The sequence below is a fragment of the Sebastes umbrosus genome, chromosome 19, assembly GCF_015220745.1.
Source record: "Sebastes umbrosus isolate fSebUmb1 chromosome 19, fSebUmb1.pri, whole genome shotgun sequence".
NCBI lineage: Eukaryota > Metazoa > Chordata > Actinopteri > Perciformes > Sebastidae > Sebastes > Sebastes umbrosus.
In genome coordinates this window covers 22,188,950-22,445,853 of record NC_051287.1, presented here as the reverse complement: position 1 = coordinate 22,445,853, position 256,904 = coordinate 22,188,950, and the positions used below count along the sequence as shown (strand labels likewise).

The 256,904-nt window shown below is 40.7% G+C and overlaps 1 protein-coding gene and 1 long non-coding RNA gene across 4 annotated transcripts; one reads left to right on the top strand and one right to left on the bottom strand.

Moving 5' to 3' along the window:
- The first annotated feature begins 15,421 nt into the window (after window positions 1–15,421).
- Window positions 15,422–120,036, top strand: LOC119478080 (mediator of RNA polymerase II transcription subunit 13-like). 2 transcript variants are annotated; one of them, XM_037752497.1, is made up of 31 exons: window positions 15,422–16,819; window positions 39,259–39,496; window positions 76,440–76,524; window positions 82,737–82,820; window positions 95,036–95,181; window positions 97,019–97,225; window positions 97,906–98,070; window positions 98,182–98,338; window positions 98,439–98,543; window positions 98,997–99,644; window positions 101,265–101,478; window positions 101,560–101,641; window positions 101,751–101,872; window positions 102,773–102,851; window positions 102,956–103,173; window positions 105,265–105,437; window positions 105,659–106,587; window positions 106,846–107,025; window positions 107,181–107,410; window positions 107,757–107,955; window positions 108,063–108,351; window positions 109,363–109,615; window positions 109,711–109,899; window positions 110,012–110,235; window positions 110,344–110,486; window positions 111,820–111,978; window positions 112,272–112,436; window positions 113,816–113,979; window positions 115,157–115,321; window positions 116,440–116,549; window positions 118,214–120,036. In XM_037752497.1, exons 1-31 carry the CDS (start codon window positions 16,748–16,750, stop codon window positions 118,344–118,346), a joined length of 6,327 nt encoding a protein of 2,108 aa, XP_037608425.1. In that variant the 5' UTR covers window positions 15,422–16,747; the 3' UTR covers window positions 118,347–120,036. The 2 variants fall into 2 exon arrangements, with proteins under 2 accessions (XP_037608425.1, XP_037608426.1); XM_037752498.1 differs by having other exon boundaries at window positions 102,959–103,173; window positions 118,214–118,346.
- Window positions 120,037–140,381: 20,345 nt separating this feature from the next.
- On the bottom strand, window positions 140,382–171,611 carry LOC119477724. Of its 2 annotated transcripts, none has more exons than XR_005204296.1 (5): window positions 171,514–171,611; window positions 168,470–168,560; window positions 165,904–166,000; window positions 165,116–165,158; window positions 140,382–141,190 (listed from the first exon to the last, which is right to left on the bottom strand). It is a non-coding gene; the product is annotated as an uncharacterized LOC119477724 (long non-coding RNA). The 2 variants fall into 2 exon arrangements; XR_005204295.1 differs by lacking the exon at window positions 140,382–141,190 and adding an exon at window positions 156,454–156,577.
- Window positions 171,612–256,904: the final 85,293 nt, after the last annotated feature.

Genomic DNA, 256,904 nt, shown 5'->3' with positions numbered 1-256,904 from the left:
AAATAGTTGTACTTCACTTATATATATTTAAGCATATCTGCACATCTTTGGGTATTTTTTGGCAACCAAAACCAACTTATCTTTATGCACTTTTTTACATGTACTGTACATGTATTCATGCTTGACACAAGGGTGGTTCTCTCTATGGCTTCCCACAGTATGTTAAATGTTTATCATCTTGACAATGGCAGCGGTTCATAATATTCATGTATAAAGATCAAATGCCTTTAACCCTTTTCAAAATAAGATCTGGATTGTTTCAGGATTTAAATTAGAAATATTTCTGTAAACTGTTTCTCTTTTCAAACAAATCCTCTGTGTAGTTCTTGTAATGGCCACTAGATGTCACCACTAACATTGTGTTTGGGCCATGCTCCACCTATCCTCTTGACAGGACTGCAGCTATGCACACTTGTAAGCTCTGTATTTCATTATACAGTAAGTTTATACTTTTGTTTTAATGATATGTGTCACCAGCACATTAAACCCCTGACTTTGACCCCTGTGTTTGACCCCTCTGCCCTCACTGATCTAGGATTACCAGCATACGTTTCATGTCTCCAACCTCAGTTAGGCTTTAGATCCTTTATTTATGCATTTATTTATGTATCTGAGAGAATAACTTTGAAAATGACAAAGATGATAAAATCTAAGTTATAATAATTATAATGAATTATTTAAGAGAATAAGTGGATATCTGGCCATTAATATTTCTGCTATGTTTGTGTAGATATTTAGAAACAACATTCTTTTTTTGGCCAACAGAGATAAAACTGCCCAAACTTGAAGTGATATACTGTAGATCGGTCATGGTGTGAACAGCCTCTGACAGTGTCATGCTAATATGCTTCTGTATCTTCTGTGTCTTGGTAATATTTAAATAACCCCCACAGTGATGATTCAGCTTTTTCTTTAAAAGCGTTTTCTATGAAACACTTGCAGGACCTCTATTTTCTTCTGTAACCACCAGCCAAAACTCTTCTCACTTTGAAAACTCCAGTTTATGTTGTTGTTCGCCGCCTTTGGCAAAACATTTTCCTCTCCAGAAGAATTCATCTTCATCAGAGTTATGGCAGAATTGGCAGGCAGGCTGTTGGCAAAAACCGGTGTAGTGTTAAGAGTAAAGAGTAATGTTTTAATTCAGTGTCAAGCAAGCGGGCTCGGATCAAATCCACAAACATTTATAAGTCCCCCTTGAGCAATATCAGGTGGCATTAGGGGGCCCGAGGAGACAAAAAGCTGATGAATTGAATTAATCTCCCCTCCCGTGATGGATGGGCCTGTTCGCAGGGGGCTGCAAAATGGGCGCATTGTTCATCTGTCACTCAGATTGCCATGTCCCTCTATGATTTGTGCCTCGGTTGTGAAGGCCACAAGTGGCCAAAAGACCTCCCTCTCTCCTTTTTCAGGAATTCCCAGCCTTTCAATTGCCTCCACCCCCACACTGATATCCATACAGCCAGATGCCGAAAAACAAGCCTTCTCTCAGGACAAGCAAACATAAATATGTGTCACTCTAGCTTTGTTTTATACACAGTTTGTGGGGTTAAATTGCTTTGCACACATTGGACCAAGTCATAATTTGTAAAAGGTGTTTTAATTACATAACAACGCATAATATAATCGAATTAATTAAAAATGAGTTATATAGTTTCCACAATATGATAAAATGTAATTGCATTTTCTTTCCAACACAAAACTGGATTATATGTAATAAACTGAACGCGCAAAGCCTCATGTCAAATAGAGAAGCTGCTTTAAAAAAGTACATATTTTGTTGTCTGTATGCATATTTGGTTTATTTTTAAATAAATGTTTTAATATTATTCTTTGGGTTTGTTGTCTGAACTTATATGCATTATTCTGGTGCTTTAAAATGTGTCTTGAACACAGAGAAAGTCATGTCATGCCTTAATGTCTTCTCACAATGTCGGTTGTAATCCTCTTTTCTTGCTTTAACTGTAAAGGTCCATATAAGCACAAAGTGGAGGAGCTTGGCTTATAACTGGAACTCTCATTTGAGTTACCTTGTTTGGGTTTCCAGACTTTAAGAAAAGTAATGTTTTGATCCTAGCTAATATTATGTTTCATTTAACCCTGTGTGTTCAGAGTGACACGTTAACATGTAAAGCCTTCTATGCTGCTCAGCATTTTATATTAACAAACAAAATGTAGTCCAGTTTTGGCAATGAACTTCTGTTTCCTCTGTTTTCTATAAGACACAGAACCTGTTGTTTAAACTTCAACTTGTAAATTGGGGGGGGGCAACTTTCTTGGCTGTAAGTCTCTAGTCTCCATTGTTTCTCTGGAGCACCTGCCCCCTTCAAAGACACCTGCCCCTCTAAAGGAACAGGTGCTAAAAGGTGATTCAATAGAGAAAACAGAGCTCTGATTTCTTCACGGCTTTTGTGCTATGTGTGGATTACAAATTGAGATAAGATAATATCTGCTGCTGGAGAACAGAGGATACTGCAGATGACTGAATGGGAGGTAAAGCAGTCGCTGTTGTAATGAATACTGTAGGTAAGCGGCGGTGCCACAAGACCAATGTGGCACTGTGTGAAAGAAGCCTGGTGCATGCTGGGATAGGTTCCAGCCCCCAGGACCTATCCCATCATGGTTGCAGGGGGACGAACTGAACCAACCCTGAAGGTATACAAAACAAGCATGCATGGTTAGAAAGCAGACAATTGATAGAGATATTGCTACATTTCCATATTTTATTTCATATTTGAATCAATTTGTGGATGATATGGAAGAAGGCCTGGCTTATACCTAACAATATTTAATCACAGATAAAGTTGAGGAAATTTCTTTTAAACTCATTCATGAATTCCTTCCATCTAAAAACTGTGTTTAAAAAAACATTTAAGAAAGACATTGATGTAAATTGTAGTTTCTGTTATGGATGTCCAGAAACTGCTGTGCATTTATTTTGGCATTGCTCTATTGTGAAGACTTTATGGCGAAACCTTTTATTTCTGAGGATATTGATGAGAGTTTTGTCTTGCTTTGGAAGAAAGTGTTGGTTGGTCTCCTGGAAAGTCATGTGTAAAAAAATCTCATTATTATAATGGCCAAATTCCATATCAATAAATGTAAATTTAAGAGTAAGAATCCATGCTTTATCGCCTTAAGCAATTAGTTCAGACAATACATTCTTTCAATTCAACACTCTAAAACAACAGTTTGTACTGTGTTAAGAATGTATATAGATCTTTTCCCCCCCCCAGCTTTAAATGAAATTTTTTTTCTTCTATTTTTTCTTTTCTTTATTATGTGTTCTCTTTTGTGCATGTTATGTACTTGTAAGATGTCTTTAGACAGAAAAATAAAGGGATGACGTGGATTTGTAAATGCCCTGGAAAATTCAAAAAGTTGTCTTCCTTTAAAGGTAAAGGTTTAAAAAAATATCATTAACTGAAAACTCGCTTGGTTGCGTTCTGTAAGCACATGATTTGCTGAAGGTGTCAATCACTCTGCACCTGCAGCCAGCTCCCGCCCCCAGCTCGCACGAACCAATGGTAGCCAGCCTACTGACACCAGTTTGTTTGACTTCGAGAAAACCAAAACAAATGCAATGTGAGGAAAAGGAAACACTGCAGCATGTCTACACGACCGAAATGATCTGAATTCTCTGAGCAGAAAAAGAGATTGATTCGTTGTTAAGATATATTGATCCCGGGAGTGTTAGCAATGATGACGGCGCGCCTTCAAGTCCGGTGATTCGTGTTTCCCTCCTGTTAAAATGATAGCGCCACCCTCGGTGGTTAGGGTTAGGGATAATGGTTAGTTTAGGTTTAGGTAGGGGTAAACACATATCGACAGGGAAACAGTAACGTTATTTGACAGAACACCTCCAACACTGCTAGCGCCGAGCTCGCACAGAAGAGGCAGCAGATGCTAGCGCTCAGATGTCACGTGTGAAAAGTTAAGCTTCATTTGCTCAGTTATGTTTAAGTTGCTGGTGAAACTTGATTGTCCACATTTCATGTGTGAGTGTGTGTGTGGTATTATTTTGTTTGAGGAGCTGAAATTGGAAAATTGCTGGGCTACAAGATACTGCCACGACTCTGCAGACCGGTGCGTTATAACACTGGCATTACTATTTTGCTGGTTTCTGCTTTATTTGTATGGCACACTGGCCTCTGTGTGTTGGTGCTTGTTGCTGCTAAAATCATCACTCTTGACTTCTTGACTTTCACTTTTCATTTGAAACCCAGATAAACGGCAGACTGAACACGAGCCCTCCCCTTAAAATAACACAAACTGAAATGATCAGACACAATCATTAGTAATGGGCAATGGACTATGATTTTAATAGCTACAATGGTGGTTACTACAATGCTCTTCCTCTCTTTATTTATAATTTATTTCAAGCCAAAGGGGCTTTATTGGCATGGGAAACATACATTTACATTGCCAAAGCAAGTGTGAAACAAAAAAAAAAAGAAAATTAGTACAATAAGTTAAGATCTAGTAGAATACAGAAATGTGTGAACAGAGCTGGGTCGCATTGCAACATAAAATTAGGGTTGTCAATCGATTAAAATATTTAATCGGAAATTTTCAAAATCAATTAACAACACAAAACATGTCAAATATTGTCCAGAAACCCTCACAGGTACTGCATTTAGCATAAAAAATATGCTCAAATCATAACATGGCAAATTCAAATCCAACAGGCAACAACAGCTGTCAGTGTGTCAGTGTGCTGACTTGACTATGACTTGCCCCCAAACTGCATGTGATTATCATAAAGTGGGCATGTCTGTAAAGGGGAGACTCGTGGGTACCCAGAGAACCCATTTTCATTCACATATCTTGAGGTCAGAGGTCAAGGGATCCCTTAGAAAATGGCCATGCCAGTTTTTCCTTGCCAAAATTTAGCAAGAAGTTTGGAGCGTTATTTAGCCTCCTTTGCGACAAGCTAGTATGACATGGTTGGTACCAATGGATTCCTTATTATCGCGTTAACTTTGACAGCCCTAAATAAAATATATAAATACAAATAAGTATAGTTTAATTCAAAATACAAACAGAAAATTGGTGATTTTGCTCTTAACAATGTATACAGTATATACAGATAAGTAAAGATAACTTAAGATAAAAAATGTAGACATTGCTGTTGAAAATAAATACAAAGCAGTGAAAACTGTAAACACGGCGGCATTTGTTTTAAAGAAATGTATTTAAAATGTGTTCTGTATGTATATACATTATGTCTATGTACAGAAAGCAGCACAATGCAAATGGTCAGAGCAGGAATACACAGATGATTGATTGTCGTCATGGTGCTTTTATTCCATTGGCGCCCTTTTCTTGTCACAACAGCTCACAAATCTTGCTGCCGTGTTTACACATTGCTGCATTTCACCCAGCAGGTATGGACGTTTTTCGTTAATAGTCATGTTGTCAAAATGTTTTGGGGTGTTTGTACGATGTCTCGGTACCGTTGGCAGGTAGTTAAAAAGTGCAGCTCATTTTCCACCTTGTGTTGTGTGCAGTGTGTGCGCAGTCAGTCTGTTTAGGAAGCCTGTGGCGGCCTCTCTTGATGGCGAGGCTGTGCTCTCTAAGTCTAACCATAGTCAAAGATTTCCTTAATTTTGTGTCAGTCACAGTGGTCAGGTAGTCTGCCATTGTGTATTCTCTGTTTAGGGCGAGATAGCATTTAGATTTACTCTGTTTTTTGGTTGATTCTCTCCAATGTGTCAAGTTGCTTTCTTATAATTTGGCTTAGTCTAATAGGGCTTCTGTCTCGGGCCTCTGCTTCTCTTTCTCTCTATGTCTCTCTCTGTCTCTCTCTCTCTCGCTGTCTCCCACATACACATACACCGCTCTCAGTGTGCCCCCCTTTAGTGAAGGACTATGTTTGTGGAAAGGCCACTTTAAGGGCACTAACTGAAATGTTTAACGCTCACTAGTCGATTTATTGAGGTCAGCAGAAGGCTACGTTTTGAGAAACAGAGGAGCGGGCTATGTTTGGATTGATTTTCATGAATGATTTTATGCTGTGAGCAAAAGAGAAACAAAAGACAATCACGGCACATCAAATCAAGCCACAAAAGAAATAAGGCAAGGCCACATAAAAAATGAAGGGCAAGGCCAGTGCCGTGTCACTGAGCATTAAGCTAATAAATATCACTCTCTGTCTGTGAAACGTGAAGACAAAGAGCATGGAGAATCCTGCTGGATTATGCTGTTATGTTGATTTGATCAAGTTCTTTACTCTGGAGGGGGGTAAAATAAGCACATTAATGCTATTATAGTCAGTGATTTATTTTGGAATAGTATCTTTAGAGAGAAAAGGCAACTAGGGCTGCAACTAATGACTATTTTCATTGTTGATTAATCTATTGATTATTTGCTCCATTAGTCGATTAGTTGTTTGGTCTATAAATTGTCAGAAAATGTCGATCATTGTTTCCCAAAGCCCAAGATGACGTCCTCAAATGTCTTGTTTTATCCAAAGATATTCAGTTTACTGTCATAGAGGAGTAAAGAAACCTGAAAATATTCACATTTAAGAAGCTGGAATCAGAGAGTTTTGACTTTTTGTTCTTAAAAAATGAATCAATTAATCATTTCCGCTCTAAAGGCAAAAATATATATGCTAAAAATGGAGGGGGTCAAACTATATAACAATCCGCACAAAAGACACATAGAAATAAGTTAAATATAATTAATGATATAATATAACTTAGGGATGCACTATTAATTGCATATTAATCACGATTTGGGCTTCCCACAATTAAATGAACATGATCGCCTGCGATATTGACGTTTAAAAAGTGTGTTCTGCTCATAGAAAACTCTGCTGCATATCAAATCAAACGCTTCCTAAACTAACAGCCAGCCACAAGCCGGCGATCAAGATGTGTTGGCTTCACTTTTGGGGATAGATATGATCTATACAACCAATGTGTTTATGATTAAATTGAGAGCATAAAATTGTTTATCTTGCTCTCAAAGTGCACCAGATTGATGCATTTGTTTTAAAATATAGCCTACTAAAGGGTAGGGTGAATATTCATGTATTTTTTTCATATTACAATATATATAAAGCAGAAAGAAATAATCTTGCAATGTCAGTTTTTTCCAACATCGTGCAGCCCTAATTTGTACATTAACAGGGTTGTAGCACAATATGGAAGTGAAAACAGTGCTCTGTTTATTTTAATGTGAATGTGCAATAAAAATATGTCGTCCTTAAAGTCAATGATAAATAATCGTGATCTCAATATTGATCAAAAATAATCGTGATTATTATTTTGGCCATAATCGTGCAGCCCTAATATAACTACCTGGTATAGTAGAAAAATACAGCATACGTTAGGAAATCAGGACGTTAATATTGACAGAATGACACCAGGAATTATTCTGATTCACGTGGATCAATATTTATTGGCTTAATAAAGATCCAAGCCAAACAAAGAGCAACACGACAGCGCTTGTTTCAACAAAGAAACTGTCAGTGATGAAGCGGTGATTCCTGATTTGACAGCGTACTGCGTGATACAGGCTGTGTGCTCTGTCTGCTGGCAGAGAGCTCTCTCTCTCTCTCTCTCTCTTTGTGAAATGAATTAGGAGAACATGAAAACTGAGCAGACCTTCAGCAATACATTATGTATGAGGAGCTTGAAGGCTCCTACTGAATTCTGTTCAGGTGGCATCAGAGGGTGCAGCCAAGTGGAAATGCTGGCTGGTCACTTAAAGCACACTATCTGTGGTAATATTTCTACATGAAAGCGCAGCACGCGGACTGGGCTATATTCTTCTACTCACAAGTTGAAATATGCAACACAACCAGGTTTCTATAGTGGCCACAGAGGAGGTTTACTGGGGCAACGGGGGATTAAAGGCCTTGCTCTAACCTTCAGGCTATCTCCTACCCTGCATGACTCTTAAGCTGCTATTTGCAATTTAAATTTAAATCTATATTTTGTTTCCCATCTTGCACTTGATTTACTAGTTACAGTATTTCTGCGGTAATCATCCAGGCTTGCAGCACACACAATGTCGTCTGTTGTGTATCAGTGAGTTTGACAGCTTGACATAATTTCAAAATCAGATAACTTACCATATGATTCCCCATCTTCTGTTGTTACGAGATAACATCTAATTTCCCTTCTCGCGAGTAATCTTACAAAGACATCGTCTGCTCATCGTGAAATCAATATGCCGCGGAAACACCATTACAACAGTCTTCACAGTGCTTGAGTGAATCATTCGAGATCACAGATGAACGTGCACACACAGGCAGACGCAGAGACACACACACACACAGACACACATATACAGGTACACGTACACACTGTCACCTCCAGTGTGTCCTTTGAGATAACCAGACTAATTAAAAAGCTCAAAAAGCACAAGAGTGCTCAGTGCAATTCAATAGTTTCTCAGTGCCCAGTGACAAATATTTGGCACGTTAAGAAATGTGCATAAAATCACACAAGAGCAGAACCAGTATCAGGATGAATTATACTGGGTGTAGTGGTCTCACAGGGGAGAGGGGATTATGGTCAATGGAGTGCATCCTTTGCCAACAGACAGACAGACTGTACACTACAGTCATTAGCTGCAGTGTACAGAGGCAGGACCAGTGGGTTGCCTCCGGGTCTGAGAAGTGAAGCCAATGTGGAAGTGCCTTAAACTTTCATTTTTTCGAACAGCCAGCAGGGGGCGACTCCTCTGGTTGCAAAAAGAAGTCTGATTTTATAGAAGTCTATGAGAAAATGAGCCTACTTCTCACTTGATTTACATTGTAAACATGAGATTATGGTCTCAATTGTCTTCTTCAATACAGCATGATGTTCATTTAGTAAATTATGGTCACATTTAGAGTCAAATAGACCATAAAGCAGGGGATGCTTTAGAGCGTGGCTACCTTGTGAAGACAGGTCACTAGCACGGTGTTGTCCGGTCTGGGAGTTGTGCATAATTTCATCTTACAACTTTGACCCTTTCACAGTGTGTCTTCAGTTTGTGAAAGTTAATTTTAACAATTCGGTTGCCTAAAAATGTCTTATTCAGCGTTCGTTTGTACCAAGCTCCACCCTCTCGTGGCAACAAGATGGCGACGGCCAAAATTCAAACTTGAGGCTTCAAAACGGCAGTCCATAAACCAATGGGTGACGTCACGGTGACTACGTCCACTTCTTATATACAGTGTATGGGCAGGACAGGCAAAAAAATATATATCAAAATATGTCCGATGCAATTACATTGCAGTTAGAACAGACATGGCAAGAGCGGCGTTCTTATCACACGCTTTTGCCTTGCACATTAACATGTCATTCACACGCTTTTTCGTGCGACCGTGCTTCATAGAGCCATATATCGCTAGCATGGTTAAAAATGCTGAACATACACTGGTTCCAGCTTCTTTAATCCCAGAATTTGCGGTTTTGTTCTGTTTTATATTGTTGTTAATTAGACACCTTTGGTTTTTGGACAGTTGGTCGGATAAAAGATATCACCTTGGCCTCTTGGACCAATTTTTTCACTATGTCCTGCCATTTTATAGACTAACTAAGTAATCGTAAAAATAAAAATCAACTCTTTCTTTGTTGATGAAATAGCTGCTGACCCAGTAACAGGAATAGAAAGTAGACAGACACAAAACAAGCATATAAGTGGAAACAGACAGGACCATATTCAAGGTAACATACATTTGGAGAGTTACAGTGGGTATACAGTAAACTGACAGGCTGACAAACAGTTAGATCTCCTTCTGAGAGCAAAATCAGAAGTGGAGTGGACAGTTAGAAAAGCACAACAATGAGCGGATGCCAGTCTGGGAAGAGTTAGACCTATAGACGTCCTGTGATTTAAAGTCTCTCTCCCTCTCCCTCTCTCTTTCTCTCTGGCACTGCTATAATTTTCCTGGGTGGAATGATGGATGAGGCGGTGTCAGCCCATGTTCATTATAATGCACACCATCTATTCTTCTCAGCCAGACTCTCCGTGCTCCAGGAAATGCCAGAGAGGTATTGGAGCCGCGGAGAGAGGAGAAACTCTCATCTGATTTTATGGAGAGAATTTGCTGCTAGGTGTGTGTTAACTTAGCACACGGTGATCCATCAATCACTAATGAAGATACTGCGAGGGCTACTGCTTGTTCTTAAAAGAAACACATTCCTCCCTGGGTACGAACGATAAATAGCTTTCCATGTCCATGCAAGCACAATCCCTTGCAATATGCTTGTCCTAAATTAATAATGAGCACTCCCAACAGTTAGCTGTATGCAAACACATGTAGGGAAACATGCAGAAGCAGTGTTGGTCACCATGACCTATTTGTAATGTATCAAAGGCCTATTTCCTCGACCAGCTTCTTACTCCGAGCGATGGGACCCTACAAGAACACATTATTTTCTGATAGATTTGGAACAGTTTGGGTTATTTTACATTCAAGATTTTAGTATTTTTCTGTTCTCTTCCCACCAGTTTCAAGTGGGCGGGGCTCTATTAGAGAAAGGTGATGTCACGTACGTTCATACACCAATCATGATTTAGCAACACTTGAATCAAAATGGTGACAGTTGTGATTTCAATCAAATCTGGTTAAACCACACCCATAGTCCTGGATTGGGTCGCACCAGCTATTTGTAAATTAATTTAGAAGTTTGTGTGTAAGTTCTTAGCAGCAACTAGCTAGTTTTAGAGTGATTTAGGCGACTAAATCCGGTTGCACCGTTAAAACATAAAGGGCCAGTGTGTAACATTTCGGGGGATCTTTTTGCAGAAATGGAATATAATATTCATAACTATCTTTTCATTAGTGTATAATCACCTGAAACTAAGAATCTTTGTGTTTTGGTTAGCTTAGAATGAGCCCTTCATATCTAGGGAGCAGGTCCTCTTCACAGAGTCCGCCATGTTGCTCCGACATGTTTCTACAGAAGCCCAAAACAGACAAACCAAATACTGACTCTAGAGAGAGCCTTCCAGGTTTTTACATTACCTGAAGGCCACCGTAGTTCTCCGACATGCCTGTGAAACTGCGGGAACGTGAGCCGCAGTGTGCAAAAACGTGGTACTGCCAACCGCCGTCTGACTGTTGCTCCTTAAGTAGTGTTATTACGGTAAGGATCGCCTCTGAACGAGGTGAACGGCATTACCACTGTTTAGCACTCAGTGGCTCACATTACCTCAGTCTTGGAAAGGGAGGAGTGAGCGGAACTCAGTTGGTTGCAATCTGCAACCACACCACTAGATGACACACTGTCCTTTTAAAACTTAAGGACATCTGTAGCCCTGTCCAATCAAAAGCAATCAACTATGTAAACAGGAAGCCACTGTAGCATCAAAAAAATACCAGATCTCTTAAATTTAACTACCAATTCTTTGTAAATGTAGGTATTACTTTGTTTTATTCATATATGCATACTTTGAGAAACGTGTGTCAGCGTTAATGGCACGAAATATCAAATTATGCTAACCTAACCGATACTATTTGGTCATTTAGCCTGACGTTATTGCCGTAACATTTAGTAATTTCAGGTAGGCCTATATTGTGCTGTTTTTGTGAAAACTAAAACTAAATACTTCCCAATTTACATTTGTTATAAACTGCATTTCAGTTACATGTCAGGTCTAATGTGTCTTTTACTCCCGACTCTATACCGGAAATATATTAGCATGTACTACCTTTAATTATCTTGGCAGCCGTTACACTTGGCAGTTGCTGGGTGTAAATAGTCTAATAGCTAATGTAGTATTGCAACCTGTTTTAATGTAGTGATATGCAAATCTCCACGTAGTAAATGTATGGCTCCTGATAAAGCAGGTTAGAAAGAATACCTATGGATGTCCCCCCCCCAAACTTTAGCTTTTATTCAATATTATAGATACATATTTAAGATTTGTAATCAAGTTTTCAGGGGCTTTGATAAACCAGCAAAAATTGACTTTTTTTGTCAGTTCTATTAGGTTCCAGTTTCAATTATAATTTATAGGTTTATTCAATAATTGACAAATGTGTTTTAAAAGACAAAAAGAAAATACATTTTAACAAACTGAAACATTTACAGGAGAACTATTAAAACAGTACATGACATTTTATTTGTTGCAAAAAGACTTGAATACATGTCTACATATATTCATGTGAGTATGTGCTCACTGCATCTTGTCAGTTTAAATGAAAGGAGACTAAATGAAAGATCCACACATACATTAACAGAGCCACACACGTTAAACACACACTCACAAAATTGCTCATCCACTCCATCCCGAACAAGACTAAACACATTGTCTAGACAAACACATTATCTTTAATCAGGACAGTAATGCATCTTTTCTCCTCACACACAGATCGAGTCAGTGGGGGCCTGATGAGGGGAAATATGTGGCGTATTGAAATAGATTTATTCAAACTGATAGCATCTCATCCTATCAGCTCCACACCAAGTGTGCCAAACCGTGTGCGAGAGTCTTTTGAAAGCCTTTAAGGATGTATCGAACAAAAGGGGAGGAAAAAGTCTCCAAATGAGTTCTGGATCATTCCCGGAGCAAAGGGATCAATAACCGCCAGGCTAAGCCCTCGCTCATCCATCTGATTCATATCTCCCCTCCCCTGCTTTTTCACATATAAGAGGAATCGCTGGACTAAAGGCTCCCTCTCTGTGGCAATATGTACCAGCTGTTTCCTCAGATACATAAAGCTGTATGAAGTGACTAATGTCAGAATTGTGCTAAAATCATAATGGATTGGATATGTCAGTGCATGATGATCTTTTCTAGAGATGTATGGCAGCAGAAGAATATACAGTTGTCTATAAATAGCTCTGTTAGAGGTAACATCTCTCTCGTGTAGAAAACCAGCCTATAAATTATAAAACAGAAATCAAACTACTTCCCCTATGCATCCGTTGATACACATCACATGATGGTGATGTCTCTCTCTGAGAAAATGTGAAACTCCCAATGCTGCAAGATAAAAAAATACAAATCCCGTGTCATGTATTTACCTGACTATGATGGCTCTTGTGCTTAAATAATAGTTGTTTACTAAAATCCCAATGCTCAATGGAAACCTGGCAGGGAAAATAAACTTCTCCTGTCACCGTTTTGTAAATAATTTAGTCTTAAACAGTCTCAGCTAATTCTTCATGCAGTCACACTGACATGCAAAATAAATCCCTGGAAAGAGAGCCTGATAATAGGATAAACGGTTAGGTAATTTTCTCAGAGTGTGGGTATTTAAAAAAAAAAAAATCATAGCAATTTTATGACTGCAAATGAAAAAGTCCATTCACCTCAATGTGATATTTTTCTGTGAGGAACAATATGATTGAGGAAATAAAAAGCTTATAGACCGAAACTAACTATTGGATATTTTTAAAGACCTCTAGGGGGATCCGTGTGTAGAGGTATGTAGCTATTGGATTATTAATTTCCTGTTTATTCACGGCTCAAATTATATTTGCAGTCTGCAGAGTTCAGGAAAACTTCCCTCAAAAGAGAAGTTAACCAGCAAATCCAGTTGCATTTGTAGTCCAAGCATATGTAGCACATATTTATGACAAAATAAATAATGGATAATAACACAAATATTTGATGCACTGACTCCTGGATGGCCTCTTCTGTCTACCTCAGGAAACTGCAGCTGTATTAATAATCTTTTGTTCTTCAGCCTCAAAGGGCGCCACCTGCCATCTCGGAGAACAGAAAGAACAACTGAAGCTTTTATAGATAGTAAACAAAACCTCCAACAATATGTCTATGGAAATATAACAATGCATCACACACAGTAGGAGGTTAGGATATAATCAGCACCATGGTTACCATTGAGGACACTATGGTCAAGTCTCCAGTGTTTCTGAGAACTTTGGGGGTTTAGCAACATATAACAGTATTTTTACACTCAGTACATCTAAATTTCATTATTTTAGGCCAACAAAATTAATAAAGAAAGAATTCCTTTAATTTCCTATTATATTCTTGGAAAGAACACTGTCATCTGGTGATATAACCTAGTTACAGGGAAAATAGGGACAAATGATTTTCTTGAAAGACTGCTCAATTTAACCTGCATTACATGATATTTTCACTTTATAGTGTTTATATGTGGAATGTTTTAGTGAGCAGTTGCCTATTTACACCCCCAGCAGATCCGAAGTAACATTAGCATTCATTTGGAGTCGTGTTTCTGGCCACCCCATGAATGTAAATCCAGTATTCACTCTCCTTTTAGCTCTGTGGTTGGTCTCCACCAACTCCTGAGAAAAATATCTGGCTCTTCAGCTGCTAAATGATCCATACGTTCACCAGCTAGTCGCTAAGTAAGGGATAATGTACAGTGAGCCGGTCATTGTTGTGAAAGAACCCCCGACAGGGCGATGCCGCACCCTGAAGGCGCCCTGAAGGGGTTTCTTTCACAACAATGACCCGCTAGCTGTACATTATCCCGCTTATTACACGGCTACTTACATAAGAAATCAACAATTTGACACAAAAACAGTCCGCTAGAGTCCGACATTAGAACTGCGTCCATAGTAACGGTGTGCTTTACATAGCAACGGTCTGCTATAAAGAAATAACAGACCGCAAAACGCCATGATTAACCAATCAGAATTGAGTATAACCGATAGTTTTTTAATGATTTATCAATATTTATTTTAATCTTTTAACCGATAGCGTTAATCGGTTAAAATTCTTAAAAGTTGGTTAGCGGTTAAGCGGTTAATTTTTAACATCCCTAATTTGTAAATATGAAAATATTGATTAGCGCAGCTTTAAATAAAACTGGACAGCTAACCCAAAGAATAAAATATGAACAAAACAAATAATAAAATAAAAACCCTGAGTCTTGGAGGAAGGGGTCATCATGACCCAAGTATCTCTAAAATCTACGGCCCTGGATTAAACCAGTTTGGATAATTTACAGTTAAATTAATGCTTTATTTGAATATTATTCCTATCAATTCGTCATCTATGATATATATTTTTTTTCAAATAGCCTAATAAAGTGATTTGGTGAATTTGGTGAGTGTAAGACTAACCTACATACAGTAGATGCCTCTTATGAAACACATTATGAGCTCAGTAAGTCATTCTGACCTCTATTCTGTCACATCCTCTGTTGTGAGAACACAGTTACATTATGTAACCAATGCATCACACACACAGAGACACCATGAAGAAAAAAAAAAAAAAAATCAATCTTTCTTCAAGCACTTTTTTAATAAACCAAAAAACAGCATCTATAACAACAACAAAAGAGTGTCATAATAATAATAATAATAATGATAAAGGAAGTGCTGTCTATCAGGCGTCTCCATCCAGCCAGCCCTCATATCCAAAAGACACTAAACACACAGTATACTGTGTAATCCCAGACTTTGATCACGTGAGCGCAAACTTGGCCAAATGGGAAGGCGAGTCTCGGTAGTACGCTTCCGACCGCCATTACATTACAATGCGTGGTGGGCTGGACGACCGTGCGCGGAGAGAGAGAAAGAAATGCCCGAGCGGCGCTGCGCGTGAAAGGCTCACAGACACACAGAGGGTGAGGATGACACACTCCGGTTACACGCACACTTATTTACCAATATAATAACACGCTCCAGACGCATGAACAACGAGGAAGGAAGCTGCTGCTGAGGAAGAAGAAGAAGAAGAAGAAGAAGAAGAAGAAGCACACGCTGGAGGATTCAATATAAATCATTTTCTCTCTCGAGAAGGAAGGAAGGAAGGAAGGAAGGAAAGGAAGGAGGAGGATTCGCTTTAAAAATGTCGTGTTGGGTTTATGGAGATCTGCAGACTTTTGCTTGAGCTGTGCATTTAACACAAAAAAAAAGAGAGAGGACGTTTCGTAATGATATAAACACTGAAAGGAAGGAAGGATTTTTTTTCAAACACACACAGCAGAAGAAGAAGAAGCCTGCTTGTCGTTTTCCTGGTGGTGGAGTACAAGAAGAGTTGTCTTTGACTCATGATTCAGGTTTTTTTTTACATACATATTCCACTTTGTCCGCCCTGCCACGGAGGAGCACCGGGGGCTTTTTTTCCTCCGGTTTCCTCTCCGTTTAATTGAAGAGCAACAGAGGGATTAAACATTCCTGCTCCTCTGTGCTCGTGTTAGTGTGTGTTAGTGTGTGTTGAGGAGGCAGCAGACTGGGGCTGCATTGTGAGAGAGGAGAAACGGTTGTGGTAAAAAGAAAGACAGGCTATAAATAGCTCATGCAATTCTCGAAAACTATCACAAGTGGTGCATCAGCTTGTGGAGCAGACGGAATCCGATATCCTGCATGTAAATGTCTCGGCTTCTTTTAACTGATTGCTTTTGTGCAGAGTGTTTGGTGCTTTTTTTGGAGAAGTTTTGACTCTTAATTTCGCATTTTTTTGGGGGGGGTGGTGGTGGGGCTGGAAGAAAAAAGGAGTCGCTTCTTCCCTCATGGATTATTATGCTCATTTAATGATGAAACTAGCAGCGGAAAGACTCGATATGGAAACGGGCTGATCGTCCTCTTGTGAAATGGATATGGAGTCTCTGTGTTTGACATTTGGAATCGCAATGTTTTGATCGCGCTTTTGGATTTACATTTTCAACGTTATTATAATATCTATCCGCTGGATGCATTCTGCACTTCTTCTGTCTGAATACGCCCAATTCCTCCAGCAGTGTGTTCTCCGGACCTCTGGTGAGGCTGCTGCTCGTTTTGTCAGCCCTGCTCGGTGTTTATATACCGATGTAGGATCTCGACATGCCCAGCGCTGACGACCCCAACGGCGGACGATTATGACTACAACGGCGAATTGGGTGGCTAACGGGGCAAGCCTTGAGGACTGCCACTCCAACATCTTCTCTCTGGTACAGTATATATATATACAGCCGGCAACCTATAAATCATTGCTCACAGACAGACACACACACGAGCCATGTTGTGATTGACAAGTCATAAGACCCGTGGGCGGCACGCGTACATGTGTGTCTGCTGTACAAAGGTGAACCAACCAATGGCTGATGTTGTTATTAGGTAATCATTAACGAGGGTTAATGGTGCGAGTAAAAAGCACCATATTTCACCTCCTTTTATAGCAGCCCAGACAGGCTAAAATCAACAAATTATTATGAGTACAACCCCAAAAACAGATCTAATAATGCTTAAAATACAATTTTTCATTAAAAAATGAAACCAAAACAAAGTAACCACTTATTTTGGCATGCATTTACAGTTTTTGGAAGGGGATGCACCGATCTAACTTTTTCAGTACCGATGGCAATACCTGGTCTTTGGGTATCAGCCGATACCGATACCAGTGTTTAATTAATAGGCTGTATATGCCTCACTGTGTGGAAGTGACTGGGATCATTCTGTGATGTGTAAGGTAACATCAGGCTTCACTTAAACATCCTAACTGTGTAAAACAAAATGTAACAAATTAATCAGCCCAGTCGCACAGCAGGTTGTGAAATTGAAACAAAATGTGATGTATTGATTCGTGTACGTAGACACAAATTTCAAAAAAGATTTTGTGACGGTCAGCACAAAATCAATTCGTATGTAATCTGTGTAATTGTGAAGCAGGAAGTATAAAGAGTGGGCGAAAAACACAGGACTTTCACCCAGAATACCGGTGTTAGTGTCCCGTGTGAAACCAGAAGTCAAAGTTAATTTATTTGCCACGTAACTTCCGTACTTAAGTTACGGCATTTCCGGAGTTATTTTAACCCAAACCACGATCTTTTCCTAAATCTGTCCAAGTCGTTTTTGTAAGGTAACTTCCGTACTTAAGTTACATCACTTAAATGTTATTTAAACCCTAAACCGCAATCTTTTTCTAAAACTAACAAAGTAGTTTTGTTGCCTAAACCTAACCAAGTTGATCCTTTCCTAAACCTAACTAAGTAGGTTTATTTTGAAAAGAATTGACACGTGAAAAATACGTTGTTGAAAGTCGTGCTGAGCGTCTCGAGGAAAAAAAAGGTAAATTCGTGTCTATTAACACGAATCAAATAGATTACATTTTGTGACTATTTCACGAACTGCCGTGAGACTGTGTTGAATATTTACGTAGATATACATTTGCTGAATTGATATTTATTATTAAAATAATAAATTGTACACCAGCAACTAATTAACAGGAATTACAATTGAACTGTAAACCTTTTTAGCAAATTGGTCAAAACTTAAACAGGAATTAAAATTCCAGTATAAAATGCATATAGTATATAAACATAATCTTGAATTCAATAGATCGACCCCATTATCACCAATATTTGATCCAGCTATTTGAGTCAGTATTGGCCCGATATCCGGTATCTGGTATCGGTGCATTCCTAGTTTTTGGCATGCCGTTCAGCAGATAAACAATACATAAACACTAATTTTTCCCCATCAAGAGCACAGTGTGCTCTGGCCCTTATCCTCCTCCCCTTTAAATAATCATTTTACTGCTGGAACTCTCTTGCATTGCCAAGCAACAAACTTGGAAAGAAGGCGTACTGCTGCTGCCTCTTGTCAAATATTTCTAAAGCTGATCTGAAGCGAATAATGTGCTGATCTACAAAAATGGCTCACTGGGTTATAAATGGGTAAAATTAGGGATCATTTTTGCATGAATGTGAACTTGAGTTGCACACAAAAGCAACATTTTTCAGATAAGATTAAGATTTTGACAGACAGCAGCGTGTATCAAGCTCACAGCGGAAACAACACTTTCACACTTATCTGAAAAAGGTGTTTTTTTGGACTCCACAGGCAGTGTGTTTTTTTTTTGCAGTAGTCACTGTTTTTTTGAGGGTGGAGGAGATTGAGCAGTGTGTTTTCACAGTTTTCATCCTGCAATCAGCGGAGTTAACTGTCCTACTACAACAGGCAGCCAAGTGGAAAGGCATGCGGTAGACAGGCACAGGCTGCTGAGAACCACAACAACATAGGGGTCCTGAGGGCTTTTTAGGTGATCATGCAGGTTGTCCACCAGTAACAGCAGACGGCCCCCGGTTACACTACCAACGCTAAAGAAACACATGTCACATGCTATGGTTTTTGAGAAAGAAACTTTGTAGTTATCACACAGCTTGCAGACATCTCTAACAAAGCACTGGCAGTTCATCCTTCTCATGTATTTCAGTCGTTTTTGTGACTGTAAGCATGAAGAGATGGATTCAAAATAGCATCTTAAGCTATTCAAAAGCAACCCTCTTTGAATTTCTGTGCACTGACGCTGACATAAATGCAACAGCGCTCCGGTATCACACGTCTTAAATTCTCTGTCTGACGTGCAACAGTCGAAAACAGCGATTACGTCTCTGTCAGCGTCGCAGTCGAGGTTATTCCCTCGTGGAACAAGCTTTCATTCACCCGCCGTGGCGTTGTTGGCCGTCGCGCTGCTGGCCCCTGTGAGCATCCCTTTCAAACCGAGGGAGAAAGAGACCATCCATCAGCTGGCTTGTTGAGAATATTTATGACTGGCTAGTGCCACAGCGGTTGCTCACTGGCAGGACTCCTACAGGGAAGTCCAAGGCAGAACAAAACGCTAATGACACACCGAGTGTCCTGGTTAGAGGATACGACTGAGACAAAGAGACAGAGGGATGCAGATTGCATCCTGATGTTGAGAATGAGACATTTGTGCATGATGAGCTTAAGAAGTGGAGGCGGAAGTTATTATCAGTGGAATCAGGTGCGAGTGTTGATCCGGCAAAAGACAACTCTGAAAAATATGCATTTTATATGAATAATTGCTGAGTTATTATTTCCTGCCTGCATTTAGACCACGTATTATTTGGTTTAGTGTGGAAACAATTAGTTGAATAATTGATTGGTTGATCAACAAAAAAAATTAACAATATCTTTTATAATCTATTAATAATTAGATTTTTTTTAGAGTTTTTTTTTTTTAAAGTTTTCCATCACAAGAATACAGAAATCTGAATGCTTGAATAGACATGAGTTTAACCACTGCTAGGGTTAGGGGGCCAGCTAATATAGGATTTTGTCACGGATCGGGATAAAAAAACTCAAAGTAAGTTGATGGTGGTGAATTTCCATTTTCGAGATAATCGTGAATATCGTCACGAGTGGCTTGAAAAAGTTGTCTAGCTCGCTTTTTTATGGTAGAGAAGTGAAAAATAGAGCCTGATTTTACAGGAATTATCATAAAGGAAAGAACAGACACACAATGTTGATATTTTTTATTTATCATTTATTTATGTAAGGGGACCTCGTGATTTATGAATACCTTATTTAAGATCGATTGTTTTTCACTAAGAAAGTATGTTCACTAAAAAAAGGCGTGTGTCCTATCTGTGATGCAATAAAAACATGTTTAACAAAATGTAAGAGAAAGTGATTCCAGTATGTTTTAGTGTCGGGATAATATCGTCAATCACTATTATTTTGGCCAAGATAATCGTGCAATGAAATTTTGTTATCGTCCCACGCCTAGTTGCAACTAACTTGGACATTTAGAGTTCCAAAAATGACACACAAGCTCTAAAGTGAGATATTTCTTAACCTTTTCTTTCAGGTCATGCTGGCTATCTCCTTACATAAAGGTCTCGTGGCTACCCGATGAGCGCTCTGGTCCGACAGCCTGTTAAACAGCATTCCAACATGCACTAACCTCGTCCCCCACACAGATTTACCGCCTGTTACTGCAACCCACATCCATAAAAAGTACCTTTTAGAAAGCATAAGTGCCCATACTGTGGGACTTTATGGGGACGCGGCAGATTACTGTCATGCGCTCTGCGAGGCCGGTGTCACATACTCGAGAGCGCTGCCATCACACACAACCCACAAAACAACTGTCTTGTGTTGCTGGTGATCGTCCATCTGTGACGGAAAGCAAACGAGACCCCTTGCAAGTGGGAGAAAAGATCTGAGTTGGAGAGAGAGGGAAGGGTGGAGGTGGAGGACGAGAGAAGGAGGAGAGAAACAGGAATGTTTTCAGCCGAAGTGAGTGAGCGAGACTGCAGCGAAATCTGTTTTCATTTTAGGAAAGTATTATGACTGATGTGCATTTCCTGACTGCTAGCCTCAGCCTATTTGAGAGAGAAATGGTGAGAGTGAGACAGAGCAAAGGGAGAAAATTAAAGAGGGAGCGACGTAATGAGAGAGAGAGAGAAAACAGTCATGTTTCTGTGTGGACTGGGCCGGTTCTTATGACGTCGACTCGAGCCAGAGAGTCCCAGCCTGAATATGAAATGCAAGGAGACAGTCGAGAGCCTCACGACGCAGAAAGCCTCAGTGTGTGCAGGTGTGTGTGTGTGTGTGAGCTGTAAACACTGTAAACCATCTAGACTCGGGAGACAAACTTCAAACACCCATCACATTATACACACACATACAAATACACACTCCGAGGAAAAAAAAATAAACACCCACATGCACACACAAACATATGTATCCCAAATGCAACGCACTAAATCTTCTCACCCACACTCGCATGTTTTAGCTCCTTTATTTGTGAATTCATCCTATAGCCTAAGGACGCAGGCGTGTACAAACATATAGGTAGAATGCAGCGCCCTTAATTAAAGGACTTCCTCTGTCCCCTCGACAGAGTGCAACACTGGTAATTAAGTGTCCTCAAGTGGAGGTCTAATGTGATCAACTAAGAGGTGCTCATTAGCCAAACTGTATTCCAATAGAGATCTTGCATGTGTAATAATGATGCTACTGTCTAGTATGGAAATAAAGTGCTAAGAGATGAGGCAGAGGGGGATACCATTAACAGCGGCGTCTTGATTTATGGCAGGTGAGTGGCCGTGCCTTGTAAGAAGAAGCAGGTAATCAGGGACGGTGACTTTTTAATATAGGCTGTTTGCATTTCCGCGTTATTAATGGTGGTGGATATTGCAAGGATGCTTAGGGATGAGGAAGAGGCAGTGGTTGGATAAAGTGTGTGTCACGATCTGCCGGGCCAAAGAATTGGTCAAGTTTGAGTTTATACAGGGCTGAGTGGGCATCGTTTGTACTGATACGATACCTGAGTGATGGTACTCATACCGAAATTATATTTGGTATTTTATTATTTTCGACATCTTGCTTTTAGAAAGCCAAAGTTCTTAAATCTTAAGCTAGAGTCTGACCAATAAATCAACGGTAAACTACGTGTAATTCTGGCCGATATATTGCAGATATGTTGGTATTGGTGCACATATTGATAAGTAACAAGACATTGCCGTACAGAAATGCCAACAATGTATGTTTCCCAATAGTTTGTTTTTCAACTGTAATATGTCTTGGTCATTATACTTTAATAACCAGATTTAAAGTATTCTTATAAAAAATAGTATTAATGTTATGGTTATATGTATAAAAAAATGTATGTTTGCCAAAATATCATTATTAGATTTTTTTTTATCTACTATCTACACAAGCAATTGTATGGGGATTTTGTCTTAATAAAAATAGTCCACAATTAGCAGCATTTTAATTGAAAGGATAAGGCTGGTGATTTTTTTTAAAAGAGTAAATTATAGACTTTGATTTAAAGGTGCTATATTCAATATTCAAAGCATTAATATAGCAACAAACAACTATTTACTATGTAAAGATAGAGAAGAGTAAAGTCTACCTGAGCAGAGAATCACTCTCCGTCTGTGTGTGTTGTAATCGGAATTTGTCCATGCTTTGTTGACATCGCCGGGCCGGCTCAACATGCATGCGAGCGTGCCCTACTGGCTAGCTCACTGCCGCCGCTCTGCACTGTGCTCATACGGCAGTTACAGCTGATCTTCACAGAAGTGTAGCGCCCACCTACCGTCCCGTTTTCCCCCTCAGGTAAACACTGTTAGCGCTGTTAGCACCGTTAGCTGCCGGCTTAGCTGTCGTCATGTTGAGAGCCGTGGGGAAACAAGAGATATGCTCTGAATTCCTTGATAGAGAACCTTTTTTTTAAAAAAAAAGGCTAAAAGGCCAAAACAGTAACGTGACATTACATTACAATCATATTTATAATAATAATATTTATATTTTATGTGGACCATTTGCTTCATGATATGAACTAGCCTGCTGCGAGCCAGCTAGATTAGCTACGCTGCATGGATCTGGTGTTGAATGTTTCGTAACGTTAACTGATAAACTAATTTGCAAACGGCAAGCTAGCCAATTTACCATCCCGGTCAGCCCCAGATGTCTGGATGAATTAGCTGACATTATCCACTCAAGACAGTAGGCTATTTGCTACGTTAGCTACACACTGTTGGCGCTGTAGGAGAGCTGAAGAGAGGCGAGGCACTCGGGAGCACGCATAAACGTCGGCAAAGCCGTCCTGAGTCCTTTACGTAGAAATCAGCCCAGTTATAGGCAACCGAGAAAGTCGGGGGAAGGTCTCAGTTTTACGGTACCTTGCAATCCGTTCATGTAGTACATCTTGAGCTATCTTAAGGATGACATCATTGAAGCGATGCCAGCATCCTCTTACACAAGGAGAGGATCCGTCCAGGTTTCCCAGGCTTCACCCCCAGTCTTCTGCTGCGTGCCCTATGGAGCAGCTCCATCTGGTTGCTTCTCACTCAACAGTCAGCCCTCTACGCCCAACCTGTGCTTTTGGCTCCGCTCGCTTGCAGTTTTGACAGCTAGCACTGGCTTCACCTTGAGACTGTGTGTGGCGCCTCCCACTAATCTGCCCCTGTCACTGCTGTGGGAATCCCTTGTCATCGCAATAGGACTCAACGCAGCGGTGGCCCACCTGTGTGAACATGGCATTCTTTATGTCAGACACATACAGGCTCCTCAAAATAGTTTGCTGCCATAACAAAATGACTTGTGAACAAGGATTGCTCGCTGTTTTTTACTACACATCTCTTTTTCTATCAGAGCGTAGTCGTGGATCTTATCTGAGCAGTAGGCTTGTCTGGGTTCTGCCACAGAGGTGAAGAACGGTTCAAAGACAGGACAGGGAGGGAGGGAACCACCGCTGGTCCCGGAGCTGGAAATGGGACGGGATGGGCAGGAGTATTTTGGAGCACGGTGGCTTGAGTGTGAAATATGTAAGCCCTGCAGTGCCAGCTGTGTTCTATTCTTAGCGCCCGCTGGTGTTCCTGCATGTGTGCAGGGCGACAGCAGGCTGAGTGGGAACGGAGGATTGGTAGGAATGGGCAGTAGCTGGTGCCACCAAGTGCTTGTGATTGCTGGAAAGTCAGCCAGTTAGCTGGCATACGGACCGATAGACCGCTAGGTAGATAGATTTAACCGCATCATTGTGACAGTGTTGTTGCTACTGTTTTTTTACTATGCTGAATTTCTGATGATCATTTATGTTTTATGCTGCAAAGAAAACCATCTTACAAGGATACATTTATTAATTATTGAGTCTTTGGTCATTTCAACCAGTTTTCAGTAGAACTTGTTTCAAGAATTTTCTAGAAATCAGAAACCAAATTATTTTGACTGGAAACAGTTGAAATTATCTTTTTTTTTTTTTTTCACTGGTTCTTAGAAAATAAGATTTTTAGAACTCAGTGATAGAGAAAATCCCTTTTTGAAAGAACAAAACGAAAATGCAAAATATTTGTTGCCAATTTTTCACGTTCAAACCTTTCACACCAAGGCCGCCACAAATATTTGCGTTCCATGCATTCTACTGAAAATTAAAGTTTCGCACCGTCACACAATCATCGATGCATATTAAGCACTGGTGACGGGCTCGTTATTATTCCAAGTGTTCAGTTCTGTGTAAGAAAGTTACATGTGGTTGCATTTTCTATGAAGCATGTTATTGTAACGAGTGAAAATGCTGAGCTTATTGCGCTGGTTTTCATCAGTCATGACCGGACTGGATCATACGTAGCCTATATATGTTTATTATTAAGTGATACATGGCGTTTAATACGAGGCTTAATGGTCAGTTTATAATGGTCAGCTTACCTTTGGGGCTCCATGGATTTCTCAAGGAAACACAGTGAGTTCATATGCTTCCATTACTGGTAATAACAACAATAGGCTGATAATAATAATAATAAGGCTGTACCGGATAGTTTGAAGCATCGAAGCTTCAATCATAATTTTGCATTGTAATTATGATTACTAATATCTTATAGAAACATTGCGTGAGATAATCCACCTTGTCTCTCCCTCACACACAGAGAGAGCGACTTGCCGGCTGGCTCACACCTGTAACGGGGCGGTCTAGCAGCAATCTGCTCCATCCGTAAACATTATTATGACATTGACGTCCAAGAAAATCTGTTGATCCTGTGATTAAAAGTCATTAGTTCATTGGACGGTTTGTTTTCACTGCGGTCAAAAATTCGCAGAAATCGAAACAGCTGCAGAAAAAAAAGTTCAGTGTGGATCATATATGATAAATGGGTTAAAATGTTTAAATTGATGTGTGATTTATTCGCACAAATTATTCATTTATTGATGATTTGTAAGGTTTGAGACTTTTACAATGTGTGCAGTATATAAAGAAACGTAGCTGGGAATTATAGCTGTTAAATAAATACAGTAAAAAGTACAATATTTGCCCCCTAAATGAAGTGTAGTAGAAGTATTAAGCAGCATAACATGGAAATACTCTGGTAGAGTACATCAGAATTGTTGAGTAAATAAGTTATTTTCCATCACTGCTGTTGGTTAGTTGTTCTGTGTCATGCAGCGAGGCACATTTCTCCCTAAACGCTGGCGTTCCTCCCGGATTAACACCACGTTCCTCCAAACTATTACATTCTGGACGTGTGTTGCTGCAGTCTGAGGTCTGAGGCCTGATGTCTGATGGGTAGATAAATTCCAGAAACAGATAAAACTTGTTTTCGATGATGCTGCCGCTGCTCTCTGTGCCATCACAAGATCAGTTTGCAATCTCCTCACCTGTCTGCAGACACCTTAACAAAGAGAATTTCTTTAAAGGGAGATACTGACCTGCTTGTAACTGGGCAAATATTCTCTGCAAAGCCAGACAGCTTTGCCAATATCATGGTTGGCTGGGATTCAATTGCAGTTAAAGCACACTCAGGTTAAAGGGTGTCTTTTTTAGAGCTGCAAAACAAGGAGGAGAGAGAGAAAACATTAACGTTGGCTGCTGTGCTGTTGCAAATTCTAATTATCACGTGTTCACGTTCCATTGAGAGATTATCTGCGACCAATCAGACGGGTACTTGATGAGAACAAACACATTATGTGCAGACTGTTGATTCACAGCCGTTTGTGGTGCATTGATTCTCCCCCGCGCTGCCAAAACGGCGCTCTCTCTCATCTTGAATTAGGCAGACACCCATGATTTTTCAGATGCTAATGAAAATTTGTACAGCTCAATTTCAGTCCTGGCTTGCCTCACAGAATCAAATGGACTTTTGCGGTGTGAAAGTGAGACACAAAGGGTTTGATTATTTACCAGGCATGACTGAGTGAGCACGGAGCCGCTGGGCTAAGTGTTTAGGCAGGGTGGCGTTGGCACAGATATGAACATGCCATGCTACCATTGTATCTGTTGTGAATAGACAGGAGAGGAGGACTTGAGTGGGATTACATAAGTGTGTGTTTGTGTTGAGCGTGATAGCAGAAGTGCAGTGGACTTCTACTGGTAAAAGCTCTGATTGGCCGCCACTCCCACTTCGTAAGCAAACAACAGATTACAAACAGCAGCCAGGTGAGCTGCAGGTTGAAACCTGTTCAGGTGTGACATACGGTGAAGTTAATGGCTTGCCTGCGTCCTGCACACACACACACACACACAGACAGATGCATTGATGCTTTCCAGTTTTCCCGCCTTTATATTTAGTTTATCTGGTGTGTAATGAAACAAGCAGAAGTCATGCTGATTTATGCAGGGCTGTCATTTTATCTGAAATGGTATCCCATGTGGAAAAAATCAATGCAGGAAATTACAAGCCAAATTAGATATTTTTCATACCGCTTATGCCCCATTTGCCCAATTTCAGGAACAATCAGACTATTAACTACTTGTAGGCATTTCAGAAGCCTCCATGCAGTGCTAATTGTACAACGACTGCGTTGCATTCTCTCTCGCTAAAGAAACTCAGTGAGTAATCCTATACCGCAATGTTCATGTCTTGCTTCTGGTAATCCCAGGACATTCCTGACGCGCGGATGACGTCCTCGATAAATATCTTCCGCCAAATTTGAGCTTATGAATTCCAGCTGTAAGGGAACAAATGGAGGTTTGCTCAGGAGAGACGACAGTCTAGTATGCTTTGTGATTTTTTTGCTATGTATTGCGATTCGATATTATGATTTATTTAGATTTTTGTTCTCTTTTTTAACACTAGACTAGACCATGGGAAAAAGTTGAATCATTCACTTCTAGGGACTTTTAATTTGAATAATATTTAAATTAATACATTAAAATGTATTATTTTTCAGCTTGTATGTAGTCCGAGATGTCCTGAAGTCAAATATATCAGTCAATGTCAGACATTATTTATTAAAAATTTCACGCAAAAATCAGAGAATTGACTAGTGGTATTTTCTTTTTGATTTATAAGGGACATGTCATGTTTTATACTTCTGGTGAATACATTCCAATCAATCTTATTTCCACGTATGTATTTTGTATATACAGTTCCCTTTATTAACACCTTATTCTTAAAACCGGAAGTAGTCACACATGTATACTTCCGCTAACTTCGCCAAGTCCGTCGCTAGCTCTGTCGTCAGCTCCGTTCTCTTTATACATTCATGGTCAGCTCCGTTTGACTGTATTTAACGTAAATGTCAGTATGTCGGTGCGCTACAGTTGCAGTGTTGGCTGATTTGACCACAGAGATGTGAGTGGTTACCGCAATACGATAACATTTCCTGTCCATGACAGAGCATGCAGCTTTAGCCGTGATGTCTAGCTCTGCTTTTCCTGTCAATGTGTGAAACCCAAAGTGTTTCCATACTGTACTGTATGTGTAGTGTCTACCACTCTGGATTTAATATGTGAGGGTGCAGGTAGTATCCACGCGGATCCTCCGCTGTTTTGTACTTCCTCGTTGCGGCCGGCTGCGGTTTGTTTGGTTGACGGATACGGAACGGATATGACGTCACGATACTCAGACTACAACAATAAAAGTGGTGACTTCTTTCTACCTCCGCATAGACTCAAATTAAGCAAATATATCAATTCTGGCATTAAAAATATTGATTTCAAAATCGTAAAAAAAAAAAATGTCGTTTTGTTTTCCCACCCCTAATACTCAACTTTTTTCATGTCAAGGGCCCCTAAATTGATACACATTAAGTCACGGACCCCCATTTGATTCGATTTCTCTTCATCTGAAAATATTTTGATTGTTAGATATGATTCAGATGTGTAGTTATTAACTGCAGTTGAGGAGATAAACGTGGATGAATTGAAACTTATGATTATAATAGTCACACATGACTTCCTCTATAGTCAAATAAATATTAAAAATAAATGATATCCCCATTTGTTTATATCCCCCTGGAACTCAATCAAGGACCCCTGGTTGATAACCACAGAAGTGCATCAAATATTATATTTCCACTGTAACCCTGGAGACAGAAATCTCAAAAATGTAATACCTTGCTGAATTCCTATAGATGTTGTATGTTGCCTAGCAACTGTTTTTACTTTTCCTCTCTTGTCTTCTATTTTTCCTTCTTTGTTATTCTCATCTTTTCTGTCTTTGTCTGTGTCTTTTCGCTCACTTCTCCCTCCCCGTGGCTTGTCACGGTTGATTAAGTTACGCCAGAGACACTAGTAAAGCAGAGACTGGTTTATTTATTTGCACGTTAATAATTTAGGCTAAGCAGGGGCCACTGCTTTAGCCTGTCCCATAGCGCTCTAAAAGCTGCCTGACGCTGCAGCTTTGTGTTGTTTTATTTGCCAAATGGCTGGGGATCTTGTCAGCCCTCTCAGATGCTGCAGTGCACTGTACACAATGTCTCGCCGGCCTTATTGGTCTTCCGCTGCTGTCGCCTGCCGCCCCTCTTTGTGTCAGGTGAGAAGTCATGGCTTGATGGAGGCTTTCTGCGGCGTGATTGGCAGGTCTATCTGTCACTCAGCCCTGGGGACTGTCGCTGCTCTAATTAGGTCGCTTGGCTTGCTCACCTCCCAGGGCTGGATGCTATGGCACAACACAGATCAAATGACGGTGCCTTGTTTTGTAGGGACTTGTAAAGGTGGCGGCAGAAGGCAGAGGAAAAGCATCTGTTTAGTGTCCGCGGCCCCAGAGGCCTTCTTTCTACACCTGTTTGGTGCTTTTGTGTCGCTGCCGCTCCCCGACAAGTGCAGTAATGTGCATCGCTCTTCATTTGCGTTGTAAAATGCCAGAGGGGAGCGCGACTCCTTGTGGGTTAATTTGATTTCAGCGGGTTAATTGATGAAGGGGGAGTCGTTGCCTGTTCTGATTCCTGCCACCGGCTCCTCTAACTGGTGACTTCTCACTGCTGACTTAGCAGCACAGCCACCTTCACTGTCTTTGTTCATAGTTGCTTTTTGCACTTGATTGCTTCCACGTGCCAGCTCTGATGCGTTCAAGAAATAGTGTCATTAAAGTTGGTTATTTAATCATTTAATAATAATAATAATAATAATAAACTTAATTTGTATGGCACTTTTCATTCAAGAAATGTAGCTCAAAGTGCTTCACATGAAAATGAACATTAAAAACATTAAGATGGAAAATAACAGCAGAAAAAAACATGATAAAAGTTAATAGAAATAAGAATTTAAAACGAGTTTGCTGTTAAAAATTGTCCAAAATTACTGTTGTCTTTTTTTGTAGATCAGCAGTAACATCTGTGACGAATACATTTCATTTCCTCTGACTGCTTCATAATAAAAGCTGCCATGTGAGAGAGAGAGAGAGAGAGAGAACAGGAAACAGTGAGGCAGATATCAATGAGATAAAATTACAAACATTACTGGATTACATACAGTATATCATTTGAATTGACCGTGTAAATGGCGGACTCCGCCACTAACAATGAAAACCACTGAATAGAGAGGCAAATACAGAATGTCAATACATTTGTTAGGGCTACAACTAACGATTATTTTCATTATCGATTATTTTCTAGAATAATCAAGTAATCGTTCGGTCTATAAAATGTCATAAAATAGCGAAAAAATGTCTATCCCTGTTTCTCAAAGTCCAAGGTGACTTGTTTGGTCAGTCTAAAACCCATTGAAACCCAGGTATTCAGTTTAATATATAAAACAGAGAAAAGCATGAAATCTCCATATTTGAGAGGCTGAAAACAGCATTTAATTGGCTATCATTTTTCTGTTAATCGACTAATCATTGCAGCTCTAATATCGGTGAAAAATGCAGACCATAAATATCAAAAAGGAGAGGAGTTTGATTTCATGAAAGTCTAAAGGATTATAACTTTAAACAAAAGTGTTTCTGCTTAAACCTCAAACAAGTTGCATTGGGTCTGTAAGAAATAATTAAATTCTACCCTGTTCTTTGACATTAAATGAAAGAGAGGTGGATAGTGTTGCGTGTGTCTGGTAAAGACCGCGAGTCTTATCGAAAGACTCGCAGGCATCACAAGTGATCCGAACACACCCCAAATATTGGCAGCTTGTCAAGTGTCTAAACTGATTTGACGTTGACGAGAAAGCTATGCCACGCTGACAGAATAAGTGTTTCACTTGTGCCAGAGTAGGTAAAACTGCTGATACAAGCTGTCTCTCAATTGCCTAAAGTGCCTCCTTTGTCAGACTATCAAGACTGTGAGGCTCTTACACCGTTGTGAGATTCCCAAAGAAGTGGCATCTCTCTTAGATGACGTTCTCATACGCTTTCTGTCAGCTGTGATGGAGCGCTGGGATGAAAATGTTCACATCAGCTACAACTCGGATAGAGAAGTGTCCTTAATAAAGCACAAACATCTGCATATGACCAGACTAAATATTGTTTTACTTCTTCCGTAAACATATTGAATCATTTCTCTTTTAGTTAGCTTCATGTTTATATTGAATTATTGTTAAAAGTCATTTGTCACGAAGGTGAAAGGAAGCACTCTACGAGTACAGTCATGTTTAACCCTTTGAACTATGCTATAGAAATGGTACACCAGTGCCTACATTTTGCTTATGTGATGTCATTTCTTGGAGTATCTTCAAATGCTTCATATCTCTAAAATCTGTACAACCTAAGCTACAAAGTTATGTAAGTCAATAAACTATTATAATTGATAAAAGTATTGAAATTGTGTCATAAATAAAAAAATCAATAAAAAATCAAACGTTTTTTCATAAAATATTACTAAATAAACACACAAAACATGTTGATCCAAAAGATTTCTAAATGTAGAAACTAGGGCTGTCAATTGATTCAAATATTTTATCGCATGATTGTCCATGATTAATTGTGATTAATCATCACATTTTTTAATCTGTTCAAAATGTACCTTAAAGGGAGAAATGTCAAGTATTTAATACTGTTATCAACATGGGAGTGGGAAAATATGCTGCTTTATGCAAATGTATGTATAGATTTATTATTGGAAATCAATCAGCAACAGAAAACCATGACATATATTGTCCAGAAACCCTCACAGATACTGCATTTAGCATAAAAAATCTGCTCAAATCATAACTAGGCAAACTGCAGCCCAACAGGCAACAAAAGCTGTTAGTGTGTCAGTGTGTCAGTTTGCTGACTTGTCTATGACTTGCCCCAAACTGCATGTGATCATCATAAAGCGGGCATGTCTGTAAAGGGGAGACTCGTGGCTACCCATAGAACCCATTTTCATTCACATATCTGGAGGTCAGAGGTCAAGGGACCCCTTTGAAAATGGCCACGACAGTTTTTTCCTCACCAAAATTTAGCACCAGCTCTAGCTTTAAAACTGAGCCCTGTACAACCTCCGGAAGATCTAATGCGTTAATGCGTAAAGTTAAAACAAATTTGAGTTAACACGTTATCAGAGACAAGATCAAGACAGAGGCCGTAGCTTTCTATTGCAAAAAGAATGAATGCTTTAGCTGGTATGGTTTTTGTTTTACATCGATTTAAAAAGGATCATCCGTTTTGAAAAGGGTTAAATATGCTGTCACTACATGCCTCTGTACGTCCCAGGCAGCTGCGAAGCCTCGCTTGTGTGGAAAAAGTCCAACACAAACACGCATTCAGCTGCATGTTGGGAAGTTTAAGAGGTCCGTTCAAAAGGTCCCACAAGTTTTTTTGAGAAAGAACAGGAGGAGCGAAAATATTTTCAGTCTGCAGAAGCTTTCCCGTAAAGTGCATGTCGAGTGTGTTTTCCTCTCCGCTCTGCTATCTAAGAAGCGGAGGTTTCCTCTGCATTGTAAAGCTTCTGGGCTTCAAACAATATGCAGTATATACAGTATATCATACGTATGTTGTCGCTGCCTTTTAGATCTGCAGTATGACAAACCCTTTTGATTCCCTTTTCTGTCAAAGTCACATCCAGTTCTTTCTGTTTCAGCACATGTACGCCACAGATTAAAGTTCTGACTTCCATATTTCCCCTTGATTACAAGCACATGTCTGGTGCACTGAGGCTGACCTCTGGTTGGGATACAGATTATGTTCTCCGAGCCGGGGCTCAGTTCACCTTATAGTCAGGAAATTATCTTCAACTCTCTTGTTTTTTAGTTTAGGTTCATATTTGAAATCAATGTTCAAAGAATAAGAAAGGCATGTAAAGTAATAGAGAATCCACCTCACTGCCAGAAACTGAAAAAAAGGGCATTTTAATAGAATCTTCCACCTCCTCTGTGCTAACACGAAAATATTCAGGAAACATAAGGTTGGCTGTTATCTTTTCCCTCTGTTTACCAGACAAAAAAGACATAAAGAGAGGAATAACACAAAGGCGAGAGGGAGAGCGTGAGATACTCCTGGGTGTATTCAATAGGCATCCGTGACAGTGAGAGAGTGCTGAGAGATGAGAGGGAGAGTGGAGACAAGAAAGATAATAGAGGTGAGAGCGAGGTCAAAGCTTCGGTCCGTCTTAGCAATGGGAGGAAAAGCTCTTGTTTTTGGTCCTGCACTCAATCAGAAATTGAACCAGCTAACCAACAGAACAAGGGGGGCTTGGAGGAGCGTCGGCTTTATTGACAGCGAAACAAAATCCGCCGTCTTTTTCCTTCACCTCTTCACCTTTTTACCCCTGTGGTAGTTTTTTTTAAAAGAGACGGAGACTTCTTCTGCCTAGAATAATCATTTGATTTGCTTTTTTCGTGCTTTGAAGGGTGGCGAGGAATTTTCTGCTTTGGGTATATATATATTTGCTCTGCTCTTTACCGACCCATCTTGACGAACGTAGCTATAGAGTCACTCTCCCATCAAACACAGAATCATCATCACTGCTTATGACACAAAAATACACTTGTGTCAAGTGCATTTTTCTCAGATTAATGATAGTAAAATCCCATTTTCCTAAAAGCCTTTAAACACCGGGGGCGTGACGAATAAACAACACGAAAATGTGAAATACTCGAATATTTTATGTCTAGGGCTTTTATTGTGAAAGGTAAGAACAGAAGGAGTGGATCTGGTCTGTGCTGCCTTTGTCAAGATTAAAAGGAGTAATAAAGTTTGCCATCCTGGTTTGAACTACGGGGCCTCCGTATTGTTGTTTCAGAAATATAGGCACAACTCAACCCGTTCCGCACAACCTGATTGGTTGATGCCTTTATTTGCGGTGCGAAAGCTCAGAAAATCAACCTCGTGCCGGAAAAAAGCTGCGTCACTTTTTCGCACATATATTGATGTGCGAGTTAATTGCACAACAAAAACACCGCCGGAGTGTACAGGCCTTAACCCTCTCCATTATAACATGTAAAAGCAATTTTGCTGCATTTCCCACCTAAAACACCACTTCTAAGGCCAAAGCATGCTGTCATTTATCCTCTGATTGGTGCACACTAAATCTATTATAGCTAAATAATCTATTAAAGTCTGCACTTCAGCAACTTTCACCCCTGATTCTTTTATTAATAACAATGAAAGAACATAAAAAAAATATATTAAAGGTTGTTTTTATTTGTGTGGGTCACAGGATATTTCTCACAACACCTGATTTGTCACCAAAGTTGCAGAGATGATAGCTTGACACGCTAGACAGGCTTTTGTTGCTTTCTCTTATAATGTGTTACAAGTGATAATTTATTCATACAACATAAAACATTTTTTTTTAGCACTGCGTCTCCACAGACTCCAAACATGTGGATGCATACAGGACAGAAACACACAGATAGGCAGATCTTTGCTGTCATCACTGACAAATAACTGGACATCAGCCGGAAAATATGTCTGCCTCCTGATGCATGTCAGTGTCTTTGAGCACTTCTGGTCTGCGCATCATCACAGCTGCTGTGCGTGACGTCTGTGTGTGTGTGTGAGTGTGTGTGTGTGTGTGCAGGCATGTGTTTGGATCTGCCTGGGAGCATGTGACTGTTGCCCTGTTCCTCTCTTCCTGCAACTGTGCCACAGCTAATCCTCTACAGGAGTTCAGCACGGTGTTAGGTTAGTGCTTTACACATGGCCAACAAATACACAGCACCTGTGTTTGAAAGATGTAGTGCGGCCTCTGGCCATTTAGCGCAATACTTCACCTGAAAATACAACTTGTTATTGGAGAAATATTAAGACCTTAAGCCATATTTCTGCACTAGAAAGTGAACGGACTTAGCCTTAAAGCCCCTCTCCACTCAAACATGTGTTTTGGTTATTATTACTGCACTTGAATGTTTGACCTTCACTGTGCAGAATTATGTGTGTGCAGTTTGAGAATGAACTTTTCATTGAAGTAGGAGACATTATAGGCCAGCAGTCAAACACTTTTAAACAAAGATATTTGCATACAGTATTTTTGGATTCTGGATTATTCAATGAGGGAGAAAGTGTAGCTGTAACTGAATGAATTTTGCTCACAGCATGGCTAAAAAAAAAAAGATGGGAATGTCGGTAGGTTGGTTGGTCAGTCCAAGACTGTGGTCCAGACTGAAATAAACCAACAACTATCGGGTGGGTCGCTGTGATTCATGGTCCCCAGAGGTTGAAGCCTACCAACTTCGTTGGTGTCCTGACTTTTTCCTCTAGCACATTATGTGGCTTCGAGTGAAATGTCTCGACAATTATTGGATGGATTGCCATGAGATTTGGTGCCCACATTCACGTCACCCTCAGGATGAATTGTAATAGCTCTTGTGATCATCAGGTCAAAATGTTCAATTTGCCCAAAACCTTCGTGTATGACTAAATACCTGCAAAATTAACGACATTCCCATCAGTTTCAGGCTACATCCACACTGATATGTTTCACAATACATTATAATACATTTTAAAACGAAAACGTTCTCCGTCCGCGTCAAGGGCTGTCCACCATCCATACTACCACGCCTGAAAATGCATAATCACATGACCATTCACGTACACTGTGCATGGACGTGCCGGTGTTAACAGGAAGCAGCGCTGGACATGTGAATTGATTCAAAGCGTTCGAATAATAGCTTTCCCCTTGTGCATGTAGGTAGTAGTCACACTATAAAATGCAGAATTTAACTGCAAAACAGCTGCTAGCATAGACAACAAGGTCAGCAATGCTTGTACCTCGTTATCCATGTTGAAATTAACCGCTGGTGGTCGAGGCTGATGTCATTTGTTTTCTTCCGGAAAAAGCTTCACGTGATTGGGCGTGATGAATCAGGGACACATCATGACAGATAAAACCCAATCATGAAGCAAATGTGTGTGTCTGCGTCATCGTTTGTCTGGTTCTACTTAGCTCCACCCTCTCATGTCACTTCTGGTTGCAAAAAACCAAGATGGCGACAACCAAAATGCCGCACTCGAGGCTTCAAAACGGCAGTCAACGAACCAATGAGTGACGTCACGGTGACTGCGTCCTCTTCTTATACACAGTCTATGGCTATACAGCAGCATGCTAGCATTGTCATTGTCATGTTAGCATTTAGCTCAAAGCACCCTTGTGCCTGAGTACAGCCTCACAGAGCTGGTAGCATGGCTGTACACTTGTTAACCTTTTCTTGGGAAAAAAAGGATATCGGACTCAAATTATTATTCCAAGCCGAGTATTTTTATATGTTAAAAACATGTCTGGAGGGGATCTTTAACAATCAATTCACCAGAGAGCATGTGTTGCATTATAAAACCAACAACTGGTACGCCTTTTATTTTGAATAAATTTTTTTGACATTTCACTTCTCCTCGCCTCCTCGCCTCCTCGTCTCCCGCTCCCGATTCGGTAGCGGCAGACAGCTGTGTCAAACAGCGGAGGAACTTTTGACATTGACTGGGAGTGACGAGGCAGTGCAAGCAGATGTCTCCCTCTTTGCTTTGGGAGAAACAGCATCCTTGACCTTGTCATGGCTAATTTTAGGGCTCGGCTTATCACAGCGCCAATGTTTATATCTCCCATTACACACACTGTCATTACAGGAGGGACATGCTTGTAATTACGGGTGCATTCTGCAGTCAGGATGTTCCTGGGGGTCATGGGCATACCTCGGTGCACACTCGCTTATAAGATGCTGCAGTGTGTGTGTTTTGAGTACATGCACAGATTTCCTCAAAAGCATGGTTTTGGTTGGACTCATCAAAGCGCTGGAGCCTCCTCTTCTTCATCCACTCAAAGACACTGCAGGCTTTAATTCTCTTTATCCCTTTCTACCTGTCCCCGTGTTAAAAATGGGTCAGTATTTTTTTTCTTCTCTCAGCTGGTCTTGGATGTCTTGGCGCCCGCGCCAGTGTGCCAAACATGATCCTCACAGCTGGGTGAACACAGGAGAGGAGGGCAGTGTGACACACTGAGAGATTTCCCCCCACCCCCCCCCTTGCCTGCCAAATCTCTGTCCTGTTCAACAATGCCTTTTTGTGCGCTCGGCTCATTCATGCAGAAATACAAACACACGGACACAAACAAACATGAAAAAGAGTTTCCAAAGCACACATGAGCATCACAGCGCCACGGACGTGTGTGTGTGTGTGTATGTTTGTGCTTGTTTGCATACGTATGCTCATTTACAAAATGTAAAATGATGGAAGTGGAGGCTCTTTCACTGGCTCATCACTAAATGTATCATGGCAGAGAGCAAACATAAACACCTATCATCCTATTAGATTGAGTGGAGAAGATGTCAGTTGTTGGGCCAGGCTCCAACCATTGACCCCAATTCTATTTCCTCTCCTCATGTCTCTGTAGCTCCCCTCTATATTTCAATGCTGTCTCTCCTGTGGTAGTTCATTCCCTGCGTTTCACTCAAGGCCGTCCTTTATGTCTCGCCGTCACTCTCCGCCTCCTCTCTCCCGGCACACTTTTATCGTATCTTTACAGCACCGACGGCAGCGAGCGAAGGTGTCAGTTAAATAAGGTAATAACAGCACAACAACAGGGAGACGTTAAATGTGCTAAAACATTTACACAAGGATCATAGCTGCGTAAACAGGAAGCCGGTGAAAATATAACATAATTGGGCCGAGAGACTGTGCAGTTATTGATTGAATCAACATTGTCTGATGCTCTCTTTCATGTGAAAGAAATCCATGTAGACTGAAGTACAGCACTCCAAGGTTAACACAACAGCAATAAGGCTGCTATCGCATTATGGATTTATACATAATGGTTGTTTTATTCCGTCTACTGGATGTGAGATAAATGTTAGACAGTGAGATATGAACATGCTTCTTGAATAACAATTATTACCTGATACAATTTCATATGGTTTATTATTTTCAGTATCGATTAATCTGCTGATTATTGTCTTGGTTAATCAATTGATTGTTTGTAGGGGTGGGAATCACCAGAGGCCCCACGATATGATATCACGATACTTAAAGGACTAGTGTGTAGCATTTAGGGGGATCTATTGGCAGACATGGAATATAATATTAATAAGTATGTTTTCATAGTGTATAATCACCTAAAACTAAAAATCATTATGTTTTCGTTACCTTAGAATGAGCTGTTTATATCTACATATGGAGCGGGTCCTTTTCACCATGTTTCTACAGTAGCCCAGGACGGACAAACCAAACTCTGTTAACTTTTCCTGCTTGGGCCGGAGTCGATAATGTTACTCGCTGCTGCCGCCCTCTCTCTCTTGCTTCACCACTCACTTCCCACGCACATACGCACACACACTCTACTCTTACAACAGCTGGCTCTAGAGAGGGCCATTCGTGTTTTCCGCTTTGGCCACTGTAGAAATCCTAAATGCTTGGCACACGGGAGAAGTTGTAATCTGCAACCTTATGGCTAGATACGGCCAGATTCTACACACTGTTCCTTTAAGTCACGGTACGATCTTATTGTGATTTTTAAATGTAAGTTGGCTTGAGGTTTGTAGCATTTATTCACCGCCAAATAAACTGTACACACACTGCTACAGCTACGTTCAGTGCTATAACGTCACCGACAACCCCACACTCACCGCCTCCACACACACACTCGGTCTGTCGGACACTCGCTAAGGTGACGCCGGGCAGACAGAGTAGCTCACAACCTCGCAGCTAAACTAAATAATGCAGTGGAGACTTACTGGGACTGCTGCCGGACGGGTGAACTGGGGACTCAGTTGTCTGTTTTGCACATACACTGCAGCTGGTGATAAGTGATGGATTGAACCTATTTGTGCATCGGCTTTTCATTGCAGCTGAGCGGCTTGTTAAGCACTAAAAATAGCACCGCTGCATCCGACACACTACACTTGTCGGTTAACAGTTAATAATCGGTTAACGAGGGTCGGTTATAAAAAAAAATCTAAATTAGCATCCCTAGTTGGTACCAATTGATTCCTAAGGTTTTCTAGTTCCTTATGATACCAGTAGTTTTAAGACTGAGCCCGCTACAAATTTTGGCAGACCGTCGGATTGTTAGGAGGTTAATAGTTTATATAATAAAAGATTAATACTTGACGTCCATGTATCGACACAATATTGCCACGTTAAATATCATGATACTATACTGTATAGATTTTTTTTCTCCACCTTGAATTGTCTGGTCTGTAAAATGTCACAAAATAGAGAAAAATGCCCAAGATAACGACTTCAAGTATTACATCAACAGTGCAAAACCTGTTTACAGTGATATAAAACAGAGAAAAGCAGCACTTTGGAGAAGCTTGAATGAGAGAATATTCGTGTTTTGCTTGAAAAATGACTTAAATCATGAATTATCAAAATGATTGCAGGTTCATTTTTCTGTTGATTGACTTGTCAATGAATCAACTAATTGTTCCAGCATTTACATTACATTTAACCATGTTTGGACTGAAGAGTGAAATTACTTTATTAGTCACTGTACATAATAACAATGCTGTATATTATAATTTAAGTTTGTTAAATTGACAGCTTTAATCATTACTCTTTCTCTCCTCCTGCAGGCGGAGTTGACGGGCATTAAATGGCGTTGCTACAGCTTCCGCGGCAGCGGGGAGTACGGGCCTGTGATTTCGGCCCCGGCCCAGGACGACCCGGTCCTGCGCAGCTTCATGCGCTGCGTGCAGGCCAACCTGCTGTGCGTGTGGCGACGCAAAATCAAGCCCGACGCCAAGGAGCTGTGGATCTTCTGGTGGGGCGAAGAGCCCAACCTCTCCGATGTCATCCATCACGAGCTGGAAGGTGAGAAAGAGGAAGAGCTTCTCTAAATAATTTTTTACATCCCGTCGGTCTTCACTCCAGCTCCCGTTTATGCTCTGAAATTTTAGGTTGGAGGCTTGTGCAGACTGTTTAATTTTATGGATGCTTTTTATTATGTTGCGTTGGATTATATAGACTGGAGAGTGATTACATGGAATACAGTCGTCTTGCGGTTTGTGTTGAATTGGATGTAAAACTGACTGAGAAGTAGTGTGTGTTGAACACGATGAACATGAATTTGAGTTGTACGAGTGTCAAATAAACTGTAGTTTTATGTTGAGGCATAACGCCTGTATGTTATACAGGAGCTGCGGTGTCTGACACGGAGCAGCGTTCAGTATTATGTAGATTCGAGCTGTTTAGTCGGCTGCAGATTCAAGCTGCATGCTGTTTGTTTAAGACGTGTAGGGTGCATTGATCTAGTCCTATATTTGAGCCTCATATAGCACACATCTGAAATGTGTTTACTTTGCAACTCAAGTGTTTATATGCTGCTTCAGGACTATCACTATGATGAAGCACGCAGCTATAGGAGGAGATTTTTCTCGCCAGTATTTACAGTGCGTGTGTGTGAATGTGTGGTTGTGTTAGTGAAAATTACACCGAGATATCTCACTTGAGAGAGTGCTACTGTCAGCACTATTGTCCCCTATTTATAGAAACATTTTCATTATCTCACTGCGCACGTGTGTGGAAGTCTAACATATCGACTAAGCCTCTGGAAGACAGGGAGAGGAGGAAACAGGAGAGGGATTATATTGGGTTTGGTTTAGCAGAACAACAGTCAGGAGGAGGAAAAAAAGAGCAGAAATATTGGATGGAGAGGTTGAAGAGATAGTGAGAATTTCAGTCCTCAGTTACCTTTTAAAGCTGACTTGATGTGAAAAGGCCTCACAGGCACTGCAGTAGATATCTGACAGATGTTCGCACTGCTGTTGGGGGGGGGGGGGAGCCCATTACTCAGACTGCACAAGATACGGTCTACATTTCAATTGAGTTTTGTTTGCATCCCCAACAGGAGCTAAGATAACTTCCTCACCTCCTCAAAACTGCCAAACACCCAAACTATGTCTCCAATCATCTAATAGCAAACATCATCCAACGCTGATATGATATGGCCTTTTTGATCATTTCATTTTGTAGTGCTCATTGATCTTAAAAGAAACGTGGAGGATGATAGCGATCACAAAAACACACAGTGTGGTGAGTACAGCAAACACTGTATCAGTGTTCACAAGCTACATAACAAGTATGTAGCAGTGTGACAAATGTTACCTCATCAATTTGCAAGCGGTTAGCCTAAACCATCAATTATGACTCCCTAATGAAGTTAATAATAATCTTGGCCTATTTAATTAGATTTTACAGCTATTGGTTACATGAAGATGTCCCCGGTTTAAGGATTTGGATGTGGTGCAACGGTTCAAAAAGCCCACAGTTTGTTTTGTATTGCGGTTTTTGGGTCACGGTGTTGGTTTTGGTTTTGGTTCAGTTTATTTTGCACATTAGGGAGAAGAAAACCATAACCATTTCTAATGTGTTTGAACTCCCAAATATATAAATAGATTGATTGATAGTAATGAATGATAGTTCTATATTATATGAAGCCAAAACACTGATTTTATACAAGAAATAATCGAATTTGGTATCAAGAATTGTGGAATTTCACCGGTACAGTGTTGGTATCGACTACTAAATTTCTGGTCTCATGACATCCCTAGTGTGGAGGCACTCTAGAGCAGGATTACTAACAGATACACACACACCCACACACACATGCTGCATACAATTATGATAATAATCTTTATACTCCTGTTGTAAATTCTCACAGGTTTCCCTCTACAATCCCTATTAAGCACTGAAAATAGCACTGTGGGTGTGAGAAGGAGTTGATAATAGTTATATAAAGTGAAGCTGGATTTCCTCCAAATTAGAATCAGTTGTAACACAGGGAATATCAGTGTTTTTTACCGAGTCTTAAAGAGCTCCACACCTGAATCTCTATATTCACTGTGGGAATGTTTTATGTGTTAGATTTCTCTCCCTCATGTCGCCTCGACTTCCTCCTCTCTCATCAGTCTGTTCCTCGTGTGATTTCTCCCTCCCTCTCTGTCTGTTCAGCGCTCTGCCTGTTCTTTGTTACATGAAAACATCTACTGACGTAAGCTAAGTAACCTCAGATGCTGTTTATAAAAGCAGACATTTGATATTAAAGCTAAAATCTTCAGTTTGAATGGAGTGTTTATACAATGTGGAAAGTTGTTTATACGTCACAAAAATATTTGCAATTATTTATTGGGACAAATTGTTCAGTTGTAAGCGGTATCATGGCGTTGAGATTCACTTGGCTCTTGCTCGGTCCAGATATGTTCATCTGTGGGGACTGCAGTAGAGAGAAATTTACTCAAGTACTGTACTAGTGTACAATTTTGAGGTACTTGTACTTGAATATTTCCATTTTATGGAACTCTTTACTTCCACTTCCATACATTTCAGAGGGAAATATGGTACTTTTCACTTCAAAACATTTATTTAATGGCTATAGTTAGGCTTTTTTGCTTAGAGTGATGTCATTTCTTGGGAGTATCTTCAAATGCTTCATATCAGTAAAATATGTACAACCTAAAATAAAGATTATGTCCGTCAATAAACTATAATAATTGATAAAAACATTGAAATTGTGTCATAAATACAAAAGTCTGACATGGTTTTTCATACAATTTTACTAAATAAACACACAAGATTTCTAAATATAGAAATATGAACAAAATATTTCTTAGCACTCCAAAGGTCATTTGAATTATGCAATTTTTTTTGTTATTTTTGAGATATGCTCATTTTAATGAGCAGATCAAATGCAAAGGCATTTTGTTAGTTTCATTACGCTCTGCATGTCACGTAACATAATGACATCATCACGAGCGCACAGCGTGATGACCTCGAGTAAACCGCTCCACCAAAGACACATTTCCCTTTTAAACTTCTTTTTTTCTAAGTTTTACTTGTATTAATGTTTTTACACTGTGGCATTGGTACTTTTACTTAAGTATATGGTCTGAGCACTTCTCCCACCCCTGGTTGCTCTTCGATTTTGGTTGAAAATGGTTCAGAGTTTACAATGGGAAGTTACATTCACATTCAAAAAGTCTGATAAATACAGAAGTAGACTCACTGCAATAGTGTAAAGTAATAAGTCAGACTTCCTCAATCCCCATTCGACAATATATACAATCTATCCACATAACAATCTGAATCGTTGGCTATTCATTGTTATCTGTTGATCTAATCAAACCAACTATGGTTATTGCTAATACATGTCAGATTCATATAAGAAATAGGTGTTTTTATTCTTACTCGTCCATTCAGAAATGCTGATTTACACACATTTGACTGAAAAGCCAAAGCTGTCAGCTTGTCAGGCACATTTAGCGTGAATAATCAGCAGGTTAATTATATTTTGAGTCATATAGGAAATATGAAATCATTGTGAATTGCCATGTTTTGGCTGGCTAGACGGCTCAGAGTGTTGTCTGCCAGCAGAGCAGTGAATTCTCAGAAGGTGTGTTTGCCATATAATGGTGAAGAAGAGGATGTTGCCTAACATCTCTTACACAACATAAGAAAAAGACAGACTACAATTTTATAGTCAATGCCAGCTTAAAAAAAAAAGAAGAACTGCTTTAATTGCAATTTCTGATAAGTAAAAACGCACATTAAAAGTGGCAAAACACCACTGAACACCAGCTCAGAAAAGTCCCCTCATTAAACAGTTGTTTATGTTTTTTTTTAAGTAAATTAATGTAGAAAAATACAACCTCATTATATTTACACAACATTCATTAGTTTTCGGTTTACCCGCCGGCAGCTATTCGACAGATATGAATAATATAAACTGTGTTGTGACCTGTGAAACTGAGAGGAGTCTCACATTTACACACAGAGGCTGCGCTCCAACAGGTGGGATTAGGGGCACATTAAGTTGAGCTGGCAGAGAGAGAGGGTGCAGAGTGATTTAGAAATAATCTGAATAGAAGTTGAGAGGACAAATTGAAAGCGCTGACAGGTAACAGGAACACACAATGAAAAGCCTTCACCACAGGAGTGTCCTAAAAAGAAGATATCAATGCCCAAAAAATATGTGTTACACTGTTATTTAAAAATAATACATTTGAAATTGTAGCATAGTAATGTAATCATTTAATTTTTCCTATGTCGTACTTAAAGCTTTAACCGTTTAAAGACCTCCCGCGGTTGTTTGAATGATCCTGTTTAAATCGATCTAAAATAAAAACCAAAAGAGGACTCATTCTTTTTGCAGCAGAAAGCGAAGGCTTCTGTCTTTCCCGTCATCATGTTGTACGCTCGTGATGACGTCATTACGTCATGTGCGGTACAAGGCGTGTCGAAACGTGCGGTGGTGCACGAGTATTGCCCTGTAATGGCCGCGGGTGATCGTTGTTTGCATGATCCTGTTTAAATCGATGTAAAATAGAAACCACAATAGCTAGAGAATTCATTTGTTTTGCAGCAGAAAGTGAAGGCTTCTGTCTTTCGTGTCATCACGTTGTACGTTCCGGATGACGTCATTATGTCACATTACGTGCGGAACGTTGTGAAACTATCAAAACAACTTTGCACTCAATCTGGTGCAAAAAATTGGCATATCTCAAAAACTTAGAAATGTCCATAGTTCAAATAACTTGTGGAGTGTTAAGAAATATGTTGTTCATGTTTCTACATTTAGAAATCTTTTGGATCATTATGTTTTGTGTGTTTATTTAGGAACATTTTATGAAAAAACATGTTCGATTTTTGTGTTTTTATTTTTTTATAACACAGTTTCAATACTTTTATCAATTATTATAGTTTATTTATTGACATAACCTTTAAGCTTAGGTTGTACATATTTTGGGGATATAAAGCATTTTAAGATACTCCAAGAAATGACGTCACAATAAGCAAAAATACCAATGTAGGCACTGGCGGACCATTTTTACTGCAGAGTTCAAAGGGTTAAAATGCTATCAGGAGTTTATCTTGCTCTTTAGGTGTCACTCACAAATCCCAAATCGTATAAATGTTGGACAACCACCTTTAAAGACTTTCCCAATAGAGTTCTTTGAGTGAAAACTGTCATTCAAATTTTGAAATATTATAAATGAGCTCTTATTAGGTCACACATTAAGGCTATACAGTGAGGAAGCTTGCTTGGTAGACACTAAACTAGCCATCAGTGCTGCTAGAAGATAATAACATGAGATGCAAAGATATGTTTTGTTGGTTTATTATTCATGCAAACATGGTAATATAGTTGCACAGTTGGACAGGATAAGTGCTTCACCTCTTTCTATTTGCTTGGCCGCTGCGGGCCACTACTACAAGCACATCCTAATCAAGGCAAAGACCTCTCCTGCTCTGTGTGTCCTGCTAACTACCCGGCTTTCATTGGCATCAAGTGGCCCATTTGATCTTTGGCTGACTCCCCTGAGTTAATTTGATTTAAGTATCACAAACGCTGCCGCAATTAGAGGAAATAGCCAGAACGGAATCTGATGCAAAAACCTTCTGGTTATGGTGTCTGTGGTGATGGAGAAGCCGTGAATCCTACAGTGTGACTGGAGTGTAGAACTGTTCTAGTCTAAATAAATCATGCCTTTGAGATGGTGCCAGCAGCATGAGCAGCCATGATCTAGTGTTACCTCTCTGCTCCTCTCTCACTGTACTCCAGCACTCTCTGATATTGTCTTTGGTTCAATGATAAGTGTTTGAGCACACTGTGGCTTGCTTTCTTTGGCCTGTGTGTGTGGGTTAAGTACAGTTTGAGAGGAAACGGGATTAATGTGTTGAGTCGTCAGCATGTTGCCAGCACAGCCAGAGACAGAGTGACATGAGTCATTAATATGAATGCACACACATACATGAGCATGTATGCAAGCTGTCATGCACAGACACACATACAGTACTTACACAATGGTTAATGAATGACTGACCACACGATCTGGACCTTGTGATTATCCGGCAGAAGCGTCACATGCTCTGTGGCTTTGGATCTACTAACACGGCAACTGCATTTATGTAATTATCGACAGTAATGAGCTTTACTGAAACCACGACATTTAACTCAAAGTGTCATTTATCACGTTTCTATGACTGCTATCATGTATGAAAGAAGCAGGGCTCGACATTGATCGTTGCCAGTTGGCCATTGGCAACCAATTTGAGAAATTGGCAACCAATTCTTGGCCTTTGGTTGCCATCAGTGGCAACCACTTTTTAATGATTAAAACATAGGGATAGCAAACAGCAAAACACACACCCCAAAATAAATACAGTCTTAATATTTGTTGCATCAGTGATATTTAAATATTGCTGTTACAGCCAGAACCAGACAACGCTTCTCATCCATTGGTGCGTTTACTCGCGTGCACTCAGGCATCTCTTTTAGAGACAATGGCGAAGCAAGTAAAGTTATTTGACTGTGGGGTGAAAAGTTCAACCCTGTCTCCCACAAAATTACGTTACCATACAACTATTTCTGCAGTTTTAAACATGTGGTTAACGTAAATTGAAACAAATCAAAAACAAAAACACTACTTATTTAGGTTCAGGAAACAAAACTACTGGGTTAGGTTTAGTAAACCAACATGATGGTTTGGCTTAAAATGACTACAACATTGAAGCAAAACTAAAACACAACAAAACTACTTGGAGCTCGAAGCAACACGAGCGGGCAGGTCAACGACATAATGAACACACTTATGTTACGTCATGTAAACAAACCACGTACATATCATATTGAGCTAGATTTAAAAAAAAACACACAAATGGCAAACGGAGCGGATCAAAACGAGGGTTTCTTTCTTGAAATATTGTAGTGACGGCTCATATATCCCATAGTTTCCATAGTTGTCTCTTTGTGCTGTGTGTTCGTGTTTTATTTGAACCATTAGTGAGGTGGCTGTTATATTTTTGTTGCTCGCAGCCAGTTAGGACACTCCAATAGAAAACAATGTAATCAAGCCCAAGTACATGTCCTAGTTGTTTCCTAAATGCAAAACTATCACTGTTTTGTGCTTTATTTTGCATTTGCAGTGTAAAGTCCTTCCATTACCAAACTGTATGACTCAATTTTACTTATAGCCTCGCTGTAAAAGTATTTAAGTTTAGTTTTTTTGTCAGGAGAGAATTCAGCTGAGGGGGCACAGTGACCTTTTTGGACGGGCCTGGACCCCCAAAGCCCGCCCCTAACGCCGACGCTGAAGCCATGACAGTGAGCCAACATATCTTATAGATGAGCTCTGGCACTGATCCACATTAGGAATGTGCATTCCAAGCACAAATGCTATTAGATAATCACTGGGAACTAGTCGATTACTTATTTCGAAAATATTCCCCCCCCCGGAAATTGAAAATCATGGCCCATCCCTAATCCACATAGACATCTTACACCTGTGCTTTTCCTGCTATGACATGTCAAAATATTTGCCATGAAAAAAAACCCCAATAAAAATAGTTTAGAGGGTTAGTCAGTAGGTTTTAAGAGATGCTTTAGGTCACTGTGGCGATGGAGCATGAACCTGTAAGAGTGCCTGCAGACAGCAGCGGTGGTTCAAATTAAGGTGTTTCTGATCTGAGAAACAAATGACTAAAACATGTGTCTGAGTCGTGTCCGGTATGAACAGCTGGCTGCATACAGACACACAGTCAGCAGCCACATCTCACTGATCAAAGACAGGAACAAATGATAGCTCACTCAGCCTTCAAAGTACAGATATAATTTATTGCTTTTAAATGTAATAGTGCGTTGTTCACATGTAGCCAACATTTAGGTTTGTTTACTGTTTGTAGGTAATCTGTTGTATCAAATGGAAATTTGATGATAAAGCTGTAGCTGTCTGAGTCTGAAATAAGGAATGCAGTTACTAACAAATCCTGTAGCCTCAACGTTATCTGATAATAAATGGAAAGTACCAAAAAAAGCCTAATGAGATGTGCTGGTATAAGATGTGCCATCTGGGATGCATGAAGGTGTCCTATGGGATTTCTGGGGCATAAAATTAGGGTTTTCTGTTTTTATTAGAACTTTTCTTTAATATAAAAAAACTCATGTAACTTGAATAGATACATAAAAATTGTAATTATGTATCTGAGTTAGTTTTGCAGGGTAAACACTGTAGTTTTACTGATTGTTACTTGAGGGAGTCAAGTCAGTGTCTTTTTATATCACAAAGCAGACCAAACATTATGTTGGAAAGGAACATAAAGTCCTGGTTTTAATGGATCTAGTCCAAAGAACTCCAAATATTTTTCAGTAAAAAAGAGGTTGTAATAAGTCAGAAATAAGTCTAAATAAATCTATCTTTACTGGTTGTATCAATGGAAATGTACCAGCTCACAAAATTGGAGGGAATTTGGTTGGAAAAGCCTGATAAGGTATTTTATTACCCCTTCTCGGAAATCCCACTGTGATGGTAAACTCCCCAGCTTGCTGGAGAAATTGTGGAAATCTAAATGCACATCATTACCATGTTTTCTGGGATTGTCCCGTCATTCAAGACTTTTGGAGAGAGATTCATGATATTTACAAGATATTTTCAGATTTCATGTTCCCCTGGAGAATAAGACTTTATTTTTTGGACTTGTGCCTCAAGAATGGCTGAAAAGAGACAAATATTTATTAAATAGATTGCTGGTAGATGTAAAAAGGCTCTTACGAGGAAATGTCTATCACAGGAGAGCCTAACTCTAAATACATGGATGGACATTACAATGGACATTTACAAAATGGAGAGGATAACAGCGTATGTTAACCATAAATTGAAATTATTTGTGTCACGCTGGGAGAACTGGGTTAACTATGTAACACCCCACAGGCCAGATTTTATTTTTGTTAATTTATAGTTGTATAATAATGAAAAGATCACCCCCTATTTGGTCATAGTTTATACTGTCTTGTTTTTCTATGTATAATGAATCTTAAAATAAGGCACTTTAGACAGACATAGGTGGGTGATATATGTATACAGGATCTGTAACTTATTTTATGGAAATATGTCTGTTGCAAAGTGTCAACAGAAATATAATTTTAAAAAAAAAGAAATCTATCTTTAAACCTAGAACGACTTGCACATCTTCCAGGATTAGTATTTTATTCATTTAATTTTGTCATGACTGCTTTGTGGTATCCAGTGAATATTCTTTCATCTCGATTTGACATGCAAATGTAATATGTTGTATAGGAGGTTCACCGGGATTGCCATTTAATATAACTCCATTGTATGTTTTTTAAGAATAAGCACTATATCTAAAAGCAGTAACTTAAAAAAATCAATATGAATCAAGAATTAAATGTGAATTATGGGTTGGGTGATATCCGATATATTCATCCAATCGGCCAACCCTAATGTGGATGAAATATCTCTGTTGGAAAAATTGCACTTTCTTCATTACCTCCTATTTTTCCTCCGTTATGCTTCATCTGTTTACTTCCAAATCATCGAACTTAGCCTGCAGAGAGGAGATTTCTGTTTTCAGTGCTCATCACCTCCGCAGGCGTCCCGCAGGGTTCACTCCTGGGCCTCCGCCTCTTCTCTTTCTAGACTCCAGTCTTTGGCTCTCGCTTCACATCTCATAGCTTTCTCTGCTGCTTCCCGAGACCAGCAACACTCTACCTTTTACTTTCTATCCTCTGACAGCTGGGAGTTTGACACATGGGGACTGGTAGTTTCATCTCAGCCGAGCAGTGTTTATCTGTTCTTCCCTTCCCGACACCTCCAGTCGAATGCTTGTCCACCACCTTTAGCTCAACCTTGACAAGAGTGTGCTGCTGTTTTTCTTTGGCAAAAAACCTGTGCAAGGTCCTTCCTGTCAATACTGACAACACTGCAGTGACTTGGATAACAAACTGCTGTGTGAGCCCCACATCATAGCCATGATTTCAACCTAACACATCTCCCAAATGAGACAACCACATTACAGTCCTCAGTCCCTGTGTCTCATCCAGCTGCAGCCAGTGTCCTCAGTGTCCCTACATTTCTCCCGTCACATTGCTCCTACTATATACATACTGCCTTTAAAAACAAACCTCATACTGTACTTTCAGGTCATGACCTAGACTTCTGTCCACGCTCTCTGTTCTGCTACAATTGTCCAATTATTTATCCCTCTCCCTGCGATGGCCTTGCTGTCTCCTTTCTTCCCTGTGGAGGAATGACTTTCCCACCTGAGTTAGATGAGCATGAGTCATTACCTTGTTTCCATCACAACTTCAAAACCCATATCTGAGTCATATCTCAGTCTTTGCTTGCTTCCAAAATGGTCCAGTTTTTTTTTAAAACCTATTACCACTGCTTCGTCCAGTCCTTTTTTCAGGATTTCTGGAGATTAATATATTATCAAAATTTAAGGAAGTGATGTATGCTGTAGTAATTAGGGCTGGGCGATATGGCCAAAATCTTCTGTCACGATATAGGTCATTTCATATCGCGATAACAATATACAGTATATCACGATATAGCATCTTTTCTTGTAATTCAAAAATAGGCTTCACCATGTGGTTACAGACTATAGTCTACCTCTGTGTGAATTAAATACGTTGCAAATGAAAAGTCCTGAGTATTTTCTCATTTTTATAAGAACTTTAATGCAAAATGAACGCACAGCCTCAAAAAATTGCATTAGGGCTGTCAATTGATTAAAATATTGAAACGCGATTAATCGCATGATTTCCATAGTCACATTTTTTCCATCTTTTCAAAATACCACGGCTGTGTTTGATTTTGAGATTTGTCAAGTCTTTAATACTCTTATCAACATGGAAGTGGGTAAATATGCTGCCTTATGCAAATGTATGTATATATTTATTGTTGGAAATCAATTAACAACACAAAACAATGACAAATATTGTCCAGAAACCCTCACAGGTACTGCATTTAGCATAAAACAATATGCTTAAATCATAACATGGCAAACTGCAGCCCAACAGGCAACAACAGCTGTCAGTGTGCTGACTTGCCCCAAACTGCATGTTATTATCATTAAGTGGGCACGTCTACATACTCGTGGGTACCCATAGAACTCATTTTCATTCACATATCTCGAGGTCGGAGGTCAAGGGACCCCTTTGAAAATGGCCATCCCAGTTTTTCCGTGCCAAAATTTAGCGTAAGTTTGGAGCGTTATTTAGCCTCCTTCAAGACAACTTAGTATGACATGGTTGAGCCAGCTACCACCTAAAAATTGCAAGTTGCGTTAATGCATTAAAGAAATTAGTGGCATTAAAAGAATTTGCATTCATGTGTTATTATCACGTTAAATTTAACAGCCCTAATTTCCATATATACACCCGTTTGTTAATCACATTGAACTGAGTGGTAATATTAAGTGTGATGTAAAAACAGAACTGCAATCTTCAAATAATATTCCCTCAAAATATTTCACATCAGATTTTCTGAGTAATTTGAGTTAGTATGTGCTTGTTATTATCACCTTAGACGACGTAATTATGTATCACGATATCTGGATATATGATTTCATCACGATATGATGCCATTGAAAGATAATAAATCATCGTATTGAATTATCGCCCAGCCCTAGTTGTAATGACTAGATGCTCAATTTAATATGCACTGTTTTCCATTCCCAGTGTACAGAAATGTGTAAAAAATATCCTCAAAGCTTTCAGTAAATTTGCAGATGCCTTTATCATAAATAAGGACTCAGTAATAAGTGTTACATTCCCTTACAGTGAGTCGCAGTGTGACTTATTTATTTCCAATAACTCCACTGTTGCACTCATCACAAACGACTCTGAATGAAAAGCATCAGCTAGATCACTAAAATGGAAATGTCAGTTTTGTTTGTCAGCCCACAAATATGCTCAACTCCCAACGAGACAAGAGCACTATAATAGGATTGATCATGGATTTGCCGAGGAGGAGTGTGTGGGTGTAGCGTTATCTAGTTAGGGCTATCTACAGCGGAAACACTACAGGGCTGATGACTTTGATAACACCATAGGCGGTGCTCCTGTGTGCCACCAAAACAGCGTGTGGTCAAGGTGAATGCAGGAGCAGGAGGAAGCGTTAGAGGGCCATTCACTTAACGCTGCGTAGCAGGTGTTGGCGTATTTATCTGTGTTGTATGATCAGTATAATTTCATCCGAGGTTGCTGAAATGTTCATCTCGTGCATCTCAATCAGACCCGTGTCACATGGTATTTAAGATACATGTGCTGCCCTCATATTAACGCTCCCAATGGACATATATATGCTTTTTTTTTTTTTAACCAAGAGTCAGCCTTCCACCACCCTGAGTTTTTCCTTTTCTTTCTTGAAACTGTAGTAAAGCTGAGAGGAATACAAAGTAGGGGAAATCCAGCAGAAAAAGATTGTGACTGGAATCAATCCTAGCTGGGGGTGAATGTTGTTCCAGAGACGGGAGTCTTAACCACACTGTCTCAGAGAAATTATGTGCATACTTAATTCAAAAATGAAGCTAAAAAAATCGACTAACTAAAAAGCACGGGGATGCGAGGCAGTAGACGGATGATTTAACACCACTCTTTTTAATAAACTACCAAATCACTCACCTGTAGAGCACTTTCTTTGTCATTATGTTATACTTAAAAAAATGACTTTCAGCATCAATCAGTGTATTTCTGCCGTCGTCACCAGTCAAAATGAGAGTAAGCGAGATAGGGGCTGAATTAAAAACCTGGGTCGTGCATATCCATTATCAGCTCAGTGGTTGGCTGGTGCAACAAAGATATGTGACCAACAAGTGGATTAGAGCAGCAATGCTTATGAGAAAATAATCAGAGATAATGGAATTAACAGAACAGAGAGAGAGAGAGAGAGAGAGAGAGAGAGAGAATTGGACATGACTTCAGGCACTGGGTTTAAACAAAAAAAAAAAAAGAAATCTGCCAAATATGTAGGGGAGCGTCTCAGACTGTCTGTCTTCTGTGTTAGAAAGCTGCAGCTGGGTGCTGTGCCCTTCATAAACAGAGCTGGTTGCCATATTTTGTGGAGCTGGAGGGTTTGTGGGGAGTGTGTGTGTATACACACCGTGACAGGTCTCTCTGTGTGTGTGTTTGTAGCTCGACTGTGACTGTTATCATTCCTTGTGTGTGTCCGTAATTGGCCAAGTGTGTGAGTGTGGGCTGGCAGAGGTCGCAAGGTAATTGTCCTGTGAAAAAACGGTTGCCAAATGTGTGTATGTGTAGCAGAGCGCAGGAAGGAGGGCTAACCTCTGCCTCCATCTGTCCACGTCTGGCTGTGAACTCATAATCTGGCCTGTGGAGACAAACCCTCTTCACCACTCGCCACCTGCTTCAGAAATACAGGTTAGGTTGAGGTTATTACTGTTATGGATCCGCTGGCGAGGACGCTCGGCTAGTAATGTGCCGCACATAATTTGCTGTTTATTTTAGGGGGCCTCTTTATAATTTAAAAACTGGATCACAACCAGCACGTAGCTTCAAGTTTCATTCATTCACTGAATTCCTAACACGAGGAGCATTTTGTGTATTTTATTGAGGAAAGTGTTTGTTGTTTACACCAGAGAAGTGTTTGATTTGTTCTAATTATGTGCACCTGACACTGCTTACCTGTTTAAAAGAGGTTGGCAGTCACTCAGAAAGACATGTTATTATCCTGCATTACAAAAGAATAAAGATACAGCAGATGTAAACTTCAAAAGATTTTTTTTTTTTTTTGAACCGGTTTACCATCAGTTGGAACCAGATAAGATAGAAGTATTTAATTCAAGAAGGGTATTTAAACATTTACATCCTCTTCAATTAAAGCATTAAAAAGTCTGTCTCATTAAACGACTAGTTTGACATTTTGGAAAAGACACTTACTGAAGTGTAAACACGATTTACGGGGGGGAGGGGAGTTAAGTGCTGAACTATTTCTCGTTTCCGGTTGCCTGGCAACCTCGCGGTGATGACAAAACTCTAGGAAGTCAATGCACCCTGCCAAGAAATTGTGCGGCACATAACCCCCTGTGAACCATTTTTTCACTTAGGTTTTTGTACAGATTAAACAAACGAGATATAACTACTGCCAGACCTATGCATCAGCCAATATTAGCTTATTCCAGATATATTGGTAACGCTTTACACGTTTGGATGATGAGTAACAAGAAATTGAAACACTGAAAATGCCACATTAGCTTTGGGGGTAATTTAGAAACAGTGTCACCATTCCATACAGTAGTTTGGTGCCCAGAGAGCAGCGGCAACTGTAAAGTCAGTCTGTATCTTGGTCACAATTGATTAAAAACAACAAATCTAAGGGATCCGTATCAACATTATTTGTCAGTGTTATGTGTTTAAATAAAACAACAACCATCGGCTAGGGCTGTGCAATTATTCAAATTACAATTATAATTTTGGCTTCCAACGATTATGAAAACAACATAATCAACATAAAACATTTATTGTGTGGCATTCCGTTTGGCAATGACATTGACATTGTCATTTTGTCTTGTGTTATAAATCCAGCGCACCCCTTTCCTTTACAGCGGTGCGCTTTCGCCCCGCTCGGCGGGTCAGGGACGGCTGACGCTCGGCAGCGACAGTGTGGGTGGATCCCCTCGTGGGAACTCTCCCCGACGCTGGCTGGCCCTCCCCGGGGGGTATTTCCTCTGTAGTGGTGCGGCGCAACCGGCTCTAGACCGGCTTGGAAAGGCCTGGGGTAAAGTTGGCGCTTTACAGCACCCCTCGACCGGACCTCGCCGCTTAGAGCTCGGACGGAGCTCCCTGCTTGCATGTCAACTGGGGCGTACTGACTTCAATGCAGCGATGTTGGCAAACCCATCCGATCCCGTCTTGAAACACGGACCCCGTCTCGTTTACCGTGCTGTTTTCAGGGTGTGACTTTTTTTTGATGTCATGACCATTTATATCTATACAACCGATGTGTTAAAGGGACTATTTGTAACTTTCAGAAATGCTTGTTAACAGCGACACCTGTGGCCGTTAAGTCAACGAAAGTCAGCGTCGGGCTCGCGCTTGCTCGCTCTACATAGACATGAACGAGCATCGCTCAAAACAGTGAGGCGACACACGTCAGCTAAAACCACAATATCACTCTATATTTCAGCTGCTTGGCAGTAATGTTAGCTGACCAGACGAAGGTCTCTCCATGAATCACTGCTGATCCTAGTGTTGGCTTTTCCCGCTTTAGCGGTTTTGGTGCTTCTGTGTAGTTTGTGTTGGAGTCCGAATCTGAACAGTGTAGCCACACACGAGTGCGCATATGCGAGCACGCATGGGACACCGACCCGGGTTACTTATACGTGTAAGAAGTTACAAACAGTCCCTTTTAATGATGACATTTTTTACAAGAGCACGAAGTTCTTCATAGATTTAGCCTCTTAATTTTGCTCTCAAAGTGCACCAGGTTGATGCATTTACAAAATGTTCTTTAAAAATGCACGATGTTTCCAAAGTCGATGAGTAATATTGTTAAATAATCATGATCTCAGTATTGACAAAAATAATCGTGATAATGATTTTTGCCATAATCGCGCAGCCCTATTATCGGCCGATAGATCAGAACAGCAGCAGCCCCAAAGTCCAGCATGTGCCGGGTTCTAACATGTTAATCAGTGAGTTTTAATGCTGTTGGTAGGATAATTTATCTTTGGTTTCATTCTGATTCTAGTTTTTATGCTAAGCCAAGCTAACTGTGCTCATAATGAGAGTGGCATTGATTTTCTCATCTAACTCATTAAGAAGGCAAATAAACATGATCCAAAATGTCAAACTATTCCTTTTAATGTGCTGTTTTTTTTATTTTTCAAGTGCAAGTTTTCATAGCAGCAATTTATAGCAACCTCCTCATACAGTGACACATATTTGCACCTATCCACCTGACAGCAGTATCATATCCAGTCAGAGCAGTACTACCACAATCTTCTACTTATGGCCCTCCTTGAATCACTGACGGATTAAGTGTTTTGCTGAAGTGCATCTCAGCAGCGGTTGTTAAGTGAATGGAGGCCGGTGTCCATTTCACCTCCCTGATTATCGCAGCCAGGACTCAAACCCGTGAATGTGTGCCGGCTCTTCTACTGTGAGTTTTGTAACCAACTGATCATTTTGATGATGACACTGAGCAGCTGAATATACTGTGTAGTGTGAAATCTAACCTTTAAGGTTATACCGGGGGCTGACACGTCCACAGGGCCATCATAATATGTACAATTTTTAAGATCTGGGAAGTAGTTGGGAGTTATGATGTGTTTTACGATCCCCTCATCTCTCCCCCTTTACTTCTCTTTGTTATTTCCCCGCCTCGTTCTTCTTCTGTCTCCACCCCACCACCTACCCAACCATTGTTACTGATAGCATCATAATGATGCCTTACAAACGGCAAATTAACAAGTGAAGAGGAGAATCAAGTGAGATTGTAGCAGGCTTGGGTTCGCTTAGCATTGTGCCAATATGATCCCTGCGTGCACGGCAGAGATGATGTGCAAAACACGTTGAAACCAGGATGCATGTTGAATACCGTCAGACAGAGCAGGTGCCAGCGAGCAGAGACGGGAAGTGTGTCTCTGACCTGATAATGTGGCTGAAAGAAGTCTTTTTAAGGTTATGACTTGTAGTCATAAAGCGGTGAATAGGAACTGGATGAAAGGCGTTAAAGATTAACAAGACAAGGGCCACGCGGGTCAATTAGGGTGAAATAAAACAGGAAGGAAGTGAATAAAAGAGACAGTGAAAGTGAAAGACACCTCTGTGAATGTGAAACGGTATTTTTTCATGGGGTCGTCTCAAAGGGAAATATTCACCGTTGAGAACGGCAACATATTTTTACACATATTCATCATCACTTGCCTTTTACATAGATGCAGTAATACTGTGTGATTGTACTGCGTGTTGCACTGAAGTGTGTCCCTTTACTGATAAAATAAAGAGCACACCCCAGGTTTCAACCTTTTTATTGAATCAGCTGAACCTTGATTTAAATAGAGAAATCTTTTTTAAATAAAAAAAAAAATAAAAAATCCCAGTCCTGATCTGAAATGACTCCCAAGCCCCTTTTTTCTGCATCAACAAGTTTATCTTGGCATTCATTCTTTCCTCTGACGCCCGCCTCTTCCAGCCCTCTCTCCATCCCCCCCCCCCCTCCTGCTGCTACTCCTCCTCTTTTCAGGCTTTGTTGTGCTTTATTTTTTCCTCTCCTCCCTTGTTTTTGGGGTTGCTCTCTGTGATGTTAGGGTGGCGAATGTCTGCGAGCACGCTCAGTTCCTTGGCAAATAAAAGGTGGGGGTGTACGCTTGCCAATCAAGGCCTACTGCTTCTCTTTATTCCTTCAGGGTTTGTCTTATAGGAGCAGAAGCAAAAACTCAAACAGAGGGAATGAATAATTAGCCTCCCAATTTTTTTCCTTGAATCGGGAACTAGGTCGCCCGGCTGACACATGTCTCAATAGGGAACAACCGCGCTGAAAGGGGGAGATCTATGGAGGTTATAAGCGCCCCATAAAGGAATGCTGCTTCACCTACTGAGAGGGACACAGAGTCAGAGAAGCAAAGAGAGAAGACGCAAGCTTTTGACTTTTTTTTTTTCCCCCTGTCTGGCTTTGGCTGGTGAAAAAGTGAGTCACATGTGGAAAGCGGCGATTCCATGATAGCTTTAAAAAAAAAAAGAAAACATGAGCAAGAAAAAAGAGGGGAGGAGGGGCGGGAAGAAGAAGAAGAGGAGGGAGGGAGGAAGGGGGTAGGACAAGGGAGAGATACATGTAGGGAGAGGGAGAAAGGGAGGGGAGAGTGTGTATGACGGGAATTCATGCTTCAAAAAGAAGAAAAAAAGTGGTTTGTTTGGAGGGAGAGAAGAACATCTGCGATTTCTCTTTAGGCAGTTAGATATGCAGTTGGTTTGTTGTTTCTTTTTTGGTTCCTTATTTGCCATCCTGCCAGCAAAAAAAAAACACTTATTTTGAAAATTGGTCACTTCACACCTCCAGTTCACATCTCAAATCTGTGAGAAAGGATCAGTCTGTTCTTCAGGCTGTGACTGGGTGGACACATGTACAGTATGCTGCCACAGATTTACTTGCAACGAAGAAAAAAAAAAAGTGAGGGAAAAAAACTTTTCCTCTGACTTTGCCTGGACAGACGGGGGCAGATATACATGTAGAGAGGAGGGAAAGTGAGCTAGGAAACAAGGAATGGAGGCTGAGAGCTGAGGAAAAAATTGCCTCAGTCATGTTTACTTGTCTGTAAATTTGTGGGGCAAGGACGGTAGAATCTCTGATTTCCTTCCCGCCTCCTCCTCTTCTTCTTCTCTCCACCCCCTTGTGGGTTGTCAGGGCGTGGTGGCCTGTGACCTCCTGACCCTCTGCACCGTGTTTGTGTGTGTGTGAGAGAGAGAGAGAGAGAGAGATGAGTTGGTAGGGGTGAAGTTTCCCAGCTGCACCGAGAAGGGGTGGGGGTGTACGTTTTTTTTCCTTCGCAAGCTTTCGGTTTTGAAAGAAAAGCCACAAACTGAAAGAATGAGAGCTTTGTGTGTGTTTGTGTGTGTGTGTGTGTCTTAGAGAGAGAGAGAGAGAGAGACACAGAAAGAGATGGAGGGACTAAAAGAGAGTAGGAGTGTAGAAGAAGTAGACGGAGAAAGAAGAGAGGCCGTGAGGGAATTAGGAAGTGAAGGGGAATCGGTGAAAATGGTGAAAAAGTTGAGGGGTGGGGCAAACTGTGAGATGGAGGGTGGAGGGTGGAGGGTGGAGGGTGGAGGGAGGAACGAGGGAGGGAGAGTATGACATTTCTATTTAGCGTTCAAGAAGATCAACATTAGTGCTAATATAGAATACAGGTTTATGAGAAAACAAACAGACTCTGTTTATATACTTTTCTTCTGTTTGCCTCTGCTGCTGTTTCATGCTGAAGTTAGAAAGATGGACTTGTGTTCCTCAGTCTTTAATCGGATGATTTTGGAACCACAATAAACAGAAACGTGCTGCTAAACTTTGACTTTGATATGTCTGCATGCATGGATGGTTAACTTTTGAGATACTGTATAGATTGTGGGCCAGTATTGCCTCAGGTTACACACTTCTATTTCACATTTACATTCCAAGTGCAAGTACATTTTATTTATTTATCTGACAACTCTTGCCCAAATAATCTATGAGCAATAAAAAAGCATACTGATAGTGAGGAGTTCAGAGTGGATCAGACCAAAGCACCCTTCTGTGGTAACAGTAAGATAATACTGTACAGAATATATAGGCAAATATTTCTTATTTCATATGTGGTGTTTTCTTGGTCAGAATTAAAGGGATAGTTTGGGTGTTTTGAGGTGTTGTTGTATGAGGTACTTTTCCATAGTCAAGTCTTTTCATAGTGTATATAGTGCTACAGGAATGAGTCCTCAATGCCGGAAATGAGCTAGCATTTTAGCACTTCCGGTTCCCTCTTCTGGAAGTTAATGTTTTGTTTTTTTTAAATGGGTTTTAAGTTAGATGCCTGAAATAAGGTCTGTGGTTAAAACAAGCTGAAGAGATTTTAACATTTTGTTCTAAGACATAAAATACGTCAGTAAATATCCAAGTCGTGAATTTTTTAATTTTACGTGCCTTAAAAAAGGCTGTTGCTAACAAGTGGCTGAATGAGACTACTAAACGTCATCACGCTGACTCGTCCGCCTTTACAGCCTCGTTGTGTATACTAGCGCTCATGCGACCGTGGTGTAGTTTGTTTATAGCCTAACGTTAGCTTTTTACTTCTGGCGATTGCATTCACACTTTAAAAATCATAAAAGTGGTGTTGTGAAGATTATCTTGCTGAAAAAAACGTGTAAGTATCATAAATGTGTGTTTGCCACTCGGCTTATTTTCTGCAATAATCCAAAACTCAATAGAAAAATCCCATTGGCTTTTTGTCGAGGGAACCAGCGCGATGCTAACTTCCTGGACGGCCTACAAAAATACGTCATCCCTGGAGCACTCTATAGCTTCAGTAGATGACGGTTGGCTCGCCCCTAGTTTGGAGAAACAGACAGGAGTACCGGCAAGGAAGCAAAGCAACGTACGGCTGTGGACGGGGCTGGCAGTAAAATATATTTTAGCCACCTAAAAAAAAAGGCCCACCTAAAAACAGCTCAATATCGGTACGCTATATTAACAATATTTTCTCTGGTTTACCTTACCATGAGACAGCTATTCAGGCTATATTTCCGACGAGGAACTGAAGGTGTTATCTAGGCTCTCGCGAAAGCAACCAAACTCCATTAAAAAAACAGTAATTTTACCCTGCATAACATGGGAGTTGCTGGAGTTATTGTGTGACTTTGGTTAGGTGAGGAAAAGAAACATCCCCGTCGGAAAGGGCTGTCTGACGGCGAGATAAAGTGGTGAAAATATTCTAAATATAGCGTACACATAAACTGATATACATTTTTTAGGTGGCTAAAATATGTTTTGCTGCCGGCCCCGTCCACAGCATTACGTTGCTTTGCTCCGGTGTCGGTACTACTGTCTGTTTCTCCAAACTGTGGGCGTGCCGACCGTCATCTACTGTAGGTAATACACTGACTATGGATAAGAACCTCATACAACCACACTTCAAAACACCCAAACTATCCCTTTAAGTGTCTAAAGACAGCAGGTATCATACTGTATGTCGTAGAGGTTATAAAGCCCTTTGAGGCTTTATAATGGAATTTTTTATTCTGTGCTACATGTATAAAATTTGCTTGTATCATGCGATACTGTGCAGCATTAGTTAACTATGCAGTAGTTTAGTTGAATATAGCAGTTATAAAGTGCCTGGGAAAAAAACATCAAAAACAAAAGAATGCTTTGAGCTACAAAAACAAGAACAAACAAAAAAAACAACATGTTTTTGTTTATATAGATAGATAAGAATAGCACTCCTGCACATCTTCTTTCAGTCTGACTTTGAGAGTTTGCCTCAGGACATAAGCATTATGTTGTGCAGACTAAAGCCAAATTTGTTTAACACCAGAGATGACTCAAAAATGAAGCTATATATACGTATATTTTTAAATAAACGATTGAGGATTAAATGGAATGAATGCTGTTGTTGTTTCCTTCCATCCTCCTTTTTGAAGACGAGCCAGCTGCCTTTGATATCTGCAGTTTGTGAGGCCTCTCAGCCGGCGTCAAGTGACTACAACGGCCAAATTGATTTTCTCCCCTGGCGTTTTTATCAGCAGCATAGAAATGCTGATTTTGTGCTGCAGTACCCACACAATCAATGTCTCCACAATAGCCAGCCATTCTCCAATGGGGACTTCAGCTGTTTGTTAAAACAATTAGCAATCATGAAAATGATTATTATTTTTTTATACGGAAAGACACATTCAGTCACGCTCTTACAGTACTTATAAACACAGACCAGAATAGCGAATAGACTTGTAGTTGTTTGGATTATTCAGTGAAGTTTGTTACTGTTTTTACTTCTGTTCTATTGGTCCACTATTGTAACCAGCTGGGATTAAAAATCACAGCTCAGCGATGCCACTGAAATGAATTCCCACACTCTTTTTTTACGATGGGCCGCTCTTTCATCATCAGTATCTGTTTATCCTTAATCCTCTATAACCACATTTCAGCCTCAAATGGCAGAGAAGCCTGAAGAATTTTGTCATAAAAAAACCCGGATAATGAGACCTTGTGAGGCCAAAAGCAGAAATGATCATTTCTGAGTTTGAAGCAAGATTCCCACACAACCCCGTGGAAACTACTTAGGTTTGTTTGTTTTTTTCCCCCCTTTTGGATAAGACACATTTTCAGCTACAATGCTAGGTAACATTTATATTACACAATCGTAATTATGTACAAAATGATATATACAAACTCAAGTGTGGTTAAATAAGAAAGACAATATGGAAAAAACTATCTGATGGGCTCCTTCCATTAAATTGTGTTGAACATTATGACCAGATAACCCAACCTCACAGGAAGGCGTATATAAATTAGTAAGGGTGTAAATCACCGTTTTCGTCACAATACAATATTTGCTGATATCACAAAGTTTGCCACGATATTATTTAGATTCAATTCCGGAGCCTACGATCGATATGAGATAATATCATAAGCCCATTTAACACAATCAGTTACATTTATATCAACTCACAAAAAGCAACTAAAATATGTTTTGACATTTTTATTACTGGGCTCCTCCACATATTGAAATGAAAAACAATTCATTCTTTTTAATAAAAAGAATAAAAATAGACCTGTTGTTCACTATAAAGTGCCACATTTCTCATGCTTAAGCACTGTTTGGATGTTTAGGAAGGAGTTGCACTTGGACAGAAATAGTGACACACACGCCATGGGACTTTCAAAATAAAAGCATCTTAAAGATGACGATATATATCGTTGTTTTTCTCTTTGCATTGATGTTCAATGATCAACAATCCAATATTGTTGCAGCCCTAATAAATAGCATTACATTACAAGGACATTCTGCGTGTCATGAGGACACATTGTAGGCTTTGTACGGCACACAACAAACTATGGTAACATTGGCAGTTAGGTTTAGGCAACAAAACCACTTAGTTTAAGAAAAACATCATGTTTGGGCTTGAAATAAGTATGTAAACTAAATAAAATACATACGGAAACAACGTAACAGAAGTATGGAAAACACATCACAAACGTCACTAAGAAACACATCACTAACGTAACTTACAAAAAAACACCGGTCTCCTGGTTGAAAGTCCTGTGTTTGTTGGACCCATCCACCTCCCACTAAACAGTCTTTCTCACTTTTTATTCTACGTCACTAGCATTGATGGTAGCATATTCCCACGGATGCAATTGCATTGCAGTCAGTACAGACTACATGCCGCACAAATGACACACCAAAAGCAAAAATGGCATTCTCATTGCACGCTAAATGCCTTGCGAATTATTGTGTCATTCATACGTCCTTTTTTTGTGACCGGGCTGGAACCACAACAGGTAGCATTCTGGTAAATTATTGGCTTTTGATTTCTACAGCTTCCTCATCAATTAAAGGCATTTTTTGTTATATTAGTTGAAATTTTCATTACATCTCGACAACAATCAATAAATCAAATGCTCTGACAAAAAAAAAAAGAAAAAAATCTGGTATCTTTGTCCGTCGCAGGACTGTAAAAAACCTGTCCAATCATTTCATTCGGGCCGAAAGTAGTGATTGGACGGACTACCTAACCTGCCTGCGTGCAAGGGTGTCACCGGAGTCTTCCACAAGCTGCTAGCTTGACAGCTGCGAGTACAAACAAAGGCCATGTTTGTTGTTTATGTTCATAATGATCATTTTGGGGGGAGTGGCTTTGGAGGGAGGCCTGAAGCGACGGACTGTCAGTGTTGCAGATTTTGCAACTTTGTCTCTAGATTCAGGGACTTTTGGAGCTGCTACTTTCATTGGAAAAGAGCTGGCAACGCAGTTCGTTTTTTTCGGTGGGATCCTTTTTTTAAAAATCCAGTGTGCTCTTGCTGGTTTCTCAAGATCGCCCACCCTGCCTTCAAGCCTCTATGTGGCTACTAGATATTAAGGACATGTGTGATGATTGGCTGATTTTTAATTGCTCTCTGCAGCGCTTTGCAAGACTTCACTGATAAATGTATCCTCATACTATAAGTTCTCTAAGGACCAGACTAGGGACCGACACAGACGCTGCCATGAATGAGCTGCAGCCTGGAAAGAGAGGAGAGCTCTCCATCTATCGCTCATCCCTGAGAGAGAGAGAGAGAGAGAGAGAGAGAGAGTCTGGCTGTCAATCTCTCTCCCTCTCTCTCTCCTCTCCCCTCTAGTGGCAGTTAGGAAGCCCTGTGGAGTCCCGCTAAGCCTCTCAATAGCTGCCCTGCCTCCCACCTCGAGGCCCATTCACTTCTAATGAGGTGCTCAAGTATCTGTGGCTTAACATGAGGGTCAACACCACAGAAATGGGCCCTTTTTACACCGCTGTGGCTCCTCCGCTATGGCAAAAGTGATTAATGATATCATGCTTTTATATTCTAATCTGCTAGTGTTTCATTTTAATGTGCATCGGCTTGTTATTTTTTTGTGCACCAGACAATTTCTTCATTAATATTAATCGTGTTTCTCTGTTGCTCGCTTACATGATGTTATACTTACATTATTCAGAATATTTACATATATTAAATCATCAAGTTGTACTTTAAAATCAAACTGTTTTTCTTTTTACCGCGGCGCTGTAATTGCCTGTATGTTTGGCTCGTGCGTGGCACTACTCCGCTTGACACTTGACACGTTATTTTGACAGTTGAATGAATGGGAATTCATAGGAAGCGTCACTTCACTCCACTTGAACAACACTCAAAATATCAAGGCCCCGAACAGACCTCATGCACTAGAGGTGTTGTTTGCAGACAACAAACAAAAGCCACTTTTAGTTGCAGTCACTCTCCAGTCTCCCACTTCACAAAGGCTTCCTCCGGAGCGACGACTCAAACGCGTTGTTTTTGATCATTCGTCAATAACCTCCACTGATGTGGCGCGTTGGTGTGAACTGAGGCTGTGTGGTTACACTGCCGGAGAAAAGGGTGTAATAGTCCACCTTCCTTTAATGACATGGATAGTTCTAGTTGTTTAGAAGGAGATGAAACAACATATAAAAAGAAAAAGTGAGAAGAAAAGAGGAGGAGGAGGTGTCATGGTTTCAGGTCTATATTTGATATTTTCCAGCAGCATAGATTTGTGAATTAGTGCCACCGGCTTTCTGCCGTACGGCCTGAGCCTTTGTGTATGTATTCATCTTCGACACTTACTTTGTCTTCAATCAGCATCTAAAGGAAGAAGGATGTTCGCCATTTCCGAGTGCCTCTCTATGACTCATATGTGGTTAATCGGTCGTCTGGCTGTTGTTCTCTCATGAGCCAAGTTTCCATTCAAGTTGACAGCGAATTTCAAACAAATTACCAAGAAATCAGCAAAGGAAAACGCAAAAGAATTCATGTTTCCATTCACAACTGTCGTGCAGGAGTTTGGTGCATCGTGATAAGCGGCTGACGTCACTAATTCTCCAGTCGGATGCCATTAAACCGTTGTTGAAGAAGAGGGCAACAGGGGAGTGGCGTTCGTGACAGTCAGATCTACCAAACAATGGAAAACATGACGGAAAATATGGCGTGTAATTGAGGAATTTCCACACAGATGTTTTTATCGATACACCAACTTTTCCACTCAAGCCAGGTGTAAAAATGTAGTTGCGATCAGAGCTGCAACAATTAATCCATGAGTTAAATTCATCGGCAACTATTTTGATAATCAATTAATCGGTTTGAGTCATTTTTTAAGAAGAAAAAGTCAAAATTCCAGCTTCTTAGATGTGAATATTTTCTGGTTTCTTTACTCCTCTATGACAGTTAACTGAAAATCTTTGAGTTGTGGACAAAACAAGACATTTGAGGACGTCATCTTGGGCTTTGGGAAACACTGATCGACATTTTTTATACCATTATCTGACGTTTTATAAAACAAGCAACTAATTGATTAATTGAGAAAATTGACAATGAAAATAGCCCTAGTTGCGATATTTTGACTTCACATACTTATTGCAGTTCCTACACGAACGTGAAGAGAAGGGTGGGCGTTAAAAGTTCCCAGTGAAAAAAAAAAAGCCTAAATGGGTGTAAATGGAGCCAGGAAAACGGTCACACAGACCACCACTGCTCTTGCTCAGAAACATCTGCTTACATTAATAGCAAACTGTAAATACAAGTCATCCTCACCACACTCAGCTATGTAAACAGAAATAAACAGTTGCTGTTACTTCCTGTGGATTCAGACAAACTGAGCCGGATTAATTCTGAGAGGAAACAGCAGACTGCCGAAACAAAATCGGGATGAGATGATGAATTCATAATGCCGTTTGAGAGCCATAAAACTCAAAAAATGTGGGAGGAATACACATTCCTTATACTATCTTATTGGTTAAAGATGACATGGTCAGCAAATAAATCCATAACAGTTGAGATTCAGACAAACACCTGCACATCTTCAAGGACTAAAGGAATACTCTTTAGCTTTTTTTGCTGTCTTGATCAATATTAATTCAATCTTGTTCAGCAGAGAAATTGATGCTTACAGAGTTAATTTGATCTATTTTTACTTTTAATTCGCTGCTGAAATCCAAGAGGCCAGTTGTGATTACGTGAGGCCACAGAGACAAAATGTGTTTTCTCGACAATGTGTGCAAAACAGTTCAGACACCACGTCCCCCATTCATTTATTTATTTCCCAGTGACTTATGGGAAAACACTTGGCACTTAGCATCCATCCATCCGCAGCATCCCAAGCATCAAAAGATTTGTGTGTGGTTTGTGCTGGATTGAATGAGCTAAGTGACTGTCACATTATGTAAGGTTGTGGGATAATTCTGTTGGCTTTTCTCTGCACAGTTTTTGATTGTCTGTCGGGGCGCACACGCACACGCACCAACACACTCCTTTTTCTCACTGTCAGCATCATACAGGGCCCATTTTTATTTCCATACCTTTTCTGTCATGACCTTTTTTCTTCCTTCTTTGTTCTATTTTTGTCCTCCATTGTTTCTATTTCTGTTTTCCCTTCTCTTTCACACCAACTACCCCCCTCTCTCCATGTACTCCAAACCTCTAAACACACATTCACACACACACACATTTTTATAGCAGGTTATATCAGAGAGTAATCTCATTTTGCTCATGATGTCGGTATCATAGCCCCGGCTAGATCCTCTCCACTCACCCTAATTACACCATTGCCTCTGCATTAATACGGTAAATATCCCGTAAATTATTAACGACACTGTCAACATGCTTTTACTAATGAATCACACAGAGTATCACTCCAAATCAGTAGCACCGGACTGAGTGGGGAGATGCTAACTAAATACATTAAGGAGCTTATATGTCGTTTCTGTTTACCAAATTAAAAATAAATGAAAAGCTGACAAAAGTACAGAAAGAAAGTTTTTAATCTCTAACAATTGGAACAGCACATATTGAATGTGAACATAGTGATATCTGCTGCCTGTCTTGTTGGCTTGAGCTGTAAGCAGCTGGTGTTTTCTTGTGTGAACATGATGCATTTAGTGTTTCTTCTTTGTTGTTTTTTCCTCTTTATTTCCTGCATGCCCGGTGATGATTGCCTCCCTTTTGAGGTTGCAAAATGTGCCACTTCTGTGAAATAGATCCCTGTTTGCACACGGAGTGGCTGACTCTTCTGAGAATTACACCTAGTCACTTTATACCTCCATCTTTCTGCCTCTTTGTGTATACTTTCTGTTCAATCTCCTGTTAATCTTGCTATTTGACACAAGCAGACAACACATACAGTATAGCACTCACTTTATGTTGCATCTCTTCTCATCAGTATGCCGTATGTGTGCCAGCAGCAGAGATGCTTTAGGCTGCTAGTATTCACACCAGGTCATCGCTGGCAGCATTGTGTGACATGCTGTGGAGCAATAATATCAGAACCCGCGTGAATCTGTGCGACTTTAAGTCGTGACATGATTATATTCTGTGCATATTGTTACGTCTGCAAATTCAGATTTTTGTTCTGCAAACCGGCGAGATGTAAGTTTTCTACAACATGTGCTCGCAAAGTTCCTCTTTTCTTTCTCTCATTCAAGTCAAATTCCCCCGTCGTCAGAGCCAGCGATACGAAACAAAAGCGCTGTGAATTCTGTGAAGTGACGAGGGGAAGTTGTGTAAGGGAATATTGAGAGGAGCCGCTGTGTGTAGACATGGCCTGGGTCGGTGCCAGCCACCCGTTCTTACCCTCCACTTTGACCTCAGCTCAGGGAGAGGTGGGGCTTTTCTGGCTGCAACTTGACTCCTCTGGTCCGAGCGGTCTGTCGGTGGTGGGGGGGGGGAGATGATCAAAAAGCAATAGGATTGATCCAATACTCAAACAGGAAATGTCACCAAACACTCAAATAGCGGGCATATACAGTTGTTTTTGTGTGCTAGTGTGTTTATATGAATACATTCGCTCATGGCACAACATTCACACCCTGGTCCCTTCTCCTGCCTCTCTGCCTGACTCACTCCCACAACTATGCAAGCAACTCCAGCTCAGTCACCTAATTGATTCCAGACTTTCCCCTCATCCCTTCACTCGCTCTGAGCCTCCTCCTCCTCGTCCTCCTCCTCCTCCTCTTCCTCCTCCTCCTCCTCCTCCTCGCTGTCACTGCTCCTCGTTCTGTCCGTCTTTCTGGGCTGTCTGGGTCTCAGTGCCTGCCATGTGTGTATTTAACTTATTGCTATTACATATACAGTATGTACTCATGATAGAATGCATGTAGTATGTTTGTGCATGCGGGCTCCTCTCTGTAATTGTTAGGGCTGGGACGATATGCTTAATCTCCAAATACTATCACGATACTAGGGTGCAGATTTGATATGTATTGCGATTTTTAACTTTTTTAACACCATAGATCATGGGAAAAAGTTGAATCATACACTTCAAAGGACTTTTACTTTGGAAAATATCTAAATTAATACAGTAACAATTTAGATTTTCAGCATGTTTGTAGTCAGAGATGTCCTGAAGTCAAATATATCAGTCATTGTCAGGAATTATGGAGCAATGTGTTTTCATTGCACCACAAGCATTCAGAAATGTAGCTATTTCAGGGTACAAATGTGGGACTTTTACTTTGAAATTGATAAGTTTTCTGTACAAATTTTCCTCACAAATTAGTGGTATCTTCTTTATAATTTATAAGGGACATGTACTACTTTATACTTCTGGTGAATATAATCCAATCAATCTTATTTTCATATATGTATTTTATATATATCCTTTGTTAACAGACTATTTTTGAAAAACGGACGTAGTCACACGTGTGTACTTACACTGACTTAACCAAGTCTGTCTCTAGCTCTCCCGTCAGCACTGTTCTCTTTATACATCCATGGTCAGCTCCGTCGGGGCCGTTTGAATGCGTTTGTGTTACATACTTTGGATTTAAAATGTGAGGGTGCAGGTTGTATCTACGCAGATCCCCTGATTTACCATCATTAGGTGAGATGAATGGATAAGAGAGCCAGGTTTGTATGCCTGCACCTGAGGGAGGACTAACTGGATTTTACTGTCAACATTTCTGACTTTTACCAGAAGCTGTAAATCCAGTCTGTGTCCGGGTTGAAATAAAAGGCAGTGTGAGTCATTGTGTGTCTTCCAGTTTAAAAGGTTGTAAAGATTTGTAATCAGTTTAATTCGAAAGCCTGCAGAGTTTCCCGGTAACTGCCCTCTGGATTCTGCAAAGTGGTAGCGGTGTGTTTAGAGGCAAGGCTGTTGTGTAGAGTCGGCAGGTGTCGCTGAGAAGTTTAGGAAATTATGTCACTAGAGCATGTGGGTGACTGTCACATGGACAGGGGTGTTTGCTGTTTAATGATCTGAAGAGCAGTTAGAAATAAAGCAAGAAAGAAAATATGTCCCTTTGTAACCTTCCATCTCAGAGCCTATTACATTTGATGCATTATAAATCCAACAAGCATATTAAATACCCTCTTTCGTTGAGAACATATTATGTACAGTACAGTATGTGTGAAGCTTACAGTAAGGCAGTGGAGACTCTGCACAGACATGGTTGAGCATACACATCAGTATGCACAATTCAAACAGTATGGTCAATGGTACAGGGTTGTACAAATACACAGTATTTACATACCGATGGATAAAAGGCACAGTGAGGCGCCATGTCCTTATGCTACTGCTGTCAGATGCTACTCGATGGTTAGTTGACCTCACCTGATCCTGTAACTTGTTCTTTCATAATTTTTCACAGCAGCCAGCTTGAAGCTCATGTGACTGAAAGCAGAAAAACACAGGAGCAATAACAGGCCGCCTGTAGAGCTGCTAGTTCTCAACCCTTTCAGGCTGTTCTCATACACCGCTCGTAGCTATATACCTACGAAAAGTAATGCACTGTAATTCGTATATATCCCATGAAATCAATTTGTATGTGATCCACATAATAGTGAACCAGGAAGAATAAATAGTGACAAACGCTGCGTAGGGAGGAGGTCAGGGTGGATGGGTTGGTCCAGAAACACTGGACGTTCACCCAGGAGACCGATGTTCGTATCCCATCTTAAACCAGAAGTCAATGTTGATATCTTTTTATTAGATATTTATTAGATATTTTGTCACATAACTTCTGTACTTAAGTAACGCCACTTCCAGTGTTATTTTAATCTAAACCATGATCTTTTCCTAAACCTAACTAAGTAGCTTTGTCGCCTAAACCGTCCATCTTTTCCAAAACTAAGTTGTTTTGTTGCCTAATCCTAACTAAGTCGATCTTTTACTAAACCTAATTAAATAGTTTTGTTGCCTAATCCTAACTAAGTCTATCTTTTCCTAAACCTAAGTAGTTTTGTTGCCTAAACTGAACTTAGTCGATCTTTTACTAAACCTAACTAAATAGTTTTGTTGACTAACCCTAACTAAGTCGATCTTTTACTAAACCTAACTAAATAGTTTTGTTGACTAAACCTAACTAAGTCGATCTTTTACTAAACCTAATTAAATAGTTGTGTTGCCTAAACCGAACTAAGTCGATCTTTTCCTAAACCTAAGTAGTTTTGTTGCCTAAACCGAATTAAATCGATCTTTTACTAAACCTATCCAAGTAGTTTTATTTTGAAAAGACTGGAGTGGAAATTGAGACGTGCGTCACGTGTTGCTGGACATTCGCAGGAAAACACCCAAAAAAATGAGCAATAACTTTTCGTAAGAAATCATATGAACCGTTGTATGAGAATACGTTGACCGTTTAACATAGAACCACAATAGTTTGCAGGTTAACTTTCTACCTAAACTCCACAGCTGCTGATCTACACAGCTCCACGCAGTCAGACACTCATGCTGTTTCAAGTTGATGTTTAACAGAAATTGTCAAAGTTGAACAAATTGCATAGCTTTTAAAGTACAAGCTGCTTTGATCTCATAATCGTTCAATAATTAGTTTGGCTAATGTCTGGACGGAGACTGCGCGTAAGTTCCATGGAAATGTTCTGTATGTCTGATGACACAACTTATTTTTCGACACAGACGTTGAAGCATTCAGTTATGGTAGCAATTATGGAGTAATGGGGCCTTGCTTCACCCCAGAAGATAATAAACAGGGCTGTTACAGTTTGGATTTAATCAACAGTGGAAGTTGTGTCTAACATGAGAAAAATCTGTTTATTTTATACCCGTGGTAGGATGTAACTGGTCGGCTGTAGCTCAGGTCAGCGGGCTCTCTTGACTGCACTTGTACCAGCATGGCTTCAGAAGGTGATGCTCAAAGTCTATTAGCCGAATGGTCCATTTGTAGACGGTGACGGCTCCTGAACAACAATGATATTTTAAGAGCAGCATCCCATAATGAGTTGGCTAAAGGAGCACAGACGGATACGCTGATGTAAGAAATGGTGAATGACAGGAAGATCTTTCCCGCTGAACTTTCACCAAAGCGTCTTGTGGCCAAAAAAGAATGCCCTTTCCACCGAAAAAGATTCATGAACTGATGAACTTAAAAGTATGTGATCTACGGGAACAGTTCAACAATGTTTGCCTCATTTCAAACTAGAACTACGGCTAAAAAAAACTAAATTGAAAGCAGATTTGTTACAGTAAGTGGAAATGGAGTAAAGTCCCTGAATAACTTCCTGCAGTGGAAACCGGGTCGTACTGTCAATGTGTTTTGTTCCCTTTTCTCTACATGAATGAATTTAGAATATATCCATGTTCTGTTTGTAGCTCAGCTGGCCGAGCTGCATTAACTGTGGCTCGGTGCCAGGGTAATACGGCATATTATTGCCATATTAACAGCCAGCACAAAGACAGTGAACTGCTGTAAGTAATCTCCTCTGGGCTCCTCGGTTCTCCCCGCACACTTTTCTTTGTGTTATTCTGACGTCCATGTGAGTGTTATGTGGGAAATTGGCCCTGTTAGTCGGTTTATCACACAGATACCTGCCCTTGGTGGGAATTTCCCTTTTATGTGGGGAATGCGACGGAGTCAAAAGATGCAAAAAAAAAAAATCAGAATCGCCAAGTAATAACAATGGAGGGAAGGAAGGAGGGATTGACATGTAGTGAACTGTAACATTAAATCCAAATTGAAAACCTGCGGTGTACGATAGCCTTGTTAATCAATATTGATGACTTAAACATGATTTTTCTTTGTGCTGATCTAAAGCTCACTGGCCTGCTCTCTGTTTTTGAAACAGTCAGCTTTTTATGGCCTTGTAATTGGCAATATTGCATGGATACACAGACGTCATGTATCGATCTTTTATTATATAAACTATTAATATTGCAAATATAATGTCGACTCTGATACAAACGGTTCAGTTTGTCAGGTGCTCGATGCAACGTTTATGTTTTTATGACAGTTTTGGTCAGTCTGTCTGCTTGACTGACAATCACATTTTGCTGCAATAAAAATGATTAAAGTGAGATGATATAGAGTGAAAACTGTATCTTATTATATAAAACAGATGTTGAGAAACAGCATAATTTGCAGTCGAAAAAAGTAATAAATCACAATATATATTATCGTAATACTCTACATATCACAAAATGTTTAAAAGATTGTATCGTGACTTAATAAGTATCGCGATAATGTCGTATCGTGCAGGCGTCTGGTGATTCCCTCTCCTAGAAGATATGATATTGAGATAATGTTCTGATGATTATCTCAGTATTAATTTTGCCCTTATCGCCCACTTCCACAGACTAATCATCATTATTATCATCATCCTCACCCCTCTCTCCCTGTCCATCTGTGCAGCCTTGTCATCTCTCTCTCTCTCTCTCTCTCTCTCTTATTAGTAAAAACGTAAGCATACTAAGGCAGGTTGCTATGCACCAGCAGCACCACATGCATTACATACCCATACACACACACACACACACACACACACACACAGCAAACAGAGATGCTCAGACATGCAGCAGGGCAGCTAATTAGTAAAGTGGCATTGAGGTTTGTGTGAAATCACACACACATACAGACAATGTCACATACACACACACGTATCACCCATGAGCTCATAGTCTGCACACTGCAGAGACACCACTGGACGCCAATACTGCTGGTGCTATTGATCCAAGACAAATGAATGAATGAGGGAGAGAGCGAGAGAGAGAGAGAGATAGAGAGAGAGAGAGAGAGAGAGAGAGAGAGAGAGGGGAAGGAAATGTGTGGAGAGGGGTCATCGTGTTCGAGACAAGAGCGTTGTCACACCTCAAATCCCACCTTCCCCCCCCCCCCCCCCCCCCTCAGATCAATACCAGCTTTGTGTTTGTTAGCACGGTGGTGTAGTGGTGAGTGGTCACTCCCTCTAGTGGTGTGAGACCAACACAGTCAGGGGGGGACGCGAAAGAAGAAGAGTTGAACACACTGGGAAACGAGAGAGGGACAAAACAGAGTGAGATGGAAAGATAGCATTAGATAGAGAGAAAGAAAGAGAGGTGGAACTATAGAGAGTGGTAGTGGCGACCCAGTTCCATCACTGCTTGTTTGTGTTTGGGTTGGCACGGCAGTTAAGAGCATTGAGGCACGGGGATGGGGGGGAGGAAGGTTGGGTGAAATAAACATGCATTTGTGAGGACGTTACCTCACTGTACACATACACATATATACTGTATATAGCACTCACTCACACACACACACACACACACACACATACATGCAAAGTCAGGCCCAGAGCTTGCATGTGCTCTATAAGGCACTTTGGGACCCAATTCTCACACACGCTGCATGCATTAAGATGAACACGTTCATAACGGCAATGACAATGTTGATGCCAGATGTTGCTCTCACACTGATATGTTCATAGATTTGCACAGGCACAAATACACTGTGACCATTCATGTATGTACATACACCGTTTTTGGACTGTTTCGAATAAACTACAGCAAACTATTTAAATTATTTTTTGCCACATCAGCCCCAGACATTTTTATCTGTGGAGTTTTATTTTAGGGTTATAAATGTCAAATCGGTTCACATTAGACATTTTACAGTTTAATTAGGGCTCGTAATTTTAAAGATTCAGTAGATTTATTAGAGTTTATTTTGGTGAAAATCAATAAAATAAATCAATAATACAAAAAGGGGGTAAAAATTTAATTTTAATATTTATTAAATTTAATTTTTTTAAATATGTATTTATTATTTGCAACACACACTGTTGCTTAACTGTTGTTGTTATTATTATTATTATTATTTATTATTTATTATTTATTATATATATTCATGTATATATATATTTCCAAACATACATAATCAATCAGCAAAAAAAGATAATATATACATAAACACATAGTCACACAGACAAGTAGAGGTACATGTTAGTCTATAGCCAATCTATATTGTAATTTTATTTGAATGAGAATCAGTTGCGGAAGAGTACACAGTTTTAGGGATTTCATATATATCAGAAATGGCTGCCATGTCTTACGAAATCGACCTGTAGAGCCTTATTATTATTATTATTATTATTATTATTATTATTATTATTATTATTCATAAAATATATATTTTTACTTACTGGTCTGGTGCATAATCATTTGTGTTTTCTCCCAATTTTTTCATCATTTTTCATATGCTTTTGGCTTCAAATCTGGGTGAAAATCTTTTTCTTTTTTAATGAATCTGCTTCCTTTAAAAAGCTAGCTTTTTATCAGTGAAAATCAGTAAAAAACAAAAAAAATGATGAGCTTTCAGTTTAATCAAATTGAGGCTGATTATATCCAGTCCCTTTAAGATCTTTCAAGCATGATGCAGTTCCCTTTACTGTAGCTCAGGCTCTGATGAATGATGGATCACGATGCTTTAAAGCCCTATTGCACTTAGCTGTGCATTTAGTGTCTACAGCGCACTTTTCCCCTGGGCCATCTGTGTTCTTCCTCTGATTAACAGGCAGTAAAAACTCTAAACATGGTGGACTGACTGTTGATGAAATGACAGTTTCATGGTGTTTCCGCCTCACGCGCTCCCTACAGAACATCACTCTTTAATGTATCCGATAATTGTTTTATTTCACACTCCATTTTCTATATTTATAATTTTGTGTATAAAGGTTGCGCATACATGCACGTGCGGATGCCTGACCTTGTTTGCTTGCGAGAGTGATTTGTCACACCGTGTGTTGATATGGTGCAGTGAGCTGGCTCTCTGACAGCTACAATATAAACAGGAGCGTCTAATGTGGATTGCATGTTTTCTCAGGCATCTAAGCATGTGCCGCTGCCGCTGTTGGGATTTGTAAAACACATTGTACCTGCTCGTGTAGGAGCTCCATATCTCATGCAGGAATTAGGGTGGAAAAGTTACATTTAAGTCCCATTTCTCTGGGGTGCGTGGTTCAGATTTGTTGACTTACGGGTGGGAGGATGCGAGGGGTTTGTGACAGTTTCGGGAGTTATAGGGGGGTCAAGAGCCTGCAGTGGAGCCGGTCATGACGAGAGTAAATGAAGATGGGTTGTGGGAGGATTGGCAGAGTGGGGGAAGAAGAAAAAAAAAAGTTGGGGGGGGGGGATTTTGAAGAGGGAGGGAGAGATGTAGAGACAGTGAGAGCTAATGAGCTGGATTTGCTGGAGACTTGGCATTCTGCTCGTGGTGCTCGCTCTATCTTTCTCCTCTGTAGAGGAGCTGGCTAGAGCGAGCTTCCTGTCTGAGCCCTGAAGCAGGAGTAAATGAGGGGTGGGCGGGTGGGGGGGGGGGGTGGGGGGGTGTTGGAAGCAATAGAACAGAGGAAGGAGGAGAAGGAGAAGGGTGGGGGGCGGGAGGGACCAGTGTTGAAATTGAATGCCAGGGCGCCATGTTCTCACCGCCAGCGTTTCCATGGTTACAGGGTAATTCTGGCGAGTAAGGAAATTTCATTCACTCTGGTATGAAGAAGAAGAAGAAGAAAAAAAAAAACAGGAGCGAAATATCAACAAAGCAACAGAGAAAGGAATACACACACACACACACACACACACAAAAAAAGAGGGAAAAGAAAGAGGAGGAAAGAGAAAACCTCTACTGGGGTTTCTGCCACCCATCCCCCAGGCGATCTGCCTCTGCTTCTGTCTCTCATTGCCTTTTTTTTTTCTTGTGTATTTCTGTGATGCTTGGTTTGTTTGCCACCACCCTATAAGCAAACACAACACCCACCCACAATCCTCCAGTTCTTCCAGGAGCCCTGCAGGTATATGGCAAAGAACAAAGAGAAACACTGTTAACCGGCAACTGTGTGTGTGTGTGTCTGTGTGTGTGTGTGTGTGTGTGTGTGTGTATGTTAGTGTGTTCTTTTTGGGAGGACGGCAATGGGGGTTGGTGTCGGCGTAAGGTCGGTGGGGGTTAAAGAAATCAGGAGGGCGCTCAATTGTTCGCAACACATTTGACACATGTGAACTGGCCGCTGAACACAGAGGCAACTGATTTTGACCACGTTTTGTCTTCAGCTGCTTCAATTTCACAGCAAAAAAAACAAAACGGGTTGAGTTCAAACTCGGTGTGCATGTACGAACCTGAGCACGCAAGCATGTGTGTCATCCTGCTGCACATACTCTCGCTCTCCAGCTAACTGCTGTTGACAACTGCATGGGGTTCGACTGGGCTGTCGCCGCAGCCAACCCGACAGCTGTACAGCCAAGCACCCTCTCTCTACACACACACACACACACACACACACACACACAACTTCATCTTCAGTGTAATTTCGGATATGATGTGCAGGTTTTCTCATCAGCACATGCAGCATGTTTTGACAGAGTGGGCCATAAACACATGCAGTTAAACGCTGAATCATGTGTTGTTTATTATCCTCAAGCTGGTACTCGCAGATGTTTCGCCGTCACACAAAATATCATTACTTTTCTTTTATTATCGAGATAATAAAAATAGCGAGATTTATAATTTTGGTGGTTATTTTCTCTCCCTGTCTTTCAGTGGCTGAGGAGGGTCTGTGGGAGTGCGGGCTGTCCTACGAGTGCAGGACCCTCCTGTTCAAGGCCATTCACAACCTGCTGGAAAGGTAAGGAAGCACCTCATTAGCTGCACAGCGAGAAGTTGCTGAACGTTGTAGATAGAATATGAAAACATGTTGCATGACATATATTTTATGAAGTGTATAACTTGCAGCATTATGAAGTTTTTGCACAATTTGTTACTGCAAAGTGACCCTCCATTTAACATTTATAAGCAGCATATAATTATAGTTTGTAACACTAGGGCTTCAACTAACGATTATTTTCATTGTTGATTAATTTATTGATTATTTTCTCGATTAATTGATTAGCTGTTTGGTCTATAAAATGGTGAAAAATGTCGATCAATGTTTCCCAAAGCCCAAGATGACGTCCTCAAGTGTCTTGTTTTGTCCACAACTCAAAGATGTTCAGTTTACTGTCATAGAGGAGTAAAGAAACCAGAACATATTAACATTTAAGAAGCTGGAATCAGAGAAATCTGACCTTTTTTTCTGAAATAAATTACTCAAATCGATTATCAAAATAGCTGGCGATTAATTTAATAGTTGACAACTAATCGATTAATCACCGCAGCTCTATAAAACTCAATATAATGTAGTTGTAAGCAGATATAAGTGTTTATTATTTTATATGTGTCACAACTCCTCCTGTGGACACCCCACAAAGTGGAGGCTGGTGTATAAACAGATACTGAGTGACAATATAAGAAAACACAGTTGCAATTATATAAAACATGCATTGTAATTATAATTGTTGACATTAATAAACACTTAAAATGTCCTTACATCTGCATACAGCTGCATACTATGGTGGTACACACCATTTATTAAAGTTTTTAGGGCTATAGTGTTTATATAGAGCTCATAAATGCTAAATAAGGAAGTTAAAATAATTATTTATTACATTTTCTGTACTTTATAAATAGTATAGTAAACATAAATATTCAACATTTTCTTTAACATACTCAGTAACTGAAATTAGCACTCTGAATGTAATTTCTTTCTCTTAAATGAACAAGAATGACTTTTTGAATTACGCACAAAAACCACCGATCAATAGAACTTTGTGTCGCGTTGATCGACAGTTTTAGTTTTTCTTCCATCAGCTTCACCTTAATGAAATTATAATCTGAGCGCTGAATCACTTGCTCAAGTACCCAAAGCTCTCCTTTCTGAGTCAGAGCCATCTGTTAAATGAAGCAGCACATATTTGCTCTCTATTAAGTTAAGCATCAGTGATCATCATAGGGGGCAGGTTGAATTAACCTTCCTATTACCTTGAAGCTAACTCCTTTTATAGCTCACTATTTCAACACCGGACGGATCATTTCCACTTTCTCTTTCATATTGCACAGACAAAATTCACCTCTGTCGCTGACTGTATTATTATTATTGTTATTATTATTTTATTATTTGAATTAACAGAGTCTTAATCAAACATTACTAATAAAGCAATTATGAATTTTTCGATAAAACAAGCAGAGAAAAATAACACTTACAAAAGACAAATGTTAAGAACTACATTACAAAGTACAATGAGTCAAACTTTATGTCCAAACTTGTGTTGAATTCGTCAGTCGAAGCCCCACAGACAAGACTTCCTATTGACATTCATTATTTTTGACATTTTCAGTAAAAGATTGGAATAAAAAATAAATTATCCTCAACGCTTTACTCAATGCGGAGGTTTATATGAAAGACTAAAGTCGTGCTTGTTTCCCATTTGGAGTTTGAATTGGGACGCAAACGAGATATAAATCAGTAAAATTACCTTTAACTTTATACACTTGCCACACTATAAGATATAATTATATGGGAGAAAAACAAGGGTATTACTTTGCCGATAGGTTAGGCCAATAAGTGTGCTGAAAGCTGCAGTTCGACTCAATTTTTGACAGTTACCGTGGCCAGAAAATGAACAGATCAATCAAGTGTGATAGCTTGAGACACCTGTCAATCAAACACACATGTTCCTAAACATATTTCTCTTCAAATGTGCTCTTATCAATATTTTTATACTAACAATGGCTTAGATGATGTGTAATGTGAAAGGAGTTCATAGTGGCAAATTCACAGAGAATTATCTCCCAACTGTGCAGTTCCCCTACGCTCTGCGGCAGAGTATTAATAATAAATTCAACACTGATTGTTGTGAAACATTATTTTGGTGTTGCCCACGGACAGGCACTGTTAGCCCAAATGAATTATGGCTGTTGTGTTGTTTTTTTGTTTTTTTTTAAAGCTGTGCATAGTAGTGCCGCAAATTGATAAACAACTACGCATAGCGGCAATGCATAGCTATGACGTTGTTGAATTAAAACATTTACGGTGGGAAATTAAACCATCCATTGCTGACATGGAGCCCGGTGTCCCGGGACCTGGTGAACATCCAGACAAAAAAGCAAAAACGTTAACGCAGGCGTGTGGGAAGGGAAATACCTGTGAATCATTGCTGCCTTACAAAATCCAAACTAAGCGTTTTGCCAAGTCTGCAGGAAAGAATAATACTATTATTACTACTACTGTTCGTTAACACTGAATGTAATGTACTGGAGGCCACTCCCACCCCCAACTCCTCTTCATTCTCACCCTACTTTGCAGAGTATGTCGGTGTCATTCAGCTCCTTGTCTTGGTTTTATGGCAAACAACTCTACTGTTTTGTTTCAGTGTAACTGCTCTTATCAGCTTCATTTCCCCCCACACACTCAGCTGACAAACCCACCACACACTACAGACAAAGTTGCTGGTGAACAGTCGAGCATTTAACAGCGAAACAGACAGATAGTGTATTTCCCTCAGGAGTCGGTAGAAACCAAAAACAGAGGTATAAAGAGAGGAAACTCGAGATGGATGCAAATGTTGCTCTGTGTCTGCTGGATAAGTAAACAGGCAGTTGTTTGCTAACGTGTCCGTCATCTCAACTTTATATGGTGATAATATGTCAACACATTCAGGTTAAAAACTTAATATTCACTTTGATAGATGAGTATACATAACTAGACATGCTGGCGTAGAAGAAGCAAAATTGGCTTTTTAACTCTTTGAACTCTGCAATAGAAATGGTCCGCCAGTGAATACGTTATTTTTGCTTATTGTGATGTCATTTCTTGGAGTATCTTAAAATGCTTCATATCTCTAAAATCTGTATAACCTAAGATAAATAATAACCATAATAGTTGATACAAGTATTGTCATAAATAAAAAGAACATTTTGATCCAAAATATTTCTACAGTTTTCGGAGTTTTAGAGAATTGGAGAAACAAAGATTTGGATTTATGCTCATTTTTTATGAGCAGATCGAGTGCAAAAGCGTTTGTTATGTTCTGCACCTCATGTATTGTGATGATGTCATCATGAGCGTACAACATGATCACAGGAAAGACAGAAGCTTTAACTTTCTGCTGCAAAAAGAGTGAATGCTCTAGCTATTATGGTATTCATTTTAGATCGATTTAAAAAGGATCGTTCAAACAACGATCTCCCGCGGCCTTCTGGCGGGAGGTCTGTTTTTAAAGGGTTTAGAGCCTAATGTTAAGAGCCTAAGTTGGGTGTATCCTATTGGCTTCAATATCATCAAGAGTATGGCTCTTGAGTATGAGCCTTCTTTTTGAGCCAGCATTTGAAGGAGCTGTATCTGGAGGCTTTTCAGCATTAGCTTCAGCATTTACTCACATTAGTTGCTCCATGGATATAATGCTTTACTCCTTTACAGTGTATTTTTTGTAAGGGCTCCAGTGAAGTGACCGTGCACAGGGATGCACTGATCCGATACACCACATTGGTATCGGGGCCAATACTGACCTTATTAAGCGGTCTGGTATCGGCCATGATGTAACCAATCTACTATAAATACAGTTTCTGTGTTAATGTTATTCTAAAATGAATTGTTTGGGGTCGATAAGACTGTACCAAAGATGGTAGAGCTGGAGGCTGAAAGCTTTGGATAGCTCAGCCTGGCTGAGTGCAGAGGAGTCCATAAAATCATTTTGTAATTCCTTGACCGGGGTCAGAGGATCCAGCAGGGAATTCACTGGCACCTGCACACAGAGACAAGTCAAAGTTGCGAGAGCGCTGAGGTTTGTCTCTGAAAGGAGGCCGACACGAGGTGAAGAAGTGCACAGATGGTGGGATAGCCAAATAGGGAGCATGATGACTGAACCGTTTGATGTGATCAAAAAGGAAAGGGTTTTTGGAAAGCTATGTGTAAAAGTGCACACCACTTTCAGGGGGGAAAGCAGATTAGCAGAAGATTACCTTTTCCTTTTCCTGTACGCGTAAACTGCACATCTCGAACACTGCTCAGATGTTGCTAAGGGACGGCCCCCTGCTGCAGTTTATGTAAAACTATAAAATGTAGAGCTGCAGCGATTTATCGAGAAGTTGTCAACTATTAAATTAACCGCTGACTATTTTGATAATCGGTTTGAGTAATTTTTAGGGGGAAAAAAAGTCAAAATTCTCTGATTCCAGCTTCTTAAATGTGAATATTTTCTGGTTTCTTTACTCCTCTATGAGAGTAAACTGAATATCTTTGAGTTGTGGATAAAACAAGACATTTGAGGACGTCATCTTGGGCTTTGGGAAACACTGATCAACATTTTTCACCATATTCTGACATTTTATAGACCAAACAACTAATCGATGAATCAGAAAATAATCAAGAGATTAATCGACAGTGAAAAAATTGTTAGTTGTAGTCCTAAGAAAATGCATTTCCTGCATGTGAATGCTGAACACTAAAATAAAAGGCAAAGTATTGTTGAAAATGCAGAAATGTGAAATGACTTGTCTAAAAACTGTTAAAGCTCAAATGCATTGCATTGCACAGCTGAAAAATCTGGGAGTTGAAATGTAAAACTGGCAGAGTTGGAAGCTGAACCGCATAACCTAAAGAAGCTAAGAGCTGAAATACACAAGAAAAGCTGGAAGCTGTTTTATTGTCTGTAGTAGTAGTAGAAGTAGTATAGGCTTATTTTTTTGCGCTAGATGGAAAGATTTAAAACAGTGATTAAAGTTATGCAAAGTCAACTTATTATAAAAAATAGAGCTGTCAAAGTTAACATGATAATACTGCGTTAACGCCACTAATTTCTTTAACGCATTTATACAACATGCAAATTTTAGGTTGTTAAAAGACTTGTTTTAAAGATAGAGTGAATATACTGGCATCATATGAAACTAAAAACCTAATGAATCCATCGGTACCAACCATGTCATACTAGCTTATTGCGAAGGAGGTTAAATAACGCTCCAAACTTAGACTACATTTTTTTGAGGAAAAACTGGCATGGCCATTTTCAAAGTGGTCCCTTGACCTCTGACCCCAAGATATGTGAATGTAAATGTGTTGTATGGGTACCCACGAGTCTCCCCTTTGCAGACATGCCCACTTTATGATAATCACATGCAGTTTGGGGGCAAGTCATAGTCAAGTCAGCACACTGACACACTGACTGCAGTTTGCCATGTTATGATTTGAGCATATTTTTTATGCTAAATGCAGTACCTGTGAGGGTTTCTGTACAATATTTGTCATTGTTTTGTGTTGTTAATTGATTTCCAGTAATAAATATATACATACATTTGCATAAAGCAGCATATTTGCACACTCCCATGTTGATAAGAGTATTAAATACTTGACAAATCTCCCTTTAAGATGCATTTTGAACAGATATAAAAAAATGATTAATTTGTGATTAATCGCGATTAACTATGGGCAATAATGCGATTAATTGCAATTAAAAATGCTATAAAATAAATCTTTATTGTTCACCAGGGTGGAAATGTGTCTTTGTCCAAACACAGGAAACAACAACAACAAAAACAAAACAAAACAGACAAGCAGTTAGTAAAAAGAAATGCACAGACAGGTCATGTTACACATTGAAACAGTTCATGTCCGTGGCTTAGATCTGTTCAATCACTTTGTTGAGTTATATTTTAATCCATTGACAGGCCCTAATAAAAACACAATCAGTTTCTACTCATATACCTGAACGCTAAGGCCTGATGTTGTGGAAGCCGTCACTGAGGAACAGTCTGTAATGTAATGAAATCCTATACAACACCACCAGAAGCATAAAAAACACACCATTGACTTGATACAAAACCTCTCTAAGCCTCTCAAGAATACTACTCGTTACATGATTCATATTATGGAAGTGCATTATACAAGATGTTAAACCATTTTTCCGCCTCTCCTTTTTTCCTTGTCTAATGAATAATTTTCTTTCTCTCCTTCTCTTTATTCTCTAGATGTTTGATGGATAAGGGGTTTGTGAGGATTGGGAAGTGGTTCTTCAAGCCACATGAACTAGAAGAAAAGTCTTTGGGCAACAGGTAAGAACTTTCAACGCCTCCATTGAGATATTATCGTTGGACTTTTTCGGCATGTTTCTGTGTGCCACGGGGTTTCATGTAGTCTGTGAGAAATATACACCACAGAAGTCCATGTGTGTGTGACACAGCGAGGCAGTGTGAATGGCTTTCATGTGATTCAGTATTTGTCCCCTCCTTGATGTTCCAGCGGCTGGCTCATGGTGTGAGACTATTAAAAACCAGGACAGTGAATGGTGGCGAGAGGTGAGAGCCGAGCTGAGTCGAGCTCTCGCAGCTCTCTCTGGGTGAGGGGAGGGTGGTTGTGTGTGTGTGTGTGTGTCAGTGTCACGCTGTGTAAGTGTGTAGCAATGTGGGAGACAGACAGAGAAACTGAAACATAGTAAAAAAAAAAAGAGGGGTGGGTGTGATGACAGTTGCTCAACTTGTTGCTTCAGCCTTTCTAGTCTGCCCACTTCAGCTTCTTCTGCTGGTGAGGATGCAACAAACATTCCTTACATCTCTAACATAGCGATGTTTAAATGCTAAGCATTCAAGTAGGAAACCACTTAGCTGTCAAATTGCTCATTTTAGAAATCTGTTCGCTTAGAGGCAGCAGACACAAAAATCCTTTTATTTCTATTTACTTTGTGGTTTTTGAACTAGAAAGCCGCAAATTGCATTGTCATTCAAATGTGGTGCAAATTAAGAGATGCACAGGAAACTCTCGCTCTGGAAAGTTGCTGACTCGAGTGCAGTCTGCTGCGATGCGCTGTAGCAAACTTTAGCTGCTCTCAGAGCAGGTGGCGGTCCCTCAGTGAGGCACGCCGCGTGACATCTCAGGAGAGCGCGCGTGTCACTCGTGTTGCACAGTGTTTTGGAAAAAATACTGCGAGGAGGAAGCCTGACATGACTGTGAATTTTTTGTTGTACCTAAAAGCACTCTGGTGGTAAAATATACTGCACATACAGGCGACAAATTAAAGGGGAAAAAAGCGGAATGAATGAACATAATGAATGCAGGTGCTTCCATGCGGGGCACGAGAGGTCGCTGAATGGTTTGATGAGAGTGGAAAAGGATGTGAATCGAATGAGCTCTTTACACTTAACACTCAACATAGACACCAAACTTCTCGCATTGTATTTCTAATGCAGATTCTCTTCACATGTAGTGGGTACGTTATCCTGTTTGACAAGTGGAAGTTGCTCATTAATTACCTCATTGGGTAACACTTTACATTAAGGTGTTGTAATAAGCATTAGTTAATAGGTAATACATCCTTATAAGATGCTTATCAACATTAATATGTGTTAATAAAACTATAAGTGTTAAAAATATCATTATATACATGTTTATTGTTAGATTATAAGACATTTATAAGCACTTAAGCACATTACAGTAACAGAATATTGATTCATATTTGATCAGCGCTGCCTAGTTTTGACCGTTTGATCGGAGTTTGCGAGTGATTGACAGCTGCTCAGAGACGGCAAGGCTCCAGCTTGGCTCTGATTGGTTGTTTTCCTCCGGTCTGTGAAATCTTGTAGTTGCCATTATGAGCACCAGAGGACACAGAGGCACAGGATTTTTTCCGATTACCTGTCTCATGCACTACTGTCAGGATATAGTGACCGTTCTATAAAAATATTTTACTCCAAATCTACCCACTGCAGCTTTAAACCTTTACTAACCACTTTTCGTTGCTTTATTAAGATTAATACATACTTTATTTTGCATTTATTAGCAGTTAATTACGCACTTATTAACAGTTTTGCATGTACCGGATCTAAAGCGAGAACAATGCTTATCAAGGTTAATAAGTCGGATCCCTAATATAAAGTGTTACCATTCAATGGAAAAGGCTTTGCTTGGAAGAGAAACAATATTATAAACCAACATTGCAAGCTACCAAATAGTATAGATAGAGAGTCACTGCAGGATCAGTAAATAACAATTGTGTGGGAAGTAGGAAGCTGTGAAGACTGCGTGCACACAAACATATGTTGAAATCCTCTCTCTGAAATTACGCTCAGCGTTTTGGTGTTTTGAGTGCAGAGATTTACATGTGCGAGTGTCTCCTTTGTCCATCATGTTATTCCTCTTGGTTTTTTGACAGCTCTATATGAATATGTTGTCAGCTGGTACGCCCCCTGCTGAGCCATTCCTGACTTGTTCTGTCTGTGAATTATTGAACATCCTGAAAAGGAGAGACAGAGAGAGAGACACATTCTTGAGCACAAACAAATACAAATCTTATGTAGATGTCTGCAGCAGTATAGCCGCGCCGTTTCATGCCTGCACTCTGCGGGTGTTGCGTGCATCCCATGAAGTGAACCATGGCATTTTTGTCTTTCCACATGTCTCCACACATGCAAAACACACATGCTGTCCTGAATGCCCACACATACACACACACCATCCCTCGTTCCCAGAATAGCAATGTTGCCCCACAATTGACAGTGTGAGCCCCGAGGACCCCTGCAGATCCCCGGCCGTCAGTGTTTTCATGCCATGAGGGAACATTGCTCAGTTAGGCATACACTGACCTCCTGCCTCAGCTGTAACCAGCTCCTTTGTCTCTTCTTCACTCCCACACTGTGCCTCTTATCCCCAACAGGGGGCGCTTCGGTGCTAACATGCCATGCCGTGCCCCCTTACCCGTGCCAACTCCTGTGCCTTGGCGCCGCCACCTTTTGTCAGGCTTATCTGGTGTTTATCTCGTATGTGTCCCCGGGGCACGGCGAGGATTGGCACATCCAGGACACTTCCAAACCACCCTCCTCCTCCTCCTCCTCCTCCTCTCTCAGCACAACACTCATGCTCTCTTTGTGTCTGAATGGGAGGAAAGCACTCTGGGTTGGTAACGGATTGCATCAGACGCTGAGGGGAGCAAGAGAGAGAGTTACAGAGAGAGAGAGGAAGAGCGGGGAGGAGGCTCGGTGTGTGTGTGTGTGTGTGTGTGTGTGTGTGTGTGTGTGTGGTGGGGATCAGAGAAGATGGGGGGTCGTAAATTAATCATCACTATAGACGGCTGAATGGATGTATTAGGGTCTGTCTCTCTCATTAGTTCAGTCAATTCTATGCATGCCAAGTACACTACACAGTGTATTTGTTAATCTAGGTGCTTTCATTCGCATTAATGGCCATATACTCATGCATAAATAATGTTCATATTTTATAGTGTAATAGAGCTGTCCTCTGGTGCTAGACCATCAAACAGAAACAAGTTGCTCTCTTTTTAAAAATCACAGAAATCCTTACCTGACCTGAGGATGAGCTTTTTTTAATACAAGTGCTCTCCTCTCCTCTGTTCTCATCTCCTCTTCTCTTTTCTCCTCTCCTCTCCTCTCCTCTTTTCTCATCTCCTCTCCTCTTTTGTCGTCTCCTTTCCTCTTCTTTCCTCTCCTCTCTTCGTCTTTCATCTTTTCTCCCCCTCCCCTCCTCTCCTCTCCTCCTCCCCGGGGACTAATGACATTGAGATATTAGCCATCTCCTAGGCAACAAACATTTGGTGTTAGGCCACATCACAAGGTCACAGCGTCTCCAGCTAAACAAAACAACAACAACAAAAATATATATATGAAAAATATACTTATCACCCCTGCTCCACATCTTACCCACACTACCGGGCACGCATCTCCGATTATAGACCTGTGTGATATTTTTACTGATGCCAAGATTGTTTATTTGTTTGCACAATTAAAATGGCATGGTAAATGGATATGTGCTGGAGAGGAAGGAAGCCAGAGGGGTTTTGTACAAAGTCCTCCCTAATGTGAAAGAAAATTAAATTTAATCAAGTTAAATCATAAACAGACAGACGGGAAGAAACAACAAGAATAATGAGCGAGTAAAAAAAACAAAAACAATATATAATTGGCATGTTTGGTTAAATCTTTCCCCGGTGCTTTCAAAGGCTTAAAAAAAACTTCTGAGAGAAAGAAAGTCACGTGCTTCTGCCAAAACAGGTCGTGTGCAACGCGATGCTAATGCATTAATAGTTTGGTAGATTTAACAAGAATTAAAATGTAAGGCCTTTAAGGCTTGCATAAATACTTGTTATGGATAGTTAGTTAAAAGTTAGCTTCTTTTTTTTTTACGTTTATCACAAAAAAAGGATTATTACCTTAAAATAGTTGATGGGTGAATGATGTAAGATCCCAGATGTGTTGTATGGTCTAAAGACACAGGGGCCAACTGATCATCATGAGTGGCTGATGGATAGCTGTCCGACTGGCAGACGGATGGATAACTGATTGAATGACTGGTGGACTGACTAAAATACTCTGGGACTGGCTTATAAACACCAGTTGTGAAGAAAGCTCTAATAAAAGTTAAAGGGTTTGGGAGCGTCGGGATTTAGAGAGAGTGTTGAATGAGGAATTCTTAATTAGTTTTTCAATTCTTCAGTCAGTAAATACTTTTTAGTAGCACCATTAAGGAGGAGACATCCCCTTCATTGTTCCTCTTGCTCTTTAGTATTCCACCGACCATTTGCAATCAACTGCTTATGCAAACATTAAGCCTAGAAACTCCATTCAAACTTCAAGACGAAGTTAATGGAGGAACATACTTCTTTCAGAACTCTTCCTATGACCATTTATTTGCTGAAACGTTCTGGCTCCTTCAGTAAAATTATTCAGCATCATTTCAGGTGTTCTTGAAATCTTAAAGATTAGATTTATGGTTTCTGCAGAGCGATAGGAAGGTAAATCAAAGACACTGCTATGTAAGTAGGGCTGTCCAAAATAAAAAAATTTTGGCTCTGGAGCTTTGGTAGTAATCAACAGCAAATATTCAAAGCTTTGGCCAGGTAGGTGAAGGGGACGCAAGGGACCGGCATGACCCAAGGAGCGCTTAACCTCTCGGTTAGTAGGCAGCACGGACTCATGTCATTAAAGGTCCCATATCATGCTCATTTTCAGGTTCATACTTGTATTTTGTGTTTCTAATAGAACATGTTTACATGCTGCAATGTTAAAAAAAAACTTTATTTTCCTCATACTGTCTGCCTGAATATACCTGTAGTTACCTTCTGTCTTAAACGCTCCGTTTTAATGCATTTCAACGAATTGCAATGGAATTGCAATGGAATTGCGTTGCTAGGCAACAGTTTGGGTCCATGTTATGTCATGATGTTATTTACGTACACTGCAACAGGAAATAAGCTGGGACACATTTAGAATGTTTACGTTTAAAAATGTGTAGTGGTCTAAATATTGTATATTTGTTACATCACAAATGGACAGAAATCCTAACGGCTTGTTTCAAACGCACAATTTCTGAATACGGGCTGTGTGTATTTCTCCATATATTGAGCGTTTTGATAGTTTAACAGTATTTATATAGCACTCAAACCTGCTTCATAACGTAAAAGACCTGAAAAACTCACTTTTTACAATATGGGACCTTTAAAGCAGCATAATTCCTCTCTCACACTATCAGAGGCTTCCCCCACACTTGTTTTTTTGAACAAAAATGTGTCATGATGATGAGTCCGCACACGCCTCTGTCCGCGCTCAGCGTCTTGCTGGCCCTCTCCCCCTAAAAGCTGTTGTGTCCGCACTAAGCATTTCCTCTCCTCATCCTCCCGTGTGTTCGAGTGTAGACGTACCTCAAAGTCACGTTTTGCTGGCCCTCTCCCCCTAAATGGCAGCGTTTTGAGGCTGCTATCTTCACGCATGACGCACCGCCGACCCCGGCATTGCCCGGCTGCAAGCCTATATGCGTGATGCAGACTTCGGAGGCTTCCTCTCGGCCCTTTCGGTCGGAGCCTCGCACGGGGTTTCGCTGCGACATAAGCAAGGGCTGTGATGAGGGCTGTTGGCTCGTCTCCATGACGTGACTCGTTGGGAAAGACTCAACCAGACATTTGTCTGTTCTCGGCTGAGATGGACGGCACAGCGCTGCAACACGTGTCTTTCGGTTTGATTAAAACATCAGCAGGCGACAATATTTTGGAGTCATTGGGCAAAAATTCCATAATAAACTCTCAGCATATTGTAATACTTCTGCACCTCATCATGGCTCTGTTTTCAGGCTTTTAAAAATCTAGCCCCGTGACGGAAGACTTTGGCCAGTCACAGGTCATTTCAGAGAGAGAGCGTTCCTATTGGCTGTGCTTGGGCCATGTGGGCGGTGCTTGGTATTTCCTCAAGAGATCTCAACATTGCTGCCGGGTCACAAACTTTCTCATTTTACAGATAAACCGTGCACTACAAGATGATTCTGAAAACATTTGAGGAGAGAAATAGTCATTACAGTAACAGAATATTGATTCATATTTGATCAGCGCTGCCTAGTTTGACCGTTTGGTCGGAGTTCGCTAGTAATTGCCTCGTGGCTCTCATAGACGGAAGCTGGACGGCAGACTCCTGCTCGGCTCTGATTCTTTTTCAGATTACTTGTCTCATGCGCTACTGTCAGGATATAGCGACCGTTTTATAACAATAACTTTTTTTTAATCATATTTGCTCCAATCTCGCCTCCTTCAGCTTTAAAGGCATTATTTTTTTAAGGATTCTGTTATTCTACAGTATTGTTGTTTGTATAGTTATTTGTTATTGAATAAGAAGCATTTTCCAAAAGTTTTGGTGTGTTTCATGCATACATGTTTGTAATCCCGAGGCGTTAAAAACACAACAATAACAAATATGCAAATACCAAAATTGAAAATCAACAGCTTACCCAATGAACAAATAACCAAATAGTCAAATATTCAGCTCCAGCCCATATGTATGTAAGTGATAATACAATGTAGGTGTGCAGTTGTTTGTTACTATCATATCTGCTTGAGTTGCTAGAAAAAAGGATTTCATAGAGAAGTCAGTGGAAAGTCCACTGTAAATAGACACAGCAGCAGAGATCTATGCAGACTCATTGATTGACTACATGCACTGTGAGCAATAGAAATATTAATGTACTACAGGGGAATGAGACAGCAGATGATGTCATGTTTATTTCAGTGGCATTTAAGTCATTTTTTGTGCTTCTAAGATAAAAGTTCAGGAGTGCTGTCCTTTCATTCACCCTCATTAAATATTTGGATTACTGAAATATTTGCATTTTCTCCTTTGAAAATGTGTTGTTCTACATGCGTCCTGGGCCTCCCTGGAGACAGAAAACACGTGATGCACTATCCCCCAGATTTCTAATATTACCAGGTAAAACCACTGGCAGTGAGAGAGAAGGAAGAGAAAAAAACCCACATAGATCAATAGAGAGGATGGTGATACATCACAGCAGCAGCCTACCAACAGATCCTTTTCCTCTTTTTTTAATTAGGGCTGCAGATATGAAGGTAAAAGCCTGGGTATATCTCAAAGTATTCACAGTCCTTCTCTTCTGTTTTTCGGGACTAACAAGAAATCTCATCCGTGATAAGACTGGTATTTTTCTCTGAGCTTCTTCTCGTGCCCGTAGAGGGGGCGATGAGTGTGCACAGTTTGTGTCCTTGAGCACCTTTTCATTGTGAATCCATAATATACATAGTTTGGAGCAAGTGTTTGAGCACAAACATTGTGATAGCAACACTGGCTAAAACCACCCACTGGGGGTCACTGAATAATACATCAAGCCGACTGCATCCCCCCCCTTATGCTGGCGTTAATACCGGCGTGTCATGCAGGAACATATGCACACACACCTGCATTAGCCCGAGAGGATCGGTCGGATGTGTTTGCGTGGAATAAACTCATTGTGCCGGCCGGCGCGGTGGAAGGACTTTTTTAGAGCATGTGTGTAACATGCTGCTCACAAGAGTTTACAAGAGGGTAAACATCCTCCACGTCGGTCCACCAGAGCTGTGTTGACACTCTGAGATGTGTTCAGAATGAGCAGGAAGGTTTCGGCAGTAATAAGGACGGAGATAACTCACAATAGTGCTGCTGTGGTGGCAGACAGAGCATTTAAGGTGCAGATTAAGGAGGTTAATCCCACAGATTTGAGAGAATCTTAAGAAAATGCTGCTCAGTGCAGATGACTGTTAATGATATCTATACACAGTTATCACATCATGGGCTTTAGATGCTGGAAAAAAAAAAGCTTTGTGTTCACGTTTTACCGTTTATTGCTTTCTATCTAATCTTGTTTTATTTTTTCTCCCTCTGGGTTAGACATGAGAGAGCGTTCCCGCAAACCAGAGATAACCATTGCTATTTTGTGTGCCGTGTGTGATTGTACACACACAGATGCATGTGTGTCAAGTCCATGATGCATGTCGGACATTAACCAGCTCCCCTGCTGCCTGGCTGGTGGCGCCGTGACGGGGTGAAAAGACACATGTTGTCACATGAACCCAACACTGTCGCTTTCCCTTTTTTTTTCTTTTTCAGTGGGCATTCAAACGTACGTGTGATGCACACGTGTGCGTCCACATGTTGTTGCGATAACTGTGGGATTAGGTGCGTGCATTTGTGTTTCATTTGCACACGTGATAGCCTATATTTCATTTTTTTTTTTTTGTACATGCCTTACATATGAAATCAAATAAAATAGATACACACACACACACACACGGACAACGATGTGTGTGTGTGTGTGTTCTCTGTCTCTACATTCCCTGATTGATTTCACCATAAAACTGTGCTCAGTAGCCACCCATTAAAACTCTGATCTCATCGATATGTGTGCAGCAATTGTAGTGCGTGGCACTGAATTATTCACCTCCTCCTCTTTCTCTCACACTCGTTTTGCTCTCACTCCTCATTTTTACACTGTATCTTTCTCTCCTTGTCCTCCTAATATCCTCTTTGTCCTCCTATTTTCCCCTCTTCGTCTCTTGTTCATGCATTTCCTTAATTGTTCCACCTCTAGTGCTGCTCACTCTGTCTCCATCTTCTTCTTTCTTTCTACCCTGCTCTTCCTCCTCTCTCTCTCTCTCTCTCTCTCTCTCTCTCTCTCTCTCAGTTCTTTTCCTCAACCCCCTTCCCTCTCTCTCTCTCTCTCTCTCTCTCTCTCTCTCTCTCTCTCCATCTCCTCTCTCTATATCTCTCCAGTACTGTCAGCCCTGAGGCGAGTCTCAGCCATCACTCCTCTTCATTTATTAATACCTGTACTCATACAGCCCAGCACACACAGCTGCCTCACATCTCTGTCCACTGTCCACACACACACACACACACACACACGCTTGCCGAGTGCACAAATGTCCCCCGAGGATGCAAGAAGCCCAGTGTGTCCACACACTCACACCCGCTTACTGTGCAGAAAAATGCCCTTTGTAAAAGGACAGGGAGCATCAATCTCCCAGCTGCGTCAGCCTACAGTTTGATGCTCTTTTTGTACTTCTGCGTTTCCCTGACTCACATTTAATTGCACTTTATTGCAGCTATAATAGATTTTAGGTCATAATTGTTGCACATTAGTTAACGGTTGTACTGATTGCTTGTATAGTTTATATCAATCATAATTGTGTACCAAACTGAACTTTCCCTCTGTACACAATATTTAATGACTTTTCATCAGTAGCCTTTTTTTTGGGGATTCTCTTTGTAATGTATCAGGTGGATTTAATTGAGAGCACAAAGGTGAACAGGGTAATTCCAGCTGAAATATCAAAAGTATCCAGCCACTAATTGTGTTGGATCGCTGTTGCGAATGAGAGACAACGATACAAAGAGTGAACAGATGATTTCCAACAGCGCTTCACCGCCATTTGGCCAGAGCTGCCGTTTTTTACGAGGGGTCTTGAGGGAGCCGTGTTTCTGTGCACACATCAGTCCCGATCAGTGCGCACACATCTCATAAAAATATATAATAACAATATAAACAGAGTTATCAACACAAGAGGGAAATAAATTCTAATGGATGCTTCATTTCACAGCCTTATTTAATCTACACAGTGCAGCCACAACAGAAATAGTGACATAGTGAAATACATACATTTATCAATCAATCAGCTATGTGAAAAAAACTTAAAAAGACTTGTTTTTCATGCACTGGTCAATTTTAAGATTTTGGGCTATTTTGCTTCTATAACATGTCTTCTTTCAGACTAGTGGAAAGAAAAATGACACATTTAGGTGTTTATTTTACTACTTTGTTTATTTGAGTCTGTAGATTTCTCCTAAATTCACCAAACGTTAGCATTAGATAATTCCTCATTTGAATATTTAAACATAACATTTCAGAAAACTTGTAATAAAAAAATAAATAAATCTATAAGTTAAAAGTATTACCCTATTCACCTGTAGTCTCTCCAAAGTATATGGTATTTTACAATTCATATCTTTAAAGGTCATTTTCTCAAAATTAGGTTTTTCCCAAAACTCTGGGCTAGAAATCTCCACTTCAGTGGCACTTCCACGCACCAAAATTTCCAGTTCTGAAGGTTTTTGCAGAGGGGTTTGTTCTTATATCAATCACAGCCTGATTTATATAATATTTTATTTAAAAAAAAATGGCGACATTTTCTTTTTTTTATGGCTGTTGACAGTATTTTCTGATTTATGGAGTGATAAAAACAGATATCCAAAATTCCCTCTGTAAAAACCTCTGACACTAATGTGTCAACAAAATGAAACAAGAATTTTGACCCTGGCTTTATCCAACGTTCAGATTTCTGCTCTGGAAATATATGCAAATTAGCACATATTTCTTAAGATAATGCCTAATTTGCATATTTAACTATAGAATTACAGAAAACTTGCAGTACATACAGTCAATATCTTAATGTAAATAATCAACTGGGGAAGTTTCATGATAATATCTATTAGTTAATTTTTACATAATCGCCTGTAGTGTCTCCCCTTAAGAGCCCTTAGCCGTGTCTCAACACGGAAGACGATTTATGTTTTTCAATAGATTAGAATATAATTTAAATATTCTAAATTTAAATATCCTAAATGTAAATTGTGACTATGCATATGTGCATGTCAGTGAGCTGCACTGGTGGTACTCTTGACTTGCAGCTGTTCCCCTGAGTGTCTTCATGCAGCTATATATAGCTCTTCATATGGTGTAATGATGCACTGAGGACAAGGTTGGAGGGCGGTGACATTGAAAGCATTTTGACTCATGCGTTGTACAGATGTGAATTGAGGAGATGATAGACTATTGCTGTGTGTGAGAGAGAAAGAGAGAAAGAGAGACAGAGAGAGAGAGAGAGAGAGAGAGAGTGCATGCCTTTAGGTGTCACAGGCTAGTGTATGCATATGTAATGTATGTGCATTAGCTCTGCTCTTCCTCCTGTGATTGTGCATCACTGTGTCCAAACCACCTGTTATGAGGGCATGTTTTTCCTCCAGGAATGTTTATGAAGCAGAGAAATTGGCCTCTTCTCTCTTAGGGTGCACTCGGCGCCATCTGGAGGCCTCCACGGTCAACGCCACAAGATGTTTGGCTCCCTCCAGACCGTGTTTAGTTCTGCCCATGAGTGACTGTGGCGTGGAACTGGACACTTTATTGAATTTGATGAACCATTACAGCTCGAATGGAGGTCCAGATCCCTCGGGGGGAAAAGGAGATGTTGCATAGGAAGCAGGGCAATCACAAGGACATCAGAGTACCTGCTGACTTAATTGTCAGTCTTGATATATATAAACCAAGGTGCTAAGGAGGTTTATAGATTAAAAATATACATCAGCGAAGCCGTTCTGGTAGTTAATGATGTCCAGCCCGCCCACTGGTATGTAGATTGCAATAAGGCCCAAACAATTACTCCTCTGTGATTAAAAAAAAAGGAGCAATGCATGATGAACTATGCCCGGGTTGTGTAATAAAGAAAGCGCTGCATATGTAAACATGCAGTCACCACAATCAGTCACAAGCAAATGAGGATTTATACCTGCAATAAGGAGCCCGTGTGGGAAATGATGAAGATGATCAATGTAGGTAGAGCTCAGCGAGGCTTTTTACAAAGACACATTCTGAGTGTTGTTCTCCAAATTGCTGTTTGGAGAAAAGCACTCATCATCTGTCACGCCGCTGCCCGAAAGACCGGCATATTCATGTTTGTGCATTTGTTTTCCAATAGATGTGATTTATGGGTTTGTTTAATCTCAAGTTTAACGCAATTAAATGTAAATTTGATTCAATTTAAATCTCAATTCGATCCATTGTGAAGGTAAATGTACATGTAATTAAATCGGACAATGAGATTCTGTTTTATAGTGCTAACTCCAATTGATTAACTTTTTCATGGTGTGAAAGATCTTTCTATGTAAACACACACACTGAAGATAAACACCGCCACATCTGTGGTCCCACTATCTAAACCATTACTGTCTTCTGTCCCCAGCGAACACCTATCATGCTCCTTCTCCTTCTTCCTCCACGGGGACAGCAACGTGTGCACGAGTGTGGAGATCGCCCAGCACCAGCCGGCATACCACGTCACAGAGCACCACGTCTGCCTCGCGCAGACCTCCATCACACCTGTACAAGGTAATACCACAAACCCATTGTTTTGTTTTGTTTTTTCTTATTGATTATGTAGGCAGAACAAACAAAAATGATGTTCAGTAAGCATGCACTGCAATGAAGTACAACCAGAAATGTGTTATACTACTTATGGCCGGGCAATATATCAATATTATTATATCAATATCGTGATATGAGACTAGATATCGTCTTCGATTTTGGATATTTAATATGGAATAAGTGTTGTCTTTACCTGTTTTTGAAGGTACGGTACATCAAAGTGATGTCATTTTCTGAACCTACCCGACTGATCAAGCTATTCTATTATTTGCCTTTACCCACTTAGTCATTATATCCACGTGACTGATGTGGTATTTGGTAAAAAATATTGTGATATTTGATTTTTTTCCCATATCGCCCAGCCCTTATATTATTGATGAACATGTTCAATACTGCGTGCCATATTTTACAAAACATGATGTGCAATTATCAAATTAGCAGTAGTGGAAGTTGTATTCAGATCCATACTTTAGTAAAAGTATATTATATAAATACTCCATCATAAGGGTGTCGCGATATGCCGGTATAATACATATATGATAATATCGTGGATCCAGTGCCTCTTAAATAATTGTATATATACAGTTGTGGTTACAGACTCTCTGTCCACCTCGCTATACTCGTAGTTTCGGTGTAATTAATTTGCCAATAAAGAGACAAAACACACAATAAAAACAAAGATAAAGATGAATTTGACTATTAGCATTATTTATTTAATATCGTATAGCGTGAATTCTTTTGGCCATGATGATCATGTAGTGAAAATCTGATATCATGGCTGCCCTGTTCCATTACCAGTGGAAGTCTTGCATTGAAAAACTTAAAGTTAAAGTAGTATTAACAAACTAAACTTAAGGTGTCAAAAGTAAAAGTAATGGATGGAGAGAAGTTGCCCATGTGAATGGTATACTTACTATATACTGATGTATTAATGTGTAAGTAGAAGTTTACTGTTGTAGTTGGTCAAGGTTATTAGTGACTAAAGATAAATGTACTGGAGTAAAAAGTACATTATTTCCCTCTGAATTTCAGTGTAAAATAGACTAAAATGTAAATATTTAAGTACTTAAAAATGATACTTAATTTCAGTACTGGTGCAAATGTATTATGACATTCCACTGAAAAACTGTAGTTAAGTTCCTGATTTTATGGAGATTATATAAGCTTATCTCATACTTGGTCACTTCGTTATTGACTAAACTAATGATAGATCAAAAATAAATACTGCCAATCATATGATTAAATGAAATGAGATTATGTGCAACCTTCTACAAACTCATTGTATTTACTAGTCACCTCCTCAGTATGTGTCTTTGCTGTGCAATATAATGAAATACAGCAAAATGAATGAAATAATTTAAGATTGCTGATTACGAGTGTTGCAACAGTTCAACAAGGGTTCAGTTTGTATTGCGTTTTTTGTTGGTTCACGGTTTTGGCTCGGTTTGTTTTGCACATTAGGGAGAAGAAAATCATAACCATTTCCAATGTGTTTGAACTTTAAAATATATAACTAAATTGATTTATTGATAGTAAGGAATGAAATTTCTATATGAAGCCAAAACACAGATTTTATACATGAAATAAGGCAGGCTACTTGATGGACAAGTAGGCCTACAGTATGTTCAGATAATAGCCTCTTCTATGTCTCTGGCAACTCATCAAATAATTAGCAGGCCTGTATTTAATAGTGGTTCAACAAGCCCACAGTTCAGTTTGTACAGTCATTGAACGTTTTTTTTTTTTTTTTACAGTTTGGTTTTGCATCCCTACTGATTCTATCTGTTTTATATGTCTGCAGTGGTCCTGAGTCCGTACGGTCTGAGCGGCACTCTGACGGGTCAGGCCTACAAGATGAGTGACCCAGCGGCGCGGAAGCTGATGGAGGAGTGGAGCTACTTCTACCCCGTGGTACTTCCTCAGAAAGAGGGAAGTGGAGAAAAGGAAAAAGAGGAAGCAAGCCAGGCCTACGATCGCAACTGTCACGCGGCAGTGGAGGTCATCGTAGGTATGGAAACAGTCGACGTGTTTGTTGGATTTATAAGAGTGTGGAACCCTGCGTCTCCGTGTAGACTCCCAGGCAGTTTATAAGTGGATGGGGTGCTGTTGAAGTGCACTTTGGCTGCAATGATCCTCACAGTGTTTTATCACATCACAGGGTGGAAAAGGGGAAATGACTGGAAGGGGAGGAGGGAGCAGGAAAGACAGAAAGGAAAGATAGGGAAGCCCCGGGGAGTTACTCTAACAGCTTTGTCTAATCAGTCTGATCCCACAGCGTTGGTTTGACCTGATTATAATCAAAACTCCTATTGGATACCAGTTTACATCCAAGAAGGAAATCTGTCTGGTCGTTGCTGCCTTAAAATGATAGGGAAGAAGTGAGTGTGAGGGGATTTAACATGATATGTTTTATATGAGCAGTGAAAGTGTGTGATTACATTAATGGATAAGGAGCAAGTTCATTACATATAGTATGTAGACACTTATATCCTTCAGCAAAATATGATATGAATGATAGGTTGGTGAGCGTTAAGACATTTTTAAGCACAAGAATTCTTACGTATATAAAAAAAACTAGCTGTTTTAACTGACTCCAACAAATTGTGCTCAATAAAGCTTGCCTTTTAAAAATGAGAAACGGTCCCATTGTTTCAGTGAATAATGTCCTTCTCCTTTTCGTCTTCGTAGGTGGAGTAAGGATGACCTACCCAGCTGCTTTAGTGCTGATAGCCCAGGGAGACCTACCAGTGGAGCAGCCTCCACCTGTTCTTGCAGCTCAGGGCCTCAGCAGGGAGCCAAACCACTGCAGCGTGCCGCTCACACCGCCGACGTCGCCGCAGCAGCCCTGCTCAGGTAACAAAAACACACGCAGACGCACCTTCCTGCAGGATATAACATTGTGCATACGTACATCTAATTGCTCTCCTGCTTTATGACATCTGCTCCACCCTTTATCTTTTTCAGCGGACAGCGGCTTCGTGACCTCCATCTCCAGCGTCGCCACGCCAGACAGCAGCATGGGAGTCGCCAGCATCAGCCCGAAGCATTCTGGGAAGAAGCTAACCTGTCAGGTAGTCCACCAGGCCTGGAGGGAGTGCTATCTCAACCAGCCGCAACACGTGTAAGTTTCAACCGTCGCTTGAGTTCGTTTCATCCGTTTGGTGTAATTATTACGGAGGCGCAGTTGACGTGGCCCTCACGGATCTGTGTGTTCCCCGCAGACCGAATCCGCCAACTGACGTGACGCCTAAGAAGGAAGTGCCAAACGGAGTAACCATGTGGGACTTCAACGATCTGGGAGCGAGAGCGTCCTGCAGCTGCTCCAGGTACCACAGAGCTGCACCCAAGCTGTTCAATATCAGCATTATATTTTTTATATGGACAGTATCTGAGCTTTGTGTTCATGTTTATTACATACGACATATTTATATTTAAAACAAGATGGATGCTCCAATTATACTATAAAGTCTGAAAAAATTAAAAGTCTATCCTAGATTCTGATTTTGTTAGTAAAATACTGTAATTAATGCAATTCTAAGTGTCAGATCACACACTAAACTTTAATAAAACCAAAGACTAATACTGTTCAGCAGATGAGAGTCTTTTAAAATCTCAAAAAGAAGGGAATAAAAGCAAAATGGGGACATTTGGAGACTCAAAGACTCTCGTTATTGTAACATTAAATCAACATCTCTGTAATAATTACATTAAAACAGGTTATTTAGGGGTTTTTCATTAGTTTTTGTTTTCTTTTTTTAACCTCCTTGACTTTATTGCAGGTTGAAGCAGCAGAAGTTGAATCTGACCGCCACGTCCACTGCCAACCCCCAGACTAGTGCCAACCCCTCTCAGTCCTCTGGCCCGTCATTATACCCTCCCTCCCTGCCCAAACACAAGACCAGCGACAAGACAGAAAAGGCTGACAAACAGTCCAAGAGGCCAGCCACGATCCCCTTCCACCACCGTCTGTCTGTCACGCAGGAGACCTCTCTGGAGCAGGACTCACCAGGAGGGCCCCAGCTTGGGGGTCTTGTGGCTCTGGAGCCACCGTTGGAGCCTCTGCCGAGCTGCAAGTATCCCAAACCCCTCTCCAATGGCAGAAAAGCCCCCGAGTCCCTTCTCCATTCGCCAATGTCTCCACTGCCTCCCACGCTCAGCCCACACCCCCGAGTGCAGGACCCAGAGGTCCTGGATGGGCCTGTGGACATGCCTGTCTGTCAGGACGGGACTTTGGGGATGGGGTTGATTACCAGCGAGACAGCTGTGTACGCAGCCCTGCTGAGGCAGAGGGAGAACGGGGCCGGCTGGTGGAGAGGCTTCAGGACTCCCAGGACTGATAAGACTGACTACAGACCCTGTGAACTCCCTAGTGATAAATTAGAAGAGGTGAAGACAGAGACGGCCACTGAGGGAATTCCGCTAAAGAGGTAAGGGAGAGACTCAACAGCAGGGTTTTGCAAAACCTTAGGTGCAGTTGGGAGAGGAAGAGCAGTGAGTAGCTATGAATAAAGAGATTATTGGCTTCTGGATGCGTTGGACAGGGCTACCTGAACCACAATCATAAGATGGGTTTCCACCAAGAAGTTCCTGATCATTTTAGTCCCGGGACTTTTTTTCGATGAAAACTAAAAGGTTCCTTCAGCCCACTGTTGTTTGCGTCAGTTGTCAGTTCAGTGTGTCCGCCTGTTTCATCTAAAATACACGTTTGAAAAAGATAAACGTTAGATTTCTTCTCACTGCAACATTATTTACTGCTGCATAAAATTTACTGCTGCACGTTGGATGTAATGAATGAAATGCAGAGGAGGAAAATGAAACGAAGTGTCTCCACAGTAAATCATCTGTCATGTTTGATGGTTATTTATTTGCGCTTTAGAACGTAACGGCCATGGAACAATCAGAAAATAACTTTTCTCTCTCTCGTTCACAGCACCGCTGTGCTGTCTGTCTCTTCTACCGCTCACCCTCTTGGCTCGCTTGCGTGATATCTCTCTTTTTTAAAATGCATCGGGAAGCCGACAGCAAAGTCTGACTTTACATTTAATATTATCAAACAAAGAGAAATGCTTTCCCCTCGTCTTAAAATGGTCCTAAATTGATGCCAGAATACTTCCTTGTTTATGAATGAAGCAGTAGAGTTGAAGCAGCGGTGCTGTGTGTGTGTGTGTGTTTCACCAATCAGTGATGGTCATCCCTGCAAACTCCACCCCGAAAGTTCCTGTACTTTCAGATAGTACTACCCTCCCAACCAGGGCTTTTGTTACCCCCAAAAAATGCAACTTAAAGAGGACCTATTATGCTTGTGTGCTCTTTCCTTTTGTGTGTTGTATAATTTGTAGTTTTTTGTGCATGTAAAAGGTCTGTAAAGTTACAAAGCCCAAAGTCCACGCCAAAGGGATTTACTGTCGCCCGACAGAAACGCTGCTCCTGAACTGCCTGAAACGCCTCGCTTGAAGTCCCGCCTTTTCTTCCGTAATGTGTTGATGTCACCAAGTAACACATTTACATAACAGCTACTCTGGCACGCCCTCAAACAAAGCTAGTTAGAGCGGAGCTGGAGCGGAGTCCGAAAAGTTTGGTCCTGCTGACCAATCACAACAGTGGACCGGCTGACCAATCAGAGCAGACTGGGCTTTTTGGGAGGTGGGGAGGGTCAAGAGCTCAAACAGCAGCAGGTGCTGCAGCACAGCCGTTATGAGAAAAGTAAAGCGTTTTTTGAGCATTAAAACATGTAAACATGTTCTAGTAGAAATCCAAAATACAAGTATACACTTGAAAATGAGCATAATAGGTCCTCTTTAATTTAGACCCTGGACCCTGCAGTCGAACCGTAATGAGTTCCTCAAAAGATTCCTGGTTCCGGGGGAAAGTTTCTGCGGTTGAAAGGGGGCTATACTAAACACACAGCATCAACAATATAAACTGGGGTATTTAGCACCTTTGTCAGGTGAGATTAGATACGAAGCCACAAAAGAAAGAAAGAAAGTAAGAACAAATTAACTACAACTACACATTATTTGCATTTGTCTTCTCCTTGTCTCCACCAGACTATACACACAGACTCAAAAGAGGTTTAAAATCTCAGAGGAGAGGCTGCGGGACCACATCGACGCTCTGGGCCTGTTCCAGCAGCCGGGCGTGGAGGCACTGCGGGAGCCCGGGGACGATCCATACGACTTCAAGGAAGGAGACATTGAGTACACTTTCTCCTCTTCCAAGAGGTTAAAGGGTCAGGGACGAGAACCCAGCAAGAAGGCCAAGGTAGGACGCTGTTTAAAAACACAATGTAGTGATGGTTAAGATTCTGAAAAATGATTCTTATTTTTCTTCTAATTCATTCAGCAGGGAGAAGAAATCACCAGCAATGGAGCACTGCCTGATGGAAACGATGCCATGTCCATTTTTAACTCGGCTCCAAAATCAGGTGGGACGTCAGCCGCCACCACCAACATCATGCTGTACATAATCTACAGTAAACTGAGTTCAGTGAACGTTTTCGAGCCATTGTCCTAAAGTTGTTTGTGTTGTTTCAGATGAATCGAGTCAGGATGACGCAGCTGCCAAAGCCAACCCTTCTCTGACCCGGGAAAAAGATCTGGTGGTCAACATCTCTGATCTAGACAACATATTTGATGAAGATGAGGAAGAGTTGGGGGTGAGGCATCATGGTTTTTCGTACTATATTCTGACATATATGTTGTTTTTTTAACAAACAGCATGTAAGATACATTGTCTGATTATAATAACCATCATTAATAAATAGTAAATTGATTAAACTATAGTCATTTTACTGTTAACGAACAATGAAATTATAATGATGTTTACTAATTATTAGTAATGCAATAATTTGTTATTTTAACAGTTTATTGTTGTACACATTGTAACATTTTAAATACCATATTAAGTATTTGTTAATGATTATGAAAGGTTTGTAAACCTTTAAGAAATGGTTTGCAAAACATCTATAAACATTACATAGATAGATATTTGTAACACTTAGTTAATGGTTAATAAATACGTTGCAAAGCATCTATAAACATTATTTAGATAGATAGTTAACACTTTGTCAATGGTTAATAATCGGTTTCTGGTCCATCTATCTATGTAATGTACAAATCAATTGGTAATCATTAACAAATACTTAATATAGCATATAACATATAACGTGTGCAACAATAAACTGTTAATTAATAGTTTACTAATGTAATCAGAATGTAATTGTTATCGTCTCTTATCTGTTAACCAATTATTTCATATTAAATAAACTAATGATAAAATAACAGAAAGTATGGCATTACTAATAATTAGTAAATATGATTAATTATGATTTCATTGTTAGCAGTAAAATAGTTAAAAACTATCAATTTACCATTTATAAATGATGGTTATTATAAAGTGTTACCTTGCAGGGTTTAGTGGAAGCACAGGCAGTGACATTCTCTCATTATCCATTATGTTTTATGCTTCATTATTCTGAAGCTGAACATAATGTATTAATTAAAGCTGATCCTCTAATATTATGTGTAATAATTTGTAGACTGTTTACCCCAACCAGCACTCCACCAAGCTGCCGGTATCGACCGAAGATCGCCCTCTGGGGAAAGAAGGCAGAGTTGCGGTACCTTATCCATCAAGTGAGTCACTGCGATGTGGTGAAAATACATTTCTATACTAAATACAGTTTTTATGTATAGTCCCATTACACCTGTTCTCTTTCTCCATTCCTGTCTCCTTTCAGCAGTAGCAGACCTCCAGAGGATGTTTCCCACGCCACCCTCTTTAGAACAGCACCCAGCCTTCTCTCCCATCATGACGTATCGCGACACCCCGAGCCAAGAGCCCCCTGCGCCCAGCGGAGCGGCCGACCACCTGCTGCCTTTGGCCTCTGCCCACTTCACTGAATACAGGATGGAGATTGAGGAGGGCATGGCCAGTCCCAGACAGGACGATATCAAGGTGAGGAGAGGTGGATCGATCCCCCTATTAAGCTTTGTGCGTCATGCGTTAAAGGAGCTCGAGGAGATTATAGGGAATAGGGACTAGGGCTGGTTAATTACTTTCATAAATTACTTTAAAACTCCCATCAAGATGAAGTCAATACAAGGACTTGTTGACTGTCAGCTCCTGAGCAGCTGGTCAGGCTCACACATCATGTCGGAATTGTTTCACTGATACCTGTAGTTCGCTAATTCGCTATCTCTGTCTTGTGAGACAGACATCTGTACTGACTGCAGCTGGGAAACACTAATTATAGCAGAATGCACTTAGTGACTACTATTAGGTGCATCTGCTTGTCAACACAAACAAACAGCTCAATACGTAAAACACACAAACAGGATTGAAAGGTTTAATTTAGCGTTTTAGAATCGATTGGATCCAAGTAAATTAATGACAACTGAGTGTTAGATGCTCCAGATGTAGTAGATTTTCATTGGATTGAACCACAGTTTCCATTGTTTATAGAGTGTGATGTGGTATATAATCAAACATGTATTCAGCGCTAGTCGGTGTGGGGAATATCACCTTGTAAATGAGACGGGTCAGAGGGGAGAGCGGGCACATGATCACAAAAACTGGACACTTGAAGAGTCTATAAATGTTGGTATAGATCTTGTTTTCTTTTGTGATATGTTGATGTTAAAGCTAAAATATGTCATAAAATGTTTAAACCTATGGATAATGTGAGTGGAATATCTCCTTGGAACATATTGGGCTCCTTAATTTATTTATTTAGTATATAATTTGACAGAATACCTTAGCACTATGACGGGAAAAACCAAACCAATAAGGACTTTATACTACTGGCAAGTATTACCTGTGTAGCCAAAGCCTGATTGGTTTATTCCTCTGTGCCATAGACCTCCATTGTTGGCCAAAGACTGTTAGAAATACATCAATGAGCTACATTGATGCACTGGGTTACATGTCCCTTGAACATGGGCACTGTAGTTTGTTTTGAGTCAATCCCACATACACTGTACTGCTGTTTTAAATACACTGGTGTACTTGGTGTGTTTCCCGAAAAGGTGATCTCAGTCTGCTTCCAAGCGGACTCTGGTGCGGTTTGTTTGTGGTGTGAAAGTAAACGAACCAACCGCAGGATTTTATGATTGCAGATATGTGATTTTAGCATGATAGACTACTAATAAATCCATCTGCTGATTGTAAAATCTCTTCAGGAAGCGACCTATATTTAAGGCCGTGTATATGAGCACGTCAGCGTGTGTACTTTCCCTAATTAATAGGTCAAAAGCTGTTAAAACGGGAGCGCTTGTATCTGACTCTGTGTACTTTGTCAGTTAATTAACTCCATTAAAAAAGTGTATGACAGCAATCCCACAGTACGCCGACCATGCGCGTGTCCGTGCGCTCCCCAGCGTTCAGACTATGCGTTCGCACCAGTCATCTGGGGAATTCGCAGGATGACAATCACCAAAACAGTCCAATCAATGGGTTACCTGTCAGACTGAATAACTTCATGTTTACTCCTCTGGTTCGTTTGTAAAAAGTCAGTGCGAACAGGAACCGGACCAGATTCAATTTTAAGATTTATGTCTTCAGTAGGAATGAACGGTCTAGGGGCTGAGAGCACTTCATTGTTGTTTTTGGTCTTTTCATGTGATGTAAGAAAAATATAGAATATTGCCTGCGGTATCCTTTAAGACCATGACAGTGACTTTAGTTTATTCAAACGGCTTCTATAGTCCAGAGATGTGAATCCAACACAGTGCTTACAGTTACCTGATACTTTAATATACTGTAATACGGCTGCTTAGTGCATATCAAATACAGTGAAATTGCATCTCTCTAGGTTAAACCAAATAACATTGTGTTAGATTACACATGGCTTGCTCTAGCACAATATGTAACCTGCTAACTAAAGTACCTTCATTCTTGTCAGGCATGCTTACCAGATAGATATGTCAACCACATCTTGTAATTTCAGAGAAAATAATCACCAAATGATAGACTCCCTCTTCTACTTCTTTTTTGTCTGTGTTACTAAATGATTAACTTCTATTTTACCATCATATCTTCTCTATCCAGCCACAAATAGGCTCCTCCATGTTTGCTCCACTCTCCTGCCTACCCAGCCAGATTCTACCACAACTCAAGATCCCGGATCAGTGCTACTATCGTCCATCCTGGGCCCTCTTGCCCAAAATGGAGCATTTCCCGGTCATGCATCCTCAGAATGCTTTCATCAGAGACGGATACACGTGAGTAGACAGCTTTTGTGACTAAGAGATCTTTGATTATTTAAAAAAACAATGTTGTGCAGGAGTATGTGGTTTCTGAAGGATGAATAAGTGAGACTTTTTAGCCTCACTAGTAAGAGTGCCTGTTTGGGTGGAAGGAGCTGCTGCCAGACAACTAAAGTCATCGTGTTTTTCTGTCTTGACTATTAGTTTTTGTTTTCTTCAATGTGTGTGTTTTCCAGAAACATGCCCAGTGTCAACGCCCTCACGGACCAGGAGTACGGCCAGATGAGCGGCACCACTGCTTCTGTGGGCACCTCTGCTGGCATCCTCCCATCTCCTGCCACTCCCCGCTTCTCTGTGCCAACTCCGCGAACCCCTCGCACGCCCCGGGGTATCAACGCCGCAAGCTCTGGGCAGGGCTCGGTGAAGCAGGACGGTACTGAGCTCAGCTCGCCGGCCTCCACGCCCTCCACCAGCCTCCCTCTCAGCTCCGTAGAGCCCCACGCTCGGCCAGGACCCTCCCTGCCCGAGGCCCACAGCCTGTACGCCATCCTCCTGCTCTCGGACTCCGTCCTCAACGTCTTCAAGGATCGCAACTTTGACAGCTGCTGTATCTGCGCCTGCAATATGAATGTCAAAGGAGCAGATGTGGGGGTGTATATCCCTGATTCTACTTGTGAAGATCAGTACCGCTGTATGTGTGGCTTCAGCGCCATCGTGAACAGGCGGCTGGCCCACGGCACGGGCCTCTTCCTGGAGGACGAGCTGGATATTTACGGTCGGACTTCTGAAGTAGGCCGGGCGGCCGAGAGGAGGCTGGCTCTTTGCCGGCGGGACCCAACTATGGGTGACCCCAGGGCCAAGCGGCCGCAAGACGCCGCCCCCACCTCTCCGTTAGTCATGATCCTCCTGCAGGAGCACTGCTCCCAGCCCATTTCCTCCCTGGCGTCACTGCATGTCCCCCTCAGCTGTTCCTGCCACGGCCGCAAGGGGGCACTGCTCCAAAGCTGGATGTCTGAAAAGCAGTGGGCCGACGGGAGTGATGCCTGTGTGGACTGTTACAACGCCTTGGAGCAGGGGCTGCAGTATGTGGACAACTCCACAGGAGGGAAAGTAGATCCAGCTGTTGTCAGAAGTACAGCTCTTCACTCCTGGCCTCACACAAATGGTGAGAAGGGCTTTGAAAAATATGCAATGTACAAATAGCTGAATGCATCCTTGGGATAACAGTAACCCTTAAATAAAATCCTAATTTACAGATCTTTGGTATTATTATTTTCATGTATATCTAGCTGCCTTTCTAAACTATGTATTGATGTGTATTATGTGTGTTCATCTGTTTCTTTTGTGTATAGACTCATGTTAACATGTGTGCATCTGTTCATGTATTCTCTTTGTGTCCGTGTGTGTCTGCCAATCTCCACAGTGGTGGACATGAACATGTTGTCGTCCCAGGATATGGTTCGTATGCTGCTGTCTCTGCAGCCTTTCCTACAGGATGCTATCCAGAAGAAGAGATCAGGACGGACCTGGGAAAACATCCAGCATGTTCAAGGTCCACTCACCTGGCAGCAGTTCCATAAGATGGCTGGGAGAGGTTCCTACGGTGAGTCAATGCGTTTCTTCATATTTATGCAGAACACAAATCCCCCGTCTTAGTTTTTACTGTATGTTACCCGTAATACTACAAATCTCTGACGTGATCGTGTGGAATGCACAGAAAAAGTCATCTAAAAATGTGACTCTTTCTATTCGTCTAAGGTTCGGAGGAGTCACCAGAGCCCTTGCCCATCCCTCCAGTGTTACTGGGCTATGACCGGGAGAGAGACTTCTTGGCATTGTCCCCCTTGGCGTTACCTTTCTGGGAGAAGTTGCTGCTGGAGCCTTACGGGGGGCAGCGAGACGTGGCGTATGTGGTGCTCTGTCCCAATAGCCCCTCTCTGCTGGCTGCAGCCCAGGCCTTCTTCCAGGAACTCAGCGCCGTTTATGAGGTAAGAGATTGGACTCCGAATCATAAGTATCGTACAATTTCAACACATATGCTAATATAGAGTGTTATTTTTGGGGGGGTAGATATATTTTATTGATTTTGAAAGTTTTTATCAAACAAGAGTAGAACATACAAAACATACAGTATATATTTGACTTACATTTCAATTCATTTACTCAACCCCTAACTACAAAGAGGCACCACTCAACAAATACGTTAACAAATTGAAGTCCTCATTTAAAAGGATCAGACGTCTCGCAAGGAGTGTAGTGAAAGCTATTACTACGTAGGCTTTTATAAAGGGTTTCTAATGAGAGAATGACAAGTAGCCTTGACTCTGTTTCCAGACGTGCCGCCTGGGGAAGCATCGCCCTCTGGCCAAGGTGTCCAGGGATGGCGTTGTGCGCGTGGGGGAAGAAGTGGAGCCAGAGAAGCTGGAGGAGCTGGACGTGGACCAGTGGGTGACTGGGCCCTGGACTGGACAGCAGCACGCCGACAACCTCAGCAAACTTAAACTCTACGCTTACGCCTGCAAGCAGCAGCTTGGTGAGAACATTGAAACGGACTAATCTAATCTGATAAATAAAATATCATCCAGGCACTTCTATTGCACTCTATTCTATTTTTAAATCCTGCTTTTTTTGTTTTTGCAGGTCCCCAGCTGTCAGCCCTGCCTTTGGACAGCAGTCTTCTGTTGCCTCCAAAAGTCCAGCCTCCCTCGAACCCCACATCCTCATCCCAGCCTGCCTCTTCTGGGCAGCCTCAAGCCTGGGGCCCCGATGGCGAACATGCTCCAGGGGCCGTGAGTTCAGGAAACGCTTCGACCCCGACTGCAGCAACCTCAAACCAGACGGGGGAGACAACCCAAGGAGCACCCACCGACTCTAAAGGGCCTTCCAGTGCCACACCACCAGCCAACACACCAGCAGAAATCCCTGAACTGTAAGACCCAAATTATTGAGGAAATGGCTTCATCTCTATGACGGCCTGTTGAGGCCATTGTAGGTTAAAAAAAGATTAAATAAATTACGGAGCCGGGGGAGGGAGGTAATATTCTGAGAAAAAAAATTGGATTTTCCGAGATTAAAGTCATACATTTACAAGAAAGAAAATTGGATATTCTCTTAGATTATAAAGTCATAAATTTGCGAGATTATAAAGTCGTAAATTTATGAGAAAAAAATAGTGTGTGAGTATTGAGTACAAAACCGTGCTAATGGAAAATAGTGTGGTACTTTTGTTTAGGAACCACATCGCTTCACTTTGCAAGGTTGGATCAACCTCATACTTATGCCACCGTTAAACACTGCGGTAAAATGAGCCGCACAGTGCAAAATATATTGTTATTATTATGTATTGTAGCGGACTCTCCATTCATCCATTCTCTGTTTATACGGGGCCAGGTCACAGGGGCAGCAGACTAAACACGGTACTCTAGACATCCCTCTCCACAGCAAACTCTAAGGACATAATTCACCATAATCTATGGTTCAACACAATAACTTGTTATGTTCCTTTGCTGTGTTGTTTTCCCTTCACAGACAAGTGTCATTGTGTAACTATGGTAACGCAGTGTGTTCAGTGTCTTCTCAAAAGTTGTTTTTTAGCGTTAGCTGTGCTGAAATAAAAGACACACACCTTTGCGTAGTCAAAGATAGAAGTCATTTGTCTCTACTTTCCTGTAACTTCTATAATATTAGTACTTATGATCATAAAAGAACATAAGTAAAAACGCCTTGCTCAGTTTTCCGAGTTTTTTGCTGGTAAATTTATGTCCTTATAATCTCGCAAATTTGTGAGTTTTTTTCTTGTAAATTTGTCACTTTAATCTCAGAGAATATCCAAGATCTTTTTTTCTCCTAAATTTACGACTTTTATCTCGGAAATACTGCGATTTTTCACATTATTATAGTAACTACAGTCCAACTTCTTTCTTCTCTTGCTCTCTTCCAGCACTGCTGAGCAGTCTAGGATCGGCATCCCCACTGAGGCCGACTCAACGGACGGCCTCGCCAACCCACCAGCTATCGTTATTTACATCGTGGATGCTTTTCTTAGCTCCAGTGGAGCGAGAAACGAAGGGGGAGAGGAAGAAGAGGGTGAAGAGGTGGAGGCCAGTAGCATTTGGCTACTAGGACTTCTTCGCTGCTACACAGAGATGCTGCAGACTTTGCCTGAGTCGATGAGACCTGCGCTGGTGCTACAGGTAGGAAAACTCACAGATTTACACTGGACAGAATTCACTCTTGATCTACAGTATTCACTCATCTTTTCTTTCCATCTTAATGTATCTTACTTTAGGTGGTGCCGTGCCAGTACCTTCTCCAGCCGGCCAGCGGTGAAAGCCATTTCTACCTGCAGCATCTGCGCTCCCTGTCCTTCTCCTGTTACTCCCAATGCAGACGTCTGATGCCCCAACAAACCCACATCAAGTCCCTGACTGGCTTTGGACCAGTTTCCACCGTCAATTCTGTACTTAAGGGTCCAGAGGTAGGCATGCAAATGAAGCAACTTTTGTCATATTATACTCTGTAAATGAGTGTAATATACTTGCCTATATTAATCCACTTTTCTTTCTTGAAATCTGAATGTCCTCCTGCAGCATCCCAGCCCCATGCAGCTGTACACTCCCCCCTTCATCCTCAGTCCGGCTCGTCCCAAGCAGCCAGAACAGGGGGAGATCTGGGCAGAGATCCCTCCCAAATACAACGTGCTCTTTGTTGGATACTGCTTATCACATGACCAGCGCTGGATCCTGGTGTCCTGCACCGACCAGCAGGGGGAGCTCCTGGAGACCAGCATTATCAACATCGATGTACCCAACAGGTGTGGAGAAGTGGTTTTGTTTTTAATTGTTCTGCTTTAGTTTGTGAGAGATAACGCTCTGGTCTCTCTCTACGTATTTCATCGTTTCATGTTTTTTTTTCCCCTCAGAGCGCGACGCCCCAAGGTCTCAGCCAGGAAGATGGGACTACAGAAGCTGTGGGAATGGTGTATTGGCATCATCCAGATGACCTCACTGCCATGGAGGATTGTGATTGGTCGATTAGGCAGGCTGGGGCACGGGGAGCTAAAAGGTGAGTGACCTCCGTTTAGAAGAAACCGAGCTCTAATGAATACAACTTACTTGCAAGTCATGTTCAGAGTTCAAAGTATCATTTTGTTTCTTTTATTCTAATGTGGATAAAACATTACTTTATAATCACTTTGTTTCCCAGAATGCATATACTGACAAATATAAACAAGTTCATTTAGAAACATGTTTCTGCTTTAAGCAAAGACAAAGCAGTAAGTTCGGCCATTTATTCAGCATGAAATGGGACTTACATTATCTCTTCTGACCAGAAACCTCATTACATGTGACTGAAATCCTATCTTATCTCCGTTTAGGTTGACATTTCTGATATTTTGGTATTACAGAAACATCCTGTTTCATAACATAGCATTTAGGAAAAAAATCTTATCTTAAGATAGGAATTTAGCTTTAACAGAACTGTCCTAACTTAATTTAGGGTTTTTCCAAGTTAGGAATCCTAAGTTAGGATGACATAGACCCTGTCCTAAATTCAAAATAACTGCCAAAAATGGCAGCAGTACTGTTATTAGGTCTGTATAATATTGAAGATGGGGCTTCAAATTCTTTAAATTTCCTGGACCATATAGTATTAATGGATATATATATCGACCACCTAGACGATTTATTTTGAATTTGATTGATGTCCGGCTCTGGAGAGGGTTAATTGAGAAGAAGAAATCTTCCCGAAAAGGTGGGGTTTCCTCTCCTCCACCGACATGATAGTGCCTGCGACTTATCTCAGCTAAAATTGAACGCCCGTCTCTTTTTTGTCCGTGATTGCAAGCTAGCCAGTGACAAGATAGAGCCATTGATATTAAAGCTTGGCCATCTCAATTAGTTCACCGGTACATTCTAATCAAAGACACAGGCATATCAGATTAAAAAAATGTATAGTTTATTTTTGTTTTTTTAATTTATATAATTTATAGTATAGTCTTTCTTAAGTTAAGATAAGATAAGATACATTTAGGAATTGCTTCTGTAATAGGAAGATGGGATTTTGAAACTTAAGTTAAGATAGGACAAGCAGTTAGGATATTTTTCTCTAATGAGGCCCATTCCCTAATATTTATTTATAGTACATACACTCCTACACAGGTACAAACGCATACTTGTAAACATCTTTTAAATTGTTAATACATTTTCTATCACTTATGTTCTATCTTTTTATAATTCTCATTTTATTTATTTTCCCTCAAGAATTTTGTTTAGAGATGAAATTAGTTGAAGAATGATAAAATAATTTTTATTATCCTAAATATTCCTGCTTTTATCTTGTTTTCTCTCTCGTACATGCACCTCCCAAACTCTTGCTCTCTCTCTCTTTCACTCAGACTGGAGCTCGCTTCTCGGGGAGCATTCCCTCCATTCAATCGGGCGCCAGCTGAAGGAAGCTTGTCGTATGTGTGGGATCTCAGCTGCTGACTCCCCGAGTATCCTCAGTGCCTGCCTGGTCGCCATGGAGCCACAGGGCTCCTTTGTGATCATGCCTGGTTAGTAGCCTGTGACATAATGATGGTGATGGTTATGGTGATAATGATATTGGATATTGCAGCACACTAGAATTATATTGTTTAGTTTACAAAAATGAAAGTAACAGTGACAAAATATATTAGTAAAAACACAGATTAGGTACAAAAACGTGCTACATATTTGTGCAGATAAGAAAAACTTTAAATGAGCTAGAACATGAAATAATTCACAGCTAATTTAAACGCAATATTTTTTGCAAAACCTCGTGAAAATAGACACGTCTCCTCTGCTGTGTTTCTCTCTCCGTGTACAGATGCAGTCACCATGGGCTCAGTGTTTGGCCGCAGCACCGCTCTGAACTTGCAGACCTCGCAGCTGAACACACCTCAGGACGCTTCCTGTACACACATCCTCGTCTTCCCAACGTCTGCCACCACCCAGCTGGCACCCAGCTCCTACCCCACTGAGGACAATAATGGTAACAACGACGAGCAGGATAACAGACATACTGTTAATATTTATTTATTTTATTCCATTTGTGCATTTACAGACAAAGTGTCGCCACTCCAGAACAATGACAATGTGTATATATATTAGGGCTGTCAAAGTTAACGCGATAATAACGCGTTAATGCAAATTAGAATAAAATTCATATGAAACTTGAAAACCTGAGGAATCCATTGGTACCAACCATGTCATACTAGCTTGTTGCAAAGGAGGTTAAATAACGCTCCAAATTTATACAAAATTTTGGCGAGGAAAAGCTGGTATGGCCATTTTCAAAGGGGTCCCTTGACCTCTGACCTCAAGATATGTGAAGGGAAATGGGTTCCACGGGTACCCACGAGTCTCCCCTTTAAAGACATGCCCACTTTATGATGATTACATGCAGTTTGGGGCAAGTCATAATCAAGTCAGCACACTGACACACTGACAGCTGTTGTTGCCTGTTGGGCTGCAGTTTGCCATGTTATGATTTGAGCATATTTTTTAATGCTAAATGCAGTACCTGTGAGGGTTTCTGGACAATATTTGTCATTGTTTGGTGTTGTTAATAGATTTCCAATAATAAATATATACATACATTTGCATAAAGCAGCATATTTGCCCACTCCCATGTTGATAAGAGTATTAAATACTTGACAAATCTCCCTTTAGGATACATTTCCAACAGATAAAAAATGTGCGATTAATTTGCAATTAATCGAGGTTAACTATGGACAATCATGCAATTAAATATTTTAATTGATTAACAGCCCTAATTTTATTCCATTTGTGCATTAATAGACAAGGTGTTGCCACTCCAGAACAAAGACAAATGTGTATATATATGTAAAACAAACAAAACAAAACAAAACCGAAGAAAAAGTATAGAGAAAAAAGTTAAAGGAAGTTGAGTTTTTAATTCACTTGCTCAGGTGTTTGGTTTTTGTGGACTACAGTGATTTGTTCCATTGAGAGATGTTCTGCTAACAAATGGAGCCATTGTGATGATGTTATTTTGTGCCTGTATTTCCAGTTGAGCAATATTGTCTTTTTGGCAATGGTCATTTACAAGATTACTGATAATGTCTTGAGACTTGGATAAACTAAACCCTTGTTTAAAATGGTTTAAATATATTATTTTGCACCAACAGGTGGCATCTTTGTGCTCAAACATCTCTCCCCACAGTCACAAATATCTTGTGCAAAACATGATGAAGTTCCGTTGTGCCTTGTACTAAAGACTTTGTTGGAATATTAATTGTGTTGGTTTGGAAATGACCCCAAACTGGAGATGTGTCATTGTTAATTACCAAAGATGAAATTGTTGTGTTGACATCATTTTTATCTCTTCTTTTTTTTTTTTTTCCTCAGACGACATGTTCGATCTGCCCTTTCCCGATGAGCTGGAGAACGACATTGGCCACGACATGATGCTGATCACAGGGAACCTCCACCCTTCCCCCAACACCTCTCCCGTGCCCTCGCCGGGCTCTCCGTCCGGGATGGGAATGGGATCACATTTCCAGCACGCCAAGGTGAGTCAGCAGAAAGAATTCATCCTACAGCGGCTCGAGCTGTAGCAAACGACACCCTCTCACAACGGAAAACACTGTCACGGCCTTACATGTGAAAAAAAGCATATTTACAGTACACATTACTACTTAAACATTGTTTTTGAAGACTCTGCTCTGACTCTGCACAGGAAGGAAGAGAAGTACAGGGTGTGATCAGACCTGATCGTGTTACTTTATAATAAAATAAATACATATAATAACTGCTGGCAACCTTGAAAAACCTATACAAAACGGTTATTATATATGAACTATAGAGTATTTTGTATACTATATAATAAGCTTTTTAATTGCTATGTACAACTGTTTATTAAATAAATGTTTTATTGGAACTATAATGCATACCTCTTCAGGTTCAGATTTGATTTTGCACTTTGAAGCATGGGAACTTCTTTTTCTGCCGTCTTTGCTGACTGACACTCGACACTTCACATTATCAAGCACAAATCAGAATTACGGTTTTGCCAAGTATAATAGATGCATAGGAATTTGTCTCGGAGGCACAGGAGAAGAGACATGTTGACAACCTATATTACGGAACATTTCATACGTTACTGACAAACTGTGGGAACATCGTGTAGCTGTACAATAACACAGTAGAGGTTAAACTAAGTGTTAGCTGTGTGTGTCATAATTGACCCCGCAGGCAAACAAAAAAAATGCAAATATGTATGTCGATCTTATGCAAAAACCTTCTTATCAGCTAATAAAAGTGTCCTCAAATGCTGTTGCTCGAGCTGAATATATATAACTTAAACTGTCCTCTTCAAGGATTGCATGCTCTAACCTAGAAATATCCGACGTGATATAAAGTAATTCTGCGTTCAAGCACAGCTCAATAAATGGGAAACTAAATAATAAGCATGTTCTATAGCAATCGTTGAACTACAGTACATCTGCAGGAAATCTCTTTTAATGCGACATAAATATGCAATATTATTAACCTTTGTAACCAGTTTGGTCTGTACTCTTTTCATGCTTTCATTACCGTGAAAATTACCTGCTTTTATTCTTGTTAAAGGAAGAACAACCCAGTGTCAGTGAAAAGGCTCATCATTTTTGAGATGCAGATGGATGAATGAAATGAAAGGATCATAATAAAGGATTGTAATTAATAACTGACCTTCTCCTGTGTGTATAGAACCAGGGAGAGCGCTTGATGTCCAGGGACAGTCCACCAGAGGAGCTGAAGCAGCAGCCGCTGGCTCTGGGCTACTACGTCTCCACGGCACAAGCAAATGGACTTCCTCACTGGTTCTGGGCCTCCTGCCCTCAGGCTGAGAGCCAGTGTCCACTCTTCCTCAAGGTATCTAAACACCGCTGTGTGTATCATGTTTTGCCTCGCAGATACATGAATGTTACAAGCCTGTGTTAACGTGCGGTACCAGCAGGGGGCAACAAAAAGCCACTGATTTAGGTTCAGACAAAAAAACAAAACACTTAGTTAGGTTAAGGGAAAACAACATGGTTGAGCTTAAAATAAGTACGTAAACTAAGTTAAAACACATACAGGAACAACGTAACGTCAGTACAGAAGACACGTCACAAATGTCACTAACGTAACAGTACATGTCCACAGGGGCGTTTTTTATCACGAGCGATCGCCTAGCTTCCCAGCATTGGACGCTTGATGGGCTGCCACTAAACACGAGACACTCAGCACCTGATTGGATGAACGCTGCTGCTTCCAGCTTTCAAACCAGAACCAACATGGCGACGCATTTGGAAACTTAAACTCTTATATTCTGAAAATAGTTCACCGAAATGTGTTCCTGAAAACATTTCGTTGCTGAATCTGTCCTTATTTTGGATCGACAACGCTTAGTTTAAAAGTTTCTCGGGAGTTTCCAGAGGCGGCGAGTTGCGTCGGAAGCCCCTGATTTGCATAAAGTAGCCCAGATCTTGACTTTATCAAATGAGGAGCGGCCGACGTGACGCCCCGTCTCTCGAATCGCGCCGCCAGAATGCACTGAACGGCTGCTTACATAGACAATGAATGGGAATCGTGGAAAGGACGGAGGCTGTGGACGCGTACCGTAATTTATAAAACAAAACACGGGTCTTGAACACGGGTTGTGTGTGTTTGTCAGACCCATCCATCCACCCACCATAAGTGGTCTTTCTCACTTTATATACTGCATAACTAGCTCTGAAGTTAGACTTCCGTGACACTGACGAGCTTTCTTCCGATGGCCAGGCGGGTCTATTACACGCTTTGCTGTGAGACTGGGCTGGTGCGTGAGAGACAAAAGCCAGTGATAAAAATAATAAAGCTTATTTTATTTGAGAGAAAACCCCACAGAGAAAGAAGAATGTGTGCAGATGTTATTTTAATAGCGTGATTAAACATTGCAGATGCTTACAGCTGCAAGCAGATGCATGCTTCAACAGTTGACATCATGCCCTTTTGTTTCTTTACTTCAGGCCTCCCTCCACCACCACATCTCCATCGCCCAGACAGATGAGCTGGTGTCAGACAAGACGAAGAGGACCCCTCACCCCTTAGACTCAAAGACCACCTCTGATGTGCTCAGGTAAATACAGAACACATGTCGTCCCATCACATTTCTTTATCATCTGCTGAACAGAAAGCAGATACCGAAGGGTGAGTATAAAACAGACCGGAGCCTTCAAAGTCTGAGGCCAGTGGTCTTATTCAAGTAGGTGATATAAATCTATGTATTTAATATCTGTTCTTTATAAGTAAGTGTTACATTTTCATTAAGTAATATTAATGATCTCATTGTTAAAGGTGCTCTATACGATATCCAGAGCATTAATATAACAGCATCGGCTCAGCTGTCGCCATGTTGAGAACCTTGCGGAGGCAATAGATATGCTCCCAATCTGGCATTTAGCACCTTTTACAACAAGTACTTGTGTTAAAGTTATTTATCAGTAAATATGAACAGCGTGTTATTTGCATACTATGCATCATAACTGATAAGAGATGATAATAGTGGTTTCAGATAATATTACAACTTTTATTTATTGTTATAATTGTCTTGATTAAATTTAAACATATCATTAATAAATGATTAATGATAAAGATATTGTCAAAATAAGAAATTTAATATTTTCAAGTGCCATTATGTGCTACAAAATGGTGATTTTGAGTGAAAAACTGATTTCAGTGGATACTTTTATGATTAAGGGAATCAAGGTGGATTGATGGATAACGGATAAACATTTAAAATATATAGGAGAAACTGCTTATAGTGATCACGGTTACATTGATTAATCGCTTCTATGGATCTAAAATCTTGGGACAGAATAATTCCTTTTTACAAACGCTGTTTAAATAATTGGCTTATAGTGATCAAGTAGTCTGCTTACAGTGTTCGTTTTGGGTATTTTCCTACATGGCAACATATGGTAAAACATTTTAAAACTACGTTAGACTAATGTTAATTTAATTTAAAAAAACGTTGTTTTTTTTACTTTACTCCCTTGATACTTTGCCTCATGGATCGTCTGATATCCGGCTGAAGTGAAACTTTTTACGATCCTCAACTGGCTCTCTGGCACACATGTAGACCAGTGCCAGTCTCCCTCCATGCCGCTAGCGAGTGAGCAAGCGAGGTGCCGCCCCGGCAAAGGGGCGCCGTACAGCATGCACGCTTGCACTGCGGCAATGCCTCATCCTCGGTTGAGGGAAAAGGCACAAGAATTTTCAGCGAGCCAAGAAATAGCAAAGCGTTCCATTTCATTACTTTGTATTCATGTAATAAATATACAAATGTCAATTAGATGGTCATCTGCATGACAAATGATGCACATCAACAAAGATCTCGGACAGACGTGCTCACTATAAGCGGTTTCCACTGTATATGATTTAAAGGTACAGTGTGTAGGATTTGGCGGCATCTAGCGGTGAGGTTGCAGATTGCAACCAACTGAAACTTTTCCTGGGTGCCAAGCGTGTAGGAGAACTACGGCGCTAAAGCGTGAAAATGCAAATGGCCTTATTATCTAGAGCCAGTGTTTGGTTTGTCCACTCTGGGCTACTGTAGAAATATGGCTCAATTTAAAGTAAAGCCTTATTTTCAGGTGATTATACACTAAAGACAATATACGTATTATTATTATATTCCATTTCTGCCAATAAATCCCTCTAAATGCTACAAACTGTTCCTTTAAATATTTTTTTAAAAAGTCTGAAATTGTTGATAAAACTATCTTTTTCATCCAAACACAGGTTTGTATTGGAGCAGTACAACGCCCTCTCCTGGCTGACGTGCACCCCCGCCACCCAAGACCGCCAGTCCTGCCTGCCCGTCCACTTGGCGGTACTGATCCAAATGTACAACGCCATCCTGAACATGCTCTAGCAGCTGTGTGAGACTTCAAGGACACCTCTAGGGGGACTTCACTTCCTCTGTGCCTACGCTTCCTCCTTCTGGGCACCAGAGAGCACCAGAGCTCTTCTGTTGTTTCAGGTAGACGTGGATTTAGTGGCTCAATAAAAGGACGGGGCAAGTCAGACTCTCCCATGCCTGGAATGTAATTAATAAGAAGAGTGAAACGCTCCGAACAATAACTCCCACTCGCTTAACCGCGACACCCTGCAAACCCAGTACAGTTTGTACCTTCACGACTGGTCCTGTGTCAGCTACGGTGCTTTCTGAGGGGGAAAACGGATGGATCTGTCCAACTATGCCCATTTTATTGACATATCGCAACGATCAAAATAGCATTACGTCCCACTCGGGCTTCACCTCTTAGTGGCATTTCGAAGAAGCGTCTGACATTTCCAGATTCTCTTTACACCTTCACCTGTGAAAAGGGACGTCTGTGCAGGGCCACACAACTCCATACTGTACAACCAGCAAAGTGGCATGACAACACAAACACATGGCTTTGTTACATCAATGATGCTTTTACATTTTTTTGTATAGAACCGCACCGTTGAGCTTCTTGGGGACTTGCAGTCGGTCGATGAAACTTTTACTCTGAAACGGTCCTCGATTACTCCAAAGGGGGGAGCATTTGATAACGGCACTTTTTCCTCACCTTCCAAAGTGTTGTAGATATGAACACGATGGGAAATATTTGACCAGTTAAAGACAGAAGTGTTGTTTATAAATGTAAGACATACATTTGCAAAGAATTGAGACTTATTTTTAATATTTAAAGCAAGAAAATGAGAAACAAGGCCTTTTTTTCCCAATTGACTGTTAATTGTCTTGGGATCTGAAATAAAAAATTGTCATTTTAATGCAATTGTAAAGATGCCATATTTATACAAATTATATCATGTCATAGAATTTGATATCTATATATATATATGTGTATATACATAAATATATATTACCTCTTCCAAGCAGGCACTTAATGATAAGGGTGATGGACACAACCATCTCTTTAGAAGTGGACACAGTATGAACATTTATCATTTCTTTTTTATTTTCTACAGATACTGAACATTTTACCTTTTTATTTAATGAGTTTAAGTTAAACTAATTGATGCAGGAGATACAGTATACTCTATATTTATAAAGTGTTCCTCTTCTGCTAAAAAAACTTGAAATAGGCAATAGAAGACCATGGTATTTGAACATTGCAAGGTTATTAAATATTTAAGAACGATGCTTTATTTCATTGGCTCTCCTAAATGATGTCAAGCGAACTATTAGAAATGCCTGTCTCTCCAGCTTCACTCAGTCTGCTCTTTGTTAGCATGTTTGTATATACACTTTTCAGCTGTGTTTTTTTATTTTCTTAAAGCTGTACATTTCATGCTGGTTGGTTTACTTTCAAGTGATTCATATCAAAGTATTTTTTTTGCTGTGAGCTTTTTTTTTTTTTTGATATACAGTATACAGTACAAAAGTCATTTAATTACAGCCAAGAGGTTGAAATTGCCAAGTAAGTGTACACACATGTACAGACGAGGGCAAGTTTGCAAAAAAAGTTGTTACATCTGTCATCACTTTGAATATCAAACAGATCCACTTTAGTGGGAGAGATCTGTTACTTTTACACTCTTTTTTAGTAAATTATTAAAACTCTTGAAAATGACACTGTGTTCAATGTTCTCTTTTAATCCAAAAGACTGTAAACCACAGACTTATTTCGGTACAATTTATTTGGGTGACCCATTAATGATAATCAGCGGGGGAAATGTAACAAAATATATTTACTCAAAATATACTTTTTACTGCGCCACATTTATCTGACAGCTTCTAGTTAATGTTCAGATTAAAATGTGTTTCAAATCCAGTGGGGCAACCTCCGGGTCTGAAAAGTGAAGCCAATGCGGAAGTGCCTTAAACTTGCATTCTTCCTAATAGCCAGCAGGGGGCGACTCCTCTGGTTGCAAAAAGAAGTCTGATTGTATAGAAGTCAATGAGAAAATGAGCCTACTTCTCACTTGATTTATTATCTTAGTAAACATTATAAACATGAGTTTATGGTCTCAATCGCTAGTTTCAAGTCTTCTTCAATACAGCATGATGTTTATTTAGTAAATTATGGTCCCATTTAGAGTTAAATAGATCATAAAGCAGGGTATGCTTTAGGGCGTGGCTACCTTGTGATTGACAGGTCGCTACCACGGCGTTGTCCCAGTCTGAGAGTTGTCCGTGTTTTTGTCTTTTAACTTTAAAGCTTTCAGTGTGTTTTCAGTTCATCAGAGTTAATTGTAACATTTTGGTCGCCTAAAAATGAGTCGTGGCAGGAAGGTAACATGTTAGGCATTGACCTTGAATAGTTAAGTTTAGGATAGGTCGTCGGGTGAGTGTTTGCAAATTTTCGCAGGTTAGACACAACCATAAAAATGTCTTATTCAGCATTTGGTTGTACTTAGCTCCACCCTCTCATGTCACTTCTGGTTGCAAAAAAAACGATATGGCAACGACCAGAAACCAAAATGGCCGCGGTCAAAAACCAAGATGACGACAGACAAAAACCAAGATGGCGACGGCCAGAATCCCGAACTCGAGGCTTCAAAACGGCAGTCCACAAACCAACGGGTGAGATCACGGTTACTACGTCCACTTCTTATATTCAGCCTACATGTATGTTCAACACATATGATGATCTTATAAAATATGATGCAGTCCTATAGATTAAACAACGCAGAAAAATATGAAGTAGTTAAACTTTGTTTGATGGACAATACTTCTGTACTCTTACATTTTTAATTTACTTGTAAAGGAGTATTAGTATAGTGAGGTATTGCTACTTCTACTTAAGCAAAGTACATACAGTATATTAAAAGGCCAATTAAAAGTATTAGAAACACACACACAGATCAGATGTCAGTTGAATATTTATTTTGAGTTCTTTCTCTTGATATTTTTCCTTAATTAAATATATGATGATGTATATCTTTTTTAGAAACGGTAAAAGCTGGAGCACGGCAGGTCAAAGATTACATGAGGTGAACGCAGTGAGCAGTTGAACCAATCATATTGCAACACAGGGTGTGAAAAGGAAGCCCTTTATTACACTGTGCCGTCAGGAGGTATGAATCATTGTTTTCACACATCTACCTTCCATATTACAACATGCACAGGGATTATACCTAAGGCTCTGCCATAAAAGCAAGCTTTACTTCTGTTATTGTGAGTAAGACGTTGGCTGTGGAGATGAGTCGATACCGTGACCTTTTGAAGAAGAGCAATGTTTACGGACAAGTCCTTTGGATCAACTGAAAATAATGAAGGACAGAGTGACTACTGTATCACCCAGCTGTTGTCTGTCCTGTTCAACAAGACAGTCTAGTTTTATAAGATGTGTTCGGCCCACCTATGCAAATAAGAGCTGATTAGATTCCTTTAGAGAGCACTGAGACAAAAGGGAGTAAATTAATCACATTAAAAAAACAAAACTTTCCTGGCACTTGCATGTGTCGGCTGACATGTATCGCATTAAAAATCGCTTTCCCGACACCTACATGTGATACCTGGCAACGGTCATGGTTAAAACAACAAACAACAAAATGGATAAGGAAATGGCAATGAGCTGAAAAACAAGGAGTGCCACATTAATGTTGTACTGTATCCACAATGACGCAAACATCAGGACTGGAAGCTTCACACCACAGCGGTATGTTTGATGTTTGACTTCACAAACTTGTAGGCCGTAGGCACACTGTCACGTCTCAGTTGCACGATTTTGAAATTAGCCTAATAAGGGACAGCCTCAAATATGGGAGAGTCAACTGCCTGGTATGTGTGTGTGTGTGTGTGTGTGTGTGTGTGTGTGTGTGTGTTAAAGGGTTGGGCATTGTGAAGGACTAGATATGAAATATAGTAAATGCTTTCACCAAACAAATGTTATGGACTAAATGAGTTTATTGTGTGTATGTAATCATTCTAAAGGATGCCCTCTTGAGGGGGAAGTAAGAGCTGCGCTGCTTTTGTGTGGTGTAGTGGGGGAGTTGGACTATGTGAGGACAACAGCGATAAAGAGGGAGTGAAGGAGGTTATATTTGACCATCAGGGTCACATAAAATCCTTGAGTGGAAAACTGCATTTTTAATAGAACCTAGAAAAGGCCGAGTGGACGACAAAAACCAAGACAAAAAGTCAGTCTTTTGAGGGACTGGGCAGCTCGAGGACAGCGTGAATGAAAAGGAGCGGGTCGCTGAAGAGTCACTTGTCGTGGTGGGGCGGTCTAATGGCCATCACAACTGGAGGCAGTGGACTCTTAATTGACTGCAATGTGTTTTCCACAGATGGCCTATTAGGCCATGGCCATTCACCTGTTATCTGGCTTGCCAAGTGCATCGCTGCAGCCAAATGGACTGCAGACTGGAGAAAGGAGGCCGGGGTCTGGCTTGACATAGCATTAGCGCAAACACAATTAGAAGTCAATGACGTTTTATGTCGCTTTTCTGCCAAACAGAGCACCACGCGAGACGACAAGGTTGTTCAAAAAAGCCCTCTTAAGAGAGCTAAAAAGGTTGACTTAACGCTAAATGTCCGGCTTATTGTCGGAAAAACGGAACGCAAAAAAATGGCTTCTTTTAACAGAATAGTGACATGTAATAGAAATGTATTTTCATAATTAGAATATTTCAACAGATGATGCCCACAAGTTTAATTTACAGTAACTATATTTAGGGCGGGGCGATATGGTCAAAGTTTTCTATCATGATACGGGTCATTTCATATCTTGATGATGATATACATCACGATATAGCATTTTTTTCTGGTAATTCAATAAATAAATAGTCTATATGAAATAACCACATGCTAAAGCCTATTTTTTTTGCTCCTATGAGAATAAAATACTTCACAAATTGCAAAAGTCTTGTGAGATAGGCGTTGACCTTGAATAGTTACGTTTAGGATAGGTTGTCGGGCAGCGAGTCTCAGGTGAGTTTTTGCGAGTTTTTGCAAGTTGCAGGTTACCTTCTAGACACAACCCTAAAAATGTCTAATTTCAGCGTTCGGTTGTATTTAGCTCCACTCTCTCGTGTCACTTCTGGTTGCAAAAAAACAATATGATGACGGCCAAAATCCTGAGCTCGAGGCTTCAAAACGGCAGTCTCCAAACTAATGGGTGACACGGGGACTATGTCCACTTCTTATATACAGTCTATGTTCAAAACATATGACGATCTTATAAAATACGACGCATTCCTATGGATTAAACTATGCAGAAATTTCATATCTTGATTACGATATATATCACGATATAGCATGTTTTCTGGTAATTCAACAAATAAATAATCTATATGAAACAACCAAGCCTATTTCTGTGTGAATTAAAATACTTGACAAATGAGAAGTCGTGGAAATTATAGAAAAAAAAGATTCATAAATACAGATATAGACCTAGGCTATATCGCGATAGAAACTATTTAGAAAAATATATATATGATAGACATTTCTATATGGTTTTGTCTATATTTATCGTCATATTGCCCAGCCCTAATTACATTAGTAGATCTACTACAAGAGTGGATGTAGTGCATACACAAAAAAGACCAGAATTCAAAGCAACATAAAAGCCTGACTCACAGATGATTACATTTGAAGAGAGGAATACGTCATTAGGTATACTTCAGTCACTTCGCAAAACACATTTTGTATAATTTAAATGTTGCCGTGAGTGCAGATCTTTACAGAATTGACCGTCCCGTCTCCTCCGCCCCGAAAGAGAGCAGAGGTGTGTGAAGGATCAGGGCCGTTTCTGTCGCTCCAGATGACCCATGAGAGTGCTCCACTTGCAGGCATGACTTTGGCAGGGCAGAGCCATGTGCTGTTTTGACATGCCCTCTCCCTCTGAAGTGGAGGCAGCTGGGGGCTGTAGCTTCACACTGCTTTGTAGATGGTGGTGAACACTGCTGATTTCTCCGAACTTCAAAGAGAGAGAGAGGGAAAGGGACGCACAACACACACACACACACTGTCTGGTGTGTGTCACGCCAGTGGTCATATGGGGTGGGGGGGTGGTCATACAACGTGGTAGGTCCTATCTCTGCCTGACCCCTGATATGCCAGCCAGGTCAGCGAGGGTTCAGACTGTGGGTGGTTCAGGTCAGGGTCATCACCATCTAATGTGAGAGACCAGGTTTGGATCGCTAAATGGGTTATTGGGGCAGATACAAAAACACACTGAGAACTGTGTGGAAACTGGTTTGGGGAGGTGTGGACTCCAGTCAGATTTTGGAGTCACAAGTTTGACTTCTCAACTTGACGCTTCATATGAAACAGAAACATTATGTTTGCATCACAAATCTCATATTCCTGTGGCACTATAGTTACATTTTATGTACATTTAAGTGTCTTTTTTTAAAGCATTCATTATTTATGTTACTTCTGATGGTGATTACATTTTGATATGACATTGAATTTTTGCAGACAATGTTATGATATACATTTTACGATGGAGGTGTCGTGTTTCTCGGAGGCTGAACGATCCCAGTTTAGTCACTGTGTAAAATGACAGTTGTTCCAGCTCTGCTCTATCCTTATGTCAACATCCGTATAGTGACATTATAAATTGACTCCCCATGTAAAACACAACTGCTCACTCCAAGTGAAACGACTCTATTATTATTGTTTGCATAGGGGTTGCCTTTAGGCTTTTGCCACCCGCCCAACAGCTGGTAGAGAAGGTGAAAGCATTTTGTTCAAGAGTACAGAGCAATACAAAATTACGTCTCTGAAACTCAACTGATTCTTTCCGGAAAAAAACGTCAGTTTACAACTAATTCTCATCCCAACTCGTCATATCCCGACGCTTTGTCAGACACCAACGCTTTGTCAGATACCGACGCTTTGTCAGATCCCTCGGCGTCACTCTTTTGGCTCGCGGTAAACACGTGCTTAATGTTATGAACTAAACAAAAAACACTTGTTTAAGTTTAGGCAACAAAACCACTATAGTTAGGTTTTGGAAAAAAAACACATGGTTGGGCTTAAAATGACTACATTTGTACAGTGAAAATGACACCAAACGTTGTGAACACGGGACATGAATGAACAGTTGGTTGTAACGTGATGCACGGACACGAACAGCGGTCTCCTGGATGAAAGCCTTGTGTTTGTTGGGCCCATCCACCTCCACTCCTGCCCGCCTGGTTTCTCTTTTTTTGCACTTAAAGCTACGTCACTTCAGTCGCTGAGTGTTTAATATTGACACGGATGGGTTTACGTTGCAGATAATGGAAAGCTTTGTGCGCCTCATACTGACGCTAAAGGGGGCCTTAAGCGTCGTTATCTAACGCCGACGGCCGTGACAAAGCATCGGTATTTGACGCCCTGGGAATGACAACGGGCTGAACCGTACCACTGTCTGTCTATATTTTGACAGGAAATGTGCAAATCTTCCCCCTAACATAAATAGAGGAGGTCAGTCGCTGTTTTTTAGGTCATTAGTATTCGTTTCAATCAGTGCCCTCACTTCCCCAGTGCTCCTGTTTGAGGCCAGCTCTTCCAGATGGCTCCAAGGAAATGCAGCTCTTGGGCGCAGCTTACACTCAACGCAGAGAGCCATCAGCAGCTTTTGTTTAAAGGGTGCCTGCTGCAGCGACAGAACATCTGCCAACTCAGCACGGCAGCCTGTTTGGAAACATCTGATTTTGTCTGGGAGTGCTTTCCGTCCACGGCGTCTGCATTTGCATAAATAGTTTTTGTTAGAAAGGGGGCCGCCGAAAGGAGCACACGGAGTTTGCGATTCCCCCTTCCTGTAAATCTCTCATTGCAGGGTATTACATCCTTCAAGCCCAACGAGAAGTCCACTTAACACTTTAGCCAATGTAAATAGAGGGAGATAAAAGCTCTGCCGACTTCAAAGCGGGCCCTCGCTTGCAAACATCAAAACGCAAGAGAGAAAACAATCTGTCATTTATGTCGGATATAAAAGTTTGAAGGACATTAATCCCCTTGATGACTGTTTGCCACAAGCAGTCCAGGAAGGCTGAGTGGGGGGTGTAGACCTAGAAGAAAACCAAGGATGGGGACTGGGAGTTTGTGAATCAGGTTTCTCAATGTAGCTAAACATGTGCTTCATGTTCTCATTATTTACCAACTGCACTTATTGAATTGTAATCAGTGGCACAGATATGCATTAAGGCAGGGGCCCGGGGCCCCTTACAGGGGAGAACATGTTCTTTTTAAATGCCATTGGACCTATTTGTATTCTACTCATACTTCAGACCTGTTGGATAGTATAAACAGAAATACCTTTCAATTTGAATCATGTTAATACCACTATGTCTTGCCCTGATATGCAGGGTGATATGTAATCGGATGTCGCTTTACCTTGGCTGGATTCATGGCTTCATTCGATCACACCTGAAGACGCATTTTGGTCTCCTGTCGCTGTTTTCAATAAAATCAAACACGATATACTGTCGTCATATTTTTTCAATTGAGCTAGTTTCGGCTTTGCGTCACTTGACGATGTGGACTGACTCAAATATTTCTCCATGCTCCCCAGCTAGCTAGCTGGCTAATAAGCTAAGCTAAACTAAGCAGCAGGAACAGTTCGTTGCGCCCTCAGTGAAGTGACTGATTCATGACAGATTGACGTGATGTGTCACAATCCTGTCAGAGTTTCTATAGAGTGCTACAGGGATGACGTATTGTTTTAGGCCAACCCAAAAGTCGCTCTGGTTTTCTCGACAAAACGCCAATGGGATTTTTCCATTGGGTTTTGGGTTATTGCAGAAAAAAAACTCTGTGGCAAACAAACATTTATGATACATTTTGTTCAGCAGGATAATCTTCACAAATGAACACCATTTTTATGATTTTTAAAGCATAAATGCAATCGCCAGAAGTAAAAAGCTGACGTTAGGCTATAAACGAACTACACAATGGTCACATGAGCGCAAGTATACACAACGAGGCTGTAAAGGTGGACGAGTCGGTGTGATGGCGTTTAGTAGTCTCATTTAGCCACTTGTCAGCAACCGCTTTTTTTAAAGACATGTAAAGGCTTCAAAATCGATGAGTGGGATATTTACTGACTTATTTCAGGCATCTAACTAAAAACCCATTGACTTCCAGATGAGGGAACCAGAAGTGCTAAAATGCTAACTAATTTCCGGGTGTTAGGGCTCATTCCTGGACACAATATGCTTGTTTTATTTGTGCAAATTGTCTGCACCTGTAGATATGTACTTTTTAATGATACAGCACAATTTATAGCAAATTACTTTTGCGGACCCCCTGGCAGAGCGCCACCCCAGACCCCACTTTGGGAATCATTCCATTAAGGAGTCTATTGGTCTGAAGTGCACTGGATCCCCTGCTTGCAAACCCTTACTTAAAAAATAAGTTATATTAGTATAGTTCTTTTAAACTTAAAATAAGAGAGTATGCTTTCAGTTTACTTTTTATGTACTTATCAGAGATATACTTAACAAAATTGTACCTAAGTATACTCGGCTTATACCAACAAGCATACACAAAAGTCTAAGTGTACTAGGCAAGTGTACAGAAGAGTCCAAGTATGCTTGGCTTATCCTGAAAAGTACAGAAAAGTATAAGTTTGGCTAAGTACTATAAGTTAACTTAAAGAAAACTTGTAAAGTGTATTTTCGTAAACTAAAAAGTGGGCTACAAGTATATAACTAATAAACAGTATACCTATAAGTTCACTTGTAGTATAGTTCATATTATAGTTGCAGTACAAAATACAACTTGGATGTAAACTACTAAGTTTACTACACTTACATTTAAAGTATACTTTTATAAACTAAAAAGGGGGCCAATTTAGTCCCAAGTATTGAAATAGTGTACTTAAAAGTATCGATATCAGTATACTTATTACATAAAGTATACTTGGGGAATATACTTGAACTATTCTTCTTTTTTGTAAGGGAACTAAGAATCTCACACAGATTCTTCACTGTCTCATTACATTATTTAATAAATGTTCACCTCCAATAATTAACTAACAAAGCTCCAATTAGATTTTGAATTAGCCGAGTAGAGTTCAAATGGGACTTGTTGTGCTTTACACTGCATACATATAAGATCATTTGTCTGGTGCCTGTCTGCTGCTGATACCCAGCACTTAAAGGATTTTGAGGTGATTACCTTCATGATTACTCTTATTAAAAGGTGCAGAAACAACGCGAGGTCTGCACTGTAAAGTTTAAACAATGCAAGCTTGTCTTTTGGTTGTTGATTACTGTATTAAACCTAATTGAGCGGTAAGCTTGTCCTTAGATGGCAGTGAAACAAGCCTGTCCTTAAAACAAGCAGCAAGCTGATGTGTGTGTGGGTGGGTGTGGTTTGGCATATTTAGCCATGTGATTTATTTGGCGCCGTCATATTTTCCACACAAGTCTATTAGAAAGCTGACAGTCGTAGATGCTCAACTGTGAGCTTGTAACAGCTGTTCATCATCGATCAGCACATTGTTGGCATGTCAAAGCACTGCTTTTACTTCCAAGACATACATATTTATATGCTAAAACAAAATCTCTACATTCTCTTCTTGTTTTCAGAATAAAATATGATTCATAATAAAACATTGTTCTCATATCTTTCTCAATACTAAATCACATTTCTGCTGATTCTTCAAACCAATAAGCCATGGCACACTTCAACCCCCCGCTTGGCATCCTGATGAGGCCTATCAACGCCTCTGAGATGTAAAACACAGCCTCTCCAGGCTCATTGTTTAATTAATTATTTGATCTAATTATTGAGAGGAGGTTCCAGTATGCCGCCTTGATTGGCCGAGACATGTTTCCGGCTGCAAAACACCCACCAGCGGCACACCTGTGGTTGAATCACAGTGAATTTCAATGCAACTCACACTGATGGAAAACTGCCACTCACGCAGGTAATTATACACTCCTGTTTGTGTCACCTAGCAACTGCAGTGTTTTGATATGCAACAGCCTATTGTTCATCTGTACAGTAGCTTATTATTGCATTTAATCATTATTTCTTAAATTACAAAAGTATAATGATGTAATGTTCCCTGCACTTTTCAAAGTGTTTTACAGATGTTCTCACAGCTTTTTCTACACTGCTGTAGTTTAACGCCTACTATTTAAATTAAAATATAAATAAGCAATGTATTATATGTTGTTCTATTTGGAGATGACACATTAAATCAGTATATTTTCTAATGTTTTCTTTGTAACTACAGGTGAAAAGCTGAGCTGGAACTTGAGGGGGAGATGCAGCTTGCTGTTTGAAATGAAGACAAAAGGTGAAGGTGCAAACTTTTTTTTCCCCTTTCTCATGCAATGTCCTCCATGCCCACAAGGGAGAGTTGTTAGTCAACAGATGAACCAAGCATTTGCATATTAGAATAGTTCATATGCTACACTTATGACTGCAGCTTCAATATAACATTAATTTTACCACTTTTATTTATCCATTTTTAATGAACTTGTGACCAATCAAATGAATTAATAATCTTTGAATGCACTCTGTCAGCATTTAGGACATAAACAAGAAAGACACATGTGGGCAGACCTATAAATAGCTATATATATTAATGGTTATGAGAGCAATATTTATGAATGGAGACAATACAACGTAATTCAAAGTGTGTGTTGTCCGCAAAATAAAACCCCTGAACTTTGAGTCTTTAGGGACAAACACACAAACACCTCAGTGACTGTGAAACAAAATCCACCAAATCTCTGTAAGCTCTTCAGACAGAAGGCTGTCAGTCAACTTTGACACGTTTTTGTTGTTTTTTCCTCTTAAAATTTAGGGGAGTAAATAGACTATAAATAGCATCTGTAAGAGGATAATAATTTATGTACTTCTGCCATACATATAATCATAATTCCATTATCCACTGCTGCTGTTATAATTACAAGTCTTTAATGCACTAACTTTTTTTTAAATATGTGCATATCATCTGTCACTGTCAATATAAATGCTATATATATACAGTATATATAGACATGTATACATGTACATATTGTACATAAACATCCATCCAGTATTTATTTATTTGTGCTATTTGTATTGTTTACACTTAAAGAACACATTTTTATTTTATTCTTATTTTATTGTTGGCTGTTGGTGCTATATATTTATATATTTATATATTTATACTTATACATATTTTTTCACTACGTGTCTACATAACAATCCGGTCTATCCCTCACCTTATTTGTCCAGCTTTGTTGTCCTTGTACCTAGCTGTTTTCATTTCTATTTCTGTGTGAGTACACTTAAAGAGACGCATAAAACCAGAGTTAAATTCCTTGTATGTACTGTTTGTACTTGGCAAATAAAAACTGATTCTGATATGTCAACTAATTGAGCATCATTAAAAATAGCAGAAGCACCGGATCATTATGTTGATTTGATACTAGGGTATTTTCAGGGAAGAAACTGAACATATTCAGTCACCAGACTATAAACACCACACTCACTATAAACTTTCTTCTTTTAGAGGATCTCTAAAGACATTATTGCAAACTGCTTTTACTATTAATATTTGTTTTGACCTGCATCCCATAGTGGTTTTCATCCTTTAAAACCCAATCAATAATAGTTAGAAAAGCTCTCTTTCTCTCCCCTTCTTGCTCTCTTTCTCCCGAGAGATAGAGAAAGTCAAGTGCCATATAAATAAAAAGGTCTTGCCAGAGGCACTTACTCTGCAATCTCCTGAAAATTGTGTCTTAGCTCAGCTAGTCCACTCAAGTCACATTGGAGAATGGGCTCCAAATCAAAGCCAGAATCGCGAAGCCCTGCAGTCATTAGAAAGATAGGGGAGTGAGGAACACATAATAATGATCCATTAGCTCTCTCCCCTTGCATATTCTCAAGATCTGCCTCTTATGGTAAGATAAATCAGCTTACTGGCATGACTGAAACCGAGAACATAAGCACACGTTCTTCCCTTTCTCTGCTTTTCAGCTCCTCTTTGAGGATTCCACAATTGCATGGAAATCAACACTATTATGGTGGAGAAATTTGATGAAACATTCTTAGGCCCCAATGTTGTGCCTGTCTGCCTTGATGATCATAACAAGTGAAGGAACGGTGTGCTTCCTCGTGCCACGAGCGCTGTGCATGGCGATTATGGTTGCAATAACAATGACAACATTCATCTTTTTGAGGCGAGGGGTTTTATTGGCTCTCTGTATCAATACTAGAAAAGGTAGCAGGCAGAAGTGATCCTCGCTTGGCCGCTCTGTCTGTCTGTCTTTCTGCTGCTTTGCTTCCTCTGGTTCTAATTTAGTCGTCCTAATCATAAAAGCATCAGCGAGCTGCTGTTGCGGAGTAAACCAAGAGGTGAAACGTGCCCCTAAAAATTCCATTTTCACTCAAGTGGACCAACACAACAAGGAACATGCAGCAGACAGAGACAGACTTCTCAGCTGCCAGATCAAATGGCAGAGAGGCTGATTATTAGAGGCAGACAACAAACAGTCCCTGCTGATATGTGTGTTTCGTTGTGGTCATCCAGCGAGCACGCAAGGTGAGGTGCACTCTGACATGTGTGGATCAACTTGGGGTGAATGAATGCCAGTTTATCTTTTGACCTTTACAGACTAAACACCCTGATGTGCCGGTGTTACACTGAAATCTGTGACCACCAATATCTGAGAGCCAGCAACACACGAGGTCATCATTACTGATGGCTGACATCAGAAAGGGACCCCACTGTACCTATCTGTTACTTTGCTTTTAGAATTTTGTGAATATATCTTTAAATTAAAAATATTATTTATGTTTTTTAACAATTTTGTTTTGTGTGTTTTCTGTCATGTATTTGCCTAATTTATTATGCAGGTACATTGGGGCCACAGTTTCTGATGGCTGACATCATGAAAGTGACCCCACTACCTATCTTTTACTTTTCTTCTAGAGTTTTGTGAATATATCTTTAAATTAAAAATATTCAAATACATTTATGTTTTTCAACAATTATGTTTTGTGTGTTTTCTGTCATGTATTTGTCTCATTTATTATGCAGGTACAGTGGGGTCACATTTTCTGACCACAGCCATCAGAGATGGTGACCTCATGTGTTGCTGGCCACACATCTTTGGTCACAGATTTCGGTGTTACACCAGATTGGTGGAAGCTGACATTTTGCGTGTTTTTGAGCCCATATAGACCTTTTGGGCTAGGGGGTCGACGGGATGCGGTCTCTCCATCCTCTAAACTGGCAGACCCTCTGACAGCATATAATTTGAGTCATCAGTCTGTATTTTGGACGCAGCAGCAGATGTTTCCCCATGTCAGCATGCAGGCCCCCTGTCTGACAAAGCAAGATGGAGAACCCTCCCTTCTTCTTTTAAAGTGTTGCACATGAGTCTCCATCTCTCCTTTCCTTCCCTCTGCCCACTCCAAACCTCCAGACCTCCGGCATCCCGTGGGACACCGTCCCGTGTCCAATCCTGGTGGTGGGAAAAACATATTTGAATCGATGCGTCCTGAACACCAAATGGAGAAACACACACTGGAAACAAAAGGCAGCTAGTTATTGTATTTTTGCGGTTTGGCTTGATGACTCATTTATCCTGAAACATGGACTGGATCCCCTCTGAAAGGCCGGTAAAAGACACTAATGGAAGGTGATTAATAGGCAACTGGGGTAAATGATTGCTATGATACTGGTATCATCACTGATGTAATGGGAGTGAAATGGCCATGACGCATATTCCTTTTTTTATTGTATCATTTTGCGTGGGCGTGAACAAGAAAAATAGAGCAGAAATCATGGATTTTTATTATTTATTTATATTTATTCTAAACTAGATATATAGCTGGTATTGAATTAATTTGTTTTGCTGGGAATGAACTGTTAAAACGTCCTCCATATTAATTAGACAACTGTTTTTATATATATATAATACCAGACCTGCTTTTTAGATGATTTTTTTTAGAAGTTTTTTTAATTATAAATAATGTTGATGAATAATAATATTGAGAATAATTTTGATGATATTTTACTGGGGGCCAAGCATGTGTGAAATGGTTTTCAAGACAGATAAAAAGAAAGACATACCTGCAAATAAGGCAGAAATAAAGAGTAACGCTGCTCTGCTCTCTCTTCAGCGGGGGAAATATTTAATTTAACTTAACTTCGTTATTTTGTTCTCGTTTTTACCGTGTTAAATTGTGTCAAATATTTTATTGTGTTTTAGGAGATTTATAATAAATTCAGATAATCTTTAGGAGTAGAAATTTAGGCAGGACATTCTAATATTTGAATACAATAAAAACATTTTAATATTATTCAATAACAATTCCAAATGTATCACTGAAATAAAGAAAATGCGAAATAAAGAAAAAAAAAACAATCTTGTAAAATAACGTTAGAAATCGTGTTAAGAAACTATCCACTCTTTATTTTGTATATATATTTTTTAAAATCTATATATCGTGTTGTCAAAATCCCAAACAGGCCCTGGACTCGTGCGTGATGTCTGGAGCGCTAATTAGAGCTGACATGTTTTCAAACTCCCCTCAGGAGCGACCTGCACAAACTGTTTCAAAGAAAAACCATCCTCACATCCTCACATGCAATATTTCCTCCCCTCGCCGGCAAATGAGTCCGGGTGGAGGAAAATTGCAGGGGTCATTAGACCAAAAAAAAAAAGGCCTAAAAGTGTGACAGTTTTCTTTAGGCAATCTTTGAACCGCGCCAAAGGGATGTTATTGTATCAATTTGACTTGATAGACCCAATTAGGCTGTTAGGCTTTTAACTCCTCAAACGGATTTTGTGCTAAAACGCTTTTGATTCTTCACATCAAAGTTTGACTCAAACAAAATGTTCATTTTGCTTTTGACAAGATCCATGTCCTTTATATTTTATAATTGTCTGACAATTCAAATGAATAATAATAAAGAAAAAACACATTTTATTTGATATAGAATTGGACATATAAATATTTTTAGGGTTATAAATGGAGTTTAAGTGGAAAAAAAGGGAATCATACCTCGGCTTGTATAAAAGGATCTCACAAAGTGAGCATAAATCACTTCTGCATGGCGCTGGAGACCGAAACGGAAATATTTGCCCGCCACTGCATGGCGCTAGGGAACTGCAGGACACTTTCACTCATATTTTGACAGGCTAGGCTACTGTATCCTATATAATAATATTATTAATAATATTAATAATAATAATTTAAAACATTATACCAACAAGGCCAAATCATTAAAAAAAATATAAATGTCGACATAAAATAATAATAGATAGGCCTACAGTAATTTAGAAAAACTTTAACGTATTCTCACATTTATATCTTAATTTGAAAAGATTTATATTCAGCACTGAACTTCCTTTACATGCAACATTTTTTTTCAGTCAAATAAAAATAATTATAAAAAGTAGGTGATATACTGTACATTTTCTTGTTTTGGATTTCTTCCTTGAAAATATATGAATGTTCAACGTCAACGAAACTAAATGTGTTACTCCTATTACAGGCCACACGTGTAGTTCAAAATTAGGCTAAATATAAAAATACATTTCATGCATTTCAGAATGCGTTTAAAGTTGAATTATTAGTGAATAACGATACAAAAGGCCTGTTTATTGCAGTCGCGTTCAGACAACAAATCACTTGTGAATATCCAGGTTATTAAAGAGGTTATTTTTGATAAGGCATAAAAAAATGAAATTAAGAATACACGCCTGCTGTCCTGCATTAAAGTTAAGGTGTTAAAGTGTAAATGTTCTTACTCTATCGGGTTCAGGCCTGCTGTCTCTCTCTCTCTCTGTCTGTTTCTGTCTCTGCTCCATGGAGACACAGTGCTGTGTGCGTGCTGCCTACATGACGCTGCTGCAGCTTACTGTATGGCTCACACACACACACACACACACACGCATACACGCACACACAGACACACACTCACACACCAACATAACATATACAACATCAAAGATCTCCTGCAAAAAAGACAAGATAATCATCCAGCCCACTGTGTTTCCTCATTGCAGACATACCAGGTTGTTTTCCAGGTTACAGTAGCCTCCTGCTGTCCTCCGCCCTCTCTCTGCACTGCTACTGCTGAGAGCTGAGTAGTATGGATCAGTAAGAGTCATACAAACAACATCAAGTGAAAAGAAAGCTCCCTCCAACAGTTTGACATTGTCACTGTGTGGACAGGGTGTTTGCATTATCACGGATTTAAATGGAGGGCTCGTTTCCAGTAGAAATAACATCAGGGCCAGTCAGAATAACAATCACTGCAAAGCTATCAGAAGATGAGGTGTAACAGCTTTCACTTCAACTTCAGCAATAAGAAGAATAACTCCAGGGAAACATACAAGAAAAAAATATATATAAAAGTCAATTGATAAAAAAAAAAAAAGTATTAATTATTCAGAACAATAGCAAAAAAGTTGGAAACATGATGTGACAGTGTTTATGCTCACATCTGGTCAACAATATAGTTCATAATTAACCCAGAAAATATAAGTTTTAAAATGTTTTGTTGGAAATAATTATTTTAAAGAGAAGTGGAATAACTCTTTTGGCATCATAAAGTAGTTCATAGATAGATAGATAGATAGATAGATAAATAGATAGATAGATAGATAGATACATACATACATACAGTATACATACATACCACTATATTTTTTTTTAATATTTATATGTATTATTTATTCAAATACATGTTTGCAGACACTTCATGTAAGTCTGCTTAATATAAAATATGCTTGATTTAAAAAAAGCATTCATTATGTTAATGTATAGGTTAATATATTTGGTCTTTTTGGGGGGAAGTTTCGTCACTGTATGAAGGTAATATAGAGTTGGTGGGGGGTTTGTTCTTGCCAATGAAATTGAGCAGATGTAAACAAGTTTATTCCAGTAAACACTAAAATGTTTGGTAGAAGGGAAGATCTTATGGAGAGTTTTACATATGTGAGATTACATAGAACAAGTATTGTGATAGACATAACCAACTGTATACAGCTCAAAGTTTCTGTGTGAGCTTGCTTTGCTTTTTTTTATTGCGGCTTTTTATTTGAACTGGAAAATATTTGCTGGTTAATTATGACAGATATTGCATGATCATTTGCACGACTGTGGTGCGTTCACAGAATATTATGACTGGTGTAACAAACTCTCCTGTCTAAACATGCTCTGCCTGTGATGGATGAATCATGTCCTAAACTATTACATACCCCGTTCAGGAGGAATCTCACGTTTCATTAAGTCTTTACAGATAAATGCATGTCATTGCAAAAACGCATGCAAACAGTCAGCAGCTGAACCAAGTGATGGCAAGTGTGTGATAAGTGTGCAAATGCAACGACAGCCGATGGCGTCTCGTGTTCGGCTTGACAGGGAAGGAGCTGTGTTGCTTGTTGTTTTCAGGCTTTTCTGTCTACGTCTGTGTTAGCTGATGAACAAGGTGATGAAATACCTGCGACAGGCAACACAGATACACACGTTTGTCACCATGGACAACCGTATACAGACTGCACATGTGTGTTAGCAGGCACACACACGAATATACATTAAAAAAAACTATAGTCATGCATGTGAATAAAAGTACCACAGAAGAAGAAATGTGCACACATTCAGGTGACCTTGGGGAAGAAAAAACAAAACAAAGAAGCACATTAAAACATTATATAACAGGACTAATTAATCTGTCAACCTCTCAATTTCTCTCCCCTTATCTGACCCACAAATCAACCAATGCATCCTCAGTCCCCCACAAAGAACGTTTTATCTGCTCTGTGTTTTTGCTTCAAGCTGCTGGGATCATGTCTGGGGACGAGACCCCCTCCTCCTTAAGAGAGCAGCCTTGTTTGGGACTGTCAGTCAGTCAGGAAAAAAGCCCTCCTTGTTCTGTCCGTTCCGCTCATATCATCACCCAACACTCCCACTCCCCCCAGAACTTCCACTCCCAAAAAGCGTCTCCAAATCTGATTATTCTTGTGTTTCATCAGGTTGAGAGATTTGGCCGATGGCGTATTGGCATTTGACTTCTGATTTATCCCCTCTCTCTCTTTCCCTCTCAGCTGCAAATGGCGTTCTGCAGCTGGCAGCAATTCCATGAGTAGTATCCGTTTCATTAAATCCTATGCAGAGCATATTGAAGTTTTTCCATTTTGCCAATTTGTTTAGGCGCCACCGATAAATTTCACCACTCTTTGGTGCTGAAACATGTTTATGGAGTTTGTTTGTTTTACAGGCTTTATCTCTCTGCTTCCTTACTAACGACTGACATAAGCAAGAAAACCTTGTCAGGGCAGCTAAACCCTTCTGTGACTGGCTGCCATTTGATGCACAAATGTAATTGTTTGCGTGCTCAGAGACTTGAATAACTTTGTGACCTAAATTGCTCCCCTAATTTAGAGCCATTACTGGAAACTACTCCTCCATGCTGACAATATGGCCACCCCTGCCTTTATGCCATCTCAGTGCCACACCTCCACACCACTTCCATTAGCTGCCAAGAGGAGTAGATGAGTTCTTAGAAGATGAGAAGCAGATCTAAAGTGACAGCCAAATGGAAAGTCTTAGACACACTTGAAGACACGGACCACAGCAGAAGAAAAGGAAGACAAACACTCCTTCCACTTCCATCCATGAAATTCAACTATTTATGTGCTTTGGTGAGTTTTTAAAATCATATTTTGAAAAAAGTAATCCCTCTCCTCTTTGTCATCACTGGTTGGCATTGTACATGTCTGGATGTACAATGGAGAAGGTATCTTAACGGAGCCCCGTCTCTCAAACATTACATTCATATACAAATAATTTGCTACACAAGTATGTTTCATAGGGCACATTGCCACTTGGATTACAGTTTTTAACTGCAAACTGGCAACACCAAATCTTTATATAGAGGAAAAGTCCCTTCCCTTCCGGTGGACCCCATGGGACCTTATTTTGGAAAAAATAACAACGGTGGTCAACGGCGAGAGACAAATATTTTTTTGATCCCGTTTGAATTTCGTCATGAATCAATTATATGATGTCACCTCAGTCTCCAGTGCTTTGGACACCCAGTCGACCTTTGACCTCCCTGCTATGTCTTCTCTGAGGTATAGGAATGTTGTGTAAAAAAATCCAAACGTAATCGAAGCGACAATGTCTTTCTCCAAAATGTATTTGGAAAAGTAAATTAGTGCGGAATCAACATTTTTAGTATGAAGATAAGGTTGCTCATTCAGTGGATCACCCAAATCACTGTTGGTTCCTGTGTGTGTGTGTGAATGTGACATTGTGTGTGTGAGCATCTGTGCGGATTCACGTTCGCTTTGCCTGAGAAGACCGAACACCGTCCTCATTACTTCACACTTCAATATTCACTTTTTCCCAACAAAGCAAAAAGCTTTTATGTGACACGCTGTCTGTCCTCTCCCCTCATCTTTTATGACAAACCTTCATCGGCCTCCATCAGCAGTCCCACTGATCAAAGACACTGACTTTACAACTAAATTTAGCACCTGCCACCACTGTGTCAAAAGTGTATGCATTATGTTTGTTTCTTGATTTGTGTACGTGCAAGTGTAGGTGAGTGTGTTCGGTACTAGTTTGTGTGTATGTGTGTTTGTGCTTATTGATGATACACACACACATACAGTCATTGTGTTTTCGGTGTGGCCCAAATTGCATCTTCACACTGTTGCAGCAGCTCAAGCCATGGTACACATCACCATCAAAGAAGAGCTGCTAGATTACTGTTGATTTAAATGAATACTTTAACATGTATACCCATTACATGTGACTTTGTATTTCTGAAGCTAGGTTCATATAGCAGTGTGTAAAACAGAGTTGTGAATTATCTTTCTTATCTTTTGTCTGGAATCACATAAAGCTAAATTAATGAACCACAAAAGTGTGTGTTTGTGGAAGTGTCACTTGAACCTGTGATATGCAGAGCTCCTATGAACTTGGCCTCCATTGCCATGTAAATGCTGCTGCTCACTTCCCTGGTTGCCACGGCAGCCAACCTAAACCAATTCATGGATCGACAATATATATATGAGCCGAACAGAGCCTGAGTCTGATGAGGGAAATTGAGGACAGGTAGCAGGAAAGTCAGTTCTTTAGTTGTCCAAAATAAAATGGGAGTACACTTTTTTAGTAATTTCCAAATATAGTTTTTTACTGTTAATCTCTATGCCATTTTATCTACTATTTTTGCAGACAATGATGTTGTCAATTTTGATTTGTACTGAATTTGATAACCTGATTTGGTACACTATGGTCAGTATTAGCTAGGGCCTATGTGAATTTTGCATGCTCTCTCAGGGATGATGTAGTCTCTACTCATTGTCAAATGGCTAGATGAAATGGAAACTACAAATATCCCATTTTCACACCTCGAATGAGAATATGTCCAACATGACATATGCATAGGGTAGTACAGAGCAGAATAAGTACACGTTTACTTTTTGTTTTTCATCGCTAAAACTCCAAGTTTGAGTACAAGTTCGAGTTTATTATCATATACATTAAAAAAATACAGTTGTACATTCAAATGCAATGAAATGCATCTGTCCTGGCTCTCTCATCCCTTAAAATGCTATACAGCTTGTTCGCACGAAAAGACGTATGTATACCACAATAATGGGCTATAGCATGCAATAAGAACACATTTCTTGGTGTGTCATTTGTAAGCCATGTAGTCTGTACTGACTGCAATGTAAACACTCGAGAGAGAAAGACCACTTATAGTGGGTGGTAGGGGAGGGGATGGGTCCAACAAACACAGAACTTTCGACCAGGTGACCGGTGTTTTGTTTTTTCAGTTACGTAAGTGACGTTTGTGACATGTTTTCCGTACGTATGCAACATTGTTTCTGTACGTATTTTACCTAGTTCACATACTGTACTTATTTTAAGCCCAACCATGACGTTTTCCCTAAACCTAAGTGAGTGGTTTTGTTGCCCTAGACCAGTGGTTTGAAAATATATTTTTTATCTACAAAAAGGCGGCCCTGCAGAAAAGTTTTGGGAACCACTGCCTAAACCAACTTCCGTAGTTGCCGTAGTTTTGTTGCATGGCGTACAAATGATACGCTAAAAGGCTAAAATGCGTCCTTGTGACACGCAGAATGCCCGTGTAATGTCATGCTATTTATAAGCCTTCCCATGAGACCCGGCTGATATATAAGATGAGTAAATAAGAGACAACAATAATAAGAAGGAGAAATTCTACAATAAGAAATAAATCCCTGTGTTATTTAAAGTGCTTGCTGTTCAGTAGTCTATGTGTCCATGTGTGCTGGGTGGCTGATGTCCTTGTCCACTTAGGCCCTTCCTTCTGCAGCAGAAGGTATGCATGTAAATGTCCTGAATCTGTGGCAGTGATGTTCCTGATTTTTCGAAGCTGTTTTCAAATGGCTTCCTCAGTTGTTTGTGGTCTTGTTGAGTCAGGTTGCCAAACCACACCAGTATGCTTCCAGTAAGGATGCTTTCTCTGGTTGCCTGATAGAAATTGACCAGGGTTTTTGTAGACATTCCATATTTTTTTAAGGCATCGCAGAAAGTATCTGTAAAGTAGCGTCTCTGTTGTGCCTTTTTGACAACTCAACTGATGTTTAGAGACCAGGAGAGATCTGAATGCCTAAGAATCTGATGTTATTCACTATTTCAACAGGGACATAATTGATGCAAACTGGTGGCTGAACAGTTTTGGTCTTCCTAAAATCCAAAATTATCTTCTCAACATTTCGGGATGGATTTAGGGAGGTTATTGTCTTGACGCCGTATGAATAGGTCCCTCTCCTTCTTCCTATAGGCGTCCTCATTGTTGTGAGTAATCAGTCCAATCTCTGTGGTATCATCTGCGAATGAGAGTGAAGAAGAGCAGAATAAAGGTGAGCATGAAGGAAGCTAAAAGCATTTTTTTTCTCCTCCCACTCCTTGTCTTCCTACTTTAGGCCTTGGGGAGATAATGAGGGCCTTGGCTTTGTAAACATTATTTCTGGCATATTGCAGCTGCCATCAGCTTATTTATGGCCTGAATTTTAATAATCTGGGAGCTAATATGCTTCAGAAAGAAGGAAAACACACAGTGAAGCCTGCCAAACATTGCTCTCCTACCCTCAGCAAGGAGGCCACTCAACAGGAACATCAAACGCTTGCTCTCCCGTGCCTGGCCCACGTTAATTGTACATCTATTGTTCCCACATAGGTCCCTGGGAACCAAAGAAGGGGAAAATTGGCAGCGAGAGAGGGAGGGAGAGGAAGAGAGAGAGAGAGAGAGAGAGAGAGAGAGAGAGAGAAAAAAAGAAAGAGAGAGCGCGAGGGAGAGTAATGAAGCTCAAGCTGGATAAATATGTCCTAAAACAATATCAGACTGACAAAGGTCTCTATTGCCTGTATCCCAATTACTCACCCTTAATGACAAAAGAGGCCTTATTACAACAGTCCTGTCCTACACATATTGCTCATGCACATACAGTAGTCAGGCCCATAGCCAGAGGAAACTTCATGGACGGGCATCTGAATTCCCCTCTGAACTAAATATAACATTGATATTTACACTGAATATCATCCAAATAACGTACATCAAGTATAGTTGGACAGAATTTAGGGAGGAATGGCTGTTGCATCATGATCTTTATGTGAGATTAACCAATATTTCTTTCGTTTCATGTGATGCGATTTTCTTAATTTTTTTGCACGCAATACATTTGTAATTCATCCAATAAAACCACAGTATTACAGTTGGACTTAATCACACTTCTGTGGAAAAGTCTTTCATCATGAAAACAGAAAAGGTCAGAAATGTTGCCTAGGTTAGTCATCAGTGTAATTATACAGTTACACTGACAGCAAAGTCGTCACTCATGACACAACCACAAATTGCTGTCGGTTGAAAGTTGCACTCGACCTATATTTTGTTCACACTAGTAAAGCTGTCTGAATCTGGTCCAAACCTTCCTGCTACAACAGATCAATACGCCTACACACAAGGCAGGATACTGTACAAAATATGATAGAAAACCGGAAAGGTTGTGCTTCAGCGGATGCAGCGATCGTTAATCAAACACATTTCGTTTTTTATTGGAAAAATAAACCTGCAGTAGGCAAAATAGTTTTGGCATCATTGGGAAAAAAATTCCACAACAACCTTTCAGCATATTGTAATTCAAGTGTTCTGATAGATAACTAGACTTCCTCACCTCCTCAACTGATCTCAACATGGCGGCTGGATCACAATCTTTCTCATTTTACAGCTAAACAGTACACTACAAGATGTTTCTGAAAACATTTTATGCAAGAAATAGGCATTACAGTAACAGAATACTGATTCATATTTGATCAGCGGTGCCTAGTTTGACCGTTTGATCGGAGTTCGCGAGAGATTGACAGCTGCTCAGAGACGGCAAGGCTCCAGCTCGGCTCTGGTCCGGTCTGTGAAATCTTGCAGATGCCATTAGGAGCACCGGGGAATTTTTTTTTTCAGATTACCTGTCTCATGCACTACTGTCAGGATATAGTGACCGTTTTTATACATATAACTTTTTTTAATCATATTTGCTCCATTTCTACCCACTGCTGCTTTAATGGGAGGTTGAGGGTTGTGTTATGGGCACCATGGCTGGGCATTGCACCCCAGTGACGGGCCCGACAGTAGTACACCGCACACATACAGAAGTCTGTCATTTTAGATTGGTCTGTTTCATTAAAAAATGGTGAGTATAAAGAATTTTTTGGGGTTTTTAAAATAAATTGTTTGTCTGTGTTGATTTAATTCTTCACAACTAATTCTCTTTTATAAAAATGTACAATAAAACTAACTTAATTACTTAAAGGGGAACTCCAGCAATTTTATTTACAGGTGTTGGGGAGTAGCCTACATGTGTGAAAAAAAGGTAACGGCGCCAAGTTTTGACAAGGAAGAAGAATGTGTGGAATAAAAAGATGATATCTCTGGTTCTGCTGCATTGATTTTTAACTGCTTTTCTTAAAACTGCCCATCTCAAGTCTGGCAATGGTATAGGAGTGCAACGCTAAATTGGTGAGTACTCTTTTAATGTCACCATAGCCTGACATGGTATGTTTTCTCAAGAACTAAATTTGGTTTCATAAAAAAATATAATATGAAACTCATGCAATATATAAGTCCTCTAAAATAGATGATAATATAATGCCCTCCAGAATCGCAAATAAGCCTTTTTTTTATCCGATCTTTTCCGTATTGGAAGAATAAATCAGTTTCATGATCAGACAAGCCAAAGTCTGGTTGCATTTAAGCACAGACACGACCTGGTTTGGGTTAAAAAGTACCGTACATAAGGTTTGTAAAACAATAGAGATCTTAGCTCCATTAACGACCTTCGTCATCATGGTTACAATACTTACCACTTGATTAAGGTTAGGGAATGATTGTGGTCATAGTTAAAAGAAACCAATGCTGACTGTCGATAGAAAACAGGAAACAAACAGCTGTCTCCTGTGGCGATGTCCCACATTTTGCCCCAATTCACCACGACTTCCTTCTTTGCTCCCAACAAATAAGAGTCATAGAGTAATTACGATGGCCTTTAGAGGTCTTGTTGAAGGTTAACAAATGTTGTTTTCTTTGGGCATTTGCTGACGAAATTGATGCTATCTGGTCGCTTTTCTTGGACAGTCTCCTCCTTGTATATATTCATTGCCTCAGTAGATACTGACTTGCAGGAGATAATTTAACTAGTTTATAATCACTGGCAATTTAAAGATTAACTTTGCACGTCTGTGTTATTCTTCCAGCAACGTGGTATAAATTCACAAACATTATAGAAGCAGACAATATGAGCAGTATCAGAGCCATAGTGCCCTGACAATGAAGCAGCTGTATTTAGCAATCACAGAGAATTTTTGCTCCTTAATACAGAAACACATCAAAGTAAGTACAAGAAGCAGATATGCACACAGGAGACATAATTCAGAGCAACATGAGGTGCCAAAAAAAACCTATACCTAGCAAAAAGACAAGCCAGTAAATACACAGCTGCTTGTCTCTGCCACGCAGGCCGTAAGAGAACAACCTAACAGGCTGTCGGCAACAGGACCAAGGTGACTGCAAGTTTAAAGGGCAGGGTTCAGAAAAGTAAGTGACCCCGTCCTGCCTCACACACTCCCTAGCTGTACATATTTACGAGGTGTCATTTTTATGTGAGCGCCAGGCAACAACAGGTTTAAGAGGGCCAGTGTAACCTTCCTGGGGCCCGGGGTGACCTGCACCCCGGCTACAATAGTTTCCCTGGGCCACAATTAGGACCAAGGCTTCACTGAGTCACCCCAGCGTCATGCCTCCATGGAGCCTCATTCTGGCCCCAACTCGCCCCTCTCCCACTTACTGTAGCTGGCTTTGAAACAGTCATAGCTCTCCCTTCTCACCAGGCAAGTGAACAGCTTATACTTAGAATAAACCAAATGCCAGCATACAGCGTTGGACACTAAGAAGGAAAACATAAAATGAGGAATAAAGAAGTGAATCTATCTTTAGTCGTTTTCCTGCACTTCTTCCTCCCACCCATCTTTCTCTCTCCTCCCCTCGCTACCCCTCTCTCCACTTCGTTCTCTCTGGCTTGGTGAGCTGTGACAGTTGCCGCGATGCCCTGCGACACAGTGAATATGCAGCAGGGCTCACTGGGTCTGGCCACACAGACTTGTCACCACCGTTCAGCATCAAACCCCAAACTACCAATTAACTCCTGAGCCCACCCCCACCTGCCTGAAGGCACAGTGACCTGCCCCCCCTTCAGTCTGCTCCGTTCCACACAGCACTAACCCCCACTGGCCCTCAACCCCACTATATACTCTCTAAACATGCCCCACGAGATGCCTCGTGACTCCCTGACATACAGATGCTCAGAGATATTCTTCCCCATCTGTGTGTGTCCGTCCGTCTGTCAGACCCCTGAACTTTACAAAAGAGGATAAAGTCAATTTGTCGGTGCTCGTTCCAGGCAGAGCCCAGTGTGGCTGTAACAACTCGGGGGTAACAGAGAAAGACAGGCTGGCTCTGGCACTGAGGCTGAAGAAGCAGGCAGTGTCCAGCACAGAGACAACTATAGTGTATGATTGGGTCACGGAAATGCAGGTCCAGGTGGATTTAATTTAGCTATACAGTTTATTAGCAAAAAAAGGTGAATTATTTGTCAAAATCTCCCTTTCAGTGATGAAGTGGTAACAAAAATGTTACAAGTGATGAATTAATGGGGATACTGGGTTGGAATGATCCCCTGTCCATCCATACATGCAAGATGCTCGCAGTGTCTGGTGAAGAACTTTTTCGCAGTCTCACATTACACCTAGAACACCAAATTATAGTATGAGCAGTACGGGTGCCTGTCAAAATCATGGATTCACAAGCTGTTGTGGTAAAAAAAACTTTACCAGAGGGAGACATTTTGGATCCATTGATGAATGCCTTAAAGTATCCTGGTCTTAACCAGGATATAGACTTTACATGCTTTCTGTAAATAAGTAAAATGTATATATTTTTTCTTCTTTTCGTATAAGCTCCCATGTTTATTTTACAGCCTATATGTTCAAAAGTAGAATTATTTTTCATTGATGATGTACATAAATTACTTGTTTATTTCTTCATGGTATTTTGTAATATTTTGTTGTATTATGCTGATCATGTGATTACCTCCCAGTGGTTGTCGATACCATATAGGTGAGGCCACATCCACTTTGTCTGTTTGTTAAACGCCCTGATGAAGACCAACAGTGGTTGAAACATGTTAGCTTTTCTTTTTTATGATTGAGCCACTATAATAAAGGCTTTTTGATATATTTCCTACCTCGTTGCCACTTATTTTAGTATTTTGGCATGCCTGGAATGCCTTCCTGTCTATCCTGTTGTGTTTGTTTGGAATAATCTGTATCAAGCTTCCATTATACAGTTTAGTTGTTTTAACATATTTGAATATTACTCAATAATCATATTGTAAGTGATGTTGCATAAATATGTTCATGATGCATAATTGATCATTAATCCCATAAATTCATGCAATAAGTAAATAAATAATTTAATTGATGTAAAGATCAAAATTGAAATCGGATGTGATTAAAGTGATTTGTCTCATAGAGTAACATCACAGGAATGTATAACAGAAAGGTTGTCGCCACTAGTACATTTTCTTTTATTTAATGCTCATTGAAAAAAAAGACAAAATAAAAAATAATTATATATACATTTGATGTCAGAGTTAATGTTATATATATATAGCTAATAATTCCATTTAATCTATTACCTTTTTTGTTTTAAACATTGGGTATGATGGTGCTATATTGTTTGAATTCATTAGTATAATACAGAAAAGTTGGCTTGGTTCCTGAACATTTTATCTTGTGAATATGACATTTTCCAAAAATAATTAATAATTGTATGATACACAGCATGTTATTTTCAATCGTATCTTATTATTTTCAATCTTGTTCATTGTTTTGTGTTTTACGCACACCTTACGTTACGTTACGTTACCTTACGTTACCTTACGTTACCTTACCTTACGTTACGTTACGTTCCGTTACGTTCTTACGTTCAGTCCCGGAACTAATGTTGTCTTTGTACCGCTACGACGGGATTTGTTGAGGGACTCAATCCAGCGGGAGTGTGGGAGCAGGTGTTACAGCACGCTGCTATGATCTATTGTTATAATTATTGACGTCTGAAGACAAAGCAGACAGTCAAAGAGACTTTTGAAGGACTTTCATGGACTCAAGAACATCTTTCTTCATGACGCGGTGTGTGGTTCTACCTGTATGAAATGCTTTTTGTTTCATGTCCGTGCTAGCTTTGTATTTTCATTTGTCTTCATGCTACATACTATATAGTTTATTGGTGTATTTTGTACTATGTTCATTCATATTTCTCACGACGTGACTGACTAATTTGTACAAAACCATGCGCAGAGTTTTGCGGAGCTACCAGAGAGCTGCACGCGCCGCGCACCTAAAATGTGACGTCAGACACGCAGCAGCCATGCTGACCTCGCACAGGACCATAATTAGTGTTGTTAATTACACCTGTGTTTACTCTGCAGTCGCGTGTCAAACTGGCTGCTGTGAAAAGGGCCAATCAAGAGGCCGCACCTCCTCATTTGTTTTTCTCTTTTCAGCACTTGAAGTGGAATGTATCAGCAATCTCTTGCGACTGTTTATTCATTATTTCTTTAAGCATGTTATACTGTGTCAGTCATAACCAGCTGTGGTTTTATTATACTTGGGCTATGCGTCTTCCATAGTAAGTCTGTAATGCTCCAATATTATTTCAACTGGAACATCATAGGGTTATTATAGTGTTAATAGTTAAAGTGCTTTCCTGTGTTATTTGTAGTCTATAGTCGGGTATCATTCAGGTTTTAGGAGCAGTGTCCCAGTCAGGATGCTCTTACATAATCTGCAGCAGGTTAAAGGCAAGGCAAGTTTATTTATATAGCACATTTCATACACAAAGGCAATGCAAAGTGCTTTACATATATAAAAGCAAGATAAAAGAACACAAAGTGCATAAGATAAAAACGAATACAAGAATATAAAAGTACAAGTTAAAAGAAAAAAAATTAAAAGGATAATAAAAACAATCAAAAGACGGTAAAGTGCAGCATTTGATCAATTAAGGAAAGCGTCTGAGAACAGTTTGGTCTTGAGTCTAGATTTGAAAGTGGCCCCTCTTGATGCATCTTTGACCTCATCTGGAAGTTTGTTCCACAGTTGAGCAGCGTAGCAGCTAAAAGCAGTCTCACCATAAAGAAACACATTCTGAATTTTTAAAGTGCATAAAAGATACTAGGATATATTGGGTTTAGGGGTCCTCCCCCAAGAACATTTGAAGGTTTTTGACTTAAAATTATGCAATTTTGCATAATTTTGGACCGATATTATTACCAGTGATTATTTTATTATTTACACATATCACAGCCTTTGTCTGAACCTTTTTCTTCTTGAAATGTTTGCCCTAAAAGAGCAGGTTCAGAAAGCTTTTGAATAATGTTTCATGAATTATATTTGCTCATAAATAAAAAAAAAGTTATGACGAACAGTTCACTAATTATTTTACAAAAAGGATGTGAATATTGTTTTAATAAATTACCTTGTTCTCACCCACACAGCAAAAAACGCTGGCGCTGCGCCGTTATTAATCGACATTATGAATCTCCCAGAGAACCCGATATGGAGAGGGCAGAAAAGAGTACCGGCAGCTTGTGAGAAGTGCTGGTGTGCAAGAAAAAGTCATCGTATACCAAAGAGTAAAATGAAGAAGTGCTGGTACTGCTTACCGGTGAGTACCGGCCCACTTCGGGCACTGCTTTTTTTTCCTTATTCTTCACAGGAGCTCCTTCTCATCATCTAACTCTTCCATATGTTTTTTTCAGCCATGGAGTGGTGTTGGGCCAAACTTATATGGAACTATTGAATCACGCCTATCAAATAAATCAAAGACCGCCTATCAAAGGATTTGAAAACTGTCGGTCCAAATCAAAAACAAATCACATGCTACACGGAATCCGCCGCAGTACTATACATGCTTGGTGCGCACCAGAGGTGCCTGCAAAGTGAATGAGCTGCGTCTGTGTTGTCCTGAAGCGAACTACATATTCCCTTCTAACATATATCTTAGCCAGTTACTCGTACACCTTTGTAGTTACTGGAGCAGGCACAGGAAAAGGCTAAAATCATTTAAAAACATAGAATTTATGATAAACGCAAGCAACAAATTGCACTCAATTAGCAACTAATATTTTTAATAAAATGATAACAAAATGGAAATGAAAATGATGACGACAAACAGATTAGTTTGCTACTCTTGGCCCTTTCAGTTTAGTTTTGTTCATTCGTTGATGAAGCAGCAAGGAAGGAGAAATACAAACTGTTTTATATTCTGCTTTCTTCTGTTTTCTAGGAAAATGGCAGGCAACTGGACGAAGGATGAGAGGAAGCTGACAACAATTTCCAGTTGGACATAGCCTAAGCAGTGAACTGTCAGAGGAACTTGGCACCGTAATATTGCAGGTGAGGTCACCCATTTCTCAAGAACAGTTAGAGACCTGTAAACCTCTTTTTATAGAGCACACAACATGCTCACCACCAGTACACAGCAGGGGATAACAAGAACCAAGCAGCCACAGAGACTTTGTCTGGTTGAAAGACGAGCTCTGAAAGCCCTCAGAACCAGTGTTCTGCCGTACATACCACCTCCTCATTTGGTTCTCTCTTTTTCTCCTTATTAATTCACAGAATCATGACGAGGAAACGTTTGGATGTTCTATACTCCATGCAGGTTTCTCCCATAGACTGCATCCAGTCTATAGTTTCTCCTTGCGGCAAACCGACATTCTCAAAGCTCCTCAACATTCACAATTTTCTCTGCCCATTCGCGTCCATGTAGTTAGAAAAAAACAGTGAGGAGGTGTAGAAGTCTAGTTTTCTCTCAGAACACTTGAATTACAATATGCTGAAAGGCTATTATGGAATTTTTGCCCAATAATGCCAAAAATATACTGCCTACTGCCACTTTCACGCGTGGAAGAATCAGAGAAACGATACGTACCAAAGCAATAGAGTAAATGCTGTTTCAAAGAACCGACCTGTGTCTGTGTTGTCGTGAAGAGAGCTACACATATTGCATTCCAATTTATACCTTAGCTAGTTACTCGTACACCTTTGCTACCTTCATAGTTACTGGAGCAGGCACAGGAAAAGCTTAAAATCATTTAAAACCATGGGATTAACAAATGACAAGCAACAAATTGCACTCAAGTAGCAAATCATATTTTAAGTAAAATGATAAAATGAAAATTATGACGACAAACCGATTAGTTTACTACTCTTAGTCCTTTTAGTTTAGTTCTGTTTATTTGCATCAGATGCTACTGGTGAAGCAGTAAGGAAGGAGAAATGCAAACTGTTATATTCTTTTTTATACTGTATGTATACAACACTAATAATATGAATGAATATTTCTTTAGTCTTTAATATATTTTAAATTTCTACTAGCCGAGAGTTAGCTGTGTCTCTCTTAACAGTTTCTGTGACGTCATCTGTCTCGACTGCTGGGAGGAGAATATTTGACCTAAAGTATCATGAGCAAACCGCTCATTCTGTAAGTCTGCAGGGTTCCGTCCCTTTGCTGTCCCACGGGGGACATTAACATGGACACGTCACACGGCGGAGGATGACACACTCCCATAGCCGCAGAACTGGCCGCAGCCACTATATCCCTCCATCCCCCATCACCCAAGAGGTCATCCCCTCAGCAATCAGCAATCCTTTCACCTTCTGTGTGGCCCTAATTACAGGATCTCTCTGCTCGGAGAAATGTCTCCTCACTGAGCCATGTTGGAACTCCTCAGTCCGGTTTTTATTTGTTTATGACAAAATCAGAAAGCATGACTGCTTTGTTGTGTGTTCTGCAGATCACATCTGTGAACTTATATGGATACAGATGGCTGTGTGTGTGTGTGTGACACATGTTTGTGTGTTCATCCACAGTTTCCATTTATTAGAGGGCTTCTTTTAGAGGATAAAGCCTGGTGAAACTAGAGTAAACTGGTATTGATGGATCCACAGAGGAGTGAGGCCCTCTTGATATCATCCATTAGCCAAGCCTGAAGTGTCCTTATCTGTAAATACTCACTCATCAGACAAAAAATGGAGGAGCATGAAGAGCATGCTGTAAACAGATCATGAGGAAGTTATCTCATTATAGTATGAGACAGGATACACTGTAAAACATATTTATTGCAGATGGATGATGACACAACACTAAACATTAAAACTATGACTTGTTAACTTGATAAATTTGGGCTAAAAGTTTGTTTAGACATATATGATTGTCTGACTGCTTGTGTTTCTTGCCCTGTTCTGTAAACATGAATAAACTGGAATTATCTTTTACATCTAAGGGTGCTTTCACAAGCAATAATCTGTTTGGCTAGTCTGAATCAGAGTTAAATTGATACTTTTGGTTTGTTTTCTATTTAGTCTGGTTTGGTTTCAAAGTACACAAATCAAAGTGGAACAAATAAATGATATAAGTTGCTGAGAGGTGTGTACCAAGGAGTGAATTTATCTTTTTCATCTCGAGAGTTGCCACTTCTATGCAGGGAATCGCGGACTTTGCTGTCGAAGTTTTTTCACTTTGACTCGACACAGATCGACTGCGCACGAATCCCTTCTCCTCCAGTTCATGACTTTATAAATGTCACTGTTTTTGCGGACTTTACTTTGTATATTCTTTATGTTCTCTCCAGCCCAGATGTCAAGCCAACATTGGACTTCTGCAGAAGTCCAGGTCAGTCCTCACTCATGTCATCCCCACACAGGCAGCCTGCATTTTGGTTCACTTGGAAACGGTCCAAAATTACTTTGCGTAAGCGGTCTTGGTCCAGTTGTTTTGGTCCCCACCATAGTACGATTACTGCGTTCACAACTGCCTAAATGAACTGCACCAGATGTTGAACCGCACCAGAATTTGATTAAAGAGGACTAAATGTTGGCTTGTGAAAGCGTCCTAAGTGTGTTTCTAGACTCTGGCACTAATGGTGACCTTTTCCTGCCTGATTATTTATTGCCTTTTATCTCCCCTACAAATGTGTCCATGTGATTCATAGGAGACATGTGTTGGGTCAGTTGTTCACAGTACAATGGTGAGATGTGATTTGTTTAGCTTTGTGACACGAGGGTCTTCCCAGCCTGCTACACTGTACAGCTTCCTGTGACACATAGTTACATTAGTCATCCGAAGTAGTAACTCACTGGAGGTGATATAGATAAGGCAGAAACCTTTTGCAGTTGGCATTATATCATGATGGGTTAAGATTATCAGAGCACTGTCAAGAGCACACAACTGCTCATTGTACTCTGAAAAAGCTTATTTTTGGAAGACCAAGGTCACGGTAACCTCAGCTGCTCAGCCTCTATCATTTACCATCTGTGGGAGTTGAACCGGGGAAAGGTGATGAGGTATTTTATCAAATTCGGACACCTCTGCTGACAGTACAACAATGGAATCCAGATTTCACCTCCCATCTGTGGACACATGATATCAAGAGCGTGAGCTTTTACTTTAAGCATCTCCTCTCATCTCACTCCTAGTTCCACAAATCACCTGTCTGCTCTGCCGCAATCACCGAGAGGGTCAAAGGGCACCTCCTCATGCTTGTCACTCACAGCAGTGTCCAATTTGAAGCCCTGACCTGCCTGTGTAGTTCGGTCCAGGTTGAGAGAGTGAGAAAAAACAACACACAGTGGCTAAAAAGGGAAACAGGAAGTTAGATACAATAGAGGAGACCTTTGATCCATGATGAGGGGGAAGACTTCCCCTCTGGGTGCAAACTATTAATGTGAAAGTGACTCTGCCCATTGCACATTTGTTACAGCAAATAATGGGCCTAAAATTAGCACACAATGGCAGGCAGACGGGCGACACTTGCACCCAGCCATGCGCAGGAAGGGAGCGGGAGGTAATTGTATAAAAATGAGTGATTTGTAGGGGTCGGGGCTGGTTAGGAGCGCCGGCCGGTCGGCATCTAAGGGCAGAAAAGGAGAGGGAAGATAGAAGTTGAGACGACATTGCGAGCATTGCATGCATGTTACTGTAGCTGTGTAAAACCAGTAGGTGTGCAAATCTGTTGCTGCTTAAAGTGTGTTTGTGAACCCCTAAAGGAATTCAGCTGCTTAAGTATCCGTTATAGGTTCACAATCCATGCCTGCCAGCAACAGACTGTGTACCTGTGCTTGTACAAGTTTTTATATTTGTGCATCTTTTGCCAAACAGAGGGTCATGGCCTTAGGTAGCGGCTATTCTCACAGCAACATTGTGAATATTGAATGTCCGCTGTGTGTCTTTAGCAGATAAACATTTATATCTGTGCAAAGTTAATTTTCAAGCCACCGTATGTTTAATTATGTCCCCCTGTTTTCTAGGAAGAACATCAGAACATCCAGGCAACTGGATGAAGGATGAGAGGAAGCCGACAACAAGTTCCAGTTGGACAAAAGCCTAAGCAGTGAACTGTCAGAGTAATTTGACACTGTAATATTACAGGTGAGGTCACTCATTTCTCAAGAACAGTTTGGAGACCAGTAAACCTCCTTTTAAAGAGCAGGGACACAATCCTGACACAATCTGCTCACCACCAGTACACCGCAGTGGTTAGGGTTAGTGCTAGACTTTGTCTAGTTGAAAGATAAGCTCTGAAAGCCCTCAGAACCCGTGTTCTTCTAACGTAAACAGCATTACAAAACCCTGATGGAAAGCGGATTTGATTTGCAAAGGTTTTACAAGGCCAAATGGAGAAGGAGAGGGTGCAAGGGAAAGCGAGTGAGAGAGAGAAAGTGGCCTGTTGTGCATTAACTTTTTTGGACAGCAGAGAGTTTTTCCCAGGTGCTGAGGGATTCCAGAGATGCTGATGGGAAAGTGTGTTATTTTGTGCTTGTGTCTGTGTGTGTGTGTACACATGTGCATTATTCAATCATTTATCACTGTAACTTAGAGAACATCGTTGAAAGAGAGGTCATAATACATGTGAAATGATACAAATACCCGCCTTTACCACCACTTGTTCCTCCTTTTTAGTTTTAAGAGACTAGCCGGCAGCGAGGATTATAAGATCTAATTTCCAGTGAGCACTAGTTAATGAAAATGGCTATATATGGATGCACGGAAATATGCATGTATACACAAACGCACCAGCTGAATTACCAGAACACAAGATGGGCGAAGATACTGGAAGTTGTTTGTTTATGGTTGTTATAAAAGTCATAAAAGTTGCGGTGTATGAAGCCAAGAAGCTGCAGTGCTATGTAAGTTCCAGTCTGCTGCAGCTGAGAAAAGGCCCTGAGGTAGACGAGCCCCAACTGAGGACACTTTCTATGACCTCCTGTAATGAGAACGGCAAAGTATGTGGTGCAGTTTGGTTGTGGAAGCAGACAATAGGGTCTGCTGGGGATCATAGCCTGTGCCGGACTGATTAGGAAGAAAGCAGATATTCATTGTTACATGCTCATGGGTGTATCACTATTAACCGGCCACTATTTACTGGCAAGAGTATAAAAAGGGGAGTTTTTTCCCTCACAGTTTTGGCATCAGCTTGTCTTTCTTGTTTTTGTGATGATCAGAAACGGGGCACAGATGCTCTCCAACAGCGGTCTGCTTTGGAAAAGAAATGGCACAAATGCAAGGGTGTAATTTACAGGGGGGGGGGGCAGAGGACAGGTCCTGTCCACTTTTTTAGTAGGCAGTATGGAACCCCTCTACTTTTTACAGTCCGAAAACTGTAATATTAAAAAATAAAATAAAACAGGAGAAACTGCAAGCACCACGTGGAAACAGCGCCCGCTCAAGCTCCAAGTCCCCTTCCTACCCCTCCTCCCCTCTACTCTTGAGCTGTCATTCAAAGCGATTCAAACAGCTAGACAGTTTTAGCAATGTCCATACTCCCCAAACAGACATCTTTTCAAAAAAAGAATGTGAGTGATGTCTTCAGACACAATGTGCATGTGCATACTGATAACATTTCTAAGTATTATAAAATATACTGGGGAAAAAAAGTTCGGAAACTTGTGTTTGGTGGATTATTTCTCTGTTGTTACAATGCTAATTGGCATTGTATTTTATATGGTTGGAAAGCCTGTTATTTACCTTCACAATGATGTCCAACTTGTAAGGATCATGCATTTGTGGGATGAGCAGCACAGCTGATTATGTGGGTAGCGCCCAAGAAAAATTTGCCGAAATGCTCTGCCAATGGTAAACAGTGTATTCTCCTGTTGATATTGACTCTTGTTTTGAGTTGTTTGGTGGATTGGATGATTTAACTCTCTATCAGTAACAAGGAACAAACAAGACATACTGGCAATTTTACACTTTATTCATTTAATACACCGTCAGGAGCCTCAGTAGCGGTGGAAGACCCATAGGCAGCCACAACAGCCTGGCACCTCCTCCTCATGCTGGTCACCAACCTGGTCACATGTTGCTGTGGGATGGCGTTCCATTCCTCAACCTTGTCTGGACTCTTGGCAGGCCGTTCCATTCTCTCTACTCCCACATTGTGGAGGTAGTCTGTGATAACCCTGGCTCTGTGGGGGCGAGCATTGTCATCTTGGAGGATGAAGTTAGGTCCCAGATTGTGGAGATATGGGATCGCCACTGGCTGCAGAATCTCATCCCGATATCTCACTGTATTGAGATGGCCTTCAATGATGACAAGCCTTGTTTTGCCAGTGAGGGAGATGCCCCCCCTACACCATAACACTGCCCCCACCAAAAGCTGTTACTCCATCGGTGCAACAATCAGCATAGCGTTCTCTGCGTCGTCTCCATACTTTGACCCTGTGGTCCAACTTTGGCAGACAGAACCTGGACTCATCACTGAACATGACATTCCCCCACATGTTCAGGTTCCATTGTCTGTGTTGTCGACACCAGCGCAAACGGGCCTGACGGTGAAGGGCAGTCATTGCAGGCTTCCTGGTAGTCTTATGAGAATACACTGTTTACCATTGGCAGAGCATTTTGGTACATTTTTCTTGGGCGCTCCCCACATAATCAGCTGTGCTGCTCATCCCACAAATGCATGATCCTTACAAGTTGGACATCATTGCGAAGGTAAATAAACAGGCTTTCCAACGATGTAAAATACAATGCCAATTAGCATTGTAACAACAGAGAAATAATCCACCAAACACAAGTTTCCGAACTTTTTTTCCCCAGTTTATATATTTTTTGAATAATACACCCATAGAGATTTTAGAAAGGTGACGGTCAAAAGTGTTGCTTTGGCAAAAAAAAGAATTGTATGATTTAGAATTAATCATTTTAAAAATGTTGACGGGCCCAAAATTAATGTTTTGTTTATCTCTGTGGAAAATATCCAATGTTTGGGTCCCATTTCGACCACAGGCTTTTGAGATCATAGTATAACAACAATATTCATAGTAAGATCATGTTGGAATATTTATCACTGTAAACGGCTTCAAGCTAGCTAGCTAGCTATAGAAAATGGCATTGTTGAATTGCTTTAATTTAAAAAAATTTTAGTTATTTAAAAATGAGCAGTCAGTTCTCCACTGCCCCTCAACACATTCATGAAAGTTTTTTAAAATTTTTTGGAAATCATTTATTGTGTCTGTAACTCAGCAGGAACAGCCGCTCCCACCTGTCCTTTATGAACCTGCTTCACAAGATGTCAGAGGGACGAGATGTAAAAGGAGAGAAGCTGGAGGAAAACAACAGAAAGAACAAGAGTTTCTTGCGAAATATGAGGTCAGTTAGAAGCTGAACGGCCACACAAACAAACACAAACACACTGTTGCTGCATCCGTTGCTTGCTGGCTTACAGCTAACTTATGCTAATGTCTTAGGCTGTTTGGGGCGAATAAAATAACGACCCAGCGCTCAAATTCACCCAAATTATGCAAGGTAAAAAAATAAAGATTATTGTGAGAAGGAACATGGCGTTTTATATCGCTTTTGTTATACTCTTCTTACTGTTTAAGGTAATCAATCACTGTGTACATGTAACATGTTCAGCATCCGTTTTATTATTTATGGCACAGTTTTATTTTACAGCACATGATGGTCCTATTTCTGTCATTGCCTCACTTTACCAACTGCTTAAATAGTGTAATGTTTCTTTTGTAAACAGAATTATCTCCTTTTAGGGGGTGGAAGTATACTAGTAATGGCATATCAGTTTACTCAGTGATTTAAAGATATGTGGATGTATATTAATAGTTTCTACTGTGGCTAATTAAACCCCCTTTGGTCTGTAACCCATATTTCATTATAGCATTGTGATTACTATTATTATTACTGGAATAATTCTGGACCATATTACACACAACATGCCATGTTGGTAGACATAAATGATAAGTTAAGTTACCCACGCTGTGCATAAATTGCACATATTGGAGAAGTCTGAGTTTGTGCCAATGACTAAAAACTAAATCGGATCAAAATCACATCCACTCCTCTCCAATAAGATGTTCTACCACTCAAGGGACAACATTGTGACTGATTATATATAGATTAATGGCTTATTGAACTATTCCACCACTGCATCTGGCAGGAACAGTTGGAAACAAATGGTGTGTGTGTCTTTAGTCTTGAGGCAATTCATAGGCTACAACTATTGTCAGCATATCTGTTATTTTTTAAAATTCTCTTGCAAAAATCTATTATTTTAGTGTTTCTTAAAAACAGACTTTCATACAAGCTTGTATTAAAACTGTTAATTAACATCATAGTTCAACTTGAAGTGAATGCAACTTAAACTTCTGATGACTTTCTCTCTGATTGGCCGTCACCTGGCATGTCATATGCAGACTGACACGGATGTGGGAAGGAGAATGTGGTAGAGGAATGGATGCAGATCTCCCTAGGAATCCCACACAGAGAGATAAAAAGATGTTTTGGTGTGTCTTTGAAAACTCTGTCACAGTATTGCACTGCGGTCACGCCATCTACATTTCAGAGAGCCACGCTCAGTCGCGCTATCTCATGATCTCAACACATCGCTTTTTTTTTTGTTTTGGCACCGTTGGTGACTTAATGGTGCGTTCAGGTGCACCACATAAACTCTGAAAACTCGGATGGCCTCAAAGGTTGTGTAACCCCCTGAGACCGACCGACTGTCTTTCAGAGGCTGTAGCAGGTTCAGTTTTAGAGCTAGAGTGAAGGATACAGTAATCATAAGAAACTAAACCTAAGGAATCCATTGGTACCATGTCATGCTAGCTTGTCGGGAAGGAGGTTAAATAACGCTCCAAATTTAGTTCTAAATTTTGGTGAAGAAAAACTGGCATGGCCATTTTCCTTGACCTCTGACCTCAAGATATGTGAATTAAAATGGGTTCTATTGGTTCCCACGAGTCTCCACTTCACGGACATGCCTTCTTTATGATAATCACATGCCGTTTTGGACAACAAACATGCAGTTTTTTCAAGGGGTCTATGGTGGATCTCAGAGGGTTAAAATGGGAAAGTTTCTTAAGTTTTTTCTTTGTTGAAATACATTTGTCATTATTTTCTTGCTCTTCAATACAGTATTTTTGAATGATTATATCCTAAAATCATAACAATATTATGAGAAAACTCAAGATTCAACATTTTTATTTCTTGAATCTTGATTTCTCATAATATTGAAATTTATAGAATTGAATGTATGAATAACGAACACCATGTTCGAACATAAGGATGCTCATAAGTGTACGTGGTACCAGAGCACCCTAGGCCGAAGGTCGATGATCGATTTTGTGATCGTATCGTCTGATCTGAGGCTGCATGTGTGGGAGGAGTTTGGAGTAGTCATGGAGAAGGACTTTCGGTCGGCAACAAGGTGCTTCTTGAAAACTGTCCAGCACCTCAGGAGGGGGAAACGGGAAACCATCCAAGCTGTGTACAGTAAGGATGGGACACTGTTGACCTCAACTGAGGAGGTAATCGTGCGGTGGAAGGAGCACTTTGAGGAACTCCTGAATCCGACTAATATGCCCTCTATTGTAGAGGCAGAGCTGGAAGAGGCCATGGTTCTCAGCAGGAAATCGATTGCCTACTCCAGGTAGGGAATGAGTCCTTACCCCAAGTGAACGAGTTCAAGTACCTCGGGGTCTTGTTCGCGAGTGAGGGGACTATGGAACGTGAGATCGGCCGGAGAATCGGAGCAGTGGTGGCGGTATTGCATTCGCTTTACCGCGCCGTTGTGACGAAAAGAGAGCTGAGCCTGAAGGCAAAGCTCTCGATCTACCGGTCATTCTTTGTTCCTACTCTCACCTATGGTCATGAGGGCTGGATCATGACAGAAAGAACTAGATCGCGGGTACAAGTGGCCGAAATGGGTTTTCTCAGGAGGGTGGCTGGCGTCTCCCTTAGAGATAGGGTGAGAAGCTCAGTCATCCGTGAGGGATTCGGAGTAGAGCCGCTACTCCTTTGTGTTGAAAGGAGCCAGCTGAGGTGGTTCGGGCATCTAGTAAGGATGCCCCCTGGGCGCCTCCCTTGGGAGGTGTTCCAGGAACGACCAGCTGGGAGGAGACCATGGGGAAGACCCAGGACTAGGTGGAGAGATTATATCTCCGCACTGGCCTGGGAACGCCTCGGATCCCCCAGTCAGAGCTGGTTAATGTGGCCCGGGAAAGGGAAGTTTGGGGTCCCCTGCTGGAGCTGTTGCCCCCGCGACCCGACCCCGGAAAAGCGGTTGAAGATGAGTGAGAGTGAGTGAGTGAGAATTGAATGTGCATTTGATATCAATTTACCATCTAAATATTTGAAATAAATCGGCAGTAATTCAACAAGAAAGTCATGACAGGAGTAGCTGGGGACCTGTTGTACATGTTGCGTTTATAGTAAAGGCACAAGAGCAACACACAAGGCAAAGGCAGGAATAGAATTAACAAGTCTTTACTAAGCCAAATAGACAGATCAAAACCAGGTTATCCCAAAGCGAGCTAAAAGTACAGGATCAGAGCATCCAAGAAAAAAACAGGGCAGGCAAGCGGGAGTAACGGGTACAGACTCAGATAATCATACGTAAAGCACTGGGACAAATTGGCAAACACTGACTGATAACATATTGTAGGCTATATAAAATATCAACAAGTTGGGGGGTGAGCCTGGCGGGCAGGTGGGTGATAGACTGAATGTGGAGATGAAGCGGAACATATGGGTAGCCGGAAACAGATATAATTCTCTTATCAACATGGGATCGGGCAAATATTCTTGCTTTATGCAAATGTATGTATATATTTATTATTTGAAATCAATTAACAACACTAACCAATGACAAATGTTATCCAGAAACCCTCACAGGTACTGTATTTAGCATAAAAATATGCTCAAATCATAACATGGCAAACTGCAGCCCAACAGGCAACAACAGCTGTCAGTGTGTCAGTGTGCTGACTTGACTATGACTTGCCCCAAACTGCATGTGATTATCATAAAGTGGGCATGTCTGTAAAGGGGAGACTCGTGGGTACCCATAGAAACCATTTTCAGGTCAAGGGACGCCTTTGAAAATGGCCATGCCCGTTTTTCCTCGCCAAAACTCCTCGCAAGTTTTGGAGCGTTATTTAACATTCTTCACGACAAGCTGGTATGACAGGGTTGGTACCAATGGATTCCTTACATTTTGCAGTTTCATATGATGCCAGTATCTTCACTCTAGCTTTAAAACCCGGTAAAGAAATTAATGGTGTTAAAACAAATCTGCATTAAAGTGTTATTGCTTTAACTTTGTCAGCCCTACTAATTGTTGAAAATGCTGTGGTAAAACATCTTGAAAATCATCACAGAGGCACCTGTTGTACAAGAGTACTGTAATAACTGATCACAATTTGGTAAGAATTTTTTTTTTAATCTAGCCAACCTATGTAGAAATTAATGGAATATTGTTGATTATGATTTTAGGATATAATCATTAAAAATGCTGTATTGAAAGAACACGAAAGTAATGACAAATGTTTGTATTTCACCAAAGGAAAAAAACAAGAAACATTACCGTTTTGAACATCTATCTTTCTACCTATGTCCATGAAACCCAGGTTTCTAGTACATTCGTTAGTTAGTGCGTTGCAAGATGGTACATTGAAAACTTCACTGCAGAAGGTTATGTGTTCATGTAGGACAACACCACTCACGATAAGAAGCTGATTGAGAAAATATGTTGTCGGGGCTAGGGATGCACCAATACCGATACCGGTATCTGGTCCGATACTGTGCTCATGTACTCGTACTCGTACTTGCAAAACGGCTCAGATACAACGGCACCGATACCACCTTACGGCAGCGTGACGTTAACCTCCCGTCACCATCTTTTCGAGTTTTCAGAGTTTATGTGGGGAAAATTCATGAAATTATAGGATATGGTTTGTAGACATGGACATTGAGACATCATTCAGTGTGATTTACACTTCCCGAGAATATCATTGTCTCTGATGTCCAGAACTTCAGAATACCTGAAGCTGAATTTACAGCCCATTTAAGGAGCTCATTTGTCTTCTTTGTTGGTTCTCAGAGAAAAGATACGAGTTGTTGGGTGAGGAGCAGCAGACTGGATGGAGACGAGGACATCAAGGTGAGGAGAGGTGGACCTGAAAAACCCTACCCTATTGATATGACTTTTATATTTGAATGATTGTGTGTCGGTAAAGTGTTTTTTCATCAGAAGCTGCTCAGCCGCCTCCGAGACGAGATCGATGCTGGATGAACTCGCAGAGTAAGGAAACACCAGTAATGCAAAATATTCTCTTGATAATTTGATTATTGTTTCAGATTTATTTAGATTATTTGTTTTTCAAAGATATTTATCCTGCATTTTACCCTTTTTTTTTATTGATAGTAGATGGTGTAAAATTGAACCAGGGGAATTACATATGTGATGAAACAACTTGACTACCTGAACATGCATGTTTTATTATTTTTGAGTTGTATTTTATTTTATTATTTGTTACCTTTTTACCAAATTAATGGACAGACTGACAGTGAAGGTGTCCATTTAATCATTTTGAGTCATTTTATGACTTAAAGGGCCTTAAATGTAAGTACATTTGAACCCCTTGTCATCATAACACAAGGCACATTGTGATTACATGATCAGATTATCAATGTACTACCCAATATACCTACCTTTGTTTTTGTTGTACATGGTTTTGATCTATTTTTCATGAAACATGTTGGTGTAAATGTCTCTGTTTCCTGTCCAGACTACTGAATGGACAAAGGGACTTGAAGGGCCTAGAAGAGATGAGAAATGGAGCGCGTGGAACAAACATTTGGTAACTATAAAATCAACTAGTAGTTGTAGTAATAGTTGAAATTATTGTTGTTGTCGTAGTTGTAGGAGTAGTAGTAGTAGTAGTAATTGTTGTTGTAGTAGCTGTAGTAGTAACACATGGTATAGTATGTCAAAAAAATCCATAAAAAAATCATAGTATGGTATGTGGAAAAAAAATAAAAGTCATAGTATAGTATGTCGAAAAAAATAAAAAATAGTATAATATGTCGAAAAATAGTCATTGTATAGTATGTCGAAAAAATAAAAAAGTCAGTATAGTAAGTAAAAAAAAGTCATAGTATATGTCGAAAAAATACAAATATAGTAAAGTGTGTCAAAAAAAGTCAGTATGTCTAAAAAAAAGTCGTATAGTATGTCGCAAAAATAATAAAGTAGTCATAGTAAAGTATGTTGTAGAAAAATCATAGTATAGTCTGTCGAAAAAATTAAAAAAGTTATCGTGTATATATGTGGAAAAAATAATAAAGTGGTCATAGTAAAGTATGTCAAAGAAAAGTCATATTATAGTATGTTGAAATAATTTGAAGTTATAGTATAGCATGTCGAAAAAAAGTCATAGTATGTCGAAAAAAAAAATTATAGTCTGTTGAAAAAATAAAAAAGTAATAGTATAAAATGTCGATAAAAAATTCATAGTATAGTATGTCGAAAAATAGTCATAGTATAGTATGTTCAATAAGAAGGGGAAAAAAACAGTTTAATATGTTGAAAAAAATGTCATAGTATATCATATCGCTTTACATAAAACATCGAGACAAAGTGCAAAAGAAACACACAAAAGGACATTTAAATACAATTTTATTAACAGTCATTGAATATCCAAGAAAATAGAAAATAAAAACATGCTGAAATAGAATCAAACAGGCATAAAATACAAGAATAAATTTTATAGTGCATTGTAAGAAGTTATTTAATAAAGCAGAAAACAGAAAAGTCTTTAGCCTTGATTTAAATGAAGTAAGTTTGTTCCAGATATATGTAGCATAAAATCTAAATGCTTAGTCTCCATGTTTAGTTTGACTCCAGGGACAGAAAGCAGTCCTATCGCAGACGACTTGAGATTTGTGGATGGTACATAATGTAGTACAGGAACAGACAGGTATTTTGGCCCTAAACTATTTAGTGCTTTATAAACCAACAGTAATATTTTGAAATAAATTCTTTGATAGACAGGAAGCCAGTATAAAGGCCTCAGAACTAGAGTGATGTTGTCCACTTTCTTGGTGTTAGTGAGGACTCGAGCAGCAGCGTTCTGAATCAGCTGCAGCTGTCTAATCGTTTTTGTTTTTTTCGGGAGACCTGTAAAGACAGATAAAAGAGTTATAGTATAGCATGCCTTAAAAAATATTACACTGAAGTAGATCATAAAAAAAGTCATGGTATAGTATGTTGAAAAAAAACATAGAGAAAATAAAGAGTCATGGTATAGTATGCTATAAAAGGTCATAGTATATAGCATGTTGAAAAAATAAAAGAAAGTCATAGTATAATGTTGAAAAAAATAAAACTCATAGTATAAAAAAAATCAAGAATCTTAATATAGTATGTGGAAGTAAGTCAGAGTATGTTGAATTAATAAAAAAAGTCATAGTATGTGGAAAAACAAAATCATATTATAGTATGTGCAAAAAAATAAAGAAAGTCACAGTATAGTATGTTGGGAAAAATAAAAAAACATTGTCCGAAAAGTCATAGTATAATATGTTTAAAAAATATGAAAGTCATATCATGAAAAAAATCATATGTTTAAAAAAATTAAAAAGTCATAGTATATATAGTATGGAAAAAAAATACAAAAAAAAGTCAGTGTATATATAGTATGTGGAAAAAAAAATAAGTCATAGTAGTATGTTGAAAAAATAAAAAGTCATAGTTTATTATGTTGGTAGTAGGAGTAGTTGGTACAGATGTATTTGAATGTGATGCAAATTCTTATGTGGCCCTTCTCTTTTTTCTCCTCAGACAAGTGCAGAGTTTCTGGCCAAAACCCGAGTTTCTTCCCTCACTTCGTGTATGTACTCAGTGGCCCTGTTCAGACCTGGTATTATCATGCGTCCTCAGTGATCGGATCACAAGTGGACAGCTTTAAGTACGTCTGTTCACACCTGGCATTAGAATGCGTCTCCACATGCGTCTCGAGTGGCCACTTGTGATCCGATCTCATTTCCACACTGTGACGTAATATTACATGAATGTCCGTATTAATATCCTACATATTTGTGAATTCTGGTACATTGTATTAACATCCAAATAAAAGGTTATTGTACCGGCTGGCACCGCTGCTTTTGCCAGACAACAGCGGGGTACATACAGTAGCTCCAGAGAGCCGGGGATGGGGGAGAACAGGCGTATGGACGGTCGAGCTTCAGCTCCGTGCAAAGCAGCGGAACAAAAACACCGACACATCTCCGACAGTATGATAATAATGCACTTCGCGTCCCTAGTCTGATAGTCTGTAGATATGTAGCCTATAAACAAGTTATATTTTAATAAAATACAGTTGTACCAACAGGATACAGTAGAGCACAGAGGCCATTTCCATGCTGACAAGCGCCCGTGTCTGCCTGTTTATTCACCTGAGGAGCGCAGTGATCCCGTGGATCCAACGTGACATCAGAGTAGGCGGTCCTTAATGTGGCCCAGGTGACATTCACGTACACACTGCTAAAAGAATGTGGCCATATGTGGCCCAGATCACCTCTGAATGTGGTTTGAAAGATCCGATCTCAATGCGTCTTGAGTGTGTTCACACCTGTACTTAAAGCTGTCCACTTGTGATCCGATCACTGTGGATGCATGTTAATACCAGGTCTGAACAGGGCCAGAGAGGCCAGGGTCATGTCTGCTGCATTTTCAATAAAAAATTCATCTGTTCTGACTGCACCTTGGCCCTTTAATATATAATAAAAACAATCTCTCTGTCTTGTTTCTATTCAATTGATTTTTATAACTTTATTAACTCACCACTGGATGACGGGGGCTGTTACAGCTTGAAATCATAGGAACTCTACAAAGAAAAATATTTCAGACTTCAGTTGAACAAGATATGCTTATAGACTTAAAGGCTTATAGAACATCACTGTCTGTCAGGGCGCTTTCACGAGCCAACATTTAGATCATTTTTAATCCTACTCTGGTGAGGACCAAAACTACCAGTCTGAGACCGCTTGCAATCGGTTGTCTCGTTGTCACGGTTTCCAAGCAAATCAAAACGCAGCCTGCCTGTGCGGGCATTTGAGATGTTAGTCTGCGATTCCCTGCATAGAAGTGACAGCTCTTGAGACAAAAAAGATAAATTCTCTCATTCTTACACGCCCCTCAGCAAATACATGTTTTTATTTGGTCCACTTTCATTTGTGCACTGTGAAACCAAACCAGATAAAATAGAAATCAAACCAAAAGTATCAATTTCACTCTGATACAGACTATGGCTTGTGAAAGCGCTCTTAGATGAACATGAAACTCTGAATTAAATCCTCAGCACAAAACGATCAGACAATTTTGCTTTAAGTCAACTACAAGTCTCAGAGAGCTTCAAACTATAAATTAAAGATTCAATTTGAGCTTTGTAGAGACTGCTGGATAAATTCACAATTTTGATTCAGTTCACTTGGGATTATTTTTGGACCAATCTAGCAGCTGTAGTGAGTTTTGGCTCTCATTACAGTAAAGTAGTCTTGTTTTAGCCAGCAACAGCTAAAGTCAACTAAAGTCTTACATTGTGAATGAGAGATAGTTCATCCTCTGTTTACCTTAACAGTGGGTGATGGGAACCAATGGCTGAGAGGTTAGAAGGTCAGTGACTCAATCCAAGAACATGACATGGATGTGAAAGATCTCCTTACGCATCTGGGGAGAAAAGAAGAGGAGGATGACATAACATTTTGCATCACATTCACATAAATGTTCTGCTTGCCAATTTAGGGAGCCAGGATATGACTGAGGGCCGCACTGCATACTATACCATGACTTACTTTTTCATGGTATACTACATGACATTTTTATGACATGATATTTGTTATGGACTACTGCACTATACTATGAATTTTTATCAAATACTATATTTTTGTGCCTGACTTTTTAGCATACATATTTAACATACACATTTTTTTGACATACTATTTTATTACATTTTTATGGCACACTATGATATACATATATTATTACTTTTTTCATGGCATACTATGATATTTTATGGCATACTATTAAACTATATAGACATTTTTTTCATGACATGAAGTTTTTATTACATACTGTATTATTTTTTTGGCATACTATACTATGTAATGTTTTGACATACTATATAAATTTGTATAGCAATCTATACTATAACATTTTTTTATTATATATTTTTTTCCTAATATGAAGTTTTTATTACATATTACATTATTTTTTGTGACATACTATGATATTTTTAATGATTTTTGCCTTGACATAGTATATAATGACATTATTACATACTATGCCATACTATATTATATTTTTTTAAACTTTATTGCCATTAATACAAATTAACAGGCAATTAATCATCACAAAACAAAACCGCCTTGAGACTAGGCCTCACCTGACATTTGTTTTTTACATTTTTATGACATACTATATTATATTGTTATGACATATTCTATGCATACTATACTATGACATTTTAAAGTTTAAGTTCTTATGGCATATTATACCATATTTTTATGCCTATGACTTTTTTATGACATTTGTGAAACAAAAATCCATACTATATGACATTTTTAGCACACTGATATCAAGTTTTATTGCATACTATTTTTTTATGACATAATATATTATGCAAGTTTTCACAACATTTTTATGGCACACTACACTGATATTTTTGTGAAAATTGTATGGAATAATATACTAACATTTTCTATAGCATACTATACTATGATATATTATATTTAAAAAGTTTTCATGGCATATGATATTTTTAAGGCATATCATACTATTACTATTACATACTATAGTCATTTTTATGGCATACTACTGACATTTTTTGACAAACTATATTATTTATTCTTTTACAACATATACTATGATTTTTTTATGATTTTTTCATGACATACTACCCTATGACATTTTTAATGGCATGCTATACTATGACATTTTTATGGCGTACTATTTTATTAATTTTTAGGGCATACTATACAATTATATTTTATTACTTTTTTCATGACATAATATAAAGTTTTTATTACATATTATATTATTATTTTTGTGACACTATGGCATTTATTATGACTTTTTTCTTGACATAGTTTGACATTTCTATTATGACATACTATTATTATTTTTTTAATAGATAGTATATTATGATATTTTTTACATTTTTATGGCAAACTATACTATATTTTTATGACTCATGGCATTGTATACTTTGACTGTTGAATGAAATTTTTTTGCATACCATACTATGTCATTTTAAAGTTTTAACGTTTAAGTTCTAATGGCATACTATATGATATTTTTAAGCCTATGACTTTTTACAGCACACAATACTATGAATTTTATGACATACCATGACATTTTAAGGCATATCATACTATGACTTATGAGTAATTACTTTTTCATGACATACTATACCATTAATAATAAGTTTTCATTAAAAATTTCTTTTATGGCTTATATGCTTCTATGTCATTTTTATGACTTTTAGGGCATACTATACTATGATATTTTTTATAACTTTTTTATGACATTCTATACTATGACATTTTAACGACATTTGGCTTGAGTTTTTTTTATGGCTTACTATACTATGATATTTTCAATGACATTTTTATGACATACTATACTACATTTTTATGGCATACTTTGTGATTTTTAAAGACATTTTTATGACAATACAGTTATTGTAATTTTATATTTTTCAGGACTTTTTTAAACATTTTTGTCATACTATACAATGACATCTTTTATGATATACTATATTATTTTTAATGACATACTATAATTCATTATTCATTTTTATGGCATACTATATTGTCTTGTTATGGCATACTATACTATGACATTTTTTATGGTATACTATACTGTGATATTTTACACTTTTGTGGAATATACTATATACTATTATACTACTATATACTATTAATATATTTTCTGATATACTATATTATGGCGTTTCTTATGACATACTATGACATTATTGATGACATCTGTTATTTTTTTATTTTATAGTATACTATGATATTTTTTATGCTATTTTTCATGACATACTATATTATGCCATTTTTATGGCACACTATACCTACTGAAACAATAATCAAAGTATCAAGACAATATTTTGTTTTACTGGTGTTTCCTTACTCTGAGTTCGTCCAGCATCCTCTGCTTGTCTTAAAACTTGTCTCAGAGCTGCTTCTGATGAGCCTCCCTGTTGTTCTTCAGCTGCTTTTCTCTGAGAACCAACAAAAGACAAGACAAATGAGCTCATACAAAAATAATCCCTCTCAGTCATCACTTATGACCCACAACAAGTGTGTGACGGTATCTGTATCTACAGAGAGCCTCTATCTGTATTTTCTCTTTTCCTCTCATTTTGCTGTGTTCGGGACTCTTCTGGGTGTCAGTAAAGAGCGTTCGGGTCCCACGTGTGGGTGTAATCCATATAAATATGTAATAATGGTGGAGAATGTCCCTCTGGCCATGACCACTTAAAATCAGTCATACACTGTAAATAATTCTCTAACACCAAAATATCCACTGCTGCTGTTATAATTCTCGTTAATGCACACATTTTTGTAATATGTACATATCATCTGTCACTGCCAATATAAATCCTACACGCTGTACATACAGTATATAGACATGTATGTACATAATCATCCAGCCCATGTATATCCATCAGAAGAAAGATAAAAAACCTCTCACCACTGCTTCTATTCAATGTCCGACACAAACAGACCTCTGGCCTCGCCTTTTATTACTTGATCAAAATGAATTTGTGTGTATAAAAACATCTGGTCACACAACACACTATTTTGTAACGAAGCACATTTAAGAAGCAGTCACGCACATTTGATCGGTAATTAGAGCTGCACTGTTATTGTCCTTGTTTTTTTTTTAAGGGAATTCTGCTGATACAGACACCAGCTCAGAGCGAGACTATACAGCCGGTGAGCTGTTCATGACCTGCTTTAATCTTCATTAGTTGACTCCACCCTTCTGGTTATCACTACAGTTTATGTTTTGACCGCTTGCTCCCACCAGCAGCAAAGTTATAAGTGCCTGCTCCTGCGGGATCCCAATGCTGCCCTCTAAAGCAGAGCGCTGCACACACATGGCCCCGCTGAAAACACTGTCAGTCTTAAAGTAGGCTACCGGTACTAATACAATTTGGTATCTTATCATTTTAACGGCAGGTTATTGCTATACCTGTCTAGTATCGGTATACCGGATAATCGTGCAACACTAGCGGCCAGGCATGGTAGAGGCAGCCTACTTTCATGAACGCTTGGGATTGGTACCGCAGTGAAGCCAGGCGCTTACCGTCTAACTCAGCCTTTTATCCGTTTTTTTTCCACACTACCTGGCAACTTGATTGCTGATGCAACAGAAATACCATGATATCAATGTCGTTGCACTATTGACTCACAATATGGATTGGGAAAAAAATCAATTCCCTATGTATCGCGATTTTTTTTATTACGATTTTGAAATCAATTTTTTAATGCCAGAATCTATTTATTTGCTTCGAGTCTATGAGGAGGTAGAAGGAAGTTACCGCTTTTATTGTTGTAGTCTGAGTAATGTGACGTCATATCTGTTCTGTATCCGTCAACCAAAACAAACCGCCGCTGGCCACAACAAGGAAGTAAAAAACAGCGGGTCCACGTGGATATGAGCTGCACTCTCACATGTTAAATCCAAAGTGGTAAACACTATACGTACAGTAAAGTATGGAAACACTTTGGGTTTCACACATTGCCAGGAAAAGCAGAGCTAGACATCACGGCTAAAGCTGCATGCTAACTCTGTCATGGACAGGAAACGTTATCGTATTGTGATAATCGTCAATCACATCTCTATGGTCAAATCGGCCGACACTACAACTGTAGCGCACCCATATACTGACATGTTAAATGCATTCAAACGGCCCCGATGGAGCTGACCATGGACGTCTAAAGAGAACAAAGCCAACGGGGAGAGCTAGCGACGGACTTGGCGAAGTTAGCGGAAGTATACATGTGTGACTATGTCCGGCTTTCGAAATAAGGTGTTAACAAAGGGAACTGTATATACAAAATACATATATGGAAATAACAGATTGGATTATATTAACCAGAAGTATAAAACATTATATGTCACTTATAAATTAAAAACAAAATACATACCAGTAATTTGTGAGGGAACTGTCTATTCTTTGATTTTTGGGTTGCTGGAAAAAAAATTAATAAATAATGTCTGACAATGACTGATATATTTGACTTCAGGACATCTCTGACTACATACATGCTGAAAATCAAACATTTTACGGTATTAATTTAGATATTTTTCACATTAAAAGTCCCTAGATGATTCAACTTTTTCTCATGGTCTAGTGTTAAAAAGGTTAACAAAAATCGCAATAAATCATGATATCGAATCGCAATACATAAAAATCACTATACACATTGAATCGGCACCCAAGTATGGTGAAGGTATCGAATCGGGAGATAGGTGTATCATCCCAGCCCTACTCACAGGCCTTGTTAGAAGTGGGAACCAAACGTCAGATATCTTCCACAGAGATACACGAACATTAATTTTGGACCCCTCAAAACATTTTAAATGATTAGTTCACAATCATAATCTTTTTTTTTTAGGGAAATAGATACTTTTATTCGGCAACTTTCTAAAACCTCTGTGGATCTATTTGTTTTAATTATTCGTCTACATAAAAATGTTATCAAAAAGACCTTTAACCTACAGTTCAAATAAATTGCTTTGGAATACATTTAAATTGAATGCAAAATTGCAATACACATTTTATGCAAAAAGAGCTCCGTTATTGGAATTATATCAGTATTGGCAGATATCCAAATTCAGGTATCGGAATCAAATCTGAATAAAAGTGGATTGGTGCATCTTTAGTAACATATTATACCTTTAAATGGGTTGTAATGTCAGCTTCAGGTATTCTGAAGTTCAGGACATCAGAGATAATAATAATCTCGGGAAGTGTAAATCACAGTGAATGATGCGTGAATGTCCACGTATATTACAGACCATATATATCCTATTATTTCATGAATTTTCAAGAAGTTCATGATGAAGCTAAAGAGGTCACTGAATTTAAAATATTTTGCATGCTTTCAATATTCAACAACATTAAACACAAGGGCAGCTGGTAATGACAAAAAATATCCTACCTCAGAGCTTCAGCGCAGAGAAGATGTTCTCTCAATTGGTCTGTATGACGTTCCTCTTCTTCCCAGATGTCATCCATTGAGGCCGCATATCTAAAAGTGTGACAAATAAAAGCACCTGTCTTAACATGCAACACAACTGACCGTTGCTCTTCAAAAACCTATTAATAAAGTATAAATCCCCAAATAACCAATGAAATAAGGAATAATCCCACAGCATTATTCAAAATCATATTCAACATTAATTATAATTTGTTTTACCTCAGACGGATATCATTGTTTGTTGTGAGTAGAGGTGGTGAGTGTGTGTACAGTAGTGCGGCAGCAGAACTGTCCCGAAGCTTCGAATACCTTCAAATATTTCTCACCGAAGCTTCAACGCCCCAAAAATGGTATTCCGGAGAGCCCTACGGAGAATACTGTTTAGCTGTAAAATGAGAAAGTTTGCTCCAGCTGGTATTTCCTCAACTGATCTCAACGTGGCTGCCAGTTCACAAACTTTCATCAGTGTAATTATACAGTTACACTGACAGCAAAGTCGTCACTCATGACAAAACACAAATTGCTGTCGGTTGAAAGTTGCACTCTACCTATATTTTGTTCACACTAGTAAAGCTGTCTGAATCTGGTCCAAACCTTCCTGCTGCAACAGATCAATACGCCTACACACAAGACAGGATACTGTGTAAATTATGATGGGAAACCAGAGAGGTTGTGCTGCAGCGGATGCAGCGATCGTTAATCAGACATTTCTTTTTTATGGGAAAATTAAACCTGCAGTAGGCAAAATATTTTTGGCATCATTGGGCAAAAATTCCATAATAACCTTTCAGCATATTGTAATTCAAGTGTTCTGAGAGATAACTAGACTTCTGCACCTCCTCAACTGATCTCAACATGGCGGCTGGATCACATACTTTCTTATTTTACAGCTAAACAGTACACTACAAGATGTTTCTGAAATATTTGAGGCGAGAAATAGGCATTACAGTAACAGAAAAATGTATTAATATTTAATCAGTGATGCCTAATTTGACGTTTGATCGGAGTTTACGAGTGATTGACAGATGCACAGAGGCTCCAGCTCGGCTCTGATTGGTTGTTTTCCTCCGGTCTGTGAAATCTCACAGATGCCTTTAGGAGCACCAGAGGACACCGAGACCTGATTTTTTTTTTCATATTACCTGTCTCATGCACTACTGTCAGGATATAGTACCCGTTTTATAAAAATAACTTTTGTAAATCATATTTGCTCCATTTCTACCCACTGCTGCTTTAATTCTGATCGTGTAGTTACACTTTCAATGTCCCTTTAAAAGCTACATACACTACCCACCAGCTGCAATTTTATATTTTATGAATTAATATTGAATTAAAAATGTCAACATGAACATACAAAAAATATACACTATAAAATGAAAAGTCGAAATTGGCAATACAAAATAAATTTACATGACAAAATAACAAAGGGAGAGCTCACATACCATATCAGAACAGCATCTTCACGTGACACCGCGTCACTACATGCACACCTGCAAGGAGAACACAGACCACATGAGAGACCTAGAGGTAAACTAGCTGTACACTGAAATAAATATCATGACAACAAAGCACAACATGTGTGACCAGTACAGAGTAAGTTCTGCGCCTCTATTCAGCGTTTTAACACGTTTTCACTCACTATAACGGGAGCACTAGTCGTACCTCACCTGCGCACGCTACAGTCAAGCCGACTGACCTACAGGAAGTGACATCACCAAAAGGTCAAAGGTCAAACAATTAAAAAAATAAAAGTTCCATAGAGGAATAAACACAGAATAATACATCCATGATATACACAGAATATGTAGAGGAAAAACAATAAAATGTGAACAGAAACGGATTATTGTTGAAATATAAACATGTCACATGAATACATCGGTTACATCTGGAACGGTGCATTAAAATGAAGCAATAATATAGTTGATTTATTTATTTTACTTTTTTCCCCACATTTCTTTATTGTAGAAATCATTCATTTCAATGTGTGACAATATGACAAAACAGAACATTAGGCATCATACTGATATACAGGTACAAGGTATTGAAGTCGGAATGTATCGTGATTTTTTAAATTAAAATTTTGAAATCAATTTTTTTAATGCCAGAATCGATTTATTTGCTTCGAGTCTATGTGGAGGTAGAAGGAAGTTACCACTTTTATTGTTGTAGTCTGAGTAACGTGACGTCTGAGTAACGTGAGTGTGGAAATGAGAATAACTTTTGAGAATTTTAAAAATCTGTATAAAATCTTTAAAAGTGATAACAATATCTATTATAGTGGAGCCTGGAGTGTCTAGTTTACAGTACACATTGTAAGAGGAGATACATTTTTGAAATCTTGAGCTCCATGGGGTTTAATGGAGCAATAAAAACAGTTTATTTTTGCATACTTTGTTACATTTTAACATGAAAAAATGCATTTTACTCACTTTAAACATTTTTTCTTTACTGCAGCACCTTTATTGTTTTTTTGTACAGTTTCCTAATCAATGTGATGGCCTGAACTGTGCTAACATACCATATACTGTATTACCTTAAATAAAAGTAACTTTGTTTTTAAAAGGTGTCTGTGTGAAATTTCTGCCTATGACAACTTTGAATTTAAAAGCCTCTAGGCTCTAATTTTATAATAAATACATATTTTGATATTCATATTGCTTTGAGGTGTAGGAAAGATAGATATATACTGTAGATAGATAGATAGATAGATAGATGGATAGACGGATAGACGGATAGATAGATAGATAGATAGAACATTTTGAATGCTGAGACAGAGACACGGTGGGAGAAAGAGAGGTGGAGGAAAATAGTGTCCCCAGCTGGTTTTGGCTATCTAATAAACATGTAAACACTCTGCGTTCTCTACCTCATTAGGTGATTGCAGAGGCCGCTTGCTCTCCATAAATCAGGGCCCAGGTTATCAAGGCCTCTGATCTTAACTGTAGTGGGCGCCCAGCTGTCTACAGCCGCACTGACTAGGAACAGCAGGGTCGGAGGAATCCAATTCCCCACCTCTCCCACCTTTCTCATTTTGCAAATAAAAGAGGAGATATGCTCGTAAGTGTGCGAGTACACATGCTAACCGGTCATCAAATGCAAGGTATGTTGTTTGTTGGACTAGAATGCTTTCGGAAAACTGACAATATAATCGTCTCCTTCACAAATGTCAGGTGATGGTGAGGTCTGACTTCATCGCAATGGTGAGAAAAACATAATCTCCAGAGAGCGAGCTTGACTGAAAGATGAAAAAGTTAAAAGAATGAAAAACGGCTGTGTGAGTTTGACTTCAACCGCCTCTCATACCGTCATAAAGGTTACTACTTGCCAGGTTCAAGCACAGTATCACTCTCTTATTCCCTAATGTAAAACACACTCTGGCTGTGTGCTAGCCAGCCTACTAAACGTTACAGAGCTTACTGTCCATGGCTTTCTCTAGGCATCATCAAAACTATCCAGAGCTTGAGTTTCCTCTGAACTTTTCTTAGTTGGCTGATTATTCCCTGTTGTAAATCTAACAAGTGTTAATTTAAAACAATATTGTCAATATAATAATTAAATCAGTCAAGTGCAGCATTCACACAGTGGTCCCCACTGAAGCTAAACTAATTAGATTTACATTATGGATAATGGTCTGAAAATAATTCCAGATTGGTTTGCAAATTGCCTGTAATTAAGAGTTGTAAAGTCTTTATTGCCACCATGCAAATAAAAAGAGTGTGACATTGTCACAGTTCTTTGAGAGCCTTGGCCGCAAATCTAATGTCAAAATCTCCACAGCTAATTGAATTATTGAATTATGTCAAGTGAACAGAGACAATAATAACGAAGGAAATCACAATGTGCAAATGATAAATCACAAAATAAAAGTTCCAATGGAAAGCACAGGCGTGATAAATAGCCAGCATGCGTGTTGATGCTATTTGAATTATCTATAATTTACCAATCTCCTTATACTGTACATATTGAACAGCCGGGCATGTTGACTGCAAGACAGGCCAGCGGGAGGTGGAAGTGTTGAAAGTTGGCGAGGATGTCGTGGTCCTCCTCGGAGCTTGAAATCTGTTTAAGAGCTGTAGATCCCTTTTGGCCCGCTTTGGGTTGAAAGCCTCCCTCTGTGGACTTAAAATTCAGGACTCGGGTTTCCAGGCGAGGGGTGCGGAATGAACCTTTCCCTAAGTTGAGCCCATGGGACCTTGTCATTAGCCGATGCAGTAACAGGTGGATGGGAACGGTTGCAATGACGGAGCCATTCCATTGGACGTTTAGTTAGAGGGCAGAGGAAGCCTTACTGCTAAGCATGAAGCCTGCATGGTTGCAGCTGCAGTGAGGAGACAAGCCGCTGGTTTATCCTCTTTAATTTGATATAGAATTAAAATGTGACGCCAAATCCCAGCAATCTTTTGGTTCATATCGAAACAGCAACCAAAGGGAGACTGCTGTGTCAGCAGCTCCCAGAATTTCCGTCCACTGCATTTTATTAACACCTGGGTGGAGTTCTTATTGAAATCAGAGCACTATAACTTAGCCACCATAAGTTTACAAGGATAAAGTCAGCATGAACTTGGACAAAATGAATGAAACCACAAAAGACTAAAAGTATTACAGTGAATGAGGTATTTAGGACTGAGTTTAAACAAAAGACACAATTTCTTTATACTTGGTGATGCATATCAGCCATTACATTGACATCAACTGCATTGATATTCAGGAGCCTAAGTCAACTATTTCAACAGACTCATGACAGCAGGACCAACCCGATCTCATGAGAAGGCATATAAATAGCAAGACAGTACAAGTACATTCCGCGTGTCATGAGAACGTATTTTAGCCTTTTTATGTGTCATTTTTACACCACGCAAAAAAATACGGCAACAAAACCACTTAGTTAAGATTAGGAAAAACGTCATGGTTGGGCTTAAAATAAGTACATAAACTTAGTAAAATACATACAGAAACAACGTAACAAGTACGGAAAACACTAAAAAACGGGTCACAAACGTAACTTACAAAATAACTCAACAACACTTTGGGACACAAACACCAGTCTCCTGGAAATTCCTGTGTTCCCAGCACATATTCACACATGCAATTTGAAAGGGAGGACCCACAATAAATCACAGTGTGCTGAAAGTTTCCCTCAACATTCACGCACGTCACACAGCGCTGACCACCCAAATCAGTGGAGGTGTTTTCACTCGCAGCGCTACATTTGGTCGTGCTGTTGTGTCATGTCAAAAGAGGCAAGGGCTCGGGAATGAGGCAGTAGGTGTGACGTTGACTCGCCATGAGCTGGCTATCAAAAAGCAGCAGGTGGCTGAGATGCTGTGATCAACTTTAATTTAATAATTTTGCAATTTGCAAGTGTTGGCAAAGACACAACATAACCTTTTTTTTCTAATTGGATTTGCAAGTGCAACATGCATGAAAGCTGGAACATACAAAAGCAAAGTGCGGCAGCAGTTATTTGCTCAGTATACCTCAGATTTACCCTTTAAGTGCCCTGAGATTTGTTTAGATAAGGAATGGCATTCACTTCACTTTCCCTAACAGCATTTCCTATGCAATAATAACATTATTCATACCACTGACCCTCTGGTCAAAAGTCTGTTTGCTGTTATAAACAGATATGTGCATTTAAAAGCATATGTGCATGCCAGGAATCTAATACAGAATGGAAAATCCATTATGTTACAAGTGTGTAAAACATGTACATTTTTATTCATAGGTGAGTCCAAAGCTGCAGCACAGACACATTTATCAGTTAAGAGCTATCAAGAGAGATGAAAAAAGGCCCCAAATGCACACAAAGAGCATTATGGGTATCTCATGAATTCCTTATGATCTTTGTTACAGCTGATTCTGTCAGTGCTATAAAATCTTCTATAAAACTTTACTCTTTATACTGAACTATGCTTTGCTATCTTTTATATCACATGACAAAAAAAATAAAAATAAAGTTCTCTTTCTCTAACACACACTCAGACATACGTAAAGTTTTTAGTCAGTTTGGAACAACTGCTATGACTACAGCTACCCTCGTGATGGCAATGCTGATATTGAACTGAATCCAGTAACATAGTTTCATTATGTGCTTGATGCCTGAGCACAGCTGTCGGGCCCGATGGAAAATGAAGAGTTTGATTGTAATCTGGGGCTTCTGTCATTACTCGCCTAATGCTGTAAAGTGTTGTAGAAAAGACGAGAAGGAGAGGAGAGGAGAGGAGAGGAGAGGAGAGGAGAGGAGAGGAGAGGAGAGAAGAGAAGAGTTCACAGTTCAGCAGAGAGCGAGCCAGATGAGCCACTCTTGGTGTGATTAGTGGAGCCGATGGAGGTGAAGCTAACAGCTATTGACAGGCCAGGCAGGCCACGGCTACTCTTCACCTCTAATCAGCCTTAGCCTTTAATCAAGTCCGATCCCGGGACACAACCTCCAAACTACTGATGAACGGCACTATTGGATTACCTCATGACCTGGATATGGGCTGCGCCGAAACTTCTGCATCGCGAAACAAAACGCACAAACCAGTTCACATAACATGATTTTAACCCTCAACCAAACAACATTCCGCATTTGCGCCAGCTCCTGCTGTTTTTTTAGAAACTCGTGGAGTCTGTTGGCGCGGCTGGCAACGTGTAATGTGTGTAATTTTATGGGAGGCTGCAGAACAAGGAAGCGGGGAATATCCTGGCCACATCTTTAACCTATTGAGGCAGGATGATGTCATGATTAGAAGAGGAAATTGGGATCCCTCCAGAGCCTAAACACCCCAAGGCTGTCGGGCCAGCCATCCAGACGGCTGCAGGGAGGGAGACAGAGCCAGAGAGAGAGAGAGAGAGAGAGAGAGAAAGTGTAAGAGAGACAGAGGAAAAAAAAGAAACCAAAGAGATGGGGGCTTGGGTTGACCCACAGTGTCAAGATCAAAGCGTAGCACCACTTGGCTGACAAGGAGGGGCACACTCCAGGGATAAGTGTGTGTATACGTGTTTGTGTATGCGTGCAATATGTCCGCCATGGACCTCATCCAGCCTTTCCGCCTCTTCACCCAGACCTCATGTCAGATAATGCCGTGCTATTAAAGATATCTAGTCTCATCTCTCCTCTCTTTTCTCCTTTGACTGATTCATTGTCTCCCACATGTGCACACACACACACAAAAATAGACAGAGTCGGTACGTTAAACAAATCAGGCTGCGATGCTCTTCATGGCTTCCTTCCCTCACAGTGGTGAGACACTGAGAGGTGATGAGGTGAAGGAGACAGAGAGCAGAGCAGAGACGAGGAGGGAAAGAGAGCAACAGAGAGAGTGATTGTGCTTCTTTGCGCTCTTGCTCAGAAAAGATTCCCTTGCATGGCCCAGAAACACTCATACATACAGTATATTGTATAATCACATGTGTGAAAGCCCTTAATGAGCTGGCCACAAGGCCCTCAGTTGAGAGCAGAAGAGGAACAACTGACGGGTTGTAAGGATCAGGGTTGTTTTGACATTTGTTGGTTCTTAGCAACACTAAATCTCTCTCATACAGTGATCACTGGAGCAATTATCTCCTCCTTGTCCGAGAACTCAGCTGAGTTGAACTGGAGGGGTGCCAAGATGGGCACAAGGGATTCTGCACGCACACACACTGCAGTCATTTATTCGCCCTTTTATCACTTCTTTGGATGTTTGACTAGTCCAGCCAATCAGAGGCCGTTTTTGTGTTACACTGACTCCTGCAGCAGGAAAGCCCCGACTGTGCTTTCCCAGACGTGTTTCTAATAGTGGTGGTTTATCACCCAGAAGGTCACGTCCCTAAAATGAACTCTGTATTAGCAGAAGAAGAAAGAGAACTATTCAGAGGCAGATTCTCGGTTGGTACAGATCATCCTGTATTTCTTGGCAACTGACATATGTAGAGGTGATCTATGGGGGCAGCGCTCATATTCAGAATATGATCAGCAGGTGACTGTATGTGCACAGGCTGTTCTCATACACTGTTTGTAACTAAACCTACAAAAAGCACTGTAATTCATATACACGTATTGCACAAAATCAATTTGTGTGTAATCCACATAATCATGAACCAGGAAGTATAAAGAGAGACAAATGCAGCGTCGGGATATGAGTGGGTCAAAAAGCACCGCACTTTCACCCAGAAGACCGGCGGTCATGTCCCGTGTGAAAACAGAAGTCAACGTTGATTTATATGTCACGTAAATTACAAACCTATGTAACGCTCCGGCGCTATTTTAAGCCAAACTACAATCTTTTCCTAAACCTAGCAAATATTTTTGTTGCTTAATCCTAACCAAGATGATCTTTTCCTAAACCTAACCAAGTAGTTTTGTTACCTAAACCTAACCAAGTCGACCTTTTCCTAAACCTAACTAAGAAGTTTTATTGCCTAATCCTAACCAAGTCTATCTTTTCCTAAACCTAACCAATAAGTAGGAAACGAACGAAAAAAGAGGTATAACTTTTTCGTAACATATCATACGAACCGTTGTATGAGGATATGTTGGTGTTCGAGTGTGTGTGAGCGTGAGTGAGATACTGAAAGAGAGAGAGGTTCATAAATGTTTTTACTTCACAATATTATGACAAGAGAAGAAGGTGCCGACAAAAAACTCCTTTGAGTCTCTTGATCATTGCTTCATCTCCTACGGTAAAGCCTACGATCATTTCATGCCCTCCTTCAGTTTGTGACCATATGTTGCCCCAACACCTCTTCACAAATCAGTGCCTGTCAATGTATGGCTTCGGGCCTCGTTCGGTTTGGGTGTGTTGAAACAAGTCCGGCCTCGCCCCCGAGGCAGAGACAGTGAGGGGAATCACTTAAAGAGTTTTAAAGGCTCATATTTCCTCCCCTTGCCACATAGAGTTCGACTTGCCTTATGACCTACAACACCGTGAAATATGTTCTCGCCTCCAACTAAAACAAACAAAACATAACTCTTCATCAGCATCTTCTTCAACACGCTGAGGAAGGCCGCAAAGGGAGAGGAAGAGACAGCAAAGTGGTTCGCAGGAGGAGCAAATCATAGGTTTGTGCAGGGGACGGGGGGGGGGCATTGCTCACATGCAGCTTCAAAACTAGTTCATTCCCTCTTTATGTAAACATGTCATTCTATTCTGACAAGGGAGCAGCTTTTGACATGATGATTTAGAGAAAGAGACAGCGGGGTCAATGTGAGTGTTGCTTGCAGGCACACAGTGAGACTGTATGTTTTTGGCAAACGCTGTGAGGAAAACAGAAGCCTCGACACTTCACAGATGAAGAGCGAGCGCTGGATAGTCAATCATCGCACGGCTGGCTGTGGTCTTTTTAAAATCAGTTCGGTAGCTAACGTTTCAAAGGAGAGCCGGTCACGTGTCTAATGATGAGTTACGCCGATCTTAACTGTGTCACTTCGTATGACATTCTAGCAATGTTGAATTCATCATTTGTGGTAAAGAAAATAACCACATTTCTAAGTTAATTTACTTGATATTAATCACAGAAATACTGACGCAATATTTCCCTCAGAGTCTGGGTTTGACTTCCCCGCGTGATTATCCGGGCAATGTGGATGCACTTGAGGAGGATATCCAAGACTATAACTAGCGCTCATCAGAAGTCATCTGATCCCTTGTGGAAGTGTGTTTTAAGGCACACACTCCCTGGCATCCTGAGTTTGTTTAGGCCTCACTTCCTCCTGGTGTGTAAATTTAAATACATATGATAGCATTAACGTGTACGGTTATGACTGCACTTACGCTGTCAGAATCTCAGTGACTGGTCGGGTGATTGCTCTGATGTGTGTGATTTGTGTGTGTGTTTTTGAGTGTGTGGTTGCAAAATATGTCAGCCCCGGGATGACCCCCGTCCTTCTTTTTCAGCTGGGCTAATTTCACCTGAGCCTGCGCGGGTTCTGGGTGGAGAAATAATAGGCTTGGCACAGCTCTGGAAGCTATTTGCCATCAGCGTGGATTGATTGGAGCCACAGTCTGGCCCCTGTCAGCCCGGTGGAGGGATAGTGGAGAGAGGTTGCTGCCGGTGAGGTTGAAATTAGCGAGGGGTAGCATGAGGGGCCTCTGGTGTGGTGTCAGGCCTGATTAGGAGGATCCTGGGCCCCTGACACACTGCGAGCAGCGTGCAACCCGAAAACGTACACATGTGCGTAAACGGTCAAATGCACACACATGTACACAGGACGTGGTGCCAAGGGCCTCATGGAGAAACAATCTGTAGAGAATAAGCTCATCCCAGAGCGTTGCTTTGAGAAGCATTGGCTCAAAGCTAAAGGAGGCAAAGGAAGATGACGCCTGTAGAGGGAAAAGGAAAGCCAATGAAGGAATTCTCATTGATTCACCATTGATACCAGATCAATGCTGGTTGGTGTCTGAAGACTTGCTTGGCCGAAGGCTGCGGCGGCGGCTCCCCTCCCTAACAGAGGAGGGAAAAAGGAAATGGAAGTAAATGTCGCCAGGAGCTCAAGAGCACCTTTTTGTCAGCAAATCAGAGAAAAGCTTTTTACGCGGAAAAACGTGACAAGGCTGCCAAATGTAATATCACTCCTGACATGTGAGTGGAGAGCACTTCAACAGTTAGCCCATCAAAAGCCGCTTGATCTCACACTTGTCGCGATTACATGACACATTAAAGCCATTTCAGCTCCGACGTGTTCATCTCCCCCCTTTTTCTTCTTTCCCCTCCAGTCATCGCAGACCTTCACCTGTAAGAATGTCTCCTTTTTAATAATATACAGCGGTGTTAGACCAAAATTAGGAATGGCTCCATCTTGCGCAGTTAGACGAAGTGAGGTTAAGGTAGCAAGAAACCCGCTGAATGTTAGATGGTTCAAAATGGTTAGAATTAGTCTATGGTACTAAATAGTAAAAAAGGGAGTGAATGCAGCAGTCTGAAGTTGCTACTTTCAGTATTTTATGCATTTTTGGCCATCTTAAAACCCCATCTGTCGCACCACTAATATTTTCTGTTGTCGTAATTCAATTGATTCTTTCATTTCACTTTCGTACAGTATAGGGCATTATAGACACCAAGGGTGCAATGTTTTTCACATTATTTTCAGAATCTGGAAATACAGGCTAAGAGGGGATCCAAAATTAAGAAAATGAGAATGATTAATATAAACAGTTTGGAACAACAAGCTGAAAAAAGTCAAACACTTCACTATAACCCCAAAACAGGTCTGTAAAGAGTGTTTTATGTATTTTATGTATGCTTGTCGGAATAAGTTTAAATGTCCACATTCAAGTGACTCTATAAATAATCCTCCTTCTTTATAATATATATCCAATTTTTTTTAAATTGTCAACATAAGACAGTATATAAAAACATTTGAAGAGTATCAGAAACCCCTTTTTAAAAGAGACTTTTTCTCTTCCCTGACAGAAAAGTAGAGAAACAAAGGAAAATTGATCTAAAAGTCGGAGGAATCTCAAGAGCTTTTTGTCTGGAAATCAAAGAAAAGCTTTTTAGAAAAATGTGACACAGCTGCCAAATATAATATCCCTCTTGACACAGTAGTGGAGCGCGCGTCCGACCGTTAGCCCATCAAAAGCCCGCCTGATTACACTCGTCACGATTACAGGAGACATTACTGCCATTTCTGCTCAGACGTGAATCAAATATGAATGGGTTTTTCTCTCTAAAGGGCGCGGGGAGGTAACGGATGTCTCTGGAAGGAATTTGGAGGTGAAACGTTATTTTGAGTTGATTTTAGGGAGATGGTTCTACTGAAAGATGAGAGTCGAAGGAGAGACGGAGATGACCCAGTAAGGGCAGAGCGGGGGAAATGAGGGAAAGTGGTGACAAGGAGGAATGGGGGTTGAAATAAGAGGAGAACACATACTTAACTTCTGTCTGGGCTATTCATATAGTAACATTCAACAGTATATTTTAGACGCTATATCACAGCTCCAACTGTTGTCATACTTCAGGAATTTAACTTTCAAATCCACTTGTCACATTTCAAGTCACAAACGATTTCCTTGTTTACTCTGTGGCGTATTCAATGTGGGATATATGTAGTGCTATATACAGGACCCAGTTCTACTAATGAGCAAAAAATACATTTTATGTTAGTGAGGTCTAATAAAGATGTTTCCCTTGTATTCCCTTTCCACATTTGGGCTAAACCTTTACCAATTACAGGTCGTTACATCACATTATAAATTCTCAGACTTAATTGTTAAAGTATGACTGGGTGTCCCGAATATTTTCCTTTTGAAATAGTTGTAACTCTGCACTTCATAAAATAAGGTGATGTTTTTCTGCAGCTGTGCACAGGTAATAGTGCAGCTATTAGAGAAGAACAGGTAGACCACAGAACATGAAAGCTATGCGGTCACATTTTAATACTGTACAGGGTACTGGCCAATAAGGTAGTGCGTTTTTGGAATATTATTGGATCTTTTTTTAATAATTGTGTATTAATGAACAACTTTTTTTTCCAGAGTGTAGCATTCTTGTTTTGGCAGCATGTAACGTGAAGTTGTCATGCGTGCCCCCAAATATCCAATAATGTGTCAAGTTTATCTCATGAGCCACTTCGTTGTCAGCTAATGTTTTTAGCCATGGTTCTAAAGATGACAATGTTGGTCTGTCAGTCACCACTTTGGTCCAGAAATAGCTTAACAACTATTAAATGGATTGCCATGAAATTTTTTACAGACATTCATGGTGCCCAGAGAATGATTCCTACAGACTTTGGGCATCTCCTGACTTTTCCTCTTGTGCCATGAGGTTGACATTTTTGGTTTTGAGTTCAAATGTCTTGACAACTATTGGATGGAATGTCACACAACTTGGTACAGGCATTAATGTTCTCCTCAGGGTGAGTTGTTTTGTGACACCTTAACTTTTAATCTAACGTCATCATCAGGTCACAATTTTAATTTGTCCCATACCTTGGTTTATGACTAAATACCTGCAACACTAATGACAATCCCATTGGCCTCAGTTGTTCTTTGGGTTTAGTGCTAATTACCAAATGTTAGCATGCTTACATGCTAAACTAAGATGTGACCATGGGAAATGTTATACATGCTTGACATCGGCAAGTTAGCATTGTCATTGTGACCATTTTAGCATGGTTCCATTAGCATTTAGCCATTTGCTAGGTGAGCTAGCAGTATCGGTTAAGTATAAACTCTAAACACAAGCCTCTCGTCTACGAGTAGATCATGGACGTAGCCTATAATAAGACCTGGATACGGTGCCACCGCTCAGTCTTGCTTCCAATTTATTCCAGTGGCCACTCGTGGTATTGCAGCGGAAAATCCCCTACGGCCCAAAAAGCATTTTTCCCATAGACAACCATTGTAAAAGAGACGTCTATAAAACTGGTGACAGGACACTTTGAACTGCAAACAAGATCAATTATGACTCATTCTATTATGAATTTTTGATCCATGGAGGTTTTATATTTGTAAAACTTTCCTCGAACTGAGAAAAGTAATTTAAACATCTGTGACGTCATCCCAATGTAAAGTCTATGGGCCGAGCAGGAAGTCACAGGCCGGGCCAGAGGAAGAAACACTACTGTGCATATTCAGTGGGTCCCATACCCCCGGAAGCTAGAAAACTTTTTTGGCGAATGCGGCAGGCAAGCAATTCTCATTGGACTGAATAGGCGCCATCTTGGGGTCCAGTATCCAGCTCTTATTAAACATCCATGGAGTAGATGCACACTTCTGCGCGGTGATACGATTGGCGGGAGTAGTTCGGCAGAGAGAAAACAGTTCCTACATGAAACTGCTCACAACAAGGAATGGATCATGTTGAGTAACCGGGTCATGATTTCTCTGAAGAGAAATTGCTGTTGAGTTTCTCAAATGTATTTCTTTGCTGCTTTGAGCACCACAATCCGAGTGCCATCTAGTTCTTTTATATTTGAGTGGGTAAACATCTGTACAGCTGATATCTCTAACTTTCGGCAACTCCACAACAATCTAGATCCCGAAATAGCACTACAGGTAAGAGAAAAAATATGGCTATTTGATTTTGAGTTGAACTGTCCCTTTAAAGCCAATTCATGCATCTGTACTGAAGACTGATCACGGCTTTAGTTGAGTTTGTCAGATGCTGAATCAGTTATTTAAGACCCAAATTGTTTATGACCGGCTGTCAAACCAGCGCAGATGTGTGGAGACAAAGAATACTTTGTCATCTTCTCCATTTATCAAAACCCCCCTTTCATTCTGTGCATGCACATGTTCTGTGTATCTGTGTTATGGGTATTAATCGATACAATATTCCTCCTTGTATGTGGGAGTTCTCCAGTATCTCAGGGTGCTGTACAGGATGCCATGCACCTCAGCAAGACAATGAGACTGTCACTCAACAGACAGTGCAAGCAGTCAGACAGTTATTCCATGAAATATTCAGCAGTAGGTGCTTATCTTCTGGTAGCGGTATTAACCCTGTCTATCAATCATCCTTCTCTTTTTCCACAGTGATAACATCATGCTATCCTTAACTCTGTCTGTTTCACTGACTGCGTTTACATGCATACTCATATTCCACTATTATTCCAAATATGACAATATTCTGATTTGATGCAGGTCATGTAAACAGCATATTCTGTTTGGATATTCTGAATTAGGCTCTAATCCGAATGGAGCACCTTCTGATTAAGACATGTGAGATATGCCAATATCATTCAGGTTTTAGGAGCATTCTTTGGACATGTATACAGCGCATTCGGAATATGCATCTCAATTGGGGTATTCACGGCAGTTTGCGACACGCGGCCTTTTGCCTGTTTACGGCCAGCTCTGTGTGTTGAACACAACCCTACTAGCTGACAGTTTGTAGAGACGCAAGTCCAAAAGAAAAGAAGGAAAAACACACCTACTTTTAAACATTATGAAAGACTTGGATATCAACAGGTTTTTGTATACATGCAAATATCGCAACACCAACCTTTTCAAGAAGGTGGTTGAAGGAATGACAGGGGCTGCGTTCGCACGGTCGAACAAGTCCACCACCAGTTGAAAACTTTGAAAAAAACATATTTGATGCAAAGAAGCAAAATGGCACAAGCAGCTCCTGCCGTTCCACTTTTCTATATGTTGACGTGATAAACGACATGTTAGGGCATCAACCCCTATCAAACACAGCCGAGAATAACGTAGGGATGCCCTAAACTCCTCAAATGGACCAGATGATGAAAAGGAAAAAGACAACTAGGTAGCCAGCTGACTTGTTTAGCTAAATGGGTTGTTTGTAGGTCAGTATGACGTACGTCATGGGGACATTTTACGTTACTCGGAGTATGCACGGCTGCATGTAAATGTAAATATTAGTGGAATATTCATGTTCATTAGCCATGTCAACAGCTTAGTAGGAATATTGTCTTTTTTGGAATAAGGGCAAAAAACTGAATATTTGGTGCACGTAAACGTAGTCATTGTTTCTTCTCTTTTTCCTAATGTCCACCTCTAAGTTGCACTAACAAACTCCCACCACATTTTACTGGTGCAAGGCATGACTTACAGGTTTATGAGTGGTGAGTGTGTGTTTAGCAACATCAGCAGCAGCCTGTTGTGTTCATGTAGCTAAAACAACATTCTCAGGTAGGGCGATTGAAAAAGTGTGTTGCTTGTTATACCCGATGACGTGAAGAATCACTCTTCCTTTTTGCCCAACCTTCTCTCTTTCTCCTTCCTTAACTCCCTTTTCCTTACACTAATTGTCTTTTTTCATTCTCCCTTTTTTCCACAGCTTCCTCACCCTTTCTACCTCCCCATTCTTATCACATGCCCTTCTCACTTCTTTCTACCCTTCCTCTACTGGCCATATCTTTGACGCACAGGGATTACATGGAGGTGCTAATGAGGGCTACTCTACTCTAGATAAGCTCCATTTGTCAACATGCTGCAATTTCCATACCAGACACTGACAAATGTTTGAGTGAGTAATTTGCTTACAGTGAAATCTAATTAAAGTATGATAATGGCACACGTGTTTAGCTAAGTGAAGTTTGGCGGAAGTGAACTTGTAATCGAACCTTACTTGAGGATAAATCTCTTATCTTTCAACTCTCAGTAAACAAACACCAAATATGGAAATTATTAATTCTCAACTATCTCTAAAATATATTAATTCATATATCACTTTTCAATTATAGCCTATATCTGGTTGGATTACACACAACACAGAATCCACCTCACGTGACAAACGGAACGCATCATTTCTATGGCCAAGCCTTGCTCAAAATTTGGCAGCGATATTTTCCCTTCAACTTCAGTTTTTCTGTGATTGTACTGCCTGAGGTCATTTGTCAGTAAAATCTTAAATAAATAATTAGTGACTTTTAGAGAATTATAATAAGTGTGTTGGACTGGCCGTTTCTTTCTGATGAGCCTCAATCAGCCATGCTGTGGTAATGGGGCTATTGAGTTGGTATACGGTCGGCACTGAGCCTCAAATCCAGTAGGGTCTGTGGATGGCGCCACCGGTAGCCAGCCAGTCTCTCCCCCACCTCTGCCCTCCTCCCACCTCCCTTGCGAGGAGCACTCAGAGCCAAGGTCCAGGAATTAGCCCCAGCACCCGTCCAGACAACAGATCAATGGGCCCGGTCCTGTATTGATAGGGCCACTTGGGCTCCAGAAGTGCCTGCTAATCCCTGCAGTTTATCAGCCACACTGGCTGCCGGGATCTGTTGCCTGGTACGGTTCTCTGTCGGGCAGACAGGCTTATGCTTTACTCTCACTCTCTCACACACACTTTCCTGTACACACATACACACTTTACCCCAAACCACCGCTCACACACTTCTCTAACTCTCTCATCATCGTCCCCTTTTCCCTCGAATGTGGCGTCAATTGCATTACCTCGGGTGTTAGGGCCACAGCTATAGAATTGCCTTGTTTGAGTTAGCCGTGGCTGGGTGGCTGTAACTAAATCCAGTGTCCTGCTGAAGGGGCAGGAGGCTGGCTGGCTGGTAGACAGAAAGTCTGACCGGAGTGTGGCCCATTGATTCTAATGGGCTTTTTAGAGAGCCTAATGATGGGAATCTGTTCACGCCTCGCTTGTCACGCCTAATTAAGCCAAAGCAACAATGAGTCCATTCACACTGGCTCAAGTTACCTCTCTCACCCTTCCCTTTAGAGCCGCTGCTTTTGCTCATTTTAGCAAAGGGCTCCTGCTCAGGCACAGATTGAAGGCTGGTAGTGGTGGAGCCATATTGCCAACTTCCTGTTAAGTTATGACTGAATCAAAAATTTATATTTGTCTTGTCTTATGCTGCCTTTCATGTGCTCTTTTTCAAATACAGTAAGCTGTCTCTTTAGTCAGCCGTATACATATTCTCTTTGTCCCATAAACTCACAACTCAGCACTTGTTTGTATGAGAATAATTATCTACGGTATTTTGAATCATGTCCTCAGTTTACCTATGGGTAGCTTCAAATGGTTTTAAAGGGTAAATCCATTATTTATTTTTTATATCATGCTGTAGCTTCATAATGGTGTTCCTTATGTATCCAAATCGGAACATTCAAGTTTTGTTCAAAGTACGTATGTTTTAGCATCAAAATGCTATTTTCACAAGCCCTTCTAAAAACTTTTTCCCATGTGACCCGACGTAGGTTTCTGCATGATGGCGCTGCTACATATACAGTATAAACATCCTTATCGTCAGTGTAGTAACGTCACATACAGTAACTTGCTGTAGGATTTGAAAGTCACACAATAACACAAACAAACTAACCGATCGATGCAGGCCATCGGTAGGCCATCAACTCCTGTGTTCTGCAAGGTAAAATTACTGTTTTTGTGAATGGAGTCTGGTGGCTTTGAAGACAGTGATATAACTGCTTCAGTTCCCCATCAGAAAGGGCTGGCTGATGGCACGGTAAAGCTGTGAAAATATTCTAAATATAGCGTACACTTAAACGGATATTGATTTTTGGCTAAAATACATTCTCTGCTGCTCCCGTCAACAGCCGCTTTTACCTCGCCGTCAGTCGGCCCTTTCCGACGGGGAATTGAAGCCATTGTACCGCTCTCTTCAAATTCACCAGACTACATTCACAAAAGCAGTAATTTTACATCGCACAACGAGAAGTATACATACAACCCCACTTCAAGAAATCTAAACTAACCCTTTCAGTTATTTCCAAACTTAGCACAGCTAACTTTGACTCAGCTAGTGCTAGCGTTCACATTATTCATAGCTTTGATTAGATTACAAAACCTCCATGGATTACTACTTACTAACCTATATCACTGCTTTTTGCAACAGCGGAGTGGGCATTTCCATGTGATAAAAATGGAACAGAATGCAGATAAACCCACCCTTTAACAGTTTTAGTTCAATGTTCAGTACTGACGACTCTCTTGGGAATTGCAGTGATTGAGTAAGTCCTAATTTCCTTAATTGCATCCACGTTTCTCTCATTTGCATCTTTCCCAACAGAGCGAAAATAGGGGAATTGGAAAAACGATCCGGAACAATTTATGGGTCAAGCAAGGAATGATCAAATAAGGGGGATGTACCCATTGAATTGACTTGGGATTCGGATGAATTGTACACAAGCAACTGGTAAAAGTCTACATGCACTGGCCTCAGTGACACCAATTTGTCACTGAATGCTCAGACACTCAACACATCACTATTTCCCTCCAAAAGCAGATTAAACTTGCAATGAGCTTTTAAGAAAGGACGTCGCTTAGGGCGGAACTGAATAATCCTACCGCAAAGCCACCAAGTTGCCCTCAGCTATTAAACAGTAAAGAAACAAACAGTCAATTTGGCTTAAGAGGTTGTTTGTTCCAGCGCGTCAAAAAATGTGGCCAATGGCGACTTCACAAAAATCCCAACCTGCTGTGACTATCCACATACCAGTTTAACACGTATTAATCTTGTTTGTTTTTGTGTGTGTGTAAGCATGCTTTACGTGGCTCAACTCCCGTAAGGTCAGACTGAGTAGCGTCCTGTCAAGCTTGCCGTACATCAGGTGTGCGATGGAGCCAGCAGATAAAAGGCATGCACCACCTTGCTCTCCGACCCTGTTTGTGTACACATGCTTTTAGCCAGCCACTTAACTGCCTAGATTAGGTCTGTAAGGAGATAATTGCAGGGGTGAATGTAGACAGCGGTCGCTGTGTGTGACTCAAAAGATCCATAGACACCTTTTGTCAACCTTTAGCTGCGCTTTTGTCTCAGGGCGGAGTGTCTCTGTATGGAGGGGAACAGGGAGGGGGGGGGGGGGGGGGGGGGGGTAACAGAGAGAGTGTGTACTGTGTGAGTGTGAGTGTGTGGGCTGGACATTACCTTCGCTGTGAGGACTGTTTGTTCGTTCCGACGTGAATGCTGTCTAAAGCAGGGGAGTGTCGGTAAATATTGATCTCCTGTGTGTTGCTGCATGAAGTACTCTGCTGCAGACTAATTCACCCTCTAGCTTTTCTCTGTTCATCTCCTCTTCTATTCATCAGGCTGTTTGACATGGAGACAACAGTTCAAATATGACATGATGAGACACACAGTCTATGGGGCTTTATGCAAGATCTAAAAGCAATCTCAAGTAACAAGGAACAAGGCTCCCATACAAAACTTATATAATAATATTAAAAAGCACCACCGGGCTGTCTCAAAATCATCCCTAAATTACTCTTTTGTTAAAGTGAATACTTCCTGTATGCACGTCTTACTAATCAATGAAATCATTTAGACAGTTTCATGGATGAACTTGCCTAACTGGTGTTTGTGCGGGTGTTTGGACACAAGGAGCTGTCAGTGGATAGATTAATGTGAAATATGACACGGCGATGCACATGACAGGATGCTGTAGCACTTAAATATAAGCAAATACGTAGAGCACAGTGTTTGTGTGTGTGTGTGTGCTGCACTGTCATGCCTCGGCTGTATGTCATCTGACCTTGCACCAGCACTTCTGGAAAGCAGGTCTTGTGATTGGTGGAAAGACAGGAACGACAGCCTCATTTCAAGGTCCTGACCGCGACTTCAACCCTCATCCTGCAGAGGCAGGATGAGGAAAGACTGAGAGGAGAGAAATGAATGACTGCCAATAGCAGATACTAATGCATAAGGCCCTGCAGCTATCATTAAACTTTTCAGTCAACAGCAGGCTGCGATTTAACAAGGGATGGGTTTCTAGGTAAACACTAACACTGATCATGAAAGGAAAGGGGCTGGGAGAGGGTGGGGTTTTGTCTGTGTTTGTCCCTAAATCTCAGCGTGCATTGTGCAAGGTTGCTCTGTACAGTATTTATCCATTCAAGATTAATTGTGTGAGGTCGTTGCCGGTACGTGCTTAAAAGCATCACAAGAACATGTCTGGAATAGGACGCCCTCGTCCTTGAGTTCACACGGCGCCTTAAACATGGCCCTAAGGTGATCAGTTGGGGCCCTTGATGACTTTACTTCTGCCGCGTCTGGAGTATGTCCAACAGATGGTCCTGATAACGCCACTTGTCTTTCGCCAAGGGTTGCATTGGGTTGTCTGGTTGGAGGCCTGGGGTAGCTGGATCACGCCTAACATGACTTTTTGACAGTGTAAATGTGCAAATTCATCCCGGCTCATGAATCATCTGACACAGCACAGAGGAGACAGAAACAGGCTAGAAAGACAAACATGACATTGTAGGCTTTCTGTATACTTAACAGATGTTTCATTTTACTGCATTAGACTAGTACACAAATACATAAGTTCAATTATAATATGTTCATTGCATGCACATCAGCTTATCCTGCTTGGAGTCAATATCAGACCTTCTACTCAAAATGACATTTGGACTGCTGCATATATTCTGATTAATTGTTTATTATTTTCAATTATTTTTAATCTGTCAAGTACAGAAGACCAGAAGGGACATGCATGTGATTGCTTCACTGTTGTTGTTGTTGTAATTTATCAGATTAATTAGTTCATGATCTTGCCACAACAGGATCACAATATGTATTAAAAAAAACAACTTGGAAGTGGTTTTGAAAAAATTAAGATCATGCGCAAAAGATTTTATCAGCTTGCTAAATTGAGATAATTATGTTATGTTGAGACACTGTTTCTCTAGATCTTTAGAAAAGAAGTTTTCTCAGTATCATGAATTAACTTCTCTGGTCTCACACAATAACAGAGTGACATCGATTTGTGTTCTGCTGCCATTTCGTACATGAAGCTTCGTACCCGCGGTGATGCCGAAAACAAACTCTCTGAATGCCTCTTTTGAACGGCAACTCGCAAAACAAAGGTGTCTTTTTCAACTTCTCAACATCATGAGAATAATTTACCAGAGACAGATCTGTCTGTCTATCTGGATGGAACAGCAGAGCCACTGTCTTGCGGAAAGGTTGTTCATAAAAGGTATTTTTATGTGTGAAAAAAATTTCGGATCAGCTGCTTTCTGCTAACATTTCTGAAAGGATACAAAACACACACACACACACACACAGAACATGTACTCACACACTCGTCATCCGTGAGATGCAATATGCACACACCCATCCGTCAGCGCCATGCACACAACGCATTCACAGCTGTCTCAGCAGAGCAAAATCAAAGATGGTGGCGCCCGGTCGACACGGCGAACATGACATCTCGTCCCTGCGTTTTCCTACTGACAGCCCCTGGTTCTTGTCACCCCAACGCCATCCTGCCTGCCTTCATAACCTGTTGGACAGCACAGCATGTCACAGGCCGGGGCCTCTTGGCGTGTCACGGGGCTGATCAACCCTGTGTGGCAGCTACCTGACGCCCTGTCTGGCAGCTCACCTCCATCACTGTCACGCTCTCACATTCCAGCTTCTCGAGGCCCCATCGCAAGCATGATTTATAGCTTGCAGAATGGTGAACACCGGGGCAACGCTTCAGAACTTGGACGCTTTTTACTTCGCAGGCAACCTCATACTGTACTGACACATGCCAAAATTAATGGCGTTCCTGAAGTCATCAGAATTTCCTAAACGGGCTGGGTTTTTGATCATTTTTATTGTAAAGTCGCTCCGTCTCAAATGATAATTGTCGTCTGGTCACTCAGCCTGAGGGTTTGCAAGCTTCTAAAACGTCTTTGTTTTTTCTGCTGTTTCACAATTAGGGTCATCTTGATGGCTGACCTCTCTGTTGTTCGTGTCATGCTTGAACAGCAAATATGTGTATTGAGGTGCACCGTTCCAAGCCACCCACAGACACTGAACAGGCTCGTGGTGACAGATAAGTAGCGAGACGAGCCCTGACAGGTCACAGCTTCTAACACGACGTTACACCTAATAAGTGGTGTTTTTCTGCCAGAAACACACATGCACACACAGTCATGTGCGTGGGGCCCAAAGGCTCTCAAAATAAAAAAAAGAAAGGAGAGCTTTTTGGTGGCGAGAGATGAAAAAGGAGTTAGCGAAAGCACCAGAAAAGTTTCTCTCCCTCGAGCCTCCATATTGCAATGTTTTGAGTAGCATGGAAACAGTTTGGCTTTCTTCATTTTGTTTGCATGATTCTTTTTAAACAGTCAGCAGCACTGACAGATTTCTATTTTGTCTGATTCTTTGATTTTATATTTACATGTCCTCACCAGGCCTCGTAAATGAAAGGAAAGAATCGGGAATATCAACAACTCTGTGAGTATCGTGTTAAAAAGCCCTGGATTATGGGTTTGTTTGTTTATGCTGGGTTTTTATCCATTCACATTGTTTTCCTGAGGCACATTTGAGTCTAAAGAGATGATGAGGTTAGCAGCTGGTCATGTCTCTGCGATGCTTCACATGATTTAGCCAGCGTGAATGGTGCTGTTTGTTTGGGGATGGGTAAGGAATAGGCCCTTTGTCGGATTTGGGGGATTTTTGAGAAGAGGCCACAAACGGGAGTGTTTGGCCATAATTTTACAATTTTGAGAGGCAGACTTGTGGTAATGTTTGGTGAAGATGTTTTGTAAGTGAATAACACATAATTTAAGAATTTAATTCGATATTCTCTGTGGGTGCAAGAGTTTGTTTATTATTTGAAGCTAAGACATGGTGGGTATGAGGTTCTTCACAAAACTTTCTGTAATTTTTTTAAAGGGGACCTATTATGCTTTTGTGCTTTTCCCCATTCTTTTAGTGTGTTATATAGTATTTTGTGCATGTAAAAGGTCTGCAATGTTACAAAGCCCAAAGTCCACGCCAAAGAGTTACTCTCCCCCACAGAAACACTGCTCCTGAACTGCCTGAAACTCCTTGCTTAAAGTCCTGCCTTTTCTTCTGTAACGTGATGAAGTCACCAAGTAACACATTTGCATAATACCTGACTAGAGGCTAGTTTGGCCCTCAAACAAAGCTAGCTAGAGGAGCTCAAACAGAGCATTTCAGACAGAGGGTGAAAAAAGGTGCTGTAGCAGTCGATGTGAGCAAAGTAAAGTGTTGATTAAAGCATGCAAACATGTTCTAGTAGAAACCCAAAATACAAGTATGAACTTAAAATAAGCACAATAGGTCCTCTTTAAATGTATTCAATTGCTATTTTGCACACTTGACTTTAATACAATTTTACAGTATACTGAAAACCCCCACAGCTGGGTCTATAAGCAGCCTTTTAGAGTAGATAAAAAATGTTTTCAGGTTGGTTTCTTTATTGTCATAATTCAGCATTTCAATTATTCACTACAGACCTTTTTGAAAATCATTTCACATTCTTTCACTTCTCCTTGTCAGAAACATTTAAATTCTATGTCTTCAGACAGCACAGTTACAATTCCCCCGTGGCGGCACTGATCGATGATTTCAGTTTTGCTCGGTAACCTAAGACTGTTTTGCAGTCAGCAACATTACCTGCTTCCTCGCCAGCCCTTTCAGTCCAGCTGGCACTTAGTCCACCTGACACAAGGGAGATGAATATGAAATGCCTCTTGCTTTGTTTCCCTTCGCAGCTATTGTTGCCTCTGTGATTAGATTTGAGATTGAAGTGCCCCGTAAGCCGATCTGTAGGTGGGGTGTAAGACTGCCACCCTTTAGAAAGTACCTTGGCATGATGCACAATTGATCGCTGTTGCACTAGAGTTTATAGCTCCTGGCATGTGTTGTCCAGCAGGCATTTAGACTGACTGGGCCATTTTAGTAAAAGAGATTTACAGAAGGGATTGATGTCGCATTGAGATGATGTCTTAAATAATGTAAAGGTCCCGACATTCTAAGTTAATAATTGAAGTGATGGTAATTAATACCCTAACGAACAATACTTCAGTTGCAATTAGATCATCTACGTTTCATTTTTTATTTTCATTTTAATTTCAATTAATACAATGATACATTGGTATGGTTTCCTATCTTTGCCCATGTCCTACCAGATCAGCAGCTGAACTGATATCCAGCTTGCGGCATCCCCCCTTTGCTGACACTATAACGTCTGCGAGGTCACCGGCCATAATATTCATGAGCTCAGTCACAATGGACAAGCTCTGTCCAGCAGCTACTGTTAGCAAGTAGCTAGCCTCAATCACATCTCGCTACCCCCCCTAACCCATGCAACTATAGCCATACCAACTCTCGTTAGCTTATCTGCTCCCAAAGAGGCTGTTTCACTGGATGGGAGCTGCATCTGTTAAAGCATGTAGCTGTCAGAGCAACTTAGCCACCAGCCTCTCAGACGTGGCCCAGGGGGAGCTGTCCTTTCTGGGCCAGTGAAGCCTGATGTTGTTTTGGGGCCTCGGCTACGCTAGCGCTTTCTGTAGCTGGATGGAATGACGGGGTGCATCGGTGTAAAAAGACTAAGGATGCGTCCGAAATCGCACTGTACTATCTATCGTTCAACATACTTTTGTGTGAATAAACAGTAGTATGTATCTTTTCGGATGCACTGAACTGTGATTACCCATGGATGTATTATAAGAACTGGATACGGGACCCCAAGATGGCGCCTACTCATTCCAATGAGAATTGCTCGCCCGGCGCATATACCAAAAAAGTTCTCTAGCTTCCAGGTTTACTTCCAGGCTATGCGGCCCACTGAATATGCGCAGTAGCGTTTCACCTGCTGGCCCCGCCCGCCCATCCCATAGACTTTACACTGTGACGATGTCACAGATTTTTAAATGTCTGTTCTCGGCTTGAGGAAAGTTTTACAAACACAAAACCTCCATGGATCAAAAATATATAATAGAAAGAGTCATATTTGACCTTGTTTGCAGTTTAAAGTGTCCCGTCAACAGTTTTATAGACGTCTCTTTTACAATGGTGGTCTATGGGGAAATGCTTTTTGGGCCGCAGGCGGATTTTTTGCTGCGAGTGGCCACTGGAAAGAATTGTACAAAAGGCTGAGCGGCGGCACCGTATCCGGGTCTTATTATACATCCATGTAATTCCCACATCACTTCCTAAGAGCTTCCTTGCAGGTTGGAGATTTGTAACCATGGCAACCCGTGTCAAACTAATAACTAAATAACTACTAAATCTTATAGTCTGAACTAATTTTTAAAATATATTACACCTGGAATTTTACACTTATACACTTAAATTGAAGTGTTATTGACATTACAGAGCTGTCCGCCATTGTCTGTTATGAACGTTGTTGTTACTACCGCATTGCATTGAGGGATATTTATGTCACCGCAGTGTCCAGTGTTTGCATACTGTAATATTTCACAGGAACTATTACTAAGGTTTTGGACATATGAGAAAATCTCACATACTGTTTTAGCGTACTAAATAGCATGTTAGTATGGAACATAACCTAATTTCACCTTCTTTTATCAGAGATCGCAATGAATTCTAACCTAAGGGTGCCAGCTGTGTGTGAAACTTGATGGTGCCTGGATCTACAGATTGGCTTAAGGGCTGCCACTCTGGTGATACCGGTGCCAGTGTTGGTGTGTGTGTGTATGTGTGTGCACAGGGAGTGGGGTTTCTGTGGTTTGGTTGTGTTGACCATTTTGTGGTTCCCTAACTCCATGTTTTAAAGACACACAAGGGCCTTGGATTTCCAAGTGTTCTCAGCTGGAAATTTAACACTCCAAGCCCTGTACTCAGCGGCAGCAGTGAACTGTGATTAGATCTTTTACCTCTGTAAAGAGACTCGTGTTTTAAAAGAAAATTACAATGTTGTCCCTCTGATGTATATTTCCCGTTCCATTTCTGAATGTATAATTTGTATATAAGCTACTTCGCCACATGTGTGTGAAGTGTGTTTGGTTAAAGCTAGGCTCTGGTCCAGTGTTTTTCAGGATATGGATTGTAAAGATTTATTTTAGGAGTGAGGGAGAAAGTGGCAAACTGACAGACAAAAAGACTGACAGACACGTAAACAGACCGACAGAAAAAAACCCACACAAGTACAACTTGAACCTATACAGATTGACACAAAAGGCTTTTTCATGAAACATTTCAATACACGCTGTTTCCTACATCCCGTCCTTTCTTTACAGCCTCTCTCCGCTCCTTCAGGAACAGGTGTTAGCCAGCAGATATGCCGGACGGATTAGGACAAGTTTGTGAAGGATTGTCAGTGAGGCCTGAGATTTCGAGATTACACATATGGGCAGGGGCAGCGATAACACAGGAAATTCCCACTTTAATCCGCATGTAGAGGATCTACCAGGGGGATATACTAGCGGGATATATCCATATTTTCAAGATATTTCCGTTTGCGCCGACGTATCAGTGAATAAAGCCAACCTAAGCTGTCAAATCCACTGATCTATGTTGATCTACGTGACTACAAACATCATCCCGGGAACAGACACAGAAGGCGCAGGTATACATGTAGAATGGAGTCAAGCTGTGAAACTATATTATTTATGACAATATCCATGTGCTTGCTATGGTGATAGTATGATATTATGCTCCTTATGTGGCCTGCTAATTGCCGCTATATGATTACAACGGTTAATATAATAATGTCAGTTTAATTTATCCAATTGGCCGGCTTGTTTCTGTATTGACTGATGCCTCTAGCTCCGACCCCCCTCTGCAGCGTGTCCTCTAAGAGCCTGCAGTCGAAGAGGGTCAATATCAACATATTACTGAGCTCTGACAGAGCCGCAGACAGTCACAATGAGACAGGATCAGCAAGTCAGCAGCACCTGCCGCTCTCTGCATGAGGCCACACACACACACACACACACACACACACACACACACAGAGCCAAGGATGCACAAGCAAATACACTGACAGGCACAAACACAGATGAATAAACGCACAAAGACACACACACACACAAACAGAGCTCAGCCCCAGCTTAATCTAATCAAGTGCGATGGCTAGCTCGATTAATAAAGCCAGCTATTGACTTCTAATTGGCGCCGCTCTGCTCTGCTAATTTCCTGGGACGAAATTACACTAATGCGGTTTGCCTGATGGAGTACTTATAGTTGGCTCCCAAGAGAGACAGGCCTTCGAGACGGATAGATAGATAGAGAGAGAGAGAGAGAGAGAGAGAGAGAGAGAGAGAGAAAGGGAGGGTGAGAGAGAGAGAGAGAGAGAGAGAGAGAGAGAGAGAGAGAGAGAGAGAGAGGGAGTGAGAGAGGGAGGGAGAGAGAGAGAGAGAGAGGGAGGGAGGGAGGGGGAGAGAGAGAGAGAGAGAGAGCGAGAGAGGGGGAGAGAGAGAGAGAGAGAGGGAGGGTGAGGGTGGGGGGAATGTTAAACTTTGATAAAGATCGGAGGCTGTTGTTTCAGTGCAGACCATTTTCTAATCAGTGGCCTGCTGTCTTTGGAAATGTCATCCAGGCCGGTGTAGCTTTACTGCTCGCAGAGAGAGGGAATTAGAGAGGGAGAGAGAGAGAGAGAGAGAGAGAGAGAGAGAGTGGAGTACAGCACAGCTCGGGCTGCTGACTTTCACTAGTGGAGTGTAATACTAGCCACCTGTCTACACGCCAATGAATTCTCTCCAAACCACTCACTTCTGAGCCCACCGCTGCATGCACACACACTCAGTCCACACTCTCTCTACGCTCTGATCACATTAGTCCTGGCAAGCAAACCCTCAGATATCTGGTCACAGTAAAAATAATGTACGAAACAAACACACACAAGAGAAAATATCTATATATAGCTAAAGACTATAGGCTAAACTAAAGGTTGATTTCCTACTATTAAATATAAGAATGTTACAGTCCTTCTTTTGATATTGTAGTTTAAAGGTGCTGTTGATAACATTGATAACATTCGGCCACTAGATGTCCCATTCTCCTTTCCCCGTTCCATTGCATTTACTTCACAACAAGTCGTTGCCAGACACTTACCGTCAATCTCAGCCATTTATTTGTTTTTTCCACACTAACTGACGACCTAGAGATACCACATGATTCCGTTTTACTATTTGTTCACAAGCCTTGTTCGAAATGGGAACCAAACGTCTCATACCTTCCACAGAGATAAACAAACCATTCATTTTGGACCCGCCAAATTTTTTTTTTCAGAATTCTTTTCAGGAAAAGCCATACTTTTATTCAGCACCTTTCTAAAAGCTCTGTAGATGTATTATTTGTAGGGCTGTCAAACGATAATAGGGCGTTAATGCCAGTAATTTCTTTAATGCATTAACGCAAATTGCAATTTTTGGGCTGTAGCGGGCTCAGTTTTAAAGCTCGAGTGAGGACAATCATGAAACAAAAAAAAACTAAGGAACCCATTGGTGCCAACCATGTCATACTAGCTTGTTGCGAAAGAGGCTAAATAACGCTCCAAACTTGTGCACAATTTTGGCAAGGAAACACTGACATGGCCATTTTCAAAGGGGTCCCTTGACCTCTGACCTCAAGATATGTGAATGAAAATGGGTTCTATGGGTACCCACGAGTCTCCCCTTTACAGACATGCCCACTTTATGATAATCACATGTAGTTTTGGGCAAGTTATAGTCAAGTCAGCACACTGACACGCTGACAGCTGTCGTTGCCTGCTTGTTATGATTTGAGCATATTTTTTATGCTAAATGCAGTACCTGTGACGGTTTCTGGACAATATTTGTCATTGTTTTGTGTTGTTAATTGATTTCCAATAATAAATATATACATACATTTGCATAAAGCAAGCATAATTGTCCACTCCCATTTTGATAAGAGTGTTAAATACTTGACAAATCTCCCTTTAAAGTACATTTTGAACAGATACAAATTGTGTGATTAATTTGCGATTAATCTCGATTAAATATTTCAATCAATTGACAGCCCTAATTTTTTGTTAAAAAATATTCATCTAGATAAAAATTGTATCACATACAGACCTTGAACAATAGCAATCAAGTGCATCCGCTTCTGCAATAATCCCAACCACTCCTCACCCAACAACCCACACCCAAACATGCGAGAAAGTCCTCATGCACACACTCACACACACACACACACTCACACACACACACATGCACACCCCTAAAGCCGTCTTAATTCTGTTTTCACATAAGGAATATTTTCGTCAAGGCACGCTGACAGATTATCTGCTGAATTTAGCACTATCTGCGTCTTATTCTGCTCCTAATCCATATCGGTAATCTCAGTTCCTATGACAATAATTCTTGAGTTGCGTTTACAGTTCCTCCAGCGACACATGCTGTAATCCCTGGTTGACACCAATCTTGGCCAGCAGCACCTGTTCCCTCTTGAGATGCGAGAATACACACCGCAATTTCTTGTGATGATTTTTCATTTGTTATTCATCTGAGACGCCAGATTAAAAATTCATGCTGTAAACACGTTGTTGGATATAAATATGTGGATTATGTGATTTGGCTTTTAAATAAGACAAGTAACTTCATCAAAAAATGCAGTATTTTCATCAGTGACATTGTTGTTCTGTGGATATTATTATTTCTGGCTGCTACAAATATCAAAACAAATGTTTAGATTTGGGCTGAATACGGAGATGACCACTTGATTCTATGTGACTTCATTTAACCCTGTCTTTGTTCATGTAGAATTAATACTAGTTTTAACAATATATCTCATTTTATAATGAAAGATATGGGAATAACATTGCTGACGTTTGTGACGTGTTTTCTATACTCCTGTTACGTTATTTCTGTACGTATCTTACTTAGTTTATGTACTTATTTTAAGTCCAACCATTACGTTTTTCCTAAACCTAAGTGAGTGGTTTTGTAGCCTCAACCTAACTGTGGATGTTACCGTACTTAAAAACGGAAAAGCAAAAAAACTAAAATGCGTCCTCATGACACATGGAAAGTATAATGTGCTATTTATACACCTTCCCGTGAGATATCGGAATAATGTTATCTATTATGTTATTTCTAATAACTGTATAGTACCTGAATGGCTTCATATATCATAAAGCATTGGATTTAGAAAGATAACCGAGTCCCTTTATATGTTGAACATACATTTTGATAAACACAACACATTTACTGAATTAAGTGAAAGTTGGAAAATCCAGAGTTCTTCCTTTTCTTAATCTTTCTTATCCGTGCTTGTGACCTGGATTGTGGCGAGTTGTCTTGATCCAGTGTTAAGATCCCATATTAAGAAAAGGATTGGTGTGTCTTTGATGCCCTAGATTACCAGTAATCTTATCTCCTCAGATTAGGAAAGATCAGGAGAGTGCAAAAAATCGGGTACTTATCGGGCCAATAGGGAATCGCTCCCGACGTTAAACTGAGGTCAAATAATAAACATGTCTTGTCAAATTTGGCAGGGAAGTATAAACTAATATTTCACAGTCTTGTCTTGTACTGTATTTTCTTTTTCTCTGTATTGTAAATCAAAAGCTCAGCGATAAAATCCGTGTTTATTTATTAAAAATCAAATATTTATATTGGGTATTAAGCATATGAAACTGGCAATCCATTTAATCTCATTTTGGGTTATTTGTCGAGTTTTTTTTTTTAATAAAACTTGGATTCAAATGCGGATAAACATGGTCACTGTTTGTGTTTGGCTGTTGATTTAATCTGTCTGAAAACCAGATTAGGTGACGGCTCAGGGTCAGAGCCACGGTGTGTCATTTAGAATAAACAAAATGTACAAAATTTACTGTCAATGAGAGTCACAGTACCAGGATCCTGCACGTAGCCCTACGCACATGCACAACCTTGGATATAACAACAACAAAAAAAACAACGCACACACTATTATTCCCACCCACGCACACAACCAAGAGACGCGGGTTCCTCTTGAACCTGGTCCAAACACACACTCTCTCAATTAGCCGGGGCCGCCAAGGCGACGTCAACACGAACTTCCAAACAATAGGCACAGGGGATTCATAAAGCACGGGGAGGAAACATGAGCTAATACCACTATTCCAATTAAAGAAACATTTGTTGCCTCTGACACCTAAATGTGATTCTCCACAGCTGTGGCGTGCTCCAGCACAATGGTAGGTTTTGCAAGGGCAGGGTTTGTTGTATTGTTGGCCGGCGATTGTGTGAAAGGTTGAGTCGGGCCCAGGTCCGGTCTCTTGAGACGTATGCTTCATCACAGCAGAGGAGACCTTTTGTTTTCCCTTTTCAAAGGATTTCCAGCACTCCCTGCTCCAATCATAGCCCCTATTCAGGGAAAAAAAACCTGAAAGCTCAAGTGGATGGTGATGGAAGATATAAAAGTGGGGCTCTGGCTGTGATGTTTACTGATGATTGTTGTCTGAGGTGAAGGCTATTGGGAAGACAACCCACATTTAAAATACTGTTATTCTTTGTGAAACGCTGGACGGCGCTTCAACGTGTGCAGTTATATCACATTAATACTGCAACTGTGTGTGTATATATAATCTGTAATCATGATGACCTTTAATTCAATAGATTCTTTTTAGGGACGATGGTGTTATGCTCTACCTACACAGTATGGAGCTGGTGTGTAGTTTCTTTGACAGTAGGGGTCACTCTTCTCTCCTCCCTAGTGGAGCATTTAGATCCTGACACACACACACACACACACACACACACACACACACACACACACACACACACAAACACACGAACGAACTAGCAGGCAAAGATTCAATCATACACACGTGCGTGTACATGTGTTTGCAGCATTGCACGCACATAAGCATGCACGCATGCACGCACGCACGCACGCACGCACGCAGCCACGGACATAAATTCAAATATACACCCGCTGTTCTCCCCTGTCCCACCACGGAAAGGTCTGCATGCATCGAATCACAGCAACATAGCCTCCGACAGCAACAGCAGCATTGCTTGTCTTGTGGTAGCTGTGGTTAATGTCATACAAGAGCAGCTACTGAGACGCCCATGGACTCAGACAAACTTCCTGCCAGGGGCCTGTCACTGACTAACCCAGGCCTGGCGTGTCAGCTTTCTCCGGGCCCGAAGGGAAGGCCTTTTCACTCCGAAGAACCGTGGCTCCAGCACACACCACACACCAGCCCTGGCCCGAATCACTAACCTGGCCACAGAAACCACAAAGCCCTGTATCCAGTTTAAATTGACAGGATGAGAAAAACACTGATCATCCAGCTCCGATGAAATATTCAACATCAGAGGAGCTCTAAACATAATATATATAAACTATATGCTTGCGCAATACTGTAAATATGCTTTAATATCTGACCAAGCCGCCATCTGGATGCCTTTGTTACATGTTTAAAACCATCAGAAACAAACAGCTACAAGCATGTTTTTGATTTTCAGGGAAAATCTATTTACTGCATTCAGGAACAACACATTCATAGACATTTGTAGACAAAGCACACAGAAAGTGTCTTGAATTTTACCATTATTCTTTTGGCTTCTGTTAGCACTGAGGTATTAATGAAATCCAAAGGTAAAATAGCTTTGGTGGGCGCTTTCCTTTTCAAATCTCTCATCTGGAGCAGGCTAACCTGATCCCGTGCAGCCAGACGCTGAGCCGGAGATCTCTGCACTTCCTGGTGTCCCAGTAATGATTGTTAATGATGTCATCTGATCAGGAGAAGAGGATGTGTGCGAGTATTTGTGTGCACAGAATGCCGTCTATGTGTGTGTGTGTGTGTGTGCATGTATTCGCGGGTGAAGATACCTCACCAGATTGAGTATAGGGGGTCATTTTATGTTGGCGGGGAAGGGGGGGCGCGCAGGAAGCGTGGAGGACAATGAACTCCAGTGTCTGTTCATACAAACATAACTGTCTTCATCTTCCGTCTGAGCGAGAGGCCTCCCCTCCCCTATCCTTAATCCCCACCCCTCACCCATTACTTATAAATCCCCCCCCTCCCCACTACCCCATTAGCCAGAGCAGGGGTCAGATGGTAATTACTGCTCAGCCATTCCCTTTAAAACCTATTCAAGTCCTTCAGGACACGGACAGGACCTGATTACAGACCACAGGCCTCATCCACCGAAAATGAAAAACATGATAGGCTTTATGGCTTCAGGTAGCGCATCCCTAACTTTCTATATGTTGTCTTGCACATGATGCTGTTTCTGTGTACCTCGCTGAATAAAAATGTCTTAAACTAGTTAACTGATGCCTTACAATGTGCAAAAAATAGATCTGCCAGCACCAGGCCAATATACACACTTTATTACAGGACTCCAACTTCTGTTTTTGTGACCTTACGTAATGTTGTTTTACCTGTGACGCAATTCAAACACAATTTGTATGCACACATGGCTTACAAAGTTATTATAAAATGATTCAGTAATAAAGTTTAGGACTTTGGCGCCATTATACAGTGGCCCGCAATTTAAGAATAAACATGCAAATAAAGAAAACACAAGCACACGCATATGCAGCCAAACGCACGCAGCACAGACAACATAACCAAATATAGAAACGTACTGAAGTTGACCCCTGTTCATGGTGTTGAGGTAACGATTTAAGTTTAACAGTCTGATTCCTTGATTCAGATATTATTGCAGATGCAATCATCGCCTACTGAGATTCAAATCCCAGAATGACATAACACTTATGCCACCTTCTTTCTTACACGTTTGTATCCGTCAGACCTGTGAAAGTAGCTGTTGGCTGCTTTCATAGGTCACATTTGATCCTATTTGTTCCAGTATTTTCCCTTGTTCACAACCAACACACAGACAGACTCAAAGGAAATTAGCAGCATTTCAAAACTTATTTCACTGCCGTTACGAGTGGAAATCAAAACAGTTTCCATATCTCCACCTACCAGGACCCCAGAGAGCGTGGCCTAGCTGTTAGATAGCCTAAAAGCTGCATCCGTCTCACACAAACAATGTTTAATGATTTCCTCATACAAACGTAAAGATGTGGGCAGACAAGGCATTATAAAAGCCTTGCAGATAGTGCTAATGGAGCGTTGGTTGTTAATGGGCCAGCAGCACTCTCAGTGATAAATGATGCTTATCATACTCAAAGCACCAAGGATTTGTTACACTTCTCCCGCTGCCCATCCTTTGATGCAGCCACTGATAACACCCTAATGATCTGTGGCATTGTTGTGGCTTACCATGCACGGTGCAGCATGGTGTTATATCAGGAAAGTGTTTTTCCAACATTTATGCTATCTCTAAGAATAAGTTTCTAGTTGATGCTCAAGACTGGACATTGATTTGCATTTGTGAGCAATTGAATTATTCTCCAGACCATTTACGCCAGACATTTAACTTGCAATAAGAACGCCTTTCTTGCTTTTGGCATGTCATGTGTACAATGCATCCACGTAAATATGCCACGCTCAGAGCTAGTGACGTAGAATAAACAGTGAGAAAGACTGCTAATGGCGGGCAGATGGGTCCAAAGCACACAGGAAGGTGTTCGAGACCGGTGTTTTGTTTTGTAGGTTACATTAGTGACCAGGGCTGTCAATCAATTATATAGATATGCTCAAATCATAACATGGCAAACTCAAGCCCAACAGGCAACAACAGCTGTCAGTGTGTCAGTGTGCTGACTTGACTATGACTTGAACAAAACTGCATGTGATTATCATAAAGTGGGCATGTCTGTAAAGGGGAGACTCGTGGGTACCCATAGAACCCATTTACATTCACATATCTCGAGGTCAGAGGTCAAGGGACCCCTTTAAAAATGGCCATGCCAGTTTGGCCAAGTTTGGAGAGTTATTTAGTTTCCTTCGTGACAAGCTAGCATGACAGCAGTATCTTCTTCTAGCTTCAAAACTGAGCCCGCTACAACCTCCGAAAGATCGGTTGCGTTAATGCTTTGCGAGCCCTGTTAGTGACGTTTGTCACGTGTTTTTTAGTGACTTTTGTGACAAGTTTTCTGTACTTACGTTACATTATTTCTGTACATATTTTACTTAGTTTACGTACTTATTTAAAGCCCAACTATGAAATTGTTCCTAAACCTAACTAAGTGATTTTGTAGCCTAAACCTAAATGCGGATTACAGTAGTTTTGTTGTGTGGCATACAAATGACACACGAAAAGCCTAAAATGAGTCCCCGTGACACGCAGAATGTCTGTGTAATGTCTTGCTATTTATATGCCTTCTTGTGAGACCGGGTTGTATTTCCAGACTAGATAAAGGTGAAAGACAATAAATAAATCACATTTGTATAACATAAATGGATGCCGTCGTCTCCACTGCTCTATATATCTGCTGATCACCCAATAGTCTAAGAGGTCTGTGCCTGACAAAGGTAGGTCATGGCCTTTGTTTGAGTAGCCTTGTCTGGGGAGACAGGGGCAAAAGGAGACTGCAGACCACTCGCCAGTCCTACGACTAGTCCCCAGCCAAATGGGTGTAATTACATCGTGTTTGGCTCCTAACTCACTGGTGGGGGTGGAGGTGAAGGGGCACGACCCCGCACTTCCAGAACATGACCCGGGAATGTAGACATGAGGCTTGAGTCTGCTTGTGACAATGGCTAGCGTGGCGACCTGGCTAACGGGCCACAGCTGATGTCCTCCAGCACCCATCTGTTTCATTCACCTCCGCGAATCCCATGTGGCGAAGATGTTTGGATGGAGCAACAAGGCCAGAGTGTAGCTATTATTTACATACTAAATTGTCTCAGTCATAGCCCCGAGATACATTTCTTTATCTGTAAAGGTTTTTTTTTTGTATTGAAGGTATAATCACAAGAGGAAGGGAATTAGTATTTGGATAATGCTTCAAATGCTAGTTTGAGAGGTATAAGTGTGAATTTTAAATATGAAGCAAATAGTTCTGTTGTGTTCATGCATGTGGAAAAAAGTCTGGCATACACTAACCTTTGTCTACAGTGATGTAAAAATCCATTGCTCATGTGATTTTCTGCAAAAATATCATGACCTAACAACGAGCACAAATGCACTCATTCATCACAATTATATTTTACTAGATCTGCTCTGATACATTCAGAACACATAGATCCTCATTAACCATGAACTGACCCAGGAAATTTATATCATCCTGGCTAATACAGTTGTCTTTTGATCTTAGTCATTAATGCACCATTAGGACTATATTTTATGTACTGTTTTATGCAGCACTCACTACCTTAGACATTATTATGAGCAAAATTATCAATATCCAGATATAGGTGGTTCTGGAAAGGGAGAGTGTTTTTCAGTTTGAAAGTAAATTGAGCCCAAACTTTTCTGTCAAAGCAGTAAAAGACATCTCGAAAATTTGTGGTAAATCAGAGGCAGATGTGTATGTTTATAAAGATAAATTGAATTAAAGGCTAGTCCGTGCTTTGTTGGCCAGACTCTGGGTCCTCAGTGGCCTTCTAATCATGCTGTCGGTGATTTAACTGGCTTCAACAGGTAATGCTATTTAAGGGGAACTAAGGCAGGCACCAGGAAATGAAACACGGTCGCCTTAACATGGATTGTTGAAGTAGTGGCTTGACTTTTCCCCCCCGCTCCAATCCCCACACCCCCTTCTCCTTCTTCAGCTCAAGTCAGGACTACGGCTAACTAGAAAAAAACTAATTAAGCCTTTGAGTAAAATGCTCCTCTATGGAATGTATCTGTTACTTTGAGACCCAAACTCGTGCACACACATGACCACGTATGCAAGAAACAAACCGGCGCACTCAGATCCACATGGACAAACACCCATAACCACATGCACGAATACAATGATGGCTTCAAAACAGTACATACATATTCTGTAATTGGGCAGGCTACCTGTTCATACAGGCCAAGCCCCATTGCCTCTTTACCGCCATATCATTGGGTGCCATTTGTACAATGGGAATTTTTGTCACTATACATGTATGCTAGTTGTCTGATAACACAGGCCTGGCATCTGACATGTATATTAAATCTTAGCAATTATGTGAATATGTCAGTCCCCAACTTTTTTGATGCACATTTACGATTAGTGTGATGCCAAATACATCCCACAAGTATAGACCTTCAAGGTTAAAGGCCATGTCTTTTTTATTCTGTTGAAAACGCCAACAAAAGTTATAAAAAAAAAAAAAAAAATGCATTCATTTTATACAGTGAAGAATAAACTTTATGGAATATTTTTTTTGCATTCCTGATTTGAGAGACATATTGTCCTCATTCCTTTAGCACACTTTTCAACATATCCTCATACAACGATTCGTATACTATCTTACAAAAAGTTATTCCTAATTTTTCGTGGGTTTTCCTACAAATGTCCAGCAACACGTGACGCACGTGTCAATTTGCGTTCCAGTCTTTTCAAAATAAACTTCAGTGTTCACAGGGAACGATTTCGTTAGGTTTAGGCAACAAAACTACTTAGGTTTAGGAAAAGATCGTGGTTGGGGTTAAAATAACTCCAGAAGTGGTACAGAATACAAACACCGGTCTCCTGGTCAAAAGTCTGTTGTTTTTTCACCCACCCTTTCACCCCGACCTCCTCCCTACGAAGCGTTTGTTGCTCTTTATACTTCCTGGTTCACAATGACGTTGGTTACGATTGATTTTGTGGGATATATATAAATTACAGTGCATTACTTTTCGTAGAACTAGCTACGTAGCTGACTCATGACATTTTGGTCTCCAACCTCAACCAGGCTGTCAACATCAAGGGGAACTGATGGGCTCAACATATCGTCATGCAAACAACTAGAGAGAGACAAGGTGTCATTTTTATGATGTTTATGTTCAGCGTTAGAATGCTTTGATATCTTACGAAAAGTTATTCCTCATTTTTATCGCGTTTTCCTACGAATGTCCAGCAACACGTGACACATTTCTCAATTTCCGCTCCAGTCTTTTAAAAAAAAAAAACGTGTGTATCGTGTGATTATGGTAAGCACTGTCTGTCACTATACTATTCCTAATGTGTAGAAACATGTTGGCACCATGCAGTCATGGTTGCTGGCAGCATAGCAGGGATTTTCGGTATCAGTCTTTGACTTTCCTTTGAAAATCAAATAGCGGTTCTGTAGATTGAATTCAATGTATATACATTTTCTGACATCTCTCTGAAACTACTTACTAAACTGAATATTTGTATAATTTGAATGCAAAGGCTGCCGGTGTCCACTGTAACAGTTGTCATTCGGTGTCTGTGATTTAAGGAAAAGTTTGACATTTTGGTAAATACACTCATTCACTTTCATGCCGAGAGTTAGATGAGAAGATTGATACCACTCTTTTGTCCGTACGCTAATTATGAAGCTACTACCAGCTGCCAGCTAACTTCGCTTGGCACAAAGACTGGAAATGAGGGGAAACAGCTAGCCTGGCCTTGTCCAAAGACAACACAACCCTCCTACCAGCACCGATTAAGCTCAATAATTAACTTGTAACTTGTACCGACAAAGAAAAGAAGAAGAAAAAAAACCTGTTAAGTGGCGATTTGTTGTTTTTACACTTTGGTATTTGTACGGAGTATTTGTTTTCTCATCTATCTCCAAAAAGTAAGTGTATTTCCCAAGATGTCAAACTTTTCCGTTAGAGTCAGTCCAAACGGAACCACATTTATGAAGTTAGATTGTAGTAAAAAGTGTTAGCCTGAATTCATTTTTCAATATTGATGGAATAATCTTATTTATTATTTGCAATATTTGGATCCATGATGTTCAGTCTGCAGTGGCCAAGCCAGGCCCAGCTTCAACACATCTTGTCTGGTCTCAAGGCCCCCCCGTCCTCCCTCCCTCCCTCTCCTCAGACAGACCCAGCCCTCATCAAGGGGAAGGTCCTTCATAATTCCCCGTCAGGTCTGCCATTTTTCACCTTTGTCTATAAATACAATGGAGGAGGCGGAGGGGGTCCGAAAGATTGCTCAAGAATTGCCGGAACAAAGGGAACGGACTTGGATGAGCTAAAAATACAGCGCAGCGTGTGAATACGATAAAGGACTACACTGGAGGACGCTGACAAAGCTTTGCTGACTTTCAAGTGGGAGAACAATGTGGCAGACACTTTCAGGGCGTTTGGCTACACACTGTGGCGGCTGGACAGGCTGTGAAGCAGGATGTCAACATCGGCCCTCATGGAGAGAACTGAGGGCTGATGCAATAGCGCGCATAAAGCAAGAGTGGAGGAATAATCAGTTATATTCTTAGCGTTGTGGTTCACGTTGATACACACTTAAGGAACTCATATATATACAAACATGTAGAAAGGTAGAGAAATAGAGAGAAGGGCTGAGAAAGGGTCTAACAGGAAAGTGCAATGTGAGATGGGCCTGCGACCCCTCATCTCATCGATTCAGACAAGGAGGGCTGGACTTAATTACCTTCAATTTTCCCCCAGCCATCACTTTCCCCGTTGATCACTTTTCCCTTCAAGTGAATGTGTATGTGTGTGTGTGTGTGTGTGTGTGTTAGAGAGAGAGGAAGAGGTGTATGTTTTCAAGGCCAAAGCGTTTGTGGTGGATGCGGTGCTCTGGAAATTGTGGGCTCCCTCATCTGTAATCTGATTTCAATGGCACTGCCTTTAGAGGTTGAGTCAATCAGATTTTCTGCCTTGACTGAGTGATTGGGCTGATGTGTGTATGCTTAAGTGTGTGTGTGTGTGTGTGTCTCCACTGCAGGAGGTTAAATACTTACAAGGCACCACTCAGTCAGTCAGTCGCTTTCCTAGCGAGGCATCATGGGAGCGTTTGATTGGGTAAGTTACAGAGAGTGGAGTCAATTAGACAGCGTGGAGTCATGTGAGACGGTGGGCGAAGAGGAGAAGGCATCATGCAATATCACAGGCCGAAACCAACAGGTGGCTCGCTGCTTTCATCAAAATATTTTAGGTGACGTCATGTGGATAGAATACAGTGTTGAAACTATATCCATTTCATATATTCAAGTCGGCCCATGACATCCAAATCCAAACACCAATCACCACGCCGATGATTAAGTGTTCAGAAGAGGAAGTGAGAAAATAGATGAGAGGCCTCGGCCTAAAACCTAAACAGCCCCCACCCGAGACGATCAACACGAACAATTAAACACTCTTGATTGCCGCTCGGGGCTGATGGGCGGACCTCCCTTTTCCGTGAATTAAGCCAGTTTTCACCGCTCGCATGCATGCTGGTAAACACACACACGCAGGAACACACGCTCGGATGTGGTGCTGTTTACTGTAATTAGTATCAATTCATTTACAGCCCGCTGACCCAGGGTGACCCGCTGGATGTGGGTCAACAGGGACAGCCAGCGCCACGGCGGAGACGGGTGGGGCTCAAAGGTAAGGCAGGCAGGCAGTCCGCGTGAGAGTGTGTTGTCGTGTGTGTCGGATGGATGGATGTCTGGTGCTGAAGGAAAATGAGTATGTGTGTAATGTCCGTGTGTATCCGTGTGCGTCTGTCGGCAGATGACAAAAGCTGGTGTGTGCGTCTAGGTGTTTGAGCACACGTGTGCGACTCGGCGACTGTGTGTGTGTGTGTGTGCGAGCTTATTCCTCATTGTGCTGGACTTCAGAGGCCCAAGCGTCTCCTGCTTCCTCTCGGAGGCAGCGGGTTAAAAATAATGTGGTGTGCAGTGAGCGGCGGGGAGCAAGGCGCAGACAGCTAGGAGCCAGAGCGTCACACACACACACACACTCACGCACACACACACACAGCCGTAGCAGCGGCGCTGTATGGATTTTTTTTTTCCTCTTTTATGGATATCTCACTCACAGACTTAATATCCTCATAAATGTTAGCATACACAAACAGAAATAGATGGCCATCCATTCACTCACACTTCATCTGATGCCTTTCTTCCAGAATAGATAAAAAACAGATTGAACATCTGTCTCACCTTCTTTCTTTCACTTATTCTCCACCCTAAACTCCCATCGTAACCCTTTCACCCTTCTGATATTAGGTTGAAAACCTCTAATTAGTCTGGATAGAGCGACAGAGACAGTAAATACATGTTTTAACACAATGTATTATTCGTTGAGAGAGCAGCCAGCTCATTGATTCAGGATTGCTCCAATAGATAATCTTGTAAAGCGGTGGAGCTAAAAAGAAATTCAAGGCTACAAGACACTTCAGAGAGTTAAAACTAATCCTCGATCAGCAAATAATGAGACGTTCCCACAACACAAGGTGGCACTGAGACCTCGTAGGTAACCGAGTAAAAACCTTTGACACCAGCATGACATGTGCCAGTTTGCCTCACTCGACTATCTGCAAAGCATGGGAAGAAGAGACCGATGACTCACAGGTAATTGGCCTATCGCAACCTCGCCCCCATCTTCCTCCTCCACCCCTCCCTCCATAGCGTGAGGAAGCCAGGGCGGCTGCAGTCTTTCTCCGCCCCGAGATAAGACTGTCTCCAACCGGCCTCGCACACCTCCTGTCATCTGTCTGCTCTCCTTATCAGCTGGCCGGGGCAGCGTGGTGGTGTTGACGCTCTAATTAAACCCACGCGGTCACACCTGCCCCCCCCCCCCTCACCCCCCGCTTCTATATCACTAAGTTCTCCACTGTACAATACAGGGAAGTATTTTCCCCTTATGCTTTATGATAACACAAAATTGCAGTGTTTCATAATTGTATACTATTCGGTGCTGTACAAAATGTCACTCTATAGGCAAGGGAAATAAATCACAATAACACAGACATACCATAATACCATTCAATTAAACTACAAGGAAAACAACAAGATGAAGGAACAGCTGCTGTTTCAGCAAGTTCAAGAAATGGAAGAAGCTTGTACTCTAATCAGTGATTATAGCTCAGCGTTGTCTCACAACAACATGTGTCCTATCTCTGTGGATTTTTTGCTCCGACAGTCCATCGGCCCCCGAGGTGTGAATACGTTGATATGTTTGTCGGCAAGTCTGTAGCTTTCTGTTTGGACTGATGACCTGTCCACTGGCTGGGCAATATGACGATATATCCTGTCAAAATGGAATAAAAAATGTCTATCGTATATATTTTTCTAAATAGTTTCTATTATAGATATAGACCAGGCCTATATTTATTTATTTTTTCTCTATAATTTCGCTTGAAATTGTTATGTTCATTTTGCATTCACTTTCTTAAAATGAGAAAATACTTTTCATTTGTTAAGTATTTAATTCATACAGTAATATACTAAACTGACTTTGCCATGTGGTTGTTCAGCGTATTCTTACACAACGGTTCGTACGATATCTTTCAAAAAAGTTATTCCTCCTTTTTTGTTCGTTTTCCTACAAATGTCCAGCAACACGTGTCAATTTCCGCTCGTTACATGCATACAGTCTTTTTAAAAAAAAACAAAAAACTTCATAGGACTGTCTTCAATAGGAAACAACTTATTTGAATTTAGGCAACAAAACTACTTTGTTAGGTTTAGGAAAGATCTTGGTTTTGGGTTAGAATGACTTAAGTACGTAATTTATGTGACAAATAAATCATTGTTGACTTCTGGTTTCACACGGGATACGAACATCGGTCTCCTGAGCGAAAGTCTGGTGTTTTTAGACCCACCCAGGTAAAAAAATCTAAAATTAACAGGAATTATTTACATTAATTATAATCCAGGTGTAAACCATTTTAATGCAGCAACAAATTGGTCAAAACTTAAACAGGAAATAAAATTCCAGTCTATGATGTATATACTGTAGTATATAAACAAAGAATTGAATTGAATGGATCGGCCTCATTGTCACCGATACCACCGATCCAGTTATTTAAGTCAATATCGGCCCGATATCCGATCCAGAATCGGTATCGGTGCATCCCTAGTCAAACGTTATAAATTAATTTAATGTTTGTTATTGCTGTATTTTAGCATTTTGGTATTGATGTCTACCTTTGGTTCAGTTTGTACTGATATATACTATATATATTTTTTTAGAATGTTTTTTTTTCTGTCTTCATTTCAGCATCTCGTGACACTTTCACTTGTCATCCCAAATGTGCTGCAACACGCATCACCTGCCTCTTGCCCCTGAAACAGGAGTAAGCAGGTGAAATATTGCATAAAGGGGTGAGACGTGTCGAAAAAGGAAAAAAGACATTGTGTGTTACATTATATGTTCTGAACTGTTTTAATATTGCAAACAAATATTTGTTATGCTGTTACTTGGTGCAGGTGAATTTCTTCTTCTATACTTCTGTATTAAAGCCTGACATATTGCTGGTCAGGGACCATATTACAGTGAGAAGTGCCTTTGACAGTTCTGGTTAATGGTTGTGAGAGGAGGGGAGTCCACACCACTCAACATTTTTTTCTTCACCCTTATCTGATTACAGTGTTTACAAAGTGGGAGTGTTGTAAAAACAGATTTCTGGGATTATTTTATATACACCGCATGTCTCTGTTTTCCAAAGCGCTGTCTTCACACCTTTCTGTTTCCTTATCAGTGCCTTTCGACCCGCAACAATCCAACAATTCAGTCACCTAGGGCAGACAAAATCAATACTCACTGGAAAGACGCTGATCTTAACCAACAGGTTGCGTGGGACCGAGCAGTCAGGTGAACAAATAGCCCATTTTGTCTCCACTCACTGTATCTGTGACACCGTGTGCATGATAAGGAGGCACTGATAGAGATACTTGAGCGCAGAAATGCACACAAAAGGTATACTCATAAATGTTTATAGCTCACCATTAAACTTTGCTTAGATGTTGAATGTGTCACTCACTGATAGCGGAGCCTGTCAGCTGATTTATGATCATCCCTGAAATTGCCTTAGTGACGCCTGGAGAGGATGACTAACCAACTCAGGTAGGGTCAACAAGCTCAGACAGCCAGATAAGAGAGAGAGAGAGAGCGGGGCAGAGGCAGACACAAAGAGGGAGACGGAGAGGGAGAGCCCTTGGGATGGACGAGAAGAATGAGGGTCGCTCCGCGTAAACATGGCAGACATCTCTTCATCTGCCCCGAAGACACAAGACCAGACGCAAACTATTTGATCTGATTGTCCTGTTGTTTGTCTGAGGATTTCTATCAGTGAACACGCACACTTATATTTAACATTTTCAAATTAATTCTACTTTTTCTTGTATTAGCTATCTATTTAAAGTGTGTTTCAGTTTGTCCAACAAAAGCACTAATGTGGCATTTATCAAGTGTGATGTCATTACACAGAGTGTGTCCATCTTTTGCTCTCTTTCACTCTCCCAGTTGAGGCCTCAACACCATTTGTCTCAATCAGCTGCCACTGTTTCCATTTGGCCTGTATCCCCATTCAATATTGAAACCAGCAGCTCCTAGTTCAGACATTAAAACTTGTACACACACACACACCAACAGCAGAAGCAGCAGCAGCACCAGCATGTCTTGCAGCCACACATCCCGCCATAATGCCATTTAGAATAATAGCACTGTGAGCAAATAGCAGTTAACTGTGTTAACGTCTGAATCTGGCCCGCCATGCCTATGCGAGCATCTGTCATCTTTATCAATAAGCAGAAGGTCTGACATGAATCCAATTTGCTACTCGAAAACCTCTTGTCCCTATGTCGTCCAACATTCATACGCAAACACGTGCAGTCACTAACAATAATGTCACAGGTGCCTGCGCTGTCCTCTGACCTCAGGAGTGTGTGGATTTGCAGAGATGGACTCCCTCTTCTCCCGATTAAAGCACGACGAATCATGTCAGCGTGCCCCCGGCTGAACCCTGACTATAGAAAACATCGCTAATTTTTGGGGAGGTATCTTTGATTTTTTTTTGGGGGGGGAGGTTGTAGCATTTGAGAGTGGAGGAGCCGGGCCTTCCCCCTGACACTGACCTCCTGACCTCCTTGACCCGCAGGGCGGCTTGGACAAAGGAAGCCTTTCCCTTTTAATTCTGCCCAGGGAGCGTTATATGGGACCTGACCCTGCGCTCCTCTTAACCTTTTGGACCTCCGGCCTGATGTCCATGATTTAGGGCAAATTTCATTACATGCATTCTCCGGATGAGACTGTTGGCTAAGAGGATGTGGCACTGCAACAACTCAGCCTGATTAAAATGTCAGGTAGGGCGGACGGCGGAGATGTCAACTTGTGTGAAAGAAAAGCGTGTGGTGCTGCTATATTGTTGATCTTTACATTATTGTGCTCTAAAAGCAGCGTAACTCCGGATTAATACATCTTCTTGTCAGCTCTGTTAAAACTAGAGATGTTCCGATGCCATTTTTTTCCTTTCCGATATCGATTCCGATACCAGCGTGATATCGGCCGATACCGAGTAACGATCCGATACCAGCGTGAAAAAAATATATAGTTATTATTATTATTATTATTATTTAGAAGCTGTTTACTATTGACCATGTATGGATGTGATATGATTAATATCTTGTTATGGTCTGGATCAGGTTAAACCCTTTGTAAAACATGAACAAATACATGGAATCGTGAAATTTATCTCGTCGTTGGAATGCGGTTTCTCCATGATGCGTCTGATTGCTGGAGCTGAAATTGGCAACACAAGTGCCAACCCTTGAAAATGAAAGTCTTACATATTGTACATATCACCATTTTACTTGTTGGATTTTCCACTGTGAGATATTGCCAAATGGCTGAAATTTTCCTCACTCTGACTGCCGTTACACTCTCCACTAGCACCGCACTGTTGCTGTTTGCTATCGTCATGTGACAAACTACCTGCAATCAGTTCTTCTTCGCTGCTTTAAAACAGCAATTGCCAGTGGCAGCCATGATACATCCAGGGCGACAGCACAAACAAGGTTAAACAGGTTTTTTTCTGGATTAATAAGTTATGGTATCAGATTGGTGCATAGATACCCGGTCCCAAATTCTGGTCAGTATCGGACGCATTTCCAATAATGGTATCGGTATCAGAACAACTCTAGTTAAGACATTGTTCAGAATTTCAATTGTAAGAAAACTGCAGTGGATTTGACTGTATTATAACAATACTGGAGATTCAATTGCATCTGCCAAATACCCATTCATCTTGTGGGAAATATGTGTAATGTGAGCTCTTGCCATTCACACACTCGGAGTGATAGCCACCGTGCTCTCTGCAAACAACCCATCTGAGGAACTTGTGAAGCTGTAACAAGCAGAACAGAATGCCAACACCATGGGGGACAAAAGATGAGTGAGCAGCAGCGTCAGAAAGGGAAGACTCTTGAGAATGGCTGCCATGATAGGCGCCTGGGCCTGTGTGCTGTCTACCTGTCTCTCTTTCCTAACTGCCATGTTCTTGTCAGTGTTGACACCCTGTCAGCCCCACCTAGCCGGGGCCCTGTGGGTAGCAGGCAGGCGGCTGAGGTGGAGGTACACAAAGCAGGCAGGCTGAATGGGACTGGCTGGGCTGGGCTCTAATGGAGCCAGCCTTCCAGACGCAGACAATGGCAGGGCCCGAGGCCGGGGCCTGAAACCTGAAGCCCTGGCCTGGTATTTTAAGAGGCCTGAGTGGCTCTGGAGCCAGTTGTCAATCAATAGGTGCACACAATCAGGCAAAAACAAGACTCGGAGCGGTGGAAAAAAAATTGAGACGATGACAGAGGACAGAAAATATTGACAGATATTCTTTTTTCTCCTTTTAGGTGAGGCAATCTTAAGATTCACCTTTGGGTCTTTTCAAACACACCACAAATCACACACACACTGCTACTCCTTTCAGGCCAAGGTTGCTGCTTACAGACTGAAGTCTTCATTGTCTAAAGTGCCTCGAGAAGGGGTGGGGTGGAGGAGCCGTGTGTATGCAGGGGGTTCATCAATACGCGATGTAATGCTTTCACCATTCTAGGCCGCCGTTGCTGGATGTGTGTTATTGTGTGTGACAGTGTGTTTGTGTGTGTGCGTGTGTGCACATACCAGAGACAGCAACTGCAGCAGAACGGTGCTCCCTCCTCCTTTCACAAACACTTGCATCATTTTGTCAGGAAGGAAAGGACCTGTCTTCTTTTCTCTCCTCTCCTCGGACACCTCGCAGACATCTGAGGGGAGAGCAAAAGGGTTTGATGATGCCACTCTTGAAAGCCAGGAGCTGTCTGGATGGAATGACAGACCGTAACAACCCCGCAAATGACCTAATACCTCCATGTGTCACAGTTGATGAAACCTTCTGTTTCTGCATCTCCCTCTGTTATTCGTTCCTCTCTATGCTTCTCACTTTCTTTCTGTCAGATCAGTGTTTTGTCCCACCTGTCCACCAGATGCCCCTAGTGTTGAGCCATTTGTTGTCTCCTTTCAATTAAGCAATCACTAAGAGTGTGGAGTTTTTTTGCTTATTTAGTTTGTTTCAGCTGGTTAGTTAATGTCACCTGTGCTTGGGTTAATGTACTCAACCATTCTCAGAGTCTCTCTGCTTTTTGTCTAATTGCCAGTTACTCAATCTCGCTACTTCTGCCCCCTGAGGTTGAGTTAAAAAATGTCCCTGGCTGCATATATAGATGGACGAGGCGTCCCCATTTCCTCCCACTGTACAGAAGTAGGCCAAGATATCCCGGATATGGGCGCTGCCGTCTTGCGGAGACAGAGTCTGCGCAGTAGTGATCGGGGGACTGGAGCCATGGGGATGGAGTCTAGAAGGTAACCCCCGAGATGGGAAACTCTCGCAAGTTGGTTATGGTTCAGATAGGTCGTCGGGCAGCGAGTCTTGTGAGAGTTTTTGCAAGTTTCTTCCAGATTTTGCAATTTGCAGGTTACCTTCTAGACACGACCGAGCCGCGGCATCAACGTCCCCGCCCACACACCCGCCAAAACCAATCATGAGCCGAGCACGACCGCAACTTGTTAACGAGAGAGAATCACAGCTGTCAATCATGACGTCTCACCCCCTTTTTATAGCATCAAATAAACCTACCAGGAAAATGAACACTTGAACATACATCAGACCTACCGAAATTGACAGAAACCGTCTTTGGGAAAAAAATTATTTGACGTGTACTTTGCCTTTTTATTTTGGCACATGCCCCATCCACTTACATGGAGGGGGCGGGGTTTATGACCTATACTGCAGCCAGCCACCAGGGGGCGATCCAAATGTTTTGGTTTCACTTTTGGGGAGCTGTCATATCGTCCATCTTTATATATAGTGGTATTATATGGTATTGTCAGAGCCTTGCACCACGCAGGCCCAGTACTATACAGGTGCTTAAACTAGCTCAAACTATGGAAGCACCCTTAGATTGAATTGTAGTTAGAAACTTAGAAAACAAGGGACGTCTTGCCATTGAGTGTGACCCTCTCTTATAATTATTAGTAAAAATAATAACAAATTAGCTTTGACCCTTAAACGGTGCAATGTGTACGGCACATAATACCGGTAGCCAAGTAAACGGCCTGTTTCAAACAGGCACTGCACTAGTATAGTCAATTCCAGGAAGTGGTCAAAGAACTTATGTGAGAGCATCCACCTTGGGTAGTATTTCAGTATTTCCCTGGACTGTTATGATAAAGAAGCTATTATGTTGGTACACTAAGCAGTGGAAGAAGTACTCTGATTCTTTTCTTAAGAAAAAGTAGCAAGGTTTAAAAATACTTACAAGTAAAAGTTCTGCATTCAAACTTTAATAAAAGTACAGAAAGATTATCAACAAAATATACTTAAAGTACCAAAAGTAGCCCACTCATTATGCAGAATGGCTTCTTTCATATGAATATATACTGTATATTATAGTACTGGATTTTTTTATGTATAGGTTTAAGTCATATTTTAACGTTGTAGAGTAAAAAGTACAATATGTCCCTACCAATGTGAAGGTGGGGCTGAATTGTTCCTACAACATATTGTTTTTATTGAATAGCTTGTTTAAAAGATGTGTAATTTTACTGTCATCGTTAACGCCCATGAAATGTCTGCACCAAGCAAAGACTGTCTGTTCTTTTGCAGCCTTTCCTCTGGGAAGTCATGCTGTAGGTTCCCAGTGTTTGTAGAAATCCATTAAAAACAGCTGTCGGAGATGCAGTGGTGCTTTGAAGAGTGCGTGCTCTGTAAAGCATCTTTTCTCAACATGGGCATAAGGAACATAATTTGTCATTTACATTAAAAACAATGGAAGAAAAATAGGACAGAAATTCAAAGTGCTGCACACTTACATAAGTTGTCATAATGCTTGAGCTACTCAACTCAACTAAATATGTAAGCTATCAGGAGATTGGTCAAAATATTCTGTCAAGGGCCAAAGTCGGTTGAGTTTGGTGTCTGGGATTACACACACTAGCTCTGACTGGAGTGTTGCAGCTCGCTCTGCCTGCGAGATGCAGATTAGAAGTGACCAGTGGTACCATCAGAGAGCGGCGCCTGCCTCGTGTTTGTCAGTGAAACATGCGTCCAGACACATCTGCAAGCAGTTGACTGGGCCTTTTCCTGCCGCTCTGTTCCTGAGAGGTCTGGAAGGGTGACACGCCGATGCTGACCTTATTGTGCCCCGCCTGTCACTTAACCTTCATGTTAGATGTCGGCTCCCCTGCCGCCGCCATTCAATCGCCCCAACCCTGACACCGAACACGACGCACGCACACGTTTAAAGTTGTGACCTCGAACTTGGGGAAGAGAAGGGAAACAGCCACCGAGCCAAAACGCCATTCAAATATTTCCATCCACTGTGTTGAAAGCTGGAATTAGTGAGAACCTCTGTACGTGTTCAAACTAATTGTCTTGTGTTGGATAATTTATAAGAGCACTAGAAAAGACGTACAATAGACAGTTCACATAGCAAAAAACAAACAAAATTTGCCTGTGACATTAAATTAGGAGCTTCAAGTTCACCTCTCTGCTTCAAGTTTACCCTACTGTATGTCAATCCATACTAAAATGACACAAACTCGTAAAAATGAATCCGAAACAACCAATTTCTCACCCAAAGCAGTTATGATCCTCAGCCTTTGAAACAACACTGGTCTCTGTGATAAACTGTTTCAAAAAGTTTACATTTTCTCTGCCTCTGGAGCCCTAGAAACACAAGCTCGCGCTGTATAAATCTGTCAGGGCTGCAGAGTTGAGCATATACAGAGTCTTGATTTACACATTCCAGATGGGAGATTACAGGACTGTGGTGAAGCACTGGAGCATCACACACACTCTACTCCTGGCTCCCCTTTGATGGAGATCCCTCTTGTCTTGGCTCTGAACATTATGAGCTTTCTAACAAACAAACAAAAGCACAAAAGAAAAATGAAACGATGCCTTTCGGGGAGGTATACAGTGCAAACAATGAAACACATTTCTGCTATTAAGTCAGACACTGTATCTGGAACAAATATGAGCTCACTAGAAACAATTGCAGCAAATGAAACCCTGAGCATGTGTCAGATTGTGAATATATGAGGATTCCCCGTTGGTTCAGCACAATAAGACATTGTTGATTATGTATTCAGACATTTCTCCACAGTCGTCTCCCGGGTGAACTTGCACAGTAACAATGTGCAAAAACAAAGGACTTACACAGAGGAAGACAGCGCTCATATTGAGACAGTGCACTTTGGTGAGCTCTGTGTGTGCGTGTGTGTGTGTGTCTGCAAGTGCTTATGTGGTGTAGGCAGCACACTTTCCTCCCTGAGGGCTTAGCCAGGGGTGCGTAAACAGTGATCCTATGGTGCTGGGCGGAACAATTCAGTGTCAGGGAAAAGGTCAGCTATCGCTGCTCAGCTCCATCAGGTCAGAGAAAAACACGGAAAGAGAAGGAAAGAGCAGGCTAAAGTGGCGAGGGCCCGGAGAATATGTTTCCAATAGACCCTCGTCAGGCTGCGTTAGCATCTGCGTCCAACACGTGCACCGCAGGGATCGTGACCCTCCACTTCCCCTTCCCTTGCTCTCCCCAGTGGGGAGAGCGGGCCTGCAAGGTCACCACAGAGGCTGAACGGGGCAGAGTGAGGCACAATATAAACTGACCCCCCAGCAACCACCCTCCCCGAAATCCCCCCACACACCCCCTGGATATTTCCAGAGAGGAGAGGACCAGAGAGGTCCTACCCCATCCCTGCCAGGGTCACTGTCAGCCTGCAAAATCACACCAGCGCCTGAAGCGTCAGGCTGTAGGGAGCGGAGCAAGTGAGCTCAGGGTGGGGCTTGTGCCTTTTTCCCAAACGCCTGTGAAGCAGGTTGAAAGCTAAAAGAGAGGGGTTTGGGCTGAAATTGGGCGAGAACACCCCTTTTATGCAGCCCAGAGGCACCCTGTTGATCACACTGTAGCCAGTGGTACTGTCGGCCGTGATCACCGTACACACAGGCCGAGCACGACTTAAACACAGACAGACCGCAGAGACCTTTACGCTGCTGCTACCTGCAGTAACACGACTCGTGTGTGGCATTATAAGCCATAATAGAAAGTGATGGGCTTACAGAGAAGATAAAGATCATTTCAAAAATATCGTCTTTTTGGTTAAATAGTAAAGGATTGGAGTAGTGAACTTTGTTGAGGAGTACACTTCAATGAATTTTTTTTACTTCCTCTGGTGGAAGTGTTCTCTGAGCTTGCCTAAGCACAAATGAGAAGAAATTTTCAAAATCGGTCAAACCTTTTGGCTGGAGATTTTATCTCATCATACTATATCTAGTCTTTGGGCAAATGGGACTACTGTTTTTGCAATGAACTCCATTATATATAGGAAAAAACAGTAGTCCCATGTGCCCGAATACTAGACAAGAAAATAGCTGTACTGTATATAGAACTACAAGTGGCACAAAAGTATTTGGTATCTATGAACTCATAACAAGTTGAATATCAAAGATATGCACTGATATGCAATTTAAAAAAATATTTCACATGCAAAACATTTAATAAACGCAATGTTTAATGCGTTTTTCCTCATTTTTCAAAATGTAACTATTAATAAAAGTGTGATTTTTCACGTGATCTAAAAATGTAAAAGTTGTACTCTTAGATACTTGCCCAATTTGTAACAAATTTCAAGATTTCAAATCAGAACAAATGTTGTGACATTTTTCCATATCATACTAAATATAGTCTTTGGGCACAAACGGGTTAATATTCCCGACCGCAGTTTCTAATCAATATTAAATTACCGCTCTCAGCCTACACCAAATTACTGAATAAGTGTAAACGTGTCTACCCGTGTTATACTTGAGATTGCTGTACAAAGTACACGCCTCCGGTAAAAGCTTAGACAGATAAAAAAATAGAAAAACTATCACACATGTTTTCATTATCTTATCTCAACAAGGCCCAATGATTGAGAGGAAGAGAAGTAGACATGATGTAACGCTGTTGTAACAAGACATTGTTGAGGATAAGGATAAGAGACAATAATGTATTTTACAGTACGTAGGAGGGTCATTTTATGATTCTAATAGAGTGCTACAGGAATGAGTCCTAAAACCTGGAAATGAGTTAGCATTTTTGCACTTCCGGTTCCCTCGTCTGGAAGTCAGTGGGTTTTTTTAATGAGTTTTTAGTTAGATGGCTGAAATAAGGTCTGTGGTTAACACAAGCTGAATTTTTAAGCCTTTGTGTGTCTTAAAAAAGGCGGTTGCTAACAAGTGACTAAATGAGACTACTAAACGTCATCACGCCGACTCGTCCGCCTTTACAGCCTCGTCGTGTATACTCGCGCTCATGCGACCGTGGTGTAGTTCGTTTATAGCCTAACGTTAGCTTTTTACTTCTGCCGTTTGCATTCACACTTAAACAATTATAAAAGTGTAGTTGTGGAGATTATCTTGCTGAACAAAATTTGTAAGTTTCATAAATGCTTGTTTGCCACAGAGTTTATTTTCTGCAATAATCCAAAACCCAATGGAAAAATCCCATTGTTTTTTTGTCGAGGGAACCAGGGCGGTGCTAACTTCCTGGTTGGCCTACAAAAATATGTCATCCCTGGAGTGCTCTATAGATTCAGTTAAATTATTATCATGAAAATAAAATATTTGTAGAAAGTCATGTTGATTTGTTCCATTTGGTAATGAAAAAATATATATATTTAACAGAATTGTATTCCTCCCTGTGTATCAGATTTTTTTTTTTTTTTTTTTAATCAGGCTTTTGCAGTGCTGCTTCAACATAAAAATAGTCCGCAATCAATAAAATATAAAACTCCCAATTTAGGTACAAACCCCCCCAGATTCTTCCGCTTGACGGAGGAAAAATAATTATTAATTAGGAAGGAGCGTCTCACTTAATTAGTTCTTTCGTTAAGGAAATAAAGAGAGAGAAACTCCGAACGAAACACGCGGTTGTGCTTTCCAATGCATGACCATGAAAATAACAGGACGGGGGGGCTGGAGGAGGGGGAAGAGGAAAAAGAGAAAGGAAAAACATCCCTGGCTAATTTAAATACAGTCTTATTAGTCTAATGACCAGAGTCTGTGATCACTACTCATCACCATTAATGCCACGACTCTCCCCTGCTCTGATTGCCCAAGGCTTAGCTTTTTTCCCCTTAGCCCACATTCGGCTGGGGAACCAACGCGTTTTCCCTTCCGCTACACATGAAATGTGACATGAGGACACTAATGTATGTGGAAAAGGGACGGAAAGCAGGGATGTGAGACACTCTGCACTCCTCCTCTCGCGGTTAATGATATGACGTGCGGCACGGAAACCAAAAAACTCCTCTCCTTTTAAAAGCCATCAGCTCTGAGGCATGTTTCTATTAAGAACACTCCTAAATGTTATAATAGGTGGCCCTAACGAGCTTTGGCCTCGCTCTCCTGTCCGCCTTCCTCAACTACCATATTGGCTGCATGCTGACGCTTATCAAAACGATGAATGCAGCATTAAGTTCAAATGAGTTGGAAGATTGAGAAGAAGGGGGGGAAGTCGTGTTTATCATTGCATGAATTGGTTCTGTTTTCTGCTCCACATTGCTCAAAGACTGCTTATTATTTTAACCACATGTTTTCAGACATCGGTAATCGTATAAGACTATAATATATATATAAAAAAAGCAGGCTAGCCTTACGTGAGTGCACTGGGAAATTGAGGAAGAAATCCATTTAGTGGGAGAAAGATGCACGGAGAACAGAGAAACAATGGTGATTAGCTTGGAAAAGGAAGATGCTGGCTTTAAAATCTCATTTTTAGACTTCCAGTTTTCTGAATACTGTCCCTTCTTTGACCTTGCACACACACACACACACACACACACACACACACACAAACACACACACACACCGTATCACCTGCGTTTTCACTGATCATTATAAGTCTTTTTTGAAAACATCCCAGAGTTGTCTCAATAGGACTGAATGCCTTTTGTTATTATAATCCTGTATTTTTCATGGACACAAATTCACTGCTCTAAGATCACGCAATGTATTCCTCGTGCTATATTTTTATTATAAGTGATTGCCTTGCCAACAGCTTTATAACCCCTATACAGCCAATATGAAAGAGGTATTTTCAAGGGCAAAACCCCAATGAAAGAAAACCTTGGTCATTATTACGACAACAAATGAGGTCTGAAGTCATTTTAAGCCGTGAAATAAAAGTCCCTTCGATGAATGCACACATGTCACTCGTTCACATATCAGCACCGCACGACGAAGCAAAACAGGCCACCAAACATTAGGTGAAGACATGAAAGTCACACGTCTAATGCCCCGCATCGCCGGGCGTGATCCCACTCTGCCAGACAAAGTGGCACAGCTGGCAGAAAAAAGAGCAAGCAGAAAGCAGGCGGCGTGTTAGATGACCTAGGGACGTGAATAACCTTGGTGACTGGGGAAGGCCAGCACTAATTAACGCCAGGCGGCCATGTTGGCTGTCAGGGGATCGTCACATGGGGCACAGTCCTTGGATTCTCCCCCGTGGATGTCCTCGTCACTACTACCCCCGATCGAGACCCCGCGGGAGGACTGCTCGCCCCCTCTCACGCCAGCCTCGACCCCGCGCATGATAATGAGGGGGATGTTTGGGAGAGGAAAAGACTGACTCAAACTGTGTCAGTCAAATGCTAGCCTGCTAACACCACATCATCATTACTGTCACCTCACTTTACTACCACTCCATCGATGATTCAGCGCTCTACTTTTGGAAACTTCACACCTTGAAAGCATGTACTGCGAACATAGAGCTACAATATTCATTCTGTTTGGTATATTTTCATGTGTAGGCGTCGTGTATGGCAATTTGAAACGCCGACGTTATGACTTCTTACACATAAAGAGTGGCTAGGCTAATTTCTCCTCAGCATGGGTGTTGGAAGTGAGAACAGCACTCGCAGCCAAACATGTCTGTCAATCATTTATTGGGATTCTGACATCCCGCCTCGAAAATGTTGCCATACTATCACAGTATCAACACTCTGCATCTTTTGGCTTTAGCATCCTCCCAATGCCACGGCACTATGGAATTAATATTCATCGCTGGCAATTTATGGATTCATTTATCACCCACATCTTATTTGCTCCTCCTAATCGACCCTGGGGGCCTGACTGTGGCCTTGGCTGGCCACCAGTGCTGGAGCTTTATTCCTCTTCACACAGGCCTAGTGTTAACGCCGCTGGCCAACTTCACAGATTTGACTGACTGTGGACTTAATGCCGCTTGCCTTGTTTTCAGCACTTGTCCCTCCAGATTTGCCACCCTGGCTGCACAATTTCCTCCAATTCTAATTATTCATCAGCTCGTTATGCCTGTGCCTGGGCGCCTCCCCTAATTAGAGGCGACGCAGGGTTTGGTTCCAGGCTAGCCCCGAGTGAGGGAACCAGTTCAGAACCAGTCCGCGGCGTGCGCCCATGGAGGACTGGGTAACTGCCAGCCTCTCCCGAGTGCACGGGGGGAAGAGGAAGGGCCCATCTTGACAGCGTGATGTGACGTGCCTTCACACAGTCTCTCTCATACACACTAATCATTCTGCTATGTCCCATATCTATTAGCATAACCTCTAGATATTTATAAGAACCCTGGAACAATGGACATTTTTTTTGTCTCAGTGGTGTTATGTATTGCCAGTGTAGTGTGAATTTTTTTGTTGATTTGTTATTATGCCGTGAAGCTGAGATGGTGATGCTGAGAACAGTGTCAGTGGGCAGGGTAGAGGAGCGTGAATTATTAAATCATTGTTCCCTAATTAACATCAGGCCTTAGACACAAAATAGCCCCTGGAGCTGGAAACAATTGAAATTTCCCACTATTATTAAAATGAACAACTCTGGAAAATAGGAAACAAACAATGGTCTCCCGTTCACATAACAGCCACATATACTTCCATAACTGTCAATATCAGTTGTATCTGTATGTAAAGTAACCATAGCAACAATATGTAACAGACATTGAGACGGAAATATGTTATGGTCCAGGAAGATATCCTCAAGAAGGACTATATTACATTCACCATGGAGCTGCACAGAGGGGCTGACTGACTTAATGGTAACATGTTAACATTATCCTACAGCTACTGAACCCCGAGACCTTTTCAGCTGCGGCTGTTTTTATGCAGGCCCTGTGGGACAGCATGTTTAACTTTTAGTAAAGAGGTTAGCAACTTAGATGGCTGGCAGCTGCTTGTGCAGTCCATACAGCCCGTCCTTATTACTGGACTATAACTTAAATTATTCATTCTCCCATGCAGATTGATTCTCTGGAAGGGCGGCTGCACCAAAGGCTAACCTTAAAACACTTTACCACCATGGCTGAGTTGATGCTTAAACCATCATTTTCTTAAAAATAGTTGTTAATTATTAGAATGTTCAGATCAAAATATGACGACATCTGTATGAGTATCTTTCTTTTAGCCTCAGGTTTCATGTGTTCACATCTCTGTGTGTGCATGTGTCTGTGTGTGCGTTTGCACATTAGCAGATCTGCTACCACTGCTAAGTTTGATTCTCCATCTTTTTCTCACCTTTTTTTCCCTCCTCCCTCTTTTCCTCCCTCATCTTGTCAGTCCTCTCTGGCCTGGAGTGAAAGCGGTTAGGGTGGACTGAATGGACAAATCTGCTCAGGACCCGACTAAACACACAGGACATGGTTACAAAAGTGTACGTGACACACACCTCCATACAGTACATTTATTCACCTTCTCATGCACAAACGCACTTGCAAACAAGCTCACACGTATAGTGTGCACACAGTAGTGCTAATTAAAGCCCTCAGTGTGAGCAGAGAAATATGTAATCCTGACATTTAGTCAAGGGAGATTTGGGGAGACGAGGAGAAATTCTAGCGCTCGGCTTGAGTTGGGCCCGGGGCGAGCTGGCAGACAAAAGGACAGCGGCAGGCAGAGAGGCTGGGATAGGGAGCGGCGGAAAGGTCATCTCCGTGAAAAGGCTAACGTGTCAGTGCTTTTGTTCCTGGCCCTCGGAACATATGTTTGGCCCTCCTCCACGGCTGCCCCTGCTATCAGGATGAAATCTAACCCCCAACCCCCAAACGCAAGAACCGAACACACTTACACAGACAGACTGACACACACACACACACACACACACACACACACACACACATACACACACACACAGTGGCCAGTGGTTATGTTACTATACCACAGTTGTTTAGGATAAACGGATAAAAGTTGAGTTGAAGGTGTTGCCTTACCACTCTCAGTGCTGGAAAGCAACACCAATCAGGAACACCTGTCTGCTTCTGTGCTTCCAAATCAAGATAAGAGGTGACAAAAGAGAAGAAATGAACAAGTGTGCTAGAGACTACAGTAATACACAGTCTGAAAATTGAGTTAAGGGTCATTCACACACACAAATAAAGAAATGAGTAATGGCCAAAAACACGGTCCTACATATGATGGATGGATGGTGGGACTATTTCTTGGCTGGGTGACTACCTGGACTCTGCACCCGATCGCCTGTTTCCTGTCTTTGTGCTAAGTTAAGCTTCGTAATTAACAGACAGAAATGTTTGCTTTGTTAAATGTTCTTTTAATGTGCTGTTAAATGAATCAAATCAAAATCAAAAATGAAAGTGGTATCTATTTTCTCATCTAATTCTCGGCAAGATGGCGAAAAAAAACATATTTCCAAAAAATGTCAAACTATTTCTTTAAAACATGTACGCATATACTACGTGTTTATAATCTGTATCCAGTTAAATGTATGCATTGATTTGTCCTGAACACGAAATCACATGTTCAGACCAATGCTATTAATCGGAAGAAATAAAGCAGGAGCGTTATTCTTTCAGGAAATTTGAATAGAGACATGTTTGGCAGCATCATGCCTTATGTGGCTGCATCTGCTTTCTGTCAGGTAAGCCTGATCAGAGGTTTTGTCTCAGCCGGGGATGCTTGAGGACATTTTTCCATAAATATACATGACCGGGCTATTCCCTGACATACAGCATGAGGTGAAATATAGATAGAACATACCTAGTTTCATCTGCTGACTTGTTAACATGACATAAAAACACGTTCAAGTAACTCCTACCTCACAGATTAGTTTACAGGCTGTTGAGCCATACTGTAAATTTCCCATTGTGTTTGACTGCTTTGATGAAAGATGACTTCATTTCCAGTCAGGAAAGTGGCACATTTCCATTCATCTCAAAAATGCTTTGATTTGGTAATAACACTGTATAAACAATTTATGCCAGACCTTTGTCAAAAAGTGTGAAACGTGGATTCCATCTCCCCTCGTATATCTCACTCCTTTTACTTTATGACCCCTTTCATCACTTCCCTCTTCCTGCCACGCCCACTGTCCGTCACTTTCTGCTGCAGGGTTTCCTCACAAAAAAAAACTATTTAGCACGGACCAAGAACACTGCTAGTAAAGTCCAAGTTAGCCATTCATCCACTGTGGTACAGTCATTTTGTTAAAATAAGCCAAAAAAGGGTTTATTTATATACAAAAATATTTCTATTAGGCAAAAATTAAAGCCTTTCTTCAGGCGTCTTTAAAAAATTGTTTTGTCAAAATATTATATCCGTGGTTTGACGCATAGCAGAAATAAAAATGAATAATAACCAGGTCAAATGTATTCTATTCTTTTCATTTACGTCGTCACTTCCTGAGAGCCTCCTTGTCGGTTCGAAACGTGTAACCATGGTAACTAGTGCCAACCTCATTTGACCAAACAATGATTTGTGTCTGAACTAATTTTAATAATATATTACGTCTAGCAAAGTGAAATCTTACACTGAAATCGAAGCGTCATTGATGTCATAGACCTGTCCGTCAATGTCCGTTAGGAATGTTGTCAGCACTACCGCATTGCACTGTGTCAAATTTATACTGCCGTAGTGTCTATTGTAATATTTCAATGGAAATAGTATGCAATTTACATACTACTGGTTTCATACTAAGGTTTTGGACATCTCACATAAAATACATATGCTCACATACTGTTTTAGCATACTAAATAGTTAGTATGGAATTTCAGACGGAACCTCAGTCTTTTGGCACCAACTTTCCACGTAGGCTTGATGAGGCCTGTAGGGGTAGAAGTCCTGTTGTGAAGGTGATGCTGGAAGGGACGAAGGTCTGGCTGCAGGGAGGTGGGGTCAGTCTAGTAGTGGTTTACATGCCAGCCGTCAACCTGCTGATGCCCCCCCAATCACCATATGTCTTGTAGGGGACCTTGGTGTGTATTGAGCCTGAATATTAACTTTAAGATGACAGCATGCTTTACTATAGGGTTCAAGATGTATTTAAAGATTCTGGAGAATTTCGCTGAAAAATGTCTGAAATATTTTAATTTAATTTATTTTATGATGTGGCTGAACAACAGAGTGGCAGGTGTGATAAGATGTCAGATTTTGGTACTGCACACTAAAGCCGTGTTTCCACTACATGGTGTGGCTCTGCTTGACTCCACTCGACTCGCTTTTGGTACCAGGTCCTTTTGTCTAGCCGTGTTTACACTGCGAATAATAATCCCGGACGAGCCCTCTACCTTGGGGCAGCTGTAGCTCAGTGGGTAGAGCAGACCGTCCAATCCCCAGCTCCTACAGACTGCATGTCGAAGTGTCCTTGAGCGAGACGCTAAACCCCAAGTTGCTCCTAAAAATACTTATGATGGGTTAAATGCAGAGGTCAAATTTCATGTATGTATCTGTATGTACTATGACAATTAAAGGTTTGTTCTTCTTCCATCAGTGTAGCCAGGATTCTCAGCTGATCGCCGTAGCGGCAGCAAATTAAACAGCCAAGACAATCATCTTCAACGGGACACTCGCTGAATCATTTCAACGCCAACCAAACAGAGAAACGTTTGCACTTCGTCAATCGTACAGAGTAGTGTACGGTGTAGTTTTGCGAGCTGGCATTTAAAAAAATCTGTGTCGAGTGAATTCAAAATTGTTGACGGCAGTTTGGCAATTTAAAAATCGCGGGTTTGTTCAGGATGTCCCGTGTCAAGCTATAGTGACGAATCCCTCTGACCAATCAGTGGTCTGCAGTGTTTTAACTCCACCTTCTAGTATCGGCTCAGCTCGCTTTCGAAAATGAAGTGGTTCTGTCGGTATACCATCCACAACTTTTGCTAATGGAAATGCAAAAATAAGCGTTCTAATTTGTAACAAACTGAACTGGACTAAACTGGACTGCTTGGTGAAAACGGGCCATAATGTACTTATCCTATACAGGCTTTTATTGGCCTTTACCCTCTTCTGCTCCATCCACCACCCTCCCAACACAACAGCCTCCACCCCCATCCACCACCCAGCTCACCCTTCAGACAAGCTGTCGGGATGCATCAACGATGAGGCCAAAATGACACGTATGTCTGTGTGTGCGTGTGTGTGTGTGTGTGCGTGTGTGTGTGTGTGTGTGTGTGTGTGTGTGTGTGTCTGTATGCCACGGGTAGAGAAAGGTACTGTAGGAGGTCACTCTCATTAGGGAGAGCCACTGTCACTTCAAGATTGTAAATAGTCACCAGATTATCAGAGTGAACCCACCACTCAACTCCTATATCTCTAGTTCTGTCTCTATAACATACACCCCCCCTCCCCACATCGCCGCTCGCTTCTTTGTTATGTTGCCCCTTCACACCAATTGCACGTGCCAAGCATGATGACCTACATTTGCATAAAGTCTCTGTTGGCAGATTGGATTGGTCAACATAGCCTGGTGGTCAACAAACACACCTGTCAGAATAGATAATAAGAAGAGGAGCATTAATGGTCAAAGATGACTACAGACAGGACTACAGTTTTCTCTTGCTGTTCCTGAGTATGTTTGTGTGCGTGTCCATTCTGCGTGTCTAAGACCTCGCCTTTGGTGCCATCTGGGTCCTTTTCCTCACAAATCGGGACAAATCAGAGTGCTGAGAGGAAGACAGCACTGGAAAAAGGATAAATAAATAAATGATGGTGTGGGGACAGAGTGCAAATGGCAGCCTGAGATGCTAAGGGGAGGAAGAGGAGAGAAAGAAAGTGATTAAGGCATCAGGAGCGCTGGTGATAGGCCTCTCTTCACAGTCTCTGTGGACCCTGGAGATGAGCCTGAGAGGGGGTAGACAGCCAACATGGCAACCTCTCAGCCCGCATCAAGCTGTCGCCGACTGCGATGCCCACCCAAGAGACCGCAGCATGCTCTCTATGAGAGGGAACAAACTCATAAAAGCTATTATTGCGCAGATGGTTCTGTGCTCTTTTCTACTCAAAAGCTGTCAGTGACAGAGCTCAGCGTTTGGTGGCAACTATTGAGAAAATGGAGCGAAAAAGGGGGAAGAATCTCAGAGAATGTTCGAGTTCATATCCATTCAGGCTCATCTTGACCTTATCTTGTCACACCACTGCCATAGTGTGTGTGTGTTTTCATTTGTTTGCAGCTCTGTGTCCACATAAAGAGTTGAGTATGGTGCTTTAAGTGATCAAGAGTGTGTGCATGTAATCCTTGGGCACTAATTCTCAGGACATGCAGCAGCCTCGGCGCTGTGTGCTGACCAAAGGAGCTGTCTCACAATCAGGGCGTGAAATGCTAAAGAGCTTCCAGCCAACGCGCCTGCATGGTGTTTTCTCCCCACAACTGTTCATTTGACATTTAGTAAATCATTACTGCACCCATGCCCTGGAGGAACACTCATACACGCACACACGCACACACACACTGTATAAAACTCACCATACATAGTCACACACACACACAACCTTGATGGTAACTGTTTATTAACAAGTTAGGTGACCTGATTTCATCCCGTTGCCAAAATGATGACACATTCATCCAGAGGTGTGTGGCTAAAGCCTCGGAGCATGTTGTCATTTTATAAATCTGATTGTTAAAACCTATAGGAATATATATAGAAAAATATATATATATTATTTAATAAAAAGAAAAATTGAAGAGAAAATTGGGATCGTTTTCTAAAATACCCTTAAAAGTGAAGCTACACTAAATGTATGTCATTTCTTTTACTGGCTGGCCACATACCAGCCATGCAAGTTTACTAAAGCCCATAAAAAGGGTTTCAATAAAGACGTCAAGTAAGGTTTGAACTTCTGCTGGCCTGCACGTGCATGGCGTCCGGGCCTGTGCGGACAGGCAGGCCTCGTCAGGCTTTCACACATCACGGACGTGTGCTAAACTTCCTCCTAGCTCTCTAATCGGTGCTGGGCAGAGGGGATGAAAGATGATAAAAACCCGAGTGATATAATGGCCACACATCTGTCTGCTCGCCTCTCGTCTCCTCCCATCCACACGCTGTCAGCGGCTGATGGACAGTTGACGGCTAGAGAACATTTTGAGAGATTGACAGGTGACCAAGAGAACATTGAAGTGTACAGGATTAGAGTATTTACAGAGTACGTATATTCTAACCTACAGTCTAGTGCACACACGCATTGTACAATATATTTATATAGATGCATATATATACGCACTTATACTGTATATATACTGTATGTTATACTGTTATCATACTGAATTATGGCCCTTTAGCTCTTGGAATATTATATTTTGTTGTATCATTGAGACAAGAAAGCATCTTTTCTAGGCTTTGGGAAAGTTAATCAGATAAAGACCTCCGTGTTTTAAAAGTTCATAATACAAACAGTAATAATTGATCGTGTGTGCAGTTCGGAGTGTCCTGTCAAAAGATCTACAGACGTCTCTTTTGTAATGGCGGTCTATGGAGAAAATGCTTCTCTGTGCTGCAGGAGATTTTTTTGTTGTTGGCAACTGGGATGATTTGGCAGCCATATCCAGCTCTCTTAAAGCTTCAGTAGGCAACAATGTGTTGGCATCATTGGGCAAAAATTCCATAATAACCTTTCAGCATATTGTAATTAAGTGTTCTGAGAGACTTCTGCACCTCCTCATGGCTCTGTTTTCAGGCTATAAATAAATCTAGCCAGTGATGGAAGACTTTGACCAATCACAGGTCATTTTAGAGAGAGAGCGTTCCTATTGGCTGTGCTCCGACTGGTGGGCGGTGCTTGGTATTTCCTCAAGAGATCTCAACAGGGCTGCCGGATCACAAACTTTCTTATTTTACAGCTAAACCGTGCACTACAGGATGTTTCTGAAAACATTTGAGGCGAGAAATAGGCATTACAGTAACAGAATATTGATTCATATTTGATCAGCGCTGCCTAGTTTGACCGTTTGGCCGGAAACACAAAACAACACACAAAACACGGCCAACTCCCAGACCGGACAACACCGTGGTAGTGACCTGTCAATCACAAGGTAGCCCCGCCCTAAAGCATCCCCTGCTTTATGGTCTATTTGACTCTAAATGGGACCATAATTTACTAAATGAACATCATGCTGTATTCAAGAAGACTTGAAACTAGCAATTGAGACCATAAACTCATGTTTACAATGTTTACTGAGGTATTAAATCAAGTGAGAAGTAGACTCATTTTCTTATAGACTTCTATACAATCAGACTTCTTTTTGCAACCAGAAGAGTCGCCCCCTGCTAGCTAGTAGAAAGAATGCAAGTTTAAGGCACTTCTGCAATGGCTTCCCTTCTCAGACTCGGAGGTTGTCACCTGATCAGAACACAAATCAATGAAGCTTATTCTTTCAACAAAGTGATTTGCTTTACCTACATTAGTTTGCCTTTGTTTGCACAATATGAATGTAATGTCCTAATACCACCAGATTCTTATGCATTCATATCTTAAAGTACCTACTCTATCCTCGATTTATCAACAGCGCTCTCTTAATTGCTGCAATACAGATCACCACCCTCTTACTTAATTAATGCAAATGGAGCAAGCGAGCAAATAATCCTCTGTCATTATATTTCTTTATACAAGTGCTTTAAACCCATTGTCTGTGTGATTAGCTAATAAAGAGCTCCTAATGCCTTGTCTTGCACTAACGACGCACATCCTCCTTTTAATCCATAAGCTCTTAAGGCGGCCATAACTGTCTTATTCATGTCAGGCCAAGAATGAAACCAGTAAAGGGTACAAAAGCAGCCTTCGCAGTCCACACACATTCACACACACTTAATATCAAGGAGTGAAGAGCAGAGAATCGAGTGTGTATGGATAAGAGCATTATCCACCATCAATTAAAGATGGAGATAGGAAGCAGGACATTTTAATGTTGGCCTTGAGAGGCTTGAGTGGGTAGAGACGTGGAATCAATAGCATAAGAAAACATAACATATTCTGCCTGTGAGTGTGTCTTTTGAAGGGCAAAATACACTTTGAAAATATGAAAAGGGTTTGACACAGCTCTGAGTGAGTTATTTTAATGCTCAAAATTACACAAATATGAAAATGACTCTTCACTTTTGCCATGTTATTGAAGCTGTGTGTTATTGAAGCTGTGTCCTGCATTTCCTTTATGCACAGGCCTTTTCTTTTGCCTTGAAGCACTTTAGTGCTTAACTTGAATGCCCTCCTCGAAGATGTGATATATTCAAACTCTCCGTAACACCTCAGCCTACCTTGACGCCAGCCCCAACAGACTGCCCTTACACCTCATCATCAGTTTGGCTCAGAGAAAAACTCTGAGATGATGCCAGTGGTAGGCGAGCTGCCCACCGTCTTCTCAGTGACAGTGAACATGCTTATTATTCGTGGCTTTCCCTTCAGCCTGTCCAACACATAAGGTTATCTGGACCGGATAAAGACGGGAAAGAGAGCCGTGTCCGCGTTCAAGCCCCAGAGGCAGGATGAAGAAACACGCCGAGGTGGGGAGTCGAGAGGGGAGATGCTACGAGTCACACGCGGTGGACCTATTGGGTTCACCCCCGGGGTGTGTATGAGTGTGTGTGGTTTGGGAGTGGGAAGAGGGTGTGTTTAGCCGTCTCCGTTGTGGTGGAAGTAACCTGGGATAGGGGACTGTGCGAATGGATGGAAAGAGAGGAGGGGTCAGGGGTGGAGGAAGCGAGGATATGGGAAAAAGAAATAGAGGAGAGGGTCATTAACATTAATGCTGTGTTATTGTGTGTGTGGTTTTGAGGGGCGGGGGGAGGGGGGGGGGGTTGAGGAGGCGATGTTGTCAGTGCCTCGAGCCTTTGGTCATTTCCTCAACACAGATAAGGAATCAAATGTGGAGCATCACACCACAGAGGATAGGCAGCGGCTTATCTGAGCGTTTAGCAATGTGTCTTTGACATGTTATATTTTCATTACAGTTTACCTTGAGGGCAGAGTGAAGAGAAAATCCCACTGATCCATACTGGGCTCCATCCCGGAAGCTCTGTGTCAGTGCATCCCTTCCTCCTCCTCCTCCTCCTCCTAGTCCTCCTCTGGGGAAAACCAAGCAGTCATACTCTCACCATAAAGTAACACAAACAGCACAGCTCATTGCCATCGCAAAAGGATTTCAACAATTCACCTTAACCAGACTCAAATTGACTTTATTACTTATTTTTATTACTTTATTATTACCTTATTTGTGATTCTACAAGTTTTTATCCACACTAACGTCATGACTCTAGGGATGGCAATGTCAATTTCTTGTTGGTGGATCACCCTTTTGGTCCAGACTGAAATATCTCTATCTCTATACCAGCTGGTTAAAGCTTCCACTTATTCTGTAAAATATCTCAACATTTAGTTCACAAATTGGCAAAAAAATGTGTAAATCATTCATGGTTCCCATACGATTAAGTCTCATGGCTTTGGAAATCCCCTGACTTTTCTTTTAGCACAACCCAGGCAGCAACCTCCATTTCTAAGAAGTGAAGCCAATGCTGAAGTGGCTTAAACTTGTATTCTTTCTAATAGCCAGCAGGGGACAACTCCTCTGGTTGCAGAAGAAGTCTGATTGTATAGAAGTCAATGAGAAAATGAGCCTACTTCTCACTTGATTTATTACCTCAGTAAACATTGTAAACATGAGTTTATGGTCTCAATCGCTAGTTTCAAGTCTTCTTCAATACAGCACGATGTTCATTTAGTAAATTATGGTCCCATTTAGATTCAAATAGACCATAAAGCAGGGGATGCCTTGGGGCGTGGCTACCTTGTGATTGGCAGGTCCAGAGCCAGCTTAAGCGTAACCCCTGTAACCCTCGTTTTAGTTAAACTGACTAAACACTTTTAAGCCAACAATATCAGGGACCAATTGTTTATTTATATTATGATAACATTTTGGTCGCTTAAAAATGTCTTAAACAGCGTTTGTTTGTATGTACCTCCACCCTCTTGTGTCACTTCTGGTTGCATATAACCAAGATGGCAATGACCAAAAACCAAGATGGCGATGGCCAAAATGTCGATTTTCGAATGGTTGCCCACAAGCTTCACAGAGCCACTAGAACGGCTGTAGACTTTTACTGCTCTTATACGCTCTAACCTCCTGCATACCTGCTTATTCAAAGGTACAAATGAGACTGTATGGTATTCACAGTTACTATCGGCAGGTTGTTAACGAAACATTGTGATCTTTGACCTACTCCATGCTGTGCTACGATAGTCCTTCTTGTTACATTTCATTGGGTCAGGAGTTCACAGTCCATCCATCAATGTCCAGTGAGGCTTGATGCCTATTTTTAGAAAGACTGGAAGGGAAGAGGAGAAGAGAGGAGAGGAGAGGAGAGGAGAGGAGAGGAGAGGAAAGGAGAAGAGAAGAGAAGAGAAGAGAAGAGGCAGGTCTATTGTCAGCAAACAGCCGGAAGATTTACTCTATGATCGCTCCCAGATCTGGTTTCTGCAAACATCATTGTGGCCTTTTCTTCCACTTGTGTCCCACCTCAGGGGTTACAAACCACTGTTCCCCGTGGTCACACCAACATCATTTCCAGTTCCAACTCCTCAGCTGTTTATGATCAAACACATGGGCTTTTAACAACAGCAACTGCTCACTGCCGAGTCCACCTACTGTTGATTACCTTGGCTTCCTCATTGTGCCAAAAACTAGCACATTTTGAAAAGCTTGATCTCGGTCTCGGTGAGGTGATTCTTCAACAAGAGTGAAATTTACCAATTCTAGAAAATATCTTTTCAGCTTTGACCCGATCTTCCACGCGAATGCTAGGAAAAAAATAAATGCTGCCCTGTATGAATACAGCAGTATTTTAAGGGGATTAAGACTACATATTTAAGCATCAAATGTTCTTTAACAATCAAATGAGAAATGCATCTTTTTAAAAAAAAGCCCCTAATCCTGTCCGGAGCACAGATTTGGAAACTTATATTTAGGAAAATTGCATAAAACATTGTTTTCATGCACAATCCTTTTTTTATAAGATTTACTTTGATCTACTTAAAATAATCCATCATAATTTAAAGAGTACAGGTTGGCTGCATTAATTTCCAAAATGAAATGAAAAAAAGATGGGATAGGAAACGGGACTGAACTGAAATAGTAGATTCCCCCCCCCAAAAAAAAAAACCTGCCATGAGCTCAGTTGAAGGGACTCTTAGTTATAGCTACATTTCTTGCGCAAAATGGGTAAGCAACATGAAACCCTGGCAAATATATAATGTATAACATATCACAATATGTTTCACATAAACTACCGTTAAGCACTTCGATTTTGTGCAGTATATCTGTTGTTTTCAGCTGTTCTTGTTTTTGTACACATATCAATTTACTTTAAGGTAGTATATTTTCACTATTGTTTTGCCAATAGTGGAGTCAATATATGCTCTAACCAAGGGGGAATAAAGAGCCTAAAAGCAGCAAATGGAAGGAGTCCTGTGCCGTAACTATTGTCAATAGTGAAGCTGGAAATCAGACAGTGGCTCTTTCACCAAAACGCCAGCTCTCTGGAGATGGAAATCACTGTGATATATTATACAATTAGCTCCCAAAACTCGCGCCCGAATCACATGAATGCAGCCACACATTCTTGCACTCAAGCACATGCATTTATACCAAAACATAAATACAGAAACGTGCAAGTGAGTGCACATGCATCTGCATGCATACGAACGGACACTCACACACTGAGAGGCTAAGGAGGGGAAGGCACACCACCCCTGTATTAATTTTTCATAACATCATGCTCAATACAAAATGCAATAAGTGTTTCTTGTAAGACGACTCCCGGGCACTTATAGCACTTGAGCATGTTTCTCCTCAGAGGTCCAGCCTGTGTGTTTGTCTGACTTACTTTGTCTCTGGCAGGATGACATCTGATGCTGAAGACACCCAGGGGCTGGGGGAGAGGAGAGGAGAGATCCTGTATATAAACACATGGTAGAAAAGAAAGGAGGAGAGAACGGTGAAGTAGAGTCCCAGTGAGCATCCTAATCCTTCAGTAGCAGATTCCCAGCACTGAGCACTTTTGACCAAATACCATGATACACACACACAGATATAATTCTCAGTCTTTTCATTGTATAGCCTCTCATCACCTGGGCATCTTTAATATTCTTCTAAACCACTCTGACCTCCACCTCTAGGTGATTTTTGACAACAGTAATCCCCCCTAAAGCACTCTTTCTCATATTATTCTGACCCATATTTGTATGGATATGATGTAACATAGCCCAGTAGTGACATGACTTTGGCTCTAAGGACCAAAAGTGGAACACTTCATGATGACAGATGGATGGCTGGAGATGGGCTGGAGCTATGAAGCAATTTTAGGATAGATAGATAGATAGATGGATAGATGGGTAGATAGGTAGATAGTAACTTTATTGATCCTGAGAGAAATTCAAGTTTCCAGCATCACAGTTCATAGTGCAAACATATTAGTAAAAAGGCACAAGTAAGTAATACAAAGTATATAAAAAATATATATATACCAGATATAAAAATAACAGGAGATGAAGAAACTGTTACAAATTAATATAGTGCAGGGTAACAACTGAGATATGGGACTATTAAAAATGTCAATATAGTGCAAAAAGTGAACAGTGATCACTATTTTTACAAACCAAACAATCAATCGATTAATGGAGAAAATAATCAACAGATTAATCCATAATGAAAATAATCATTAGTTAATAGTTCAAAATGAGCTCCAGCTCAAGCAACGGTAAAATCCTGCTTTTACATTAATGCATGAGTAATAATAAACTAATGATATGATATATAATAGTATAACAGTCACAGGGGACATTTTCATACTTGTAATACTTTAAGTACATTTTCCTGATTAGACTTAATACATACTTTTACTTAAGTAACATTTTCAATGCAGGACTTTTACTTGTAACACAGTATTTTTGACAGTGTGGTATTAGTACTTTTACTTGGGTAGAGGATGTGAATAATTCTTCCACCACTGGTTGTCAGGACACAAAAAGTTGCATTTTGTTATGGTATATTTGCAAAGCATACAGTGGAAATACAGTAAAATAGCATAATAAGAAGTAAAGTAACTCCTTCCAAACAGCTGGAATATGTCCATTTAAAGTAAAAAGGTTCCTATTTTCTCAAGTTGATTCTTTTTAACACCAGAGTGCAACATTTCTCTCCCAACTAACCAATTTCTCTCAGCAATTAGCTCTCTGGCTAATTGGTATTAGTGCAATGGAACAACAGCAATCTCAGGATTTGCACTAGTCAGCTATATGTTTGGGAAAGGCCTTGAGAGAAGAAGGACATTGACATGCAAATGATTGTCTTGAACTTTATTGAGCGGGTACATTTAAGTTAATTTGCCGTTGGGAGTGGCTAATGGAAGTAGGCTCCTCCAGTAACTCTTAAGGAGTCAATCCACCTGATTTAGAGGAAGCCAGCACATAGATCTCTTGATTGACAGAGCTGTTACTCTGCGTGTGACATAACTGACGGACAGAGAGAGGAAGAGGGAGTGAGGGAGGGGGGTTTTAGGAAGTTCAGCACCGCTCCTCTAGTTCCTGCATCATATCAAGACGCCCACATGTACGGTATGTTCCAGATGTTAGGGTATATCCTGGTGGGAGACGCAGTCAAGTATTGTTTTAAAGCCTTCAGGGTGGATCATAAATGTTGCACGGGGGACCTCATGAAAAATGCAGTACGTACGTATGCCCCCTTAGCTACAACACTGCACTGATGGACCTCTGGGAATGAAGCATGTTGGTGTAGCATCATGCTACGATTACAATCATAACCAGAAAGGGGCTTTATGGAGATGACATTAGATATACAGGAAGTTAGTTAACCTTCAGAGTTCATTTCAAGTGAGATCTACAGGCCCCAACGCTGAATTTGCAAACAGCATTATGGAACTTAACAGCAGATTAAATATGTGCTTTTGACAAAAGGTGGCTGAAAAAGACTTCAGCTCTCTCTTAAAGTGTCTTTCATATCAGCTTACCTGACTCCGTAAGTTGGGTGGTAGGTTGGGAGTGTGTGTGACAGTGTTTGTGCGCACAAATATCTTTTTTTTTTATAAAATGTGCTTGTCTGACGATGCTGAAATACTCTTGTCTGAGTGTGTGTGTGTGTGTGTGTGTGTGCATGTTTGCCCTTTTATAGATGTGTGTGAAGGACCCAGCAGAGGAGCTAAAAGTAAAGCGTCAGGCCATAATTGGGTTATAGGGACCGGTGATGGATTAAAGCACGGCTAGGGAGACGCTGCAGCAACATTAGGGTGTCTGAGATGTCAGGGGCAGAGCGCTCTCATTAATCGCCTTGGCCCTTACATTACTGCATTAGTTGTATTAGCAGCTAGGAGTCGGCAAGCACTTTGGGATTTCTCGCTGAGGCAGGCCACATTCCTCTCTTTCCCCTCAGAAGTGGGCATGGTGACTCACTTTTCTTTAAAGAAAGAGGGGCAGAAGGAAAGAACAATCAAAAAGGACAGGAAGGATCATTTATTTCATTTCAAATGTCTACTTTATGTGTTGGGTTTTGCACAAGGTGTCTTGAAGTTGTTTGCCAGTTAACAGTGATCACATGTCACGCTTTTGGTATGAGAACTAACTCCAAAGTCTGAAACTTGTTAAGTAATTTACAGTAAGTACATGTGCACTCGCATACACACACACAGTATACAGCCCCCAATCAGTCATCCCACTTCTCAATAACCTAATAGTCCTCCTGTGAAAATTGATTTTTAGGAGCATGTTCCATGACCCCGACCCCCCCCTACCGCCACCATCACAATCTCAGTCCTCTTTTTCTTCTTTCAATTCCATCCATCTCCCTCGCAGTACAGATATTTACACCGTAGCTGTTATTAATAAGCAGAAATTGATTTCGCTGTGTAGTAAAAACATGACGTGAGCAGCCGGGGGTGGTGTCGGTTGGTGACTGGGCTTCTCTGCTCATAGGCCGGGGAGGTGGGCGGCGTTTTGCATTTGCCTGATGGAGAGGGATGGGGTGGGGCAGAGGTCATGAGGGAAACCTAGATGAGGATGTATAGACTAACATTAGTGATCCCGAATGTTCAACCCTTGTCCACTCCCCTCTTTGTGAAGTGAGAGCTTCATCACTCATTCTCTCCCCCCCCCCTCCTCCTGCCATTCTCCAGAGGCTAAAGTATGTGACTTAATCACAGCTGAAGTGTCCCTGATTGCCTCAGAGCTGTTGGTGGCCTAAGCAAAACCCGTAGTGTCCATGGAAGCAGACTGTCTGATCAAATTATCAATCAGCACACCTCTGCACACGCACCTATAGGTGAAAACATCCACTTTAAAGGGCCGGTTCACCCAAATTACACTTATCTCTAGTGGCCTCTGGCCATCAGTGTTGGGCAGTTAAACATTACAGTATTTTGATTCCTTTTTGCAGTATTGAAAAACTATATTTAAAAGTTAATCAACAGCATTACTTCCCATAAACAACGCCTCTGTTACTCACATAATTCACACATCTAGCTGTGAAGAGATTTCATTTTAACTATCATTATTGTAACCAACGGTTAGTGTGATATCTTATGAGAAGTTATTCCTCATTTTTCGTGCGTTTTCTTACGAATGTCCAGCGTCAATTTCCACTCCAGTCTTTTCAAAATAAACTTACATCTTCACAGGAAACAACTTGTTTAGGTTTAGGCAACAAAACTACGTAGTTGGGTTTAGGAAAAGGTCGTGGTTAAGTTACGCCACACTGGAAGTGGTTTACGCCATGCCGGAAGTGCTGTAACTTAAGTACGGAAGCTACGTGACAAAAACTACTTGGTTAGGTTTAGGAAAATATTGTGGTTTTGGGTTAAAATAACAAGGGAAATGGCATAACTTAAGTACAGAGGTTACGTGACAAATAAATCTATGTTAACTTCTGGTTTCACACGGGATATGAACGCCGGTCTCCTGTGCAAAAGTCCACTGTTTTTTTGACCCACCCATCCACCCCGATTTCCTCCCTACACGGCATTTGGCGCTCTTTATACTTCCTGGTTCACAATTACGTGGATTACATACAAATTGATTTTGTGGGATATATATATGAATTACAGTGCATTTACTTTTCGTAGGTATAGCTTCAAACGATGTATGAGAAAAGCCTGAACTACCTTTTTTCCGAGGATATAATCGTTACGAAAACTGTTGACTGTTGACCAACCATTTAATCTGTGCCCTCTGAAAAGGAGCATGAAAGACGTCATATGAGTTTACACAGATCGCTTTCTCATGGCGGGATGAATGGCGAGGGGCCGAGGGCAGCGTGTGTGAGGAGGTGGGCAGAGGAAGGATTGTTATTGGATCACAGTCGCATAGAGCACAATTTCCCATGAGTGTCCTTGGGTACCTGATCTGTGCAAAGAAATACTGGACCCCCTTCCTATTGTTCCTCACACTTACGTGTGAATGCACATGCACACACACACACACACGCACCACGACTACACACACACACACACACACACACAGGTATCTGTTTGTCTTGCGAGCGCCTCTGTTCACATGGAAGGGGTTGTCCTCCTGCTCCAGGACGAGGTATTAGCTTTCCCCTGAGGGAGAGTTCTAATTAGGTAATTGACTGATGTATAAAGCAGGTGTATGTATCCGTTACAGCCGGCTCGACCTGTTCATTATTAAACAGTGACCCTCTCCGCCACTCGTGCCAAAGCCTTCGGTGCAGGGGAGAAAGTGGCCGGGAAGAGCTTTCACAGGGATCAGGCGTACTCGTAATTACACTTGCTGGTTACCTGAGTCTTACCCCTTTACTGTTGCATGTTGAACGAGGACCCCGGTGCTCCATTTCCCACTGATTGAGCACATTGCTGTCACTAAAAAGGCTTTTCAGAAAGTCAAGTGATTTTTTTGGGGAACAAATAGTTCCAGTTGTCTTTCCGGGTAATCGATGAATTTTTCTTTTGTGGGAAATGCACGATCATTGAATTGTTGGAAATAGCATCATATCTGACAGGTCACAAAACTTTTCACCCTCACACGATTGTACAATCGACAGGCGAATGAAACTGGAGCTACACTCGGCCAGAAAGGAGAGGAGAAATTTGCCAAGTGCCAGCGAGCAGCACTTCATTCTGACACTTTGACATCGGTGAAATATATAAAATATTGGGTTGCTGTTAGGCCTATAGCCCAGTTTATTCACATCAGGAGGCCCAACGATCGAGATATGGATTGATAGCGGAGACAGGAATTGATTCAAAGTGTGTGCGGGTGTGTGTTTGTGTGTGCAAGCATGTGACAGCAGCCTCAAAACGTGAGCCGGCCGGTCCACTTTAATTCAGCAAGTTACACATTTCATTTCCGAGTGTGTAAGTAACAGAAACCAACGAGACGGGCTGCAACAGCTTTTGGGCCGACGCTTTTTTGATTGAGCCAGACCTGGACACTGGCCAGCCTATAAAATATTCCTATAAATGACATCACATTTTCAAATCGACTTGTCATTTTTTTTTCCTTTCTTGCTTTGTGTTCTTGCGCAAGTTACGACAAATCACTGGAAATGTATGAGGTGTTGAGGACAATGCAGGTCAAGGACTGCTGCAGCCATGATTTTATGTCATCTTATGAAATAAAAATTGATCTTTGTTCAAAGACTTGACTTTGTCTTTCTGTCTCTGTTGCCTATCTAAGGACATACAAAAAAATACCGTGATGTGGTAAAGAAAATGATCATTAATGTGTTGTAATTACTTTATAAGCCTATCTTCCTATTAGTCAATACACCAGCGACGACTGATTGGAAAGAAAGAGAAAATGTTTAAATTTGTTTTCATCACTGTGACATCCCTAACGATTAGGTCATATTAGCCCTTAAGTCCTTGTCCTATTCAGCCTTAGGTCCAGATTTCGTTACATGCTCACCTTCTGAGATTTACTAAGATTTTTTTTTTTTTTATTGTCTCTTGTGTCATTTACTGCACCCTTATCAATAGACCCGTCTCCAGATTCATACAGTTTTACTTAATCCTATTCAAGTTTATTGTACTCATTCTATTATTCCAAATGTTGCAGTTATTATATAGGATTGACTGTCTGACGTCTCCTACTTTAGAAGTAGAAAGAAATGTAGGTCCTTAGGCTAAGAAGCTTGTGTGTATACCATAACGTCATACACACAGAGAATACAGATATGATCAAATACACTTCAGCTTACTACCTTTGCATTCCTAAATTGTATTTCTTGACTAGTTCAGCTGAAGTATATATTATGACAGCAAACATTTTTTTTATCCGTCCTCTGACAAGCAAGAAACTGTACTTTGAGATGACTGTGTGAAGTTCCACGATCAAAAATTATTTTTTAATTATGGAAACCCCAGTTCTATGAGCACAAGTGGAGCCTCCTTGCAGGCTCTATATATTTGACCACTTGCCCTGCCTGAGCAGTGCACTGAAATGCACATGTAATGGGCCAATCAGAATGGACCCATCAACCCTTACCCTTCAGACTGGTAAATGGCTGTTGTACCCTAACTGACCCTCCACAAAGTCAATGACTCTGGGACTGGCATTGTGACAAAGTCAGAGGGCTCTATGTGTGCTCATAGAACTAAAGTTACAGTGCATAACCTTCATCTATTTCACACAAGTGTCAACCTCTACAGGCCCAGACACATCAAACCAACATCAGTTGCACTTGAACACACTGCAATGTCTATAGCCAATGGCGAAGTACCATGTATGTCCTTCGCTCGCATGAGAGGAAATAACTCTCCATACTACTCCATACCAGCAGGCAGTGGTAGTTGGTATTCGACATTCAAAAAGGTAAACCGGAAGACCAAGGACTGCAGATATACGAGCCGTTATTATGATACCTACATGAAACAAAGCAGCGTTTGCTAACCATTTTCACACCACTCTCACTCATCACTTAGCTTCATTCCAGATGACCATGCCATTGTGAAAATATCCTCGTATTGGAATGATCAGATGAGATGAAGATGAAAAATTAAAAGAGCCTTCTGTGGGCGACTAGACTAAAGCCGACGGTGCAGGACAAACCGCAAAAACTAGGCCGACAGACACTCACCGACGGCCTCGACCTGTCCGGTACCGACCGTGGGCTTGGTGTGTCAGGCTCTGTAGGCTTGGGAGAATAATGGAACAAAAAAGCATGCTTCTCACTGGTCACCCGGACCCGATGCTCCAGAAACACTGGAGTATACAGTGGTACTATGATATCCCTGGTGTGTCCCGGAAAGTGAAACTGGAGCCTTAACAAGTGTCAAGATGCTCCCAATCCCTCGCCCAAGAATGGGACGAGGATCCAAAATAGTGTGGTCGGATTGGAGTGGAGTAGTTGTTTATCATTACAGTCATTACTCTTTACACTCGCGGCCAATTTATGCCCAATGGGACATCCAGGTACCCCTAACATTTTAGATATCACAACTGCTTGTGACATCCTAGATAGGACACATTGGATATAATCTGTATTCTTATCTGTACATAATTCACATTCCAGCTGAATATGGCTTCTCATGCCACAAGATTACAGGGCCAGAGGCTGTTGTGCCAGGATTAGTTTCAGACTCATAATGAATGTTTATTCCCAAACAACCCCTAATCTGATCTAGCCTAATCTAATCCCATCTACAGTGATCACTGACAGGGGAGGATCACCTCCTGACACACCCATCCACACTAACACTACCATCCCTCCACACTGCCTCAGAGAGGGGAGGGAGTTCATTTTTGACGTATTTCGGTGATTGCTGCTTAGCTGCGGGTTCAGTCAAAACAGATTTGTAATTTTAAAATGTAGGGTACAATTTTGACAACAAATGGCGAATTCACCAGCCGTCTATCTTTAGACCATGGCTGGACTTGAACTGAAACTTAACACACAATAAAAAATGCCTTCTTACTAATTCAATGCAGTATAATTCACATTTCCGCCATAATCTGAGGCAGCAAACATTGTTGCCTTGAAAGCAACTTCCTCAGCTACATAGTCAATGACATAAAGCATTAGAAAATGATCATTTTCAGTCCCCCTTGTCCACTAATCCACTTGTCCCAGTCGGACTTGTACTATCTGTGCAGTACAGGATGTACAGCTGTTGCGGACTGGTGAAGAGCCCATCGTTTTTGATTCCCAGATCCAATCATAATGGTTTAGCAGTTATGAGATGCTATTCATCACACAGATGTAGCCATTCTTGACCATCAAAATCTGAATCTGAGACAATCAACTCCCCCCAAAAAAACTAAATTAAAGCAGTGGTATGGCTTGTGGCTTTGATTGGATTGGTCCTGATTACAATTCCCAAAACAGTAAATAAAAATCTTTGTTGGAATAGCACCACTAAGCGACTTTTACTTGACAAGCAAGGTATACAGTACCTATAATCCATTCAAGCCTGTCTGGAGATTTGTCCGAGCAAAATTAAAATGTTCAGTGATTTTGGTCTTTTTGATAGAGCCTAGTTTTTTTTTTAAAGCACTTTTAGCCAGGATATTGGCCCGACGTCTATGGCAATATCGGTCTGGCCTTCAGTCCACCATCTTGGTCCAGACAGAAATATCTACTGTATCTATATATATAAAAACTACTGGATGCATTGCAATGAAATTCTATACAGACATTCACGGTCCCCAGAGGATGGACCCTCCTGATATTTGTGATCCACTGACTTTTCCTCTATAGCCATCTTGAGGTTAACATTTGTGGTTTTGAGCGAAATGTCTTGACAAATACTGGAAGGATTGCCATGACATTTGGTACAGGACAGGTATTGATGTACCCCTCAGGATGAATTGAAATAACTTTGGCGATCCCTTACCCTTTCATAGTGCCACCATCAAGTCAAAATTTGGATTAGTCCAACACTTGGATTTATGATCAAATACCTGCAGAACAAATGACAATTCTCACCGGCATCATCTATTTCTTATTTAGTGCCAATAGTAAATGTGAGCCTGCTAACTGCTAAACTGTTATTCGTTGTTTTCAATGACAATGACAATAAAGTCTCTATTCTATTCTATTCTATTCTAACATGCTAAACTACGATGATGAACGTGGTATCTGCTACACTTTAGCATGTTAGCACTGTCATTGTGAGAATGTAAGCAGTAATATTAGCATTTAGCAGTACCTCTGTGCAGTACAGCCTCACAGAGCCACCAATCTCGGAACCCATCGGCTATCGGTCTGATGACAGATAAGCCTCTGGGGTCAAGGGGCTTTATTTCTGGGGTTTCGGTGTAGCCAGCAGATATCTAGGCCCTCTGTGTTGTTTTTCAGTCCGATTAGCAACTTGAGATGTGAGACTGGAGTTTGCGTTGAGAGACAACATGTATGACCGGATTGTTTCACAAGTAGCCAGTTTACAAGCTGATATTAAACTGATAGAAAGCTAAATCATCGTCAAACGATAGCGTTCCGACTCTTTTTCTCTCCACACAGACTGTTTACCTGCATTCAACCAAAGCCTGCTCGAACGTGATTGGTCAATACTAATTGGACTACAAATGGAAACCAGAATGTTTCCGATACCAAAATCTTGTCCGGTTGCCTACAGATTCTGGGGGGCCAGTACAAAATCAGTTTTATGTTCATTCTATTATGTTTCTCAACATGATTTGTCCACTACCACAAAGCGATTTCTTCTCTGTTGTTCTGCTCCCTGTCCAACTTCATTTTTTGGTGAGACTCCCTCCTAACACTTCACCAGTATCTCTGTTTCAAAACACTAAATAAAAAGAAGTCCTTAAAACTCCAAACAGCTCACCTCTACTCATTCTGAACCTGCCCTTTGGCCTTTGGAAAATCCTGAACTCCCTTGAACTCACTCCCAACCCTTTCCTTTTGGAACCACTGTGTCCTATCCCCTGAAGACAGAAAGATAGAGCTTCTTTTACTCCTTCCTCCTGCTTTCTAAATGCCCGCCAGCACACACAGAGAGGACTGTAAAAGTAGGAAAGGTGCAAATAAAAATCATTTTTACGAGATGGTAGAAGGAGGAAGGAGCCCCCTCTCTGTGAGCCTTGTCACGTTTGGATTTGACCTTATTGTACCCCCTTCTTTCTGAACCTCAGGGTAGGAAGTGTCTGCAAGGATGCACAGCAGCCGTTCAATAATGCTGAAGTCAAAGGGACAACCTTGCTCCTAGATCAAAATCCAAGGGAACATCCTTTTCTCAATGATCTATGCTACAGACTCTCTTTCATTTCCCAGTTTACCTGTTGATTGTCATAAAGCAATGTGAAATGGTAGTTCAGTCTGAGAATTCAATAGCGAGGAGGATTTAATGTCTGTCCTTCAGATTCAAGCTACAAAGGACTCTATCCAGGATAGGCCAGAGGTCATAAAGTCATCGGCACCAAGAGAAAGAGACACCTCCCTCTATGATTAAAACAATAAATCTGATTAGCCTTCTCCTTCTTCATTTTTACAAGGAGTCTACTATGTGTGGGAGTTTTCTAACGCAGCTTATTTCATTCCTCCCCCCAGGTGTGCCCATGCTGCATGTGAAACCTGAGAGTAGATTAAAGTGCCAACCCCAGAGAGGAAAAATGCTTTTAGGAACTTTTAAAACTGTGTTTAACAGTGTGTTTTTAGTGCCCACTAAAACCAACACGCCGCACCACATGGCCAAGATGGAGGGATGCAGCGTCCTAAAGAGTGGGAGAGAGATGAAGGGAGAGAGATAGAGAGGAGGAGGAGGAGGGACTTTGTAAAATTCTGGTGCCCTTTTCTTGACACCAGGCCCTGGATTGGCTTGGTTTTACTCAACAAGCAGCAGAGCCTAAGAAGGGCAATGCTGGTTGGTCAGTCATTGGTCAGTCGGTCTGTCTATTCGTCCAGCACTCTGGTCCAGAGCTTGATATCTCTCAACAGCTACCTATCATATCGCTTTAAAATTTAGTAGGCCTGTAGATATCCTTGGTCCCCAGACGATGATTCCTGATGCATTATTTTGTTGACCCCCTGACCTTTCATCTAGCACCAACACTTTGGTCCATTAGAATGTATGTAACTTTAAAACTACTGGCAGGATATATCCATTAAATATGCTTTGGACGTTCATGGTCCCCAGAGGATGAACATGCATTTGGAATTACTGCCAAAAAAAGTTAGTGTCATTATTCCTATTAAACTACATAGCACACGTATCCTAACATACACAAAATCCAAAACAAGGAATACCACAAGGAAAAAAGCACCAATTCAATCCAGCACAGGACCTGGGCATGCATAGATAAAAAACATAAAACAAAATAAAACTAGAAACCATGATGCGATGGGATCACACCAGCCGTGACGCCAAATCTGGTCAGGGGCGTAAAGTGGGGGGGCCAATGGCCCCTTCCCCACATCCTACCCCCCAACCTTGGACCACACCAATCTTCAACCTTCCACCTTCATTTTGATCTCAACTACAAATCTGTAAAGTTTTGTGACTGCATCTTGCACGGTTGTGCAAGTGGTGACAAAATCTGTCCACAAACATAGTATCTGGCAAAGTACTCAAAACCTCTTCTGTGCTAGTTCCCGCTCCAGTAGGTGTCTGCAGGCTGTTCTCATACACTGTTCGTAGCTATACCTACGACAAGTAAATGCACTGTAATTTGTATATATCCCACAAAATCAATTTGTATGTAATCCATGTCATTGTGAACAAGTAGAAATAGCGGGTCAAGGAGACCAGGAGACTGGTACCTCGTGTGAAACCAGTAGTGAACGTTGATGTATTTGTCACGTAACTTCCGTACTTATGTTCCAGAGTTATTTTAAACTAAACCACAATCTTTTCCTAACCTAACTAAGTTGTTTTTGTGACAGAACTTTCGTACTTCCGGTGAGCAAAACCACTTCCGATTTGGTGTAATTTAACCACAATCTTTTCCTAACCCTACCTAAGTAGTTTTCTTGCATAAACCTAATTAAATCAATCTTTTCCTAATCCTAACTAAGTTTTTTCCTGTGAAGATGGAAGTTTATTTTGAAAAGACTGGAGTGGAAATTGACGCTGGACATTCGTAGGAAAACGCACGAAACATGAAGAATAACTTTTCATATAAAATGATACGAACCGTTGTATGAGGATACATTGCTCCAGGGATGACACACACACAAACTGTCGCGGCTGGTAATAATTGTCCGTTCTGCATGACTGGGTGAGGTTTATGGTGTAATTATGTCAATTAATTCCTGGACAACAGGTAAGGGTGTGCCTGCTGTCTATTCAATGGCATCAAGAACAGGATGTCATCGATATGAAAATGAAAGTCATAAATGACAGCAATATGCAAATATTTATGACTTTGATACACTGGCAACATCTACGCCATGGTTGGACTGTGGACTTTGCCTTGTGAACTCAAGTCACCCTCGCTTGGTGGTTTGGCTGCCAGCAGGTCTGCATGAGGCACAGCAAAGTCTACCGAGGTCAGAAAACATCAGTCATGTGTTTTCTATTGCTCCGTCCTGAAATTCTATTTAACAGTTTTATCTGATTTGCTTGGTAAACCTGCAGGTCAACCAAAACCCTCCTGAACTGCTGGACACAACTCAACTTTTCCTTGTTATATTGCCTTACAGGAATTTAATAATAACTTCTACAGAATGTCCTCATTCAGAGGGAACTGAGTCAGCATGCACTGCCTCATTGATAAGAATAAAACCATTTCCTTGGTTTGGTACAACATCCGAAGAAGCGGTTGCCCTTTCCTCTTTTGAAAATAAAACCACAAAGGAGATAAAATTATATGAATTTAGTTTGTCTAGACCAAACTGCTGTGCTGCTGGATTTTTCTGATGGTAATTCAGTCAGTTTTCTTGAGCTTGAAACAAAAGAGGTTTTCTTCACCGAGGAAAATACACCTAGCGGCTGCCACATTACATGTTTGGTGTTTGTATAAACTTCAGCAAAGTGTTGACTAATGTGGAGGTTAGAAAATACATAAAGAATATTTCATTTGATTATAAACTGCTTCTTTAAAACCCACATATCATATCATGGCAAGACGTGGAGGCCAGGCCGCTGACAAGGGTGCTCTTGACCTCTTCATACCTGTGCTTGTAAAAGCAGCCACAGGGGGTCCCAACAAGTGAAGAAATGGAAGCCATGTGACACAAGACAGTACCTATAAATATGGCCGAGATCACAGGGGCACTTAATGCAGGGGTGGGCAGACTGCTTTTTTACCAGCGCGTCTACAACATCTTAAAAAGGTTCTGTCGTGTCATATGAAACCAATAAAACCCAAACACTTCCTCCCCGGCAGAGAAAGGCCTCCTAACCTACCACAACTCACCGTCTGCCGTCCTGCCAGACCGCCCTTTTGCTTTAAAGGCATGTTAATTCTTCCGCTTTTTCTTTTTTTGTTTTTCAATTTCTTTTTATTTTTCATCATTGATTTATTCCTCTTTCTGCTTTTTTCCGCCTTCCCTTTGAATGCCGTCTCTCCGTCTCTGTAACTCTTGTGAATGCAAGCAAAGGAGAAAACTGTACATTTGTGGCAGGAAATGGGTGCTGATTCATGACTTGAGAGGATTAAGGTGAAAAAGGAGCGGCCAGCACTCCTTTGAGGAACTACAGGAAAGCAAAAAAGAGTTTTTAAAAAAAAAAAAAGCTAAAACCATGAGACAGATATACAACATGCACTTCACTTAGTTTTACATGCAAACTGTACAATCCTCTTTGTGACACAGAAAAATAGAGACATATACACAAAAGATAGCCCGATGTATGCAAAAGCAATATGCAGGAGAATGAAGACCTCTTGCCATTTCCACAAATTATTTTTTTTCTGGTGATGACATTGATCAGCACGCCATCCATTACCAGAGAATTATGAGCTCACAGGAAGAATAAAAGGGCTCTGCAAGTCTGTTTCCCATAATGAGACACTGATCCGATATAGTTACCTATCACAGCACACACACAAACGTCCATTATCATTATTGTGTGTACGGCCATGTGTTTGAAATATGTACTTATGCATCATACAAACACGGTAAGGTCAGAGATTCTCCACCGGGACATTTGATTGAGCAAAACGCTTTAGTTTTAATTTAGTTTACTCGGCGAGATTTGCAGGTGGCACGACTCCTTCATAGCAGAACACAGAGCCTCGTGTGCCTGAATAGCTGCAGAGTATTGCTTTGTACCACCGGACAGAAGGAGGCAGGGAAGGATATGATGGCTCATTAATGGATTACAGACTTCTGTCAGATGAGCTCAGTGTTTCCACGGCGGCCTGTCAGGTCATGCTTAAATTGAATAAATGTTCTGCAATCGGATGAGATCAGTATCTCTATTAAGGTGTCAGCATTTAGTTCAAGCAAACAATTACACGTGCATGGTGTTGACAGTATTGTATTCTATTGGAATACATGCACATTTTAACCTGAGAATTGCATATGAATTAAAATAAAACAACTACTGTGTGGTGATGGAAGTTGTGATTGGTTGGATCACGCATGCTTAAGGCTGAACACACTTGTCACATGAAATAAGAATAAAGTAGCGGGGCCAGGACGGTGGTAAAAACACGAACCATACCTGATGTATCACTCACGTTGACAGCAGTGGATCGAGGATCCTCTCTCTGTGTGTCTCTTTGGAACAATGAAAGTCTTTAATCAGGCCATGGCCTGCTAATGAACGGAGGCGGGTAGACGGCCTGGGAGAGGAGAGGCAAAGAGGAAGGCAATTTCTGGAAATGATTACAGACTCATTTCCTTGTTTATCCTGCCTTTCAAAAGAGAAAGAGAGACCCCCCCCCCCACCTCCCCACCCTCCACCCCCAAAAGGTCCTCCACTTATTGTGTCACAACCGCTGAACCCCCCCCCCCCCAAACCGCCAGCACCCGTCTAAGGCCCTCATTGGTCCATCCTTAATCACTCTCGCTCCGTGCTCTTTCACTTTTGCTCCCGTGCTTTGCCAGATTTGTTTCACTCTTTCAATAAACGATTTCCTTCGTTCCTCCGTCCTTTCTCTCGATCTCTCTTGCCGTCCCTCTTTCTTGCGCTCTGCCTCTATTGTGGAATTGAGGGTCCCACTTGTAAACAATTTCCCCACGAGATCAAGCTGGGTCCCGTCCCTTTTCATACTGGGGTTCTGGCTTGCCCGGGCCCTTGTTTGCTTCAAGTGGGCGAGCTGGCTAGGACTGAAGTTAATGGCTGGAAATCTCTAACTAACCTCTCCAACAGCTGTCTCCAGAGTCCCCTCTTTCTCGTTCTCTACTTTAACAATGCTTTTTTTTTGTCCCTCGCTCTTTTGCTCTCTCTCCTTCGTTGCCAAAAAATAGTGGATGAGGGCGCTAGTTGATTGGGGGAAAAAAATTCTAGGAATTTTTCCAGAAATTTGCCTTTTCCTCCAACAAGTGGCTCAAGGCCGGAAGAAAACGAAGGAGGTAGAGCAGGAGAGAAAATGAGGCTCTAAAGCTGCTTTTTTCCCTCTATTTCTCCCTCTCTCTCTCTCTCCTCCTTTCAGTAAAAAGAAGAATAAGAAAAGACCCTCCATTGGACATGTCTTTCTTTTCTGAAAACACAGGTTCAAAGGCACAGGGAGATTTGGGCCCTTTGTGAGGCTTTGAGGGTAATGATGAGAGGGGAGGAACAACATCCAATTCCAAACAGCTTCCTGGCCTATTCTGCACCGAATCTCTCCAAGCCCTCGGCTGTAGAGCGGAGGCCTAATCCACACAAATCTACACTAGCTGGAGAAAAGCTGTTTCCAGTCTTCAAGTGGGTGAAAGTACTACTGGAGTGGACGCTGCTGGCTGACTGCTGAATCCCGGTGGCTGCCTGTTTAGCTTTCGAGCAAACACATAAATGGAAGGTCAACAGCTCCTCTGGATTTATAAAATAATGGGTATAATCATTAAAACAACAATGAATTATCATAGACGATTAACACAATTCCTCTACGGAGGGATAAGACACGGATTATCAAATAAAAGAAGTTTAAAAATAAAGACTACTGAAAATGCTTCTCAACGAGGAAGCTTGATAAATATGTTTATCTGACCAACTTATATTTTAACAAATGGGGCCAGATGTCTTCAAATACTGTACGCAGAGAGAAAGAGATTTTTAAAGAAAAAGCAAGAAGTAAAGTTAAGTAAATTAAATATCATTCCCTCAACTCTGATCACTTGGGTTCAATTTCCAGGTTGTATGTAGAAAATGTCTCATAGGAGTGAAATTTAAATACCAAAAGCAATGTAACTGCTACTTAAGGTTAAGCAAATTTATAAAACTGGTAGCCTAGCTCAAATCTAGCAATCTGATTGGTTCATAGCCTTGATATAATACCCACATACCACTGCTAAGACACGCTTGCGCTTTCAGTATCACTCTGCGCGACTGAGAAAAAAACGTTAGATTCATGGTTGCCTAGTGGGTCACTTCCGCCAACACGGCACAGGTTACATATACAAAGTAACAGCAAAGTTAGCTTTCCAAAACCCACTACAAAATGGAAAAATTTGAGGTTAACTTCTGTGGAGTAGTGGATTGAGTCACCCGATTTGACTGTTATCAGGCCATTAAATGTGCATTATTGGTCACTATAAGCACCATAAATGTGGGTCATTAGGGGCCTACTACACCGACTACGTTATAAAAGTGAAAGTGAAACTTAAAAGCAACACGTTCTAACATGTAAAACTGAATGAAACAACACATTTTCAACACAAACAAAAGGCTTCTTTAGGTTTAGGCAACAAAAACCCAACTTGGTTAAGTTTAGGAAAAAACAATGATTTGACTTCC

Coding starts and splice junctions, on each gene's coding strand:
- LOC119478080 (XM_037752497.1), top strand. CDS start 16,748: ATGACTACAACGGCGAATTGGGTGGCTAACGGGGCAAGCCTTGAGGAC. Junction 76,525..82,736: donor ATTCACAACCTGCTGGAAAG/GTAAGGAAGCAC, acceptor TTTATTCTCTAG/ATGTTTGATGGATAAGGGGT. Junction 113,980..115,156: donor CACATTTCCAGCACGCCAAG/GTGAGTCAGCAG, acceptor CTGTGTGTATAG/AACCAGGGAGAGCGCTTGAT.